This window comes from Ictalurus furcatus, chromosome 20 (genome assembly GCF_023375685.1).
Source record: "Ictalurus furcatus strain D&B chromosome 20, Billie_1.0, whole genome shotgun sequence".
Taxonomy (NCBI): Eukaryota; Metazoa; Chordata; class Actinopteri; order Siluriformes; family Ictaluridae; genus Ictalurus; species Ictalurus furcatus.
This window is the reverse complement of record NC_071274.1, coordinates 9,486,505-9,744,004: the sequence shown is the minus strand read 5'-3', so window position 1 is coordinate 9,744,004 and position 257,500 is coordinate 9,486,505. Positions and strand designations below refer to the sequence as shown.

Sequence of the window (257,500 nt, the reverse complement as noted above, 5' to 3'; positions counted from 1 at the left end):
AAGTGTCTCCATTTGTAGAATGTTTACCTAAATGTAGACTGGTGAATTTCTAAAGTCTTTGAAATTACTTTGTAACCCTTGCCAGCTTTATGTAAAATCAACAATTCTTGATCGTAGATCCTCTGAAAGCTCTTTTTGGCGAGGCATGGCTCACATAAGCGTGTGCTTCTTGTGCAGAGCAAACTCCAAAAGTTTGAGGGGTTTTTATCAGTCAAAGTAGCTGTAGTCCACACCTCCAAACTCATTTTCTTAACGAGACTCCAGATGTGCTAAAACCCGACTCCAGTTAGATTTTTTGAGGTCATTAACTCAAGGGTTCACATACTTTTTCCACAAGCACTATGAGGTTTTTTTGGTTGTTCTCAATAAAGACATGAAAGATCAGAATTATTTGTGTGTTATTATTTTAGATACATTATATTTGTCAATACCCTTGAGTTAGATGAAGATCAGATCACATTTTATGACAAATTTACTCAGAAAACCATGAAATTCCAAAAGGTTCACAGACTTTTTCTTGCCACTGTGTGTGAGATATTTTATATATATATATATATATATATAAAATGTCTAAACCGCTGGCAACAAAAGTGAGTACACCCCTAAGTGAAAATGTCCAAATTGGCCCAATTAGCCATTTTCCCTCCCCGGTGTCATGTGACTTGTTACTGTTACAAGGTCTCAGGTGTGAATGGAGAGCAGGTGTGTTAAATTTGGGGTCATCACTCTCACACTTCCTCATACTGATCACTGGAAGTTCAACATGGCACCTCATGGCCACCTCACCAATGGAACCTGTCCTATTAAACCGCTGTATGGTCTTGGCCACCGTGCTGCAGCTCAGTGTCAGGGTCTTGGCAATCTTCTTATACCCTAGGCCATCTTTATGTAGAGCAACAATTCTTTTGTTCAGATCCTCAGAGTTTTCTTTGCCATGAGGTGCCATGTTGAACTTCCAGTGATCAGTATGAGGAAGTGTGAGAGCGATGACCCCAAATTTAACACACCTGCTCTCCATTCACACCTGAGACCTTGTAACAGTAACGAGTCACATGACACCGGGGAGGGAAAATGGCTAATTGGGCCAATTTGGACATTTTCACTTAGGGGTGTACACACTTTTGTTGCCAGCAGTTTAGACATTAATGGCTATGTGTTGAGTTATTTTGAGGGGACAGCAAATTTACGCTGTTATACAAGCTGTACACTCACTACTTTACATTGTAGCAAAGTGTCATTTCTTCAGTGTTGTCACATGAAAAGATATAATCAAATATTTACAAAAATGTGAGGGGTGTACTCACTTTAGTGAGATACTGTGTGTATGTATATATATATATATATATATATATATATATATATATATATATATATATATATATATATATATGTATGTATGTATGTATGTATATATATATATATATATATTACACACACACACACACACAGATGCTTGAAAGTTTGTAAACACTATATAATTATGAAAATTGGCAGACTGTATATGTATGGGCTACAATTCTAAGACAGGCGTTCAGAATTTAATTTCAGCATAAATGTTACTTACCTCATAGGTGCACCAGCCACACTTTTCTCCAACCTGAATACATTCACCACAAGACTGAGCTGAAGCCTTAGTGCAATCATTACCATCTACAGAAAGACACAAACAAGATACTTTGCATTTATACACACCACTTCCTGTATTTATACAGCCACAAAATCTATTTCAGCAGAAAACAGTTAATACACATTTACTAATTAAAAGCTTCAGGTAGCTATTCATCATTACATGTGTTTCGGTAGGCAATGGATCATTAAATTAGTGGTGTTGCCACTCATATTGGCATAAACCAGCATAGAACTATGAGAGGTTATATATTTCTCTAAAAGTAACAGTGATACAAATCAACAATCTGAAATCCACCTGACAAGGTTTGTTGTTCTAACCTTGGTAAACAATGTAATGAAGGTTTGTCCTTTTTTTCTTGAAGGACATGTGTTATTTATTTATTTTAGAGAATAAACTGTGGCAGAGATGTAGATACAAGAATACATTGGGGGAAATAAGTATTGGACGCATCAACATTTTTTCAGTTAATATATTTCTTATGAGGCTATTCACATGAAATTTTCACCAGACATCAGTATTAACTCAAGAAATCTGGAAATAAAGAATTCACGACATTGAAGTCCATAAATAAAGTTATGTAATAAAGAGGAATGACACGAAAAAAGTATTGGACACCCCAACCGAAATTTATTTAATACTTAGTGGAGAAGCCTTTGTTTGTAATGACAGCTTCAAGACTGCTCCCTGTATGAAGAAATTAATCGGCCGCAGTATTCAGGCATGATTTTGGCCCATATTCCAAACATGTTGTATTTAAATATTGTTCAATTGGATTCAAGTCAAGTGATTGACTGGGCCATTCTAACACCTTGATTTTTTTTTCTCTGAAACCAATTGAGAATTTCCTTTGGTTTACATTGTCAATAAGCCTTAACTGGCAGCTTGTATACTCACCATCACAGGAAAAAAAAAAACATTCATGTGTGTGTGTGTGTAGTAGCAATATTACCTAGTGACATCACCTAATATGTACATGTGTGGTAGGATATATTGCCCAGCTGACAGCAGTGGATGTGTGTGTGTGTGCGCGTGCGTATGTGTGCGCATGTTCTATGACCTTACCTAGTTGAGCTGAACAGAAGGAGAAGAACCCCAGCAGAACAGCCATCAACACCACCATCACCTTCATCTACAACAGATGCAAAAACTCATTAGAAACATATTTGACCAGCAGCATTATTCAGATTTAGAGAAACCATGATATAAAGAATGCAAACCGACACATCCACACACTTGTCTATAAGATACACCTAGTAAGAATCTACTCTCTGGCCTTTATCAGGTACAATTTCTGAATGTAACCCATCTCCTTCTTTGCAGTTTTATCAGCCCAACTGGTGCATAAACAACCATTTGAGCACTGCTAACCTCATAAAATTTGGGTTGTGAACCACTCATTACAGCAGTGACTGAGGCCTCATTTATACCTCTGCTACTGTGCATCTGTGAACATATGAGGTCATCATGCACAGATGTTGCCATAGGTGTCTTCATACCTGGATGTAATGTGTGCTTGTCCTCTAGGGGCACCGTTACATCGAGCAAACCAGAATTGATAGAAAACAAAGTGAAAAAGTCACTGAGTGAATTGAAGTGGCACAGATATAACTTTGTTGCTGTATACAGGAGTGATGACAGGGGAAGAAAAAAACAAAAAAAACAATTACCTGATCAATTATAAACTAAGATGATCTGCACCAAAAGTATTTCTGAAACACTTTTACTTTTCAGTATAAATCCTGTTCTTCACTAGGGTGATTTCAACAGGTTTCCATCATCATTGCCACTACTGTATTTACGGCTGTCCAAGGAGTTTGACATCTTATGCTGTCCTAATATTAGGACTACACGATTATGGCCAAAATGATAATCCCGATTATTTTGATCAATATTGAGATCTCGATTATTTATCACGATTATTCATTGATTTGAGGGACAACATATTTTTATTGTACTTTCACATTTAAACAGACCGCTGCTTTCACCTACATTTTGTGCTACATTCCTGCTGATGTATAAATCTTTGCATGAAATTAGACTGATACTTAAAGTGTATCATCTCGTAGAAGCAAACTATAAATAAAATTGTACCCAAAATCTAGGATAAGTAAAAATAAAAATGCCAACCACCAAATGTAAATATGTAATCCAATATAACAATATGCAACCAAATGAAAACAATTCAGGCCTATGCAAAAAAGGCAATGAGTGTTTTACAGGAGGAGAGACGCAGCCAAATCACCCAATACAGCAGAGCAGGGATGACGTCATTTTGTACCGGAACCCAGAAGTTAGCATCACACTGACTACGTTTACATGGACAGCATTAATCTAATTATTGACCTTAATCTGAGTAAGATAATAATGTGATTAAGGTGTTTACATGAGTCGCTTTTAGAATATTCCTGTCATGTTCCCGTTTTACATGTTATAGAACATAATTAGATTAACAGCCCGCGTCATTACATCGCTGTGCCACGCCGTCCGACGTCCCTCCAGAATTTCACGTATCGACATACAGTTCGTCTTCGTTATGGTACCGTATACAGTTTTGGGTATTTTTATTTAATTTTTTTTACGCTTTAAGTGCAGTTAATTATTTGTCATGCTATATGTGCTAATAGACAACTGCTTGAAGCCGTGGGCTGCGTCCCAAATCGCGTAATTACCATCTGTATAGTAGCCGAGATACATGTATTTTTCCCCACTACAAGTATGGCAAGTATGCGATTTGGGACGCGGCCAAACTCTCTTGTTCGCCGTAAAATGTAAAACTGCCGTGTGAGATCGTGTCCTGTCGCAAAATGCAGTGAAAACTCACGACGTTCATAATGTGATTAAGGTGTTTACATGTCTGTAATACACGCCCATAATGCGACTAAAACAGGAGTACTCCACCTGTCTTAATTAGATTATTGCTTACTTCGATTATGACCTTAATTAGATTAACGTAAGTAAAAATTGCTGTTTACATGGTAGTTTCTTAATTAGAGTATGGTCTTAATCGGATTAAGAGTGGATTATTGTTGTCCATGTAAACGCAGCAAATGGTTCCCCCGACAAAAACCCAATAGGATTTTCACATAGGCTTTTGGATTATTGGAAAAAAATAAGCTCTGTGATCAAAAGTTTACATCACTAACACATTTTGTCCATCAAGATAATTTTCACAAATGAACACAACTTTTATTAAGTTTGAAGCCTAAATACAATCGCCAGAAATAAACGTATGCTATAAAAGAATTACACCACGGTCGTTCGACTTCAACATCACCAAGCTTCTGAGAACTTTTCCAAACTTGATTTAAAACATTTTCCATAATACACAATACATTACTCTGTGGATGAATCTTCATCCACGTTTTTTTTTGGAGGGGAACTGTACCAGTTTCAGAGCTCTACGGTAACAATTTCTTTACAATTACAAAATGACAAATTTAGGGGCACAGTCAAAAATTTTGGAGCAAGTTGAGGTTTTTTTTTTATTTTTTAGAGATGGTAACATTAATGTGCCACAATATAACACACAAGTAGGCATGAGAAAACTTGAGCTTGTCAATTATGACAGAATTTACGAACATAATGTGAACCATGACACATTAATTTACCTTCTGCTAAACTAAATTTAATATTTTCAGTTAATTTTACAGACTCTATGCAAAAAAACAACCATTAACCTGTTCCACCTTGTAAACAAATACAATAAAAGTTCAAATGTTCAGTGTTTGAAGTCTGTTCCTCTTAAATATATTTAAAGCTACACTATTAGCCATTCGTTCAACGGAGAGGAAAAGGAGTTCATAGATGCAGGCAAAGTGATGAGCTACGTCAAGAAGAATATCATTACTACTGTAGAGGGCGGAGTGAGTAACATTGCCCTGGCTAATTCATCGTCTCTGAACTTTGACTGGATGATAACTGTTTCATCAGACTTTTACTGTAATAAGGAGGATGATCGTCACCGCTGTCTTATTTTCTGTTATATACGCTACGACAGGGTGTATGCTTCTACATTGTGATAGGATGCACTTTTTTAGGCTTTATAGAGTTCCTCCACACTTCCTGTAGGTGCTGTGAGGGGTGGGGTTACAGGGAGGGTGTGCCAAACTTTGTCGTTTATTGTGTTTAATTTGCCAGACATCTGTGTTGTGGCCCATCTGCTGTCATTCTATGTTCCCTGTAGGGCTCAGATATCTAACCTTTTTTTCTCTCATTATGACTGACTTCAGTATTGCCAGAGGGTCGGATGCTAGTATGGTTAATTTCGTTAGCTGGAATGTTAAGGCAATTAATCATCCTTTAAAGCGAAAGAAGGTATTTACACATCTGAAACGGCTTAATGCAAATATTGCATTTCTTCAGGAGACACATCTATGGTCATTAGACCATTCTAGACTGGGAGGGGAGTGGTCTGGACAAATATTTCATTCAAATTTCCATTTGAAGGCTAGGGGGGCAGCTATATTAATTGATAGAAATGCACCATTTACGATGACGAGTGTGGAAGCTGACCCCGCTGGGCGCTATGTTATTGTCGTAGGGCAAATTTTTATTTTGGACAATGTTTATGCACCAAACTGGGATGATTCAATGTTCTTCACAAATTTTTTTTCCCTGCCTAACAAATATGGCATCGCATTACCTTATCCTCGGTGGTGACATGAACTGTACACTTTCCCCTGTGTTGGATCGTAGCTCACCCAGATTCTCGCCCCTGTCTGGGGCGGCGCATTCTATCCAGCTCTTCCTCAAGTCGTATGGAGTGGTGGACGTGTGGCGTTTTCGCAACCCTGCTTCCAGGAGTTACCCCTTTTTCTCTTCAGTTCATAATACATATTCCCATATAGACTATTTCTTTTTGGACAAAAGAATGCTTCCCCTCATAGCCAGATGTGATTATGGACCCATAGTTATTTCAGATCACTGCCCCTTGACTATGAGAATGCGCATCCCGGATACGCAATCCCAAACCTCTGCTTTTGTCGGATGATGTGTTTACTAGTTTTATTGCATCTGAGATTTCGGGGTTTTTTTGGATATTAATCGAACACCTGGAATGTCCTCCTTGACGATTTGGGAGTCGCTGAAGGCGTATTTACGAGGTCAGGTCATCTCATACTGTGCTAACCAGAGGAGAGTGAGCACTGCTCGATTTACAGAACTGGCGGAAGAGATTCTTGAGCTGGATAGGGCACATAGCCAACTACCTTCTGCAGATTCTATGAAGAGGCGTTTGTCACTGCAGACAGAGTTTGACCTTTTATCGACGAAACAGGCTGAGTATCTTATCTCCAAATCACGATAGGGGTTTTATGAGCACGGGGAGAAGGCTGGACAGGTTCTCGCTCACCAGCTAAGACAGAGAACTACTAATCTGACCATCTCTGAAATATATGACGAGCAGGGCACAAAATGTACAGATAGTCATAAAATTAACTCCAGTTTACAAGCTTTTTATGCGTCACTATACAGCTCCGGCCCATCTGTAGACCCTTCTGTATTGGAAGACTTTAAGACCCTGCATGTTCCATCCTTAGATCCAAGGGAGGCCGCAGGGTTGGAGGAGGACCTCTCGGTCGGGGAGATAGCATCAGCGATTGGCTCTATGCAAAGTGGCAAGTCCCCAGGACCGGATGGTTATCCAACCAATTTCTACACAAAGTTTTCAAGGCAACTCTCCCCTTTGTTATTGTCGGTTTTCAAAGAGCCTTTCCATCTACTATACGTGAAGCAGTTATCTCCTTACTCCTAAAGAAAGACAAGAGCCCTCTTGAGTGCAGCTCTTAGCTACCAATTTCTTTACTAAATACCAATGTTAAAACCCTTGCTAAAACTTTGGCAAGTCGCTTGGAGGGGGTTCTTCCATCCATTATATCGCCGGACCAAACAGATTTTATTAGGAATCGTTACTCTATTTTCAACAGACGCCTTTTCATTATCCTCTATAGCCCCTCTCCACCTGGTACCCCAGAAGTAGTGCTTTCACTTGATGCTGAAAAGGCATTTGACCGGGTGGAGTGGGGCTATTTTTCAGCGCGCTGAAGAGGTTTGGATTTGATCCCAGGTTCATATCATCGGTCAAACTTCTATATACGTCTCCGAGGACTGCTGATCGTACTAATAATAACTTGTCCACCTACTTCGAGCTCCAGCGGGGTACAAGACAGGGATGTCCTCTGTCGCCACTGCTATTTGTCATTGTAATGGAGCCACTTGCTGTGGCGCTAAGACAGAATAAGACAGGCGCTAAGACAGTTCTTTGTACGCACACAACAAGCTATTGTTCATTTCACAGCCCCTTGAGAGTCTCCCTAAACTAATGGTCCGACTCAAGGCTCTTGGTAGAATATCAGGCTATAAGGTCAATATTCAAAAAAGTGAACTGTTGGTGAGAGGGCAGGCCAGGTCCCCTTTCAAAATTAGTCTAAAGAAATTCAAGTATCTCGGGGTGTGGGTTACATATAGTTATTAAGATCTATACCTAGCTAATTATCAGCCCCTGTTATCTAATCTGAAGCAGGACATTGAGCGGTGGGACCCCCTGCCTCTCTCCCTGGGGGGGGCAGAATCAATATTATAAAGATGAATGTGCTGCCTAAATTTTTATGTTTTCCACTGTTTTCCAGTATTTCTTCCAAAATCCTTCTTTTCAAAATTGAACAATCAGATATCAGCCTTTATCTGGAACAAAAAGCCACCACGGATCAAAAGACCTCGAGCGAAGGGAGGGATGGCACTCCCAAACTTCATGTACTACTACTGGGCAGCTAATATAAGATCACTGTTGTACTGGATGGGGGAGAGTGCGGCAGCCCTTGGATGGACAATTATGACCGCCTCCCTGGCGGCCCTACAGCATGCTAAATTACCATTCGCACAACCTCTGTCTAGCTTTACCTCTAATCCAGTTGTTGTACACTCAATCAAAATTTGGAATCAGTTTAGAAGATCTTTCTCTCTTGGGGACTTGTCACTCACGGGGCCAACTGCAAATAATCAGCTGTTTATCCCATCTTTGTTGGATAATACTTTCGTTACTTGGTCTAGAAAGGGGGCCGTCTCACTGTCTGATCTCTATGTTGATGCTGTTTTTGTCTCATTCGAGCAGCTAATGCTAAAATATGACATTCCCAGATTGCATTTTTATAAATATTTGCAGCTTAGAAGCTTTGTGGCCTTAAATTCAGACACCTTCCCATTGTGCCCTTGCAATTCACTGTTGGATGCAATTTTTAAATGTAAACTGGCCAGGAAGCAGATAGTAAGGGTTATCTATGACCTACTCGGCATGCATGATTTGTCATCCCTAGATCTGATTATGAATAAATGGGAGACGGACTTAGGCGAATCAATTTCGGATAATGATTGGTGCAAAGTAATCCAGGGGATTTTCTCCTCCTCCATATGTCTTCAACACGCAGTTGTGAAATTTAAAATTGTTCACCGTCTGCATTGGTCCAAAGCTAGACTCTCAAAGATTAATTCCGACATAGATCCCACATGTGATCGATGCAGACAGGCTCCAGCCACCCTGTGGCATAGGTTCTGGACATGTCCAAAGCTGTACACATTCTGGCAATCTATATTTGAGACTTTCACTAAGATATTGAGAAGAGTAGTACAGCCGACCCCTCTTATTGTGATGTTTGGGGTGACCCCGGAGAATACTCCTTTTGGATGGTGTGAGAACAGCATGATGTCCTTCTGCACTCTCCTGGCCAGTAGATTAATATTGTTTAGATGGAAGGATCCTGCTCCACCGGTGTATAGTCATTGGGTCAGAGAAGTCATGTGTCATCTTAAATTGGATAAGATTAGATGCACTGTAAGGGGAGCGACTGGGAAATTTTACAGAATCTGGGAGCCTTTTCTGTTCTTTGTCAGAGACATGGATGCTGACAGTATTATGTGATCATTATCTACAATTTTATTTCTTTTGCTCTCTTCTTTTCTATGGTGGTCTGGCTTTACAGTATATAATATGTATGTTCTATGTCTGGCACTGGGTGGGGGAGTGGCGGGGTTTGTTCTATTTGTTTGGTTGGTGTATGTTTAATTTGAAAAATGCTAATAAAGAAACCATTAAGTTTCTCCCTCATGTCAACGCAGGGAGATTTTTCTTGCCACTTTTGCCTCTGGTTTGCTCATTAGGGATAAATTTATCAATATAAAATTTATATACAGATATTTATATGGAAGATGGTTTTGAAAAACCTTTTTTCTGTGACTAAAAATGGCATTTTCATGTGGACAAGAGGCCAAAATGCAGTGAATAAAGTATGCTAACCAAAAAAAAAAAAAAAAAAAAAAAAAAAAGGGTTTTTGTATGTGTATGGATAGGGACTAGGGATGTCACAATACCAAAACTCTAGTAGTTGGTACCACCAAAAGTACACGATACTCGATACCACTGTGGGTTTTTTTTTAAAAAATACAAAAATTTAATTAAAAACTCCTGGAGGACATCCTCCTCTGGCTAATACTGGCAAAAAGAGAGAGAGATTGGGGGATATTTTAGTTATCAAACACTGACAATGACTAATAAAACCGTGCTAAGTGCTAATAACAAGTGCTAAGGTTTTTGCTAGTATTTTCTCATTTGTAAGTCGCTTTGGATAAGAGAGTCTGCTAAATGAATAAATGTAAGGTGTACTCCTAAACGCATGCATGCGGGGGCACACACACACACCCACCCCCACACCCCATATACTCTGAATGCAAGCATTAGTTTAAATTCACTGATATGGTGGCAGGCCAAAAAGATTTATTAAAAGCATGAACATTTGAATAATTATTAGTGACATTAGGCTACATTTTGCTGACAGGACACAGGCTGAATGGCGATGCATGGTGGCCCATTAGGAGGTAGTTTATAACGTTGCAATGCGTTAGAGTTGTTAACAAATAACTGGCTATCACAAACATTACATGGAACATAACATTAGCTGGTTTCACAGCCACAATGCCAGCTGCTTCAAACAAACATACTATAGAGCCATCTTTCAGGTTCTTCGCCAAATTCCAGGTGTTTTCTCGCTTTGTTTGAAATGAACAATAGTAGCTACCTTTCCTCTGAACGAGCTTTCCTCTCTTTTCCTCTCAACGAGTCGGGCGGAGTTAAACTTCACCATCTTCTGTAGCTTTTCCCGTGTGCTTGTAGGCGTTCTTCTTCTTCACCACTTGTGGGCCGACTAAAACACTTACTGCCCCCTTCAGTTCCGGAAGAACTGCAAGAATTGCAACCTCGGTACCTTCATTTACTGCAGAAAAACAAGTACTGTCACATTTCAAGAATGTTGATACCGACTTGGTACTGAAGTATTGGTTCTCGTAACATCCCTAGGTTACAGGGCTCCAGGCAAAAAAAAAAAAAAAAAAAGAAAAAAAAAATTCTATGAGCCATTGGCTCCTAAACTCAGAATATTTAGGCACCAAATCAAATTTTCAGCAGCCAAAATATAGTGATGTCATATGACATATGATGATATTGATAAACGGCTACCTCTCACTGCCTTTTCTTTCCCTTCTGTACTGTCTGCCTTTGTTTACTCTGCCTCCCATAGTTTACACAATGTATTCTTTACATACACAATATGTGCAATGTTCAGTACATCATATTGAATCATATTACCATAAATACTTAAATGTCCAATCATTTGTTTCTTTTTTTGGCACAAAAGGTGCAGTACACTTTCCCATTGTCATAATGTAACCAAGCTCTTGTAGCCAAGCTGATTTAAACAGTCTTGTCGGGATGGGAGCCACAGGAACGGGAGAAGACGAATCGACTCGCTGCCCTTGGCTGTCATCATCTGTAAAAGATTGCACACCGATTGAAACGGGCTGGGATGACTCAAACATGACTTGAGAACTTTCACTGGTCGAGAGGGTCTCAACATCGTCAGCATCTGATGTAGAGGAGGCAGGGTTTGGACGGGCAGGGAATGAGAAAAAGTCTGATATTTTTCGCTTGCGCATTTCGTTTTCTTGTCAGCTGGCTAACGTTGGTTAACTACACAGTTAGCTAGCCTACATATAATAGATAAATTCAAATTCCAATGAACTAAACCAAATCAAACACCTTTAATAAAATTAACACTTCCAACTTTTTAACCCGATAAACGTGACGTTAAACCTGTTTCTGTTCATCTATACAGTCGACGCTTCAACCACTGCAGGACAAGAGTGCAGAGTTTATTTATTGGAAACCATACAGATGTGCATGCGATAGGGCAGGTAGACGCAGGTGCAAGAGGAGATGAGAGTTCAGTAGCCTAACACAAGACGTATCGTAATTTCTATTTAATTAGTTTTTAAATTTTGTTTGTGGGTAACGGTGGCCACTGGCGACTGGCAGAAAAAACATGGTCGCAAAATTAAAAAGTTAGTCACATTGGCGACCATTTTAGTCGCCATCTGGAGCCCTGGGTTATACAGCAAGACAACTATCTGAAGCACAAGCCCAGTAATGGAAAACTCAAAAGAAACTAAATTAAGGTTTTGGAGCCACCCAGTCAAAGTCCTGACTTGAACTCCATTGACATGTTGTGACTAGGGATGTCACGAGAACAGATACTTCGGTACCAACATTCTTAGAACGTGACTGTACTTGTTTATCTGCAGTATCCTAGGTACTGTTGGTAATGAAGATACAGAGGTTGCAATTCTTTCGACCTGATGGGGGCAGCAAATACGTGCAAGTGTTTTAGTCGGTCTACAAGTGGTAAAGAAGAAGAAGAATGCCTACAAGTACATGGGAAATACTACAGAAGTTTAGCTCCGCCCAGACTCGTTGAGAGGAAAAGTGGTAAGAGTTAAAGATGGAAATGCTTCGCATTCGAGGCGGATGACAACAGACATATAATTGATGCTGTGAAGCCGGTGTGCAACCGATGCTATCGTTCATTTCAAACAAAGTGAGGAAACACCTCGAATTTGGCGAAGCTCCTGAAAGACTTGCCCTATATTATGTTTGAGGCAGCTGGCACTGTGGCCGTGAAACCAGCTAACGTTATGCTCCATGTAATGTTAGCGATAGCCAGTTATTTGTTAATGACGCGAACGCATTGCAATGTTATAAACTACCTCCTAATGGGCCACCACGCATCGCCATTCAGCCCGTGTCCTGTCAGCTAAAGGTAGCCTAATGTCACTAATTATTCAAATGTTAGTGGTTTTAATAAATCTTTTTGGCCTGCCACCATATCAGTGAATTTAAACTAATGCTTGCATTCAGAGTATAAGGTGTGCATGTGCGTGCAGGAGTGCAACTTAGCACTTAGTGTTTTATTAGTCACTGACTACGACACCGTGCCACGCTGTGAGACATTCCTCCAGAATTTCACATATCAGCATACAGTTCGTCTTCGTTATGGTACCATATACAGTTTTGGGTGTTTTTATTTAAAAATTTTTACGAACGCTTCAAGTGCGGTTGATTATTTGTCATGCCGTACGTGCAAATAGATGACTGCTTGAAACCGTGGTCTGCGTTCCAAATCGCGTACTTACCTACTATATAGTAGCCAAGATACATGTATTTCGTCTACTACAGGCCTATAGTAGGCAAGTACGCGGTTTGGGGGCGCAGCCGTGCTCTCCTGTTTGCCGTAAAACGGTTGAGCACTGCTGTGTGAGATCGTGTCCTGTCGCAAAATGCGATGAAAACCCTCACATGACGTTAATAATGTGATTACGGTGTTTACATGTCTGTAACACACGTCAATAATGCGACTAAAACAGGAGTACTCCACATGTCTTAATTCGATTTGTGTTAACTTCGAGTATGACCATTATTCGGATTAAGGTAATAAAAAATTGCTTTTTACATGGTAGTTTCTTAATCACACTATTGTCTTAATCAGGTTAATATTGGATTATTGTTGTCCATGTAAACGCACTGATTGTCAGACAATGCATGATAACTAAAATCTTTCACTCAATATTAGCCAGAGGAGGATGTCCTCCAGGAGTTTTTAATTTTATTTTGTAAAATTTTTGTTTATGTTTTGATACCACACGGTGGTATCGAGTACTTTTGGTGGTATCGGTACCAACTACTAAATTTTTGGTATCGTGACATCCCTAGTTGTCCCCTTAAATGAGCATTTCATGCTCAAAAACCCTCCAGAGTCCTTTTCCTTCAATAAATTTCAATTATTTAAAAACTGTTTTGCACATTGGAGGTTAGCACTGTATTTACTAATTTTAGGACACCAGGTTCCTTAGTAGTAGTGAATAATTTCAAAGTGGTAAGTCATAAAATATTTAAATGGTTTACAATTGTTTAAGTGTTGCAATATATTTGTGACATTTAAGCCACACATTTAGACCACACTCTTTCTTTACTGCAGTAAGCAGCTATTGTGATGTGCCTGAAATCCATTTTTGGAAGTAGCACTGTTTTGTAACGGTGCAACATTCCACTTACAATGAGTCAACACTGACACAGGAAAAGGAGTAGGAAAAAAAAAAAGAGAGAGGAAGAGAGCGAGAGATGCATACTTGCCCATATTTGGTTAGGCAGTTAAGCCTGCTCTCTCAGGCCTTCAGGCATCTACAATCATCCGGTTCACTCCTTTACCCCCACCCTCTCAGCATGTAGTAAAGATTTGATAGAACTCACAAAAACATGTTTGGGCAAGATAATTCGTTATATACACACACAATAAGACACAATAAGTGTGTGTACTAGTATCTCACAGATACTAGTGATTACAGATCACTAGTCACACAGATCACAGAGTATCTCACAGATACTAGTAACACAGTATCTCACAAAAGTGAATACACCCCTCACATTTTTGTAAATATTTGATTATAACTTTATGTGACAACACTGAAGAAATGACACTTAAAGTACAACGTAACGTAAAGAGACCTTGTTAACACTAACAAGTCACATGACACCGGGGAGGGGAAATGGCCAACTGGGCCCAATTTGGACATTTTCACTTAGGGGTGTACTCACTTTTGTTGCCAGCGGTTTAGACATTAATGGCTGTGTGTTGAGTTATTTTTGAGGGGACAGCAAATTTACAAGCTGTACACTCACTACTTTACATTGTAGCAAAGTGTAATTTCTTTAGTGTTGTCACATGAAAAGATATAATCAAGTATTTACAATGTGAGGGGTGTACTCACACCCCTGTGAGGAAACAAAAATGTGAGGGGTGTATTCACTTTTGTGAGATACTGATATATATATGAGACACATACACACCATACATACACAGTGCACTCCTCTAATATTGGCACCCTTGCTAAATATGAGCAAAGAAGGCTATGAAAAACTGTCTAACCTTTTGAGCTTTAGTTAAAAAAAATTCACAAAAATATTCTGCTCTCATGGATATCAAACAATTGTAAAACACAGAATTTATCAAAAAAAAAAAAAGATGATTGCTAAATATAGGTGTGCATCCATTATTGGCACCCCAATGAATTCATATGAGAAAAATATATTTGAAGTATATGACTAGGAAGAGGAAATTGTTCAACCATGACTTCCTGTTTCACAGGGGTATACATATGAGCTAACACATAGCCCAAATTCCCTTGTCATTCATAACAATAGGTAAGACCAGGGAATATAACTGATGTGCGGCGAAAAGTTTTTTTTTTTTTTTTTTTTTGGAGAACTGCAGAAGTTAGTTGCGTCTTGGGGTCAGAAAGTCTCCAAAACTACAAACCGAAGTCACCTACAACACAAGTTGTTTGAAGGGGTTTCACTAAGTTTTTTGTTTTTTTTAGTGGTTAGTTAGGTGTTCACGGAAGAGGTGGGTCTTTAGCTGTTTTTTTGATGGTGGTGAGAGATTCTGCAGTCCGGATTGAGGTTGGAAGTTCATTCCACCACTGAGGAACGGTTAGTTTGAAGAATCTTGAAGGAACCTTGAGCCACGCTGAATAGGTACTACTAAGCGTCGGTCGTTGATTGATCGCAGATTGCATGAGGGAACGTAAGCCTTCAGGAGAGTGTTGAGGTGGGGGGTGCTGTTCCAGACAAGGTCTTGTACATGAGCATCAAGTCCTTGAATTTGATACGGGCGGCTACAGGAAGCCAGTGGAGGGAGATGAAGAGGGGTGTGACATGGGTTCTCTTGGGCTGGTTGAATATGTGGCATGCTGCTACATCCTGAAGTCATCTGAAAGGGTTTGATGGAGCTGGCTGGGAGGCCTGAGAGTAGCGAGTTGTAGTAGTCCAGTTTTGATAAGAGCCTGGACTAGTAGTACTAGAAGTACTATTATGGTCATAACTTTTGAACCATGTGTCCAAAATTTATAAAAGCCAGGTAATCCCTGGATTCCCTTGGTCAAGCAGGGGTCAACACACCCTATGATGTCAGATTTTCCACCATCTTGTTTATTTTAATATGAATGCGGGATTTGGTAATCAGGAACACTTCGGTGGAGATCTCTCCAGGTGAAAGATGGTGTAGTGTAACAGCCTAAAATAAAGCATCGGGATGGAATACACCTACATATCACATTGGCATGGGTAATTTATCCCATGGATAAATGCCAACTTTAAAAAATAAACAAATCAACAAAAAGCCCTTCACTTGCTTTCCTCACATATATGCACATACCGTGGTTCATGTGAGAGATGATGAGATCATCATTATCAAGCTTTAAATCACAGTCCTGATGTTTGGGTGTGTTTGGGACAAATCAACAATGGGATGCTGTTTGAACAGGCAGTCTGGGGGGTTTGGTTGTGTGTCTCAGAAAAAGAGAACATTCAGAAATGTGCACATTTGTGTACAAATTCACATAACTCACCATCCTCATATGGTCCTGCATTAGGCGCTGTCACAAAATCCCCATCTACAACCCCCGACAAAAATTATCGAATTGCCACACTTGGAGGATGTTCAACCGGCTTTTTTGCTTTATAGCAAATAAACAAAGCAAAGACAATTTTGTTTAATAGCTGAACATTCTGGCCTCATGGAACATACTTCAAACAAATTAAATTAAATTACTTGAACTAAAGGCATATTAGTCAAATAGAGGAAAAAATTATGGAATCACCTTGGGGCTCAGATGGTCGAGCAGGATGTCGACTAACTCTAGGGTTGGCAGTTCGATTCCCGGCCCACGTGACTCCACATGCTGAAGTGTCCTTGGGCAAGACACTGAACCCAAAGTTGCTCCCAATCGCAAGCTAGCGCCTTGCATGGCAGCTCTGCAGCAACTGATGCGAGTGTGTGCGAATGGGAAACAGTATAAAATACTTTGTAGAACTGCTAAGGTTATAAAAGCACTATATAAGTGCAGGCCATTTACTGTAATTTGCATTTCTAAAACAAACACCAGCATAAATCTAAAAATGCAAATTAGTGTGCAGTTAAGAGTGTACTTACTTAATTTTGTTCTTTTTGAAAGGAAACATGGCCCTAACAAGAGATTCGTCAATTGAAACAATGGAAAGGATAAAATTCCTTCAAGAAGTAAATCCAATTGTCTGGTGCCAGTCATATTTAATGAAACATATAAAGATGATTGCCTGAAGAAATCAAATTTCCTCACTCATTTATGATATAGGGTTGCAAATAAAGGACAAAGGGAGACCTCAATAGTCAACGTACTGGTGTACATTGAAATTTTTAACACTTTTCTCATCCCGTCGATAGAAAATAGGTTCTGTGATGGTCATTTTTCAGGATGATAATGTGTCTTGCCACAGAGCAAAGTGTTTTAAAACTGTACTTCAGGAAAGGCACATCAATTCAATGAGCCAGCAAACAGTCTGGATCGCAATCAGATTGAAAATTTATGGTGGAAATTTTTTTTCAAAAATTGGTCAATGACAAAATTGGTCCTTCCAGCAAAGCTGATCTGTCAACCACTATTCGAGAAAGTTGGAACAAGCTTGATATAGAATATTGTTTTTCATTAATGAAGTCCATGCCTCAAAGAATTCAGGTGGTCATAAAAATATGCCATTAATTAAAACTATTTCATTTGTTTGAGGTATGTTTTACAAAGCCAGAATGTTCAGTTATTAAACAAAAACTGTTGTGCGTTATATCTGTTCTTTGTTTATTTGCTATGAAGAAAAAAATCCAGGTTAACATCCTCCAAGTGTGGGGATTCCATAATTTTTGCCAGCAGTTGTACACATCACAGAAGCTAATCAAATCCGGGCCTTAACTATTCTCCACCCCTTTCAGGCATTGTTCTGGAGATATTCCGCAAAAGGCTGCATTTGATTTATATTAGAATTGTCTGGGGCCAAAGTGATAAATATAACAATCCAGAGCAGAATGACTGCGGTTACTAACCTTATTCAGTCTGTTATGGAGAAAAAACAGTAACCGAATTGTTTATGCTTAAGATGACTAAACACTGCCTACATTCTTTCCTGCTGTATTTGCCAAAAGGAGTGAGCTGTTCACGAACTGTTCCTTTATGTTTTATAAATTGCAAAACACAGAAAGAAACGACCGATCTCCATCTACATCCCCACATCTCCAGCACTACAAATACCCTCTCCCCCAGAGCTGCTAAACCATTTCCTTAATTAAAGCTTGCAGTGTCCTTTTGACTTGTTCGAAAAAAACAACATATGTCTCACTTATACTGGGAACACCCCACAAGACCTAAGGCTTTGGAGATGCTCTGACCGAGTCGTCTAGCCATCACCATTTCCCCTGCCTCCAACACATCAACTTCAAGAACTGACTGTTCACTTGCTCCGCAATATACATTGCCCTCTACTAATATTGGCACCCTTGGTAAATACTAATGAAGAAGTCTGTGAAAAGTTGTGTGTGTTTAACCTTTTGATCTTTTCTTCAAAAAAAAAAAATCATAAAAATACTCTCATGGATAACAAACAATTGGAAACCAGGCTGCACAGGAAGGAGCTACTCAAGGAAGCTACTCAAGATGATGCCAAGTTTCTCATTTTTTCTATTTTTGATTAACCTTAAAACATACCATTCTTCAGTATTATATCGTATGAACATATCCTTGATATTTTTCAGAACCTTGCGATATTGTTAGTTTTTTATTGGCTTTCACAAACATCCGCTATCAGCTTGTAGCCTGGTAGCATTATACTAGCCAGCTAGCATTATCACTCGACCACCGCTGTTCACAATGGCGAATGTACTGGATACCTGCCTACCTTTGAGTGCATTATCTTTATGGATGCACAAAAAAAGCACTAAATTAAACTATAGTCCTAAATTAATAATAAAAACTACACAAACTCCACTTTATAAAGTTTGATCTCCGTGGTGTTTAATATAAAACGCACCCCTGCCTTAGAGGACTTTGTTCCTCGGTCACTTGACGATTACGCCTCCATCTGATGGTGATTGGGGTCATGTTGGGAATAAAAGGTAACGTTGACAAACAGTAAACTGAAGAAAGTCATTGTCGATGGTATTTTGGCTAGCAGTATCGCATTACATGCTTATGACATCATGCGCCACAGACTAGGAAGCAGCTTATACTTAAAGTTATAAAAAAAAAAAATTTTTTTAAAAACACTAGTGTTCCATTTGAGATGATTCTACGTTTCCAAAATTCATACACTAGATGGTGGAGTACACAGTGCATAGTGTAAAGTACGTAAATCGGGACACAACTTTAGTATTTACTCTCTGATGCGTGTTTTCAGAAGTAACAATGAGTAAATGCACCCCGTGCCGCCCGCAGACCAAATAATCGATAATGAGAATCGTTGACAACGATTTTCATAATCGATTATTGTCGATTTTATCGATCAGTTGTTGTGGCTCTAGTCTAAAGCACTTACTGTTAACGACCCCATTACTGATCAGGAGCTTAATATAATGTGTAACAGAAATATGGACTATACCAAGAGAGTACATAACACTAAATTAAGCCAGTCCTCATGGATACAGTTATATACATCAGCCTAGAGCCATGCGCGGGACTGTTTTCTTAATCCCGCTCCCGTGGAATTTCTGACCATTACCACCCCTTCCCGAAATGTGTGTTCCACTCCCACCACACCCGCAATGTTTGTATCCACTCCCACATGCAAATATTCTGTCACATCTTGTAGATATTGTGAAAAATTTACATAAACGTTAGGGCTATGCTAAACGTTCAGAGTAACAGACATAAGTCATAGCGTTTAATTAAACTGACCATAAGTAAAAAGCACAAGTAAAGCACCACACATGACAAACACATTGGGCCAATTTTTTATTAGCCTAATAAAACTATCAACTTTTAAAACATCACCACTAGTGGAGCCTAAAATCATATTTAAACATAAGCGTAACACCACACACACCTAACAATAACAGTTAAACTCTGGTAACCCAGCAAGGCACAATATTTAATTGAAACATAAAATAAATAAATAAATATTAAACAAATAAAATATAAAACAAATAAACAACAACAAAAAAAAATCACTGATATTAGGTGTTTACGTAGCTAATTAACATAGCAAAAATTAAATAAATAACACTATAAAACATTAAACATAGGTTACTTAATGAATTAATGAAATTATGAATCACTTAGCCTAACCTACTCCAGATTGCTATGGAGGAAGAGGATGTTACTGATCGACTGTGGTCCCAGGCTTGTGCATCTTTCTTCCAAGATCCGCCCACACACAGTAAAGGTCCTCTCTGACGGCGCGCTTATACTTGCAGGTATACTTAAAATAAAACGTGCAAGATTTGAGAGCGCAGGAAAGCGCTCCCTGTTGAACTTCCACCATTCAAGCACACTGTCTGGATCTGGGTTGTCCGAGAGTCGGGTGCTGAGATATTCCGCTATTTCAGCATCGACAGGCTTTGCGCTGAAACGCAGGATGCACTGTCTGTGAATCGGACAGAGGAGTTTTGATTTTTGGCTGGTGGTGGCTCATCCTCTGCTGAGGGTGGAATCTGGTCAAACCTCATCTTGTGGATAATTCCCTTTGCACCTTTGAATTAGATTGTTTTTAAATAAATAAATAAATAAATAAATAAATAAAATGTGTATTAATGTTTCCATCCATCCATCCTCTATACCGCTTTATCCTTTTCAGGGTCACAGGGAAACCTGGAGCCCATTCCAGGGAGCATCGGGCACAAGGCGGGGTACACCCTGGGCAGGATGCCAATCCATCGCAGGGCACAATCACATATACATTCACACACCCATTCATGCACTAAGGACACTTTGGACATGCCAATCACTCTACCATGCGTGTCTTTGGACTGGGGGAGGAAACCGGAGTACCCGGAGGAAACCCCGGAGCACGGGGAGAACATGCAAACTCTGCACACACAGGGCCACAGTGGGAATCGAACCCCCAACCCTGGAGGTGTGAGGCGAACGTGCTAACCACTAAGCCACCGTACGCCCTGTATTATTTTTTTTTATTAAAATTACAGCTTTTATTTTATGCTCTTATTCATTTAGCTTTTCTAAAAAAATTTATTCATTGTCTAATCCGTTTCTATTTCTTGACTGTACTGAACTTATTCTAATTTGTAACTGCACTGTGTATTTTCTGTTTTTATGTCTTTGAAGCACTTTAGTTGTTTTCAAAAAGTGCTATGTAAATAAAGTTTGTTAGGCCTATTATTATTTTAGTACTAGATTTTCACAAATATAAATAGGCTAAAAGTTCACTTTAGAACAAACACGATAGCCCATAACATAATAGCATTTTAGGAGTCAGGAACGTTGCAATCCTGTAGATCATGTGAAGGGGAGTTGCTGATGCGTCACTAGTGGCCATCAGTTCTTCCAGATGTGAGGCACACACTGGTGACTTCAGAGAGCACAGGCTTGAGGCATGCTGCTTGGTAGTGTTCAATGAGTTTGATAGAACACGGCAGCGCAAGTGATGCACTTGGAGTGCCCTCAAGCTCAGACTTGTTCATTAGTAGCATCTTTGAATAACTTTAGAAATGCAACCACTGTTTTCAATGTGTTTTCATTGATCTGTGCAATTCTTTCGTACCAGAAATGTGGAGATCTCCTCATGCTGTTTCAGTATTGAATCCAACATATAATAATTTGAATTCTATCGGGTGTCGGTGGATTGTTTGAGGGATGTCTTCAAGCTGTTCTGCAGACCTGAATGTTTGAAATATTTTACCAGTTGTTTTGCATTGGTCAACAGTTCAGACATCTCATGTGTCTTGGCCAACACATCTAGGGTAAATGCACTGGACAAGATGATGTTCAGGATGTGCACATTGCAGTTCAGCCTGGTGTATCCACGCAGGGTAGCAACTACGTTGGCTCCGCGGTCAGTGACAAACACAACACGGCCAACTAGCAGTGACGTGTCTATTCCAAATGCACAGAGTTTCTGGAACAGCAGGTTCCTGATGTTCGCTCCTGTTTTTGACACCCCATTTTCGAAGGGCGCCGCAAACACCAGCCTCGAAAATAGACCAAAGTTGTTGTTTGTGTAATGATTGGTACTGGATATGAATGAAGTTTTATGGTAATCCTCAGTCCATATATTCGTTGTGATGGCACATCCATACATTTCAGTGATGGGCTTTATCTTCATTGCAACAGATGACTGCAGTACCTGTGCCTTTCCCTCAACATGTATGGACACAGTATCTCTTACAAATCTGCCATATTTATTGACTACATTAACAAAAGGGTTGAACTATGTCAATAAAGCCTTTCCCAGAAACAAAGTCATACAGCCGAATGTCTTTACAGCAAAGAGCAACACATTTATCTGTAGTTTCTTGCTTAATATGAGCAGGAAGAAGTGCTTTATCGTGGAATGAGAGTTTATTTTGACCCTGGAGAACGGAGCAGGTATGTCGCCTCAACCCAGAGGTGCCAGATTTGAGCCCGTTGTAAACGAATACTTTTGCACATTTATCGCAACTTATAAAGTTAAATTCTTTTCCATTTGTTTCAGTAACAACTGAAAATTGTTTCCAAATGACGGACTTGCCTTGCTTTGTTTTTGTGAAGTAAATAGCCGCTTTAATTTTCTCGTCAACCTCATTTGTTGACTCCATTCTCGTTACGCGCCAAGTCCCGGGAACTGTGCTATATTTTTTGACTGCCCACTCCCACAAAGGTAGCAAAGGTAAAACCGCCCGCTCCCGCGAGATTTGTGTTGGGTAACCCGTGGGATCCTAATCCCAATGCAGTCCTCTACATCAGCCACATCTGACTGGCAGAGGAGGCGGTGTCACAGTTATTTATAATGATAATCTAGGCAACACACAAAACCATAAATTCAACTCTTTTGAAGTTCTTTATACTAGTATAGCATATGTAGCCACAAAAAATAAGCCCACCAAGTCAATTCTGCTAATTATTTATAGACCCCAGGACCATATCCTGAATTCCTTAGTGAATTTGCAGATTTCATCTCGAACGTTGTTGTTTCTCTAGACAAAGCATTAATTGTTGGTGACTAATATTCATTTTGATAACCCAGAAGATCCTCTGAGAATAGTGGTTGTGACCATTCTAGATTCAGTAGGTGCCAATCAGAATGTAATAGATAAACCACTCATTATGGTGGTCACACTCTTGAGCTGATACTAACGTACAGAATAAATATAGAAAATAGTCACACTTCCGCAGTCTGAAGCCACCTCAGATCATTATCTCATCTCGTTTAAACTGTGTATTGATCATATTTGCATCTTACCACGTTACCATGGCAAATGTACAGTCACGTCAGCTACTGCAGAGTTTTATCAATAACCTCCCAGAGATATCAGCTATGATTGGATTACCATCTGATTCCAAAGAACCTGATCATGTGACTAAATGCTTAGAGCCAACATTCCGCTACACTCTATATACAGTAGCTCCACTTAAAAAAATAAAATAAAATCACAGAAAAGGCTAGCACCCTGGTATAACGATAACACACCCACCTTAAAACAGAATACTCGACAATTAGAACATAAATGGCGTCAAACCAAATTGGTAGCATTTCAAAAAGCATGGAAGGAGAGCCTCCTGAACTATAAAAAAAATCTCTTAGTGCTGCTAGATCAGTCTCTCTCTCCACCCTACCTGAAGATAACAAAAATAATCCTAGATTCTTATTCAATAGTGTAGCAAAATTAACTAGGAAAAAAAAAAAACACCACAGAAACATGCACACAATTATTACATAGTAGCGAGGATTTCATGAATTTTTGTCTCTGGCAAAATTGAAAATATTTGACAAAAAATTCAGACTATTAATTTAAAAAAACAGACAGTTTTATAACTCTGTAGATCGTAATATGGCAATATAAGATCAACGATTAGAATGTTTTACTCCCCTTAGAGAGACCGAATTAATTTCATTTATCTCCATCAAAATCATCAACTTGTATACTAGGGATGAAGTCATTTTGTATGCCAAAACCCGGAAAAGAGTTAGCATTTTAGCACTTCCGGTTCCATCGTCCCGAAGTCAAAGGGGTTTTTTGAATGGGATTTTGGTTAAAAGCCTGAAATAAAGGTCTGTGGTGAACACAAGCTCAAAATATTTCCACGTTTTATTCTAGGACAAAGTACACTAGTAATACCCCACTCATGAGGTTTTTAAAGCTTTTTACATGTATTGAAAAAGGCGATTGCGAACATGTTACTAAATGGGACTGCAGACGTTGACTGGGACATTAAACGTCATCACACCGAAAAGGAAAAGTCTTTGCAGATAAACTGGTTCACGTATGTTGTGCACATCTCCCCCCCCCCCAAAAAAAAGAAAAACGTGGATGAAGATTCATCCACAGAGTAAATCTGCATTATGTAAAATGTTTTTAAATCAAGTTTGGAAAAGTTGTCGGAAGCTTGGTGATGGTGACGTTGAAGACGAGCGACCGTGGTGTAGTTCGTTTATAGTATACGGTTAGCTGTTTTTTTTCTGGCGATTGTATTTAAGCTTCAAACTTCATAAAAGTTGTGTTCATTTGTGGAAATTATCTTGGACAAAACGTGTTCCCATTGTAAACTTTTGTTGATCACAGAGCTTGTTTTTTCCAATAATCCAAAAGCCGGTGGGAAAATCTTATTGGGTTTTTGTCGAGGGAACCGGTGTGAGGCGAACTTCCGGGTTCCGGAACAAAATGACATCATCGCTCTATTGGATGATTTGGCTGTGTCTCTCCTCCTGTAAACACTGTTATTGCCTTTTCTGCATACGCCTGAATTGTTTTCATTTGGCTGCATATTATTATATTGGATTGCATATTTTCATTTGTTTGATAGTATTTTTATTTTTACTTATCCTATATTTGGGGTACAATTTTATTTATATTTTGCTTCTACGAGATGATGCACTTTAAGGATCAGTCTAATTTGATGCAAGGATTGTACATTAGCAGGAATGTAGCACAACATGGAGGTGAAAGCGGCGGTCTGTTTATTTAACTGTGAAAGTGCAAGAAAAGTGTGTTGTCCCTGAAAACAATGAATAATCATGATAAATAATCGTGATCATTTTGGCCATATTCATTCAGCCATACTAAAAGGGTGCCAATAATTGTTGCACAGCAATATTTAACTTAAAATTCTCTTTTAATAACCCTGTTTGCAATTGCTGGATATCCATGAGAGCAGACTATTTTTGTGATTTTTTTTTTTTTAACAAAAGCTCAAAAGGTTAAACAATAAAGACAATTTTTCACAGCCTTGTTTGCTCATTTACCAAGGGTGCCAATATTAGTGGACAGCAATGTATCCCATCCCTTGACAGGTGCCACTGTAATGAGAATTTCTCATATTCCACCTGTCAGTGGTTTTAATGTTATGGCTAATTAGCGTATGGGTTATGCTTCTGTCGTTACTATGGTTGTTACATTGACTTCTGCCACTACTTGGTATTTCAATTTTAGTGTTGACTTAAAGAATATAAATGGAAAGTGTGCTTTTATGGCTCGTGATGTTTATATTTAATTAATATAGGGTAGAACTGCACCGTTAATGGCCCATGTGCACTGGGTCAAACAGTCAGCACGTTAAGACCACATTTTAGAACTGCACGTAGCCACCAAAATCCCTATTTGGACTGAGGCACCAGTGCTTATTATAGGGAATATTAGACAGACTACCTTGCTATCTCATTGGCTGCAGCACACATATTGGGAAAAAACAAACATTCGTGGATTGATCTGCACAAGTGAGCATGAGAAATGTTTCAGAAATGTTTCAGAAATACACATACAAATGCCGATGTACCACATAATGCTTAAATGCACATGAAACAATCCACAAATAAATGGCAATGTATTTTTGACCCAAACATATATGTAAACAAATTCCTTTGAGAAACACATTATATTTATGCATCTCATTTTATTCATTTGTGGATTTTGTTTTGCTTGTTTAAAAGGGTTATACTGATTAACATATGCATGTATTGGGAAGCAGTGCTGAAGGAGCACAGTTACCAAATCCAATGTAAAAATGGGCTTGGAATTTGGAATGTCCTGAAAAAGAAAGACATGACTGGTGTACTGAGCAACATACACTGGCCAAGGAAAACAACAGCTGATGACTGAAACACTGTCATGAACGCTTTGATTAAAAACGCAAAAACAAGTCAGTGACATCAACATCCACAGGGCAAGGGTGAAGGTATCACAATCCACTGTTCAAAGAAGAGATACAAGAGCAGAAACATAGAGGCCGTAACACAGGATGCAAACCACTCATCAGCAGTGAGAATCTGAAGGCCAGATTGGAATTCACAAAGAAATACAGAGATGAGCCACAAAAGTTCTGGAACCAAGATTAACCTCTACCAAAGTGATGGAAAGGACAGAGTGTGGAGAAAGAAAGGACCTACTCATGATCCAAAACATACAAGGTCATCTGTGAAACATGGTGGATGTAGTGTTATGGCTTAGGCTTGCATGGCTGCCAACACAACAAAGGACTAGGGATGTCACAAAAATCGATACTTCGGTACCAACATTCTTAAAACATGACGGTACTTGTTTTTCTGCAGTAGTGTAGGTGTTGGTAATGAAGGTACCGAGGTTGCAATTATTCCGAAACTGAAAGGGGCAGCAAACAAGCAACAGTGTTTTAGTCGGTCCACAAGTGGGGGGGAGACTACAGAAGGCTGCGACAAGTTTAGCTCCGCCCCAACTCGTTGAGCGACAAAGAGAGGAAAGCTCATTCAGAGGAAAGGTAGCATCGGTTGCACATCGGCAACCGATGCCATCGTTCATGTAAAACAAAGCAAGGAAACACCTGGAATTTGGCAAAGCACCTGAAAGACGGCCCTATATTATGTTTGTTTGAGGCAGCTGGCATTGTTGCCGTGGAACCAGCTAATGTTATGCTCCATGTAATATTTGCAATAGCCAGTTATTTGTTATCGACGCTAACGCATTGCAGTGTTATAACCTACCTCCTAATGTGCCACCATGCATCGCCATTCAGCCTGTGTCCTGTCAGCAAAATGTAGCCTAATGTCACTAAATTATTTAACTGTTAATAGTTTTAATAAATCTTTTTGGCCTGCCACCATATCAGTGAATTTAAACTAATGCTTGCATTCAGAGTATAAGGGGTGTGTGTGTGTGCACATGTTTAGGACTGCACCTTAGCACTTGTTATTAGCACTTAGCACTGTTTTATTAGTCATTGTCAGACAGTGTTTGATAACTAAAACATCCCCCCGCTCTCCCTCTGCCAGTATTAGCCAGAGGAGGATGTCCTCCAGGAGTTTTAAATTTAATTTTATTTATTTTTTATACCACACCGTGGTATCGACTTTGGTATCGAGTATTATGTACTTTTGGTGGTATCGGTACCAAATACTAGATTTTTGGTATCGTGACATCCCTACAAAGGACTTTATAAGGAGGAAAAAGTGGAAGGCTTTAAACTGGCCAAGTCAAACACGAGACCTTAACCCAACCGAGCATGCATTTCACCTCCTGAAGAGGAGGTTCTGGTTAAAACATTTAGATATCTGAAAAAATCCAGAAAATTAGCTGTTTGTCACCACTGTCGGGTTCACACACTTTAAATGATCTCCATCAAGTGCCTCATTCATGAGTGATAATTAAAAAACACACACGTTTTGCCGGGAGACTGCTACAGATTTGGTGTATCAGCAATGTCCAGCAGAATTGGATTACAGGGCAGATGTCTAATTAATTAAGCTATAGTAAAAGATCCAAACCCTCTCTGTGAATCATTGCGTTTCCTAGCAATGCCATACAAACACACTTTAGGCTACATTACATTAGTATGGGGAAATATTTTATGTAGCCTCAGGGTGTTCCTGCCTGTGCTTGTTCGGATACACCCTGGATAAAACGTTTCTTTTTTTTTCCCTTTTCTTTTCTTGAAAAACGGTTGCAGCGATAGAAGTTGTCAAAAAGTTCCGAGTTGTGTTTTTCATTTGCACCACGTCTGATTCACTTAAGGAAGTGGGCTGCTACCAAATAAAGCATTGATCGACAGCGGTTCTCCCCCAGCGGCGGCTACTTGGGCCTATCGTCTGGAGCACTTAAACATTACCACAACCTATGCCTTATAAAGTTTATAAAACGTTAAAATAATGTTAAAACTAATTTAAATAGACTTAATTAAATAAATTAAAGCGAATAAGAAACTTACTTGGCTCCTGCGCAAAAAAAAAAAAAGCCTCTTTCTGAGGTAGAACATCCCCACCCAAGTTATCGCGACCTCACAGCCAACAATAAACAAACTCAATGCCTCCGGCTACAATAACCTCGAAAACGGGCGTTATATTGTGTTAACAAGTGATTTTTAATTGACTTTTCATCCAGCATTAAACAACCAATTAAATACTTACCTCAGTGCGTATGCTTCGACGACAGTTCAACCAACGGTTTCAAAGCGATTTCGTGTTGGAAAAAATATCCTCGAATGACGTTTGCCTAGTTTCATTCACTACTCGATATTCAGGCAAACGAATGTCTTTGTTGCAGAAACTTTTTTTTACCTTTCCACCAGACGCACAAAAAATATTATAATAAACTAATGCCACCTTTTTATAGCAGCCTCAAAGTGTTGAAAAAAAACGAGACGACAAGAAGAACGAGCCGAGCATTTCTTTCTTCTTTTTTTGTGCCTAGAAAGACCAGTCTCTATCGTGAGTAGCGGACGTGAATCGGATGGTGCCAACCTCTCACTCCCTAAACCCGTCCACAGCGGAAATGCACGAGCGACTACACCCCGGAAATGCTCTCATACAACCACAGACCAACAGCATTCGACGTACATTGGACCTTCTTGCATTCGAGCTACAAAATGAGGGGGGACGGGGACGCCTCTATGTTCGTCTTTTATGCGCAACGAACTAGCCAACTAACTGTGATGAATGAGCCAAAACACGTATATACAGTATTTATATGTATAAAGCGTTTACTGCTGACGCTGTGCGCAGCCATGTTGGTTTGACGTCACGTGCTGAACTCGGAGGAACTCATACCATGTCTGCCTCTCCATTTTTTATTTGTGCGTCCTCGTTTCTTTTCCTCGCGTCTTAGCTCCACCCCCTTTGGATGCGAGGGAAGGATGCAAGGATGAGATGCCAGGAGAGAGGAATGGAAGCAAGTCAAATGGGGGGCTTTTCAATACTCAAATTGATGTGTCTTCATTTCTTCGCTCCTCTGTCTTCCAGCCTGTGACCCGGAAATTGTGCAAAGTCAGCCATCTTGAAGGACATATCAGTTCTCTAAATGCACCGTGAGGAGGCTAGGAACAAGGCGTGAGGAAGCTTCCAGAGGAGCTAAGAGCAAGGATACAGAGGTGTATCCTATGTCGAAGTGTTTCTTATCAAAAAACCTGATGCATATAAATTCCCCTCCTCCTTTACATCTGCCACAATCTCAAACAATGAATTCTAACCAATTATAAATGTAAGTATGCCGCATGAAGATATTTTAAATGTAGACTGTATTGATGTAATAACATATATTTGATATAGCCATATATATTTTAGAGCATTTTTAAACATGTTTTGGACTTTTTATTTTAATGTAGTGGAGCTATTAATGCTAACTCAAATGTGTTTAATTTTAAATATAATGTTTTCATATTTTTTTTATCCCTGAAGTGTATCGCTTTGAAGTGACACTTGAGAGAGTGAGGACATTTGACTTTCTTCAGTTCCTCTCTCCTCAGATCTCATCCTTGCACCCTTTCCTCGCATCCTAAGGGGGTGGAGCTAAGACGCAAGGAAAGGAAATGAGGATGCACAAATAAGAAATGAGATGCACCCACGGAAAATCCTCACTCTCTCAAACGTCAATTCAAAGCGATATCAATTAATGATGACTGTGCTTCAGGGATCTACTGTTATGTTGTTGGAGCTTGGTTAATAACAGCATTGTTCCAGCAGGACAATGATCCAAAACATACAGCAAAATCAACATAAAAAATGGTTTACTGACCACAAAATCAAGGTCCTGCCATGGCCATCCAGCCCCTGACTGAGTCTTCTATAATGCCTGATGAGGTTGGAGAATACATGGCAAGGGATCTGAGAACATTCCTCAATACAAAATCTCTCCAGATCCTTCAAATTTCGAGGTGTACTCTCCTCTTTGGTTCACCCCACAGGTTTTCTATGAGTTTCAAACAATGAATGATTTAAGCCTATTTGGAGTCAAATGATAATTATATTTTCTTTCCTACTCCTGGAGCCTATTCTCCCTTTACCAGCTTGTTCTTGAATGCTATAGAGGTGTCTGCCTTTCGTTTCCCTGTCCCACATTTCTTGCAAATTTATATTCATGAGTTCTTTAATTTGATGTCTTACCTCTGCTTTGCTAGTGGTATTTTATTTTCTACATCCATATCGAATTGAATCCAATTAAATTTTATTTGTATAGCGCTTTTTACGATGGACATTGTCTCAAAGCAGCTTTACAGAAACATGTAAACACAGAATACAGATTTTAAGTGTGTGAATTTATCCCTATTTCGCAAGTCGGTGTCGACGGTGGCAAGGAAAAACTCCCTAAGATGATATGAGGAAGAAACCTTGAGAGGAACCAGACTCAGAAGGGAACCCATACTCATCTGGGTAACAATGGGTAGTGTGAAAGTAAAAGAAAGTTAATTATGGTTTTTCCATGAAGTCTTTGTTGAACTAGTCCACTGTTCACTGAAGGAGACCTGAGTGCAAAATTGTATGTGGTAATTGCAGTCTCAAGGCCATAGTAGCAACCATAGTCCCAGCAACCACAGCGTGAATGTCCATGTGGAATTGAGGTCCAAAACCATTTCATGGTACTTCAAGCGGTACCATCCTAAGCAATCTCCAGGCTGTAGCCTCCAGTTGATGAGAGCTCCATCCAGAGGTAGGGCATCCGGATGGATCAGGCAGGTCCGGAGTGCAGAAAAGGTCAGGATCACTGGTATCTTCATAAAATCATGTGTGGCTCAACAGAAGGAGAGAGGGAGGTAAAGTGAGGGAGAGATCATTAGGTATGCTTACTATCCCATGATGGATAAGACTGTGTACTTTGCATAAAACAAAGTCTATTCATTGTAAGCTTGAGTAAACAAATACGTTTTCAGCCTAAACTTAAATACTGAGATTGTGTCTGAGTCCCAAACACTAATTGGAAGGCTGTTCCATAACTGTGGGGCTTTGTAAGAGAAAGATCTTCCCCCTGCAGTAGCCTTCACTATTCGAGGTACCAACAAATAGCCTGCACCTTTTGATCTAAGTAGGCGTGGCGGCTCATAGAAAACCAAAAGTTCGCTTAGATACTGTGGCACGAGACCGTTTAGGGCTTTATAAGTTAATAGTAGTATTTTATAATCAATGCGAAATTTTACTGGGAGGCAATGCAGTGTGGATAAGATAGGGGTAATGTGTTCATATTTTCTGGTTCTAGTAAGGACTCTTGCAGCTGCATTCTGGACTAAATGGAGCTCGTTTTTGCACCTACTGGAACATCCAGACAGTAAGGCATTACAATAATCTAGCCTAGAGGTGACGAAAGCATGAACTAATATTTCTGCATCATGTAGTGACATTATATTTCTTATCTTAGAAATATTTCTGTTTGCCGTGTTGAATAGGAATCTAGAATTATTTTTGTTTTCTTCTATTAAGGTGGAGAGATAGACTTTTCTAGCATCAATAAGAGATTGTCTATAGTTCAGGAGGCTCTCCTTCCATGCTGTTTGAAATGTCGAGTGCTCTGTTTCACGGTCTGTGTTTGATCCTTATACCAGGGTGCTACTTTTTCTCTGTAATTATTTTTCTTTTGAGTGGAGCCACGCTATCTAGTGTGTAGTGGAGCAGTGACTCTAAGCATTCAGTCACCTGATCAAGTTCTATGGGATCAGATGGTGATCCAAATCTAACTGATGTCTCTGGGAGGTTATTGATGAAACTTGGTGCAGTAGCTGATGTGAATGTACGTTTTACGAGGTAGCGTGGCGAGGATATTATGATCAATATGCAATTTAAACGAGATAAGATAATGGTCTGAGACAACTTCAGACTGCGGAAGTGTTACTATATTTTCTGTGTTTAATCCATATGTTAGTATCAGGTCAAGAATGTGACCACCATTATGAGTAGGTCCTATTACACTTTGATTGACCCCTACTGAATCTAAAATGGACACAACCACTGTTCTCAGATGGTCTTCCAGGTTATCAAAATTAATATTAAAATCACCAAAGATTAATGCTTTATCTAGAGAAACAATCAGATTTGAGATAAAATCTGCAAATTCACTAAGGAATTCAGAGAATGGCCCTGGGGGTCTGTAAATAATAATTAGCGGAATCAACTTAATTTTTGTGGCTACATATGTTATACTGGCAGAAAGAACTTCAAAAGAGTTACATTTATGACTAGGTATTTGTGTGACACCTAGATTATGACTATAGATTAGTGCAACACCTCCTCCTCTGTGAGGCAGATGGGGCTGATGTATATAACTTTATCCAGGAGGACTGGCTTCATTTACTGCTATGTACACGTTTGGTTTAATCCAAGTTTCCGTAAAACACATTATATTAAATTCCTGATCAGTAATGATTTTGTTAACAATAAGCGCCGTAGACATAAGAGATCTAATATTTAATAGTCCTAACTTCAAATCAAAGGTGCTGGCTGTGCACACACTATAATCTTATTTTATGTTAGTTAGGTTACTAAAACAAACTTTCTGAAATTACCAATGTATTTGTTTAGCTCAGGGAACAGACACAGTCTCTATAGAATGTACTACAAGTGCTGAATTATTATTTGAACATTGATTATGATAAATGTTGTTGGTGTTAGAAGTTGTACTTACGGTAGTCACATGGTGTGTATCGTCTTGGACATGTTGTCTGACAGGAGTTCCGCTCTGAGACTGCTGGGGTACAGTCCATCAGCACGGAACAACCTAGGACACTCCCAGAACAGATTCCAGTTATTAACAAAGAGCAGATTCTGTTCATTGCACCAAGATATTAACTACTCATTCAAGGTGAAAGTCTACTGAACCTTTCAACTCCACGTCTTTATGTGTTTCATTGCTTGTTTGGCCAGATTATCTAGTGTTTCATCTCCTTGAACTCCCCCATGTGCTGGTACCCACAGAAATGTCAGGATTATCCCCATATTCTGGACTGTGTGCAAGCGCATAAGGATCTCATATATTAAATCTTGTTTTGATGTTGACTGTCCACTTAATAAGCTAGTTAAAGCTGATAGTGAATCAGAGCAAATAACTACCCTTGTTGGCTGAGATTCCGCCACCCATTGAAAAGCTAAGAAGATTGCTTTTTTTTTTTTTTTACAAGTTCTGTTGTAAAAACTGATATATGTTTAGTTGTCCTTCTGACTTCTGAATTCTGACTTTGAACATCTGAATATATATTGCTGCAGCTGTGTGACCTGATGTAGGATCCTTGGAACCATCTGTGAATATATGGAGCACTGAGGAGTATGCTTGATGTAAATACTGCTGAACAACAACCTCCTTAGGTACAGTTGTTTCATTCATCACTTTATATTGTAGATGAAGATCTACTCGAGGTGGGGAGAATAACCAGTCTTACCATATTTGGTAAGACAACAATTGGACTACCTGTAATTTCTGTAATACCCAGGGTCCCAGCACTCCCTCAGTGCCTTCTTAACTGGGTGTGGCTCAGAATGTCCTTTCAGATTAACCCAATTATTCATTGACAACTTTAACCTGCAAATACACAAGAGCATTTCTCCTACCTCCACTTGCAATGCTGACACTGGAGTGGATCTAAAAGCCCCACAACATATTTTTAACGATTGTGCCTGTACTACTTCAACTTCCCTAATCAAGGATAGTGATGCAGACCCATAAATCATACACCCATAACCCAACACTGACCTGTTCAATGCACAATACATATATTTTAAGGATCTTCAACTAGCATACTATTCCATTCCTGCTAAACATCTTAATACATTATTGGGTTTTTTTGTTTGTTTTTGTTTTTAAACACTTATCTGCCAATTTCTGATCATGTTCCAAAAGTCAGTCTGGAATCCATCCATATCCCAATATACCTGATAGTTTTAATTTGTTAAAGCACCTGAATATAGAGTTTCACTTTTATTTATGGGATATGGTTTCTTTTTTGTAAAACACGCCAGTTGATTCTTAGCCACTGATGGCCAGAAACCGTATTTTCTCCACTTCGTTGATTGCCATTTGTATGACTCGAATCACACTTGATCTATTTTGACCCCTCTTCCATATCGCTCCATCATTAGCATAAAGAGATCTCCTAATATCTATTAACATTTTAGAAGATATCAAATATCATGTTATTAAATAGTATTGGACTGCACATACATCCTTCTGGGGTACCATTGTCTATTTTTTTATATATTTTGCAATTTTATTACCCACGCTCATCTGAACTATTCTATCCAGCATAAAATCCTTTATCCAATTAAGCATACTACCTTCAACACCTAGATGGTCCAATTTGATTAACAGACCCTACTTCCATAGCATATCATATGCTCTTCATTATCAAAAAACACACCTTCTACCACTTTTGTTTACTTGTACCTTTCTAGTGTGCTTCTAAACATAGAGCAGCATCCACTGTACTTCATCCTTTACGGAATACACTCTGGTGTGGTGAGATAATCCCCTTCCTTTCAAGCATATAGTTCAGTCGATACACAATCATACGTTCCATTATCGTCCACAAATTTGATGGTGATGCAATAGGCCTATAATTAGCAGCATTATTTATCCTTGGCTGGCTTTAAAATAGGGACATACTTTATGATAGATGCAGTATAACATTCAAAGACTAATTTGATACATTTTTAATCTTTGTATAGCATATCTCATCCTTGCCTGGAGATGTTTGCTTAACTCCCCCAATTCTTTAATTCTTAACTCTTTAATTCATATAATAAGAATTCCATATCAGGAGATTCGCTAGAAGTCCTTTTCCCTACCATAATATTTGGATCCTCCTTTCTTAAACATCGTCTATTTATTTCCATTTCTTCTGATGTATTATTATTACTGTGTAATTTTGCAAACTCCTCAGCTAGCATTTCTGCCTTTTTGATATTTCACAGCAATTCTTTCCCAATTACTCAGAACAGGTTAACCAAAAGTGTTTTTTAATCTATCCATCTTCCTGATCATGCACCATACATACTTCACCGACATCTACATCCTCTCCTATGGAATTTCAGAAATTACTCCAATAATTCTTTTTAGCAGCCTGAAATACCCTTCTTATATTTGCTTGTGCTTTTTTATTTTAATACAAAATGAGGTCATCAAATAAAAATGTCTTCCCAAACTTTCTTAATGCCTTAGTTCCTAATTTCTACTTGTATTGCTATGCTATCAATCTGTCCACCATGGTACTGATTTCTTTCTTTTTGTCACTTTACTTTTTCCAATAACTTCAGCAGTATTAAACAAAATTTTACATAATTTCTCATTAAAACCTTCTACATCCTTCATTCCCTCGTTTAAACTCAGCTTTTGCAACCTCACATCACTGATGTATTTAAATGCCTCCCAGTTTGCTGATTTCAATTTCCATGTACTTATCTTATTCTCTACAATCTCATTTACATCCAAACCTATTTTACAATAAATAAGAAAATGATCACTACCTATTGTGAAGTCCTCCCAAATTTCCCACATACAGATCCCTGCAAGAATTTGACAGTAGTGTTAAATCAATAGAAGAGTAACCACCCCGGGCCACATCAATTCTAGTAGCTCTTCTGTCATTCATGCACACCAATCCCTTCCAATGTAGCATTTCCTCCATTATCTTACCATTATGATCAGTGCTACCATTTTCCCATAAAGTATTATATGCATTAAAATCCCCGCACCATATCGTCGTCTGATTACCCGTTCCCGTAATCTTTTCTAATGCTACAATACCTAGCCTATTACATGGATTATAATAGTTCAGAGGTTCTCAATAACCTTTTGTAACTAAAGCACCCCAAACCTCCCCTATCATATGGTATAACCCCCTCCCCCATATTGTAGGAGACCAGGAATAATGATTATCTATATATATAGGGTCAGCTGACGTCAGCTAAAATGGGCCAGTTTTTGGTAAATGATTTATAATACCATTAAATAAGCTATGCATGAGATCTAATGATATTTTTATACATTAGCATGGGTCTCAAATATAATTTTCTTTTAAAAATGTGAAAAAGTATAATTGTTTTAAAATTATGAGCGTTAGAGTATCGGCAGGTACCCTCTTGAGCTACAACACAACATTCAGGCAAATTGGGCCAGCTGTTCAGTTTAAATGGGCCAATCTAAAAATATAACAACATAGGTCATTTCGACTGAAATCATTTTAATTTTAACAGTAAATTGACACTATTATGTTCAGTGTGCCATAGCAACAACACCGTAAATATATTTCATTTAATAGAAAAGCACATCTTCTCCACAGCTCTCGTGGTACCATGAGTTGCACTGACAACAGCACACCCTAAATGTTCCCGCTGCGTTTAATGCTGCAAGGACTGTCGTGGTCTCTCCTTTCTCCCCAGCAGTAACCTCTACACAGGGTTTACCCACCTCCCCAACCACACGGGTGCAAAACTGGTCTTGCAGGCCAAATACATCGCAATTCCAAAGATGTGATGGAACATCTCTGATTGCAAGTTCCTCCAGCAGGTCTTCATACTGTTGAAACCACTTTCCTACCACACCAGGGTTCAGACCTGCTGCTCTTGCTGCTGAAAGGCCTCTGGTGTCCTGATGCTGAGGTCTGGATTCCGTTTAAAAAAAAATTCTAAACCAGTAATACCCAGCAGTGCCTTTTACTTCAGAGAAGCCTTTGATATTATTGGTCTTTGCATAATTAAATGCAATTTCCTGGACATCTCTTTTGGTAAGGGGGAAGCCTCTTTTGGAGAGGAGCTTGATAAGACTGGCCAGTTCTTTCTCAGATTCCACTGGCAGGTACTGCTTCCTCCCAGATTCATAGCCAGAGCCAGCAACTTTGCCACTAATGCGCCTATGCAAAGTCATTTTTGGAATGTTCCAAGCCCTTGCTAACAAGCGAACAGTTAATGTTTGACCTCTCTCAACTATCTCCTGGCACCCCTCATTCTGTCCTTTCTCCACTGGTTGTATTGACATCTTCCTTTCCCTTTCTCTTCTCTCTTCTTCTCTCTCTTTTTCCTTTCTTTGCCTGTCCTCCTGCCATACTGTCTGCAATGCAAAATATTTTTCACCCTCAATTTCTGTGTAATTTCTGTGTAAGTGTGTGTGTGCGTGTGTGTATGCAGTCCATTTTGCTCAAAATTGTGGCCCATTTTAGCTAGCTGGTTAAGCTAAAATGGACCACTACCTAAATTGACTTTTTTCACAAAAATCAATGTTTATTTTTAAATTTAAACATTTTATTTGAAAGAGCCTGTCATACAGTGTTACGAAACGGGACTGGAGGCGGATGCAGGTGCAGGTCAAAGGCTTTATTAATTAGCAGACAAACAAACACAGGGAGCGTGGTCTCTACTGACTATACAAACTCTGGACATCTAGCTACGACCGCTAGCATGCTACACATTAGCACATACCGTCATACTTCCTCGACATGATAAATGTAAACCAAATAATACTGCGCGAAGTGCGCAGTCACCGAGGGGTTTAAATAGTCAACATAATCAAACCAAAACATGGACACCTGGGGCAAATCAGAGACATGATCAGACTTAAATCAATGTCCAAGCAGGAAGCAAACGAAAACAAAAGAGTCACGTGACCAGTCAGAAGCCGTGCCTCAGTGCCCTCTGCTGGCCGTGACGTAACAGAACCCCCCTCCAAAGGGTGCTCCTCCTGGAGCACCAAGAACCCCCCTCCAACGGGGGTCCCGGGCCCCTGTGCGAACTGTCTCTCGCTGCCACGGAAAGCGAGGCAGCCTCCGTCGGGCAGCAGAGGGGCGGAGCAGCACCCCCACCGGGGTTGAAAGTCGGAGCACCGCCCCCGGCGGCACTGGGACGCTGGGTGCTGGCTCTGGAACGCAGGGTGCCACCCCCGGCGGCTCTGGAACGCTGGGCGCCGACTCTGGAATACAGGGCGCCGCCCCCGGCGGCTCTGGAATGCTGGGCGCCGGCTCTGGAACTCAGGGCACCGCCCCCGGTGGCTCTGGAACACTGGGCGCCGGCTCTGGAATACAGGGCGCCACCCCCGGCGGCACTGGGATGCTGGGCGCTGCCCCTGGAACACTGGGCACCGCCCCTGGAATGCTGGGCACCGCCCCCAGCGGCACTGGAACGCTGGGCGCCACCCCTGGAATGCTGGGCGCGGCCCCCGGCGGCACTGGAGGGCTGGGCGGCCTCCTCGGCCGGGCAGGGCAGCAGGACGGCTTCCTCGGCTGTGCAGGGCAGCGGGACGGCCTCCTCGGCTGGGCTGGACAGCAGGACAGCTTCCTCGGCTGTGCAGGGCAGCGGGACTGCCTCCTCGGCTGGGCTGGACAGCAGGGCAGCTTCCTCGGCTGTGCAGGGCAGCGGGACGGCCTCCTCGGCTGGGCTGGACAGCAGGACAGCTTCCTCGGCCGGGCAGGGCAGCGGGACGGCCTCCTCAGCCGCCTCAAGCTGTCCCTCTGAGGTCGCCATGTTGACCTCAGGTGGGAGCTCCACAGCTGAGACCTCCCCGTAGGCCTCAGGCTGGAGCTCTGCTGTCCTCATTGCCCCCCCCAAAAAAATTTCTGGGCCAGCCTTCACCTCTGGATTGCGCAGCATGGTGTACCTCCCCTGCAGTGGGAAGCCCCAGATGCTCAGGTCACTTTGCTGGCTGCGTGGCGCTGTACAATTCCCCTGCAGTGGGAAGCCCCAGATGCTCAGGTCACTTTGCTGGCTGTGTTGCTCGGCGGCGGGGACGGGGTACATGGCGCGATGGATGACGCGGCGCGCAGCTCGGCTTTGCACTGAGCAATTTCCTCTTCAAGCTGTTTGCTCATCTCCATGGACGAACAGTAAAGCGCCCAAATCCTGGCCTCTTCGGTGGCGCTCATGGCTACCTGCTGCTTCCGCATTTTTTGCGCAGTATTCTGTTACGAAACGGGACTGGAGGCGAATGCAGGTGCAGGTCAAAGTCTTTATTAATTAGCAGACAAACAAACACAGGGAGCACGGTCTCTACCGACTATACAAACTCTGGACATCTAGCTACGACCGCTAGCATGCTACACGTTAGCACATACCGTCATACTTCCTCGACATGATAAATGTAAACTAAATAATATTGCGTGAAGTGCGCAGTCACCGAAGGGGTTTAAATAGTCAACATAATCAAACCAAAACATGGACACCTGGGGCAAATCAGAGACATGATCAGACTTAAATCAATGTCCAAGCAGGAAGCAAACGAAAACAAAAGAGTCACGTGACCAGTCAGAAGCCGTGCCGCAGTGCCCTCTGCTGGCCGTGGCGTGACATACAGGCATTGTTCATAGACCTTTTAGACCTTGATAAGCTTGCTTATAATTGCTTTATCACCCTTATAAGGGATGAATGAAATTTACTGTGTCATGATCACTTGCCATACAATTTCTCTGACATGCTTCATTTAACAATCTGTCTGTTGTCTTTAAGAACCTTAGACCAATCAAAACTATTGTTATATGTCAACTAGTGTTGTAGCAACAATGTAAGATCAGTTATTGTGATTGGCTGTAAAAACTAGGGATGCACCGAAATGAAAATTCTTGGCTGAAGCAGAAACCGAATATAATGAAAAACTTGGCCTAAACCGAACACGTTTTTTTTCCATTAATTTTGCCCTTTTTTTCACCATTGCATAAATTAAATAGTCAAAATGTGCTTTTTACAATTTTGTCTTGCTTTTCAAAGAAACTCAATTACAAAAACTACAATTTCAAAATATTTATTTAACACTGAACATTTTTTTTCATTCCAGCAGGCATAGGCTACCAACAAGGCACAATATAACTTTAAATAAATAAATGAGAAAAATATTTTTATTTTAATGTGGTCATCTTTGAGCCCCCCTTGAATAGCCTATGTTAGGCCTATAACTGACTGCTGAAAGAATTTAACACTCTGAAGCCTACAACAAAAAAGAGCATTAAAAAGTTCATTGACAAGAGTGCAAAAAAATGGTTCTATTCGGTTCTATATGGCTGATTATATTGGGGATATATACCGCTCGCGTCCCTGTACACCTCGCGGAGTATTATAGTAGATATAGTATAGTTAGATACATTGTTAATGTTATGTTCCTTGAAAGATTTAGTTAGTTTAAACTACAGATTAGTTCATTTAGTCCCCGCTGGTTTTTCCATTCCCAGTCCATAGTACTAATTCATGTTTCTTGTTTTGTGTTTTGACCCTGTTTTCTGTGACCGTGACTCTGATTCCTGCTTTTCTCCGTTTATGCCTGTTTGCCGCTCGCCCGAAACCTTTGCCTGTCTTGACTACGTTTTTTGGATTATGATTTGGATTTGTCTGCCTGCCCTTAAATAAATACGTCTTTACCTACTTCTGTACTCTACTCCCTTACGTCTCGCGATGTGACAGAATACTCCGGAATATATATATATATATATATATATATATATATTTGCTTTTGTGTTTTTGTACTTTTTTAATTACTTTTCATAACTTTTATGATTAAAAAAAACTTTTATGACTTTTATAAAACTATATAACGGACAGGTATGGAACATTATCAGAAATGTTTCTGAACACTATAGCTAGTTTGAACAAGAGAGGTAATAACATGCACTATTTTACACGTAAAACATGTTTCGTTCAATTCGTCTTACATTCTAAAAACAAAATAAGAATGATGTAAATTGGGAAGAAGGGCGCGTCTCGTTATCCATGTTAAATCAGTGGGACACCTGCGCTCTCTTCTTTTTACATTCACGTCTGTCAGCTGCCGTGTGCTCTCCGGGTACTCCGGATCTCCGCCACTCACTGAACAGAGCAGGCTCAGAGAGGTGAGAGTGCAGCGGTAAAGCAAGACATTTGGAAAGTTGCTAAGGTTTGTCCAAAAAGCCGCTAGATACTTTTTTTTTCTTCAAAAAAAAAGTCGCTAAAGGGGACTGAAAAATCGCCAAGTTGGCGACACTGGTCTGCACTGACAGCTAGATAAAAGGCAGGCTACGCTCCACCTCTCTCCAGCAAAAACAAAATAGAGGGAGAGAACGCGGGGTTTTTCCATTTATGCATATTCTATTTGAAAAGCAATAAAATACACCGAGTACCCAAAGGATGCCCTGTCTGTGTTTTTTTTTCTTTTCTTGAAAACAATTTGCACCCCCCCTTCCTATCTCTCCACGCCCCCCTGCTTGAGAACCACTGTATAGATTATCACCTTAATACTCTTCTCTTAAAAATACCTATACTATGATTGCTTCAGATTAATCACTCACTTCTATAATCCTAGGTTTAATTTAATTTTTTAATAAATATTGCCACCCCACCTCCAATACCTGTCTGTCTATCCCTTCAAATATTTACATATCCTTGTACCACAAAGTCTAAATGGTGTTTCAACCATGTCTCTTCTACACACAGAAGCACATATGGCTTGAATTCCTTATCCTCTATAAACTTTTTTAATTCTTGCCCATTTGCAGTTAAATTCTTTACATTTCATTGTAATACTGTTAATACCATTATGAGCCTCCATATGCTGACTGTGTACCTACTACTTGACATTATGAGCCTCCATATGCTGCCTGTGTACCTTCTATTTGACCCTTAAGCTTTTCATTTAACTTTTCGAAAGTGATTCCTTCAACCTTTTGATATTTTTCAGCAGCCTTAATAATGGTTTTGATCCTCTCAGTTCTGCTGTCATTTTGTGCAGAACAATTTACCTCTGCCATAAGTCCATCCATCCATCCATCTTCAACCGCTTAACCTTTTCAGGGTTGCAGGGGAGCCTGGAGCCTATCCCAGGGAGCATCGGGCACAAGGCGGGGTACACCCTGGACAGGGTGCCAGTCCATCGCAGGGCACACAATCACAGACACATTCACACACCCATTCATACACTACGGACACTTCAGACACGCCAATCAGCCTACCATGCATGTCTTTGGACTGGGGGAGGAAACCGGAGTACACGGAGGAAACCCCCGCAGCACGGGGAGAACATGCAAACTCCGCCCACACAGAGCCACGGGAATAAAACCCCGACCCTGGTGGTGTGAGGCGAACGTGCTAACCACTAAGCCACCATGCGCCCTACCTCTGCCATAAGTGACAAACTAAATTAGAGAATCTTCATTTATTCTACGATGTGTTGATGATTGCTTATCAACCTGATCTACTATGACTGCTGACTAGTTGTTGTTGTTTTTTTAATTTAATTATAGACTTAATTATAGAATTAATGACTCCATTACTATAAAGTGCTGGTGAGCTGCGTTATGAGAGATTAGTTTCAGGGGGAGTTAATGGGAGAAAACTTTCAAATATAGGTGTACTTGGTTCTCATTCCACTCCAGAGTAAGACAATACACATCTTGTCCTTTCTGTTTGTTTATTTTTTGAGAAATAGAAGAGAGAATCTCAAATGTGCAGTTAATGTCTGGTGACTGCAAGGCAGTCTAAAATATGGTCGGCTGTGAGACGTCACTTCCAAATACAAACACGCCCCATAGTATACTCCCACCCCCAACACTGATTGGCAGGCATCGGAACTGCAACTGCAAAGGGATTTGCGATTCCGTTTGAATTTCTAGGAAGTGTAAAAATGCAGATATTTGTATTAAGGGTAGGTGTCTTTATTTTCTTAACTGGCATGAGAAAGGGGTAATACATGTCATAGATCTATTTGACAATAAAGGAGTTATTCTAACTTATGAGAACTTTACGACTGAGCATAATTTACTTTTATTATACCAAGAATTTAAGATTGTTATAAAAGCAATTCCAACAGGACCACCTCTTTTTTGGAGGGAAAATAACTAAGCTACCTATTCTGCAATTAGAAGATCAACCTTTAGTTGATAAAAAAAAAATGCAACAACAAATATGTGAAATCTCTCCTGCAAAGAAGAAATACTGTGACTCCAAAAGTTACATATCACTGGTATAACATTTTGCCAAACATCAACTGAAAAAAGTTATGGTTACTTCCATAGAAGTATTCATCCATAACAAAGCCATAGAAATACATTGGAACATACCTAATAATATTTACACTGCATCCGGAAAGTATTCACATCGCTTCACTTTTTCCACATTTTGTTATGTTACAGCCTTATTCCAAAATGGATTAAATTAATTATTTTCCTCAAAATTCTACAAACAATACCCCATAATGACAACATGAAAGAAGTTTGTTTGAAATCTTTGCAAATTTATTAAAAATAAAAAACAAAAAAAGCACATGTACATAAGTATTCACAGCCTTTGCCATGACACTCAAAATTGAGCTCAGGTGCATCCTGTTTCCACCGATCATCCTTGAGATGTTTCTACAACTTGATTGGAGTCCACCTGTGGTAAATTCAGTTGATTAGACATGATTTGGAAAGGCACACACCTGTCTATATAGGGTCCCACAGTTAACAATGCATGTCAGAGCACAAACTAAGCCATGAAGTCCAAGGAATTGTCTGTAGACCTCCGAGACAGGATTGTATCGAGGCACAGATCTGGGGAAGGGTACAGAAACATTTCTGCAGCATTGAAGATCCCAATGAGCACAGTGGCCTCCAATATCTGTAAATGGAAGAAGTTTGGAACCACCGGGACTCTTCCTAGAGCTGGCCGCCCGGACAAACTGAGCGATCGGGGGAGAAGGGCCTTAATCAGGGAGGTGACCAAAAACCCGATGGTCACTCTGACAGAGCTCCTGCGTGTCTCTGTGGAGAGAGGAGAACATTCCAGAAGAACAACCATTTCTGCAGCACTCCACCAATCAGGCCTGTGTGGTAGAGTGGCCAGACAGAAGCCACTTCTCAGTAAAAGGCACGAGAGCCCACCTGGAGTTTGCCAAAAGGCACCTGAAGGACTCTCAGACCAAAGATTGAACAAAGATTGAACTCTTTGGCCTGAATGGCAAGCGTCATGTCTGGAGGAAACCAGGCACCAGTCATCACCTGGCCAATACCATCCGTACAATAAAGCATGGTGGTGGCAGCATCATGCTGTGGGGATGTTTTTCAGCGGCAGGAACTGGAAGACTAGTCAGAATCGAGGGAAAGATGAATGCAGAAATGTACAGAGACATCCTTGATGAAAACCTGCTCCAGAGAGCTCTGGACCTCAGACTGGGGCGAAGGTTCATCTTCCAACAGGACAACGACCCTAAGCACACAGCCAAGACCTCAGCTGAACAGGAAGGCAGAGCGACGTCCTCAGCTGAACATGAAGGCAGAGCGACGTCCTCAGCTGAACATGAAGGCAGAGCGACGTCCTCAGCTGAACATGAAGGCAGAGCGACGTCCTCAGCTGAACATGAAGGCAGAGCGACGTCCTCAGCTGAACAAGAAGGCAGAGCGACGTCCTCAGCTGAACAAGAAGGCAGAGCGATCCATAATAGGGGAGGGAGGGTGGGAGATGGTATTAGCCCCGACCACAGACTCCCCCTCCTGTTGGCGTGGCATGGCATAGTCCTTCATAAACATGGGTGGCGAATTGAAGGCCAGGTAATTCCTGGCGACCTGCTGCTGTTGTAGCACAGCGGCATTGAGTGCGGGGTTGTAGAACAGAGGGGAGTACTTGAGTCCGGCAGGAGATGGAGCAACATCCTCAGACGAGCGGGTAGGCTGAACGAGATCCATAATAGGGGAGGGAGGGTGGGAGATGGTATTAGCCCCGAACACAAACTCCCCCTCCTGTTGGCGTGGCATCCTGATGCCCCAGTTGTCCATCCGGGCAATCTGCTGCTTCTGATTGTAGGTCTTTCGTTCTGTCACGTATCGAGGTTGAGGCAGAAGCAATCACAGATATAATAACAGTTTATTTTACAAACGTACAACAAAACAAAGACACAAAGACAACTTGGCATAACACCATGGCATGAAACAAAACACCATGACATAGAAGACATAAGTCTAAGACAACGAAAGACAGAGAAACAGTGCAGACAATGACTATATATACACAAGAGTGCTCATTAACAGAACGTGAATCAGGTGCAGGTGGTCATGTGACATGTAGTGCAGTGCAGTGGCTGATGGGAACTGGAGTCCAGAGTTTCCTGATACATGACAATGGTGCTTCAACAAAGTATTGAGCAAAGGCTGTGAATACTTATGTACATGTGCTTTTTTTGTTTTTTATTTGTAATAAATTTGCAAAGATTTCAAACAAACTTCTTTCATGTTGTCATTATGAGGTATTGTTTGTAGAATTTTGAGGAAAATATTTCATTTAATCCATTTTAGTATAAGGCTGAAAAAAATGAAGCGCTGTGAATACTTTCCAGATGCACTGTATCCAAGTTGATTTAATCATACCAACAGTGAAACTGTCATTCACCTATTTTTTTAGTTTGAAGTTGTAAACAAATTGTGGAAGGACTTGTATACTTTGTCGGTGGTTCTAAAAACCTTCCACAATCAGGCTAGCATTATCACTGCTAGTCATGGGAATGGTTGCCAAATTGCTTCATCAGTGACCTGCTGCTGCTCGCTGTCATGTAATATCAGAGAACGACTAGAAACTACGTTTGCCATTAGCCACTGTGTGTATGTATAGCCACGTTCAGCTCTGCACGGTTGTCTTGTGTTGCTTGTTCTGTCACCATGTATCAGTATAAGTTATGCTCGTCACTGAGATTCTGTATTTGCATCCAACTCGACTTCCAAATCTTGACAGAACGCAAAACCAACTAAATGGATGCAGCAGATTTTTTCAGCATGCAAGAGGCCCTTTTTGAAAGGGAAAAACTGTGGTGGGAGAAGGAAGGGAGATTCTCTATGATCAAGGCTAATCGGGAATGGCTCGACATGATGCACTCCCTCAGGGCGTATATCGAGAAGGAGCCTTCCAGCCAGGCGGAAACCATCATCCACCCTCCCTGCCCCACTAAGGACGTTGATCTGCCTCCCACCCCCTACTGTGGAGTGGGGATGGTGTTCAGCTTGCTGAGTCAACGAAGAACGTCGTTCAGCCTCCCTGCTCGACTGAGGACCCTGCTCAGCACCCCTGTTCAGCTGAGGACACCACTCAGCATCCTTTTTCAGGTAAGGATGCTGCTCAGTCCCCCTTGTTCAGCTGAAGATATTGCTCTGCCTCTTGGTGCGGCCAAGAGCTCTGCTTTGCTTCCCTGCTCCGGCTTGGACGTCACTATGCCAGGCTACACTATGGACATCACGCCGCCTTTCTACTCCACTGAGGACGTCGCTCTGCCATCCTGCATGGCTGAGGACATGGCGCCGCCATCCTGTTCCGCTGAGGACATTGCTCAGCCATCCTGCTCCACTGAGGACGTCATTCTGCCTCCATGCTCCACTGAAGATGTTGCTCCTTTTCTTTGCTTTGTGCCATATGTTGCTCCCCCCTCTGACCTTACGGAGAGCGTCGCCCCCCCATTCTAGCTTCATGGTAAACGTTGCTCCCCTCTCGGGCTCCGCCTTGGGGTTTGTTCCCCCCCGCAGACTGCATAGTGGCCGTCACCCCATGCTCAACCCAGGCCAGTCATCTCTTTACAGTGTGGAAGAGACTGAGCCACATCTGTCATGTGTCCACAACATGTCAAGTGTCCTCTATCCAGCCCCGCAAGGGAAGACAAGCAGTGGAACTCTGAAATGCTTAGGGACATCTGGTCTGGGGATCCAGGACCCCCTCATGAACTGATTACGTGCTTCATGAGCCACACGTTAGGTGGGGGTTCTGTGTTTTATTTTTAACCAGTAAAGGGGTTGAAACTGAAACACTAACATCATCTCATGCTGAGACAAAAAAACAAGGTGTGTAAATGTCTATTTGAGTTCCAAGTTACGGGAACATGATATGAGCAGAGAATAAATGCAGCTAACATACGTTGCATGGCACTGTAACCAGCTAAACTGATACAATGACTATGTTTACATGGACAGCAGTAATCTAATTATTGACCTTATTCTGAGTAAGACAATATTGTGATTAAGGTGTTTACATGAGTCGCTTTTAGAATACTCCTTTCGTGTTCCTGTTTTACATGTTATAGAACATAGTTCGATTAATAGCACACGTCATTATGTCACCGCGCCATGCCGTCTGACGTTCCCTCCAGAATTTCACATATCAACATACAGTTCGTCTTCATTATGGTACCGTATACAATTTTGGGTGTTTTTATTTAGAATTTTTACGAACACTTAAAGTGCAGTTAATTATTTGTCATGCTATACGTGCAAATAGACGACTGCATGAAGCCGTGGGCTGCGTCCGAAACCGCATACTTACCTACTATATAGTAGCTGAGATACATGTATTTCGCTTACTATATAGTAGGTAAGTACGCGGTTTGGGACGCAGCCGTGCTCTCTTGTTTGGCATTAAACGGTTGAGCACTGCCGTGTGTGATCGTGTCCTGTCGTAAAATGCGGTGAAAACTCCCACACGATGTTAATAGTGTGATTAAGGTGTTTACATGTCTGTAATACACGTTGATAATGCGACTAAAACAGGAGTACTCCACATGTCTTAATTTGATTTGTGTTTACTTCGAGTATGACTTTAATCGGATTAAGGTAATAAAAAATTGCTGTTTACATGGTAGTTTCTTAATCAGAGTATTGTCTTAATCGGGTTAATATTGGATTATCGTCGTCCATGTAAACGTACTGAATGATAACTTAGTTGTGCCTCTCCTTGTCTAGCGACACAAAACTAGGCTGGTCTCATGTTAGATAGCCAAAAAGTTTTTATATTTTTTTCAGTCTGGTAGTCCTGCAAACAGTGATAACACTCAATGCAAGTTTTTTTCATGTTCAGTGAGTGAAAACAAATGTAGACCAACGTCAACAGAAGCAGACAGGGTTAACACACTGATCCGACAAAACCCGACAAACATGGCTGATGGCGTCTGTCAGTGCAATGTGAACCAGGCCCTGCTCAAATTAAGCTCTGGAAACGGGTCCATCCCTGACTTGCAGCTTTATCTCGGTCAAGTTCATGCTCCCTGGCATGTGTGTGTGCACGTTTATGTGTGTCTCACAAGCTCCACATGTCACATTCTCTCTCTCGTGCCAGTTACAAACAGACACAAATAAGTAGACTGGCGGTATTAAGACACAGATGAAAATTATCACGCGTTACCTTCTGGTTCAACCCTCTTCCTCTCTGTCCACAGTTGATGCTCAGCCCCACCCCTACTGCCACAGTATACATCTATAGATGAGTAATGACTCATAATTGCACAATCCAGTGTAGGTTGCACAATCTAGGTTTCTTCCTCCTTTCGTATGAGATTTTCCTTGCCAACATCGCCTTGCTCATTAGGGCAAAAATGTGAATCTATATCCGGATTTCTGTAAAGCTGCTTCATGACAGTGCCCATTATTAAAAGCTCTATATATAAATAAATTGAATTGAATTGAACATAGTGGGATACAGTGTCATTATTCCCAGAACCCACAGGCAATTGATCAGATGTTTCAGTAAAAGTATAAGCCAAAATATATCTAATGTTCAGTGAAACATATATAATTGTATAGCCTTGCAAACTGACCAAAACCATCTGTATTTTTTGTATAAAGATGAATATGTTTTGGTTAAAACACATTTAACCAATTTAAAAGCGTACGATACATTTTACTACATTACTTGGTAGAAGCTTTTTTTTATTTTTATTTTAACTTTTTTTTATAAAAGCAACTGTGCTGAGAAGATGTGGGTTAAATGTGTTGCTCAAGAACCCATCAGTAATAAGTTGGCAGTATTTGGATTTAACCTCATAGCTTTCCAATCAGTAGCCCAGAGTCCAAACCACTGAGCCACCACTACTCTAATTTTATTGGGGTTGTGGTAAATATCCCAGAGTCTCAATGGTTAATGATATGTGCTGGAACATTGTGTTCAAATCCCAAATCAAATGTGTTGGGAGTGATATGGTGTTAATTTTCTGTCATACACCAGCTGGGTCTATAAGTAAGACCCTTAAACCCTTAATTACAGGACTAAATAAATGACTGATCCTGTACTCTGACCCTTAATTGAGATATATGAAAAAGGAATTATTGCAATGTGGTAAAACAAATGACCAATAAAGTGATTCTATTATCGTTATCAGTTGTGTTAATTTCATCTAGTGAAGTGGCATTTGAGGTGAATCAGGTGGGTGGTCAAAGATTATTTATCATGAGTATGTCTTCTTACTATGCTTTGCTTTGTCCCTAGCATGTCTACTTAGTTTCCTGTCCAGTCAGTACTCATGACTCATTTACTATGTGTGACTCTTAACTGAACAAAATCCTAATAATGTGACTATCCACCTTCCCACTTACACAAACTGACCTCTGTAAGTCAAATAGCGTTATATGATAATCTATGATTAAGAGAGAGCGGTTCAAAATAATGAATGTGGTTAATATATGATCCCATATCTACATTAAGTAATTCTCTATTGCACATAGACATTCTCTGTTTGTCATCCCAGTCCTATAGAATGCAGGTTTTGAACTTTTTTGAAAAGTGTATATTATATGATAGAACGTGAAGTAGAAAATATTTTGTCTAGAAAGTAAAATAACTAAAAAATAAAGAAAGTTATAAAAAGTGTGCTGTGATCGAAGATTATTTTAACTATCAATGGTAATGGTAATTGGCACATACCTTGGATTTACTTTGAAGTGTCAATAATTCTAGTTCCTAAATCAGAATGACTTCACTGGAGTATGTACAATTTAGCATAGCAATCAGACCATATGCTTTTGCTATTTTTTTTTTTTATGGGATTCATTGTAACATGGTTTGAAGATTTTGAGATATAGTACCCTGCAGCATTTAGTATTAGCCATAACTATTACAGAAAAAAGATATTAAAAATAATAATAATAATAATAATAAAAGACATCAATAATCAAATGCAAGTTTTAAAAAGTAAGTCTTGAGTTGAGCTTTAAAAATGTCAAAGCTATATAAGCTAACACAAAGCAATAAGAGTTTTTTTCTCTGCTTTTCACCAGGTATATTTTTTAAAGGCAGATATAATATTTGTTCTTTAAAAGCAGACAAGGGATTTGTTATATTTGGAAATGTTTTGTTGTTTTTGCAGTGTGATTATCTGTATCAGTTGAGCATATTATTCAAGGTATAGCGATTTCATATTTTCTAATTATGCATTCTGCATAAATATGCAATGTGCATTGTGTGTCTGTGTGTCACTACAAAAATGGTAGAGTTCATGATGATTGAACGAACACACACACACACACACACACACACACACACACACAAACCAGACTTACAACAACACATTTTCACTAGCAAAAATTTTACAATGCAAAAACATCATCATTTCATTTGATCATTTCTTTGGAATGTAGTAGTCATTTAATGAATGAGTGTTTCAGTGAATTAGCTTAAGACTGGACAGTGGTTTTCTTGTGTTTCTCCTGAAATATAAAATGTTAGAAATGACATCATAAAAAAAAAACTAAATGACTTTTTTTTTTTAAATAAAAAAAATGATAAATTAATCAGGTAATAAATGTATGACTGTAAATTGAGTAATGACTGGTTTGATGTAAATTATATTCAATTATTTTGGCAGATGACAAAAATTGGAAATATATATATAGTTAGTTTACATATACCATATAGCCCTGTTCACTGAACACAGGATAACTGCCAGGAGGCTGTTTTAAAATGTCAATACATGTCAAGACCTTTACCACAAATACACATGGTGACATTATGTACATATAAAATACCTATGTCAATGGCCATTGCTCCCTTTGGAACCTTCTTGAAAAATTTATCTTAGCTCCTTTTTGAAACACCGTTATAAACCCAAAGGCCCATGACATAGTAGGTCTTTGTGGTAGGCTTCTAGCACTTATGTAATGCTATGACACTCATCAGTTGCCTCACTGCATCAAGGGTCCAAACCCATTGGTGCAGCTATCCTGGGTGGGTGCGTCACACTTTTCTGCTCATCTGTTACAATGATTGTGCCTAGGGAAGATTTCCAGTGTGTTCCAAAACCTAAAGAGAACAGTAGTGGAAACCAGGGCATAATGGCCCTTTGTGGAGCCTTGGGAAGACCAATGTGGTTGCAGAATGCTGTGTAGCTTGGGTAGAAGGATGAATGAAGGCTGTAGGAAGGCATACAGTCATGCGCTACTGTGTCTTGCATACCATACCATACTATGGGCTGCCCACTGGAGCGTCCACTGGAGGTCCACCCACAGTAAAGTTGACAGTGCTAAAACACCTACTAAAAGTCAGGAGTGTGATATCTGTCTGTTTAGAGCTTGTGACACCTGTGCTTCTCCATCCAGGGTTATCGAGCTCAGGTGCATTGCAGTAGACCAGGGGTGGGCATCCAGAAAGGGTGCACCCACACCAACCCTTTCCGTATAAGATTGCCCACCCCTACAGTAGACAGTTTAAAAACACCCTCAACGCTCTCCATATAGTTCTTACATTGAGGCAAATATGTTTGGAGCCTGCCATCAGTATCTGTGGCTGGTAAAGGCTAAATTTGTCTAAATTTCAGATAATGCTGCAGCCCAAGTTATTTATTGTTGCTCAGTTGTCAGCTCACAATCAGCAAAGAAATGTCTCTCAGACATGACTATATTCATAGCATGCTTTGAAAAAGCCTCTGATTGTTTTAATAGCTCGGAATCAGATCTAATGGTCTATGGTCTATGGACAGTGCTGAGGTGGCTGACACGTCATTGATATGCTTCCCTGGCTTAGAGAAAGCTGAGACATTGGCTGCACAAGCTCAGATCCTGTAGCATGGCTTGTAATCATTCAAAGATAAAGCTGTGTATTTAGTAGAAACCAGCTCACTTGGTGGTTAAACACAAAAATGGTACAGTGCTGGCTCAACCATTAAGGCTCACAAAGGCATTAAGGTTGGGGGTTCAAGCCACAGCAACACTGTTGAGCTCTTGAGCAAGGCCCTTAAACCTCTCTGGTCCAGGAGCACTATTTCACAGCTGACCCTGCACTCTGACCCTAAATTGGGGGTCAAGCTGGGATATGCAAATAAAAGAATTTCACTGTGATGTAAATTTTACGTGACAAATAAAGGCTTCTTCTTCGAAAGCGCATGTATGCGGATTCCACTCTAACATCAATGAGTTTAGCTGAGCCACTACTGATGCTGGGACAGAAGTCTCCTCCATGCTGTTGCTCGGCTGGTGATTCTCCACTGGGCAAAAAGACCCTTCTAGGTGCAGCCACAGATAAAGCATCCTTACTTGCTTCAGAGAGGAAGGAAAAATCAGCTCCTGGCCTTGGCCAGGCACTTTGCCAATGGGCATGATCTATCATGAGTGTGGCCTCTGCTTCAGCACCATGGCTTTCAGTTGAGTCATATCTAACTCTAGGCATCCAGCTTGTAAGAGATTCCAACCTCTTTTTTGCCTTTTATGCTGATTATCATCCATCATCATCAACGCCAGTTTATGGAAAACAGTCTTTCTGGGCTGTGGCACTCCGATCACATCTGACTGCAAAATTGGTTCCACTATCATGGTTGCACAATGAAGTAGGTTAGCTAAGTGACCTAGGCCATATAAGCAACCCGGAAGTTGGAAACCAGTAAGGCTTTTGCTAAGGAGACTGAGTGTAAATCTCATTCTGCGTTGATATGATATGATATGATGGAGGAAAAATTCTCTCCAGTCTATATACGCAAGCTACCGGAATTTGCACACAACTCAGCATCAGGAGTGTGGAATTACGAGGGCAACCCATTCCACTACGTTTGCAGACTTCTCATGAGACATGATACCCAGATGAAGGCTCAGCATGCCAAGGGACGATGGAGGGTAACCTGCTCAGGTCTATATATGCATGTTAATGGAACCCATTAACTTTGCAAGCTCTTCAATGTGATGTAAGTGCCTCATGAATTTAACTGAAGAACTTATGAAGTTTGAATGAAAACTAACACCAGCTTTGGAAGACAGGTTTACCTGTAGCTTAAACCATAGTTTAAAACAAGCTGTTTTGCAGATAGCTTGAAAAAGCATGTGTACATGGCAAGAAGAAAGTGGACAACGGCCACTGATGATGACATTGTACAACATCATAAAGTCACCATATGACTTTGTGGTAAAGGTCTCAACATGTGTGCTCATGTGAACAAAAAGGTATCCAAGTGTTAAAACATTGCCCCCTGGTGTTAAGAGGAGTTAAATAGAATTGAACAAATGTGGATTGGTTATATGGGAGGGCAGAAAGATAGTCAATTGACTGCAGACCTTGACTGGGAACAGTAATTTTTCAGATGGTGTTGCAATTTGATGTGACCTAAGTGACTTTACTTAATTTAGCTAATAACATTATTGTCTGTATATAGCTTAAAGGAGATAACAGCACAAAAATGGGGAACGGCTCACAAAAAAATTAAAAAATAACTTTTTTTATGTTGACCTGCAGAGTGCAATGGCAGTAGGAAGATGGGGAGTGTAGTGAGCTCAAATGTAAAAAGGAAACAAAAATATCTAAAAAGGCACTATTTAAGTTCCACATAAGCCACATGTCTCTCAGATACACATGCCTAAACATGGTTCTTTTCAAAGTTCCACAAAATAATTAAAATGCACACATTTACAGGGGATAAATACCTGCATCCAAGTATTAAAAATGGGGGGGGGGGGGGGAAAAGACCAAGCAACCAGACGGTAATTGCCAGTAAACTGTACATTATCTTTTCTTTAGAGCACCCTCTGGAGGTCAGTCCTTCTCACTGAATATCCTGAAAAAACATGACTCAGGCAGTCACAAGGTTTCATTAAATGTTCTCTTAGAATTTGCATAGCATTGGCCCTTATGCCTCTGTGCATGATTTCTGTGCGCTCACTTTCTCCTTCTTGAGCTTGAGGCCATCAACCAGCTCAAATTTGTAGTTCTCAAGGGCAGAAGTGGTTTGCTCAGGATTGTGGGAGCAGGCACAGAAGAGCACTACAACACACACAGCCCCTAGCAGCACACCCACGGCACTCATCACGATGATGGTGATCAGAATAGGGTTCAGTGTCTTCAGCATAGAGCCACCCTGCTGCCTGAACCTCTGCACAAAATCCTTAGAACTCTGCTCATCACAGTCTGTTTTGAGAGAGAGAGAGAGAGAGAGAGAGAGAGAGAGATTTTGTGAATTTTAAAAGCCTTTTATTTACATGCTTTTAAAAGCTACAAAGACTGGCTGCTGTCCTGCTAACAAGTCACATGACACCGGGTAGGGAAAATGGCTAATTGGGCCCAATTTGTATATTTTCACTTAGGGGTGTACTCACTTTTGTTGCCAGCGGTTTAGACATTAATGGCTGTGTGTTGAGTTATTTTGAGGGGACCGCAAATTTACACTGTTATACAAGCTGTACACTCACTACTTTACATTGTAGCAAAGTGTAATTTTTTCAGTGTTGTCACATTAAAAGCTATAATCAAATATTTACAAAAATGTGAGGTGTACAGGTGTACTCACTTTTGTGAGGTACTGTATAATCCTTTTTTGACCATTTTTCTTTTCCAAATTAAAAAAGAATTTAGACAGTGCATCCATACATTCCGCATTCTGAAAACACGACCTGACCAGAGCTCCTTGCGCAGTAATGTCTAGCAATTTAGTCAATAAGCTCTTTTTTGTTCTTAAATTTTCCATGTATACTTGCCTTCCTGTGTTTTTCACTAACCCTTGAAGCTCTATTATCTCATTCTCCAAGGATTTCATATGCTGAGTTATTTCTCTCGTGACATTGGAGGTATACTGTTGACACAACTGTTTTATTTGATTGAAAAGAAAACTTTGTCCTAAAGTCACTCCAAAAGTATTTAAACATCTCTAAAATGAATATCATGCAATAAACTGGTGTTAAAATGCCAATACACATTCTTATGCTTGAATTTACTCACATACAAAGTAGAGAGAACCATACAATGATCTGAAAATCCTACTGGTATAATCACACAACTTCTAAAAGAACTTAACTGGTGTTTAAAACCATAAAATTTATCCAATCTAGCCAATGAGAGCATATTATTATAGGTGTGCACCCAGGTATACTGTTTTTTGCATTTGATGAAAATGTCTCCAAATGTCAGCAAGATCAGAGGAATTTATTAATTCAACTAGCCTTCTGCACGATGGCATATGGGGCTCTGCATGATTCCTGTCTATATCAAGCTCCATATAATTACCCCCCCCCAATTAAAAAAATCCTCAGTCACAATTCTTCAGAACATCATCTAAGGTTTGTAAAAAAATAACATTCTTTCAATGGCTGCATTCGGTGCATAAACAAAAATAAACCACCTATTTTCATACTGAACTTTTAAAAGTCTACCCTTTATAATTATCGTCATGATAACAACAGGGAACGAAATTATGGGAAAAAAGAATAACAACTCCCTCACTGGTCGACGTCTTATGACTTAAAAAAGATTACCCATCAAACTTCCTTGCCCATTCAACAGCATTACTTGCGTCTGTATGGATTTCTTGTGGGCGCACGGTGGCTTAGTGGTTAGCACGTTCGCCTCACACCTCCAGGGTCCAGGGTCCAAGTCCCGCCGGGGCCATGTGTGTGCGGAGTTTGCATGTTCTCCCCGTGCTGCGGGGGTTTCCTCCGGGTACTCCGGTTTCCTCCCCCAGTCCAAAGACATGCATGGTAGGTTGATTGGCATGTCTAAAGTGTCTGTAGTGTATGAATGGGTGTTTGAGTGTATATGTGATTGTGCCCTGCGATGGACTGGCACCCTGTCCAGGGTGTACCCCGCCTTGTGCCCGATGCTCCCTGGGATAGCCTCCACGTTCCCCGTGACCATGAAAAGGAGTAAGCGGTAGGAGATGGATGGATTTCTTGTGCAAAAACTACATCAATTTTCTTTTGCTTAACTATTTCAAAAAACAAAAACCTTTTACACCTTTCTCTCCATTTAAATTCAACTAAGCAATTTGAAATTCACTCATAAATAAAAATAAAAGTATTAATAGATGCATGTACATAAAAACAAAGGTCTAAGGTTGACTATCACCCTTAGATTGTTAGATTATTATCTAACATAACATTTAATCTTGTAAGAATTTTCTTCAGACAGTATCCCTCCTGTTCAGTAAAGTCCCCTTCTGCCATAAACCCCCTTGTTTTTCTTATGAACTGTTCCACATCCGGATAAGACTCGTCAATCCTGACATTTCTGGCATGTTTGGTTTTTTCAGAAAAGCTTTGATATCATCTACGCTGTATACACAACTCAAAAAGCCACTTTGATTTAAACTACAAGTGAAAGTGCAGTCAGATGATTCGCTCTCACTTTCCACATCAATAGAATTTACCTCAACTAGAATGTCTTTCTTTTTTGCATGAGGGCGGGTCCGCCATCTCTTTTTCTGGGGCACCTTAAACACATTCTCTTCCGTTTCCATGTGAGAACTTTCATCCTCAACTTCATCAGCTAAAGACTGATCAACGCTATCCAGCGACACATTGTTGTCATGTGTATCCTTTTCACATAAATCTGGCTCAACCTCAGCTTTCTCTTCCTCACCTGGTTTAGCACAGACACCCTGGTGAGAGGGGCCAGCCTCAGGTGTCTCCACTTGAGAAGGTACTGCTGCGCCCTCTCCTGGTGTCTGGGCCCCATCCACCCCAGCACCCTCTCCAGCAGTAACCTCATTACCAGCGGCCTCATTAGTATCATTACCATTTGTGAGATTGACACGTTTTTCAAGACAAGCCTGCACCAAATGACTAGTTAAACCATACCCAAAACACTTCATAGTTGTAGCATAAATAACATAACTTAAATCGTCCACAGTTACATTTAGTGTCAAATCCAGATCATTATTATATTTCATAACCATGTAAACAAATCATCTAAAAGACACAATATGCTTAAAGAGAGATGGATTTACTTGTTATCGCTATCTTCTTGATCTGCGACACCAATTTATCATAGCAAGATAGCGTTTGGTCAAAAATCTCATCCTTAATAAAAGGCGTAACATTAGACAACATGACTTTCTTAGAAGGGGTCGACAAAGCACTAAGGTGAAAACACCATCAAGCACAACTCCATTGTCAACCACTTCGTTGGCCAAAGCCACCATTTTCAGAAACAAAACGATGGCACTATTCATACGGGCTGCAGACAGAATGTTGTCATGTCCAACAATCTCCCCCACGGCCAAACTAACCTCCTCAATGCTGGTGGTAGTGGCTATTTTTTTAGCATGCCGCCGCGTGAGGGAATCATACTTCCTCGTACCTGAGGCAGCCATGCTCCCAAACCACAGAAAAGCGAGAACAATCACACACACACACACACAACAAATAAAAGTAACTTAGATCCCCTCAGAAAACAAAGACCAAAAAATATTTTACTTCTGAAGAAACAAAGATAGAAAAGAGAACAAGCAAAATCTGGACCAGCGGCCTCTGCCACGCACACACTCACTCACTACCGCTCTGATGCCGCCCACTCACTCAGTCCATGCGCACACGAGAGAGTGACAAATGCTTTCCATTCCAGAGAACTGATCCCTAGACAGGTTGTCATGTTGCTTCCTGTTTCAATTGTCATAATGGCAGAGAAAGGGTTGTTATATTCAGCGGAGGAGATGGAGTTGAGTAAAGAAGGCATTTAAATTAAATGGCCACAACTGGGGCAGCTGGTATGAATGCTAGCAGGGCTAAACCCCCTGTCTTTCACAGACAGAAAAAAAACAGTCAAAATAAGGTTGCTTTTTCTCCCCTCATCAGAATATTCACTGTTAACAGATGTCTTAAAGTGGACTATTTTGGATTTTTGTGGAACCGGAGTATGAGCAACAGCACCACCAACAGTTGTAAGAAAAACATACATAATAATATGAAGCAGCATGGGTCAGGCAGATACTAACAAGCCTACAGAAGTAGATTCATGCAACCTATCACTGATAGTCATGCCAGGTCATTAGATAGATTTTAAAGTCAACTGAATTGACATTACATACCTGAAGACAAACTCCTCTAAATGTGCTGCATTGCAATTCTTTTTCAGTGGCTCCACTATGGATCAGTCTGAGCTGTGCACAAACAAGAGGACCAAGCTTCTAAACCAGGGGTCTCCAAATGGTGTTTTGAGAGAAACTCTACTTTTGTTTCATTAATTATTTTGTGAATTAATATTAGAAATATTAAAAGATGGACTTTGTGTGCTATAATATGAAAAGTCACTGGGAATCACAGTCAAACAAGCCACATTTAAATGAAGAGTGTACATGCTATTTTAATCACCTTCAATTTTGGAATTCAGCACTAAAAGTGGAAAAATTTTCCTGCCCATCTACCTCTGCCAAACAAACTAGTGTTGTGTCATGCAAGGAGTTAGCCTGCAGAAATCAATAAACAAAGACAGGCAGAGGTCAGGCAAACAGGCAAACAGTCCAAAGAAGGCAAGGCAAAAACAAGAGGTTGAAAACAAGAACAAGGCCAAAACCAGAACAAACAAACACGATATAAGGCTTGGTAATGACAGAGACAAGGCAACTGAGCGTATACTTCGCCATGAGTGAATGCATAGAAAGTCCTTATAACTTGTGGTTGTGATTGTGCTGTGAATTGGATGCAGGTATGCATTATTAGAATGGCAAGTTTTCTGGGAATTGTGGTCCATGGCAGCCATGTTTGTGGGCCACAGTGCAGGATGGGAAATGTAGTAATTGGTTTTCTGTGATATGACAGAACCCCCACCCCCACCAAGGTAGCTTCTCCCAAAGCGCCAAAATACACTCCCTCCCCCTGGTGGTCCTGGCCCTCTGGGTAAAATTTTCACACAGCCCCTCAGCCAATGCAGGCATTGTCCAACAAGTAGCAGGTTCCTCCAGGAGTCGAGGAGCAGATATGAGGCTGGGGCTGGTTTGCCAGGGTCAATAGGCAAGACTTGCCTATTGACCCTGGCAAACCAGCCCCAGCCTCATATCTGCTCCTCGACTCCTGGAGGAACCTGCTACTTGTTGGCTTGGGAACTTGTGTCGTCAGTTTTAGACGGAGGTCTTGACTTGGTGGGCCGTCTCATCTGCCTTTCTTGAGTGTGGAGCAACGTCCTCAGTGGGGTACGGAGGCAGAGCGACGTCCTTGGCTGAGCAGGGAGGCTGACTGTTGTTCTTCACTGACTCTGCCGGCTGAACTCAGATGGCTGTGTCATCAGTCTCAAGCCTGAGCATAACTTGGTTGGTCATGATGTCTGCTTCAGGCCTGAGGAGAACTTGGTTGTCAGTGTCAGCAGATTCAGGAGTTAGCCGAACTTGGTTGTCCATGTCAGCAGACTCGGGCGTGAGCCAAATTTGGTTGTCCGTGTCAACAGACTCGGGTGTGAGGCGAACTTATAACTCTTTGACCTCAGACTGGAACTTGACTTTATGCTGGAGCTCTGGAGATGAGACAACCTCATGGTTCTCGAGCTGGAGCTCTGGGGAGGAGCTCGCCACGTTGACCTCAAACTGGGGCTCTGGAGCTGAGACTACCTCATGGGTCTCAGGTTGGAGCTCTGGAGATGAGGTCACCATGTTGAACTCTGGCTGGAGCTCTGGAACTTGGTTGTCCATGTCAGCAGACTCGGGTGTGAGCAGAACTTGGTTGTCCGTTTCAGCAGACTCAGACGTGAACATGCCTTTTGATACCATCTCTTCGACCTCGGTCAGGAACGTGGCGTGTGAGGCCGTCTCTTCGACCTCGGACAGGAACGTGTCTTGGGAGGCTGTCTCTTCGTCCTCAGACAATAACGTGTCTTGGGAGGCCGTCTCTTCGACCTCGGACAGGAACGTGTCTTGGGAGGCTGTCTCTTCGTCCTCGGACAGGATCGTGTCTTGGGAGGCCGTCTCTTTGACCTCGGACAGGAATGTGTCTTGGGAGGCCATCTCTTCAACCTCAGACAGGAACCTGTCTTGGGAGGCCGTCTCCTCGACCTCGGACAGGAACATGGCTTGGAAAGCCGCCTCTTCAACCTCAGACTAGAAATTGACTTCATGCTGGACCTCTGGAGATGAGATCGCCACGTTGAACTCTGGCTGGAGTTCTGTTGATGAGACCACCTCATGGATCTCATGCTGGAGCTCTGGAGATGAGGTCGCTACTTTGACCTCAAGAGAGAGCTCGGTCGGTTTGACCACCTTGTGGGTATCAGGTTGGAGCTCGGGAGAGGAGGTCACCCTGTTGACCTCAAACCGGAGCTCTGGGGAGGGGGCCATCTTGTAGTAGGTGGTGAACAGCCTCCCAGGTCATGAGTCTGGCCCTACCCAAAAACTCATCCAGGTTGGGGTGTACTCTGGACTCCCAAACTCCTTTATGAATAGTCCCACAAAGTGAGTTACATTGTGAAGATTCTGTACAGGCCAGATGCTCCGCCCACTGGCAGGCTTGGCCAACAAGCAGGGAGAATATGAACCCCTCCCACTTCCTCTGGTCAGGCTTGGGGTGTGCCAGGCTCAAAAAATTTAAGTGGCAGTCGAAAAGAAAATACTCAGGGTAGCCGAAAAATCCATCGTATGGCTCTGGGGGATCCATGGCAACCCATTGAGGAAGCTTCATAGAGTTGAGTCTTGGTAGTGTGTTCCTTACTACCTTGGCATGATGTCTCCTTCACCTTCCTGCTGCTTCCATGTTATCAGCGATGTTATCGGCCACGTTATGGAGGCTGAGACAGAAACAAGTACAGGTATGGCAGTTTAATGAAACAACAACCACAAGTCCAAAGGATTAGGCAGAAATCAACAAACAAAGACAGGTCAGGTAAACAGGCAAACAGTCCAAACAAGGCAAGGCAAAAACAAGAGGTCGAAAACAAGAACAAGGTCAAAACCAGAATAAACAAACATGATATAAGGCTTGGGAACGACAGAGACAAGGCAACTGAGTGTATACTTCGCCAAGAGTGAATGCATAGAAAGTCCTTATAACCTGTGGTTGTGATTGTGCTGTGAATTGGATGAAGTGTGCATGATTAGAATGAAGGCAAGTGTTCTGGGAATTGCGGTCCATGGTGGCCATGTTTGTAGGCCGCAGTGCAGGATGGGAAATGTGGTCACTGGTTTGCTGTGATATGACACACTGGTAGTAACTTGGGGTTCAGTGTCTTGCCCAAGGACACTTCAGCATGTGGATGCATGTGGGCTGGGGGTCAAACCACCATTTTCACTTGCTTTTTCAGTGACTAATCTTGACATTTGTGATGTTGCTGTCTCTAATCATTGTCCAGGGTTTTTGACTCTGTGCTGGCTTGTACTCTCCCCAAATCTTATCATTCACCACATTTTTCTATATGTTTTAATTCCTCTACTGCCAGGTCATTCAGTGATGTCTATTTATTTACACAAACCTGTTGTTAAAGCCCTCTCCTCTCATGTCTATCCCGGTGAATTGTTGTTTTTTTTTAACAGTACCTGCAATGCTACCCTGGACTCAATTGCCCCCTTGAACTTACAAAGATCCAAGGTGATGAAGGAAGTTCAGCCATGGTTAAATAACTCTACTCACGCTCTCAGGCAGGAGTGTAGGTATGCTGAGCGCAGATAGAAGAAAGACAAACTAGAGATATCATTCAAAATCTTCAGGGAGTGTCTTAAGTGGTATCAGAGCACTGTTAAGGAGGCACAGTCAAAATACATATTTGATTTAATTATACAAAATCCGCAAAGGCTGAAGGTCCTTTTTAGTACAATTAATGCCTTTCTAAAGCCCTCTCCTAGTGTTCCATTTGAGATTTCTACTGACCTGTGTGATTAGTTTGAAATCATTGTACTCATAAAATTGAGGGTCTTCAGTCTAACATACCATCTCATAGTTCTTCTCTAGAATCACCTCAGTGTCAGAGCTCTTTGTTGTTTGTGAGGGAAATTATTAATTTTTCCTTACTCATAGTTTTGTTCTTTTCATGTTCATCTGAGGATAATGCCTAAGAAGGCCATGTGATGTCACTTAGATCAATACAGAATATTTATCTGCTTACAGAGACACAAACATGTTCTTCTGTTCAAAGTTCATCTGCACATCTTCTAAGACCCTGAAACAAAGCCTGTTTGAACTGCCTCAAACTGCTTCTTATCAGTACACAGAAGTGTGTCATGCTCTGCGTTTCATATATATAGTAGTGGTTCAGCACAAGCACTTTAGATGCTCTCATTATTCTATCCTGTATTAACCATCTTTCTGTAATAAACCATTTTACCTTCAGAGGACGAGTCAGCCAGTGTTGTCTAATTTCCAAGATACGTTTTTTTCAACCAGTGTCTCCTTCCAGCTTTCTGATATTGTTTCTAGTATGAAGCCCTCTTTCTGCTTTTTTGATGTGCTGCCTTCACATATTTTTAAAGAGGCTTTTCCTGCTTTGAATCCGGTTGTGACCGCTATTATTAATAGCCCTCTAGTCAATGGGGCGGTGCCTGCCACTTTTAAACATGCTGTAGTACAACTGCCATTAAAACTGCCATAGTTATTCATGACATCAGCATGTCATGAATAACTACAGACCCATTTCCAAACTATCTTTCATTTCAAACGTCTTTTAAAAAGTATATTCTCAGATTTCTTTGTACCTGAGTGCTTTTAATGTTTTTGATTCATTTCAGTCCTGTTTCAGGGAACTTCACAGTACTGAATCTACTTTGTCGAAGGTTACTCGATATCTGATGATATCTTACTTACTCTTGATTCAGGCTCTTGCTGTATTTTAATCTTGCTTGATTTGAGTGCAGCATTTGACATAGTGGATCATGATATCGTTTTGCAAATGCTTGGTGGTGATGTAGCTGGGTTTCAGGGGCCTGTGCTGGAGTGGTTTGTCTCTTATCTCAAGGAGAGATCTTTTTCTGTTAATGTAGGGAAGTGTTTCTCATCCTGTGCTCAAATGCACTATGGTGTTCCACAGGGTTCCATTTTGGGTCCTCTTCTCTTTTCTCTATATATGCTTCCTCTAGGTCATATTATTGAGAGACACCACTTATCATATCATTTCTATGCCAATGACACTCAGCTTTATCTTCCTGTGAAAAATAAAACCTTCTCTGTGTCTAGTTTGACTGTCTGCATGACATTAAGCGCTGGATGGACGTTTTTACAGCTAAACAACGACAAAACCGAAATAATCATCTTTGGTCCATCAGCTCTGTCCTCTGACATTGTCAGTCAGCTCCTCTCTTCTAATGTGCATGTGTCAAAAACATTGGTGTCATTTTTGACTCTACACTGTGCTTTGATAAGCAGATTAGTGCTGTGGTAAAAAGCAGTTTCTTTCAGTTAAGATCTATTGCTAAAATCAAGATGATGCTCTCCAAGAAGGACCTCGAAACTGTTATTCATACGTTTATAACATCTAGGTTGGACTATTGTAATTCGCTCTATCTGGGCTTGCCCAGAACAATTATTGATCGTTTGCAGTTGGTACAAAATGTGGCAGCCAGATTACTGACTGGCACTAAAAAATGTGAACACGTTACACCTGTGCTTGTTCTCTTCACTGGTTGCCAGTCAAGTTCTGTGTTGATTTTAAAATTTAATTCAATTCAATTCAATTTTATTTGTATAGTGCTTTTTACAATGGACATTGTCTCAAAGCAGCTTTACAGAAACATATAAACACGGGATACAGATTTTAAATATACAAATTTATCCCAATTGAGCAAGCCGGTGGTGACGGTGGCAAGGAAAACTCCATAAGATGTTAAGAGGGAGAAACCTTGTGAGGAACCAAAATCCGAAGGGAACCCATCCTCATCTGGGTAACAACGGACAGGGTATATGAATGAATGAATAAATAAATTAAAGACAACAATGGACAGTGTAAAGGTAAAGGAAAGTTCATTATGGTTTAATATGAAGTTTGTTTGGCCTTAGAAGCAACCATAGTCCCAGCAACCACAGTGAGTGTGTCCATCTGGAATTGGAGTAGATGAGAGCTCCATTCAGAGGTAGGGCATCCGAACGAATCAGGCAGGTCTGGAGGGCAGAAAGGATCAGGATCTCTAGTAAAATTGTGTGTTTAGCTTTTTGTCTTTAAAGCTTTGCATGGACTTGCTCCGCAGTATATTTGTAATCTTCTCACCCCATACACTGCTTCAAGACACCTTCGATCATCCAGTCAATTACTGCTCTCATTTTCTCGTTCATGTCTTGGCTTTCTCCATTGCTGTTCCTAGGCTTTGGAAAATAGTCTTCCTCTCCACATCAGATCTTCCCCTTCTGTTTCTGTGTTTAAATCTTCTTTGAAGACTTATTTGTATTCTTTGTTTTAATTGAGGTTATACATTTTTCTTTAGTCTTATCTTTGGTTTTTGCTTACTCTTAATTTGTTTTAATTCTGTTTATATTTATTCCACAGCATTTTGGTTTCAACATATGTTGTTTTAATGTGTTTTAGAAATCAATAAACTAAACTAAATAAATTTTTGAGTCATTACCTCTATGTATTAGTATTACCATCTTTCTGTCATGGCACACAAATCTTGGTGGATTTGCTTGTTTGCTTAGGATCATTATCCTTTTGAAAGGTCCTCTTTTGGTTCAGATTCAACTTTCAGACAGATGGCCTCACATTATCTTTGAGCACTCTGATATGATGCAGAATTCATGGTTGAATCAATGAATGCAAGCTGTTCAGTCTATGAGGCAACAAAGCAACACCAAACAATAACATTTCCACCACCATACTTCACAGTTGGTATGACGTGCTTCTCCTGAAAAGCTGTCTTTAGTTTGCGTCAAACATGTCTGCTGTTACTGTGGCCAAACAACTCTACCTTTGATTCGTCTGTCCAGAGCACATTATTCCAAAAGGCCTAGTCTTTGCCTGTCTGCTCATTGACAAACTGTAGTATTGCTTTATTGTTCTTTTTAGACAGCAAAGGCTTTTTCTTGGCATGCCTCCCATGCAGGGCAAATTTGTGCAATATTTTTCTGATTGTAGAAGCATGCACTTTGACACCAACAGTTGCAAGACTTACTAGCAGATCCTGTGATTAAATTTTGGGGTTCTTAGAGAATTCTTTTTTCAACAGATGGTCTGCTCTTGGACTGAATTTGCTGGGACAGCCAGTTCTGGACAAATTGGGAGTCATTTGAAATCTGTGCCATTTGTAGATGATTCTCCTTACAGTGGAATTATGTATTTCAAATGATTTGGAGATCTTTTTAAATCCCTTGCCAGACTCATCCAGGTATCCACAAACTTTTTTTCTGAAGGCCTTGCAGAATTCTTTAGATCTTGGCATGATGACACCACACACCTCAATAGCAAAGGGAACACCAGACACTAGATGTGAGTGGTTTAAATAACACCTTCACTCCCTAAGCAGGTTCTAATCACTGGCACCCAATCTTGAATACCTGATTCTAATTTTATGAATTTGAAGGTGTCATAAGTGTAAGGGTGTACTTACTTTTTCCACATGACTGATTTGTTTTTTGTTCATTTAAATGGTGAAAATTACTAGTATATCAAATTTATTAATAGGCACTGTTTTAAAGATTATCAAATGTTTGCATGTCAAAAAAGCCAGCAATTTCCATGGGGCGTACTTTTTTTTCACATGACTGTATATAAACATTTTGCACATTCTTGTTCCTTAGACTTAGAACTTAATTCGAAATGTAATGCTCAAGATTGCTCACAGTTCCACTTTTAGGGTCAAGTTATAATGGGAAAAGTTCAAGTCTCGGTGTTAATTTTTAGCGGGTACCTGGGTACGTATAGTGTGCATGCAGAACATTTCAGATTTGAGATTTCACTTTCTCTCCCTGAAAAAAAAAGAATCATTTTTTTTAAAAAATCCCCTTAATTTTGGGTTGAATGTCTCTGGTGGGGGACCAGATACAAACCTGAAATTTTCATAGAAATAAGTACTCTATAGTTGCATTCTACAGTACAAAGTTTGAGTTTGAGATTCCACTGGTTACAGACCTTGGGCTTTTAGAAATCTGGGGAAAAGTCTACTTAATCATGCATTTTGAGAAATGAACAGATGTAATACAAGCATAACAAGTAAAACAAATGAACAGTATTTTACAGTATGTTTATACAGTCATGTGGGCTTAGGTGCTGATCCCACATTTCCAATGGAAATGGTCGAGCACCCGTGGAAAAACACGAGAGAGTCTCCATTAATTTTAACCAATCAAATAATCTACTGAAATTTGGGAACCTCTCTGATTGGTGGATGTCGCAGGTCGCAATATCTACCATGCATATTGTAAGTGAACACGCTTACTGTGTATAATATGTTTCTTATAGCCTATAGAGGCTATAAATGTTTTATGTGAATTTCTTGTGTCTAGGCTCCGTTTTTTAACTTAAGATCTGGAGCAATTTGAATTATTTGTTGGATTTTAACTAATTGTTGAGTAAGCGTAACGTAGTTATCATTTGCTCATGTAGAGCTGAATTTAATAAAAATTAAAGGCGTAAGTGTTTCTATCCAATCGTAATTTAAATCTTATGTGCATAATATTTTGTCTTAGAAGCTGTTAATTTGTTATGGCTCCGTTTTTGTAACTGAAGATCTGGAGCAATATGAATTAATCGTTGGATTTTAGCTAATTGTTAAGTGAGAATGTTAAAATGTTTAATTTATTATTTGTTCATGTAGAGCTGAATTAAAAAAAAATAATGGCATATGCGTTTTCAACACTGAGCATGCATAATATTTTTATTGGGCCTATAGCCTCTATAAGCTATCAATATGTTTCATGTGAATTTATTGTCTATAGCTCCGTTTCCGCAACTGAAGTTCTGGAGCAAGACGAATTAGTTGTTGGATTTTTAAATAATTATTGAGTGAGCATGTTAACTGTTTTAAGTTTTAGTTGTTGGATTTTAAAATAATTATTGAGTGAGCATGTTAACTGTTTTAAGTTATCATTTGATTATGGAGAGCTGCATTTTAAAAAAACTGAAATGAGTAAGTTTGTTTCTCATGCCAATCGCAAATGAACACACATAATATGTTTCTTATAGCCTATAGAAGCTGTCAATATGTTTATGTTTATGTTCACTGTTTTTGTAACTTAAGATCCGGAGCAAGATGAAAAATTCATTGCGATATATATATATATATATATATATATATATATATATATATATATATATGAATGCTGTATGTTTCTACATAAAAATAAATATCATAAAGAGCAATAATCTGTTGTAAATGAAACAAAGTCAATATTTGATGTGACAAAAGAATAAAAATAAAAATAAAAATAGTAGTCTCCATTACAATTTGTGCAGTTTCATAAGGAAATTGACTGGTAAGTTTTATTGAGCATCTTGCAGAACCAGCCACAGTTCTTCTGGAGACTTTGACTGTCTTTGCACTTGCTTCTTATTTTTGAAGCAAAACCCAGCAGCCTTCATTATGTTTGTTTGTTTTGTTTTTTTTTTGTCTGAAAAGTGGTCTCTTACATAATGTGCTGCTTTCTTTCTTGACATAAAATTTTTTCTGTAACATTTAATTTTGGGTTAGAAAACTAATGCTTGGGAATCTAAAATGTTTTCTGTAGTGACATGATAATGTAGAAGTCATAAAATAAAAAATCTATAACAAAGGTTGTACTAAAAATATCAGGTGCCTAAAACTTTTGCACAGTACTATGTGTGTGTGTGTGTGTGTGTGTGTGTGTGTGTGTGTGTGTGTGTATTAATTTTTTTTAATGGTGGACAGAGCTTGGGGTCACAGTAAATTTATAATGTCCATTTGGGATCGTTTGTCTAAAAAATGTGGGAACTGCTGGTCTACACACATTGCATTGCCATTTAGTCAGAGTGCACAAATAAGAGCTTCAATAGCTAGGTTCCTCTCTCTCCACCATGAATTGAAAGTAACTCACATAAGACTGTACTGTGTACATTGTTGTTGTACATAGTTTAACTTTTCTGAGTTTGAAACTTTGTTACAGTCACTTTGTTACAGCACTATTTGCGAATCTCCCCTGTCTCTTTGACTTCTCTCTCATTCAAGCCCAAAGAGCTGAAACCCTATTGTAATTGTAAGGATTTTTATTATTTTTTAGGGGTTCAAACCTAAAGGGCTGAAACCCTATTGTAATTGTAAGGATTTTTACATTTAGGGGTTCAAGCCCGAAGAGCTGAAACCTTATTGTAATTGTAAGGATTTTTATTATTTTTTTAGGGGTTCAAGCCTGAAGGGCTGAAACCCTATTGTAATTGTTAGGATTTTTACTATTAGGGGTTCAAGCCCGAAGAGCGGAAACCCTATTGTAATTGTAAGGATTTTTAGGCTTTCAAGCCTGATTGTAAGGATTTTTATTATTCTTTTTTATTTATTTTATTATTATTATTCTGCCCTAAAACTGATTGTGCAGACCAAACCGTAAGGCCCAGAGAGCTGAAACTTTGAGCTGAAATGTCACAAAGTTTCGGCCAGATTGGCCAGATGGTGGGGCTATTGTGAGCATGTTTAGAAAAAAGCCCATAACTTTTGAACCGTTTATCACAGACTCAAGTGTCTTATCTATGGAATCCTTGGGACCAGCCAAACAAAATGTATATCTGATTTCATTGCCACCTATAAAAATTTTCCGCCATCTTGGATTTTTTGTAAAACCTACTTTTGCAAACTACTCCTAGGTTTTTCGTCCAATCAGGACCAACACAGTGCCAAACAATTACAAAAAACATGAAACTGGCTGTAACTATGGAACTATTGAAATAGAACTATGGTAACTATTGATTTAATTGACATCAAAATTAGCAAAGAGTCTTTGTCTCAGTTGCCATGAGCACATTCATGTATGTTGAAAAACATGGCCGCCATCGGTCAATCAAATTTCAATAGCTATTAGGCAAGATTGGTGGGCCTATTTGACACTTGGTCTAAGAGGTTATTACAAAGTTTTAAACAAGTCGGCCACTAGGTGGCATTATCACGATTTTTGTTGGGCTTAATGGATGTATATAACACAGTGTTTTGAACAAACACAAATAATATATTTGTGTTTGTTAACACAAATAAAAAAGACATATCAAGAAGAACACATATCAAGACATATCATTTATGAAAAGACATATCAAGACATGATATGTCTTTTCATTCTAAACATATTTGCCTCAAGAACCATTGGTGTACATTTTTCAGATAATGTTAAAAACATACTTTTCTGAACTAGTCATAGTTTTTTTGCTCAACTGAAATAAACCTATTGCAGCACAATATTTGGATGTGTTAGATCAATAGTTATCCAAAAAAAGTTTTGATCTACCCTCGCAAGGGCACATCAAAAATGGCGGCACTTGTCAAAAATGGAGGTGTTTGGCCACTTGATGGCACTATAATAGTAAAAGAACTTGGAAATGGCTGTATAAATGGCGTGTAAATGATTGAATATCATTAAATGTTTCAGACATACACATATTCTTTGTATCATACATTAGATCTTCTCATCCTGAACAACTTTGCCTCTAGGACTACTGCTGACAATCAAATCGTTCGTTAAATATTTGAGATTATTTTAAAAATCTAGTTCTGCGAACTAGTCCTAGGTTATTTTGTCTACAGTTTGTTTGGCTCAGGTGCCATAACATTCTATGAGGACATTCACGTATGTTGAAAAACATGGCCACCATAGGCCAATCAAACTTCAGCAGCTATTAAACAAGGTTAACGATGGCCAATCGGATAATGTTAAAAACCTACTTATGCGAACTAGTCATAGGTTTTTCGCTTAATATCGATGAAACAAGTGGTACAAGATTCTCTGGAGTCTATTTATAGATAATCATTGTAAAAAAATGTTACTTTCAATTTTACGTGTCAAAGGCATGACAAAATTAAAGGTAGTGAACTTGGCCAAATTAGTTAAATAGTAATAACTCTTAAAGGGAATGAGCTATTTTCACCAAACTTGGTATCACTTGACAAGAATTGTGAACTTTGATGATGCTTCAGCGATACACATGTTCTTTGTATCATATGTTAGATCTCCTCATTCTGCACAACTTTGCCTCTAGGACCACTGCTGGTAATCAAATCGTTCATTAAATATTTGAGATTATTTTAAAAATCTAGTTTTGCGAACTAATCCTAGGTTTTTTGTTCAACCTCACTGCATTACAATTCTCTGTATTCTCTAGGTCAATAATTATTTTTTTAAAGTGTGGATTGTTACCCTCTGTATAGCTACAACAGGGTCATGTAGAAAATGGGCAAGGCAAAATATACTCTGTAAATCCTAAACAGACAGTCAAAACTTCACCAAACTAGGTGAGCACATGTGACATATAATTCTAAATAAGCATGGAAACCTTTATGAAGATCAGACAATAGGTGGCGCTATTAAAACCATATATTTCCATAGTTAATTGCCTGAGTTGGCTGTTAATTTTCTTTTCCATCTCTGATCTAGGTGTCTACAGGCTTGTTAAAGTATATATAATACCATTTTACACATGTGCTTTAAGGCCTTAAAATGTGGGCTTGGGCAAACGTACCCAAAATCCTATAACACCTCAAGGAATGCTTAGATCTTCTGGAAAGTAGATAAGCTCATGTGACATATGACTCTGAACAAGCACACAAATGTTATGTAGATCGGGCGATAGTTATCTCTATAAACAGCTAAAAAGGTGAAAAATGGCTATATTCTTATGGTAAATTCAATGAAATTGCCATTATAACCACTAGATAGCAGCAGAGGACCACTCTTTGGCTCATTCTGCTCAATAATATAAAACTTTTCACAGGTTTTTCTTTTGAAATCATATTTAGACATTATAAAATCACTATAATTTGTTCATTTGAGGTATCGGGGTTTGCAAATATATCATATTATGATTACAGTGAGATCGGGAAATGATGTTATAAAGGGGAGCCCTGAAATAAACATTTTCTTACCCATCATTTATTCCAAGAATCTATATCTACAACAAAATTTGTGTGAAATCTGAAAATGGTATTATAAAGGGGAAACCTGGAATAAGCATTTTGTTTCTTGTCATTCCTTATAGGATTGCACAATGTTAAGTAATATCTTTTAATGTCTTTAAGGGCCCTAAACAGCTTGAACCCCGATAATTGCTGCTTGCCGCTATATTTATTTTTGTCATTGGAACTTTTGATTGAGTTTATACTGCTTGCCATCCACCACGCATGGAGTCTTTGAACTCCCCGCCACTCCCTGTCTCCTCTATTGTTCTCCTGTTTCATAACAGAAGAGGCAGTGACCTATTTCATATGGTAATATAATAAGCTCAGCATGAACACGCATACTGGCATGGTTCATAAAAGTTCATATATGAACTCTCTCTCTTCTCACCTCTTCTTCCACACATCCTCTGGTTTTACACACACAGCTCATCTCTCAACTCTCTCTTACCCCCACACATTCAAAAATTTCTTTACATAGTATGTCCATGTAGACTTTAGTTAAGTGGTTTTCTTTCCTCTGTGTTTCAGTTAATTGCATTTTATTGAATGCTTTATTGCCTGGTCTTGGTTTTGATATTATAACAAAGAAAACTATTTAGAACTACTAAGTCACAGATTTATTATTTAACTTTTAATCATTTTTACTTATTTAATACAATCTTTAAAAATAGCTTAATTGCTAATTAAAATTCTAAATTATAAATGGGCATATTTTATCACAATTTTATCATAATTGTTTTATGAGACTGATTGTACTGGTAACTCATACTTGTAAATTAACCACAAGGAATATAAAATATACTTAGTATTTAAAAATTTCACAGACATGGCTTGTGTCAAAAGGATTTGTAAATAGTGTTCAGAACATTAGGGTTAAGTATACTGCATTAGTTTACTTGATTTTATAATGTCTAAATGAAGGTTTTAATCAAGTCCAGTAATGCAAGGGCTGACATACCAGGTTCTTGTTTAGCTGTACCAATAGTCACCTCAAGTTCTGGATCTGAAACACACAGAAAAACAACTGAGCAGCTAATCCATATATACATATACAGTTAAATACAGGAATATCACACAAAGGAACATGGTGAACATGGTAGCTTTCTTTTTCATGTAAAAACAAAGTAAAAGAAACAATTCTTGTAATATGTATTATGTGACAGCAGGGTCATGTTCGAGCACTGCGAATTGAGACAAGGCAGGTTGAACTGGCAGTAACGTGATGATTTTCACCTGTGCGATTACTTTTTTTTTCAGTAACGACGTTGGCGAGAGAGAGGTTCAGAGCTGGTGGAGTTTGTGCTCAACGCACCTGAATAGAGTGTATTTAATTGAACTTAATCTGAACTAGTTAGATTAACTAGTTTTGTTTAATCCGGCTTTGTGAATTGTGCTGAAAAGTGCAGCCAAGAAAATAAAGCTCAGAGGAAAGTCTGCTTGTCTCCTTCCTGAGTCCTTCCTCACACCCAGACACACCGAGTTCTACATATACAGTCAGGTACATAAGTATTCGGACAGTAACACAATTTTGGTACTTTTGCCTCTGTACACCACCACAATGGATCCGAAATTAAGCAATCAATATGTGATTGATGTGTGATTGAACATGTGATTTACTTTCAGATTTAATTCAAGAGGTTTAACAAATTTAATTAACATATTGAATTAAATGTTTAGGAATTACTAATCAACTAGTGTGAAACCACCTGAAAGGGGCGGCCATGGTACTCCACAGAACTTGACGTTGATTGGACTATGATATATCCAGAGGCAGAACAAACTGTCTAGAACAGTGACAGCTGGGAACTCTGTGGTAGAATGTGACATAAAAATTCCCTCCCCTTCACCTTTTGGTGATGCATCACCTTTCTCCAACCATAAGGCTTCTCCTTTAAGTCAAAAAATTATAATTTAGTCTAATCCATCCACAAAACATTTTTCTATTTGCTTTTTGACTTGTCCATGGGATCTTTAGCAAACTGAAGAAGGGCAGCAATGTTCTTTTTCGAGAGCAGTTGCTTACTCCTTGCAACCCTGCCATGTACACCATTGTTATTCAGTGTTCCCTTGACAGTGGACTCATGCACATTAACATTAGCCAGTGTAAGAGAGGCCTTTAGTTACTTAGACTATTCGTCTAAGACTTGACTTAGACTATTCTCGTGGACTATTACACGTTTTGCTCTTGGAGTGATATTTGTTGGTTGACCACTCCTGGGGAGGGTATCAATAGTTTTGAATTTCCTACATTTGTACACAAACTGTCTGAATGTGGATTGGTGGAATCCAGACTCTTTAGAGATGGTTTTCTAACCTTTTCCAGTCTGATGTGCATCAACAACTCATCAACGGGCCAGGAAACCTTTGCAGGTGTTTTGAGTTAATTAGCTGATTACAGCTCTTCTCAGGTCGACATTTCTGTATTATAAATTCTATTCTGTATTATAAATTCTATGTATTATAAATCCTAATATTTTGAAATACTGGATTTTTGATTTCCATGAGCTGTAAGCCACAATCATCAAGAACAAAAAGGCTTGGAATATTTCACTTTATGTGAAATGAATGTAGAATATATGTAAGTTCCACTTTTTGAATTTTAAATTTTTTTGAGATGCACCTCTATATATGTATGTATGTATGTGTGTGTGTGTGTGTGTATGAACATATATTATATATATATATATATATACACATACACACACGCACACACGCACACACACACCACTCAGCCATAACATTAAAACCACTGACAGGTGAAGTGAATTCATTACTTATCTCATTACAGAGGCACAAGTCAAGGGGAGGCATATAAAGGGCAGCAAGTGAAGTGAACAGTCGATGCGTTGGAAGCAGGAAAAATGGGCAAGTGTAAGGATCTGAGTGACTTTGACAAGGGCCAAATTGTGATGGCTAAAAGCTCTCCAAAACAGCAGGTCTTGTTGGGTGTTCCCAATATGCATTGGTTAGTACCTACCAAAAGTGGTCCAAGAAATGACAAGTGGTGGACTAGTCATGGGAGCCCAAGGCTCACTGATGCATATGGGTAGTGAAGGCTAGCCCATCTGGTCTCATATGATGCGGTACTTTTGTTATTCTACTTAATTTGGGGGTTAAAGTAGTCACACACATCTCCCGGAAATTCTGAACAATTTGAGGTATGATCCGTGTCTATGAGTCAAACGGCAGGACTAGTTAGGTGCCAAATATTTCCTATGGAGATAGTAAATCTAAACAGACTGTCTGTTTGCTCCTCTAGACTCATTTTAGTGTGTATTGTAAAATCTGACAGGAAATTCCACGACGTGCGGATTGCATAAATTTCCCAAATGGGATTTCCTGATTCTCTGGATAAATCTGAACAGTTTGCCCTGCAATGGATCGGCACCCTGTCCAGGGTGGACCCCACCTTGTGCCCGATGCTCCCTGGGATAGGCTCCAGGTTTCCCCGTGACCCTGAGAAGGATAAGTGGTATAGAAGATGGATGGATGGATGGAAGGAATCTGAACAGTTGAACACATTATTCATGTCTGTGTCACAGTGTGGGTGTTAGGGGGGTCCAATACTTCCCATTATCCTCTATGGGGCTGTAATAACGCCATTTTCTGTACTTTCCTGGCAAAAATTCTGATACACAATGTATATGTGCCAGGTCTACTTCCTAAGATGTACAAGAGGTTATGTGATATGAGCATTTCAGCCAAACAACAGCTGAGCTGTGACATCCATGTTTTATTCTCCTTTCATGTTCTACGTGAGTTTTTGGCCACGTGCGTGAAAAGTGCACATGGGAATGTTAAGCGAAGTAATAGCACACCCCTCCCAATGGGGCTGTATGTTCTGAGGTTTGTTTTGTGAAGGTGTAATGTGGGACTGGACAAAACGTCCAGAAGAATAAAAAGAAGAAGAAAAATAAGCCTGCGCAATCATAATAGTGATGCTTTGCATAGCATAATGGTACTTGCCTGTGCAAAATTCGACAGTGACATGCAGCTGCACATGTGGGTAATCAGGGGGAGCTACATGTGTGTATATGCTTGTTGAAGCATAACACCTTCCATATATGGGTATTTGTAATGCTTGTATTTGAATTGAGTTTATGATATAATAGGCTTTATGGCAGTCCAAATACTCATACCGCAATTCTCCTCAAGTGTTTTGAAATGTCATCTCTATGTTTCAGTACTTTTGTGATTCCACTTATTTTGTGGGTTAATGTGCATGTGATGTCACTAGAATACCCATAATGCAAGTTTCCGTTGAGCTGAGTGTTTTGATATGTCGCGTCTATATGTCACTTTTGCAAGGAGGTGATGCCGGATGCAAGTGCAGTTAAGAGCTTTATTAAGCTTTATTAAGCTTTATTAAGGCAGACAGATCCAAAATGTGCATCAAAATTGTAGTCAAAAACAAGCAAAAGTTCAGACGAACAGCAAACAGGATAGACTAGTCAAAAACCAGAATCAATGAACAGGAGGACGAAAATAGGATCAAACTGAAATGAAATGAGAAAGAGGATCAAAAGGCTTGGTACAGTATAAACACTCAATACTTCGCATTGAACAAAGACACACGAGGGGTTTAAATACTACAAATAATCAAGGGTAAACATAAACAGCTGAGACACATTAGGAGACAACCAATAACATAACAGGGGTGGAGACATGACATAAACCATAACAAATACACGTGTAATGGTAAACAAAAACAACATCAAAAACCCGGAATTGTGCGCTGTTGCGTTTCGGGCTGTTGAACATGCTGCTTGGTCCGACGTTCAGTGCGAGGGGAAATCTCTAACACTATGCTTTGGAACTTTTGTGACATCACTAGAATATCTCATAATGCAATTCTCCTCATTAAGGTGAGTGTTTTGATATGTCATATGTCTATGTTATTGTTAATAAATTTTGGGGCAGCTGTGGCTCACATGGTAGAGTGGGTTGTCCACTAATCACAAGGTTGGCAGTTCGGTCCCTGTCACACATGCCTCCACATATCGAAGTGTCCTTGGGCAAGACACTGAACCCCATGCTCCAAATGGCAGGCTAGCATCTTGCATGGCAGCTCTACTGCCACTGGTGGGTGTGAATGGGTGAATGAGAAACAGTGTAAAGCGCCTTGTAGAAACACTAAGGTTAAAAGGCACTATATACGTGACGTCATTATAATACCCGTAATGCAATTCTCCTTATTGAGCTGAGTGTTTTTATATGTCATGTCTATGTTGCTGTAGTTTTGTGATTTCACTTATTTTGGGTGTTAACATGCTTGTGACATCTGACACACACACATATATACATATATACATATACATATATACATATACATATACACACACACACATATATGTAGACACATATATATATATATATATATATATATAGGGTGAAATATGTATTGGACGTGTCAAAATTTTTTTCAGTAAATATATTTCTTATGAGGCTATGAATATAACCAGACATCAGTATTAACTCAATAAATCCAGAAATATAAAGAATTCACAACATTAAAGTCCATAAATAAAGTTATGTGTAATTAAGTGGATTTACACAGGAAAAAAGTATTGGACGCGCGAACTAAAATTTATTTAATACTTAGTGGAGAAGATCTTGTTTGTAATGACAGCTTCAAGACACTTCCTGTATGAAGAAATTAATTGGCCGCAGTATTCAGGTGTGATTTTGGCCCATTCTTCTAAACATACTGTCTTTAAATTTTGTTCAATTGGATTCAAGTCAGGTGATTAACTGGACCATTCTAATGCCTTGATTTTGTTTTCTCTGAAACCAATTGAGAGTTTCCTTTGCTGTATGCTTTGGATCGCTGTCCTGCTGGAAGGTGTTGTATATAAAATATACATGAAATAAACACGAGGGAGACCTAGTATGAGTAATATGTAATCTTATTGAGAATTCACTGGGCTGGTGGACTGTATGAACGGATGTTTACCTAAGACACAACACACAGATAAGCAAGGCGCAAACCATACATGTATTTGATTAGTGCGGCAGGCCTCAGCGCGTAGGTGGACGGTCAACTAAGAGACACACACACAGGCCTATGCCACCACGCACACACATACAGGAGGAATACAGAACATTATAAGAATAATAAAAGGAGTATTAAGATATTATAAGGATAATATAATGATATTATGAAGTAGGGAGTACAGTAAACCACTTGCAAGCAGTATAACCATATATATATAACAGAAATGTAGAGCAAATATGAAAGGAAATTATAAACCAGAAATACAGAAAAATGTGAAAGAAACTTACTCATAATATACTTGGAGGTGGGGAAGAGTCTTGTCTCACGAGAAAAAGTCAGGAGTAATACAGACGAAGGCCTTAATTTTTAAGAGAGAACCAAGTGGGGCCATTTATAAGGGTAGTTGAGTCACGTTGCACCCGCAAGATAACTGTGAGACCAAGGTCTCTCCGAAATGTTGTGTCTCGTACCTCTTTCAAACCTAATGGTGTTCGGAAAAGGCTCTTTTCAAAACATACTGGTAATTTTGATAAGCCCTTTCTAAAACAGAATGGTAATTTTGATAAGCTCTTTCTAAAACACATTGGTGTCTGGGTCATCCTGACCCTAAGAAAACTATATAAATAGAAGAGCTTCAGCTCTGGTTTTTTGAGATCGCATTTTGGGATATCTCAAACTGTGGGGATCTCGTGTGGTGGAACGGAACGAATAAACCTGGACCCTTGCTTCTTCTCACTCACGGCTGGTGTCTTATTTTTCTTGCTCCAATTGAATATGTGAGTATCTGTTTCTATGTTAAGTGTCTTCAGGTAATAGGCAAAATTTGGGCCAGCAAAGGTCCAGCCACGTTTCATCTTCATCATCAAGGTGGATGGCAGCAGATTCTTCTCAAGAAGAATCTTCCGGTAAAGGGCTACATTCATTGTTCCTTCAATTATATAAAGTCTGACAGTACTATGTGATGAAAAACAGCCCCACACCATGATGCTTCCACCTCCAAACTTCACTGCTGGTATAGTGTTTTTAGGGTGATTTGCAGTGCCATTTCTTCTCCAAACATAGTGACAGCTAAAAAGTTACATTTTGCTCTTGTCTGACCAGATCACACTCTCCCAGTATTTCATAGGCTTGTCCCAATGAGTTGTAGCAAACTTTTCATTAGTAATGGAGTCTTGCGGGGTGATCATGAGCAGTGGAGTGCATTGCCTAGTGTTTTCCCCATGATGATGGCACCTGGTGCCTCCAAGTATTTCTGGAGCTCTTTCTGAGTGGTCCTAGGCTCTTTGGCTACTCTTCTCACTATTCTTCTGACTCCCTGGTCAGAAATCTTTTGAGGAGCTCCTGTGTGTGGTCGGTTGATGACAGAGTGATGTTGCTTCCACTTGCGGATAATGGCCCCAATGGTGCTTAATGGAGGATTCAGAAGTTTTGAAATACATCTGTATCCAATTCCATCAATATGTTTTGCAACAACATGGCTGCAAAGGTCTTTGGAGAGCTCTTTGCTTTTACTCATCATGAGATGTTTCTTGTGTGACACCTTGGCAATGAAAAGCCTTTTTATATCCAGCAATTTACTAACCCAGCTGATATTAATTTGCACAGATAGGAGGTATAATTACTTATTGATTTTGAGCTGGTTCTTGCCTTACCTTGCCCTGGAGAACTGCTTTTTCTTAGCGTGTTCAATACTTTTTTCCTGTGTCATGCCACTTTATTACACATAACTTTATTTATGGACTTTAATGTTGTGAATTCTTTATATTTCCAGATTTCTTGAGTTAATATTGATGTCTTGTGAAAATTTCATGTGAATAGCCTCATTGGAAATATATTTACTGAAAAAAATGTTGACACATCCAATACTTATTTCCCCCACTATATGTTGTCAGGACCTGCAGCTTTCTGTGGGTCAATCTGCACAGAGTTTTCCTGAAAGTACTTGGCTGGTGGGAGTTGGGGTGGTCTTCCTCACTGACATGTTGTTCTGTGCTTCAAACCATGCATAGAAGTTGTTCAGTGCATGTTCTGGAAGGAAGTTCCATCATCTATCTATCTACTTGCTGATGTAGCCAGTTACTGATGCTGTGTATTCCTCCAAGTCTGTGTTGTTGTGGTATGTAGCAGTCTGTCTGAACATATTCCAGTCTGTGTGCTCAAAACAGTCCTGAAATGCTGACATAGCTCCCTCAGACCAGGTCCTCACCTTTTTCAGAACCAGTTTGGCATGTTTAGAAGTGGTCTGTATGCTGGGATTAGCATAACAGAGATGTGGTCTGAGCTGCCAAGGTGGGGGCAGGGTGCAGCCTTGTAAGCACCATGAATGTTGGTGTAAACAAGATCTACAGTGTTTGTACCACAAGTTGGAAAATCAACAAGCTGGTGGAGTTTTGGCAGCAGTGATTTCATATTGGCGTGGTTAAAATCTCCGGTGACAATGAAAAATTCATTGGGGTGCGCTGTCTGTAAGTCACTGATAGCCCTGTAGAGTTCATTTAGTGCTTCCTTAGCATTAGCCCTGGGTGGAATGTACGCCATTACAATGAGCACAGTGGTAAGCTCTCTGGTCAGCATTTCATAGACAGTGAACATTGGAGAGGAGAATGGATGGTAGAGCCAGATCTGCTAGCATGCCAGCTTACTTTACACACTTCAACTGCCTCGCACACTGTTTCCGGTGCCCTCTCTTCCGGCCAGCGGCATCAGGCAATACGATGGTCCCAGGGCCTGGTTCGTGTGGCAGCCCGAAGGTTGTGTAGCTCATCTGACAGCCAATCATTTATTTCTCCTGAACTATGTTCTCCAATGTTCAGCGGAATTTGGCAATGATAGACATGTACACCAGTGCTTCCAATGTACATCTTATCAATTTAAAAGGTTTCCCAATTGGTGTAAGCTACATGTAACATGCACCATACTAGTGGATCCAAAGTGGCCACTGCATGCTACTGCGCTGCCATCTTTCCAACTTTGTTCTGAATCCACTAATGCATTAAGGAGATGTAGCCTCACATCCATTTTGCCGTGCTCATAGTCAAATTTGTTTTCACGTTATTCGAGAACGGTTTGACAAATCAAGCCAAATTTGATAAGTTTTTGTTTGCATAATCTGATGATGATCTGACTTGATTTTCGCAAAAATCTGACAAAGATTCTTGGAGGAGTTTAAAAAAGTAGCCTTTCAAACATTTCAAAATGGCAGACAGCAAGCTTGGCAAACCATGGCACAATTGTTATTATTGATCTCGGCATGACACAAGGAATCTATCATGATCAATCTCATTACATTACATTACATTATATTTATTCATTTAGCAGACGCTTTTATCCAAAGCAACTTACAAATGAGAAAATACAAGCAAAGTGATATATCAAGCAGAGAATAATACAAGTAGTGCTACCATACAAGATCTGTTAATTGAGTTCCAGAAGAAGCAAAGTCCGCAGAGTAGAGGTGTAAGTGCCAGAGTAAATTTATTTATTTATTTATTTATTTTATGGGTTGGTTAGGTGTTCACGGAAGAGGTGGGTCTTTAGCTGTTTTTTTGAAGATGGTGAGAGATTCTGCGGTCTGGATTGAGGTTGGAAGTTCATTCCACCACTGAGGAACAGTTAGTTTGAATGTTCTTGAAAAGGATCTTGAGCCACGCTGAATAGGTACTACTAAGCATCGGTCGTTGATTGATCGCAGATTGCATGAGGGAACGTAAGCCTTCAGGAGAGTGTTGAGGTGGGGGGTGCTGTTCCAGACAAGGTCTTGTACATGAGCATCAAGGCCTTGAATTTGATGCGGGGGCTACAGGAAGCCAGTGGAGGGAGATGAAGAGGGGTGTGACATGGGTTCTCTTGGGCTGGTTGAAGACGAGGCATGCTGACATCTCATTATAATAGACAAAAGTTGTTAAAAGGTGTTATAATTTTTTTTAATTGCATTATAATTTTTTGTTCTGAAACTGTGCAGCTGCCCTTAAGTCATGATGACTATGACGCTAAAGTGTTACGAAGATATTGCCATGTCCATTTTGGCATGCCCGCCATTTAATTTGTTTGTGTGCTATTCGAAAATGGTTTGGGCTATCAAAAATTTTCTGATACATTTTTGCCAGCATGGTCTCATGATGTTCTGAGACAATTTTGGTGAAAATGGGAGCAGCGATCTAGGAGGAGTTCAAAAAAGGTTTTCAAAGTAATTTAAGCTGGTGGACAGCAAGTCACTAAATTCAAAATGGCTATCATGCAAAATGGCCGACCTAAGAAAATTTTATATAATTTGACTTGGAATACCTCACAGAATCTAAAGAGAACAGATTCATGATTTTAGGACTAACTGCTTTTTTCATATCTCATGAACACTAGGTGGCATTGTTCTGAAACTGTCCCGGCAACCTCATGACATGATGCCTTTGACATATACTAAGTTTGGTCTGAATACACTAAAGCATTACAGAGATATAGCCTCATGACTGTGTTAGCATGCTCACTGTCAAATTTGTTTGCACCATATTCGAAAGTGGTTTGGACCATCAATATTCTTTTAATAACTTTTTGCCAGCATCTATGCCAACATGAACCCTGTCAAATTTGGTGAAGAGCCGATGAACCGTTTCAGATGAGTTTGAAAAAGTATGTTTTTCAGAAAATTCTAAATTCTCTGATGGAAAATGACATCATAGGGTGCAGTCGAATCGTTTTGAGCCAAGGAATCAGAGAGAGAAAAAAGGAATTTTGTTTCTAGTTCTTATGGTTCAGAAGTTATTAACATAAATGACAGTCAAACTTTGAGCAGTTGGTGGTGCTAGAGGGTTTGAGACTGTGCTCTATCTGAGACTATACTCTATCTGTGTGCCAAATTTCATAACTGTGCCACAAGCAGTTCCATGTGCTGTCACAGACTCAAGAGTGAAAGAAGAAGAAGCAGAAGAAGAAGAGGAAGAAAATAATGGATACAATAGGTGCCTAGCACCTGTGGTTCTTTTCCCCTAATAATAAGTTTATGAAGCAGAACAGTATGTTGGCATTATCAAGTTAACATAATTATCCAAGATGTGGCTTACCTTTACACTCAGCAGCACTCATTTCAGGGACAATTCTCACATTGTCCACCGAGATATGTCCAGACAATGTGCTGTCAACAACACCCTCAATAATCACCTAACACATACATACAAAGATACAATATTGAATAACTATAATAATAAAAAAAGTCAACACAGTGGCTTGTTGAGGTGTGGGGATAAAAAAGTTACCTTGTATGGTTTATTAGCATGGGGCATCAGAACTCTTCCTTCTTTCCAGCCTTTAGTCTCTTGCCAATCCATCCTCCAGAGCAGTACCTCCTTTTCTATCTTTTTTTCATCTCTCTGTCCATCTTTTCCTTCTTCCTGCAGCTGTCCGCTTTCTCCCACTCCCTCCCCTCCTCCCTCTGTCTTCTGCCAAATATGTAGGGCACCTGTGTGCTCTCCAGTAAACCGGTACCAGAATGACACACACAGATCTTCATCAAGAGACATAACAGGCAAACTGACCAACCGTGCCAATCTGACTTTACTTTCCATCTCGTTCTGTCTTTCTGCCTCTGCAGTTCTTTCTCTTTCCATCCCTCTCTTCCTTACTGTCTTAGTCTTCTGCTCTAGCTCTCGCGCTAATGTCTTCTCTGTCTCTGGATAGAGTGAATCTCTGGTCAGTGCAGTGTAGATGAAGTTTCCTGGTTCCCCTGATGACAGCCAAACATAAGCATCTATGAACAGATATACTGAGTGTGTGAAACAAACACACTCATGAAGAGACTATGTGTGTAAACATTTTTGCAATGCTGAAGATGATTTTTGAAATTCATTTAATATAACCTTTTAACAGTGAAGACAGTTCTTGCTAGAGAAAGACCAATAAAATCTCACCTGTGTAATCCACACTGGGCAGTTGTTTGGAGCACTTGTCATGGTTTTGTAAGAGCCAGTCCACTGGTCCAATGCTCTCTAGACTCCACCCACAGAAGGAGGGATGGTCTGACCAGCCAAAATTGCAGTTGAACCAAAGATATGCTATATGAAGTACAAAAAGACAGAAAGCAGAAGTAGCACACTGACTCTTTTACATAAATGTCATTTTTCAAAGTATTAGGAATTTTTACTAAGAATCAATGGAGTTCAGAAAATTTTCTAAGAATCAACTGTCCTTCTTCAACATACCTACATTGCCCATTTCACACTGGTATAAGGCTATACATGTTTATAATGATCTGGGCTTTGGTAGATCTTACACACTGCTGCTTTTCTTTAGTTCAGTGATTTATTTTCTTTTAACGCACACGTTTAATTCACAATTCAGTGTTTATAATTATCTGGGCTTTGGTAGATCTTACACACTGCTGCTTTTCTTTAGTTCAGTGATTTATTTTCTTTTAACGCACACATTTAATTCACAATTCTTCACAGTTCTCAAATTATCATTTTCCCTCTGAAATACAAGCTCAGTCCTAGTTCGGCCAAGACGGCCTGGAAAGTGTATGGCTGTAATTGTTATCTGGTGACTGCTGTTGGCCATTAATTTTGATGTTATTCTCCAATTCACCTCACTGTCAGGATCAAGTTTTAGCTAAACATAATGATTAGTAAATAGCCTGGAGGATTCTCCATTCTAGATGAAACACATAGGATGCATGTCCTGAGAGAGAGAGAGAGAGAGAGAAATGGAGATGAGCCTATAAAGACATAGGTCTTAAACTACACAGCTGATAAAAAAGAGAGAGAGATAGAATAAGCAGTATTTGGAGGACTATTTGTAGTGTATCTCTGATGACACAAATTTATTTAATTATTTTAGGCATTTGTGGTGTTTGATTTGAAAGTGTGATTGATGTATGAAATGTGTAATGAAATTTGTAGGGTATCAGGGCTCTATAGTGCGACCATTTCACTTGCATTTGCAACTGAAAAGTTCTTTGTACGACTGTGGAAAAATATTTATTCGCACCATTGTGAGTGACCTGTTCAGAGTTGTATAATACAATCGGAATAAAAACTAAAACTCCAAAATGCATCTACACTGTGCAACAGTTACTTTCACACTGCTTTTCATCACCTCAGTCAACCGAACAAGTGTGTAAATACTGCAGAGAAGCCATTATGATGTTTAGAGTGACTCTGTAAATCATCTGCTTCTCACAACTGCCATCTTTTATTGATCCTGCAAAATGACCCGCACCTGCGACCTGCTCATTTAGAGACAGCGGTAAATTAATAAGAATGCTATCGCTACAAGATGGGTTTTAATTCAAAATTCTTTATTAAATAATTCCTCACCAAACATAATCAAGAGTAGCAACTGCTCAGTCTGTACACATACAGTACACTGCCGCTCTCCTTCACTCTCTTCACCAACTCGTCCCGGCTCACACTCACAGCGCATTCATGTCATTTAAACTCAAGGTTTCCAGATATCACTAGACAAATCAACTCCAATTTCCATATTTTGATTTAAACCCCCAAAATGTACTGGGGGACCGATCTAAAAGGAACAACTGATAAACAACCAAACAAAAAACTAATAAAATGAAAAGACTGAAAATGTACTTAGTTATAAATAAATAATTTAATATAAAAATAGATATTATCATAACTTCATAAAATATAAATAAAATGAGTAATTAAATGGTGTTTAATTACTATGGGTACTATGGGTCCTGAAAAAGAAACAAACCACTTTTGTACTATCAACCAGACATGGAACAGTTGGCCAAGGTAAACAAGTTTTAGGTTTTAAATTCTTTAACACATCTAGCTGAAAAGCTGAAATTCTGATCTATTGTGTCATATTCATCTTTTGATCTCAAACGCAAATGTCTTCAATGTATAGAATTGACCTTGCTGTTCCAACACTTTCGGAGGGGTTTGTTATGCCAAGGCAGGCTCTTTTAGGCATACCTGTGTGTTTTATAGCATTAAAGCTATTTTATATTCACAGAAATCTCTTATACTCTCATATCTCTTACACTCATTCATTAAAGCCTATGCACCTATCCATTACGGTGTGTACATCCCATTCAAGATTTAGTCTCCCCCTTTGTTATAATAACCTGCACTCTTCTGGGAGGGCTTTCCACTAGATTTTGGAACATTGCTGTGGAAATTTGTGTATTCAGTCACAAGCACTGTAGTGAGGTCAAGCACTAGTGTCAGTCTGGGGTGCAGTCTGTGTTCCAATTCATCTAGAAGTTGCTCAGTGGGGTTGAGATCAAGGCTTTGTGCAGGCCACTCATGTTCTTCAAATTCAACCTTGGCAAACCATGGCTTCATGGACCTCGATTTGTGCACAGAAGCATTTCATGCTGGAACATGTTTGGGCTCTGCCCCTTAAGTTTCAGTGAAGGGACACTGTAATGCTACAGCTTTCAAACATATCCTATACAATTGTGTGCTTCTAACTTTGTGGCAACAGTTTGGGGATGGCCCACATATGGGTGTGATGGTCAGGTGCCCACAAACATTTGACCATAAAGTGTATATAATCAGCTGAACTGTATATGTCTTATTTTCACCACTCAAGAATAAGCATATTGAACTGTCATAAAATATTTTTAGAAGGGTTCAGATATGGAACACATTTGCTCTGGTCTTTTCCACTTGGGAATAAGAATTCTGACTTTTTTTTTTCAACTCAAAATGAACTTTGTCCACTGGAGTTCACATCAGAATAATAGAAACAGCCACTATGTGAAAAACAAACAAACAAAAAACAAACCAGCTTACTTTTCTCAACCTAGATTGAGGGAACTGCCTTGGGGTGGGTTCTAGGCATTTTAATTTGATATATTCAATATCCAAATAGCAACACTCTTAGACACGCTCTTTCTAGACATCTAATTCTGTAGATTCTCTTATGTTCTCTCTTTGTAAATAGTTTATTAGGAACACATTATGGATTAATGCTGTATACATTACATTAATTTATCACAATAACTATTTGAAATGAAACTCCTAACTAAACTGGGGTGGATTGTCTTCTGAGATATTACAACCTCTGTGCTACATAATATTATGAATGCATGTAGTGTGTGTGAGCTTTCTCACCAGATTCTATGGGTTCTGCAACTGTACCTGTAGTTGAACACAAGCACACAATAAAGAAAATTGTGTATGTGTCTGTGTTACATGCCCATTTTTGTTTAAGGTTGGATTTTCTGAGTGTGTATGTTACCTGTAGGCTCATTGTCTTCACTTGTGCCTGTTCCGCTGTGACAAGTTGCCGATTCGTCATCATAGTCCTCTGTTCTGATGATGCCAATTGCTGTGCTGGTTACTGGGATGTTAGCAGTTACCTGCACTGTGGTTTCCATTGTAGTGGTAGGAGGAAGAGGAGTAGCATCTGGAATGAAAAATCCTTTTTTTTTTTTCTTTTGTTTTTTGGGCCCTTTAAACCTGAATGTGTTTATGCAAAAACAAATAATGTAAACTTTGCAATCGTTTGAGAAGCATTTAATGTTAAAATTAATTATTTTTTATTTACATTGTGCATTTACCAATAAAAAATATCACAAAGCAGCTTTACAGAACTCTGGATATATATTTAATAGTAACCTCAAAGCCAGAGGCGATATCTGCGAAGAAAAATCGCATGGTGAATCACCTGGACTGACCTCCCAAACCTGGATTGTATCTATGCTAGCCAACTGAATATGGTGGCTAGCAGCACCAGCAGAGAGACAACACACCCTGGACATTGCCTGTTTGACCCACTACTGAATGGCAAGTGGCAATTCAAACCCACACAAACAGACCCCCCCCCCCCCCCAAATAAAAAAAAAAAGCTGTGGCCTCTATCAATCCCTGTCACTACGTGCTCTGACCTCAACCCCACTAAACACTTTTGGCATTAATTGGCTTCTTGCCTGACATCACTAATACTCTTGTTACTGAATGGGCACAAATCCCTACAGACACGTTCCAAAATCTAATGGAAAGAGGGGACCGAATCCATATTAGTTAATATGGATTTGAAACAGGATTTGAAATAGGAAATTCAACAAGCACATAATGGTGTGATAGTCAGGTGTCCACATATTTTTGGCCATATAGTCTATGTTGCTTGTGTGAGAGTGACACTAAATTTCATTGTACGCAAGTATAATGACAATAAAGATTTCTTATCTTATCTTGCATACAGAATCCTGTGTCCTCTGTATCAAAGCTATTCAATGGGGTTTGTTTGTTTAACATTACTTTAACATTTTTATTAGATTTTTGGACAGCTGAGTCAGCCAAATCAGAAAAGTGATTACTCTCCACCACAGTGTGTAATAGCTAGTCAAAGAATTAAATGTAACAATACAACAGATTCATCAAGACACTTGCTGTAGTTATGTTCCAAAACCTATACATGAAACATCACTTCTGAATACAACTTGTGTATAAATCAAGAAAATCAACACAGGCTTGTACAAACAGACAAAACATCCAATAACTATTACTATTTATCAGTACATTAAACATTTTATTGCTCATTGTATTTATTCAAACTGTCTAATTAAATGTCTTTTTGAATACTATTTTCATCTTTTGTATTTAAGTACTTTAGTATTTGTGTTCATAATTGCCATAATAAGTTAAGTTGATGCTGAGTCTGTTTACGTTGTTTGATATTGTATTATATCTCCAAGTTACAGTTAAATTACAGTCCCATCCAAAACTATTGGAACAGCAAGGCCAATTCGCTATACATTGAAGATGTTTGGGTTTGAGATCTGAAGATGTATATGAGAAAATATATAGGACTTTCGGCATTCATTTCCTCATATTTACATCTTGATGTGTTAAACAACTTAGAACATGATACATTTTGTTTGAACCCATCCATTTTTTCAAGTTATCATACATCTTGGATCATGTGACTGATAGGCGTTTCTTGCTGCCCTGGTGTGCCCTGTTAACTTGATTGTTTAAAGAATTAATAGCTCTCTACTCTTGGTTTAAGCTCTAGGTCTTGTCTGTGAAAACTGCATTTGTTGTAAAAAAGGATAAACCAATATGAAGACCAGACAGCTGTGCCATTTTGAAGCTGAGAAAAGAGGGAAAATCTGTCAGGGCATAGCCAGTACAACAATTTGGAATGTCCTGAAAAAGAAACAAACCACTTTTGTACCATCAACCAGAGATGGAACAGGTTGGCCAAGGTAAACAAGTTTTAGGTTTTAAATTCTTTAACACATCTAGCTGAAAAGCTGAAATTCTGATCTATTGTTTCATATTCATCTTTTGATCTCAAACACAAATGTCTTCAATGCATAGAATTTACCTTGCTGTTCCAACACTTTCGGAGGGGATTGTTATGCCAAAGCAGGCTCTTTTAGGCATACCTGTGTGTTGTATAGCGTTAAAGCTATTTTATATTCACAGAAATCTCTTATACTCTCATATCTCTTATACTCATTCATTAATGCCTATGCATCTATCCATTACTGTGTGTAAATAACTGGGTAATTCCTTCAATTCACACATTTTAAAATAATATATAATGATCTCGAAATCATCATTAATTACTGTTCTACTGTTCAAATACAGTTCTATGAATATTCTGCCAAACACACAGTAATTATACTGACATTTCATCTACTGCATCTTCACCTCATCCTTATGCCAGTTTTCCACCTCAACCGAAAACAAAAACATTTTTGGGATAGTTTTATGTTTCCAACATGCAATTTCAAAATGTAAATAAAAATTGGTTTGTTGTGTCTATGCTTAGGTGTCAGTGGTTAATTGAGTTGTTCCTCACATTGGGTGTCGCAGCCCAGCAACTCCAGTCTGAGGGCCATGCCATCATGTGACCCACGCTCAGGATATACTCGCAGGAAACGCATTGTCAGTGGCTTGAAAGAACGCATCTCTGGAGTGTCATGATTTTGGTTCCCCATGAATATCTGCAAAGGGATGCAGGTTGAGACAAACATATCTACATATATGTAATGTATATCTATGTTGATTTTTCTTTTTCCTCTATATTCAAGGTAGTGGTAGCTGAACAATTAAGGCTCTGGGTTGCTGGTTCAAAACTTGGGGGGTTAAGCCCCTGCACCACCAAGCCGCTACTGTTGGGCCCTTGAGCAAGGCCTTTAAGCCTCTTTGCTCCAGGGGCACAAGCTTCCTAACAAGGAAGAAAATATCTACGAAGAAAATATTACTGCAACAAAGAATATATAGCTGCACCAACACACAGTCCATCTGTCACTGAAATATACTTATATTATGGCGGCTGTGGCTCAGGTGGTAGAGTGGGTTGTCCACTAATTGTAGGGTTGGCGGTTCGATTTCCGGCTGACATGACTCCACATGCTGAAGTGTCCTTGGGCAAGACACTGAACCCCAAGTTGCTGCCTATGGCAAGTTAGCGCCTTGCATGGCAGCTCTGCTACCTTGTGTGTGTGTGTGTGTGTGTGTGTGTGAATGGGTGAATGAGACACAATGTAAAGGGCTGTGGAACCACTAAGGTTAAAAAAGCACTATATAAGTGCAAACCATTTACCATGTACCATAAATTTTCTTTCAATCGCTATGCATATTTGTCTTCCCATTTCTCTCACTCCCTCTCCTTCCTTCACCTTAACTTTGTTGCTATTCTCCTCCTGTATGTAGCTCCAGTCAACGCCGTTGATGCTGTAGGCCAGTTTGAAGCGTCGGACAAACATGATCTTGTCCCTGTATCTCCCCCCCTGCAAGATGACTGCTGTAACCCAGTGGTTAAAAGCAAGATCCAGTGCCAACCAGGAGCTGTTTGCTGTGCCATGTGGTACAGATGGTACAGGAGCCACCCAGCCAGAGCGGCCCGTCAACAGCCTGGCTTGCTCAGGTAACCAGCCCCTCTCCACCTCAGGCCACACAGAGATCTGAGAGTCCAAGATCTGACCAGAGATCATCCCCAACATGCTAGAGCATGGAAAGTCTAAGAAAAAAAGAGAGGGAAACAAATTAAAAATAAAGATTATGAACTTATTTTAGTGTAAGAATTATTACTCTGCAGTGCTGCACAAAATTACTGGTAAAAAGCCTCTGATCCAATGGCAGCCTGTGATCACCAGAACTATGAGGAGATGGACACACTGAGGCTTTGCAGTACTGCCCTGACCAAATAGAATGTACTCTGTAGTCCATTAATTAATGTAGGACATGGTCTAATGGACTGTGCAACTGACTGCATTAAATTCTATGTGAACAACATTGAACCAACTAAGACTGTTTGCTGTTTTCCAAATATAAAACCCTGTGTCACCAAAGACATGAATGCCTTTTTGAATAGGAAGAAGGGAGCCTTTCTTCAGGGAAACATGTAAGAGGTGAAACGGGTCCAGGAAGAACTAAAGATCAGAATTGCACAAGGACAGCTACTGTACAGCAGCAAACTAGAAAGGAAACTGCAGAATAACAACACAAGAGATGTGTGGACAGGCATGAAAGCCATCACAGGATATAAAGCAGACTCCAGGACCTGAAACAGACTGCAATCTGAAAAGGGCCAATGAGCTGAATCTGTTCTTCAACAGATTTGCAATTCAGACAGATGAAGAGGGCCCTTCTCAAAACATGAGCCCTTCAGACAACTCCAACATAACGCGACTTCAGAACAATTGAGGAGGGAGCTGAGCAGGCTCAAACCAGGCAAGACGGGAGGGCCAGATGGGTCCTCAAAGCATGTGCTACCCTGCCATGTTGCTTACTCCAGCATATATTCAATCTGAGCCTGAACTTAGAGAGAGTAACATTGCATTGGATGATGTTCTGTCTGGTTCTTGTACCTAACAATGTATATCCCAGTACAGTTAACGCATACCTCGGGTCGTTAGCGACCCAGGACATCATTCAGTACCCTCCCCCTCGTTCACTTTTTCACATTAGACCTCCACCTTCTTAGTATTCCTCAATCTATTTATTATGTACAATATAACAAGAAAAAAATATAAAATTGTTGAATAATATCTGTTTTATAATTAATTTATTGTAAAAAGTCTATATTTTTCTGTGCAATATTGAATCTCTCATGGCTCAATAAGTGCAATTCTCTTCTATTCTTCAAGGTGGGAATATTTCGTAAATAACAATGATGTAATGTGTCAATCATAATTACCCCAGGCATAAAAGAAATCATGACATGGTTCAGCGATTTACTGCAGAACAAGTTTCTAATCAAATACTAACGTCGTTTGATGGTGGATCTGATGATGAAGCTGTCAGTGAACAAACTATTGATTTTGATGATTAGAGGCTATTATCATGTTCATAATGATCCAGGTCCTGAATATGAGCCAGATGCTGAATTTTTTGGGGTAAGCGCAGAAAATGCCACATTTTCCTATCATAAAATTACTTGATAATATTGTTTTTAGGCAGGGGCATAACCTGGTCTGGGCATTGGGGTTGTAGCCCCGAAGATTTTTTTCTTTAGCCCCGAATAATTTTCCACCTGGAGTGGTTTGTCACTAGGTAACTGAATGTCCGTAAAGGAAGACGGCAGTGTTGTAATTTTATATCTTCAGTGAACGGAAGTGAGGCTAATCAGACAGGGTTTACAGGAAAATACATAGAAATACTCGTGGCTGACAGGTCTCAATTCTGCCAAATGCTAGCTCACACAGTCAATGTGAGGAGAAATGGACATATGACGATTTTTTTCTTCTTTTCTTTTTAATTTTTTTTTTACCACTAAAGGGGTTGAAACTGAAACGGTAACATCCTCTGATGCTGAGCAGGAAAACAAGGTATGTAAATGTCTATATGAATTCCAGTTTACGTGAACATGATATAAGCAGAGCATAAGGAAGGTAATGTACTTTGCATGGCACTGTAGGAGATACCTATAGCTTAGTTGTGCCTCCCCTTTGCTAGCAACAAACCAGCCTAGTTAGAAAAGTTTTATATTTTATCAGTCTGGTAGTCCTACAAGCAGTGACAAAACCCGAGGCAAGTGTTTTTTTGATAAATCCAACATTTTCTGATCATGTCATACATTGACATCTAAGTTACCACAGCTTCCATAGAACAAAACTGGAAAAAATGCATGGAACAGAATCTGGGCTCAGCCCTGGAATAGTCCCATGAAAATTATTTATTATAATTATTTAATTAATTATTTAATTATAAATTATAAAATTACTTTAATTACGAAAATATTACATATTGTAATTATTTTAATTTTGTTATGGTGACTGATATGAGTGAATGAAAATGCTACAATACTTTCACTATTTTAGTTGGTAAATTATAAGTGTGTAATAAAGGGGTATATATTTTAATGTTTATTGACAAATAAAATGTTAAAATATAATGAAATATGATATATATTATTATTTTGTAATTGTTAATAAAATAATAGGACAGTTTTATACTATTGGGGCAGTTTAGATTTTAATCCGCGTTAGATATAAATTCCGGGTCACTAACAACCCAAATATGTAATAATGATTGGAGAAACATGCATGAATTTAAGGGTTAACAACTACAGACCAGTAGGGTCTTGCAGAGGTCAGGTCAGGTCACTTTATTTGTACCCATAGGTACATTTGTTCTGCAGTGGACGAGTTCACACATCTTAACAAACTTTTTACAAACAATACAGACGGTGGACAATAAATACGTTAAAAGTACTCCAAATTCTCACCATATTAATTAATAAAATAAATAATTACTTAAATAAATAAACATTACACATACACACAAAAACACATATATAAAATCTATACAATATTGCTACGACTTGTATCATCAATGGTTCTCAACCAGGGGAGAGATCGGAAGTGGGGCACAAAACACAGACAGGGCATCATTTCAGTGCTCTGTGTATTTTATTGCTTTTCAAATAGAATGCGCATGAATGGAAAAACTCTGCGTTTCCTCTCCCTCTGTATTTTCTTTATGCTGGGGAGAGGCGAAGCTTAGCCTGCCTTTAATCTAGCTGTCAATGCAGACCAATGTTGCAAACTTAGCGACTTTTTAGACCCCTTTAGCGAATTTTTTTTTGCCAAAAAAAAAAAGGGTCTAATGACAAATCTAGCAACTTTTTGGACAAACCTTAGCAACTTTCCAAATGTGGGCAGTACTGTTCTGCAAGTGTGAAGTCTTGCTTTCCTGCTGCACTCACACCTCTCTCTGCGTCTGCTATGTTCAGTGAGTGGCTGAGAGCCGGAGATTTAACAATGTCCTGGATAACGAGACGCACTCTTCGTCCCAATTTACATCATTCGTATGCGAATGTTTTTGGAAAGCAAGACGAATGGAATGCAACATGTTTTACATGTAAAATAGTACACGTTATTACAGCCTAGTTCTCTTATTCAAAGTAGTTATAGTGTTCAGAAACCTTTTATATAATTCATGTTCCATACCTGTCTGTTATATAGTTTTAAAAATTTTAAAAATCATAAAAGTTATGAAAAGTAATTAAAAAAGTACAAAAGCAAAAAATATCTATTTACCTATCTAGATTTATATATATATGTGTGTGTGTATGTATATATACACACACACACACACACACACACAGTATCTCACAAAAGTGCGCACACCTCTCACATTTTTGTAAATATTTGATTATATCTTTTCATCTGACAACACTGAAGAAGATTGGTCAGTCAATCACCTTCAGCCTCAGCTTCTTTTGCAAGGCAGTGGTCGTCTTGGAGGTGTGTTTGGGGTCGTTATCGTGCTGGAATACTGCATACTGATCATACTCTGCTTCAGTATGTCACAGTACATGTTGGCATTCATGGTTCCCTCAATGAACTGTAGCTCCCCAGTGCCGGCAGCACTCATGCAGCCCCAGACCATGACACTCCCATGCTTGACTGTAAGCAAGACAGACTTGTCTTTGTACTCCTCACCCGGTTGCCTCCACACACGCTTGACACCATCTGAGCCAAATAAGTTTATCTTGGTCTCATCAGACCACAGGACATGGTTCCAGTAATCCATGTCCTTAGTCTGCTTTACTTCAGCAAACTGTTTGCGGGCTTTCTTGTGCATCATCTTTAGAAGAGGCTTCCTTCTGGGATGACAGCCATGCAGACCAATTTGATGCAGTGTGCAGCATATGACAGCACTGACAGGCTGACCCCCCACCCAACCTTCAACCTCTGCCGCAATGCTGGCAGCCCTCATATGTCTAATTCCCAAAGACAACCTCTGGATATGACGCTGAGCACATGCACTCAACTTCTTTGGTCGACCACGGCGAGGCCTGTTCTGAGTGGACCCTGTCCTGTTAAACCGCTGTATGGTCTTGGCCACCGTGCTGCAGCTCAGTGTCAGGGTCTTGGCAATCTTCTTATAGCCTAGGCCATCTTTATGTAGAGCAACAATTCTTTTTTTCAGATCCTCAGAGAGTTCTTTGCCATGAGGTGCCATGCTGAACTTCCAGTGACCAGTATGAGGGAGTTTGAGAGCGATGATGCCAAATTTAACACACCTGCTCCCCATTCACACCTGAGACCTTGTAACACTAACAAGTCACATGACACCGGGGAGGGAAAATGGCTAATTGGGCCCAATTTGGACATTTTCACTTAGGGGTGTATTCACTTTTGTTGTCAGCGGTTTAGACATTAATGGCTGTGTGGGGACAGCAAATTTACACTGTTATACAAGCTGTACACTCACTAATTTACATTGCAGCAAAGTGTCATTTCTTCAGTTTTGTCACATGAAAAGATATATTCAAACATTTTCAAAAATGTGAGGGGTGTACTCACTTTTGTGAGATACTGTGTGTGTGTGTGTGTGTGTGTATATATATATATATATATATATATATATATATATATATATATATATAAACAAGGGATATGTATTCGGAAACAGACAATAAAGGAATGGAATAGCTGCATTTATCAAACAAGGAATGGGATACATACATTTTCATAACCCTTCTGATGGTCTTTGTAAAGAAGCCCTTGAATTAATGAGAGGTACAAATCATTACAGAGTGGTTTGTTGTAGGGACTTTAAAGTGCACACCACACTGCGAGCGAGCACAATTACAGTTCACAATACGTAATTTATTTGAAGAATTAATAGATGAACAGGGATTGATTTGACACAATACTGGATTTAGCCCATGGGGACAAAGGATCTGTACTAGACTTTCCAGTACATTAGAAAACTTGCAAAGGATTTGTACATGTAATATTACCTAGATGGAAATTAAAGGAATTTAGGAATAATGGAATGTAACATGTTATTATACATGAAGCAGCAGTAGATGTGATAAGAAGAGTATCAGCCACCAGAAGAGGAAAAAGAGTACTATGGTAAACAGAAGAAAATAGTGAAGTAATTTAAACAAGAAATTGAGCATTTAGGAAGTGAGATCTTCTCATTCATTCTCTGATTTAATTAGTTAGAAAACCGTGGCAAACTGCAGGCATTAGAGCAGCAAAACTGGAAAATTTCACATGCAATAGTTGCAGATTTGTGATATATGGGGCATGATTAGAAAGGTGGGTCACTTAGAGGAAAATACTGCTATAAGGAACCAAAAAAAATCTAAGAGCTCATCAGAGGACTTGACCAATAAAGTAAGAAACAGTAGGAATAAAAAACAGTAGGCATATTGAAAAAAGACCTAATGTATTTGAAAATCCCTCAGATACAGTCCCCTGTAGTATTGGAATGACAACAACAATTCTTTTGGTTTTTGTTATACACTGACGACATTTGGGTTTGGGACCAAGATTAACCTCTACCAAAGAAATGGAAAGAAGGAAACTCTGAAAAGGATCTGCCTAAACATACAAGCTCATTGGTCCAGCATGGTAGAGGTAGCGTCATGGCTTGGGCTTGCATGGCTGCATCTGAACAGGACTCACTGATCTCTATTGATGATGTAACTCATGATGGTAGCAGCAGAATGAATTTAGAAGTGCACAGAAACATTGTCTGCCAATTTACTGAAAAATGCATCCAATCTAATTAGGAGGAACTTCATCATGCAGCAAAACAATGACCGAAAACATACCGCCAACACAATAAAGTACTTCATCAGGAGGAAAAAGTGGAAGGTTTTAGATTGGCCAAATCAACCACCAGACCCTAACCCAATTGAGCATGCATTTCACCTCCTGAAGTAGAGATCAAAGGGAGAAACCCTCCAAAATAAAGAATGACTGAAAAAAGCTGTACAAGCTTGGAAAAGCATTGTAAAGAGTATGTAAAAGTTTGATAGTGTCAGTGGGTTGCCGGCTTGATGGTTGTGGTTATTACAAGCAGGCGATATGCAAACAAATTTTAAGTATTATTTACTTTCATTTATTTTAAGACTATCTGTTGCTATACTTTTGCTCACCTAAAAATCGGGTGATCTGCCACCAAAGGTACCAACCTTGTTAACACATCTAGATGTCAATATCAGGAAATGAAATCTGACATTCTGATCTATCATTTTGATCCCAAACACAACTTTCTTCAGAGTATAGCAAAAACAAAAGAATTGGCCTTGTCATTCCAATACTTTTGGAGGGACTGTATAACATTCTCTCTATATGAATAACAAGCTATTAGAAGAACAAATCAAATTTCTCAAGGAGTATGAGATTAGAAATAGTATGATGAATCTCAAGGCTATGGAGAGACATGGGGGGGGGGAATTGAAAATAAAATAAGGGCTCAAGTGAAAATAAGGGCACCCCTCTCATATTTATTTATAAAAGGTACATACTGTAGAACATCATTTAATTACCTTAAATTCATTTCCAGGGGCATTTTTTCCTTTATAAGGGCAATTTTTCTGACCTTATTAAATGTATGTCATCGTTCATGTCAAAATTCAATTTAAAATGTAATCAGTAAATTCATTTAGAAGGTATACGGATATATGGTTGTTACCAATCAAATGAAATCAGTATAAATAAAATACATCTTTGCACTGCAGAGGTGGCACAGAAGCTGCATCTGAAGTGGCATTTAGATGTATTTACACAGACTGTTTAATGCAGCTCAGAGGTGGCATGAATGCATTTACACTGCAATTACAATTGCATAAATAATGCTATTAGATTAATGTTTTAAATATAAAATTGTGAATATAAAAATATGAAATGTTGGAGAAAATGAAATTATACTTTTATATATGAAACTAAAACCGCCAGTAGGTGGCGGCAAGTCACTGTCTTAATAAGGGAGCCATTGAATCATTCATGAACCATTCGTGTTTGATTAATTCATGAAAGAAGCAAGTGACTCTCTTTATGAATGGGTCATTAAATCATTGACTCACCCGATTCGTTCAAAAACTCTGAATCATGCAAGAATTAAACACCAAAAATCTATTTTGGTGGCATTTCCGACGCTGCACAACGCTATTTTCCTAAGTTACGCCTGGTTCACACATTCTCCGTTTGCAGTGGATGCGGTGCGGAAGCAACATACACCTCTTTTCTGTGCTTTCACATAAGATGCATTTGCAGTGCTCTACTGATCCGCAGCGGAACACATTCAGAAAAGGACATGAAGGTGAAGGGTGACAGGACTTGCATGAAGTTTAGAGCAACACAGTACAGTAATACAATATTTCATAGACATAGTTATGTTAAAACACAATAAATATCTGAATAATCAAGAAATCCTTTGGGTCATACAGAACTTTCTCCGATAACCAGCCTGTCACGTGCTGAGATGCGAACATTTCCCCCCTCGCCCACACCCAATATAACAAGCTATGTAATGTATTTCACATTTAAAAGTATACTTTAGATATAATTATTTCCACATTAGGTATTTCTTGCAACTCGTTGTAAGTGTTTTGGTTTTCTTTGCTTTACCCCGGGCTTAAACTAATGACATGACTGTGAAAAACCGTAGTATGCTTTAATTATATACATTTATGGGAAATTACTACATTTCCGTGGCAATCACTTTAATGCAACACAGCAAAAATAGACTCGCTGCAGAAACGATCCGTCCGCTACTGCACTGCACTGCTCCTGCAATGCATTGGTCGAGCCACTCGCATCCGTGTGCAGTGTGAATGCTCTAACCTGTTAAGATGGGCACGGAAAAAAACGCACCGCATATGCATATGATGCCTGGTTCACACATACTCCATTTGCAGTACCTCCATGGTCAGTGGAGGTGAAATAAGTATTGGACACATCAACTTTTTTCCAGTAAATATATTTCCAATGAGGCTATTCACATGAAATTTTCACCAGACATCAGTATTAACTCAAGAATCTGGAAATATAATGAATTCACTACAGTAAAGTCAATAAATAAAGTTATGTGTAGTAAAGTGGAATAACACACGAAAAAAGTATTGAAGACGCTAAGAAAAAGCAGTTCTCCAAGGCAAGGTAATACAAGGAACTGGGTTAGTAAATTGATGATCTATAAAAAGGCTTTTCATTACCAAGGTGTCACACAAGAAACATCTCATGATGGGTAAAAGCAAAGAGCTCTCCAAAGACCTTCGGAACCTTATTGTTGCAAAACATATTGATGGAATCAGATACAGACATATTTCAAAACTTCTGAATCCTCCAGTAAGGACCACTGGGGCCATTATCCGCAAGAGGAAGCAACATCACTCCTTCATCAACTGGCCATGCACAGGAACTCCTCGCAAGATTTCTGACCAGGGAGTCAGAAGAATAGTCGGAAGAGTAGCCCAAGAGCCAAGGACCACTCAGAAACACTTGGAGGCAGCAGGTACCATCGTCACAGACAAAACAATAGGCAATGCACTCCACTCCTCACGCTCACCCGCAAGACTCCATTATTAAATAAAAGTTTAGCTTTTCATTTGGAAAAGCCTATGAAATACTGGGAGAGTGTAGTCTGGTCAGACTCTTTTTGGCTCTCATACTACACACCATGTTTGGAGATCAAATGGCACTACACATCACCCTAAAAACACTATACCAACAGTGAAGTTTGGAGGTGGAAGCATTATGGTGTGTTTTTCATCGCATAGTAAAGGCAGACTTCATTTAAATGAAGGAACGATAAATGGAGCCCTTTACTGGGAGATTCTTGAGAAAAATCTCCTGCCATCCACCAGAGTGATGAAGATGAGACATGGGTGGACCTTCCAGAAGGACAACGATCAAAGCATACAGCAAAGGAAACTCTCAATTGGTTTCAGAGGAAAAAAAATCAAGGTGTTAGAATGGCCCAGTCAATCACCTGACCTCACCTTCCAATTGAACAAGATTTTGGGCCAAAATCACACCTGAATACTGCGGCCAATTAATTTCTTCATACAGTAAGCATCTTGAAGCTGTCATTACAAATAAAGGCTTCTCCACTAAGTATTAAATAAATTTCAGTTAGTGTGTTCAATACTTTTTTCCTGTGTCATTCAACTTTATTACACATAACTTTATTTATGGACTTTAATATTTGGATTTCTTTATATGTGTGGATTTCTTGAGTTAATACTGATTTCTGGTGAAAATTTCATGTGAATAGACTCATTGGAAAAATATTTACTGAAAAAAATGTTGATGCATCCAATACTTATTTCCCCCACTGTAAATCTTTATACTAGAAATCCTGTGGGTCATTTACAACTTTCTGCTTTCTGCTGAGATGTGAGTGCCCCCACCCCCTCCCCTCCCCACACACAATATAACAAGCTGTGTAGTGTATTTCACATTAAAAATATACTTTAGATATAATTCTGATCGCATTGGTTATTTTTGCAACTCCTGGTAAGTGTTTTCGTTTTCTTTGCTTTACCCTGGGCTTAAAGTAATAAGATGACTGTGAACAGTGGAGATTCATATACTTTAATTATATGCATTTATGGTGAAATTATTGCATTTTTATGCTAATCCGTGTTCATTTTGACCAAGAACTATGCGCTGTCACTTTAATTCTTTTTTTTTTCCCCCACTTTCTTTTTTTTTTCTTTTACTGCTGCTGTGACACCCTAATTTCTCCTAATTATCTTATCTTACCTTATCTTATCTTTTCTTATCTTATCTTAATTCAGCACATGCAGCACAGCAAAAATAGACTCTCTACGGAAACGATCGGTTCCCTGCTGCACTGCTCCTGCAATGCACTGGCCATGTCGCATCCGTGTGCAGTGTGAATGCTCTAACCTGTTAATATAGGCACGGAAAAACAAACACACTTCTTACACACCGCAAACGGAGTATGTGTGAACCTGGCCTGAACCTGGCCTTAGGCTGACTGTTTTGAGATGCTTTAATAGTGTTTAATTTCACAGCAGTGACAAACACTGCCGAAGCTTAAGGCAAACACTATCACTACTTGGCTGTCACCAGTGAAGGCAGGTCATGGAGGCATGGCTGCTACTCCGTAGGGTGCTTGGTTTGCGTGCATTACTGTAACTGTGGTGGCTGTGATGAGGGAAGTCAAAGAAGGAGGAGAAAGGGCTCTTGCAGTCTCATGGGCCAAATTTAAATAAAAACTAAAATATAAAATTTAAAAAAGGGGGGAAAATGCAAACAGGGCAATTATCTAATCAGATGCCAAGAGGGCAGGTGCTTGAGCACCACCTTGGGTCTATCTGTGCACATGCCTGACCTATATGATGATGAGGCACTTATGGTTGTATTAGACCTCTTCAACAAGGTGTAGGTAGCAGGATTTAGGCATCTAACTATAGTATTGGGAATCACAATGGTTATCAGGTTGGATGATTAAAATGTCTGTCTGAAAACATGGTTTCTTCAGCTTTAATGCAGACAAAAATAAACTATGTTGTATCTTGTAATGTGTGTTTCCTTTTAGACTATTTTGTGGTCCTAAACAAACCTTAATGACATGTCTGACTTTGGAGCAAAGCAACAAATAATCTTCCCCTGACGCATCTTAGCTTTCCCTTGTCCATTCTGCCAAACAGATCAAGCATTAGTAGGGGCTTCAATTACAAAATTTAAACACTGTGTTGTTTACCAAGGCTACTTTGCTGTACAAGAATTCAATAGTTACATTGGTGCTTGAAAGTTTGTGAATCCTTTAGAATTTTCTATATATCTGCATAAATATTCCCTCAAAAATCATATGATTTTCACATAAATCTTAAAAGCAGACAAAGAGAACCCAATTAAACAAATGAGATAAAAAAAATATTATACTTGGTCATTTATTTATTGAGGAAAATTATCCAATATTACATATGTGAGTGCCAAAAGTATGTGAACCTCTAGGATTAGTAGTTAAATTGAAGGCGAAATTAGAGTCAGGTGTTTTCAATCAGGAAAATGATCATGTGTTAGTGAGCGTGCTGTTTTATTTCAGGAACAAGGATCTATCAAAGTCTAATCTTCACAACCTGTTTGTGGAAGTGTATCATGGCAATGTGATTTCTGAGGACCTCAGAAAAAGAGTTGTTGTTGCTCATCAGGCTAGAAAAGGTTACAAAACCATCACTAAAGAGTTTGGACTCCACCAATCCACAGTCAGACAGACTGTGTACAAATGGAGGAAATGTAAGACCACTGTTACCCTCCCCAGGAGTGGTCGAACAATAAAGATCACTCCAAGAGCAATGGTCTGGCAATAGGAGCCAGGGTAACTTCTAAGCACTAAAGCCCTCTCACACATTGGCTAATGTTAATGTTAATTAGTCCACCATAAAGAGAACAATGAACAACAATGGTGTGCATGGCAGGGTTGCAAGGAGAAAAGGCCTCCTATCTGGCTATCTGCAATTTGCTAAAGATCATGTGGACAAGCCAGAAGGCTACTGGAACAATATTTTGCAGATTGATGATACCAAAATAATTTTTTTGGGTTAAATGAGAAGGATTATATTTGGAGAAAAGAAGACACCGCATTCCAGCACAAGAACCTTATCCCATCTGTGAAACATGGAGGTGGTAGTATCACGGTTTGGGCCAGTTTTGCTCCATCTCGGACTTGCCATAATTGATGGAACAATGAATTCTGAATTATATCAGTGATTTCAAAAGGAAAATGTCAGGACATCTGTCCATAAACTGAATCTCAAAAGAAAGTGTGTCATGCAGCAAGACAATGACCTTAACCACACAAGTTGGTCTACCAAAGAATGGTTAAATAAGAATAAAATTAATGTTTTGGAATGGTCAAATCAAAGTCCTGAACAAGAGAAAAGTTGTGGCGTGAAGACCCGAAGCAAGCAGTTAATGTAAGAAAACCCACCAACATCCCAAATTTGAAGCTGTTCTGTACTGAGGAATGGGCTAAAATTCCTCCAAGCCAATGTGCAGGACTGATCAACAGTTACCAGAAATGTTTAGTTGCTTCACAAGGGGGTCACACCAGATACTGAAAGCAAAGGTTCACATACTTTTGCCATTCACAGATGTGTGATATTGGATCATTTTCCTCATTAAATAAATGATCAAGTATAACATTTGTATCTCATTTGTTTAATTCGGTTCTCTTTGTCTACTCTTAGGACTTTGATGATGTTTTAGGTAATATTTATGCAGATATGTAGAAAATTCTAAAGGGTTCACAAACTTTCAAGCACCACTGTATCTCTGCTGCTGTACAGCACAGAGCACTAAACACTTTATTAGGAACTCTCTAATAATACTGGGGCCTCCCTTTGCTCTCAAAACAGCCTCAATTATTTATGGCATGGATTCCACAAGATGTTGGAAACATTCCTTTGAGATTTTAGTCCATGTTGGCATGACTGCATCACGCAATTCTTGCAGATTTTTCAGGTACATTTTCATGCTGCAAATCTCCCATTCTACCACATTCCAAAGATGTTCAATTGAGTTCAGATATGGTGATTAGGAAGGCCACTGAATAAAATTTATTTAAGGTGTCATGAACATTGTTCATGAAATCAGTTTGAGATGACTTTTGCTTTGAAACTTGGTCTATGGATGTAGCCATTAGAAGATGAGTAAATTGTGGCCATGAACGGATGCCCGTAGTCAGCAACAATAGCCAATAGGCTGTGACATTCAGCCGATGATTGGTTGGAATTAGCATGCCCAATGTGTGCCAAGAAAACATTTATGAAACCAATACACCACAGGTATTTTGGGTCCATGGATTCATGCTGTTAGCACCAAATTCTGACCTTATTTCTTAGCAGAAATCGTGATTCATCAGACCAAGCTACATTTTTCCAGTCTTCAACTGTCCAGTTTTGTTGAGCCTGCACCCACTGCAGCCTCATCTTTCTGCTCTTGTCTGACAGTAGTGGAACCCAACATGGTCTTCTGCTGTGGTAGCCCATCCACCTCAAGGCTTGATGTGCTGTGGATTCTGAGATGCTTTTCTGCTTAACACAACTGTACAGAGTGGTAATCTGAGTTACTGTTTCTGTCAGCTCGAACCAGTCTGGCCATTCTCCATTGACTTCTCTCATCAACATCAAGGAACTGGATGTTTTTTCTTTATTGCACCATTCTGAGTAAACACTAGAGACTGTTGTGCTGGTTGATTTAAACATCACCCGAGGCTGCTGGCCAATATTTGCATGATTTTATGCATTGCACTTCTGCAACTTGATTGGCTGATTAAATAAGTGCATGAATGAGTAGGTGTACAGGGGTTCCTAACAAAGTACTCAGTGAGTGTACATGCACAAGCGTTCCTACAGAAGTCAAATGCTAGTTAAACAGATAAACAATTAACTTTAATTTGATTTGTAGTAAAGAACAATAGATAAGCTGCTTGATTTCTAGTGGGCTTATTATTTATCAGTGAATCCAGCCATGGTTTACATGACTGCTGCATAAACTTATGTATGTGTGTGTATTTATGTTTTTTTTGTTTGTTTTTTTAAGTTTAGTTTAGTTAAAAGGTTGAGCCATATGATAAAGAATGGCTGATGAACAAAAAGTCTGCTAGAAATCAGGCAGCTGACAACTTAAAATTGGGAAAAGGAGTGCACCTCGATAGCACCAAGTATCATCATAAAATATGACTAATAAATGAAGGTTCTACTAACACGATTGATATGCTTATTATAAGGTTCTACTAACACGATTGATATGCTGCACATAAACTCACAAGCCTAGTATGTAGCAGGCACTCCCATCCTCATCAAATGACTCAGCTATTATTCCAAAAGCAACAGCAGGTAAATACTGCACAGTCAATGTACAATTATGGGAAAATTATAATAAGCAGATACATTTAATTTCATTATGTATCAGAGAGGATTTCATAGAAGTCAGCATGGATGCCAGAAAGTATAAAAGTTGAACTTTCTCTTTAAAAGAACCAAGAACCTCTGTCTGACCACTGATGACACTGACATATTTCAATCTGACATTGTTCACAACCTTGGCATTATCTTTGACTCATCACTGAACTTAAGTTCTCATTTTTCATCTGTCACCAAAACTGCCTTCTTTCACCTCTGTAATATCGCTCACCACCATTCTTCACTTAACTTTCGTGCTGCTGAACCCTGATCCATGCTTTCATTACCTCACATTTAGATTACTGCAATTCTCTGTTCATTGGTCTTTCATCACGTTCCCTAAATAAGCTACAGTATGTACAAAAGTCACCAGCCCAGTTAGTGATTCACACTAAAAAATCTGCCCACATAACCCTGTTTCTGTAACATTTGGACTGGTTTCCCATATCTGCCCACATTCAGTTTAAACTTCTTGTTTTAACATATAAAGCACCACATTGTCTTGCACCTGTCTATCTTTCTGAACTTCTCCATACCTGCCTACCATCTCACTTCTCTGTTCCTCTGGTACTGGTCTTCTCTCTATTCCTTGCATATCCATGTCTTCTATGGGTAACTGTTGTTTTAGTGCTGCTGCTCCAAAGCTCTGGAATGCCTCAATACTTCTGTGAATGTTCGACTCTTTCATTGTTTAAATCTAAATTTAAGACAGACCTATTCACACTACATTAACACACTGCCAGCTCTCAGTAAATTCCCTGTTCTACTCTCTTATATGTCTATGTAGTGTATATACAGTGCTGTGAAAAAGTATTTGCCCCATCATGATTTCTTCTGTTTTTGTGTATATCTCATACTGAATAGTTTTAGTTCTGCAAATGAAAAATTTATTGAAGCAAAAAATTTATCCAACACCTATCACCCATGTGAAAAACTAATTGCCCACTTAAACTTGTGGTTGTGCCACCTTTAGCAACTGCAACCAAACACTTCTGATAACTGTAGATCCGTCTTTCACTTACTTCAAGGAGTAGGATTTACTCCTATGCTTTGGATCATTTGGTCTTGCTGCATAATCCACTTGCATGTGAGTTTCAATTTACAGACATTCTCCTTTAGGACTTTCTGGTAGAGAGCATAATTCATGTTTCCCTCAATTATTCCAAGTTGCCCAGGCCCTGAAGCAGCAAAGAAGCCCCACACCATCACACATCCACCACCATGCTTGACCGTAGGTATGGTGTTCGGTGTTCTTTTTGTGGAATTCTTTGTTTGGTTTCTGCAGCTGTAATGGGACCCCTCTCTTACAAACAGTTCCAATTTCGACTCATAAGTCCACAGAACAGGTTTGAGGATCATCAAGGTGCGTTTTTGCAAAATTCAGATGAGCGTTAATATTCTTCTGGGTTTGCAGTGGCTTTTGCCTGGCCACTCTTCCATGGATGCCATTTTTGCTCAGTGTCTTCCTGATTTTGGAGTCATGAACAGTGACCTTTATTGATGCAAGAGAGACCTGTAGGTCCTTCGATGTTGTCCTTAGCTTTTTTGTGACTTCCTGGATGAGTCGTTGCTGTGCTCTTGGAGGAATTTTGGAAGGTTGGCCACTTCTGGGAAAGTTCACTACAGTGCTGAGTTTTTCCATTTCCATTTGGCTCATTCCAATTTAGTATGAGATACATAGAAACAGTAGATATCAGGATGGGGCAAATACTTTTTCACAGCACTGTATGTGATACAAATATTTACACATGTTAAGAAATTTGCTGGAAATAAAAGCAGTTGAATGTGAGAGGACTTCTTTTTGGCTGAGTATATAGTCACATGAAGGAACGGGCAGACAGATGCAAATGCAGGTAAGGATGTTTATTACGATCCAGGCAGACAAAGCTAAAACATGGGCAAAAATCAGAGTTAAAAAAAGGCAAAAGGTTGGGCGATCAGCAAACAGTATATCAAAGGCAAAACAGTCTAAAAAATCTTCTTATGGCCTAGGCCATCTATATGTAGAGAAACAATTCTTTTTTTCAGATCCTCTGAGAGTTCTTTGCCATGAGGTGTCATGTTGAACTTCCAGTGACCAGTATGAGGGAGTGTGAGAGCAATGACACCAAATTTAACACACCTGCTCCCCATTCACACCTGAGAACTTGTAACACTAACAAGTCACATGACACAGGGGAGGGAAAATGGCTAATTGGGCCCAATTTGGATATTTTCACTTATGGGTGTTGAAAGAAAATTCTCTTATATCATGTACCCTCTTATATTATGAACTGCTATCAAATACCTATGATGAATGTAATCATTTAATTACCTTGTATTCATTTAATTACCTCTTTAAATAAGCCGATCAACTGCTATCCTTGATTATATTATTATGTATTTCCGTGTCAACATGACACAGGACTTATTCTGTATCATGACTATGCGCTGTGTGTTTTGTTTAAATCTGTCTAACACCTGGACCAGTAGAAACCGTCCACGCACTGCTTCTTATCAATGTGTATAAATACTCTTATTTTGCATGAAATAAACGGGAAGTCTCAGTGAACATTCATTTGTGTCAGTGTGTGTGTTCATTCGGACTCTCTCCAGGCGCGCCTGACTCTCTGTGGTAAACCACACTTTCTAAGCACAGAACTAAAAGTTAATAGAAGTAATAGTAGAACAGGCTGAAAGGGCTGACGGAGATCTGAAGACATAAATGGAAATCTAACAGGTGTACTCACTTTTGTTGCCAGCGGTTTAGACATTAATGGCTGTGTGTTGAGTTATTTTGAGGGGACAGCAAATTTATACTGTTACACAAGCTGTACACTCACCACTTTACATTGTAGCAAAGTGTCATTTCTTCAGTGTTGTCACATGAAAAGATATAATCAAATATTTACAAAAATGTGAGGGGTGTACTCACTTTTGTGAGATACTGTATATATAGTAATGGAACCTGAAATGGAACTGCAACTGCAACCACTAGCTGAGGAACTCGAGGCCGATCAGGGATTCATACAGGAATATTTGAATAACTGAATATGATCATGGCTATTCCCTAGGGTCACCATAAAGGCACAAGGAAAGAGTGAATGAATGATTTTGTGGTACAAATGCTTGCGTAAATTGCGTAATAATTATCGTGTATGCTGTTTAATTATGATGTGTATATTCTGCTTAATTATGCTGTATAATCTAAAATGTGTTAATCATACAAAGAGGCATGGAACGAGCAACCAGAAAAAGAGAGAGTGGAAAAGAGGAAACAGAGCTCGGAGAGAAAGCAGCACTACCGTCGGACCTACCCAAAAGCATCCTACACCCTACTGGAAGTTCAAGAGGAGAATTACACGAACATTCTCCAAACCTGGACTTCCCTCATGGCAGCTCGCCAAGAGATATGGGCCTCAGCTCTCTGGAATATCTCTCCAACAACTGGACAGTGAGATTGAATCCAATGAATGGACGCACGGACAGATGAGAATATTAAAACGACAGCTGCATAAAGCTCTTGATCAGATGACTTTCTGCCTACACTATGTTGAACAAGTCAGAGATATGTTATATGATATAAGAAGAGAAAGAAACATACACTCTATATATGAAGATACCATTCAGGCTCTGAATGACATAACAGTTGAATAAGTGAAATAGCTCTCATACCCATATTAGGAGATTACTTCCTGTTTTAACGGCTGTCTGAAGAGTATATATAGCTGAATGGAAGTTGTGAGATTTTCCAAAGAACTTGCGTGGTGAAGATTTACGCCATGGTTTTGTCTGTCTGCCTGTCTTTACTTGTGCCTAACATTATGCATTTATGGGGCGTGGGGCGGCTGTGGCTCAGTTGGTAGTGCGGGTTGTCCACTAATCGTAGGGTTGGCGGTTCGATTCCTAGCCCGCATGACTCCACATGCCGAAGTATCCTTGGGCAAGACACTGAACTCCAAGTTGCTCCTGATGGCAAGTTAGCACCTTGCATGGCAGCTCTGCTACAATTGGTGTGTGTGAGTGTGTGTGTGAATGGGACACAGTGTAAAGTGCTTTGGATAAAAGCTCTATATAAGTGTGCCATTTATCATCCTTGTGATGAGACTGCTTATGTCTGTCCTTATGTTTAATGTATGCTTAACATTATGCCTTTATCATCCTTGTGATGAGCCACATTTATCATCCTTGTGATAAGTCTGCTACTGTCTGTCTTTGTGTGTGATGTCTGGCTAACCTATGCATTCATCATCCTTGTGATGAATCGCATCTATCATCCTTGTGATGAGACGTTCATGGTTTTATGTCTTCATATGCGCCTAACTTATGCATTTATTATCTTAGTGATTAGTGGCATTTATGACAAGCATTTATTATGAGATGCTTCTGTAAAAGTGTCTGTATGTTCCTATATCCTATATACTTATGTAAACATATTTACTCTCAATTATCATCCGAGGGATGAGACTCTTATGTACGCACTATCATCCGAGTGATGAGACGCCTATGTTACATATTGTTATTTTGAATCAATAAACCGAAGCCTCATGGTGGCTGATTCGAATACACTTCAAATAACTAGTAACGACTCCTGATTGAGTCATAGGCAAATTTTTCTTTCTTTCTTTTATTATTTTCTTCCCGTTCCACAAGACCGGCTTCCTACACAGAAGGTTCTGTAAATGTTTATGTAAAGCCAATTCAGATTTAGACCATTATGGTCTAGAACAGTGGTCTTCAATCTGTCGATCTTGATCTACTTGGTCTACTCGATCTGATTGCCGAGGCACTGTTAGTAGATTGCAACCATCTATGTACTGCCAATGGTCGCAACACATTTCAAATAAAAAAAAAAAAAACATGTAATGGTGAAATATCTACTGGTTGGCTAGATTCACACCACTTGCCATCCAAAATCCAAGGATTCATTTTCACCCAAAAACAAAATGCAAGAGAAAAGAATTCAAGAGATAAAGCCATCGAGAAAACTAAAGCTGCTACCAAGGCTTCATTCTGTGTTAACCATCACCTGGCCAAGCACAAGGAACCCCTTCACCAATGGTAAAAAGCAGCAATGACTGTCACAGCTGACACATTATTCACGGACTTTAAAAACAAAGAAGGAGACATAAAAACACAATTAAGAGTGTGCCGTTTGGTCTAGAAATTCTAATGAGGAGAGTGCAGTTGTTCTCCTAGGACATTTCTGAACATATTCTCAAGCATTTACAAATGAAAACCATCAAGTCTAAGTACCGCACATGTCTGACATGAACCACTTAGTTCACTGATGATAGAACACTGTGGAATAGAGGACAAAAACATATAACAAAGTTCAAGGTGCAATAACAAGTTCAGAAATGGGCACACAGGTGGGAATTTTGACTATACAATATCAGTAATATCATATTTTATATTCTTCAGAGTATAGGATACCCAACACTCTGTGTTTATTGAATGGTGGCAGCACAAATGAAAAATCATCAGAAGTATAGGATGGACAGGTGGCTCAGTCAATAGGCCTGACAAGTATAATATAATACAGAAATATAATCTGTAAGAGTGTGCACATACCAATAGTTCCAGCATTGCTATCTCTCATGCCAAAAACAACTGGTTATTAAAAACAAACCCTATTAGCAGAATATATTATTAATCACCATAGAAATAGATGCTACGCCTTTACATGTATTTGATGGTGATAAGTTTCTGTCTCTGTACAGTATGTGTCTGTCTGTTACCTGATATCTTGCAGCCATATAATTCAAAGCGCATGCAGATGCCTTGTTCCCAAGTTAGAGGTCGTATCCGTATGTAACGTGTCAGTGTGGGTTTTGGGAAAAAGGCACGCACCTCATCAGTGGGGTTGTGACAGCCCTGAAACACCTAAAAGACAAAGCATTTCATTACACAATTTGGGATTCTGTAACACAATTTTTCAGTTAAAGCCCAAATGCTTTTGTCCATATTTTGTAGCTAACAACTAACCAACACTCTTTTGCTCTTTTACAGCTTTTCAAATGTAAGGGAGTGGGACTCGTCTTCCCAGATGGCAGGGAGATTTGTAAGAAGATGCATCAACACAAATTCTTACAACTGTCAAATGTTTTAATGATTTTAATAAATGTCACTGTCATAATTTCCCCTTGTGCTAGCACTGTAACACGCCGCACACTTCAAAGCTTGAAGCACGAGCATACACTTCCGGGTTTCAGTGACATTTACTTTGTTTACTTTTGACATGTGTGTTTTGTTGTGATTTCTGTCCTGTCTCCGCCCCTGTATTGTCATTGGTTGTTTCCTGTATGTGTTAACATTGTTCTCAGCTGTTTTGTGTTTCACCCCTGATTATGTGTATTATTTAAACCATTCGTGTTTCATTGTTCATGGTGAAGTATTGCTCTTATATAAAGCTCTTATCTGCACTTGTATCTGTGCTAAACCTCCTTATGTGACAGAATACTTTGCCACACTATGGATGCAGCAGAATTTTTCAGAAGTCAAGAAGCCCTATATGAAAGAAAAGCCTTTGAGAAGGAGGGAAAATTCTTTCTAATTTGAGCCAACCAGGAGTGGCTCGACATGATGTACTCCATCATGGAGTATGTCAAGGAAGAGCCTTCCAACCACACAGGAACCATCTCCCACCCTCCCTTCCCCACTGTGGACATCATCCAGCCTGTCGGGTCAACGGAGAACGTTATTCAGCCTCCCTGCTCGTCTAAGGACGCCGCTCAGCATCCCTGTTCAGCTGAGGATGCTGCTCAGTCTCCCTGTTCAGCTGAAGACATTGCTCCACCTCCCAGTCCGGCCAAAACCTCCGCTTTTCTTCCCTGCTCCGCCTCGGACGTCGCTACGCTAGGCTCTGCTTCCGATATCACTCCGCCTTCCTGCTCAGTTAAGGACATCGCTCTGCCTTTCTGCTCGGTTGAGGACGTTGCTCCGCCAGCCTGCTCGGCTGAGGACGTCGCTCTGCCATCCCGCTCTGCTGAAGAAGTCGCTCCTTTTCTTTGCATAGCGCCATATGTCGCTCCCCCTTCTTGCTCCACAGAGGACATCGCTCCCCCTCATGCTTCATGGAGAGCATCGCTCCTCCCTCTGGCCTTGCAGAGAACCTCGCTACTCCCTCTGGCCTCACAGAGAACTTCGCTCCCCCTCGGACCTTGTGTAGAGCGTCAGTCACCCCTCGTCACTTCCCCCTCAGGCTCTGCCTTGAGCGTCGTTCCTCCTGCTGGCTGTGCAGTAGCCATCACTCCAGCGAGTTGGCAGATGAACTGGGACAATATATAAGAAAAACATGAGCCCCTGTTTCTCCTAGGGCTTGGAGTTTGAGAGGTTGGAAAAGTATATTTGGCTCTGCAGCACCGAGTCAAACGCCAGCATAGTGATCCTGGTGTTACACCCCTCTTGCTTCTCTGCTACATCTATGGTGTAAGCGAAGTATTCTGTCACATCAGTCAAGTGCAGACAGATGCAATTGTTGTTTAAAGCTTTTATTAAGAGAGGGAGGTACAAACAGCAGTATCAAGGAATAATCCAAAAGCACAAAATGAGGGAACAGAACAAGAACAAAAACAAAAAGTGGCTCGGTAGCATTCAGGTGGCAAAACACTGAAACAATATTTTGCACTGTACAAGGCACAAACTAGGTAAAATGCAGGGACGTGCAGAGAGTTCCTCAGGGGCAGGGGCTCAAATGTCAAAAAGGGCTATATCACCAAAGAGCTAATTTTACTACTTTAACTACTTTACTAACTTTAATTTAACTACATATTCTTATCACCCTGGTGGACCCTGTAAATAGACTGTGTGTGGCCACAATAATGAATATGACAATGACACTACTAATATAACCTATTGGTATTTTATTTTTACATTCACAGAAATAATTCCAATAAAACGGCATATTTTAGTAAAGAGATGAAGAATCTTTAAAAGAAAATTTAAACATTATGAACTAAAAAAACTACAGCATTACAATCCACAACTGTCGTGACATACCCACTGTATGTCACTTACTGTAAAGTCAATAAAACTATTAATGTCACAATTAAACTTACATTTGACAGCAGCACTCTGATTTGCATAATACTGCAGCACTGCTTGCTGAATTGACTTTTTATTAAAAAAAAAGATAAATTGAGATTATAATGATCTTATATCACAATTTTTTCATATCACTTAGGTTACAGGACTAAATTTACCCTATTAGTTAATAAGTTATTATGTGTATATAAGAGTATATATACATATATAATGTATATGTATATATACATATATAATGTATATATATATATATATATATATATATATATATATATATATATATATATATATATACACACACACACACACATACAGTGGGGGAAATATGTATTGAAAGCGTCAACATTTTTTTCAGTAAGTATATTTCCAATGAGGTTATTCACATGAAATTTTCACTAGACATCAGTATTAACTCAAGAAATCTGCAAATATAACGAATTCACACTATATATATATATATATATATATATATATATATATATATATATATATATATATATATATATATAGTGTGACTTCGTTATATTTGCAGATTTCTTGAGTTAATACTGATGTCTAGTGAAAATTTCATGAAAACAAAATTTTATGAAAACAAAAACACACATGGTAACGTAAACAAAGTCCTATCAACCCAGAAGTGTGCAGTGTCGTGCTTTGCTCCAGCACTCAGCCGAGGGGAAAATACCTTGGCAGGTCCTGAGAAGGTTGTGATTTTACTGCTGGTGTCATTGAAGTTCATTGAATTTTTTACATATGATCGTGAAATGTTTTTGCACATCTACGCTTGCTTGTTGGTTTTATAGATGGAACCATTTAATGAGACAAATATTTTGTGATATTTTGTCAGGTATTTTCCCCTTGGCTGAGTGCTGGAGCGAAGCACGACAGTCTTCGCCACACAGTCCTCGTGCACATCGCCACACATCGGCGCCATGACACTCTAATGATATTGGGATGGCTGCTGGTGTACAAGAATAGGTAAGATTCCTGTAATATTGAAATGTGTGTACACTGTTTATCTGTCTTTTGTAATTATGTCGGTGTACAGGAATAGGTAAGATTCCTGTAAGATTGAAATGTGTGTACATTGTTTATCTGTCTTTTGTAATGCCTTGTAATCATTATACTGTTTAAAATTTAAACTGTTTGTAAAGCCAGAATAGTGTATGGGTGATGTTCTCATAGTTCAAACACATGAGCTTGAACACTTCACTCTACACATTAAAATGTGCACTGTCATTTAAAACATGTATGCACATCTCCATGTAAAACACTGATAACATGATGTCAAGTCATGTGGATATAATGTCACAGTTCACATCTTAACATCATTACAACAGGCTATACATTTTCAAACAGGTCACTGGTTTAATATATGATGTTTAATCAGCGTTTAAATTCTAATAATAGCTGGACTGACATCACACATACCCGTCATCACCAAGAAGTATTCATTTCTTCAACTTTCTCATACCTTGTGCTTGGTTGCATCTTTCACCATGATCCAGTCCTCCCCATTGGTGCTGATGCTGACTTTGTAGGTCTTAACATAATATGCTTTCTTAGTTTCCTTAGAAATGGCTCCTTGTATTCCTATAGCTGAAACATACCTCAGGAAGCCCAGATCTACCTGAGAGAAAGACAGAAAGAATAAAAGATGCTTGAAATGTGTGTACACTGTTTATCTGTCTTTTGTAAATTAAATTTTATTTGTATACCACTTTTAACAATAGATAACTTCTTCACCCATTTCAGCAACTAGTCAAAAATATATTTTTTTGCATATTACCAAGATGCGATATAATAAAGGGGTCAGGACTTGTTACAGTTTATTCCAGTGGTTCTCAACAGTGGGGGTTAGGGTTAGGGTTAGAGCGTCTGCTCTGTTCAGTGAATGTCTGAGAGCTGGAAATTTAACAATGTCATGGCTAATGAGACACCACCTTTGATTTACATCTATCTTTGTATCTGTGTAACAGATTATATATTAGGTTATATACAGATAGATTTTATACAGAATAGATAATCATTATACCTGGTCTCCTCCAATATGCGGGGGGGGGGGGGTGTTGGGGGGCTTGGGGGCATGCCACATGTCAGGGGAGGCTTGGGGGGGCTTTAGTTACAAAAGGTTGAGAACCTCTGGTTTATACTGTATATTCTGTTCAGATTTGACACTTTTTTTAACTTAATTTAACTACGATGGCCATCATTGTGTCATGGCACACAAAAAATTTTGGTTTACAGAAACCTCAACATCACATTCTTGTTCTTAGACTTAGAACTTAAGTCCAAATGTAATGCTCAAGATTGCTCACAGTTCCAGCTTTAGGACCAATTAATAATGGGAAGGATTTGAGTTTCAGTCTTATATTTTTTACGGGGTACCTAGGTAAATATAGTGTACATGCAGAACATTTCAGGTTTGAGACTTCTCTTTTTTATGTGGGTGACAATGTACAATTTTTAAAAATAATTCCCCTCACTTTCAGGTTGAATATCTCTGGCTTTTAATTTTAAAAGCAGTAAGTGACTTACTTAGGAGTAAGGAGTCACTTACTGCTTTTATCACAAGAGAAACAACACCACAGCTCTGTTTATGACACTGTTCATTTGTAAAACATCAAACTGTACACTGTAATATTTTTTCCATATTTGGATAAAATTTATTCACGCATACCAACTGTACACCTGCACCAACCTGGTAGATGAGGGTCCTTCAAATCAAACCCTCAAGGTCCACTTTCCTGCAGAGTTTAGCTCCAACCCTAATCAAACCTGGAGAAGCTAACCAAGGTCTTAAGGATTACTAGAAAATTATAGGCAGGTAAGTTTGGAGACTGGAGCTCTGCAGATCTGAAGAACCCTGTGATGGATCATGCTTCACTGTTGCCAGTATAGAGCTCATTGATAAGCATAAGATATTGTATGTCAATCAAATATAATTACTGTAAAATACTGTTCATTTTTCTTATTTGTTGTGCTTATATTACATATGTTCATTGCTCAAAATGCATAAATAAAGTAGGCTTTGCCGTAGATTTCTGCTAGCCCTAGCTCTGTAACCAGTGGAATTTTGAAACCTGACATGTTCTGCATGTACAATATATTTACCCAGGTACCGCCTAAAAAAATTAAGACTTAGACTTGAACCCTTCCCATTATTAATTGACCCTAAACATAGAACTGTGAGCAGTCCTGAGAATTACATTTGTCCTAAGTCTAAGGAACAATAATGTGCAAAATGTTTATGCGTGTACATGTACCTTGTAATGTACTCTAGAGGTCAGTTTTTGTTCCAAGAAGCTAGGACCCTCCTGAGGTCTCTGTAAACAGCTGTATAACCAAAATTTGATGTGTACCATGAGACAAAGAAGGTTGTCTTAGTTAAACCAAGTAAAATAAAAATAATTTTAAAAAATGATGTTTTTGCAATGCCAATATATAAAGGTAATCAATCAAAAAATTAGGAAAATGAAAAATTCGAACTGGATTAACCCCTAACTGAAAGAGGTGCAGTTTCTTATGTAGAATATTTTGTGCCAGAAATGCAATACGCAGATGCACCAAACCACAGCACACTGCACCACACCAAAAAGCAAAAACATCACTGCTTTGTTCTTACATAGCAAGGGGTTTCCTTTTTAAGAATAAAACACTGGATGCCTGTCAGAAGTGAATATTATTCACCATTAAAAGCAAGTCACATCATTGCACTGCATTTGTGATTCGACATATGTGAAATACAGTGAAGAAAAACATTATTGCTTTTCATTAGTGACAGAGAGAAAACTTTTTTTTATGTCACTTTTTCTTCTCAGTGACAAACGATCAGCAGGGGTGTTACGAAACAAGACTGGGACAGGAAGTAAGTGCAGGATCAAAAGTCTTTATTGACACACTAAAGTCAATGTCAAAGGAAACGGGAAACAGGGTGAAAACATAAACTAGTTTTGTGGAATGAAACACGAAACTTAGAACAAGACTTAGAAACAATACCGCGTAGCACAGTTATACAGCAACCCATCTTAAACCTATACTCATCTATCGTTTAACTCTGGCATGAAACAAGAAACTAGACATGGAAATCATTTAACTAAGGCTATGGCATGGAACAAGAAACTAGACATGGAAATCGGAAGAATTCCAGCATCCAGCAGGCGAGGGGAGAATATAAAAGGTCAATAATCCACTCGCAGATGAGAGAGAAGGATCTCCGAGCATGTGCGTAATTCTCTGGTGTGTTTTAGGCTATTTTTTTTGCAATGCGTGCATGTCCGCTAATCATTGTTGTGTGTTTTCTGGTTTCAGATGAATCCAACGGGAGTGAAGGCTCCGCCCCCTGGATGTAACTGCAGACGGCTGAGACCCTCACCACCCAATCGCACTTCAACACACACACACCCACACACGCGCATCCACACTCCCCTCACCGACCATCTTAAATAAAGATCCCTCCACGAACAACACTAAAAAGGCCTCCTGTGTGTCTGTGCTCTGCCCACCGTGGGCTAAATTCCCTACACCGTCTATACATTAACTAGACCCGAGGAGCAAAACATGAAAACAAACATGTAACCTACAATACTGCGTGAAGTGCTCAGCAACACGAGGGCTTTAAATAACTAAAGACATTTACCTTAAATGCCTACAGCTGGTAACAATTGAACAAACACCTTCGCACCTCCGCCAATAACTAAACAGGGAGGGGACAGAACAAAAACCAAAACAAGTGCACATGTCCACTGTAAACAAAGTCCTATCAATCATTGCGCACTTAAAACACGTGCACACGCGCTCTCCATGCATGTCGTCGCCGCAGTTCCATCTGCCGGCGAGATCGTGACAGAACCCTCCTCCAATGGGGGTCCTGGTCCTCTGTGTAACCTGTCCTTCGCTGCATCAGGAAACAGGGCGGCCTCTGCCGGGCAGCAGACAAGCGGAGCACCACCCCCAGCGGGGCTGGAGCTTGGGGCGACATCCTGAGCAGGGCTGGAGCTCGGAGAGACGTCCTCTGCGGGGCTGGAGCTTGGAGAGACGTCCACCATGGGGCTGTAGCTCGGACAGATGTCCTCTGTGGGGCAGGATAACGGGACAGCTTCCTTGGCGGGACAGGACAGGGGGACAGCTTCCTCGCTGGGACAGGACAGCCCGTAGGTCTCCAGCTGGAGCTCTGAGGTCGCCTGGTTGACCTCGGGCGGGAGCTCCGAGGTTGCCATGTTGACCTCAGGCTGGAGCTCTGGAGCTGAGACCTCCCTGTAGGTCTCTAGCCGGAGCCCTGAGGTCCCCTGGTTGACCTCAGGCGGGAACTCTGAGGTCGCCAAGTTGACCTCAGGCTGGAGCTCCAGAGCTGAGACCTCCCCATAGGTCTCCAGCTGGAGCTCTGAGGTCGCCACGTTGACCTCAGGCTGGAGCTCCAGAGCTGAGACCTCCCCATAGGTCTCAAGCTGGAGCTCTGAGGTCGCCATGTTGACCTCAGGCGGAAGCTCCGAGGTCACCATGTTGACCTCAGGCGGAAGCTCCGAGGTCGCCAAGCTGACATCGGGCTGGAGCTCTGGAGCTGAGACATCCCCGTAGGTCTCAAGCTGGAGCTCTGAGGTCGCCTGGTTGACCTCAGGCGGGAGCTCCGAGGTCGCCAAGTTGACCTCAGGCGGGAGCTCCGGAGCTGAGACCTCCCCGTAGGTCTCAAGCTGGAGCTCTGAGGTCGCCGTGTTGACCTCAGGCTGGAGCTCCAAAGTTGAGACCTCCCCGTAGGTCTCCAGCTGGAGCTCTGAGGTCGCCTGGTTGATCTCGGGCGGGAGCTCCGAGGTTGCCATGTTGACCTCAGGCTGGAGCTCTGGAGCTGAGACCTCCCCGTAGGTCTCTAGCCGGAGCCCTGAGGTCCCCTGGTTGACCTCAGGCGGGAACTCTGAGGTCGCCAAGTTGACCTCAGGCTGGAGCTCCGGAGCTGAGACCTCCCCATAGGTCTCCAGCTGGAGCTCTGAGGTCGCCACGTTGACCTCAGGCTGGAGCTCCAGAGCTGAGACCTCCCCATAGGTCTCAAGCTGGAGCTCTGAGGTCGCCATGTTGACCTCAGGCGGAAGCTCCGAGGTCACCATGTTGACCTCAGGCGGAAGCTCCGAGGTCGCCAAGTTGACCTCAGGCGGGAGCTCCGGAGCTGAGACCTCCCCGTAGGTCTCCAGCTGGAGCTCTGAGGGTGCAGTTACCCCCTTTGCGTGCATATAGTAGTGGGTGAACGGCAGGGCAGGTTTGCCTGCCAGACTGACCCCCCCCAAAAGATGTTCTAGGTCGGTCTTTGACTCCGGACTACTGAACCGCATCATGAATTCTCTCATGAACTGTGCTACACTATCAAGGTTCCTACATTCTTTAGCCAATAGGAGCTGCACCCACTGACAAGCCGGTCCAAAGAGCCGGGACCACATGAACTGGAGCCATTGCTTATCCTCTGATTTGGGGTCTAATAGGCTGGAGAAATAGAACTGACAATCCACAAGGAAATATTCTGGGTAGCCGAAAAATCCGTCAAATGGATCAGGAAGCTCCGTGAATGTCCACTGTGGAAATTAAATTGAGTCCAAAGCGGGGACGGTTGGCATAGACTTCCAGGCTCTACGTTTTCTCCGTTCTCCTGCTACTCCCATGGATTTAGGCGCAGTATTCTGTTATGAAACAAGACTGGGACAGGGAGTAATTACAGGATCAAAAGTCTTTATTGACACACTAAAATCAATGTCAAAGGAAACGGGAAACAGGGTCAAAACATAACTCTAGATTTGAGGCATGAAACACGAAACTTAGAACAAGACTTAGAAACAATACCACGTAGCACAATTATACAGCAACCCGTCTTAAACCTATACTCATCTTTCGTTTCGCTCTGGCATGAAACAAGAAACTAGACATGGAAATCATTTAACTAAGGCTATGGCATGGAACAAGAAATTAGACATGGAACTAATTTAACGAAGACTATGGCATGAAACATGAAACCAGAGCAGAACATGGAAACATTACCGCGTGGTACCATTACACCAATCCGTCTATACATTAATTAGACCCGAGGTGCGAAATATGAAAACAAACATGTAACCTACAATACTGCATGAAGTACGCAGCAATGCGAGGACTTTAAATAACTAAAAGACCTTTACCTTAAATGTCTACAGCTGGTCACAACTGAACACATAACCTCCGTCAATAACTAAACAGTGAGGGGACAGAACAGAAACCAAAACAAGTGCACATGTCCATTGTAAACAAAGTCCTATCGCCCATGCGCACTTAAAGCACGTGCACGTGCGCTCTCCGTGCATTTGTCGCCGCAGCGCCATCTGCCAGCAAGATTGTGACAAGGGGATTGTTTTTTTTTTTTAAAAAAGAATTAAACACTGACTTTGGTCTTTTCTTCACACTTCCTGTCACTAAGTGCAAGGTTGAATGTCTATTTTCCCTAATGGGTTGGATTAAATATGAACTATGAAAGAAGATGCAACGTGTTATCACTGAGTTAAATGATTTTGTGGATGAGTTTGCAAAGAGAAAAGCAAGAAAATTAAGACAAAATCTTGCTCAAAATCTTGCTTCTTAATTCATGCCTCAACTGCTATAATTCTTTGTGCTAACTTTTTTGTATAGGGACAATTAAATTTACTTGTTTATAGTGTTAATTGCATTAATTTCAAATAATTACACTGTTTTGATGCTGTCCATGTCTAGATTTCTAATGTGGGGCCCTCTGAGACAAATGGAGATCCTTCTATTGATGCAGCATGTTGTATAAGTCACTGATTGAGAGTATCTTGGCAAAAGCAGTATTTATCTCTCTCTAGATTTGGTTTCATTCCAGATCTCTTTCTTTTAGGATCTAATTGCTTTTCAATATTGGACTGACCAGTTCTAGCTTGTCATAACAAAGCACCCTGATTTATACAGCAAGCATTAATCACCCTACACAAGCCTTAAAGGGTACTAACAAGAAAACAATGGCAGGATGTACATGAACTCGCCATGAACAAGTGGCCTGCAGACAAACAAAAAGAGCTCTTCCTGTGAAAAACAGGATATTGCTCTGTGCATATCTGTAGATGTAGAGGGCGAGAGGAATACACCACTGAGATAGCCTACTAATTGCTGTGTTTTCTTAAGACACAGTTTGGGCCAAAACCAGACTGAGAAACAGGCCCTCAGAGGCCATTTGAAATCCCTCTCAGACAGTTTAGCTAGAAGTATCTCATAGAACTTATCTCATAGTAACTCTGGATGGACTTCCCGTTTCATCATGTGCAGCAGTGAAAGACCTAGGACTGATTATTGATTCCAGTCTATCATTTGATGCTCATGTAGATAATATTACTAGGATAGCCTTCTTACATCTCAGAAATATTTCTAAGATAAGAAATATATTGTCACTACATTATGCAGAAATTTTAGTTCATGCTTTTGTTACCTCTTATTGTAATTGCATACTGTCTGGATGTTCCAGCAGGTGTATAAACAAACTCCAGTTAATCCAGAATGCAACTGCTAGAGTCCTAAGTAGAACCAGAAGATACGACCACATCACCCCGATCTTTTCAACACTGCATTGGCTCCCAGTGAAATCACACATTAATTATAAAATACTATTATTAACTTATAAAGCACTAAACGGTCTCACACCACAGTATCTAAGCGACCTTTTGGTTTTCTATTAGCTGCCACGCCTACTTAGATCAAAAGATACAGGCTATTTGACGGTACCTCGAATAGCGAAAGCTACAGCAGGGGGAAGAGCTTTCTCTTATAAAGCCCCACAGTTATGGAATAGCCTTCCAATTAGTGTTCGGGACTCAGACACAGTCACAGTGTTTAAGTCTAGGCTTAAAACATATTTGTTTGCTCAAGCCTACCATGAGTAGACGTTCTATTACGCTAAGCACAGTCCTAACAATCTCTTCTCTCCCTCTCTCCTTCTGTCGGGCCACACATGATTTTATGGAGATACTAGAGATCCTGATCCTTTGTGCTCTCTGGACCTGCCTAATCCGTTCGGATGCCCTACCTCTGGATGGAGCTCTCATCTACTCCAGTTCCAGATTGCTGGGACTACGGTTGCTCCTAAGGCCAAACAGACTTCACATTAAACCATAATTAACTTTCTTTTACTTTCACACTATCCGTTGTTACCCAAATGAGGATGGGTTCCCTTCTGAGTCTGGTTCCTCTCAAGGATTCTTCTTCTTAACATCTTAGGTAGTTTTTCCTTGCCACTGTTGCCACCGGCTTGCTCAATTGGGATAAATTCGCACATTTAAAATCTGTATACCATGTTTATATGTTTCTGTAAAGCTGCATTGAGACAATGTCCATTGTAAAAAGCGCTGTACAAATAAAATTGAATTGAATTGAATTGAAAGTTTAGAGTCAGATTGTGCATGCTAGAGCTACATGGCATTTGTAATGTAATTTGCTGAAGTTAACCAAACTTCTGAAGTTTGGTTTGGCATGTTTTATGCTGCACAAATAAAACAGGCTGAATATAGTGATCCCCTGAAACAGGTTTTGCTTTAACTATGGGAAAAACAACTAGTCGACGTACTGATCAATTAGTAAAAATGAGTAGTCTTCCCCTAATCCACAGTAGTATCTGCTATTCAATAGACTCCTCAAGAACAGCAATGTATTGCTTAGACTTAACACAGTCAAATCCAGTGTTAGAAAACAAGTGTGAAAAAAACAAGCTGGATATTATTACCGCCCAAACCTAACCCTAAGTGCTCCAGCTTCTCTCTCTCTCTCTCTCTCTCTCTCTCTCTCTCTCTCTCTCTCTATCTCTCTCTCTCTCTCTGTCTCTCTCTCTGTGTTTGTCTGTCTGTCTGTCTTCTCTCCTGTCCTTTCATCATCCAAGACATTGTTTCTAAGTCATGAATGTGTTCTGCAGATGGATTTGTTTTCATAAATGTGTCAGCCTGGTCTATAAATACATCTTCACCATGGGAGGAACCCTTCCTACATCTACAGCAATGGAAACCATAACATGTCAAGATAGCATTTGTGAGTAACTCAACTGATTTTATTTCATTACAGTTAAATAATTCCTTGAATGCACTGTTAAATGCAAACGTAAAGCTTAGTAGGCATAAGTAAATTTAGTCCTTTTTAACTCCTTTAGTTTTCCACATACATGCCATTTAGCTTCTTCTACATACCCAGATACACACTTATATTACTATCAGTGTGAGGAACTTTCACTGATTAATGTATTACTGTCTATTAAAACCTAACCTTATGTACAGTACCAAAATGGAAATCTTTCAGCTCTTTTCATTTTTTAATTGAAAGAATTCTTTTATGGGCACTAGCCAAATGTCCACATCATGTGTTCCTTTCATTATGTGGACATTCTGGGGCCATAATGTGGTACACAATATGCACCATCCAACCCCCCTGCACACACAAATGTAGTTCCAATATTTTTTTTTACTTTCAGTTTTAGTAAATCTTCATACCTACGTCCTTTTCTGCTTCGTTTAGTAAACAAGTCCCTTTGACAGTTTGGTGCATCACTGACTATGCATGTCTTGTCTTGTATTTGAGTGTGTGTTTGTACCTGTATCCATTCCCTGGCAGAATCTTCTGATGGTGTCCAGCCATTATCGTGGTAGTTTAATCGTGAACGGAAAGGAGACCAGCTGGGATTGTACTGAGATGAAGCGGCAATTCTCTCATCACTTATCTCACCAGATTCCATTCCCAAAGGAGACAGGCACACATCTGTAACACAACCACACACACACTCAGTCAGCAATTCTTAGACTGATGTGTCATCAAGAAACAAGTATTTAATCTAGGGAGCTGAGAAGCTCAAGGAATTATTGCACTGTTCTTCACTAAATTTCTTTCACAGAAAATATTTTTACACTTTCACTGGCTGAGAATATTTCCAAATATTTCTAAAATGAATGTAAACTAGGATAGATCTCAGAAATGTTTGCAGAGTAGGTTAAACATATTGCAGCAAATCATTATGTGTTTCTTTTTTCCCCATTACTCCCCAATTTGATCAGCAGCCAATTTTCACTCATCACCTCTTCCCTATCATTTAACAGCTACCAACCAGGGAAGGTGAAATTTAACGCTTGGTTCGTCTGAAACCTGTCACACAGCCAACCACTTCTTTTCAAACTGCTGCTCATGCTGCGTCACAGGGCAGCATAACACATTGGAGGAAAGTGCTATCTGCACTCTGAGTGAAAAAGGAGAAAGGGAATGACTTCCCTCCCACACAAAGAGCAAGACCAGTTATGCTTCCTTGGCTCCCGATTGTGCCATTCAGGAGCCATCAAAGGATTTGTCCAATCAGAGCGCTCATTGCTGAGTGATGTTAATCATGCCCTGTAGCCAGTGAGAGACAAACTGTGAATGCTCTGAGGCAGAATTAATATCACGACTTCCTTAAATAGTGGACTTACAGTACTGTGCAAAAGTCTTAGGCACCCGATTTTCTTTAAGTACAAACTATGTTATAGATTTTTATTTTATGACTTCTACATTTTTGAGGTCAGTACAAAAACATTTCCAAACACTAGTTTTCCAGCACAAAATTAAAGGGCCTATAAAGACCTAAAGACATATTGTGCAAAATTCATTTTTAAATGGTGTTTGAACATAAATCTGTGTCGGCAGAGTGTGTACACAGCCACTCTACAATGTTAAAAATCCACCCATTCTTTTTTTTTATATTCCCAATAAATCATAAACAGTGTCTCAATATAAGAGTTTTCATTTTTGCCCTAGCGTGACATCACATTGGAACAAGTCCCTCCCAAGGACTCTGCCCTATTAGCATAGATCCTCCCCTGTGTGAGCTGCACACAGTGTGCCATGTTTTCCGTACTGGAACAGCTACAGTGATAAGCTAGAGTGATAAGAATAATGTCTCAGCTTCATAAGCTTTGCGAGTATTCTGTTGTTGGCTGTAAGAATGAACATAAGAGTCTTCATCTACTCTTAGCATCAGGGCCACTGAAGATGCAGTGGAGACGTTTTATTTTTGAAGGTAATGTGCCACCAAAAATACCTAAATTCGTATATGTTTGTGCAAATCATTTTACACCAGACTGCTTTGTGAATGAGGGTAAATGCAAAGCAGGATTTGATAAAACTTGATTCTCAAGCTTTGTGATCAGTACCAGTGATCCAGCTTCATATACAGAAGATCACACTTTATATTTTGTGAATGCTTGCAAATCGCCTTTCCGAATGAGCTTTGTAGATTCCAAAGCTATTGTGGATAAAGTTACCATTGTCTCTGATTGTATTCACAGAGACCAAAGCTATGTCATCATTTTTATTTTTAACCAAAAAACACTTACTGTCTGTACAATTCCTAACCTCACCTTTATTATGCACAATGCATTAAGGTGATTGTCTTTTTGAAAACTGTGTGCATTTTGTGCAAATCATTTTACACTAGACTGCTTTGTGTATGAGCTTGTTAGCATATTCCATGACTAATGTGGCTAAAGTTACCATTGGCTCTGATTGTATTCACGGAGACCAGAGCTATGTTGGAATTTTTATTTTCAACCCGAAAATGCTTATTGTATATATAATTCATAACTGCACCTTTGTTATGCACAATACAGTAAGGTGACTGTCTTTTTGAAAACTGTGTATGTTTTGGGTGAATCATTTTAGTATCTGAAGCATGTGCTTCAGGATCATTCGCTGTAGTATTTGAAGCACAAGCTGTAAAGGCAGCGCCCTCTTCTGGAAAAGGGGCAGGTTATTTGCATTTAAAGAGACATACACGAAAACAGTGCTTGGCAAGCACCACTATTGTTATCTCACATATTATTATATTATTATATTTGCTGCAATATACTGCACAACAGTAAAGTCACAAAGCTTTACTAAGCTAATGATTTATTATCTGGGGCTCACAATTAATTATGAAGGGTCTTAGTAAATGAATGATTATCAATATGATGATATCAGCTGGCTGGATCACTATCTATTAACATCCCAAAAATACAAACTGGTAGAACACTTTCTGTCTATAAACAACTAGTAAAGATACCCTTATTTACATATATTATATTACATAATGTAGTGTGTTCAAAGGGTATCAAAAACTTTCAACAAATGAAAAAATAAATGACTCAAATGAAGAGTGCCCATGGATGAAGTAGTGTCTCTCATGAAAGAACAGGTAACTTCGCTAATGGTTTGCCACAGTGGCAGGCAGCCAATCAGATCTGATTTCCCGGAGTTAGCCAATGATATTTGAGTCTACAGTCCCGCCCACTGCTGACAAAAAAGTTAATGTGTTCGTGCGAGCAGAGCATAGAGATTTTTCCTCTAAAATGAGTGCACAAGTTCTCCACTTTCCGCGCATTAACATTTATTTTCCTGTCGTGATTATTATTTACTGCGCGCACGAACGTCAATAATGCACACAAGCTCCAATAAAGGCTCACACCAGGGCGTTTTTCGCAGTGTGTTAAACAGTCTGTTTTTTGATGCGTTTTTTTTTTTTTTTGCATTCACACCCATGCATTAAACGTGGGCGACACGCTGAATGAAAGTGCAAATCCACTCCCTTACAGTGGATGGCGCTTACTGAAAAGCAGAAATACCCTGGTACACAAGGTGGTGCTGTACAACTTTCCGTTTCTGACACCCGCTTATCACTGGAAAGAAGATGAGATCCAGTATTTATGTCTTTAAGCCATTCACACACTTTTTGCGAACTGGTTAAAGTACGTATACACTTTTGCTAAATGTAAGGTCTTTGGTGATTTGACCACTGCAACAAATACTTGTTTAAAGCTAAATCCTTAAAGTTCTCATTTTAAACAGTATCCTCTTTTTAAATAAGTAATGATTTGAATTATATCAGAGTCACAGCAATAGCATTCACATACTTATGGGAAGTACCGAAATATTTCATTTTTTAATAATTGTTTTTTGGGAGGGAGTGGGTTGTCTATAAGGCAACTATTGTTATGCCCAAAAATGATAATGATCCTGCAAGTTGATGAAGTGTTAACTATGAATAGTCTTTTTTTGTAGTCAATATGATAATACAATTATGGGGCACTTAGCTATTTGAATAAGTGGTCAAAAATAATTATACGCAAATATATGCCAGGTGAAAAATAAATACAATGGTCCATCAATCAGCAGATTATCACTGAGCAGAGATGTGAAACATTTGCAGGGAAGAGACAAAGAAACAAACAATGCTATTTAGTATAGAAAGCAACACTGAAATAATTAAATGGATCAATTAGAATACAACCCCAATTCCAAAAAGTTGGGTAAATAAATGTAAATATAAACAGAATGCAATGATTTGCAAATCTCACAAACCATATATTATTCACAATAGAACATAGAAAACATATCAAATATTTAAACTGAGTAAATGTACCATTTTAAGAAAAAAATAAGGTAATTTTGAATGTCATGGCCATAACACAACTCACAAAAGTTGGAACGGAGGCAACAAAAAGCCGGAAAAGTAAGTGTTACTAAAAGGAAACAGCTGGAGGAACATTTTGTAACTAATTAGTTTAATAGGCAACAGGTCAGTAACATGATTGGGTAAAAAAAAAAAAAAGAGTATCTTAGAGAGGCAGAGTCTTTCAGAAATAAAGATGGGCAGAGGTTCACCAATCTGTGAAAAACTGCATCTACAATTTGTGGAACAATTTCAGAGTAATGTTCCTCAATGTAAAATTACAAAGACTATGAATATCTAATCATCTACAGTACATAATATCATCCAAGGTTCCGAGAATATGTAGAAATCTTTCTGCGCAAGAGACAAGGGTGAAAATCAATATTGCTTGCCCGTGATCTTCAGGCCCTCCGGTGGCGCTGCATTAAAAACAGGCATGATTCTGTAATGGAAATCACTGCATGGGCTCAGAAACACCTCCAGAACTCATTGTCTGTGAACACAGTTCACCAGGCCATCCACAAATTCTGGTTAAAGCTATTCTATTTTCTATTGTGAATAACATATGGGTTTATGAGATTTGCAAAATATCGTGTTCTCTTTTAATTTACATTTTACAGCACGTCCCAACTTTTTGGAATTGGGGATGTATATGCTTGCATTTCAGTATCGTCAAAACAATAGCCACAACATACTCTTACTAACTGAGTCATGAAGTTCTCGTCTTCTTCTTTGTCTTCTTCTTCAGGTATCGCCTGATATGGGCAAGACAGTTTTGTGCTTGAGCGCCACAAAGTTATGGTTTTTATGTAACTTCAGCAGCTCCGGGCACATTGGTCAGCCAAAAAAGAACCCTGAGACGTTAAAGAAATTTGCCGCTTTGATGCCACACGTTTTACGCATGGGTGTGAATACTCCCATTAACAGCCATTGACTTAGACACTAATATACGTCCCAGTGTAAATACTCCTCGCTTCTCTCACTGATACCCGCAGCAGTGTGGAGTCCCTTGAATCTGTGAATCCAATTTGGCCAACTGTCAAAATCGCGGAAGTCAAAGTTTTCAGGCGAGTATACTGAAAACAGTGTATCCATTCTAAATGTTTACCTTGCAGCCATTCACAGTCTTTTTCCCCCTTGCTATTTTGTTTTTGTGTTCCTGGTGCTCTCTCACTTATTTCCATGCTGCCCTCTGGTGACCTGAACTACCGCAAAACTTCACATGAAAAAAAGAAAACAAACTAATTAACCGTCTAATTTAACGGGTGATAAATCCAACGTCATTATGAGTACGCTGGTTTTGCCAGACAAAGACAGAAAGAAAGTGTTTGAAAAACATTCTGTATGGAAGCACAATGTGATTTATAAGAGGGCTAAATTTAACAAAAGGTGCCAAGAGCCTGGTGAAATGGCAGAAGCATTAAAGTACATAAAGTAGCAGAATTACAGTACTACATTACTACTGTAAGGCTGGTGGCAAGATGTCTGAACCTGGAGAGAACTGCTCTCTGAAGAAAAAGAACTCTCATGGGAATTAACACTCGCACTCTCTCCCACAGAATTAGCATCCTCACCTGAGATAGCACATCATGCTGAGTGGAGACTAGAAGATCCTCACTATATTGTTTCTTTCTTCCTCTCTCCCCACACCCTTCTCTTTCTCTGTATTGAGATCACCTTAAAAATTAGCATCTCCATTGGAAATAGCACATCATGCTGAGTGGAGACTCAGGTCCTCACTACATTGTTTCCTTCCTCCTCTCTCCTCACACCATTCTCTCTCTGTGCTGAGATCACCTTAAACACACCCAAGATCTATATGCATGACATAACATGTTTTAATTCCAATAAGATGTTGACTATTCATGTTTGCTATCATGCAAATGGTCTCAGTGCATCTGGAAAATATGGTCTCATTCCATGAACAGCAGTTCAAATAAAAATATTGCATGCCGTTAAAGGCATACCCTCCCAGGGTCCCTCATTTAAATAACGTCCTGTATGTAAATAAGGTACATCCTTCAAGTAACATCCTTAAAGTAGTGGGGAAGCAGAACGGGCAGTACAAACTGTTAAATCATTACTGAGGAAAAGGAAGGACCCTCACAAAGCACTCCTGGCCTACAGAGCCACTCCTTTAGCCTCTGAAACTTCAGCAGCACAACTCTTGATGGGACCAAACATCACACTTCCTGTAAGTCCAGCCACACTCAAACCACTTTGGCCAGACCTTAATGCCTTTAAGAAAAAAGACAGAGTTAAAGGACAAACAGACCAAGTGGTACAACAGATGCTACAGAGCACAAACAAAGCCAGCACTTACAAACAGGACAAACAGTCTGGATAAAGAACACATCTCACACAGGCAGAGTCACTAGCCCTGCTGACACACCACAATACTACATTCTGAAGGGGCCAACTGGCAGAAGATGAGACATAGTCAAGAAACACACAGGACTGTATTAGAATGGGACGTATTGTTAGACTAGGCTCAAGAATGAACCTGTAGAAAGTTAGCAGGATCTGTTATAGTTCAGAGTTTATATCCCTTTCTTGTTGTGAAAATAATAATAACAATGAGGTAATACCTGCTGTGTTTTTTTCTCAATAGAATGACTGCACATAAAGAATGAAAGAATATTCGCTAGCAGGCTACTAATGCTGTGCTAACCACTGCATGACGTAACATATCAAAACGCTCACCTCAATGAAGAGACTTGTGTTATGGGTATTATATGGATGCCAAGTCTACAAGTACTGGCACCCTATTTATGTAATCAACTCTACAATTATCTGTCTGTCTGTAGAATAGTGGGCCCCTAGTGGGCAAAGTGGGGGAAAAATACAGGAAAGCCAGGGAAGTCGGTGGATAGCAGTTTATTAAACTTGGTTGAGTGTGTGCGTGACACTAAATCTGGCGACAAGGATCACAGACCTACCAAAGAGTACAATTAAATGCTGATTAGCGTTTGTATGCGCTGGTATACTGAGCCGGAAAACAGGAAAAAGGGCAAAAAAAAAATAAGAGCAAGACATCAGTATGCTGATGCCGCTGAATTTACCCCCTCTTGCTCCATTCAATATGCACACAAACCCCACCAGCATTGGATCCCGGTGGGCCAAATGGGTGAGCAGTTTCAAACTTTATTTGACAGCTGCTGGCATTAAAGATAATGCTCAAAAACGTGCGTTGCTGCTTCATTTGAGCAGTTCAGACATGCAAGACATATTTGACACTATAGAAGACACAGGCGATAATATTGAAGACATTCAATATGGAAGACATTGACACAGCGGTGAGGAAATTGAATGAGTATTTTACTCCACAGAAAAATGTCCCATATGAGAGACATATTTCGGCAAGCTGTGCAAGAGCAAGGTGACTCAGTGGATTCATTTGTAAGCAGATTAAAGCAATTGGCTGTGTCTTGCGATTTTGGTGATCACAAGGAGGATTTTATTTGTGATCAAGTCATTGACAAATGCACTTCTACAACACTTTGGAGAGAAAGATCTCACATTATCTAGCTTGCAAGACATTGCATGAAGTATGGAAGCTGCAGCTCAACAAACTGCAAAAATAGAGAAGCTCACTTGGGATGCAAAGCTGCCACAAAAATAAGACAGAATGAAGAAATAAAAAAGCAGCAGACAATATTATGACAAACAACAATCCGCATTTGTGTTGATCTAGTCAGTCTGCTAGCCTCAAGACCACTTGTCGACCCAATGCAGTTGGGATGAGTGAACCTGTGCAATCAAAACAATGCTCTGTTAAAAAATGTCACAATCAAAATACAAGTTATCTGCCTCTACACAGCAAAGTTCAAGGTCTTCCATTAACATGCCACCATTGTGGCCGCCCTGGACATCTTGCAAGAATGTATACCATTACAAAGGAAAACTGTGGCAAAATGGGCCACTTGCAGCAGTCAACAGACAAAAACAGACTTCAAAAACAGACTTCAAAGTGAATTAAGTGACAAATGAGGCCCCACATAACAAAATGCCAGGAGTCACCACGGATGATCATGAGGGTGAATGGTGTTTATTCTGCATGGTGAGACAATTGAAGCTGAAATGATGACATTAAAAGGCATGCAAATGACCATATTAATAGACTCTGGGGCTAGCTCTAACATCATTTGCTCAAATGTGTTCCATGCATTACAAAAGGACTGTAAAGTGCAGTTAAATAGCACATCAAAGTGGCTCTATGCGTATGGGTCAGACACACCATTAGCTGTGGAGGGCTTCTTCACAGCTGACTTGAAACCAGCTAGTGGGATTACAGGTGTCAGGGCAGATGTTCTAGTTGTGAATAGTTGTGAAACAGACGATTTCAGTGCTGAGGCGGAAAACTTCCACCACCCTTGGAATTCTCCTCATTGGTTCCCCTCCAAATGTAAATGCAGTGTACTCAGAGGATGCTGACAAATTTACAGGGACACTGCAACAGGGACAATGCTTGTTTTCAAGGTCTGGGGAAACTGAAAGACTACCACCTAGAATTGTATGTTGACAGTACCACTGTTCCAGTTGCACAACCAATTCCATTTAGTGTAAGAAAGCTGGTGGAAGCCAAACTGAAACAGCTAGAGCAACTGGACATCATTGAGAAGGTAGAAGGACCGACCCCATGGGTCTCGCCTCTTGTGGTGGTGCACAAAACGGGTGGAGACATCAGGATGTGTGTGGACATGCACAGAGTCAATGAGGCTGTGTTGTGTGAAAGACACCACATTCCCACCATCGATACTGGAGGACATGACTGGAGTCAAAGTGTTCTCCAAACTGGACCTAAAATGGGGCCATCATCAGATTGAACTGAAACTAGAGTCACGTTCATTAACCAAATTTGTCACACACACTGGATTATGGAGGTACAAAAGGCTCATGTTTGGCATTTCTTCAGCTCCTGAGACATACCAGCACATTATACGACATGTGCTTCAGGGCATAAATGGGGTTCACAACATCTCAGATGACACTATCGTGTTTGGAAAGAATGTGCAGGTGCACAATGTTCACTTATACTAAGTACTACGGCATTTGCAAGAGAAGCAATAGACATTAAATAGCGAGAAATGTGTTTTTAGGATGAGTGAAATGGTATTCATGGGCCATGTACTTTCCAAAAATGGAATTGGAGCAGCACATTCCAAATTGAAGGCAGTACAAGATACACGACAGCCCACAAATACTGCAGAAGTCAGGAATTTCCTTGGTCTTGTAAACTACTGTGTGCATTTCATCCCCAATTTGGCTACTGTAGCAGAGCCACTGAGGAGACTCACAAGGTCTTCATGCACCTGGTCATGGAATGAAGAGCAAGAATCCACTTTCAATGCTCTTAAATGTGCACTAGCAAGTTCACACACCATGGTATATTACAACCAAGAAGCGCAGATACAGGTGATTATGGATGCCAGCCCAGTTGGGTTTGGAGCAATTATGAGCCAAAAACAAGCTGATGGTTTATTCAAACCAGTTTACTACGCAAGTCATGCCTTTCTGGATGTAGAAAGGTTTTACTCCCAAACAGAAAGGGAAGCGCTAGTCATAGTGTGGGCTTGCAAAAAGTTTAATGTTTTTCCATATGGGAAAGATTTTGTGATGATCACTGATCATAAGCCATTGGAAGCAATATATTCACCCAGATCTAAACCACCCACCAGGACTGAATGATGGGCTTTAAGGCTGCAACCCTACAGATTCAAAGTGATCTACAAGCCAGGACCACAAAATGCTGAAGATTCACTCTCAAGCCTTACTGTGAATCCACCTGTAGCCATAACATCTGTCGATCACCATATCTACTTTGTTCCAAAGCATGCAGTTCCCAAAGCTTTCATGCCTCGTGAACTACAGGAGATGGCAGCAGCTGATGTGACTCTATGCACACTGAGAACGTGTACACAGCAGAATCATTGGAATTTTGGCAGTCCTGAATACATACATATTAAAGATAAGCTGTCGTGCATTGGCCATCTGATTCTTAAGGGTGACCGCATATTAATGCAGCCAGGAAACAGCTTTGTTGTTGGCTCATGAGGGGCATCAAGGTATTGTTACGACAAAACAGTGTCTGTGTACAAAGGTCTGGTGGCCAGGTATAGACAAGAATGTAGAGCACCTAGTCAGATCCTGCCCTGCATGCCAGTTGAATAGTGAACCTCCAAGACCAATTCCAATGACACGCACCGAACTGCCAGAGAAACCATGGCAAGTTGTGGCCATTGATGTGGTGGTCCTTTCCCATCAGGTGAGCATCTACTTGTCATAACTGATTACTACTCACGATGGGTGGAGTGAATGTTCGAGTAACATCATCACGTGTTTGACACAGATTTTTGCCACACACAGATTTCCTGAGATAGTAGTTTCAGACAATGCTGCGCAGTTTACATCCAATGTTTTTAATGCGTTCCTGGCTGTCAATGCAGTTCATCACCAACGTGTTACACCATATTGTCAATAGAACATTGTGTCAGGCCATACGTGCAGTTCATTCTGAAGGTTAAGACTGGTGCACAGAAATGTACACCTTTCTACTGGCCTACAGAAGCACACCACATTCTGTTACAGGCCACAGCCCTTCTGAGTTACTTGTTCAACCGCCAGCTCCATACGAAATCGCCAGGGGTGCTAGCTATCAGTCTACCTGAAGCAAGTGACATTGCGGTAAGAGGACGTGATTCTGCTAGGAAGGAAAAGGGTAGATGAACTGTGGAAAAAAAAAAAAAAACCAGGCGAGCTGTGGAAAGTACGATCAAGGAGGGAGATCAGGTGTTGTTCAGACAGCCAAAGAGGGTCAGTTGTCCACTACATTCGTGCCAGAGCTTTACCATGTGAGGGAATGGAAAGGACAATCAATCATTCTTGAGAAGCATGGAGTGAAAAGCATGCAACATGTTTCTTTTGTCAAGAAATGGATCCCAACAGAGATGCAGGTAGAGACTATCTTGGCTGGGCCAGACAACCTCTCGGAAAGGCAGTGTGAATGAGAACCTGAAAGAGGACAGTCTGTGGCCAGGCCTCAAAAGACCAGGAGACAACCTGTGACATTAAGGGACTATGTTAGTTAGATAGGCAGTTGTCACTATGGAGCAGAATAATCTCCGGCACTGTATCGGTGGCAGGGTAGTCTACCCCTAGCCATCAAGATTGTTTTACATTTTCTACTATGTTAAGAAGTTTTAAAATAATTGTTAACTCACTAATTGCTAATTTACTGGGTTATTGGTTCATGAGTAGTGTATCAGAAAATTGAATTAGTGATAGTTTTGAACTATAAATAATTTGACAAACTTTACCTGTTTAGTTATTATACTTCTTCTGAGACCAAACATTTTGAATTGCTACGCCTCCAAAAACTTTCAAGCTACATGCGCCAAACCTGGCACAGACGTTCAGCATATTATGCTATGACTTTTCTAGGTGATCGGAATTACATAATTCCGGAAGCACAAAATGAACAAAATTCCCATTGACTTACATTTAAAAAATACTGACTGTTATAACTCCTTGAGCTTTCAAGCTATTTACACCAAACTCGGCATAGTCCTTCAGGCTTTTCAGACTGGTAATGGTCTATTTTTCATAACTGATTGGACTTATCTATCCAACTCTAGAAGTACTGGCACCCTATCTATCCAACTCTAGAACGATTGGCACACTATCTATCTATCAAACTGTACAAGTACTGGCACCCTCTCTATCTGTTGATCTAATCAACTCTACAAGTATTGGCTATCTATCGATCTATCTAATCAACAGTACAAGTACTGGCACCCGTATACTGCCCACAGACACTGGACAGTATCTGTCCATGGATCAACTCTACAAGTATTGTCTTCCTACTTATCTATCTATCAAACTGATAATGATTTTAAACTTTCAGATTGGCTTTGTCAAGCCAACATCAAAGTTGGTCATGATGAAGTTCATCTATCTAGTTTTTATTATTCTTCTAAGACCCTTCTAAACATGCTGTGACTTTTCTAACTGATCGGAATGACAGTTTTCCTGTTACGATAGCTCAAATTGGGCAAAATTTCCAATTCCTTGTGCCTTTCAGCTACTTCCCCTAAACTCAGCAGAGTCCTTTAGGCTGTTCAGACTGCTCATGTTGTATTTTTTCTAACTGATCTGACTTGCGGTTTCCGGTAGTCAGGGGCAGACTCAGCACTAGGCAAAGGTAGGCAATCACACAGGGCCACACACTCCATCCATCTCTCTATCAATATACCAGTACAGTACAGTCTCCACATTTCTTTCTATCAATCTACCTGTATCACTCTTTCTCCTTCAGTCTTATAAACAGTAAGGATCTCTCCATCTATCAACATGTATCCCTCTGTCTCTCCATTTATCTATTTACTTTCTCTCCATCTATCTATTTACTAGTAACATACAATCAAGCGATCTGTCTATCTTTATTATTAGTTTTGTAATGCCTTACTGTCTGTTTGTTCCAGCAGGTTCATAAACAAGCCCCAGTTAGTCCAGAATGCAGCTGCAAGAGTCCTTACATAAGATATGTCCACATCACCCCTATCTTATACACACTGCACTGGCTCCCAGTAAAATTCCACATTGATCATAAAATACTACTATTGACCTACAAAGCACTAAATTTTCTTATGCCACAGTACCTGAGCAAACTTTTGGTCTTTTATGATCCGCCATGCCTACTTCAATCAAAATATGCAGGCTATTTGTTGGTACCTTAAATAGTGAAGGCTTCAGCAGGGCAGTAGAGCTTTTTCTTACAAAGTCCCGCGGTTATGGAACAGCCTTCCTATTTGTGTTTGGTACTCAGACACAGCCTCAGTGTTTAAGTCCAGGCTGAAAACATATTTGTTTAGTCAAGCCTTTTGTGAATAGTTTTTTTTCATAGGTAAAGGAGCAGATCTGGAGGGCTCACAGGCATAGAGTGTTGTGGCAAGCTGGGATGTTTGAATGCTGTTGCCCCCTTACTCTCACATGTTCACTCAAGTTTGTTGACAGTGAAGTGGCTGGCCGCCTTATGTCCCAGGGTGCCATCATGTCCATGTTCATTGTGGTTCTCCTTTTTGCCGGAGTCCCTGCTTTCATGCAAATTACATTGTCCTCAACCATTAAAGGACAATAAGCATACCTAATGAGCTCGATCTCTCTCTCTCTCTCTCTCTCTCTCTCTCTCTCTCTCTCTATACATGAGAGAACTACACATGCTACTTCTGAGATACCAGTGATCCTGGCCCCTTCTGCCCTCTGGACCTGCCCAATGCATCCTGATGCTCTATTTCTTTGTTGGAGTTCTCATCAGTTGGAGATCACTCACTGCTGCTGAGGAATGCCCCACATGGTGCAGCCTAAAGATCATTGAGATTACTAAGGATAGTACGACTTAAAAACCATAAAGATGGCTTTGGACCTCAGTTCATATGAACAGTTATGTTATGATGGCTTAGGACTACAATTGCTATGATATCTTTAGGACTGCAATTGCCACAAAAATGTTGCACTCAAGTCTCCATTAATGAATAGTGGATAAAACAGACTTCATATGAAAATGGTAATGAATTTTCTGTTTAGACAATTGCACTATTTGACCATGTATCACACAGTTACAGAAGAGGTTTATCATGACTTGATGAAATAAGGCGATTTTTATTCTTCCATTTTATTGTCCTGTTGGAAGTCTCACAAGTTGGCATCATCTTATGACCATTTTAGCAAAGCATTTTCTCTGTGTCTCCTCCCCCTTACAGTTGTTTTGTAATGCCCTTAATTAATTTTACTCTATATTTAAATTAAGGTATTTTCACCACATTTTCTTTATGGACTTATCTTTTCATGTGTTTTAATCTGATTAATGTGGCGACAGGCCCGACGCACAAGAAACAAAGATCGCTCCTCCCGTGACTGCCGCTGGGGTGCTGAAGCGACAGCTCCGCTTCAGCACCACCAATGTTTTGGACAGCCGGAGAACGCATGGTGGCAGGGCGGGGCCGTCGACACATACACGGCTGCTGAATGGCTGCTGAATGGCGGGCGGCATGGAAAATTTCCACCATCCAGCAGGCGACAGGAGAGTATAAAAGGGGCGATACTCCACTCACAAGGGAGAGGAGGCTCTCAGTGTGCATGCGATAACCTTTGCTGTGTGTTTTACACACAATCCCGATGCGAACGAAGACTCCGCCCCTGGCTGCACCCACAGCTTCTCCTGACAGCAAGACGGGATCCCCGTTACTCGGGAAACCCCCCCTCCAGCATGCCCTAGGCAACCCCGTGGTGATGAAACACTTCACCTCACACACCCACTTCAACACACACGCACACCCACACCCTCTCACTACCCCTTTGTGAATAAAGATTTGTCCACGAGAGACACCGAAATGGCCTCCTGTGTGTCTGTGCTCTGTCCCCCACTGGCTAAATTCCCTACACTGGTGGAGGATGCAGGCATGAGCACAGACCCGCCCCTATAAAAAATTAATAAAATAAAATAAAATAAAAATTCAATAGATGGATTCCCTGCTGCAGCAACTAATGGAGGCCAGCCTCCAGCAGCAGACGATAACACAGCAGCTCGCCCAGAGCCTACAGGTCGCAACCCGGGAGCTGCTGGCCCTGAAAGCCATGACCTCTGTGGCCGCCCCTCCTCACCCTGATCCCAGTCGAGAAGCCCAGGACCTGCTTCCCCACTTGACCCCAGAGGACGACATCGAGGCCTACCTGGAAGCCTTCGAACAGGTCGCTCACCGGGAGAGCTGGGGTATCAAGGAGTGGCCATGCATCCTCGGCCCACTGCTTTCCGGAGAGGCATGCACAGCTTACTATGCCCTCGCTCCGGAGGACGCAGGGGACTATGGAGCAGTAAATAGAGAGATCTTGGCATAGTGTGGGCGGAACCCCCTCCAGGCGGCGGCGGAGTTCCACCGGTGGAGCTACAGGCCGGGAGCCAAGCCGTGTGGACAGATGGACACCCTCCTGCACCTAGCCAAGAAGTGGCTCCAGCCAAACCTGCACTCTCCCACCGAGGTTGTAGAGAGGGTGGCCGTGGACTGGTTCCTGAGGCCACCCGCAGAATGCCAGGTCGTGGGAATGCAAGCCCCCAGGACAGCCAGGGAACTACTGACCACCCTATAATGCCTGCTGACCACCAAGGTGCTCGGTGAGGAGGGACAGGACTACCAAGGCTGCCCAGACTACGGGACACCCGAGGACGAGCCCAGACCGACCGAGGCAGACCAGGGGATGCCAAAGAAGACCCAGAAAACCTGGCCAGCAGGGCATGTCCTCCCCACACTGGACCCGCCAAAACCGCCCCAGCGAGTGAAGGAAGCACGAGTGTGGCAGGCCTACATGGCCCGAGGCGAGGAGGACGTCGGGATAGAAGGTGCACACACACTCTAACCCGCTCTTGTCTGTGTTCCAGCAGGTAAACCAGCAGGGGAACTTCGGCCAAGAGCAGAAAGAGGACAGCCGCCTGAAGTATTGTTGGGCCCAGGTGCGCCAGATCGAGGGGGTCGATCAGAGCCCAAACCAGAGACTCCCCTCCTCCTACTTTCTGGTCAAAGGACGCCTACTATACCACCAGACCAACTGCAGAGGGGAAACCATGGACCTCTTGGTCGTCCCCAAAGCCAGAACACCGGCACTGATGCACCTGGCCCATGCCCATCCGCTCGGGGGCCACCTGGGGGCAAGAAACACCCTGGAGAAGCTGAAGGACCACTTTGTCTGGCCAGGCATGGACGCAGAGGTCCGGGAATTCTGCCAACAATGCCCCCAATGCCAACACATGGCCCTGGGGAAGCCCCTGCGGGCGTCCCTCATTCCGCTTCCCATCATAGGCGTCCCCTTTGAGAGAATAAGCATGGACCCCATCGGGCCGCTCCCAAAATCTGCCCGAGGTCACAAGTATATATTGGTAGTCATGGACTACACCACCAGGTACCCCGAGGCGGTACCACTGCGTAAAGCCACCTCCCGGAACATTGCTAAAGAACTGGTGCTCCTGTTCAGCCATGTGGGGATCCCAAAAGACATCCTAACCGACCAAGGTACCCCGTTTGTGTCAAAGCTTATGTCTGATCTGTGTCGGCTATTGCAGGTGAAACACCTAAAGGCATCTGTCTACCACCCAAAAACAGATGGGCTGGTCGAACGGTTCAACCAGACCTTGAAGAAGATGTTGCGCTGGGTGGTAGATGAGGAAGGGAAGAACTGGGACCTCCTCCTGCCGTACGTCCTCTTTGCTGTCCGAGAGTCCCCCCAGGCATCCACGGGCTTCACACCCTTTGAGCTCCTCTTCGGACAGCGACCTCGTGGACTGCTGGACATGCCACGCGAAGCATGGGAAGACAGCCTTCCCCGTTCTGCTCGGTCATCGGGTATGTACAGGAGATGCAGGAGAAGATCGACCGAGTGGTCCCGATCTTCCAGGAACATATGAGAGCCACCCAGGAGGAACAGAAACGAGTATACAACCGTCCAGCACAACCCCGCGAGTTCCAACCTGGCGATCGGGTACTCCTGCTAGTACCCAGCAGCTCCTGCAAATTTCTAGCTCGGTGGCAGGGCCCATATACAGTCCTCGAGAGGAAAGGTGCCATGAACTATCGCCTGCAGCAGCCCGGTAAGCGATCAGACACGAAAACGTACCACATAAACCTGCTGAAGGGGTGGATAGAGACAGCACCTGTATTGTCTGCATTTGCAGCCCTAGACACAGATCACGACCAGGGTACCTTAGTCCAACTGGGCGAAGAGCTCACCGCCACACAAAAGCAGGAGCTGACAGAGTTGGTGGGTCAATTTACTGATGTTTTTTCTACCTCCCCAGGCATGATGCAGCTGGTACAACATGAAATCAAGACTCACCCAAGAGTGGTGGTGCGGCAGCGGCCCTATCGGGTCCTGGAGGCCCGTCGTAGGGCTATCGAGGAGGAGGTCAGCCGGATGCTGCGGGACAACATCATAGAGGAGTCCAACAGCCCCTGGTCCAGTCCTATCATATTCATACCAAAGCCCGATGGAAGTATGCGCCTCTGCAACGACTCGCAGAAGCTAAACCGGGTCTCGGAGTTTGACAGCTATCCCCTCCCCCCGGGTGGACGACCTAGTGGAGCGATTGGGTAGGGCCCGGTTCATCTCCACCCTGGACCTAACAAAGGGGTACTGGCAAGTGGCGCTGGCCCCAGAGGCGAGACCGAAGACAGTCTTCAGCATGGCGAATGGCCACTGGCAGTACCGGGTTCTCCCCTTCGGGCTACATGGAGCGCCCGTGACATTCCAGCAGCTGATGGACATTGTCCTGCGACCCCATCGTGCCTTCGCAGCCACCTACCTGGACGATGTGGTCATCCACTCCTCCACTGGGTTGGACCACCTGTTCCACCTGGAGGAGGTGCTCAAGGAGCTCTGGAAGGCCGGGCTGACAGCCAACCCCAAAAAGTGACACCTGGGGCTGACTGAGGCACAGTTCCTCGGGTACCATATTGGCCAGGGCTTATTCAAGCCCCAGACAAAGAAAATTGAGGCAGTGAAGAGTTATCACCGGCCTACATCAAAAAAACAGGTACTTGCCTTCTTGGGGTTGGCGGGGTACTACGGTAGGTTTGTTTCTAACTTCTCCTCTGTAGCCTCCCCCTTCTCAGATCTCAAAAAGAAGGGCCAGCCAGACCAGGTGAAATGGTCTACAGATGCGGAGCAGGCATTCCAAGCCCTGAAGGAAGCCCTCAGCAGCACCCCAGTGCTACGTAACCCGGACTTCCCCCTCCCGTTCACTGTGCACACAGATGCATCCGAGACCGGGCTGGGCGCTGTCCTCTCCCAGACATTCGACAGGGAGGAGCACCCGGTCCTCTACATTAGCCGAAAGTTGTCCCCAGCTGAGAGGAGTTATGCGGCCGTGAAGAGAGAGGCCCTAGCGATAAAGTGGGCCATCGAGGAGCTACGGTACTACCTGGCCGTGCGGCACTTCGTCCTGGTGACAGACCACGCCCCACTCCAGTGGATGGCCAAGGCCACGGACACTAACGCCCAGGTAACTTGATGGTTCCTCTCTGTACAGAATTTCTCTTTCCAGGTCCAGCACCGGGCGGGGACCCAACATGGGAATGCAGATGGCCTCTTACGACGGGACGCCCTGTGGGCCCGACACACGACGGTATTATGCTCAGAGCTGAGGGGGGTACTGTGGCGACAGGCCCACGGTATGCTGTGTGTTTTACAAACAATCCTGATGCGAGCGAAGACTCCGCCCCCTGGCTGCACCCGCAGCTTCTCCTGACGGCAAGATGGGATCCCTGTTACTCGGGAAACCCCCCAGCACGCCCTAGGCAACCCCGCGGCGACGAAACACTTCACCTCACACCCACACTTCGACACACACGCACACACACACACCCTCTCACGACCCATTTGTGAATAAAGATTTCTCCACGAGAGACACTGAAATGGCCTCCTGTGTGTCTGTGCTCTGTCCCCCACTGGCTAAATTTCCTACATTAGCTGCACACTGATTAGGCCACACAGCTGTTTAGTCCCAATCGTGTAAGTTCTCGTCATATTGTGCATATGGAAATGCTCTTACTTTCACTATTAAACATAGCCATGAGTTCTACTGTCGATTTTTTTATGATGCGACTCCAAAAAGCTGTTTAAAGATCTCTGATCACGATTATTCAAGATTTTGAACATTCATTTTTCTGACCACCCTGTCCAGGGTGTACCCCGCCTTGTGCCCGATGCTCCTTGGGATAGGCTCCAGGTTTCCCGATGACACTGAAAAGGATCCACGAGTTCCCCCATCATATGTCTATTACTTAGCTGGGAGAGTGAGGGGTTTTGTGCTTCCCTAAGCCATGTAAAGCCAGTCACCACATCTTTTCCAACTGCTGCTCAGACAATATGTAAAATCTGGATGTAAGAGTAGGAGAGTGCAAACAGCTACAGTATTGAACTGTATATACAAGTTAAAAGACACCCATGGTTGGCTAGGGTCACTCTTATTTGCAGTGGAAGAAATGACATCCCTTCCATCCACAAAACAGGGCCAATCATGCTTGCTCAGACTCTAGATACAGATAGCTATAGCATTCTCAGTATACAAATTCACAATTTGCTGAGGATTGGGCAGATGCATAGACAGCTATGCCACTCAGGAGTAAAAAACCTTTACCCACATAATAAATGTTAAGGACATTGTTTTTCATAAGAACTGACAAGATGACTGACAGTGAGCACTACTAACTGGCTTGCTCATGGCTGGGCTCTTGGTTGGAATGGATCCTGTAAGTGGATGAGAAGCCCTCCTTTGTGATGGCATTGTCTGTGTGGATGGAGAGGGACAAAATGCCAGTGTATGACACAACCCGGCCTGGACTACTGGAACCACAATACCTTCCAATATGAGGACCAACTGAGAGAGAGAAAGAGAGAGAGAGAGAGAGAGAGAGAGAGCGCTCATTCCATCAAGAACCATGTATAGTTTACACACACATTAAACTGTCAGTATCACATAATCTCAATAAGATGCAATACATGGTGTTAACACTGCCTATTTACCCATTTTCTCCCTCACTGTCATTTTATTTCTCATTATTATGTTGGTAAACAATTATTGCCTTTAACATTAAAGCGACTGTTAGCAATAACCTTAAGCCAACTGCACTTTTAATTAAGCAACAATAACATGATGGGCACATAACATGATTGATTAACATTTTTTAATATACAGATTGTAAATTATATTCATATAGATATTCAAGTTGTTTATATTAATGGTATATAAAAATTGTAAATAAACACTACTTAGTGATGCAACTAAAAGAATTATGATTATTGAGTGACTCATTCTGACTCATGCAGATCCACAGCACTGTAGTGATGTGTCGTTCATGAATGATTCGTTCATTTTGAACGAATCTTTACTATGACTCGGGAACAATGAGTTGTCTCAGAGAGTGATTCATTTCCGGACACCCACACACACAGAGAGAGAGAAAGAGAGAGAGAGATTTTCTGCTGAAATGAACGAAAAGACTTGAAAAAAGATTTGTTCATTTTGCTGAACGAGATTCAAAGATCCGAGTCAATAATATGATCCGAACTTCCCATCACTACAGCATTGCCACCTCACAGCTCTATGGTCATGGGTCATGTATGAGGCTTTTCTCTCTATACCTGTCGGGTATCCGTCCCAGATCTCTAAGTAGTCAAATCGGCATGAGGCTCCAGTTGGTGTCGGGTTCATGTCAGGTTCCATGTCAAAGCTCTCAAACTCCAACACAATCTCTGACATCTTTGGTGCAAAGATGATGTATGTGCACTCCAGGTTGTTGGGGTATTTATCAGGGAAGCCTGGCGTTTGGATCAACCCGCTTAGAGCAGTGAAGTTTCTGGAACATTCTGAGACTGACAAGACCAGAAAGCCATAGAATGTTAAGACATATACTGTATGGAAGCAAAACTACTATTTAGATTTGAATTTAAAAAAAATTATAAATGACTAATAAAAGTCATTGAATTATAAATAATGCAAATTACCATTGAATTAATTAAACTGAAATATTTTAGGCCAAAACCACAAAATCTGTAATACATTTATTTTGAATGAATCTCCTTGAAGTTCTAATTAGCTTTATTTCAGTGTTCAGAGATTCACAGTATAAAACTCATGTTTTCAAAAAAAAAAAAAAAATCACATTATATATTCAAATATATTTACAGTGTACACAAATTCAAATTCAGACATCATTCAGTTTTTAGACACTCAAAACCTGTATCTAGATTGCTCATTTCAGTCCTCATATGTAACCAGTCAAATTCATGTATTGAAAGGAACTACAAAATTCTATACAAAAAAAAAAAATCCAAGTTTAACATCTGGACTACCCAGGGGTAGGCAAAGGCAATCGTTTGTGGAATGTGGTGTTGTCCTCAAATGCCTTCCTTTCTTAGGAGTGCACTCCTATATCACTATATCAACAGAACACTGCAAAGGCAATCATGGATGTGAATCTGATCACAAAAAGAAAACAGTCTTTTGACTATTATGTCTGCAGGGGAGTGTGGGAGAATGAGCAAATTATAATGTGGCACACCTGATGCCTATTTGTCATGGATATGCTGGAACTAGCCTTGGACTATAATTCCCAGCAACCACTACTACACACATGATCGTGCCACATGACTGGTTACACCTGATTCACATTTTGGGTTATTAACATTTTAGTCATGGTTTGTGCAGCACTCACTGACTATGACTACGTTTACATGGACAACAGTAATCTAATTATTGACCTTACTCTGAGTAAGGCAATAATGTGATTAAGGTGTTTACATGAGTCGCTTTTAAAATACTCCTCTCATGTTCCCATTTTACATGTTATAGAACATAGTTCAATTAACAGCACACATCATTACGTCACCACACCACGTCGTCCGACGTCCCTCCAGAATTTCACGTCTCAACATACAGTTCATCTTCGTTATGGTACCGTATACAGTTTTAGGTGGTTTTATTAAATTTTTTTACAAACGCTTCAAGTGCGGTTAATTATTTGTCATGCTGTACATGCAAATAGACAACTGCTTGAAGCCGTGGGCTGCATCCCAAACCGCGTACTTACCGTCTATATAGTAGCCGAGATACATGTATTTTTCCTACTACAGGCCTATAGTAGGCAAGTGCGCGGTTTTGGATGCAGTCGTGCTCTCTTTTTTGCCGTAAAACGGTTGAGCACTGCCGTGCGTGATCGTATCCTGTCGCAAAATGCGGTGAAAACTCTCACATGGTGTTAATAGTGTGATTAAGGTGTTTACATGTCTGTAATGCATGTCGATAATGCGACTAAAACAGGAGTACTCCACACGTGTTAATTCGATTTGTGTTTACTTCGAGTATGACCTTAATCGGATTAAGGTAATTAAAAATTGCTGTTTACATGGTAGTTTCTTAATCAGAGTATTGTCTTAATCTGGTTAATATTGGATTATTGTTGTCCATGTAAAGGTACTGTATGTTTACATGGACAGCAATAATCTAATTATTGACCTTATTCTGAATAAGACAATATTGTGATTAAGGTGTTTACATGAGTTGCTTTTAGAATATTCCTTTAATGTTCCTGTTTTACATGTTATAGAACATAGATTGATTAATGGCACACGCCATTACGTACCCAAGCCACGCCGTCCGTCTTTGTTATGGTACCATATACAGTTTTGGGTGTTTCGTTTTTAATTTTATGGAAGCTTCATGTGCAGTTAATTATTTGTCATGCTATACCTGATATTAGACAACTGCTTGAAGCCATTGGGCTGCATCCGAAACCGTGTACTTACCTACTATATAGTAGCCTAAATATGTGTATTTCACCTACCATATAGGAGGTAAGGATGAGGTTTCAGACGCAGCTGTGCTCTCCTGTTTGCTGTCAAACGGTTGATCACTGCCGTATGTGTATCTTGTTGCAAAATGCGGTGAACACTCCAGCATGACGTTAATAGTGTAATTAAGGTGAGTACATGTCTATAATGCATGTCGATAATGCGATTAAAATAGGAATACTCCACATGTCTTAATTCGATTAGTGTTTACTTCGAGTATGACTTTACTCTGATTAAGGTAATCAATAATCGCTGTTTACATGGTAGTTTCTTAATCAGAGTATTGTCTTAACCAGGTTAGTGTCGGATTATTGTTGTCCATGTAAACATACTGATTGTCTTGCGTTGTTTGTCTTTATGTGTGCTCCTTGTTTCCATGGCTGTGTTTATGACATGATTATGTGCCTTAACGGTGTATCACGAGTTCATAGTTGATATTTGGTGTTTTGTTTTGTCCTTTATTACAACTAAATCTGCACTTGCATCCAACTTGCCTCCCGTTATGTGACACTATTTGTGGTTTTTATACTCTCCCTCTCTGATAGTGAGCTGAGCATATGCATTTGTGTCAAAGCAAGCTGAATGATATACACACTGAAATTATTCAGCAGTTCAGTAAATATTATTATGAATTTTGTCTGTTTTCTTTGCATATGATTAGAAGCAAAGTTGAAAATAATACATTTGTATAAAGTTGAAATCGTGTCAAGTCGTGTGAAGTTTAAATGCATACAGTTCATGCTATACTACTGGTGTGGGGCATGGCTTTTGAATTCAATTTGCATATGGGTATGAGGAACTGCCTTAATTTTGAGCATTATGTGTTTTGAATGTTTCTTGTTTGTGTTGGGTTTTCAGTCATACAGCTATTGTGTTATGAAATATTTTGCAATATCAAGTGTTTTGTTAGTTTACTTATTTCACCCTATTGTTCACCTCCCGTGTTTCCCAGTCGGTACGGTTGGTGTATATGCATTCAAAGTTAAGTAGTTTTGTTTGGTTCTGCTAGTGCAGTGATCATAAAGGCTGATGTAAGTGCATGGTCTGTGAAAAATGGTTTGATGCAGGGGCAGCGTACTCTGTGCAAAGCATAGTAATCATACGGGCATATATGGATTCAAAAAGCCTACTTAACCAACTTGCATGCACACAGAGACTATGCAACAGACTGAAAAACAAAGAGGGTGAACTAAATCTTTACCAAAAACCCTTGATATTGCAAAGTATTTCATAACACAATAGCCCTCGGCCTTAAAGCCAACACAACACAATAAATATTGAAAACAACCTTTCCACAACTCTGAATCAGTTTATACAGTCCCCTCTCAAACTCCTGGAACAGCAAGGACAATTCATTTGTTTTGCTGTAGACTGAAGACATTTCGGTTTGAGATCAAAAGATGAATATGAGAAGAGAGTTTAGAATTTCAGCTTTTATTTTCTGGTATTTATATGTAGATGTGTTAAAGGACATGGAACATAGCACATTTTATCATACCAACCAATTTGTAGGCAAGCAAAAATATTGAAACATGTGACAGACAGGTGTTTCATTTTAGCCAGGTGTGTCCTGTTTGAGTGTTTAAACAATAAATAGCATCTACTCGTGTTTGTAGCCTTTGGGTTCACCTGTGAAGACTAAATATGTTGTTAAAATATCAGATAAAAGAGCTGTGTATGGGGGAAAAAGCAAGGAAAGCTCTGAAAAAGAAAGAAACCACTGGTGTGTTGAGCAACAGACACAGAATCGGTCAGCCAAGGAAAACAGCTGATTGTGAGACATATTATGAGACGTGTGAAGAAAACCCAAAAACAACAGACAGTGACATCACCAACAACCTCCACAGGGCAGGGGTGAAGGTATCACAATCCACTGTTTGAAGAAGACTTTGAGAGCAGAAATATAGGGGCCATACCCCAAGATTCAAACCACTCATCAGCAGTAAGAATCAGAAAGCCACATTGGAATTTGCAAAGAAATACAGAGATGAGCTACAAAAGTTAGCGACCGACGATTAGTAGTACCTACTTAGCGTGGCTCAAGGTCCCTCTCAAGAACATTCAAACTAACTGTTCCTCGGTGGTGGAATGAATTTCCAACCTCAATCCGGCCCGCAGAATCTCTCACCATCTTCAAAAAACAGCTAAAGACCCACCTCTTCCGTGAACACCTAACCAACCCATAAAAAAAGAAAGTTGCACTTACACCTCTACTCTGCGCACTTTGCTTCTTCTGGAACTTAATTAACGGATCTTGTATGGTAGCACTACTTGTATTGTTCTTTGCTTGATATATCGCTTTGCTTGTATTTTCTCATTTGTAAGTTGCTTTGGATAAAAGCATCTGCTAAATGAATAAATGTAAATGTAAAGTTCTGGAACCAACATTAACCTCTACCAAAGTGACAGAAAGGCCAAAGTGTGGAGAAAGAAAGGATCTGATCATGATCTGCTCATGGGGGTAGTGTCATGGCTTGGGTTTGCATGGCTGCTTCTGAAACAGGCTCACTAATCTTTATTGATGATGTAAATCATTGATGATGTATGGTCTTTTCTGCTGAGTTCTTGATAGTAGAGATTGTTGCTTTTTCTTTATTTCTTTTATGAGGTTTGCTAGGAATTTTCCAGATTTGTTATTATATTCAGTTTTCATGTCTTTGTATTAGGAATAGGGTTTTTTCATTTATGAGGTCATTATATTCCAGTTTGAGTTTTCTGTTTCTGTGCATTCTGTAGGGTTGTCTGCCGTTAAATACTCTAATTCCCGAATCTTTTGTTCTAACTCATTTTCAGTATTTTTCTTTTTCTTATATGATGCATAGGATATTATTTTTCCTCTGAGAACGGGGTCCGTGTGCCACAGAGGCTGAGACAGAAGCAAGTGCAGGTATGGCAGTTTAATCAAACAACAAGAAGTCCAAAGGATCAGGCAGAAATTGATGTACATAGGCAGGCAAGGGTCAAACGATCAGGCAAACAGGCTAAACTAGGCAAGGCAGAGAATCGAGGTCAACAGAGTAAACAAAGTCAAGAACCAGAAAAGCAAACATGATGCAAGGCAAATAACGACAAAGACTATGCAACTGAGTGTAATACTTCGCAAAGACTAAGTGTTTGAACAGTCTCTTATGTGTGGTGTGATTGTGAGTGTAAATTGGATGCAGTTGTGCGTGATTAGAATGAAGGTGGGTTCTGGGAATTGCGGTCCATGACAGCCATGTTTGTAGGCCGCAATGCAGGATGAGAATTGTAGTCACTAATTTGATTTGATATGACACCGTGTATGTTGCGTTCATTTGTTTTTGGTTTCAAAATTGAAAAACAAAATACAAATGATGACTCGTTCATTAATTAATTTTGTTTTAATATTGAAAATTAAAGATTTTATATTCACTTGTCCTTGTTCTATAGAGGCAACAGTCCTTCACAGATATCAATACCAACATTAGTTTGAATAATATTCAATTATTATATACGGACATAAAACTTTTACTCAAAAATGCCAACATATATTAGAGCTACATATTTACACCTGAGAATGTTCTGACAAGGTATCACAGCACAAGTTACCTAAGGGACCATCTGGGAATTCCACCCACTGAGTTAAAACTTTGACATTGTCCACGCATTAATTAAAATGACTTATAACTATGAAAATACAGAAGTCATTTAAAAACACACATTTTACATTCTAAAGGCTGTAACAGGCTCACAATGAGATGCCTGACCTATTAAAATAATTGAGTACTATATTTGTATAAAGGGAGGTATTGGCAAAATCTCACCTGTAGTACATCAGTCTGGACATTAGGAACCTACTACAACTTGTGGAATGTGAAAAAACATTTAGGTGAATTATAGTGATTTTTAATAAATAAATAAATAAATAAATAATTTTAATCCAGAATATAATCCAGAGTACTGCATTTGTATAAAGGGAGGTATTGGCAAAATCTCATATGTAATAAGTCAGGTGTGTGTTTTTAAATGACTGTTGCATGTTAAAACTTATGTCATTTTAATTAATGCATGGGCAATATCGATGTTTTAACTGTGGGTGGAATGACCAGACGGTCCCTTAGGCCAGGGGTTCCCAAACTTTTCCAGGGCAGGGCCCCCCAAATGGCATTAACATTTGACCGAGGCCCCCCTTCTGCAAGATGTCTTTAAAACACATTAAAAATACAGACTTCTGAATATATCCCCCTTTTTTATTAATAATCATATCTTACATCTTTACATTACATTAGTAATTGATTGTGTGTGTGGTTGTCAGAGTGAGAAAGAGAAAATCATGTATTTATTTATTTTTCACACCAAATTGTTGAGGGCCCCCGGGCACCCCTTGGTGGCCCCCACTTTGAAAACCACTGCCTTAGGCAACTTGGACTACATGGACTCAGAAACACCTCCAGAACTCATTGTCTGTGAACACAGTGCGCTGTGCAGTTCACAAATGCTGGTTAAAGCTGTATCATGCAAAGAAAAAGCCATATGTGAACATGATCCAGAAATGTCTTCTCTGGGCCAAAGCTAATTTAAAATGGACTGAGGCAAAGTGGAAAACTGTTCTGTGGTCAGACAAATCGAAATTTGAAATTCTTTTTGGAAACCATGGATGCCACGTTCTCTAAACTAAAGAGAACTAAAGAGGAGAGGGACCATCCAGCTTTTTATCAGCGCTCAGTTCAAAAGACTGCATCTCTGATGGCATAAGTGCCTATGGAATGGGCAGATTTCACATCTGTAAAGGCACCATCAATGCTGAAAGTTATATACAGGTTTTAGAGCAACATGTGCTTCCACCCAGATTCCATCCCAGCTTTATTTCTGAGAGACTCTTGCTCTCTAAGATACGCTTTTTATATCCAATCATGTTACTTACCTGTTACCAATTAATTAGTTGTAATTAGTTGCAAATGTTCCTCCTGCTGTTTCTTTTTAGTAACACTTTTTGTTTTAGTAACAAATTTTGTTTAGATGTGTTGCGGCCATGAAATTCAAAATTACCTTATTTTTTTATAAAAAATAAGGGGGGGGGGGGGAATTGTGAGAACCAGTTTCAGGGCTCTATGATAATTTCTTTACAATTACAAAATTACAAACATTTAGCAGCACGGTTGAAGTTTGGTTGTTATTTATTTATTTTTTTAAAGAAGGTAACGATAATGTGCCATATAACACACAAGTAGCATGAGAAAACTTGAGCTTGTCAATTATGACAGAATTTAGGAACATAGTGTGAGCCATGACAAATTAATTTACCTTCTGATAAACTAAATGTAATATTTTCAGTTAATTTTACAGACTGCATGCTAAAAACAACTGTTAACCTGTTCCACCTTGTAAACAAATACAATAAACCTCAATGTTCAGTGTTTGAAGTCTGCTCCTCTTAAATATATTTAAAGCTACACTATTAGATATTTTCTTGTCATCATAATGGCTTCTCTGCAGTATTTACACACTTGTTTGGTTGACTGAGGAGATAAAAAGCAGTGTGAAAGTAACTGTTGCTCGGTGAAGATGTATTTTGGACCTCCTGTAGTTTTTATCCCGATTGTATTATACGACTCTGAACAGGTCACTTGCACCGGTACAAATAAATATTTATTCACAGTCGCACAAAGTACTTTTCAGTCACAAATGTGAGTGAAATGATCGCACTGTAGAGCCGTGAGTTTATCTGCAGTTTTTTCCTGTTCGGCGTGATGACGTTTAATGTCCCCGACAACCTCTGTAGTGCCATGATTTCCAAAGCGAAGCTAGCAGCTCGAGCGCTAAAATGCTAACTCGTTTCCAAGTTTTGGTGCTACAAAATGACGTCATCCCTGCGCCGCTCTAAGGTGATTTGCTGTAAGTGTAGGAAGCGCTTGATTTGAGTGGAGAAAACAGCGGCGTTTTCTATGAACGGAGGACAAACTCTAAACGGCAATATCGCAATCGATCATGTTCATTTAATCGTGGGCAGTCAAAATCGTAATCGCGATTGATATTCGATTAATTGTGCAGCCCTAATATATATGTATGTGTGTATATATATATATATATATATATATATATATATATATATATATATATATATATATATAGGGATGCACCGATACCACTTTTTTTCCAGACCAAGTACAAGTACTTACATTTGGGTACTTGCCGATACCAAGTACCGATATGAGTACTCCACACTTTTCGGAATGCCCCATGTCTGAAGCATGTCATCAAATGCACCTGCTATGGCTTGGCCAGTGTGCGAACCCCTAAACTGCATTGCTTGTAAAACGACTCTCTGGGGAGTAAAATCCTCATCAATCCACTGTGCTGTTAAACTTATAAGAGACATTGGGCTGACTCTGCTAGTCCAAATATCTGTGGTGAAGGTGAAGGCCGAAATGTCCTGCAACAGGTTCCTGATGTGCTTTTTCACCAAGTCATGCAGCTTTGGTAATGCGGTATCTGTAATGTGGTTACGGCTGGGAATCTCATAATTCGGCTCAAGTACACCAAGAAGACAACGAAATCCTGTATTATCTACAACTGACAATGGTTGGTCATCAAGAGCAATGAACTGGGTAAGAGCTTCTGTTATTTTTACTGCCCGTGGGTTGTCTCTGGACATTTTCTCTCGCTTCTCCAGCATTTGCTGCAAAGTTGTTTCTGTTTTATATTTTGTATAAGAGTTTTAAATGCTTTATTTTATTTTAAATGGTTATGTGTGATTAGACAAATTTATGTTATGAGTCATTTATATTTCAGTATAATTGTGTTGAGTATGAGAAGTAGTGCTGTTGCGCTTGTGCGAGTGACGTACTGAGTTCATATTGGGGTAGGGGGACATGCGCAAGGGGAGAGCGTGAAAAAGTTCATGTCAGTGATCCATGAGGAAATGTAGTTCTGGCAATAAAGTTAGTAAAAGCTTTATTTCTACGTGTGTATGCCTGCATTATTCGAATCTGTTTAGAGATTGGACCTTCGCGAGTTCTCCTTAACCCCTCTTACACTAGCATTAGCAAACTCTTTGCACTCGGTGTTATGTTTGTTCTTTAGATATCTAATCAAATTGCTTGTGTTAAATGAGCTATTTTTACCCCTACTCTTGACAGTTTAGCAGAGCATAGTTTGCAGTCTGCTCTACTTTTATCATCATCACTTATCTTAAAAAATCTCCAAATTGCTGACATTGCTCCTCTTCCGATTATCTGCTCAACTGATGAGAGGTTAGGCTATGTCATATTGTCATAAAGTGGTATCGGTGCAGTTGTATCGGGGTAGTTTTACAAGTACGAGTACAGGAGCACAGTATCGGGCTGACACCTGAGTACTGGTATCGGTGCATCCCTATATATCTTTATATCCTATATACCTAAATATCTCATCCCTAAAACTTTGCAGATAAACTCAGGGCTCTACAGTGCGAACATTTCACTCACATTTGTGACTGAAAAGTATTTTGTGTGACTGTGAATAAATATTTATTTGCACCGGTGCGAGTGACCTGTCCGGAGTTGTATAATACAATCGGGATAAAATCTACAACTCCAAAATGCATCTACACCGAGCAACAGTTACTTTCACACTGCTTTTCATCTTCTCAGTCAACCAAACGAGTGTGGAAATACTGCAAAGAAGGCATTATAATGACAAGTAACTCTGTACATCATCTACTTCAACTTCCCGATCTCACAAACCGACATCTTTTATTGATGCCGGAAAATGACCTGAACTTGCACCTGCTCGTGTAGACACAGTGGCTTCACACGGAGTAAATGAATAATAATGCTAACGCTACAAGGTTGGTTTAATTCAAACTTCTCTATTGAATAATTCCTCACCAAACATTATCAAGAGTGGCAACTGTTGTAGACATACAGTACACTGCTGCTCTCCTTCACCAACTCTAATTCACTTCATTTAAACTCATGGTTGCCAGATATCACTAGAAAAGATATCTCCAGTTTCCATGTTTTGATTTAATCCCCCCAAAACACAATATTATCAGCAGACATGGACACTGTACTAGGGAACCAATCTAAAACTGATAAACAAACAAAAATAAATACTAAAATTAATTTAAAAATATACTACAATGTAAAGACAGAAAATGTGCTTAGTTATAAATAAATCATTTAATATAAAAAAATACATATTACAATAACTTCATTAAATATAAATAAAATTAGAAATAATGTTTAATTACTATGGGTTGCATTTAATATCAATTTGACATTAAGCTTAGTAAGCTATTTCCTTAGAAAGCTATTAGCCTTTTTCCTAATATGGATCTATTGTTTTTAAGATATTTAAAAATAAATATTTTATGCTCGTTTATTTATCAATTAACCAACAGTATCTCATTGCTATTATTTTAATTCAATTAACAGTGACCATGAGCAGAGAGCTTACATTTAACTGTTTATGACAGACCTCCTGATTAAAGTTTAAATAAAAAAAGATTGGTAAAAATCCTGATCGGAGCATCAGTAATGAACACCATTAAACTAAAGTGCTTTCCATCTGATGGGTAAATGAACTCACCCAATCACATCCTATACGAGATTGTTCAGATATATACACAATTTGCACAGAGTGCATCACACAAATACAGCATATAATGACAATAAACATGAATTAAACTAAACCTTTTAAGCAACTCGCACCAGTTTCCCCAACCACTTGCAGACGATGTAGCATTTTGGATATAAACATAAGTTTGTCTTAAGTTTGTCATCACTGTCATGTGTCCCTGCTACACAGACTCTGCATTGTAAAGTTTGTTCTTCTTTGTGGCATTTAATATAAAATGCCCCCTGCCTTACAGGACTTTTTTCCACTGTCACTGGACAATTACACCTCCATCTGATGGTGATTGAATTCATGTTGGACATAAAAAGTAATTTACTGTCGTTGACACTGGGTATTCTGCTAAAGCCTATGGTGCAGCCTCCCAAGTCCGGCTCATGTCTGCCCTGAGGCCAAAGAGATAGCCTCCCACACCATGCTCATGCCTGAGGCTGATGAGACAGCCTCCCATGCCATGCTCACACCTGAGGCCAACGAGATGGCTTCCCATGCCACACACACACCTGACGCCGATGAGACGGCCTCCCATGCCATACTCACTCTGACTGTGGAGCCTTGTTCCACCCTCACGGCCTGTCCCAGCCTCATCTCTGCTCCCCAGCTTTGATGTCTTGTTTTTGCATCAAACATGTCTTGTAGAATTATGCCCAAAATTTTCTACCCCACATGGTTAGGGGTGATTTAGACAGGCTTGAATGTTTTTTTTTTGTTGTGAGAAATGGCTTCTGTCAAGCCACCCTACCCCATAAATGAAGAATAATGATAATGAGTCTTTATTGGTCACATATACAGTCGAGCACAGTGAAATTGTTTTCTTCGCATACCCCAGCCTATGAGGAAGCTGGGGTCAGAGTGCAGGGTCAGCCATGATACGGCGCCCCTGGAGAAGAGAGGGTTAAGGGCCCTGCTCAAGGGCCTAACAGTGGCAGCTTGGCAGTGCTGGAGCTTGAACCCCTGACATTCTGATCAGTAACCCAGAGCCTTAACCGCTAAGCCACCACTGCCCTCTGAGATTGTTGTCACATGCAGGGAGTGACCAGTGACACTGGAGTGACCAGTATATCAATAAAGTGGTTAGATATCCATACAGCTCCTTTCATTTTGTTGTAGGTCTCTTGGCATCCTACCTGGTAAGTTTTCGTTTTGTCCTTTTGTTGGTTTTGGAGGATTTTGGAGACATACATGTACAGTCCGGATATGTATTTGTATTTGTTCAGGACACTTTATCTGCTCTATATGAATAATGTATTTGTATTCAGTTACACTCCTACTGCAGATGGAGAGAGTTTGACATATTGTTCACTGGTGAATTAAAAATATTGTTCAGAATACAGATTTCATGGTTTAATTAATTGCTTGGGCTCATTTTGCTGCTTCTTGGCATCCCATATTTCTCTGAGGATTGAGTGCCCAATAAAGGAGGGAAAATTGCGCTGGAGTCTCTAAGCCAATCAGAAACTGTGAACATCAACCTCTCACACATTCAAAGTCTCTCTCGCACTAATGCACTATCAATGTCTCTCTTTCTCACACACACTCAAAACCATACAGTACATTCATACTTGTCATACTTTGTCTCACACAGCATCAAACCTCTAACCTTTGATAATGTTTGAGATAGACTTTGGGTGTGTATGAGAGACTTTGTGTGTGTGTGCAAGAGACTTTTATAGTGTGTGAGAGAGAGACTTCGGTGCAAGCACACTGAAAGTCTCTCTCACACACATCCGAAGTCTCTCTCTCACATACGCAAAATCTATCTCACACACTGTAAAAGTCCCTTGCACACACACACACAAAGTCTCTCATACACACCCAAAGTCTATCTCACACACTATAAAAGGTTAGAGGTTTGATGGTGTGTGAGACAAAGTATGACAAGTATGAATGTACTGTATGTTAAAGAGGTTTGACAGTGTGTGCAAGTTATTTGTTATTTTGTATGAAAAAGTATGGCTGTACTTTAGGGAGAGTGTGTGTGAGAGTATGATGGTGTGTGTGTGTGAGCAAGGAAGTTTGAATTTTGTCTGTAACTGCCTCTCATAAGGTATAAAAAATGCAAAGAAAGGCATCAGGTGTGCCATGTTATAATTCACTTATTTCCTCACACTTCCACTGCAGGTTCCCTTTCAAGAACAAATGATCATGAAAAGAGTGAATCTCCTTTTTAAATCTGATTCAGTCCACAATTGCCTTTGCAGTGTTCTTTTGATATAGTGATACAAATGTGAGAGGGAGTAGAATTTGATGGAATTTGGCAGCAGAGAATGAAAATGTACAACATGCTTGATGCTCGATTGCCTTTGCATACCCCTGGGTGGCCCAACATCTTAAACTTGAATTTTTCATATTAATTTTTTCAACCTGAATTTGACTGGTTGAATCTGAGCACTGAAATAAGCATTCTGAATAATGGGTTCTGAATATCTGAAAACTGAATTACCGAATTTGTAAACAGAAAAAAATGAATATGTAGATACTTGATTTATTTATTTATTTATGTTTATGTTTAAATGTGAATATCTGGACACTGAAATTAAACAAATTAGAACTGCAAGTAGGTTAATTCAAAATAAATACAAAATGGCCAAAAGTATGTGGACACCTGACAATCATGCCCATATGTCCATATCTCATTTCAAAGTTGGTCCTTGCATTGCTACTATAACAGCATCCAGTCTTTTGGGAAGGCTTTCCAGTAGATTTTGGAACATGAATGTGAGGATTGCTGCCCATTCAGCCACAAGAGCATTAGTGAAGTCAGGCAGTGAACACTGTCCCTTGTATTTAGGAGGGGTGAAACAGAATGTTCTTATAATCTCAGTTATATATTTACCTAAAGATGTCTTAAATATAAAACACAAATTCACAAGCAGATTTTACTTTTGAAGGTATGTCAGGAAAAATGACAAAGATTTGAATAAAAAAAAGTCTGAATTTTAGAAGCCATTAAATTTATAATAATGAAAATTAAAGAGCATTTGAATTCATAACATTCAAAATATATTTGGTCGAAAACAAACCCACACTATATGGCTTAACGTATGTGGACACCTAACTATCACACCTATAGGTGGGCCTTCCCCAAACTATTGCCACAAAGTTGGAAGCACACAACTGTATAGGATGTCTTTCTATGCTGTAGCATTACAATTGCCCTTCACTGGAACTAAGGGGCCCAAACATGTTCCAGAATGACAGTGCCCCTGTGCACAAATCGAGGTCACTGAAGACATCGTTTGCCAAGGTTGGAGTGGAAGAACTTGAGTGGCCTGCACAGAGCCCTGACCTCAACCCCAATAAACATCTTTGGGATGAACTAGAACAATGACTGGACCCTAGGCCTCTGGTAGAATGCCTTCCCTAAAGAGTGGAGGTTATTATGTCATGTCTACAATTATTGCCATATTGTGTACATATGTAACTGTGGTAAACCGGATAACTGCAGGGGTTTCAGGTCAAATTACAGGGACAGATAGCCACTGACAAGTATTTTATAGCAAATATTATGTCATGTGGTTACCACATAACTTTGAGGTGAGTTCTCAGCATGTGTGAGCATGTGTACTAGAAGATATCCAGGTGTTAAACACACACACACTCACAATATCTGTGTTTTTTTGTTTGTGTGTGTGTGTGTCAGACCTGCTCTGTGCACTTCATAGCGGATGCTGAAGCCAGCACCAGTGGTCTCGTAGTCAGAAGTGAATTTGATCAGCAGTACATTTCCACTGGAGGTGATTGGGGATGGAGCAATCTTACCACAGTACTTCCCTACCAGACCTGCCTTGTCACTGTTCCCGTCATACACTTCCAAAAAGTCATACCTACACACACACACACACACACACACACACATACACACACATACACACACAGAGTAGAATACACCCATCCTTCAAATTCATTATGAAGTCACTGAACTAATATTTTTTATCATTAATTTTCATGTGAACCAAAAACACTTTGCAGCTTTCACTCATCAACACTGAGAAACAAAGTTTTTATCCTGTATAAATCACAATAAAAGTGCTGTGAAAACATCAATCTTTAAAACAGGAGGCATTTCCTGTCACCCTTATTCTATGCTGGACAAAATTCTATGACCTGAATGTGACCCAGTATGTGTGAACTGAAGCATAGTTCCTGCATGGTCGACATTCAGTACATTTACATGGACAACAATAATCCAATATTAACCAGATTAAGACAATACTCTGATTAAGAATCTACCATGTAAACAGCAATTTTTGATTACCTTAATCCGACTAAAGTCATACTTGAAGTAAACACAAATCGAATTAAGACATGTGGAGTATTCCTGTTTTAGTCGCATTATCGACGTGCATTACAGACATGTACACACCTTAATCACACTATTAACGTCGTGTGGGAGTTTTCACCGCATTTTGCGACAGGATGCGTACACACACGGCAGTGCTCAACCATTTGACGGCAAACAAGAGAGCATAGCTGCGTCCGACACCGCGTACTTACCTGCTATATATTCATTGGTAAGATTGAAAATATTAGATGTGAAATTCAGGCTATTAAATTAAAACCAGAAATTATTATAACTAACCCTATAGATGATAATATAGCAATATCAGATCTATGTTTAGAATGTTTTACTCCCCTTAGAGAGACCGAACTAGCTACATTAATCTCTTCAGCGAATTCATCAACTTGCATACTAGATCCTGTACCTAAATGTTTCTTTAAACAGATTTGTCCTGGAGTAATTGAACCGCTTTTAAATATAATGAATTCTTCCCTTAGCACTTTCTATGTACCTAAATCATTTAAATTAGCAGTTATTAAACCCCTGCTTAAAAAACCTGACCTTGACCCCTCTCAACTGTCCAGCTATAGACCTATATCAAATCTCCCCTTCGTCTCCAAGATCTTAGAAAAGGTTGTAGCACAGCAGTTATGCTCATACTTACATAGGAATAACATTCATGAAATGTATCAGTCAGGATTTAGACCTCATCATAGCACAGAGACAGCGTTAGTTAAAGTAGTAAACGACCTACTACTGGCCTCTGATTAGGGTTGTGTCTCACTGCTTGTGTTACTTGACCTTAGTGCAGCTTTTGGTACTATAGATCATATTATTCTCCTTGATAGATCAGAAAATGTTGTTGGCATTAAGGAAACAGTCCTCTCCCGGCTCAGGTCTTATTTGACCGATTGTTATCGTTAGCTGTAAATGGAGACTTCTCCATGCATACCGAGATTAATTTTGGTGTTCCACATGGTTCTGTTTTAGGCACACTGCTTTTTACTTTATATATTCTACCTCTAGGTCAAATTATTCGTAAACATGGAATTAGCTTCCACTGTTATGCTGATGATACACAGTTGTATGTTTCAGCGAAGCCAGAGGACAGACAGCCACTTAATAAAGTTGAGGAATGTGTAAAGGACATTAGACGTTGGATGCTAACTAACTTCCTCTTACTTAACTCTGATAAGACAGAAGTACTTGTATTAGGAAAACGTGTAACTAGCTTTCTGATCACATAGTAACTCTGGATAGCCTTTCTGTTTCATCATGTACAGCAGTAAAAGACCTTGGAATAATTATTGACTCCAGTCTATCATTTGATGCTCATGTAGATAATATTACTAGGATAGCCTTCTTTCATCTCAGAAATATTTCTAAGATAAGATAAGATATATTGTCACTACATGATACAGAAATATTAGTTCATGCTTTCGTCACCTCTAGACTAGATTACTGTAATGCCTTACTGTCCGGATGTTCCAGTAGGTGCATAAACAAACTCCAGTTAGTCCAGAATGCAGCTGCTAGAGTCCTCACTAGAACCAGAAGATACAACCACATCACCCCGATCTTATCCACACTGCAATGGCTCCCAGTGAAAACTCGCATTGATTATAAAATACTATTATTAACCTATAAAGTACTAAATGGTCTCGCGCCACAGTATCTAAACGACCTTTTGGTTTTCTATGATCCGCCACGCCTACTTAGATCAAAAGATGCAGGCTACCGTATTTGACAGTACCTCAAATAGCAAAGGCTACAGCAGGGGCAAGAGCTTTCTCTTATAGAGCCCCATAGTTATGGAACAGTCTTCCAATTAGTGTTCGGGAGTCAGACACAGTCTCAGTCTCAGTGTTTAAGTCTAGGCTTAAAACGTATTTGTTTACTCAGGCTTACCATGACTAGACTTTCTGTTCCGCTAAGTACCGTCCTAATAATCATTTCTCTACCTCTCTCCTTATGTCGAGCCACACACGATTTTATGGAGATACTAGAGATCCTGATCCTTTCAGCTCTCCGGACCTGCCTGATCCTTTTCGGATGTCCTACCTCTGGATGGAGCTCTCATCTACTCCAATTCCACATTGTTGGGACTACGGCTGCTTCTAAGGCCAAACAGACTTCATATAAAACCATAATTAACTTTTTCACACTATCTGTTGTTACCCAGATGAGGATGGGTTCCCTTCTGAGTCTGGTTCCTCTCAAGGTTTCTTCCTCTTACATCTTAGGGAGTTTTTCCTTGCCACCGTCGCCACCGGGTTGCTCAATTGGGATAAATTCACACTTTTAATATCTGTATACTGTGCTTATATATTTCTGTAAAGCTGCTTTGAGACAATGTCTGTTGTAAAAAGCGCTATACAAATAAAATTGAATTGAATATAGTAGGCGAGACACACGTATTTCTATATGCTATATAGTAGGTAAGTATGCGGTTTCGGATGCAGCCTGTGGCTTCACGCAGTCATCTATTTGCATATATAGCATGACAAATAATTAACTGCACTTGAAGCTTTCGTAAAATTAAAAATGAAACACTCAAAACTGTATACGGTACCATAACGAAGACCAACTGTATGTTGATACGTGAAATTCTGGAGGGAACGTTGGATGGCGTGGCGTGGGGACGTAATGACATGTGCTGTTAATTGATCTACGTTCTATAACATGTAAAACATGAAAGGAATATTCTAAAAGCAACTCATGTAAACAACTTAATCACAGTATTGTCTTATTCAGAATAAGGTCAATAATTAGATTATTGCTGTCCATGTAAGTGTAGTCATAGTTACTCCTCTCTAGGTTGAAAGACCACTATAACTCAGCTTTGCCACCCCAAAACTAGACACTTTAATTATTATTATTATTCAGTCTTTTTTTTTTCAAATTTTTTCACAGAGATTAAATTCTTTCTTTAAACTGTTACAAAAAGATATTTAATATTCTGTTACTTTAAAAAAAAATTAAATTAAACATTTCTGCATAAAAAAAATTACTACAAAGCACAATATACAGTAAAAAAAAAAAAACACTAATCACATAATCAAATAATTTCAGACAACATTTTCAGTCATTTTTCTCTTTCAGCCAAAATACTAATATAAAATACAAAATATTTTAAACAATTTCTTGCGGAAAGTTTTGTGCATTATCCCTAAAAGAAATTTGATGTTAAAAACAGATGTATGTTGTATACTTATTCGATTATCTAAGTAGAACACATTGATAGGTTTTATTTCACAGTAATGAACTCAAAGCATTTTATCTTGATAGAAAGGACTGCAGGGGATAAGCAAGTCAAGACAAGAGATTGTTTATACGACATGAGGGGAAGGGGGCAAGGTTTCCAAAGAAAACCTTGGTGAGTTCAAAACACCAATGCAGCTGTCATTCAGTCAAGATGTTGATTGGCTTATATGTCATTTGACTGCTCTTTTGGCCTGTTATTAAGTTCCAGTGTGTGCTCATGTTAAAATTTTAACCTCCTTAACTTAAAGGTATAATAGTTGTAATTAATAATCAATCATTACTTAATAATGTTCCTCTACAGTTATTTTTACACAAGGAATACAATGCCCTTAAGGCAAACAATAGGGAGGACCCTGCTGCTTTATCTAAAATAAACTTTTTAAAGGCATAATTACTTTCCTAGCTCCTATCCTGTTTATATGTCTCTAAATTGCTTTGTCTGTATTGAAATGGAGTTATAATTGAAGGGTTTTGTTTAGTGTTGTGGTCTTTTGGTATCTACCATCAAATGCCAAGATGACATTTAAAGTTTATATGCAACAGGATATTGTATAAACAGAGCCAGACTGAAAAAGGACAGGCTGTGGCTTTAAAATCTGAGGCTGACAATTAATTGTTCCATATTTCCAGGCCCTATGAGACACACTCCTACTGTGTGCATCCTGATGAACTCCAGGCATCAGAGAAGAGATGACTGGCCAAGCTAACAAAGATTAGACTCCCTAGTGTAATGCATCATCCCCAGTCAATAGGAAAGCATGCTCCTTTGTTTATATTGTGCAGTATGACCGACATTTTTACATGCTAGTTGCTGAATTTTTCAATGAAATACAATTGGAAGAACGATGAGTAGAATGTTCTTACAAGTTTGTGCACACACACACGCGTGCATAAACACAATGTCTTTCTCTCTAAGGAGTAAGGACATTCACTATGGGGGGAGGGGGGACTCTAGTCTTGCTTATAACAGTGTGCACACCACTGCAAGTGAGTTTAATAGTGTTAGTTAGAAAATGTGTGTGTCACACCCTCCCTCATCAATAAGCTAGGATTTTATCACCACTAAGTTTTAATCAGCTCCATGACACTGTGCTCTAGGTTAATCAGAGATTTCAGCTAAGCCACCAGTCTCAATTTTTTTCATAGCCTATAAATTTATTTATTTTTTATAGCCTATAAATTAATTAATCTAGCCATGCCTAGATGTTTGATCCAGATATGTGTAAATGGAGTGTAAGTATCATCTGAATATTTTGGAGCTGGTGTGGGAGTGGGTTGGTGTGAAACACTCACTTGCACTCGCGGTTCTCTAGGTCGAAGTGTGGGTTGAAGTTGATGAGGATCCGTTGGTGGTGGTCGGGGGCACTGATGAGCCAGACGCACTGCTGCGAGAGCGGGTACCCCAACGGATAGCCCGGTGACGTCACGTACCCAGCACTTGTGATTGTAATATTACCGCCGCACGTGCCATCTGTAGTTCGAACACGGAGATAAGAATAATGGAGATAAGTTCAGACAGGAACACTGGGCTGAAATGTCACTATTCACATCAATTAAGGGCAGACTGCTGACGTATAAAACAGACCAAGATCCCTTAAATTCTCAGAGGGGATGCTAATTGGACAGATGCATAACGCATATAGATTATTGGGGCAGCACGACCGTTTTGAAGAACTTTGGCTGCTGTTACCACAAAGCGACATCAAAAGACAATTGGGATTTGGCCTTGTGTTCCATGACCTTAACAATGACAGCGTCTGGGGCGGTGAAAGAAACAACCAAAATAGCACTGATGCAGAGGCACGCACGCAAATCTTCTTTGCACACACACGCAATCCAGAAATAGAAACGTCAAGGAGAATGCAGCAAAATAGTAATAAGAAGGTGTAGTCCAAGTGTATGAAACACAATTCGCACAACTTATAACAAAAAACACCACCCCTTCTATACATACACGCAACAAAAGCCAACTCACCGATTTGGGCTAAAACAGCAAATGTAGACAATCCCACTACAGACACAAACAGCAACGCCACGTACATCCTCAAAACGTGGAATACAACCCAACGTGCAACGGTTTGTTATCAAATCTAAGACTGTAGGATAGTCTGGGGAAATGTATCCTCTCAGTTTCAGGTCTTGAAGCTTGGCTTGAAGTCTCCGACCACCTCAGCTCGAGCGCATCCTGCTGCTCTCGGTCCGCTCGAGCCGTCAAAATAACAAGAGAAACAGTTACTTCACATCCAAGTACAAAGTCTCTGCTATCGCTCAAATTCCTGGCGTGGCGTTTTGCAGTTTTTAGAGACAAAAGTGCTCAAACCAACTGGACAAACGTTAGTGCGCGTTCTGTGAAAAGGCGCGCGCGCACACTCTGAAGCTGACAGGATGCTGCCTTCATTGTAAAGCTCGCGCACTGGTTACTCCTCTATAGTACCTAAAGGTCACTTCCAGCTTTTCTTTCGGTGTTTAAGGACAGGTTAGTCCCCCCCCCCCCCCTTCCGGGGGGATCTCTGAGTCAACTTTCTAAGTCTCCTTTGTGTAAGCTATTTCAAATATTTGTGTAACGTTACAGTGGTATGGTGGAGCATTGATTTTAGAGAGATTGAAACAGTTTCGAGTGTGCGAGATGCAATAACTTTCGAGGACGTCACAGAGACACTGTCACTGCGGCATGGCGTCAGGTGCGCATCCGAGAGTGGAGCGATGATAGAAGACGCGCTTTTAACGCTTGGAGAGCATGAATGATGTGAGAATAACTCTTCTTCTCGCATAAGTAGTACGCCAACTAACTAAAACGTGCACCTGCAATGATAGTAATGATTTCAAACATGCCTCCTTTCACTTTAGACGAAGTAATACAAAACGAATGAGCTGGTCTCGGATAGTTCGCCAGTCCTATAAAATTTATTTCACTCGGGTGTAAACCCTCGACAGTTACAACATGCTGTTTTTTCGCAGACAAGAGTTCATGGGGACATTCTAAAACGCTTAATTAGAAAATTTAGGTTTAAACGCTTAACGTGACTTCATGTACTAAAACAGTAGCGACCTGAGAAAACCATTTTTATGGTGGCTGTGAAGTGCAAAACAAATTAACAATTCAGAAAACAAATGAACAAATCAGAAAAAAAAAACGGGAAAGGTAGGTACATTTTGGGAATGGATTACTTACCGCTGATTGGACGACACACCTGTCAATCAAGATACACAGGAAGTACAACAATGTTGCAGGGCTACAATGTTGTAGTACTGGGAAGTCAATTCGTGTGTGTATGTCTGTTTTGTCCCTACTTTGGTTTAAAATATTGTGTTCTGCCCAATTTCTGCAGTTCATGTGGAAAAAATCTCGATGTTTTAAAAGAGACACGACAGAAACCCATTAAACCCTATCAACGGACGTTACAGGTAGAACATGGTTGCCACCCACGAGTTTGGGTTGCTTATAACGTGCATTTGGGAGTTCACTTTATTTTCGCATTCGCATGATTGCGAACATGTTTGACAGGCCTTTGCAGCATTTCACCACATTTTCAAAGAGAAGTGATTATAAACCTGCTTTCAACCAAACAGAAATTAAGTCTTGTTTTCTATGTTATATTGTGAATAATATATGGGTTTATGACATTTGCAAATCATTGCATTCTGTTCTTATTTACATTTTACACAGTGTCCCACCTTTTTTTTTTTTAATTGGGGTTGTAGTTTAATGCACATCTAGCTGTAGAATAAAGTTCTATATATAATTACAGCTCTTGATAAACTCTTGGTTTCTGTTTTCAGATTTTGACCTCCCAGAACCAATAGAATAAGCTACAAAATTATGTTGCTTGCAAAATACAGTGGATGAAATAAATATTGAACACATCAACATTTTTTTTAGTAAATATATTTACTGAATTTTTTTTTGAAAATATAGATTTTTCACGTGAAATTTTCACCAGACTTTGGTATTAACTCAAGAAATATGGAAATATAAAGAAATCCAAACATTAAAGTCCATAAATGAAGTTATGTGTAATAAAGAGGAATGACAGTAAAAAAGTATTGAACACGCTAACTGAAACTTATTTAATACTTAGTGAAGAAGCCTTTGTTTGTAATGACAGCTTCAAGATGCTTCCTGTATGAAGAGATTAATCGGCCACAGTATTCAGGTGTGACTTTGGCCCATTCTTCTAAACATATCGTCTTTAAATCTTGTTCAATTGGATTCAAGTCAGGTGATTGACTGGGCCATTCTAACACAGATTTTTTTTTTCTCTGAAACAAATTGAGAGTTTCCTTTGCTGTATGCTTTGGATCGTTGTCCTGCTGGAAGGTTCACCCACGTCTCGTCTTCATCATCCTGGTGGATGGCAGCAGATTCTTCTAAAGAATCTCCTGGTAAAGGGCTCCACTCATTGTTCCTTCAATTATAAGAAGTCTGGCAGTACCATGCGATGAAAAACAGCCCCACACCATGATGCTTCCACCTCCAAACTTCACTGTTGCTATAGTGTTTTTAGGGTGATGTCAGTGCCATTTCTTCTCCAAACATGGTGTGTAGTATGACAGCCAAAATGTCAACTTTACTCTCATCTGACCAGACTATACTCTCCCAGTATTTCATAGGCTTGTCATACAACAATGAGTTCTAGCAAACTTTAAACGAGCGTCGACATGCCTTTTCTTTAGTAATGGAATCTTGCAGGGTGAGCATGCATAGAGGCCATGGCAATAGAGTGCATTGCCTATTGTTTTCTCTGTGACGATGGTAGCTGCTGCCTCCAAGTGTTTCTGGAGCTCTTTCTGAGTGGTCCTTGACTCTTGGGCTACTCTTCTGACTATTCTTCTGACTCCCTGTTCAGAAATCTTGCGAGGAGCTCCTGTGCGTGGCCGGATGATGACGGAGTGATGTTGCTTCCACTTACGGATAGTGGCCCAAATGGTGCTTCCTGGTGGATTCAGAAGTTTTGAAATATGTCTATCCAATTCCAACAGTATGTTTTGCAACATTAAGGTTGTGAAGGTCTTGGGAGAGCTCTTTGCCTTAACCCATCATGAGATTTTTCTTGTGACACCTTGGTATTGAAAGGCCTTTTTATAGACCATCAATTTACTAACCCAGCTGATATTAATTTGCACAGAAAGGAGGTATAATTACTTTCTAACTACTTACCCATTTCAGCTGGTTCCTTGCCATACCTTGCCTTGGAGAACTGCTTTTTCTTAGCATGTTCAATACTTTTTTCCCCCGGGTCTTTCCACTTTATTACAGATAACTTTATTTATGGACTTTAATGTTTTATATTTGTGGATTTCTTGAGCTAATACTGATGAAAATTTCGTGTGAATAACCTCATTGAAAATATTTACTGAAAAAATGTCGACATGTTCAATACTTATTTCCCCCACTGTATAAAATCTACAAATACTGATTACATCAATTAAAATTCACTGTTTACACTTTCTAGGGAAAAAAGCAGTTTAAGAGCTCCTGACATTATTTCAAATCTGGCCCTTGCCATCGATCGAAATGTGCCAGCAGATTCAACAGAATAAGATCCAGTGTGTGGGATGGGGCAGTCAGAGGATTTAAACGTGTCTCATACTCGGAAGTCAGTGACATGTTTGTGAAGTTCTCTGATGATGCTGCCACGTTTGAAGAGGGTCTTGATACAGGTGGACCAAGACGGGAATTTTTCACTTTGCTGATGAGCTGCCTGCACAATCGGCCAATTTTTGATAGACCTCCCAATAGTCGCTACCTGGTATAAAATTCAGTTGGTATGTATTTAATTTGTAATGTTGGTTGTTTATTTAAAGCAGAACCAGTTAATGAAAAATATCTGTAATGAACATGTTCATGTTAGTGTGTGGCTTTACTTTCTATGACAGCTGTTAGGGAGGATGAGTAGTTCTTGGCAGGAAAAATGATTGCTGTGTCAATAGTGCATGGAGGACCAGGGCCCCATTATCTTTCAAAAGACCTGGTGAACCACATTGTAGACCAGCCCTCTTTTAAAGCCACTTTAAAAGATGTCACAGATGAGGGTATTGTGAAAGTGTTGCAAGAGGTATGGTAATGGACATAATTTAGGTAATTAGTAGGAAGGTTACTTGAATATTCATGACCCTAGAAAATATTTATGACCCTAGAAATTGTCAGCTGCAAGTGTTAGACATTCCTGATTTTAAGTATTTAATTAATTATGCTGAAATTTTCATTTTCGTATATGTATAGCTTGGACCTAAACAATGTTAATGTTCTTTTCAGATTCAGAATGCAACTAATTTGGAGTCACTACAAGAACTGATTTTGAAAAACAGCACCCTGCTTCAAACTGCTGGGTGTTTAACATGTGAAGAGCATTGAGGAGAAACATACAATTGTACTATATATAGTACAGTAGGTAAGTACGCGGTTTCGGATGCATCCCACGGCTTAAAGCAGTCGTTTATTTGCACGTATAGCATGACAATTAACTGCACTTGAAGCTCCCGTAAAATAAAAAATTTTACGAAACACCCAAAACTTTATAAGGTACCATAATAAAGACTAACTGTATGTTGTGTGAAATTCTGGAGGGAACGTCAGATGGTGTGGCGTGAGGATGTAATGACGTGTGCCGTTAATCCATCTATGTTTGTTTATTCAGAATAAGGTCAATAATTAGATAATTGCTGTCCATGTAAACATAGTCATTATTGCTTTATTTCACTAAATGACTTACTGTTCATATAAATATAAATATTACATTTTCTACAAGCCTGTGAATAAAACAACCCAAACTCTGACTGCTTTGATAGATTTAAAGATGGACTTGCCACCTTGACAGTTTTTGACAGCACTTCAGCTGCATCCTAGTGTTTTGGGTTCTTTCTTCTGCCACACTGAGAAGTTGTTGACAGTGACTGATTTGGAAAACCTCTTCAAAGCAGAACTCAGGGCAGCAGGTAGTAACCAGAGGCAAAAAAAAATCCAAGACACTTTGCTTTTGGTCAGACTATCTCCTCGACTGTGAAGGTTTGTTATTTGTAATTTAACAAATGTTCTGTTTTTGGTGAACTTCAGAAAACTTTAAGGAAATAGTTCGCACAAAAATTAAAATTGTCAATTACTCAAGTTGTTCTAAACCTGTAGGACTTTCTTTCGTCTGTAAAACACAAATGCAGCTCTTTCCTGTTCATACAATGGCAGTGGATTGTAACTACCTTTCAAGCTTCAAAAAGGACAGAAATATATCATAAAAGTATTCCATGCAACTCTTCCTTATGTTCTGCAGGTGTATAATTGGTTTTGGTGATGGAAAAAAGTGTCTTCCAAATATACAGTATCTCACAAAAGTGATATCGTGGAAATTAGACAGCACTCACAGACTCATCCTCTGAAGGTAAAAAGGTTTATTACAGAAAGATGGTTAATATAGGATAGAATAAAGCAGGATAGAATAATGAGAGTGCTCTGAAGCTCTTGTACTAAACCACTACTATATATATGGAACGCAGAGCATGACATAATTCTGTGTACCGATAAGAAACAGTTTGAGGCAGTTCAAACAGGCTTTGTTTTAGGATCTTGGAGGATGTTTAGATGAGCCTTGAACAGAAGAAAATGTTTCTCTGTAAGCAGATAAACATTCTGTATTGATCTCAGTGACTTGACATGGCCTTCTTAGGCGTTATCCTCTGATGAGAATGAAATAGAACAAGAACAAAACTATTACAAAGTAAAAATGAGTAATTTCCCTCACATTTCCCCCATTTTTATCATTACAAAATATGATAACTAAGATTAACAGAGAAATTACTATGCTGTGAATACATCAGAACTTCAGAATCCTTTCACGGTTCAACTGAATACATCATAATACAGACACAATGAAGGCGCTAAGGCTGTTTTTGTGGATATAAAGTATCCTGTCGTCAAGCAAGCTTATTTTAGGGTGAAATGAGTCGTCATGGTCAAATGCATATTTACAATAGACGTGAAATGGATGTCAACGGGTTGTCAATCGTCAGTGGTGCTGGGAGAATCTAATTCCCAGACTGGTAAAAGCAACACAAGGTATCTAATTGTTTACACACACCGCCCTTTTCTGTCAATAGAGTATCCAGGGCCAATCTATGTTGAATTACGCCAGTTCTCAGTGAGACCAACTCAGCGTTTATAGCTTCCAAAGCTTCCTCAGTTTCGTTAGCCAGGGTCAATACTTGCCATGCCATTCCGTTCAATTTATTGAATAAAGCGGCTGTTCCCCCTCCGGGGAGCAAAGACCACCCTGTGGACGCAATTGGTCTCATCGACGGGTCCCACAGATGATAGCCTTGATACCACGTGGGCATTTCTGTGTTCAATGAGCGTCTGCGCCGCAGGTGAGTCATGTTTCTGTCTTGCCGAGTTAGCATGGTGAAACTAGGGACCGCAGTGACTGGATAGCAGCAGCCTTGCCATATCTTTGACAAGGTATGATAAGCATGGCTACCACAAGCCCACAACGTGCTAGGCGTGGAATCAAAAGGAGTTATTAGCGGTACAGAAGTCCATAGTTGCATTATACAGGACATTGGTGTGGCATTTGGACACCCCCACCACTGGCCGTATGATATGCACAGTGCTGCTTTAAGTCAATACGCAAATATTCACCCACCTACTTAAGGGCATGGCTCACAAACAGTGTGCCATTATCACTGGAGATTATCATTATCACTACCGCATCTGAGTCCTGTTTGGACGTAGGGACATGGCCTTCTCTACCTTCAAACCTCAACCCACGTTATGAGTTGCGCAAACAGTGTAAACACTGTATTATTTTTTTTTTTAGAGTAATTAGAGAAACCAATGCTTTATCACAGCTATCCTTCCCCCCTTTTTGATGCATGGTCCCTGCCATGTGTCAACTTTGAAGACAAGGACAGCCCTGGGGGCATTGCCAAACTCAGTCAACAACTGTGCAGCCTGCGTTGCGCCACACAGCCTTTTCTAGGAAAACATGGTCTAATTTGTTAGTGTGTGCATCACATTTGCATACTGCAATAGTTTTGTGGAGTAGGACAAAACTAGCAGCTCAGAGACTAGTTTGTGGTGGGCTGTGTGTGTTCCTGAACTCGTCAGGAAGTTCCTTGTATCCAAATTGTCCCCAAATCATGTACTACCTCAAGGGCATATCTACTGTCTGTGTAGATATTTACTGACTGTCCCTCAGCATGTCTTCATGCCTCTATGAGGGCATACAGTTCAGCTGCTTGTGCTGAAAGGTTTGAGGGGAGACTTCCTGACAGACCGTCACGTGTGCGGTCAGTACTGCATAGTCTACTCGATTTTTACCTGGTTCTGGGTCACATGACGCAGACCCGTCCACAAAGAGGATCAGATCTGAGTTTTCCAATAGCACATCTTTCAGGTCGACTCTAGGAGAGCAGAGTGCGTTAGTCAGTATAACACAATCATGTGGTTCCCCGTCTCCCTCTGTTGGAAGAAGAGTAGCAGGGTTAAGGACAGTACATCGTTTTATAGTGATATTCGGCATGTCTAGTAGTATAGTGTTATGATGCAGCCACCATTGGATGGAAAGGTGTGAGGTTTTCTGTTCAAGTAGGAGTAACAACACCTCATGTGGAACCAAGAGCTTCAATTCTGAGTAACCTACCAGTTCTCTGGATGACACCACAGCTTTCTCAGCTGCCGCTACTGCACATATACACGGGAAACTCTGCAGTGACTGCATCCAACTTACCTGAGAATGAGCTGTCCAACCTGTTGCATATGCCATCTCTCTGAGCGGTGCTTCTAGACTGGAATAGTTTAGAATGAAAGTTCTGCGATATGAACACATACCTAGGATAGAGAGAACTTGTTTCTTCGTCAGAGGCTTGGGAATCTTCTGGATTGCAGATACTCTTTCAGCTGAGAGTTTCTTTCCCTTTGCAGAAATGTCATGACCCAAGAAATCTTACTTCTTATTGTACATACTGTAATTTGGAGAGACTGTCTTTGTGTCCCTCTTTGGCAAGATGCTGCAACAATTTAATGGTGTCAGTTTCACACTGTACCCTGGAGAAAGTGGTAGAGGTGCTAAGCTGTCCTTTAGCATTTGGGTTGTATATCGTTAGTGACTCACAATACCCTTAACACAAGTGAGTGAAAGTGTAAGGATGTCCGTCAAATATGAATGCAAATTGAAACTGATTGTCTTTATCAAGAGATATACTGAAAAAACGCATTAGCTAAATCTACGACTGAAAACCATTCTCTATTTGCTGGAACCTGGCTTAATGTAGTGTAAGAATTTTGCACGTCTGGAGCTCTCTTTTTGACTGCTGCATTGACCGCCTGTAAATCTTGTACAAATCACCATTCACCAGGTTGCAGGTTTTTGTTTTTTTTTTGCTTCTCACACTGGAAATATTGGAGTGCGCACTGACAAATCAGGACAGGGAACAGTGACCCCTGCCTTCAATAATGAATTGAAATCTGGTCTAATGCCCTCAATAGCTTCTGATTTAAGAGGGTATTTAGATTGTCTGGGCCTAAAGTCAGATTTGGGCGTGATCACGACTGGTGGTGCACTTCTAATCAGGCCTACATCATGTTTCCCTTGGGCCCACAGCCCAAGAGGCACCTTCTTCAGTTGTGGGTGTGTCTCTAGGGGTGTGGGGCTTGTCCCAAGGTTAAGAAACATTCCCTTGTCATGACATATTACATCCCGGTTAACCTTGCACATTTCCAGAAATATTTTTTTTTATAAACTCCCAGTGTCGGGCTGTACCACATGTTGGAGATGGGTTTCTGTTCCCAATCTGTAATTTTCCCACTCTCACATAATCTGACCTATGCGTCCCACGTCTTTCTACTGTTTGTTCTTTATTGTGGCTAACGGGACGTGAGGCGCTGATTCTGGGACAAAAATACATGCAACTGCGTGTCACTTAACTTGACAGAACATGCACAAAATTTGTCACACCAATATAGGTTTGCTTGTATTTTCTCATTTGTAAGTCGCTTTGGATAAAAGCGTCTGCTAAATGAATAAAAGTAAATTTACGTACAGCTCTTCACTTTCTGGGATATCCATAAACCATTCTTTCTCAAAATTAAAGTCTCTTCCTTCATGCACTTGCGCTGTGCAATGAAGGGCAGAGGATAAAATCAGCATAGTTGTCCTTCATCTTATCATGTGCCAATGTCAACAAAAGAGCACAGGCTCTAGGCTTGTTATGCATGGACCATTGATAAACACAGAGCTCTGTTTCTTTAACAAATGGAGTTCCCAAAGATGAGTCATCAGTTATTGTTACTCCCTGAGGTGAGGACATAAAATTTAAGTGTAAAACACACATTAAGTTCCTGCCCAGTAGATTGACTGGACATGAAGACAAAATTAGTAATTGGTGGGTTACTTTTTTCCCATTTTCACATTCACAAACTAACGGTTCAGAGAAACGTTCTAATACTGAATGTCCTGTCACACCCATGGAGTGCATTGACCGTGAACTCATTTTCGGGATTATTTTAATTCGCAGTGTTTTATTACTGAATACGTTGCTCTACCAAAAATGTGACGCTTTGCCCATTAATTACAAGAGATATACATGGTAACTGTGTGAAAGGAGAGGCATTATACTTTAAAAGGTTAAGGGTCATGACTGGTTCAGACATTTGTGAATTGTCTGTCTGACTAATGTTGGATGTAGGTGGGTGCATATATACCTGTTCTTTGTGAGCTAACTGATAGTTTGGGTGTCTGATGTCACCTCTTCTGTTCCCAGGTGCCTCACCCTTCCCTTACCTCCAGCGCTTATGCTCTGGACAGTCTCTTGCAAAATGTCCAACTTTTACACAGTTGTAACAGTTTAATCCTGATCTGTATCTTGCGTTGACTTCATCATCCCACTGTGGGTTAATCAGGTGGACATCATCCTCTGGGAATTCACGTGAAACCTTGACACAGTCCGTGCCAAGTTTTGCCATGAGCAGTCGTCGTAGTTCATGAGTGGTGGGTCTGAATTCTCTGCAGAATATCTGAAGTTCATTCCCAAACTTTCGTCCTCCTACTTTGTGGAGCGCTGGCAGATGCGTCATGCTGCTCCTGATGTCTTCCAATGTCCTCCAATGTCCAGGGTCTGTGAACTAGCATAGGGCCTCCTTCTCTGGCCACTTCTAGCATTGGGGCATTTACCACGGCGTGCATTGTCCCTTCTCTGTTCGATTTTGTTGGTCTGAAGCCCTCAGGCAGCAATGTTGATGGTCATTCCACTTGGGATCTCATGTGTGACGCCACTGGTGAGGATAGGACAGCTGGAGCATAGTTCGGTGGGGGTTGGTGGCTCAGTTCTGACAGGTTCGGATAGAGTGGCCTAGGCTGGGCCGCCTCATGGTGGGGAGGTACCTCTGAAACTGCAGCTTCCTCCCTCCTTCCTGGCTGTGGGCGTCGCGGTGGGGCGGAGTCCAGGTCGTGATCGGCTTTGTGCAGTTTAGCATACTGAGAAACAGGTGAGGGCCTTGCCTGACATTTTTTCACTCTTTTATGTGCCTCACTCTGCCATTCCAGTCAGCCAAAAACTGCACTTCGCTCTTTGTTTCAGGGGTCTCTCTCTCCTTTTTCTCTAAATTATGTTTCAGTTGTTCTAACTGTCTGAGGCTAAAACTACCTTTTTCAGGAAAAGCACATTTTTTAACCCATACATCATATTGGTTCAAACAGCCTTCCCCATAATTCACATGCATAAATGTGATATTAGGACCAACATATGAGCACTCTGTACATACTATAGCATGTGTCACAGGATGTGGTTTGCTACATGTTTTTCCCATATTTTATTTATTTATTTATTTATTTATTTATTTATTTATTTATTTATTTAACCCTTCTATAACCTTCAAAGTTTTAATCAATTTAAAATGCTTTGAAAATCAAGTGAATATGCATTCTCATGCACAGACAGAAAAGTTTCAAAATGTGTGCCAAATCTCTAAACATTTAATTAATCATGTAACTATAGGTTCAATAGAGCAAAGCTTAAGAATGTAAAAGAGTTTACTTGTGAGGGCGAGTCCACATACAGCAATTTGGTGGGACTTTTCCCTTCTTTTTTTTGAAATAATAATTTCTTTTTTTTTAATCTCAGTAAAATTTACTTGTGCGTTAAATTTGCCAAATGTATCATGTACCGCTGATATGATGGAATGAGTCAATGGGGCATGCCACTTGATAATACTGCGCCTCTTGCGCTTCTTAATAAGTATTCTCTTTACTTCTTTATTCCTCGAAACAGACTCTTTCCATTTATTTTACTGTTATTATCTCTCTCTCTCTCTCTCTCTCTCTATATATATATATATATATATACCCCCGTCAGTATATATCTTAGTTTTGAAGCTGTGATCTAAGAAACACCAATCTCTCGAACTTCTTATAAGAAATCGCCTCCATGTAATACTTCTCTCAATGTAATATGCGCATTTCTTATATCATTGACTCCCTTCCACACAGACAGCAATACACAATGACTTTATAAAATTCAAATTTACCTTTAGGCTGTTTCTTGATTTCCACCAGTCAGTGGTAAGGTTGCGTCGGTCTTTCGCTCTGCACAACAAAGGGCAAACCGCCTGTATCAACATGGACTTCAGGGTGAAAACTTTTCCACGAGCGTCCTCCGGTTTGCTTGTTGTCCAGAAAAGCTGAAAAGACTCGCGCAGCCCAGCCAGGGGACACCAAATTGTCGTGGAAATTAGACAACACTCGCAGACTCGTCCTCTGAAGGTAAAACGGTTTATTACAGAAAGATGCTTAATACAGGATAGAATAAAGCAGGATAGAATAATGAGAGCACTCTGAAGCCCTTGTACTAAACCAATAATATATATAAACGCAGAGAATGAAATAATTCTGTGTACCAATAAGAAGCAGTTTGAGGCAGTTCAAACAGGCTTTGTTTTAGGATCTTGGAAGATGTTTAGATGAGCCTTGAACAGAAGAACGAGCCTTGAACAGAAGCCTTGAATGTTTCTGTCTCTAAGTAGATAAACATTCTGTACTGATCTCAGTGACATGACATGGCCTTCTTAGGCGTTATCCTCTGATGAGAATGAAATCGAACAAGAACAAAACTATTGTAAGTAAATAGTAAGTAAGTAAAAATGAGTAATTTCCTTCACAGTGAGTACACCCCTCACATTTATGTAAATATTTGATTATATCTTTTCATGTGACAACACTGAAGAAATGACACTTTGCTACAATGTAAAGTAGTGAGTGTACAGCTTGTATAACAGTGTAAATTTGCTGTCCCCTCAAAATAACTCAACACACAGCCATTAATGTCTAAACCGCTGGCAACAAAAGTGAGTACACCCCTATATGAAAATGTCCAAATTGGGCCCAAAGCGTCAATATTTTGTGTGGCCACCATTATTTTCCAGCACTGCCTTAACCCTCTAGGGGAAGGAGTTCACCAGAGCTTCACAGGTTGCCACTGGAGTCCTCTTCCACTCCTCCATGATGACATCACGGAGCTGGTGGATGTTAGAGACCCTGTGCTACTCCACTTTCCGTTTGAGGATGCCCCACAGATGCTCAATAGGGTTTAGGTCTGGAGACATGCTTGGCCAGTCCATCACCTTCACCCTCAGCTTCTTTAGCAAGGCAATGGTCGTCTTGGAGGTGTTTGGGGTCGTTGTCATGCTGGAATACATGTTGGGATCATGCTCTGCTTCAGTATGTCACAGTACATGTTGGCATTCATGGTTCCTTCAATGAACTGTAGCTCCCCAGTGCCGGCAGCACTCATGCAGCCCCACACCATGACACTCCCACCACCATGCTTGACTGTAGGCAAGACACACTTGTCTTTGTACTCCTCACCGGGTTGCTGCCACACACACTTGACACCATTTGAAGCAAATTTTATCTTGGTCTCATCAGACCACAGGACATGGTTCCAATAATCCATGTCCTTAGTCTGCTTGTCTTCAGCAAACTGTTTGCGGGCTTTCTTGTGCAACATCTTTAGAAGAGGCTTCCTTCTGGGACGACAGCCATGCAGACCAATTTGATGCAGTGTGTGGCATATGGTCTGAGTACTTACAGGCTGACCCCCCACCCCTTCAACCTCTGCAGCAATGCTGGCAGAACTCATACGTCTATTTCCCAAAGACAACCTCTGGATATGACGCTGAGCACGTGCAGTCAACTTCTTTGGTCAACCATGGCGAGGCCTGTTCTGAGAGGAACCTGTCCTGTTAAACCGCTATATGGTCTTGGCCACCGTGCTGCAGATCAGTGTCAGGGTCTTGGCAATCTTCTTATGGCCTAGGCCATCTTTATGTAGAGCAACAATTCTTTTTTCAGATCCTCAGAGAGTTATTTGCCATGAGGTGCCATGTTGAACTTCCAGTGACCAGTATGAGGGAGTGTCAGAGCAATGACACCAAATTTAACACACCTGCTCCCCATTTACACCTGAGACTTTGTAACACTAACAAGTCACATGTCACTGGGGAGGAAAAATGGCTAATTGGGCCCAATTTGGACATTTTCACTCAGGGGTGTACTCACTTTTGTTGCCAGCGGTTTAGACATTAATGGCTGTGTGTTGAGTTATTTTGAGGGGACAGCAAATTTACACTGTTACACAAGCTGTACACTCACTACTTTACATTGTAGCAAAGTGTCATTTCTTCGGTGTTGTCACATGAAAAGATATAATCAAATATTTACAAAAATGTGAGGGGTGTACTCACTTTTGTGAGATACTAGTATAGCACAGGTTGTAATGGAATACAGTTACAATATTTTGTGCCCTTTTTGAAGCATGAATAATGAAAGCACTTAATAAATTCCATGTTCTCCTTTCTTTGCCAATATAAACTTTTATCTTCTAAGATTTAAAGTTTCGTGTACAAGAAGCAAAGTATTTTACAATTTCCTACTTCCTGTGTATCTTGATTGACAGATCAGTGGTAAGTAATCCATTCACAAAATGTACCTACCTTTTACGTTTTTTATGATTTGTTAATGTGTTTTCTGACTTGTTAATTTGTTTCGGATTTGTTCATTTGTTTTCTGATTTGTTATTGTGTTTTCGGATTTGTTCATGTAAATGGTAAATGGCCCACTTATATAGCGCTTTTATCCAAAGCGCTTTACACTGTGTCTCATTCACCCATTCACACACACACTCACACACTGATGGTAGCAGAGCTACCATGCAAGGCACTAACTTGCCATCGGGAGCAACTTGGGGTTCAGTGTCTTGCCCAAGGACACTTCGGCATGTGGAGTTATGTGGGCCGGGAATGGAACCGCCAACACTACAATTAGTAGACAACCCGCTGTACCACCTAAGCCACAGCTGCTGTGTTTTTGGATTTGTTAATTTGTTTTCTGATTTGTTCATTTGTTTCCGGATTTGTTAATTTGTTTTCAGATTAGTTAATGTGTTTTCTGATTTGCGAATGTGTTTTGCACTTCATGGCCACCATACCAGGGCTGATTTAAGGTGCAAATATACTTAAGTTTCACCACTTAGTATCTTATGTACATCTGGAGGATTAAAAGCGACGTCCACTAAATGGCATGTCAGAGAAAAAACATCTCCGTCCATCTGGTTTCCAAGTCACACTGTAATGTTAGTGACTTCATGTACAGCGATCAAACACATTGAAGCTTCGATTCACTGCCCTAGGAAAGACAACCCTTGCGGGTATAGCGGCTTCAAAAGCTCCCAAGAGTCCCATTATAATATTAAGTAGCTTAGCTATGTAGCTAGTTAGCTAGTTTAGCTAACACAACTTTTTGGCAGACTACTGAATAGCTATGACTTCCCCATGATATTCAGCAGCGGTGCATCACCACATAAATAGAAAGTAGAAAAATATTACTTTATCAGTTCTTCCTGTTGTTTTAAAGATTAAAGGCACAATCACTTTCCCCAAATAGGCTACAGTAAAGTGGTAAACAGTGAAATGTGGGGTTTGAGAGTGTTAACAGAGCTATCTGATGCCACTGTGAATTTTAAGCTGTAGAATGGTGAATGCCTGTTTGTATGGAACAACTAAAGTTATTTTGGGGGTGTGGTACAAGGTTTGTATATCCAAAAACAGCTTCACAATTGAATGATTCTGCCTTTAATCAGACTAGACCATAGCTATCAAATGTAGCTTTGTACATTTCATGGTTTGTATTTATTTTTTAGGCAGAATTTAGTGGAACAAAGTAAATAATGAAAAAGGGACAGAGTCAGACACAGCAGCAGGATATCCAAGGTTCTTTTAAGAAGAAACCATGTCAGAGGCAGACAGATGCAGCGCAGTCCAATGCAGATCAGAGCCAAACGTCCACCAGGCAGGTGGAAACAAACTAGCAGCCATGGACCTGCCAGCACAGTTCAAATCCAGCATGAGAGGGCCAGTGAGGGCTACACCAGAAGCCATCTATCTGCAGCAATAGGTAAAAGTCAGAACATGAGCATTTTGTGTTTTCTTCCTTTTCACATTCACAACCAATTCACAAAATACCATTTCCTAGATAAACATATTAACCATGGTAAAAAAGTTATTCAATACAAAATGCTATTCAGGCTCTTGCAGAAAACATGGAAATCAGCCTGGAAAACATGCCCAACGTTTTCTAAGCCAGTATTTATTTCTGATAGAGTTTTGTGATTTCCCATGGCCCCCCATGACTGGTTCTTGGTCCCTCCTGTGCCACCCCATTTAATAAATGGAATCCTGGAATCACCCCTCATTTTATGGTTCATCCTGCTTCTTTTTTTTTCTTCTGTTGGCTTTGTTCTCATGAAATCCTATACAATTTGATGTGTGTGTGTGTGTAGAATGGGCTACAAGACCATTGCCAAGCACCTTGGTGAGAAGGTGACAACAGTTGGTGCGATTATTCGCAAATGGAAGAAACACAAAAGAACTGTCAATCTCCCTCGGCCTGGGGCTCCATGCAAGATCTCACCTCGTGCAGTTGCAATGATCATGAGAACAGTGAGGAATCAGCCCAGAACTACACGGGAGGATCTTGTCAATGATCTCAAGGCAGCTGGGACCATAGTCACCAAGAAAACAATTGGTAACACACTACACCGTGAAGGACTGAAATCCTGCAGCGCCCGCAAGGTCCCCCTGCTCAAGAAAGCACATATACATGCCCATCTGAAGTTTGCCAATGAACATCTGAATGATTCAGAGGACAACTGGGTGAAAGTGTTGTGGTCAGATGAGACCAAAATGGAGCTCTTTGGCATCAACTCAACTCGCCGTGTTTGGAGGAGGAGGAATGCTGCCTATGACCCCAAGAACACCATCCCCACTGTCAAACATGGAGGTGGAAACATTATGCTTTGGGGGTGTTTTTCTGCTAAGGGGACAGGACAACTTCACCGCATCAAAGGGACGATGGACGGGGCCATGTACCGTCAAATCTTGGGTGAGAACCTCCTTCCCTCAGCCAGGGCATTGAAAATGGGTCATGGATGGGTATTCCAGCATGACAATGACCCAAAACACGCGGCCAAGGCAACAAAGGAGTGGCTCAAGAAGAAGCACATTAAGGTCCTGGAGTGGCCTAGCCAGTCTCCAGACCTTAATCCCATAGAAAATCTGTGGAGGGAGCTGAAGGTTCGAGTTGCCAAACGTCAGCCTCGAAACCTTAATGACTTGGAGAAGATCTGCAAAGAGGAGTGGGACATAATCTCTCCTGAGATGTGTGCAAACCTGGTGGCCAACTACAAGAAACGTCTGACCTCTGTGATTGCCAACAAGGGTTTTGCCACCAAGTACTAAGTCATGTTTTGCAGAGGAGTCAAATACATATTTCCCTCATTAAAATGCAAATCAATTTATAACATTTTTGACATGCATTTTTCTGGATTTTTTTGTTGTTATTCTGTCTCTCACTGTTCAAATAAATCTACCATTAAAATTATAGACTGATCATTTCTTTGTCAGTGGGCAAAGGTACAAAATCAGCAGGGGATCAAATACTTCTTTCCCTCACTGTGTGTATATATATATATATATATATATATATATATATATATATATATATATATATATATATATATATATATATATATATATATATATATATAAAATTGGCACCCTGTCCAGGGTGTACCCTGCCTTGTGCCCCATGCTCCCTGGGATAGGCTCCAGGTTTCCCGTGACCCTGAAAAGGATAAAGTGGTATAGAAGATGGATGTGTGTGTGTGTGCGTGAGTGTGTGTGTGTGTGTGTATATATATATATATATATATATATATATATATATATATATATATATTATATATATATATATATATATATATATATATATATATATATATATATATATTTCTAGGGAATTTAGCCCACGGTGGGCGGAGCACAGACACACAGGAGGCCATTTTAGTGTGGTTCGTCGAGGGATCTTTATTTAAGACGGACGGTGAGGGGAGTGCGTGTGTGTGTGTTGAAGTGCAATTGGGCGGTGAGAGTCTCAGCCGTCTGTGGTTACAGCCAGGGGCGGAGCCTGCACTCGCATCGGACTCGACTGAAAACCAGAAAAAAAACACAACAGTGATTAGCGAACATGCACGTGTCATAACAATTGCCTAACACATGCCAGATACTTGCGCACATGCTCGGAGATTCTTCTCTCCCCCTTGCGAGTGGAATAGCACTGGGGCGCTGGTGAGGGCCTCCTTTAGGGCTTGGAATGCCTGCACTGCCTCTGCAGACCATTTCACCCGGTCCGGTTGGCCCTTCTTCGTAAGGTCTGAGGGGGGGGGGAGGGGAAGCTATAGAGGAGAAGTTAGGCACGAACCTGCAGTAATACCCCGCCAACCCCAAGAAGGCATGTACCTCTTTCTTTGATGTGGGCCGGGGGTAGTCCTTCACTGCCTCGATTTTCTTCGCCTGTGGCTTCAGCATACCCTGGCCAATACGGTAGCCCAGGTACTGTGCCTCAGTCAGCCCTAGGTGGCATTTCTTGGGGTTGGCTGTCAGCCCGGCCTTCCGGAGTTCCTTCAGAACCTCCCCCAGCTGGAACAGGTGGTCCGACGAAGTGGAGGAGTGGATGACTACGTCGTCTTGGTAGGCGGCTGTGAAAATACGGTGGGGTCGCAGGACAATGTCCATCAGCCACTGGAACGTTGCTGGTGCCATGTGTAACCCAAAGGGGAGAACCCGGTACTGCCAGTGACTGGTGGCCGTGCTGAAGGCCGTCTTTGGTTTTGCGTTCGGTGCCAGCGCGACTTGCCAGTAGCATTTCGTTAGGTCCAGGGTAGTTATGAACCGGGCCATTCCCAGTCGCTCCACAAGGTCATCCACTCGGGGGAGGGGATAGCTATTGAACTCTGAGACCTGGTTCAGTTTCCGGAAGTCATTACAAAGCCAAATACTTCCGTCCGGCTTCGGTACGATGACGATGGGGCTGGACCAGGGGCTGTTGGACTCCTCTATGATGTGGTCCCGCAGCATTCGGCCAACTTCTTCCTCGATAGCCTTGCACCGGGCCTCTGGGACATGGTAGGGCCGCTGTCTTACCACTACTCCTGGACGGGTCTTGATCTCGTCGTGGACCAGCTGCATCATTCCTGGGGAGGTAGAAAACACATCATAGAATTGGTCCACCAACTCTGTTAGCTCCTGTCTTTGTGTAGGGGTAATATCTTCCCCCAATTCTACCAAGGTACTCTTGCCGTGATCTATGCCCAGAGCCTCGTAGGCAGATACTACCGGCACCAGTTGTACCCACTTCTTCAGCAGATTCACGTGGTAGAGTTTTTCCTCTGCTCACTTACCGGGCTGCTGCAGGCGGTAGTTTATGGTGCCTTTTCGCTCGAGGACTGTGTCCGGGCCTTGCCACCGGGCCAGGAACTTGCAGGAGTTGCTGGGCACTAGTAGGAGCACCCGATCGCCCGATTGGAACTCCCGAGGCTGCATGGGACGGTTGTACACCCTTTTCTGTTCTTCCTGGGTGGCTCGCATGTGCTCCTGAACTATCGGCATTAGCCAGTCAATCTTCTCTTGCATCTCTTGCACGTAGTCGATGACCGAGCGGAATGGGGACGGTTGCTCCTCCCATGCTTCGTGGGCCATGTCCAGCAGTCCTCGAGGTTGCCGTCCTAAGAGCAGATCGAAGGGGGTGAAGCCTGTGGACGCCTGGGGACACTTCCAGACGGTGAAGAGCAGGTGGGGAAGGAGGAGGTCCCAGTTCCTTCCTTCCTCGTCTACCACCTCGCGTAACATTTGTTTTAGCGCTTGGTTGAATCTCTCAACCAGTCCATCGGTTTGCGGGTGGTAGACAAACGTCTTGAGGTGTTTCACCTGTAACATCCAACACAGATCAGACATTAGCTTCGATACAAAGGGCATACCTTGGTCGGTCAGAATGTCCTTTGGGATCCCCACACGACTGAACAGGAGTACCAGTTCTCTGGCGATGCTGCGGGAGGTGGCTTTGCGCAGTGGCACCACCTCGGGATACCGGGTGGCGTAGTCCACAATGACGAGTATGTACTCGCGGCCCCAGGCGGACTTGGGGAACGGCCCTACGAGGTCCATGCCAATCCTTTCAAAGGGGACGCTGATGATGGGAAGTGGGATCAGGGGCGCTGGAGGGGGCTTCCTGGAGGCAGTACGCTGACACTGAGGGCACCGTTGACAAAAGGCCCGGACCTCTGTATCCATCCCCGTCCAGGTGAAGCGGTCCTTCAATTTTTCCCCAGTGTTTCGGGCCCCCAGGTGACCCCCGAGCGGATGGGTATGGGCCCGGTGCAACAGTATTTGGGTTCGGGTCTTGGGGACTACCAGGAGGTCCACGTTTTCCCCTCTGCGCTGGGATCGGTGGTATAGCAGACCTCCCCTGACTAGAAAGTAGGAGGTGGGTATCCTGTGTCCTGGGTTTTGGACGACCCCATCAATCTGCCGCACCTGGGCCCAGCAATGCTTCAGGCAGTCGTCCTCGTTCTGCTCCCGACCGAAGTTCCCCTGCCGGCTCACCTGTTGAAATACAGAGGAGAGTGGGTTAGGGTGTGTGTGTGACTTACCTATGGCCGGGGTGTTCTTCTTGCCCCGGGCCAGGTAGGCCGGCCGGGCTGGGGCCTCCTTCCTTCGCTGGGCTGGTTTCATTTCTGGAGTGTGGGGGCCCCCTCCGGCAGGCCCGGAGTCTTGAGCCTCCTTCGGGGTCCCCGATCCAGTTTCATTGGCCTGAATGACTCCTGGGGTATCGTGTAGGCGGGGCGGTTTCGGATGACCTGTTTTCCTTCGGCAGTGCACTGGCAGTTGGGCCGATGTGGCGGCCCTCTTCCAGGCGGGCTATGGGGTCGCTGCCCATCCTGGCCGAACTCCAAGAGGGGCAGGGCAAGTTCTAGGGCATTTAGCAGCTCCTTGGGGGTTCCGGGCACACGTATTCCCACGGCTCGGCACTCTGAGTGCAACAGAGCCCTCAGGAACCGGTCCATTACCACCTTTTCTGCCACCTTGGTGGCGGTGCATTGGTCAGGGTGGAGCCACCGTTTGGTGAGGCACAGGAAGGTGTCATTTGACCACGGGGCTGGGCCCCCGGCCGGTAGCTCCACCGATGGAAGTCCGCTGTTGCTCAGTAGGACGTTCTGCCATACCATGCCAAGATCTCCTTCTTTATCTCTCTGTAGTCCGCCGGGTCCTCCAGAGAGAGGGCATAGTATGTGATGCTGGCTTCTCCGGAGAGCAACGGGCCAAGGATGCGCAGTCAGGCTTCCATGCCACAGCTTTCTTGGTGGGCAACCCGTTCGAAGGTCTCGAGGTAGGTCTCAATGTCATCTTCTGGGGTCAGGTGGGGGAGAAGGTGCTGGGCTTCTCGGCCAGGGTCCCGGAACGGCAGGGCCGCTCTCAGGGCCAGCAGCTCCCGGGTAGCAACTTGCAGGCTTTGGACGAGCTGCTGTGTTGTGGCCTGCTTCTGGAGACTATTATTTAAGTAAGTATTTAAGTGGGTGTGTCTGCGCTTAATGCCCACATCCTCCACCAGTGTAGGGAATTTAGCCCTCGGTGGGCGGAGCACAGACACACAGAAGTCCGTTTTATTGTGGTTCATGGAGGGATCTTTATTTAAGACGGACGGTGAGGGGAGTGCGGGTGCGTGTGTGTGTGTGTGTGTGTGTGTGTGTTGAAGTGCGATCGGGCGGTGAAGGTTTCAGACATCTGCGGTTACAGCTGGGGGGCGGAGCCTGCACTCGCGTCGGACTCATCTGAAAACCAGAAAAAACACACAACAGCGATTAGCAAACATGCACGTGTCGTAACAATCACCTAACACACGCCAGATACTTGCGCACATGCTCGGAGATTCTTCTCTCCCCCTTGCGAGTGGAATATCGCCCTTTTATATTCTTCCCTCGCCTGCTGGATGGTGGAATTCTTCCGCGCTGTGCACCATTCACGAGCCGTGGGTGTGTTGGCGACCCCGCCCCGCCACCACGTGCCCTCTAGCCATCCAAAACATTGGTGGTGCTGAAGCGAAGCTGTCTCTTCAGCGCCACCGCAGCAGTCGCGGGAGGAGCGATCTTTGTTTCCTGTGCGCTGGCTGCCGGCCTGTCACCACTATATATATATATATATATATATATATATATATATATATATATATATATATATATATATATATATATATATATATATATATATATATATATATATATTGTTTAGGTCCCACTTGTGCTACCAAAACAGCTCTGAGTTGTTGAGGCATGGACTCCACAAGACCTCTGAAGCTGTGCTGTGGTATCTGGCACCAAGACTTTGGCAGTAGATCCTTTAAGTCAAGGTGAGGCCTCCATGGATTGGACTTGTTTGTCCAGCACATCCCAAAGATGCACAATGGACTGAGCCCTGGTGAATTTGGAGGCCAAGTCAATACTTTGAACTCTTTGTCATGTTCCTAAAACCATACCTCTACAATTTCTGCAGTGTGGTAGGGTGCATTATCCTGCTGAAAGAGGCCACTGCCATTATGGAATACTTTTGCCATGAAGGGGTGTGCTTGGTCTGCAGCAACGTTTAGGTAGGTGGTCAGTGTCAAAGTAAAAACCACATGAATGCGGGACCCAAGGTTTCCCAGCAGAACAATGCCCACTGCCTCTGCCAGCTTGCCTTCTTCCCATAGTGCATCCTTGTGCCATCTCTTCCCCAGATAACCAAAGCACATGCACCCAGCTCTCCTCATGTTGTAAAAGAAAACATGATTCATCAGACTAGGCCACCTTCTCCCATTGCTCCATGGTCCAGTTCCTACTCACATTCCCATTGTGGGTGCTTTCGGAAGTGGACAGGGGTCAACATGGTCACTCAGTCTGCAGCGGCACAGCCCCATACACAGCAAGCTGTAATGCACTGTGTTCTGACAATTTTCTGCCAGCATGAACTTTTTCAGCATTTTGTGCTACTGTAGATTTTCTGCGGGATCGGACCAGACAGGCTAGCCTTTGCTCCTCATGTGCATTAGTGAGCCTTCAGCGCCCATGACCCGCTGGTTCACCGGTTGTCCCTCCTTGGCCCCTTTTGGTAGATAGTATCCACTGTATACTTGGAACACCCCACAAGACCTGCCGTTCTGACTCTGACCTAGTCATCTAGCCATCACAATTTTGCCCTTGTCAAAGTTGCTTAGATCCTTATGCTTGCACACTTTTCCTGCTTCCAATTCATCATCTTCGAGAACTAAGTCTTCACTTGCTTCCTAATATATCCCACCCCTTGACAGGTGCCACTGAAATTAGATAAACAATGTTATTCACTTCACTTCAGTGTTTTTAATGTACAGACAGACAGACACATGCAGACACACAAACATATGCACAAATAGACCATAAAAAATCCCCTTTCACATCCGATACTTAACATCCTCTGTACACTGGAAATATGCTTGTGGTCTCCATCCAGTTTTTGAAAGTGTAGTCTGTTGAAAATGTCATACATAACAGCACACAAAAGAAAGAGATGAAAAACACTTTCTAAAAATCTTCGAGTTCTTATATACTTCAAGAGTCGCTTGATACTGCTTAATACAGGTAAGTGAAAATGTTTTTGAAAGGCTTTGAGTGAGAACCAAATTTCCTCTTAAGGATTAATAAAGTACAACTGTCTATCGGTCTATCTGTCTATCTAGAATTGACTTGGTTTACAATTGATTAGCAAGTATTTCTCCTCCAGCACCTAAAAAAGTTACACCAATCTTTGACTTTGATTTATTATCCCTACAGAGAAAAGCATTTTATTTGCTGTCTATACTTACTATAAATTATGGTATGGTTCATGTGCCACTGCTACTTATTGGAGAATATTGCATTACGTGCAAGTATGAAGACAGGGTTACAGAAGTATAAAACAGCTCTTGCCCACATACAGACAGACATATGCAGACACACAAAGGCATGCACACAGCCTTCAGGGGTTTCTTCTCTGAGGATGTTTTAGCTGTTTTGGTCATTGCTCAGTGGTGTTACTATAAAAAATCTATTCCAGTTTTTCTGCCATGTATACACCAGTGAGGAATGTTCAAGTATGAGAACAGACAAACATTGTTAAGATTGGTATTATTTTGGTTCTGTTTAGATATCTAGCTTCTTCTACTTAAAACGTTGTTGCAATATTGTGAAAAGACATCCTCTTCCACTTCGTTTTCCACAATGTGGAAAAAATATTCCCACGCTCCCATTTAGCAAGTCTCAAGGTGGAATGTGCATCACTTCCTGTTCCCTGCAGATTTGGACAGGAAGTGCCCTTCCTGTCTCCCTGTCTAAGGGTGTCTGTTTTATTGTATGGCACTTGATTAAACATTTAACCGTCAAACAGTGCTTATTTTTGTAAAAGCAAAGGAAAAGGGACCTTTCCCAAATAAACAAACACACACAACATACTAACTCTCTACCTACCTAGGGCGGGAGAATGAGAGAGAGTGTTCAAACACAATATTCACCTAAAAAGGATGACCGATATGTTATTATATTGAGGCTGTGTCTGAGCTAAATAAACTAAAATGCAGAAGTTCTCAGAAAGTTTGTTCTAGTAATCTAATTAACATAAAATTAAATGCACTGCCAGCACTTTTTTTTTTTAATCTGAATTGAAGAGTGCTAAATATTAGATCCTTTAAGTCTTGGTGCTGATCTGGAATTTATTAGGTTTTGTCTAACAGAAACTTGGATTAGACCAAAAGAGCATGTGACTTTAAATCAGGCATTACCCAGAAATCTGTAGATGAAAATCTGTAAATATTCAATATTTTTTATATACAGTACATAGCCAGAATAGAGAGTATATACAGCCACTGTGGCCATATTCCAAACTTCATTAATGTCCTCTTAAATCTACTTGTTTCTGAAGAAAAAGCAACATCTGGATTCAGACTTCAACATTTGTTATGATCATTTTCAAGGCCAGTGTTTGAGTCTGTATTAGTAGGGGTCGGTCAGAATATAAAAGGACCCACGCGTTACAGTGCACACAAAACTGATTTCATATCCTGCATAATGACTGTATAAGGGTGGACATTCTAATGGGTTCAAAAGTGAGGCCAAAATGTCTCTTAGGCCCTCTAGTGGCTGGCTGCAGTTCAATTTATGACTCTGCCCAGTCCCTTGAAAGTGAATGCAAAGCAATTTTTAAGTCAAATTATTATTAGAAATGGTGTTCTGTCATTTTTACAAGTTCAGTTGACCTTGATATCTGCTCCAATATTTCTCTTTATTATGAAGGTGTTTTATAGGAACTATCTGATTATATTTAAAAATGGGGGATTGATGAGATGATTGACAGTTTTGCACATGGCAGTCGAAACCCATGAATGCGCAATTTCATATACTTTCCAACACACACACACTTTCCAACACATACCCAAAGCTCTTGATAGTTCTGGAACAAAGTCATATCTTGTTCCGCTGTAAGCTGTTCTAACAGACCCTCAGTTTGGAATTATTTGCAGTTTTTCTAGTATGTTGCTCATTTTTATGTCTAAGCCAGCTCATTGTACTGATATTATAGCTAACAAACCAACATGAGTTAACAAAGTGATGACATAAACCAAGGCACCTAACAGTAAATGTCATAACAATTTACTATCGACTGTTGACTATTGACCTTAGCAAAGATTTGAAGTAGCTTGGGAAGGTTAGCCAGCCACTCCTTTTTAAACCTACTCCACCTACAGAATAAATTGAACATATTAAAGCACACTCCTCCATTTAGATGGGTAACTTTTTGCAGGTAAGTCAGAGCTAGATGAAAGAGCAGATGGAGAGCAGTTAATTTTTTCCTCTTAAAAAATGTTTGTGTTGAGTGTAAATGTTGACTGTTGTATATTTTCAGTTGGTACATTGAATTCACCACTTATACTTACATTAATTTGATTAACATAATGGATTAGCCAATGTTCGCTAGCTAGCAAATAGTAGCTCAGTTAATCATGACATAGCTCATGACAACCATAAAGTCAATATACTTGAGCAAATTATACAACTACATCTAGAAGTGGAAATACGTTTGATTCACATCTATGAGAATTAAAATAATAATAATAATAATAAATATATAGTGTTGAGTTATTTTATGTGTTGAGTTATTTTGAGGGGACAGCAAATTTACACTGTTACACAAGCTGTACACTCACTATACATTGTAGCAAAGTGTCATTTCTTCAGTGTTGTCACATGAAAAGATATAATCAAATATTTACAAAAATGTGAGGGGTGTACACACTTGTATGAGATACTGTATATAGCTTTTCTTATGTACAATATCTTGGTTGTTCCAAATAAAGTCCCGATGAGGGGAAAAGTTGTGCTTAAAGATTAATGACCATGCAAGTAACGCTTGCTTATGGAACTTAGGTAAGTTGTAAGGGATTCTAGCAATATTATAATTGCAGATCAATAGGAAAGGGAGACCACCTAATTTGGAAAAGAAGTAATTAGAAATAAAATTCCACATTGAATTTGGATTACACAAACTGTCTATTGCTGTTAATTTTGAAAGTGTTGTTCAGAGATGAGAAATCAAGAAAGTTCAATCCGCCATACTCATATGTATTCATTATTACATACTTCTTAACATAATGTATTTTGTTTTTCAGAATAAAATTGAAGAGGATTTTATCAACTGACCTAAATATTTTGTTGTCCACATACAGAGACAGTTCAGCATATGTAAAGCTGGAGATGCCCTCAGCCTTAGCAAGCAATACTCTGCCTCTCAAGGTCAAATCTCTCTGCAACCATGCATTAAATCTTTTTTTGGGCTTTTATTATAACAGGGTCAAAGTTCAAGGTAAATCTATTATCTTGATTTTTAGTGATCACGATGCATAAATATGTAACTTCAGATTTAACTGGAATATTATAAAGAGAGGGTGCTATGCAATGTATAAGAGACATTAACTCGCATTTACTTATGTTTAGACTAAGTCCTGAAGCTTCAGAGAACAGTTTTATATAATCAATTGCTATAGGGATTTGGGAAGCATCTCTTAAAAATAAGGTGGTGTCATCCGCTAATTGGCTAACGATAACTTCCCGATCACAAATATGGATACCCCGAATACCACTTTCACAGACAAACGTTGAAAGAAGCTGCACACAAAGTAGAAATAATTAAGGAGATATGAGACTCCCGTGTCTGACTCCTCCAAATAAACTAAACCTTGGGGAAGTGCCACTTTTTAATTTAATTGAGCAGCTTCCATTATTGTAAAAGGTTTTAATTATTTTACAAAACATATCTCCAAAACCAAATTTATGTAATGACTTAATAATAAATTGGTGCTGTAAAGAATCAAATGCCTTATAGAAATCTAAAAAAAAGAATGAAGCTGTCCTCCTGTTTAAATTCTGAATAATCTAATAAATCAAGAACCAATCTTATATTATTAACAATATGTCTTTTATTCATAAAACCAGATTGTGTCTCATCTATTACAGAATCCAGTACAGATTTGAATCTTTTAGCATATACATTTTTTAACTAAAAATTTGCAATCATTGTTAAGCAGAGATACAGGATGCCAATTGTCAATTAAAAGTAAATCTTGGGTTTTGTGATTAAAGTAATTAAATCTTGAGTGAGAGTTGGGTGGAGAGTCTCATTCTTTATGCTTTCTTCAAAGACCTTAAATAAAAAAATGGGATAACTGTTTAGAAAACTATTTGTGGAACTTTGTGGTAAGCCCATCAGTTCCGGGTGATTTATTTTGTTTTTAAGTTCTATAATTGAGTTATTAATTTCTAATAATAATTTCAGTATTGCAGAGGTTTCTGTCATTTCTTGAGATAGTCTTGCAGTTTTTAACAGACTGCAGAAAAGTACATACTGTCTCTTCAGAATAATTTCGATGGTAAAGATTACTGTAAAAATTGGCACAGAAATGTGAAATTTATTCAGGATTATTGGTTACTATCCCATCAGTATTTAAAGTTTCAATTAATGAGGTTCTTAAATGACTCTTTTCTAATCTGAAAACATATGCTGTGTTGCATTCTCCCTCCTCTATCCATTTTTGTCTAGATCTTATGTAAGCGCCCTGTGCGCTTACATAAGATCATCTAATTTACATTGCAGTTCAGCATACTCAAGCTTATTGTCATTTAATGACAGAAGCAAGTGCAGGTATGGCAGTTTAATGAAACAACAAGTCCAAAGGATAAGGCAGGAGACAATAATCATGAACATGCAGATGTCATCGATCAGGCAAACAGCACAAACAGGGCAGGGCAAACAGATAAAGTTAAAGACGTAAGCAAAGTCAAAACACCAGAATAAACAGACACGATCTAAGGCTTAGTAACGACAGAGACAAGGCAACTGAGCGTGTACTTTGCAAAGTGTGAATGCATAGAAAGTCCTTTTAAACTGTGGTTGTGATTGCACTATAAACATGCGGCCTACGTAGGCCGCACTGCAGGATGGGAAATGTAGTCACTGGTTTGCTGTGATATGACACTTTTCAGCTACAGAAAGCAGCTCTGTGGGTTTAGAAGCAAGTATTGCAATTTTAGACACCACCTTATTTTATTCTGCTCTTTTAAGGTTAGCTAAGTTACTACTGAATTTTCTAAGATATTTACCCATTTCAAACTTCAACAGCTCCCACTGGCAACAATATGAATCTAACGATAAAGCTCTCCTCCAATACAGCTCAATCAATAATGTAATATTCTTTTTAACATCTTAAAACAGGAGGAGAGAATTGTTCAATTTCCAATAAGAAGGAGTTATGCTGAAATCAAGGGATGCTGAAAGACTAACTTTAAGAGAGAGATCACTGTGGTCTGTAAGAGGTGTAGTGTAAATGCTGACTGAGTTACAACTGTTTGCTAGGCTTTGAGAAATAAGCCAGTAATCTATTCAAGACTGCTTAGAGTAGTCCTTGCTGCTCCAGGTATAGAGTCTCTGCCGTGGATATGTTTCTCTCCATATATCAACACTAAATAACATCATAAAAGCATTCATAATTGGACTTACAGAAGCAGCTCTAGAAGGAAACCTATCCAAATCACTATTTAATACCATATTAAAATCCTCACCCAAAATAAGAACAGCACTGGGGTATTTATTTATCCAGTACTGTATATTATCACTAATCTCTTCCATTAAGGTGGTTTTTTCCTTAGAAATATTATATCCATACACATTTAATAGAACTGTGATGGTCTGGCCAAGTAAAACCACTAACAAAAGAAAATGACCCTTGGGGTCACTGACATGGTGTAGTATTTCACCAGCAAACTTATTTTTCAAAATGGCGACACCTGCTGATCGCTCTGTACCATGAGACATCCATATATAACTGCCCCACTGGGACCTCCAAAATTTAGCATCTTCCTGCGTGGAATGGGTTTCTCAAAAAAAGCAAAAATCTGATCCATGGTTTTTAACAAACAAAAAAAAGGCTTTGGGTTTCACATTGTCTCTTAATTCCCTGGCATTGAGAGAAATGAATGATATCAACATTAATAAATGTGCAACAAAGAACAATTATTAACAAGAATCAGAATAAAGGCAAAAAGTCAAAATTGACCAGTAATAAGAAGAAAATTGAAAAGAACAGAGCTTAAGTGACCATTTAAAATAACCAAATTTAAAGATCCAACTGTAATATGACGAAAGCTCAAATGCCATAGTGGCAGCTAACTGTCACCTTTTTAGAAAAACAGTAATCATACGTGACTCTCTTGATGGAATACACAAAGTAATCTTCACACCTTCACTAAACGCTTGCGCTCTGATGCAGTAAGCAGTTTTTCCAGCAGCCCTTGCGTCTTTTACTCTTGGCCACAAGTTCTTCCGTCTCTCCCGGTCTGATAAATTCAGATCCTCTGTGAAGCGCAAGTTTTTATCTTTAAGAAACTGGGACTTTTTGGCAGCTTTCCACAAGTCATCGCGGACAAACCGTGAGGTAAACTGCATGATGATGGCGCAGGCTTGCTTGGAGTGACAGGGAGTGAAGTTGTGCAATCGAGATATATCTCGTTTCCAGCAGGAGAAGCATAATCGTGGACATCCATATTAATGTCGACAACATTAGTGTCTAGTCGCTCTTTGCGTTTTTCAAACTTTGGCATGTTGGCAGCGCACGTAATTTTACGTACTGATGCCTGATCCAGCAAACATGTATGTAGATACAGCTAGCCTTTCTAAAACAGTAGAGATTGGTCAGGAGCTCTGGAAACTTAGACTTAATAAGGCACCATCCTGAACCAACCCGTCTCCCCCACCCCCCTTATCCACCACATATGAGGTGTTCACCAATACTAAAATGACTTTCAACCAGCCATATTTCATGTTTTCAAAAGAGAGTTTAAAAAAAACTGTTTTTTAAAAACTTTATATTAACAATAAGCATTTTGCAGGAAGATGGACAAATGTCTGAAATAAATACACTCACTTTGTCATAATAGTGATGCCTTTCAAATTTATAATATAATGACTCTTCAGTGCTGTGTCACGTTGTTACGAAGCGTAGACGGAGACAAGCGCGGGCGAGCGGAGAGATGATGTGAGAATGAACACAGAATGAGAATCGAATCGGGACAGAGCAGGTGAGCTATGTATCAGGAGCGTAGGCAAAAGTGTAGTGAGAGACGAGCGTTAAGTCGAGCACCAGTGAAAACACTTCTATGAAAATCGGCTTGGTAAACAAACAGAGACGAGGCTGCTGAGCGGTTACTTCGCAAGCGGCTAATGCTAGGGAGGCCCTTATATAACCTTAGGTGTTTGCAGGTGTTCGTAATTAGAACTCCGCCGAACTCGAGCGCGGGTATGACTGGGAAGTGTAGTCCTCCTCCGCCATGTCCCTGGGCGGCACTACACGTTGTGAGCTGCCACGCCGATTTCGCCGTGTCGTAACACACGTGCGTAACATTTTCAAGATTAAGTTTATATCATATAATAATTACTAATACAAATAACTTAAAACTGTCTGTACAAAGCTAAATTATGTGCATGCTAATTTTGATCAACAACTCATTTGCCTTATTTGCTCTGAACAACCATAATAATGCGTTATGAATGTGACCGCTATGGACGCTTCATATTCATATCATATGCACTGGTGCACATTTGTTTACCATGATGCTGCTGTTAGACTTATATTATTGCGATCTGTTTCTAGCTTTCTGTATAGCGGAACATTTTAGAAATTTAATTAATTCATTTATTCTAGTAACATATAAGAAATTAAATTATAACAAGAATGAGAACACCATGGGGATTTACAGAACACTACAATGTTATGGTTCTTACAGTATTTGAATAAATGTGAGTGTGTCTGAGAAAGAGAGAGAGAGAGAGTGAGAGGAACAGGCCTGCACATATGTTCACTCAGCTGATCGTTTACATCCTACCATAAAAATTTTAAAGCATTTTATATGTGTTTCCATAGTCAGGTAAGTGCCGCTTTCTGAACCGTCACATCCATAACGGAGAGCTGTCACGTCCATAACAATGGGTTTTCATCATAAATGTGAAAATGAAAATAAAATAAATATATCATGTTCTATGGAGAGCCAACCAATCGGTCTGTATTAATACTTCTGGTTTGTGCATTTTATTTCACAGAATTCCTAAAGTATCATGTCTCCCAAAAACTCGTGTCCTTTTTTTGTCATGTCCATAACGCAGGTATATTTCCCTCATCTAAAATAGAAAATGTGTATAGACTGATATTTTTCTGATGTCTGGACTCTATTGTCAGGGGTTTAGGAAAATATAAAAAAGATGCTTCAATATACTGATAATAAATACATTCTCTGAGAATTTATATTTGAAGTTTTGACTGTAAATGTCACGTCCATAACAGTGGAATTGCTCATGTGTGGGTGCAGCTGTGAATGGTGTTGACTGACAAAGGTTTACCAAACTATTCCCGTGCCCATCTCAGGATATCCATTACAGACTCATGACAGCTTTTAAGACAGTGATGTGGAGGGATCTGAGTTCACGTACATTCAGAAGTGGTTTTCGGCCTTGCCACCGAGATTTGACCGGATCCCTTGAAACTTTTTCTTTTGCATATTGTGCACTGTAGAAGGTGACATGCTACAAAATCCTACCGATTTGTCTTTGGAGAATGTTGTTCTCAAAGTGTTCTCATTATTTGCTGATGCATCTGTTGCTCTTGAAGGACTAGACCTTTTTGGAGGCTCCTTATATACTATAATGTCAGACAGTTGCCTCACCTGTTTCACATCACCTTCTTATTTTAACTTGTCATATAGCTATTTGTCATGGATATCCCAGAAGGGACTCCAGATCACAGTTCCCAGCAGCCACTGCACCATGCAACATCATCATCACATGACCACCTGGACCTGATTCTCATTCACTTAACAAGCACCTATGTGTATATAGCCATAGTCTTGCTCCTAGTCTTGCGTTTGTCTTTTGGTGCTGTTGTTTCTGTCTTTGTGTTAATGGTATTTGTTAATGTTTGATTCTTGCCCTAGTGTTTTGCTTTCTGTTCATATTTCTTGCACTGTGTTTTGTTTTGGTATTCATTAAAACTGAAAATCTGCACTTGCATCCGTCTCCGCCTCCAAACCATGACATTGTTGGTCCTAAATTGCCCCTGTCCCAATTTTTTTAGAACATGTTGCATGCATCAATTTCAAAATAAATGTTTACCTTCAAATAACTATGCAGTTGATTAGGTAAAACATCAAATACCTTGTCTTTATACTTTTTGTTATTGTTGTTTAAATACACGTCAAAGTACATTTACAAATCACTCCTCTTTGTTTTTATTATCATTTTACATACTGTCCCAACTTTTTTGGAATTGGGGTTGTAAGATTAGATTTTTGAGTAATATTGGCAAAATAATAAACTGTTTATTACCTTTTTAAAAACATTATTCCATTATTTTCTTGACTTTCTAGACTAGTATTATAAAAGTACAACATTGTTTTGAATATGAATGTGTTGAGATGCTTGCCTTTGATGTTGTGTGCAAACAGAAGTACTGTCTATAATAAGCTGACAGGTAAAAGGTATAAGCTAAGACAAAGATTTTATTAAAACTCTGACTAAATGTTTTTCTTGGAAACTTAATTTTGTGAATCGAGCAATGTGTAGTGTTCTATCATTGGATATCTTATGACTGTTCCAAAATCGCGCCCAGTGAGCCCACGATATGATAAGTGAACAAATTGTTCTTGTTAGCATTCATTTTTTTCACTCATGAAGGATTCAGTCTTTTAACTAATCAGCTTGAGTCAGTGACTTGCTCACAACATGAAAGACAGTCATTTGTCCCACCACCTACTAATTTTTTAAAGATGTAATCTCCAGAAATTGTCACTAGTGATTTTGAACAAAACCAAAGTAATGAATTAAAATCCCCACCATTTGGAAAGCCATAAACTTTTTTTAAATAATTTTTTTATACTAAATCTCACCACACTTTAATACAACAGTCTTCTTATATCCCTGCAATCTCTCCCCAGATCCTCTCAAGTTTCTTTCCAGCCTGATGGCACAGTATCTGAATCTTACGTATTACAGAGAGGCGTCATAAACCCCCATCATTTAAAGGATTGTATTTATAACCAGTCATGTAAAAAAGTAAGTACACCCCATGGAAATTGTTGGCTATTTGGACAAGTAAACATTTGATCATCTTTGAAACAGTGCCTGTTAATAAAGTTGATATATTTGAACAAAACCACAAGTAAAATTAGCTTTTTCAATCATTTATTCAACAGAAATAGCAATAGATGATATTCTCTATGGAAAAAGTAAGTACACCTTAGCCTCAGAAGCTAGTATTGCCCACTTTAGCAGAAATAATTTCTTGTAGGCTTTTTGCATAATTGTTCACCAGTCTCTGATATTGGCTTGCTGGAATTTTTGACCACTCTTCCATACATTATTCTTTCTATTGCAAGATGTTTTCTATTGCAAGATGTTTGCATGTACTGCCCACTTGAAATCCCCCCAGATCATTTAAATGGGATTAAAATCTGGGCTTTGACTAGGCCATTCCATAACCCTCAATTTCTTCTTTTTGAACCATTCCTTGGTGGATTTGCTAGGATCATTATCCTGAAAGGTCAACTTCAGGTTCAACTTCAACTTTCGGACAGATGGCCTCACATTATCTTCAAGCACTCTTTGATAAGATGCAGAATTCATAGTTGAATCAATGAAAGCTGTCTTTGATCTACATCAAACATGTCTGCTGTTACTGTGGCCAAACAACTCTATCTTTGATTCGTCTGTCCAGAGCACATTATTTCAAAAGGCCTGGTCTTTGCCTAGTAAAAAAAAAACTGTAGTCTTGCTCTAATGTTCTTTTTAGACTTTTTCCTGGCATGCCTCCGATGCAGGTCAAATTTGTGCTATCTCTTTCTGATTGTAGAAGCATGCACTTTGACACCAACATTTGCAAGACTTATTAGCAGATACTGCGATATAATTCTGGGTCCTTGGAGACTTCATTTTGCATCAGATGGTCTGCTCTTGGGCTGAATTTGCTGGGACGGCCAGTCCTAGACTAATTTACAATCGTTTGAAATCTGTGCCATTTGTAGATTTTTTCCTTACAGTGGACTGATGTATTTCCAATAATTTAGAGATCTTTTTAAATCCCTTGGCAGACTCATAGGCATCCACAACCTTTTTTCTGAAGGCTTACAGGGCTCTTTAGATCTTGGCATGGTAACACCACACACCTCAATAACAAAGGGAGCACCAGACACTAGATATGAGAGGGGTATAAATAAGGCAGGTTCTAATGATTGGCACACAATCTTCAACACTTGATTCTAATTTTATGGATTTGGAGGTGTGATAAATGTAGGGGTGCACTTAATTTTCCTGATCTTTTTTTTTGTTGTTGTTAATTTAAATTGTGAAAATTACCACAAAATGTCAATCTTATTTGTTATTTGAGTGTATCACCTTTATTAATAGAGACTCTTTCAAAGAGGATGTTTGCTTGTCCAAATACATATAACAAAGATTTTCTTTTGCTAAACCTGTGTTTTGTTCGCAATTGTTTGATATCAATGAGAGCACAGTATTTTTGTAATTTTTTTTTAACAAACAATCAAAAGGTTAAACAATGAAGACAATATTTCATAGCCTACTTTGCTCAAAATTACCAAGGGTGCCAATATTAGTGGAGGGCACCGTATGTCAATAAAGGCAACAATTTCCATGGGGTGTACTTTTTCACATTACTTCATATATTTTATACATTTTTTAAAATCTTTTATATCATATTCTACAACACTTAAACTCTTACATTTAATTCTCTCATGATATTACAATTTGGTTTAAAGTTATTGTATTCTTAATTGTCTTTGTCATTGTAACTTGAATTTGAAAGTGCTTTCATGTTTTTTTTTTTGTTCATATTGTTTAAAATGGAAATTTTATTTAAAAACATTTCATGTATTAAAAACTATACTGAAGCTTAATTGTAATATGTATTGAACATAGTGTTACTATTTTCTACAGTAGAATAATATAACATATTATTTACAATTAGAGATGCACCGATACTAAATTTCTCAGATGATACCGATAACCAATTATTCAGAGTGATATCGGCCAATACCGATAGTTCTGCCTTTTATACCTTTTTTTAAATTTATAATAATTAATTCCACAATTCTGAAGGAAATGCAGAGTTGAGTCTAGGGGTAATTAGACTCGACTCTGCTTCACTGCTGCAGCATCCAGTGTAAAATTTTATCAGTCCAGAGATTACAGAGATTACAAGCTGCAGTTTTGTCATCATTCCACACAAGAGACATCATCTTTACACACAGCACAAAATTGATGTGTTTTCCCACACTCTTTTGATTGACAGGATATAATCGGCCCTGATCATTGGATGTTTTTAAACTATCGGCCAATAGCCGATAGTGGGGAAAATAGCCTTTATCAGCCAATACCAATTATCGGCCGATAAATCGGTGCATCTCTAGTTAAAATATATATCATATAATCATATAAATTAAACATATTGAATCATTTTTGGTACATATATTATTGATTTCATACACATTGAATTGAAATCCAAACAAGTGACTAAACATTTTGATTTGCTTTTAAAAGTATGCCTGAATAAAGTCATATCTTTATCATTTTAAACTGTTATTTAGTTTAATTATAGTCTGATGTTTCCTTACTTCCATGTACTTTATTGAGCTCTTATTTAATTATTTTTCCATTTTATTATTTCTAGATTGTAGGGCTGCACGATTATGGCCAAAATGATAATCGCGATTATTTTGATCACTATTGAGATCACAATTATTCATTGATTTTAGGGACAACGTATTTTTATTGTACTTTCACATTTAAATAAACAGACCACTGCTTTCACCTGCATGTTGTGCTATATTCCTGCTAATGTACAAATCTTTGCATCAAATTAGACTGCTCCTTAAAGTGCATCATCTCATAGAAGCGAAATATAAATAAAATTGTACCCAAATTATAGGACAAGTAAGAATATGCAATCAAATATAACAATATGCAACCAAATGAAAAGAATTCAGGCCTATGCAGAAAAGGCACTAACAGTGTTTACAGGAGGAGATATGCAGCCAAATCACCCAAGACAGCATGTTATTTTGTACCAGAACCCGGAAGTTAGCATCACACTGGTTCTCTTGACAAAAACACAATAGGATTTCACGTAGGCTTTTGGATTATTGCAAAAAATATGCTCTGTGATCAAGAAAAGTTTACAATACTAATATGTTTTGTCCATCAAGATAATTTTCACAAATTAACACAACTTTTATGAAGTTTGATGCTACTACACCACAGTTGCTCAACTTCAACGTCACCAGCACCAAGCTTCCGACAACTTTTCCAAACTTGATTTAAAACATTTTCCATAATACAGATTTCATCTGTGGATGAATTTTCATCCATGTTTTTTGGGGGAATTGTGCACAGCATACCTGAACCAGTTTATCAGCAAAGTTTTTTTCCTGTTCGGCGTGATGACATTTAATGTCCTCAACAACCTCTGTAGTCCCATTTAGCAAGTTGTTAATGTAACGATTTTCTTTCCACAAGTGCTGGAGCAAGAAGCGAAGCTGGCAGCGTGATCGCTAAAATGCTAACTCGTTTCCAGGTTTTGGCATTACAAAATGATGTCATCCCTGCACCACTCTATGGTGACTGGCTGTAAGTTTAGGAAGCACTTGATTTGATATGCAGCAGAGTTTTCTATGAGCAGAGAACAAACTTTAAATGTCAATATCGCAGTTGATCATGTTCATGTAATCTTGGCAGTTAAAATCATAATCAAGCTCGATATTCGAATGCAACGAGTGCAGCCCTACTAGATTGTATTTTGTACTGTCATAAAGATTGAAAACAACACTTAGTGACCTACCAGTAATGTTTTCCATTGAAAAACATTGAGAGAACATTTATAATGATGAGGGAATGGATAACGTTCTTATAACTAAGCAAGAATGTTAATACAATGTCTAAAAAACTGGACATTTTTAACATTCCTAGAACATTCAGAAGTAATGTTTTTATAACTTAATGGGAATGTTAGGGCAACGTTCTTGTAACATAAAATTGTTAGCTGGGTATATAGTTGCACTTTCATTCTTTGTGTTATTGTGCTTTTACCCTAGTTTGTAGGGTATAAAGATGTTTGTGAACAGTGATGGTTTGTGATGAGAATAAATGTTAAAATGCAATACCACAAGTGTATATGGTATGTCATATACTAACATGACCTACTGTAGCAATTTACCTTGTATATCAACATGTGACCACTAAAGCCTTGTCTTGCATGTGTACTACATATATTTTCAGATTATGACAAGTATGAACAGTAAGTAATATCACAGGTTTATCATGAACAAACAACATTTTTCTTGCAGGAATACCATAGAATGTTACCATAACATTCTTGAAATAAAATGTTACAAAAATACTACAAAAATATAGTAGGACCACAGGTTTATTATATGAAATTCCAAGTATTACTGCAGAAATATCATAGTAGTACCACAAGAATGTCACAAGTACAACAAAATCCCATGGTAAAGCATCCCAAAAAACAACACTACACTACACAATTACCACACCAGTGGTACTTTTGCTTTTATCACATGGAATACCACAGGACATTTTTTTAAGGGTATAAACAAATCATTGTTTCTCATTTTAGTTTACCAGCAAAGTTGTATTTATTTTAAAGTGTACTTCAAAGAGGAGATGGCTGTCTAACAGTAAGTGTGTTTTATTATTATGTTTTATTATTATTGTTATTATTATTATTATTATTATTATTATTGTTGTTGTTATTATTAAGAACATTTATTTATAAACCAGTCACGGTTGTGAGGGCCTGTTCACACCTGCAAAAACGGTTTGTTTTTTCGCCAATTTATTTGTGTGCTTACACCCACACATTAAACGCGGGCGAAGCGCTGAATGAAAGTGCATATTCACTCCCTGACAATAGATGGCACTTATTGAAAAGCAGAAATACCCCAGTACACAAGGTGACACAGCACAACATTCCATTTCTGACACCCGCTTATCACTGAGAAGAAGAAGAGAGCCAGTATTTACTTCTTTGCAAAAAGCCATTCACACACTTTTTGTGAACCTTCTAAAGCACTTTTGCGAAATGTAAGGTGATTTGGCTACTGCAGCAAATACTTCTTTAAAACTATATCCTTAAAGTTCTAATTTTAAACAGTATATTCTTTTTAAATAAGTAATGGTTTGAATTATATCAAAGTCAAAGCAATAGCATTCACATACTTATGGGAAGACCCAGATTATTTTATTTTTTTAATAGTTTGTTTTTTTTTTTTGGGAGGGTGTGGTTGGGTATAAGGCAACTATATATATATATATATATATATATATATATATATATATATATATATATATATATGCCAGGTGCAAAATAAATACAATGGACTATCAATCAGAATGTGATCATTTGCATATTTGCAGGGAAGAGACAAAGAAACAAACAATGCTATTTAGTGTAGAAAGCAACACTGAAAAATTAAATAGATCATTTAGAATATATGCTTGCATTTAACATAATAAATACACTTTAGTAAAGGCACTCCAGAGAGTTGTGAGGACAACAGAGATAATCATCAGAGCTTCACTTCCAACTATACAGGTCCTATACCGGTCAGGCTGCATAAGCAGAGCCAATAAAATAATCAAGGACTTCACTCACCCCGCCCATGATCTGTTTTACCTTCTGCCATCGGGCAAATGCCACCGCAGTATGCGGTGCAAGACTGCCAGACTCAACAAGAGCTTTTTTACACAGGCCATCAGACTACTCAACTCCATTTAACAGTACATAAACATGTTTGTCTGTCTTGAACTTTTGAACTCCTGAACATGCACACATTCCATGAATGTAAATCTTAAACTGCTGTTATTTTTTCTGTGCAATAATTAAATTTCAAATCACTAGAACATTTTATATTAATATTTACTAGTGTCAAGTTTACAGGTACTATGTACAATAATTTATTTATTTAAATTTTTAAATATATATATATATATATGTATATATATATATATATATATATATATATATATATATATATATATATATATATATATATTAGATTTCTGCATATTTTAGCTTGGAGAAACGCAATTTCGTTCTGCTGTGCACTCCTTGTATGGTCTGAATGACAGTTCACTTTTATTTTTATATATATACAATATATATTAGTGGGTAATAATGTGTTTTCAATATAGTACAGGGTGAATTGAATTTTCAAATGACAAATGGTTTTGTTTTTTTTTTTGTTTTTTTGCATTTTCCATACTCTTCCAACTTTTTTGGAATTGGGGTTGTATGGGAGTTAATGAGTTAATAAATTAACTAATTCACAACTCCCTTGTGTGAGCATGGTATTATAAGGGCAACCCACTCCACCACACTAGTGGCCTTCTGTGGTGCCCTGACAGGCGCTTAGCACACCAAGGGATGCCACCCCAGCCATAACTGAAAGGTTCCCTAGATGTAGATTAATCCAAGTTAACTCATAGCCAACTGAAGTACTTGAAATCATTTTGAGACTATCACCAGCTTTAGAGGGCACGTTCACCTGTAGCTCTATACCTGTAGCTCAGAGCTGATATGCAGAGAGCTAAAAAAAAAAAAAAAAAAAAAAAAAACCTGAACAAGGTGAGATGATGAAAGGGAATGACAGTGGTATTTTAGAAGGCCATATGGTCACCACATGACTTGGTGTTCTTGGAACACTTGTCCACACATGCAGAAGAAGGTATCCAGATGTTGAAACACTGCCCCTGGTGGTCAATCTGTTTAATTTTTCATAACAGCCCTGCTAATTTTCTAGAATTATAATTATAAAACCTTTAATGGTCGATAACAAAGCACTCATATATCATACAATAATGTACTTTTGATCCAACTTCTCTAATATTTTTGTTGTATATCTATGTAAGCACATTTTTTATACCTCCACATTTTTATTTTACAATCATTGTTAGCATACCAGAACCAACTAGCTTAGTGCTAAGTTACTGAGGAACTGGATCATCCATTTCTATGCTGAGAAAAAACAGGAACATAAACTGGCTTCTGTGAAATGAACGAAGAAAACTCTGTTATCTGGTCTTAAAAATCTCTTATCTATATCTGTTTGACCTTTGTAGGACAACATAGTGTCAGTTTGGATCCTGGCCACACAGTAAATCCTGGATACAGAGGCTCTGTGAACTCACACTGCACTATATAGAGCAGACTAATTTTTCCAGCTATGCTGTAGAAAGATAGTGTCCCAGCATTATAATCAACGTACACGCCAATCCTGGTGGAGTTGTCCATTTTGGGGATGTATGTTTCCTTGCCGTGGTGCCTAAAGGCATATCTAAACGGTGAGCAGTACAGCCTCCACGACTGATCACTGCACCCAAACCAGGACTCATTGTGGCCACCCTTTCGGTGGATGCTTTTATATGAGACGGCAATGTTAACACCATTTCTGCCACTCCATTCCACCTCCCAGTAAAAGCGTCCACACACTGGCTGCTCACACAACACTTGGGGCCAGTCGAACCTCTCCGGATGATCTGGGTAAGGCAGGTCCTGGTCATAGTTGGACACTGCTCGGTTGCTATCGGACAAGCTGAGGCGTCTGTACGCTGTGTTGGGATCCATGGTTAGCTCGCAGTAATCTGATGATGAAGCACACCATTTTTGTTTAATGGGTGATGGCTGGTCCCCATGAGGAAAACTCATTTTTAAAACTTGTTTGGGGGTTTTTTGTTCTTTTTTTTTTTTGGAGGGGGGTTGTACAAAAACAAAAAGAACTTAAATGTTTCCTTCTGGTTACTGATGTTATGGTTGGGTTTAGGTTTAGGCATAGTGTTAATTTGCTGCATAAATAATTGTGTGTGTGTGTGTGTGTGTGTGTGTGTGTGTGTGTGTGTGTGTGTGTTTATTTTGTCAGAATGACTTACACTGCAGGACCTCCTCTCTGGTCATGGGTGTAAGGATTTGAATTTGCTTCACTATGGATACAGAAAAAAAAACATTAATATGAATTAAATAGTGTGTGTGTATGTGTGTGTGTATGGGTGTGGGTGGATGGGTGGGTGTGGTTACACAGAGACTTATCTTTGGGCTCTCCTGTAAAACACACCTTAGGACACCTTCTGTTCAGAACAGCAGAGATAGTTTAATGGCATAGACACCTTTTATATCCACATTACGGTCCCGTGTGTGTGGTTTTCTGCACACAAGTTGTATGCCTGTGTCCTCATATTAAGATTCCATCTATCTGGACCATAATGTGGATGTAAAAGGTATCTATGCCATTAAACTATCTCTGCTGTACCAAACAGAATAATACTTTATAACTTGCAAAATCAATCGTCAGTAGTGTTACAGTTACAATGCAGTAAAGAGAATATAAGGATTACCAAGGCTTAGTGAAACAGTTAATGGAAATTAAGTGATTTGAACATTACCTCTCTTTTCAATCTTCTCCATGTCTGCTTTACAAACATCTTCCAAATGCTTTTTCAGTTCAGTTACAGACTTTGCTACTTCCTCAAAGGAGAGGACAGAGCTAACAGTGATGGTGGGTAAATCTGAAGATCCAAGAGTGGCAGTGAGAAACACATAACGCTACAAACAAGGAAACAAAAAATGTTTGAACACACTTCATAGTCTATGCTGCATTTTATTATACAATCCATGAAACAGAGGCAAAGCCACCCAAGGACTGTTGGTTTCCTGAAAAAAGGCTAATACCTGCAGAAAGTGAATGTGATCCTCTGTTAGAGAGAGCTGCTGCAGCTCTTCATCTTGTCTCTGAAGCTCAGCAATTTCCTCTTCCAGCTGCTTCAGGAGGCCTTCGGCTCGGCTTACTGCAATCTTCTCCTGAGCTCGAATTAGGTCCTGAACCTCAGAGCGTTTTTTCTCAATAAAGCAAATAATCTCAGTGAAGGTCTTCTCACTCTCCTCCAGTGCTGCCTGTGCAGACCGCTGTATTTATACACACACGCACGCATGCATGCGCACACACACACACACACACACACACACACACACACACACACTTGAGCTATTTTTTTAAATTCTTGTTCTTTCCAACTCCTCACAAAGGTGAACCAGGTAATCAGCATATTGTCCATGAATTTCCCTGACATTTAAGATAATTTTATAACAATTTACAATTTCTGATAGTTTCTAACCTGTTTTAAGTTTAATCTATGTATTCCTTTATTCATGCATTCATTCATCTTCCGTAAGCACTTTATCTTGATTAGGGTTGCAGGATAGGGATCCAGAGCCTATAACTAAAGAACAAGCTTGGAGAATTCAATCTGGATGGGACACCAGTCCATCACAAGGCAAAATGCAAATACATTCACATTATTATATGCAAATACATTCACTTATTCATATTTTAGTTTAGCTAACTTGTGATTGATTACCCTCTCTTCCTTATCAGCAATACTCAGTGGGGTTGTACTGTGATCCAATCCTTTCTGTCGGTCGGATCTAGAAAAGTTTCCAGGTGCTGTTTTTCTTTCGTGCTCCTAAACATACCTTGTGAGATTCCACAGCTTTCTGCATTTCCCCAAGCTCCCTTTTCCTATCCAGGATCCTCTGCTGCGATTTCATTTTTGACTCACCCATCTGGCTCTGTTAAATAGTTAATATGTAGTTGAGCTGTGTGAACATTACATACATGTACAGTGTGTGTGTGTGTGTGTGTGTGTGTGTGTGTGTGTGTGTGTGTGTGTGTGTGTGTGTGTGTGTCCACTACCAAACAGACTGTTCTCATGCTACACGATGTAGTTAGCACATTCATGTGCATATGAAGATGGATAAGACTGCAGTGTCAAATGAGCACCCTGGCCCTACCTCAGTAAAATGTTTCAATATGCTGGAATAAGTGAATACATGCTTTGCCTGGCTAGGAGGCATGTACTCCATCTAATTTGAAAAAGCATGTTTAGGCAAGTCTCAGTAATTTGCTAACATTAACTGTCTATATTTAACTTACAGTTAAATGCTTGATTTCTAATGCCAGGATAGACTAGCATTGATTCCAGCAGCTAATATAATTGGCTAGGCTAGCACATCCAATTCTAGCTGATGGCAAATATTGGATATTTTCATGATGTTTTACTTCTGATTAATTCATTAGCAAACCATGTTCCATTAGTCATGCATATGACCAGCAAATGACTTATAGTGACTAATGATGTTTGCAGGAATAACAGTGTACTTGCTTTTGAAATAAAATCATCTTCTAACTGTTTTGGATACCCTAGCCATTACATTTTAATGCATTATATTGCATTTTAATACAGTATATTTAAAAGTAGCAACTTTTTTTTTACTTTCACTTACTTCCACTTTAACAGTAAGATTTGGCACATTACCTATATTTTCACTTAAGTATAATTTCTCAATTTGTCCACCCTTGGATATGCCACTCATTGCAGTACTATCATATTATATTACTCAGTGGCAGGTGTCACTGCTTTTTATTTTTAATCTGACTGCATTAACTGTCTATTCTCATGGGGTTTTCTAGGACAGACCATTCTGCTGAGGAGGGTAACAGATGACGTGGGTAACAAACAGAATCTATGTCTGTTTTCATACTCAAATTACACAGAACCTGATCCTGGCAAATTTATTTTTAACACCCCTCATTTTAAAACATAAATTTAAACAGCATCATACACCAATAGACAGTACAGTGTGCAATTTATTTATTAAATATCATTAAATAAAATCTTATATGACATATAATGTATGTTTTCAAATTTGGTAGAATTTGTTCAATACATTAATTTGCAAAACACTTAATTTTCATTACAAACCTGTTTCTCTGTTCTCTCTGCTGAAGCAGACACAATTCTATGTCCTTTGTGATCATCCATCATACACATGAGGCAGATACACTGCTGATCCAAGCAGCAGAAGACCTCTAGCAGGTTATCATGCCTAGAGCAGATTTTGTCCTGGAGAAACCCTGTGGCATTCATTATTTTGTGGCGCTGTCCTGAGTGCAGTTCTTCATGGAGCTCAAAGTGACTTGGACAGTAGGAGTCCAAGCACACTAGACAAGACTTGATGGCCTTTTGTTTCTTTCCAGTGCAAGACCCACACTCCACATAGCCAAATGTGGTATAATTCTTACATCTGGCCATTGTGTCCAAGAATCCTGACATGTTTTAAATTACCAGGACAAAAAGCTCTAGTACACATACGGAAGTTTAAAAATGATGTACACAGCCACCACACCAGTCAAATATCACACCCAAAGACTGAGTGGGAAGAGGAGCTAAGTCTAATTTACTTTTAGGACGGAGAAGAGGAGGGGAAGGGAGATAGAGATTAAATTTCACCCAAGTTATGTAGTCAGCATTAAGATATAAATATAACTGATGACAGCCTTCTATCTATACCACAGCACATAATGCATAGCAGTAGATATCTTGGGCATTAAAGAAGGTGTCAACATGGCAGCCTGTTCCATGTTGCTTAATACTTCAGAGTTATCCGATCTGTCTCCCCACATTACATTCAGCAGTGGTGAATTTCGTGAGCCTGAGTTTACCAGATGACCAGAGACTGGACTACTGCAACTCTCTCCTAGCAGGTCTGCCTCTGAGCACCATTTGACACATTTGACATTCTGCAACTGACACAGAATGCAACTACGTGACTGGTTTTCATGCAGCTGCAGTTCTCCCACACCACCCCATTTCTACACTCCTTCCACTGGCTTCCTATAGCTGCCTGCATCAGATCTAAAACTCTGATGCTTGCCTACAAAGCCAAAAAAGGACCAGCACCCACTTACCTCAAAGCTCTTATCCTCTAGCACTGCTCGACTGGCAGTTGGCCACCATCTCAGGTACAGGAAGGCATGCATCAAGACTCTTCTCTTCTTCCAAACAGCTGAGTCACTGGCAGTCTTCAAACGACATCTAAAGACCCACCCTTTTCTAAAGTACTTACATTAGCACAAAAAGTGTTGTCTGTGTGCTTTTCTTACTATATTACTATATTATTTTATTAGACTGATGGTAGTCTTAGTCCATGAACTAGTGAGCCAGTATCAGGATGTATTTGTTGATAGAGACTTTAAAGTACTTCTGTAAGTAGCTCTGGATAAGGGCATCTGCCAAATACCATAAATGTAAATATAAATGTACATGAAGGTCATAGGAAAAAAGGGATAGAAGTCCCTTTAGTCCATTTATATACAGTCAATGCTTAAGGGAACACAGGAAATAGTGTTCCATGTCATTCATTTACTCTTCCTAACACTCACATATACAGGTTTGTGGTGATTGTCAGGCTATGATCAGCTGGTTGTAAACGTTTTATGTCTTACAGGACACAGTATACATGATGTACACTATATGGCCAATAATTTTATTTATGTCTAAGTCCTTTTTGTGTTTCTTATGTCTTATAGGCAGTTGTCACTTTGTGGACAGGGGAATTGGCTGGAACAGAATTTGGATAGGGCCCTTAGGTCCTATGAAAATAAACTGTAATGCTACAGCATACAAAAGCATTCTAGACAATTGTGTGCTTTCAACTTTGTACCAACAGTTTCGGAAAAGCTCACATATGGGTGTGAGGGTCAGATGTCCACAAACATTTGACCATATAGTGTACTTTCACATAACGTAAATTCATAACTGTAAGCAACCACAGAAACTATAAATAAATAATAAATAAATGACCAAGTCTAATAGTTTTGTCTTGTTTGTTGGGATTCTCACTTTTAGGACTTAAAAAAATCTCATGATGTTTTAGATCATGTTTATAGAGATATATGTAAAAAAAAATTAAAGGGTTCACAAACTTTCAAGCACCATTGTACCTGAATTTTTTGCCACAGGAAGTCATCTAAAATTCCAATAAGAGAGCCAAGATCTCCTGGTGCTGTCAACAGGCAGTTGCGCAATAAAGATGCACAATTCACGATTTATACGCCTATTGTGGTGAACCCAGCTTCTCTCACATGAACGTCATAAAAACATTTAATCTGCCATCATCAATGTTTGTGGATTGCTTTGAAATCATATAAACCGATATTCTCTGCTCTTGACCAGTCAAAGAACAAGAATTTCTCTCATTAGTTATAAAAATAATCTACTCAAAAATAAAAATTAAATTATGCATAAATTCTGATTGCAAATAAACAGTGCATTAACCTACTAGGAAAAATAAAAGTGAAAAGATGCTAAAAAAAATTCCACAAAGATTATCCAAATTAAATTAGCCCACTACAAAATAAAAATTTAATTGGTCGTTAAAAATGAAACTAAAAATTATGTTCTGATTATACACATTTAATTAGCATGTTAAAAATAAAAATGTATGTGTACAGATCATTATCTCATCTCGTTTAAATCGTGTATTCATCATAATACAGTATATGCACCTTGCCACGTTACCACGTCAAACGTACATTCACATCAGCTACTGCATATCGTTTTATCAATAATCTCCCAGAGATATTAACTATGATTAAATCACTGTCTGATCACTGTCTATGAACTTGATCAGGCAACTGAATGCTTAGAGTCAATGTTGCGCTACACGCTAGATAAGGTAGCTCCACTCAAAAGAAAAATAATTAGAGAGAAAAAACTAGCACCCTGGTATAATGATCACACATGCCCCTTAAAACAGACCACTCGAAAATTAGAATGTAAATGGCGTCAAACCAAATTGGTAGTATTTCAAATAGCATGGAAGGAGAGCCTCCTGAATTATAGAAAATCTCTTAGTGCGTTAGGATAGTGGGAGTTCCAGAGGGCGCTGACACATGTACAACTGCTGCTGTAGCGGCCTTGTTAAAAGAGGCGTTTGGTCTGGAGAAGGAGCCAGTTTTGGACCGGTCCCACCGGACCCTTCAGCCGAAGCCCAAGCCTGGTGAACGACCACGAGCTATTGTGTGCAGATTCCACTATTACAGTGACTGTGTTGACATTTTACGCCGTACGAGAGAGCTCCACTGGATTAAAGTGAGGGATTTGACCATCTCCGTTTTCCCTGACTACACAACCAAGACAGCCCGGGCCCGGGCCACATTTAACGAGGTTCGGCGTCATCTTCGTGGTATTGAGGGCGCTCACTATGGAATACTTCACCCAGCTCGGCTTCGCATTGCATATAACGGTGTTCAGAAGGACTTTATTTCAGTGGAGGAAGCAGGAGACTATGTTAAACTCTTGGTATCGGGGTGAACTGCATCACCTACACAGTGGAGTCTTTTTCGCTCTTCTTTTATTTTTATTTTTTGCACTCGGCCTTCCAGCTCTACAGAATTCGGATTTTTATTGAAGATATCGTCGTTGCATTACTTCGCCTAGATTTTGTGGACTCACTCCTCTTAAATGTACTTCTGTATTAATGTGCTTCTCTGTTTTGATGCTCTGACCGGGTTAGAGTTTCTGTTTATTTAATTTTATTAGTGTTATCTCCTTGGCTTTACTTGCTACACTGTTATATTATTTGTTACAAGTCTTTAAAAGTTAAGGACATTATATTTGTTATTGTGCGCAGACTGTTTATCAGACTTGAAGTCGGTAGGGGCTTTTTCTCTTACTGGAACTTTTTGTCTTGGTAATTTTGTTGGTCAGTTCAGCTTACTCTCCGAGTTGTTTTCACATTGTGGACAACGTTCGGTTTTTGTAGGATACACTGCTGTCTCATTTGTTTATGGAGACTTTGGGTGTGGGAGTTTGGGGGATTGTGAGAGTAAGCAGAACATGCCAGTGCTTTGAAGGATGTGAATTGGAACAGAGTAATGTTATTTAATTGCGAATCTGTTTTTAGAGGATTTAAACCTAACATGATGAACAAATTATATTATACAATTCAGGCAATTTTACTGGGGTTATCTCATACAGTGTAGCAAGTAATAATCTGGAAAGACCTTTGTAATATTACAGTCTAAAACTGGATTTAAAGAGAAGCAAATTAGTAAATGAATCACATGTAAATGAATCACACATAAATGAATCACTTGAAAATGAATCACTTGAATATGAATCATACGTAAATGAATCACATGAAAATGAATCATACGTAAATGAATCACATGAAAATGAATCACATTTAAATAAATCACATGTAAATGAATCATATGAAATTAATAAATAAATTAAAGACAAAAACACACACACACACACACAAAAAAAAGAAAATGTGTGTTATGATGAAGGTTTCAAACATAAAGCTCACTCACCTGGTGCCCATGTCAAGGGTGGTGAAGCCATTGTGACTTTAGGGAGCTGCCTACTGACATTGGCAGTAATTTTAAGGGCAGAAGTTGGAACCGTGAGCTGACGCTGCAGATGCCGCATACTTAATGCTGCACCTGGTGATGGCACATCCACTCTCATTGCCCCGGCTAATAGCACCTGTGGGTTGTCTGAGCCAGCATGGTGATTAGCTGAGGAAGTTCCATTGTTGGGGTTGGAAGTAGGTGTGTTGCACTGATGATGGTCAGGGTTGGGGATGGGGCTGGTGGAGGTTGTTCTTGTGTGGTGCAAGCCTTTATAGACTCCTGCATAGAAATATGAGATGCATGTTTCTTGACAAAAACTGGGGGAAAAATTCACAATGCTTAATTTAATTTGTTTAATTTAAACCCTAACACCTGCTGCTGAAGTGTAGTTATAGTACATTTACATTTACATCATTTGGCAGACACCCTTATCCAGGGACTTACATTTATCTCATTTATACAATTTAGCATGGCTTAGTAGTTAGCACGTTCGCCTCACACCTCACACCGCCAGGGTCGGGGTTTGATTCCCGCGGCTCTGTGTGTGTGGAGTTTGCATGTTCTCCCTGTGCTGCGGGGGTTTCCTCCGGGTACTCCGGTTTCCTCCCCCAGTCCAAAGACATGCATGGTAGGCTGATTGGCATGTCTAAAGCGTCCGTAGTGTATGAATGGGTGTGTGAATGGGTGTGTGAATGTGTGTGTGATTATGTGCCCTGCGATGGACTGGCACCCTGTCCAGGGTGTACCCCACCTTGTGCCTGATGCTCCCTGGGATAGGCTCCAGGTTCCCCCACGACCCTGAAAAGGAGTAAGCGGTTGAATATGGATGGATACAATTTAGCATATGAGGGTTAAGGACCTCATATGCTAAGGGCCCAGCAGTGGCAGCTTGGCAGAGTGCCTTCCGATAGTCTGATGTCTTAACCACTGACAGTAACCCACAGAAACCTAAAAGTACAATAGTATTCTGTGCCAAGAGCTATTATGTTACAGGTAAATGTATTAATTGATAGAAGGGACATTTGTTAAAAAACAAAACATTTATTGACTCTTAAAATGGCAAAAAATACAATTTGTGTATGGATACTCTTATTTTGAAATCAAATAGAAGGAATCGGTACTGAATTCACAAGTGCAGACAGTTAGTAAATGCATGTTTTGGTAAAGACCTTTTTTCTGTAATTTTTTTTGGTAGAAACTTTCACTACACAACACATTTTGATAAACTAATTCCTGCCTGCAAACTGATTTTTCAGCCTAATGATTGCTTGCGTAACTGGCACTTACAGCTCTTCGTATTAAGAGTTAACAGCATTAGATTCCAAAACCAAATGGCACAGCTGAAACCAACTCTAGACTTTTTAACTTATTTAAAAAAAAAAAAAAAGGGCAGGGAGTGCTCTAATTCTCATACCTTTCACCCGATTTGGATGTAGATACCCTCAAATTAAAGTCTGCACTTTTAGATCTAATTCATTAGTTAATTTCAACTCCACTATACTGTGGTAGACAGCTATAACAGTCAAAATTAATACCATGTCGACACCAGAACAAAACCAACAAATTCAAATACAGTGGTGCTTAGTTAGAATTTTCTATATTTCTGCATAAATATGACCTAAAAACATCATCAGATTTTTGCACATGTACTCAAAATAGATAAAGAGAACCCAATTAAACAAATGACACAAAGATATTATACTTGGTCATTTATTTATTGAGGAAAATGATCCAATATTACACATCTATGAGTGAGTGACCACCCTGTTTTATTTAGAGAAATGGGATCTACCAACATCTTATCTTCATAACATGTGAAGATGGATATGAATCATGGATGTGTATCATGGCACGAACAAAGATTTCTGAGGACCTCAGAAAAAGAGTTGTTGATGCTCATCCAGCTGGAAAAGGTTACAAAACCATCTCTAAAGATTTTAGACTCTACCAATCCACAGTCAGACAGATTGTGTACAAATGGAGGAAATTCAAGACCATTGTTACCCTTCCCAGGAGTGATTGTCCAACAAAGATCACTCCAAGAGCAAGACGTGCAATAGTCTGCGGGTCTGCAAGGTCACAAAGGAAACCAGGGTAACTTCTAAGCAACTAAAGGTCAGGACGGCTTGTCATAGTCCAGTGAACAATGAATTCTTAATTATACCAACAAATTCTAAAGGAAAATGTCAGGACATCTATGCGTAAACTGAATCTCTAGGGAAAGTGGGTCATGCAGCAAGACAATCACCCTAAGCACACAAGTCGTTCTACCAAAGAATGGTTAAAGAAGAATCGGTCTAATGTTTTAGAACCTAATCCAATAGAAATGTGGAAGGACCCAAAGCAAGCAGTTCATGTGTGGAAACCAACCAACATGCCAGAACTGAAGCTGTTCTGCACTGAAGAATGGTCTTCACTTCCTTCATGCCAATGTGCAGGAGGAATTTTAGACCATTAAGAAATGTTTAGTTGCAGTTAGGTGCATCTCAAAAAATTAGACAATCATGGAAATGTTCATTTTTTTCGTAAATTAATTCAAAAAGTGGACCTTTCATATATTTTATATTCATTACACATCAAGTGAAATATTTCAAGCCTTTTTTGTTTTGATATTGATGATTACGACTTACAGCTCATGGAAATAAAAAAAGTGCAGTATCTCAAAATATTAGAATAAAGAATCTATACTACAGAAATGTCGACCTTCAGAAAAGTATGTTAATTTATGCACTCAATACTTGGTTGGGGCTCTTTTTGCATGAATTACTGCATCAATGCAGCGTGGCATGGAGGCGATCAGCCTGTGGCACTGCTGAGGTGTTCTGGAAGCCCAGGTTGCTTTGATAGCGGCCTTCAGCTTGTTTTTATTATTGGGTCTGGTGTTTCTCATAGATTCCCTATGGGGTTTAGGTCAGGCGAGTTGGCTGGCCAATCAAGCACAGTAATACCATGGTCAGCAAACCAGTAACTACTAGTTTTGGCACTGTGGGCAGGTGCCAAGTCCTGCTGGAAAAGGAAATCAGCATCTCTATAAAGCTTGTCAGCAGATCGAAGCATGAAGTGCTCTAAAATCACCTGGTAGATGGCTGCATTGACTCTCGACTTGAGAAAACACAGTGGACCAACACCAGCAGATGACATGGTACCCCAAATCATCACGGACTGTGGAAACTTCACACTGGACTTCAAGCAACTTGGATTCTTTGCCTCTCCACTCTTCCTCCAGACTCGGGGACCTTGATTACCAAATGAAATGCAAAACTTACTTTCATCTTCCCCATGATTGTGGTTGTGTGTACTGAACCATACAGTGATTAAAGGCTCAGGAAACCTTTGCAGGTGTTTCGAGTTAATTAGCTGATTAGTGCTCTTCTCAGGTCGATATTTCTGTATTATAAATTCTTTATTCTAATATTTTTAGATACTGGATTTTTGATTTTTGAGTTAAATTTCACAGTGCCAAAGCGACCGGAGACCATTCTTTTTCTATGAGAGCTGACGACTTCCAGCAACATGAACAACGGCGATTAGATGTGGGTGTGTCCAGCGATGCAACAAAGTTGAGAAAAGTTTAACTTTATGCAAATTTGGCGCGACTTGGTGCAGCGACAACCATTTCCAGGAAACATTGAGGTCTGAGGAGCTGCAGGACGGCTTCCGGATTCACCATCGAACAGAAAGCGGATGACATACTGATGGTGATGTTCACTGACTGAGGTGGGATCCACACCAGGATTTTACTCGATTGCAATAAAAAGTAGGCATGTTACATTATTATTATTATTATTATTATTATTATTATTATTATTATTATTTTGGTTTAGCTAAGCTAATTGCCGTTGTGTTTTCGCCGAAGATAGATGGTCAGAACACACTGCTTCTTCATCTCGTATGATAGGATGCAATATACACTGGAGAATTTTATATACAAACACTCTCCCTCCAGGATGTCTAATTTTAGCAGCAAGAAAACTGATTTGTTGTCAAAAATGGAATACTAATTGTGCTACCCACTGATAAACGTTACTATGGCAACCAGTCACCTACTGGTGACTTCATAGTATAGCGACTGGTGACTTGCAGAGAAAAAAAACGCTGCAAGTGTGAACGTAGCTTTAATCTCCATTGGGCTTAAATAGGTCTTTTGCATCTAACCTCAAAACCATTGCTTGCTGGTGCCAAATAGTCCTGGTATTTTCCTCCTACCATTTTTCACTGAATTTGCACTTTTTCCATTTTCTTGTCACATCCCCTTCTAACAAGCGGAGGAAAAAAGGTACAAAAGGTTACGTGACCCAGTGCTAGGTACATAAATATTTACAAAACAAACATAGAAACATCAAATGACAAAAAGTTACATTCTCAAAGACATTTTGTTGTGTCCAAAAAGATTTCTAAATCATCCTTAAATCAGAAATACCTAATAGTTTTAAAAAACATATTTAATACATTTTTAAAATGTGACATTACAAAAAACTATTTTAAGCTATTTTAAGAGTGCTTTGGTTCAGACTTCAAATAGACAGGCAGTTGGAAGGAAATGGACCCATCAAGCAGCTAGTCAAGTCTTGCTCTGGAGGGCATTGACTTAGGGTCAGTCGGGTAATATGAACTTTTAGTTCTATTTGCTTGAGTATATCACCCATGTATCCTTGGTGCAGAACCAGAGTATTTCTGTGGCTCTGTGCTTCCCCTTGTTAATTTTGCAGAATTACAGCACTTAGCAGCTGTCTTGAATCCTATTGCCTTTTGTCTTCAAGACTCATGTGGCTCCAAATAACTCTTTATCATTTAAAAACTACATAACGTTTAATGTGCCTGGCCAAAATATACAGCATCCATCAGGTGGATCAGCCATATTGGTAAGAAATGACAATTCACTGTCATATCCCAATAGATACAAATCTACAAACTGTCATTCTATGTTTAACTATTACTATTACATAAAACTATTACTTTGTGCTTGATTTACATGCCCCCTGATGCCTCTGTAGCAGGACAAACTGGTTGACGAGTTTTCATCCCCATACCTGCCCATGGGCGATTTTAACATTAACCTCGGCAAGGGCTTTAGATTTAACTAACTGAATATGATGTTGATCTGATTAAATCTCTGGGAGAATTTTGTAGGTGGTGCTATCGAGCCATTTTGCCACAGTCAATTCTAAAACCTTTATCAGATATAAATGTTCAGCTTTTGAGGTGTGTCCAAAGTTTCATGAGTTTTTGAGCATGTTTAGGCCTCAAAAATGTGATTTGTTTCATATCCAAACTTGTCAAACCACCACGGACTTCAACGAAAACTCTAAAGCTTGGCAATTTAGCATCCCCAAGGGTTTTACATTAGATTCACTGAATATGATGTTGATCGGATGAAATCTCTAGGAGGAGTTCGTTAAAGTATGGAGCCTGGAAATGGCTGTTGCTATGACTATGGCTGAATATTGGCATGTAGATGTCTTCAAGCCTGGACTTTTATAAAAAATAGGAAGTTTGGAGCAGATTGGACATTGTATGTTTGAGTTATAAAAACTTCCTGTTTCATGGCGAAACATAGGAATTTGTGAGACCCCCACACTGGGGAGCGAAAACTCAAAAGCTTTGCAATTTAACATTGCTAATGCCTTTAGATTAGACTGACCGAATATTAAGTTAATCTGATGAAATCTCTAGGAGGAGTTTGTTAAAGTGCTCCTAGATCTCTCCACCTTAATTGAAGATAACAAAAATAATCCTAGATTCTTGTTTAATACTGTAGCAAAATTAATTAGGAATAAAACCACCACAGAAACATACACACAATCATTATATAGCAGCGATGATTTCATTAATATTTTCATTGGCAAAATTGAGAATATTAGAAAAAGAATTCTGACTATTAATTTAAAACCAGACAGTTTTGTAACTAATCCTGTAGATAATAATATAACAATATCAGTTCAAGACTAGAATGTTTTACTCCCCTTCGAGAGACCGGACTAATTTACTTAATTTCTTCATCAAAATCATCAACTTGTGTACTAGATCCCTTGCCTACATGTTTCATGTAATCAAACCCCTTCTAAAATATAATCAATTCTTCCTTTAACACTGGCTATGTACCTAAATCATTTAAACTAGCAGTTATCAAACAACTGAATAAAAAACATGACCTCAACCCCATTGCGCCGTGACCTCGACTCCAAATCCTCTCATTTATTCTCTAATTGAGTCACGGTTGTAGTGAGAGACTCGATAGTAGTCTTCATGTGAGCTATGTCATCGGTGCAACCGGAGAGAGCGTGCTCCATTTCCCCAACAGTACCTTTCAGTATTGATATGGTAGCCTCGGTAGCAACTTTATCACTAGCCAGCTGTGTTTTCACGGTCTGCAGGTCAAGCTGGATAGTAAACAGTGCTTCCCCGAGAATCTTCTGGAGCTCCTGGAGCTCCTTTTTAAAAATATCGGCAATGTCCTTCCTCAGTAAAGCCAGCAACTCAAGCCTGAGTGCGGTGAAGTCAGGGTCACCGCTCGGCGATGTGGATTCAGGGCGAGAAGGGGACTCGCTCGCGGCGCGCACACTTGGCCTCAGTCGTGTCTGAATGCTACCACAGGTTTTCGTGTTCTTTCCAGACATTTTAATTATACCACAAAGTTAAAAGTGCAAACAAGGTAACAGAGTAGAATAAGTCAAAAAATATTGTATGACCGAAAAGCGCAAATTAATTACAATTTTAATCGAAATCAGCAGGAGCCTCCAACTTCGCGTCCTACTCCATCGAATTCCGAATTCCGAATCACACATTTTCTTTTTGAATAATTGGGGTGTCACAGCATTGCCACCTCACTGGGTCTCTAATTTGATCCTGAGCACTCTCCGAGAAGAGGTTTACCTGTTCCCCTGTGTTTGCATGGGCTTTCTCTGGGTTCCCCACTTTCTACACCAACCAAACACATACGGGTAGGTGAATTGGCTACTCTAAATTACCTGTAGATGTGAATGAGTGTCTATGGTGCACACGTATTCCTGCCATGTGCCCAGTCTTCCCAGGTTAGACTCCAGTTGCACTCATTAAAGTAGTGAAAGAATATGAACGAATAACTTGACCAACTCAGTCAAGAATTGAAATGTAAAAAATAATAAACATTTTGGCTTCCCTGATCTAACACTTGAATTGATGATTAACAATGACGGTCACTAATAAATTCTATCTACGAAAATTATTACAAAATATGAAAAATATATTTAACAATATGACACACCCAAGACCTTTGAATAGGCCTGGTTAAACAATTTTTTAAATCTAGATGTTAAAAACTTTTAGTCACAGTGTACACTCACATCCACTTTATTAGGAACACCTCCACATTCCTTCAGTTATTTAATCTGCCAATAATGTGGAAGCAGTGCAATGCAAAAAATCATGCAGGTATGGTTCAAGAGCTTCAGTTAATGTTCACTTCAAACAGAAAGAAGAAAAAGTGTGTTCTCTGTGTCTTTGATCGTGGCATGGATGGTGGTACCAGATGGGCTCGTTTGAGTATTTAATAAACTGCTGATCTCCTGGGATTTTCAAATGTAACAGTCTCTAGAGTTTAAACAGAATGTTGCAAAAACAAATAGAAAAATGGCCAGATTGGTTTGAGCAGCCAGGAAAGATATAGAAACTCAAATAACTCTTTACAGCTTTCGTGAGCAAAAAAGCATCTCAGCATGCACAAAACATCGACATTGAGGTGGGTGGGCTACAACAGCAAAAGACCACATTGGGTTCCACTCCTATCAGCCAAGAACAGGAATATGAGGCTGTCATGGGCAAAGGCTCACCAAAAATGGACAGTTGAAGACTAGGAAAATCAAATCACATGATCTTTTTGCTGTCTTGAACTGTCCAATTTTGGTGAGCTATGCCTATGATAGCCTCAGATTCTTGTTCTTGGCTGACAGGAGTGGAACCTGATGTGGTCTTCTGCTGCTGTAGCCTATCCACCTCAAACTTTATTTATCAAAATTATTTGATTATCAAGATTATCATAATCATAATAATCATAATTCATTACATACAGGATAATAAGCATACCTAATAATGTCCCCCTCTCTCTCCCTCTCAATTTCTGTCGAGGTACACATCATACTCCAGATACCAGTGATCCTGGCCCCTTTTGCTCCCCAGACCTGCTTGGTCCATGCTGATGCCCTACTTCTGGCTGGAGTTCTCATCAATTGGAAGTCGCATGCTGCTGCTGAGGATGGCCCCACATGGTGCAGCCTAAAGATCATTGAGATTACTGAGAATGGTACCACTTAAAAACCATAAAGATGGCTTTGGACCTCAATTCATATGAACAGATATGTTATGATAGATTTAGGACTGCAATTGCCACACACAGTCTTGCACTCAAGTCTCCATCAGTGGATATATCCAACAAAACAGACTTCATACAAAAATTTTGATGACTTTTCCTGGTTACACAATTGCATTATTTGACCATATAGTATTAGAACATTTGTAGAAGGGATTTATTTATTTATAACGGCATTATCCAGTGTCACCCAGATGAGAATGGGTTCCCTTTTGAGTCTTGTTCCTCTCCAGGTTTCTTGCTCATAGTGGCTTAGGGAGTTTTTCCTTGCCACCATCGCCTCTGGCTTGCTCATTAGGGATAAATTCATACATCCAGGTAGTGAGGCTATTTATCATGCTTGCTCCTCACCTCTGCCTGCAAACAATGAGCCTATTTTACAACACCATCTGCTCACCATTGTCTTTTATCTTCGGTTCGTTGCTTATCCTCAAGGAGGGTATCACTATGTTCCAATAGTGTGTGTAACGTACAGACTACACAGGCAGGGGAATCACCGTTACTAATGCAGAAATTGAGAAAACTGACACTGTTTACCTTTTATCCTTATGATGGCCAGTATTCCTCCCCTTGCCCAGGCAGTCCACTCCATCTCACTCCTCTGGATTATTGCCCTCCTGGCTGGCTCACCAAACATTTCATGGGGAATTTTTCCCATCTCCCATTTAGGTTCAAAAATAAGCAAGATAACCAAACTTCTTAGAATCAGCAAGAACTTTATACAGGTAAACCCAAGCAATAAAGGAGGTTGGTCTCGAGAGTGAACACTGAAGATCATAGTGCATGAAAGAAGTGGCAGTGGCCCAAACACAAGAGAGAACGTGGGACCCCTCATCATAATCAAATTTACTCACCCTTCAATATCATGTACAAGTGCTATTGCCCCTGCAATATTGGATATAATATAATTGGACAAAACCATATATATATATATATATATATATATATATATATATATATATATATATATATATATATATATATACAGTATCTCACCCCTCACATTTTTGTAAATATTTGATTATATCTTTTAATGTGACAGCACTGAAGAAATGACACTTTGCTAGAATGTAAAGTAATGAGTGTACAGCTTGTATAACAGTGTAAATTGGCTGTCCCCTCAAAATAACTCAACACACAGTCATTAATGTCTAAACCGCTGGCAACAAAAGTGAGTACACCCCTAAGTGAAAATGTCCAAATGGGCCCAAAGTGTCAATATTTTGTGTGGCACCATTATTTTCCAGCACTGCCTTAACCCTCTTGGGCATGGAGTTCACCAGAGGTTCACAGGTTGCCACTGGAGTCCTCTTTCACTCCTCCATGACGACATCACGGAGCTGGTGGATGTTAGAGACCTTGTGCTCCTCCACCTTCTGTTTGAGAATGCCCCACAGATGTTCAATAGAAAATCTGATGCTTTCCCTCTAACAGAATGTGGAACAGTTAACCTCACTAAAAGACCGTTTGGCGGCATGGAAACTTCTGCCAAATGTGTCTCCATGGGTTCTGTCTACCATAGAAAAGGGTTACCGGGTCCAGTTCAGAGCACAACCCCCCCGGTTCAGAGGTGTGCTCACCACAGTAGTCAGCACAGACCAGAGCCCGACGTTAGTGCAGGAAGTAAGATGCCTCTTGGACAAAGGGGCCATAGAACATGTATCCTGTTCCCTTAGGGAGGGAGGTTTTTACAGCCATTATTCCCTGGTCCACAAAAAATAGAGGGGTATGCAGCCAATTTTAGATCTGCGTCTTCTTAACTGTACTCTTCAGCCATACAGATTCAAGATGCTGACGCCCAAACTTATCGTTCCACAGATTCGGTTTGAGGACTGGTTTGTGACGATAGATCTAAAAGGTGCATATTTCCACATAGAAATATCGGCCAGTCAGAGGAAGTTCCTGGGGTTTGAATTGGAGGCAATGCATACCAAGATTGGGTTCTTCCCGTTGGGCTAGCTTTATCCCCATGCACATTCACAAAGTCATTCTGGATGTCATTCTGGCTCCATTGTGACTCCAGGGCATCCATGTACTAAACTACCTGGATGACTGGTTAATCCAAGGAACTGGCGGTTCAACATTGAGATGAAGTGCTTGGGGCTCAGGTTGAACCTCAGAAAAGTATGCTTTCTCCAGTGGGCAACTTTTCTAGGGGTTATAAGGATTGCGGCCTCATATATATGATTGCGGCCTCATATATACGCCCTCATATATATGATGAGGGCGTTTCTATCCCCAACATGTGTAGGGTCAATCCTATCAACATTGAGCAAGATAAATCTGGATCTTGGCATCCCTACAGTCACTATGAGAGACTGTTGGAGCTTATGGCAGCAGCAGCCAATGTCATACCGTTGGGTCTGTTGCACAGGAGACCATTTCAGTGGTGGCTGAGAAGTCGGGGGTTACATCCGAGGACTAAACAACTGAGAGTAATCAGTGTCCCACGGCGATGCCTATGTGCTCTGAGAATCATAAAGCGTCCCCGGTTTCTAGCCTTGGGACACACTCTAGGGGTGTCTCCTTAGCGCAAGACGGTAATGACAGACACCTCCCTCATGGGCTGGGGCGTGGTCTTAGATGGCTGTCCAGCTCACGGTCTCTGGAGCAGCCCTCATCTGGAGTGGCACATAAATTGCCTAGAAATGCGACCCATATTTCTAGCACTGAATTTTTTTCTTCTTCAATTGAGAGGTCACCATGTGTTTACAGACAACACAGCAGTGGTCTCATATATCGACCATCAGGGAGGATTATGTTCATGCCCACTGTTCAGGCAGGCGCAACTAATTCTTCTCTGGGCAGAGGGAAAGTATTGTCAGTGAGTGCAATGTGTTTGCCTCCGAGGAGACAACACACTGCCCACTGTGGTTCACCCTCACTCCTCCTGCACCATTAGGGCTGGACGCCATGGTGCACATGTGGCCAAGGTCATATCTATATGAAGACTACAATGAAAAAATGATCAGAGTCACAAAACTGTATTTTTGGAGTTGTGCATCCACGGCTGTTGACTGAGCTTTGAAGAATGATCTCATAAATGTACTTGGATGATAGAAAGATCAGGGTCACAGAATTTTCCATTTAAAATAAAGCCATGCTATGGAAAAATGATCAGAGTCCATAGCCTACTGTGAGAAACTGATCACAGTCCAGTCACATGGCCAAAATCAGCCAATAGGCTTTGAGTAATGGCGGACGCCCAGCTGAGTGAATTTCATTGTTAACTTTCTGTCAAATTTCTTCAACATATCTCATTAGCAATTGCTCTCAGCAAACTTCAATATTAGGTCAAACAACATGGATGAGTCTCAAGCCATACATCGAGATAGTTATAATGGTGTGTGGAAAACACTATCCTTACAAGGGCCAAGGGTCAGTGCAAACTGGCTAAAACTAAGCCTGCCCTGTACATGGAGCGTCTTCCAGTGTCACGTGCAAAATACAAGGACATTCAGCGTCTAAAAAAGTTTTGTGGACCACTCAGTCAAGCTTTTTTCGATGAACTCCATGTAAATGACAGAATTGTGGATAATATTCAAGTTGAGATTGATGTATAATGTATATTTTGTGAGTTTTCAGTATTTAATTGATGTTGATGATGCTCAGTTGAATAAATTAGTATAAGTTCATCACTGTATTACTGTGAATACCCACGAAAGAAAGATCAGAGTCCGCGCAAGCATTTTTTCATGCTTCAATTAACACAATATAAACAATAATGGCTGATAACTTTTGGTGTCTTCATAAAGACTATGCATGGGTCTAGAGAACATATAATCAAGATTTTCTCTGTTCTCAATTATTATGACATAAGAAGGTTCTGAACTTTTAAATTCAAATTCTGGAATTCAAGCACAATGTGACTCTGATCGTTTTATCATTGGTGCCTTCATATGCTTTTCTCCCTATTGTTCTATTGAGAGTTTGCCAAGACGGTCTACATCTGCAGCTAGTAGCACCTTATTGGCCAGCTCGAATATGGTTCTCAGAGACAATATCCCTGCTAGACGGCACTCCTTCCGCGATTCCCATCCGCAGGCATCTACTGTCTCAAGCCGGAGGGCTGATTTATCATCCTCGGCCGGAACTATGGAAACTGTGGGTCTGGCCCCTAAGTGGCACCAGCTCATAGATTCTGGTCTAACAACTGAGGTTGTAGAGACCATGTAGAATGCTAGAACGCCACCCACGATGAAATTGTACGCGCTCAAGTAGCAACTTTTTGTCTCATGGTGTGAGAAACATCACCTAGACCCAGCGAACTGTGCAATAGCTACAGTCCTGGAGTTCTTACAAGCATGCTTCTCATCAGGGTTGGCTCCTCCTACAATAAGGGTCTACGTGGCCACCATTTTGGCCACCCACGCCCCTGTTGATGGAGCCTCTGTGGGGCAACATTCTCTAACTTCGAGGGATATGCGTGGTGTCAGGTGGCTGAGGCACATCTGTAGACCACGTATACCTTCCTGGGACCTTTCTGTGGTGCTGGAAGGTCTGTCACATGCTGCATTTGAGCCATTAGTGTCAGCCTCTAAGAAGCTTCTGACTCTAAAGGTAGCTCTTCTGCTGACCCTGACATCTCTTAAGCGAGTAGTAGATCTACAAGCTCTCTGTTGCCCCTTCCTGCCTTGACTTTACCCCTGCATTAGCCAAGGCCTTCCGAGGCCAGATTATTTTCCTAAATTGGCTACATCTGCTGTCCAGCCAGTAGTGTTGCAGGCTTTCTGCTCTCCTTTGTTCTTCATACTGAAACAAGAGAAATTGCCCCAAGTGTGTCCAGTAAGGGCTCTCTGTACTTACCACCGCTCCGGCCAGTGGCGTAAGTCAGAGCAGCTGCTGGTTGGCTTTGGCGGTGACAGCAGAGGTGATGCTTTGTTGAAACAGCACATCTCTAATTGAGTAGTGGAAGCTATCTCTATCGCTTATGAGGCGCACAGTCTCGCTATGGCTATGGGCATAAGGGTTTTGTCCAAAGGGGTATCCTTACTGGATGTGTGTGTTGTGGCAGGATGGTCTATGCTGCACACATTCATTCGATTATACAGGCTGGATATTGTAACGTATAGCTGCACAATGACGCAGAGGTGGAGTCCGTTCCACCAGTAAATAATCTGTATAATTATATAAATCTGTATAATCAGTATAAATAAACTACCTAAGTAAACTCAGCCTAAGAATTATGCTGAGTTTTCTGTCTTAACAGAACAGAAGAAGAAAAAAAGATGAAGGGAAGGGTGTGGTCTTCGGAAGCAATAAAAAGAACAGGTGACTAGGTGTGAGGAAGCAGGACGTGAAAATGAGATCCAGGTGGGAATGGCGGAACTGACGGTGTGCGTTTGGCAGGGACCAGGCAAATGCTCTTAATGTGGATTATAGCACATTTGATAAAAAGTGACTTTCTACACTTCAATTCTCACATTTTTCACCTTTTCATACTTTATTATCATAAATAGATTTTAATGTAAACAATCATATTTTGTATCATTGTATGTCAGAAACATGTCATAGTATCATATTATGTGAAACATGTCATATTGGATCACTTCACGCAATTGATTTTTTGCGTTTGTTAGAGAAACCACTTTCCCTTGCTCCCAGTGGCTTGAAACTCGATTTGAGCATATGAAACGCACCCGTTTGTGTGCACACACAGGAGGAATGAAAACACGCTGTTATGAAACGGTTTCGATGAGGGAGCAATTGCAGATGAATGTCTTTATTTACAACCAAACCTTAACAGACAGGGATCATGGTACAAACCGGAAAAGCTATAATTGAGGTACTAAACATGAGACTAGGTTCAAAGCATGGATCAAACACATGGCACGAAAACATGACCACTTAGCATCAAGGTAACTCACATATCCTTGGCATCCACACATTTATTTCTTGAACAAAGGTCAAACACAAAATAAGGTCTAAACATTAAACTGGAATCATGGCATGAAATGAGAACAGGACATGGAACCTTAACCGTATTGACATCTATACACTCCGTTCCAGCTTTACTCATTAACGCATTTAATACTGCGCGAATTGCGCAACAACATGAGGGGTTTAAATAACGAATTTAATTTACCTTGAACGCTGACAGCTGGTAACAATTAATACACACCCTCAAAAAACAACCAATAACTAAACAAGGAGGAGGCAGAACAGAAACAAACGCACGTGTCCATTGTAAACAAAGTCTCCATAGTTCATACGCAATCCACGAGCATGTGCTCGCTCAGGTTCGTGCACGGGCGCGCCCTCTGAATCTCCGTGCACGTGACACACGCTTTGTCGGAGCACATTTGATGAAAAGTGACTTTCTACACTTTAATTCTCACTATTTTCACCTTAATCCTACACTATTTTCATAAAATTTTAATGGACACAATCATATTTCATATCATTTTACATCAGAAACATGTCATAGTATCATATTATGTGACAAAAGTCATATTGGATCTCGTCACGCAAGTGACTATATGCGTTTGTAAGAAAAACCACTTTCCAATGCTCCCAGCGGCTTGAAACTCGTTGTATAGTGATGTAAGTCAATGGAGTGCATATAATTATATAATTTGTTCACCATGTTAGGTTTAAATCCTCTAAAAACAGATTCGCAATTAAATAACATTACTCTGTTCCAATTCACATCCTTCAAAGCATTGGCATGTTCTGCTTACTCTCACAATCCTCCAAACACCCACACACCCAAAGTCTCCATAAACAAATGAGACAGCAGTGTATCCTACAAAAACTGAACGTTGTCCACAATGTGAAAACAACTCGGAGAGTAAGCTGAACTAACCAACAAAATTACCAAGACTGATAAACAGTCTGCAAACAATAATAAATATAATGTCCTTACCTTTTAAAGACTTGTAACAAATAATATAACAGTGTAGCACGTAAAGCCGAGGAGATAACACTAATAAAATTAAATAAACAGAAACTCTAACCTGGTCAGACCATCAAAACAGAGAAGCACATTAATACAGAAGTACATTTTAAGAGGAGTAAGTCCACAAAATCTAGGTGGAGTAATGCAACGACTATATCTTCAATAAAAATCCGAATTCTGTAGAGCTGGAAGGCCGAGTGAAAAAAATAATAATAAAAGAAGAGCGAAAAAGACTCCGCTGTGTAGGTGATGCAGTTCACCCCAATATCAAGAGTTTAACGTAGTCTCCTGCTTCCTCCGCTGAAATAAAGTCCTTCTGAACCCCGTTATATGCAATGCGAAGCCGAGCTGGGTGAAGTATTCCATAGTGAGCGCCCTCAATACCACGAAGTTGGCGCCGAACTTCGTTAAATGCGGCCCAGGCCCGGGCTGTCTTGGTTGTGTAGTCAGGGAAAACGGAGATGGTCAAATCCCTCACATTAATCCGCTGGATCTCTCTCGCATGGCGTAAAATGTCAACACAGTCACTGTAATAGTGGAATCTGCACACAATAGCTCGTGGTCGTTCACCAGGCTTGGGCTTCGGCTGAAGGGTCCAGTGGGACCGGTCCAAAACTGGCTCCTTCTCCAGACCAAACGCCTCTTTTAACAAGGCCGCTACAGCAGCAGTTGTACAGGTGTCAGTGCCCTCTGGAACTCCCACTATCCTAACACTATTGTGCCGTGACCTCGACTCCAAATCCTCACATTTATTCTCTAATTGAGTCACGGTCGCAGTGAGAGACTCAATAGTAGTCTTCATATGAACTATGTCATCGGTGCAACCGGAGAGCGCGTGCTCCATTTCCCCAACAGTACCTTTCAGTGTTGATATGGTAGTCTCGGTAGCAACTTTATCACTAGCCAGCTGTGTCTTCACGGCCTGCAGGTCAAGCCGGATAGTAGACACCGCTTCCCCGAGAATCTTCTGGAGCTCCTGGAGCTCCTTTTTAAAAATATCGGCAATGTCCTTCCTCAGTAAAGCCAGCAACTCAAGCCTGAGTGCGGTGAAGTCAGGGTCACCGCTCGGCGATGTGGATACAGGGGGAGAAGGAGACTCACTCACGGCGCGCACACTTGGCCTCAGTCATATCTGAATGCTACCACGGGTTTTCGTGTTCTTTCCAGACATTTTAACGTACCACAAAGTTAAAATTGCAAACAAGGAAACAGAGTAGAATTAGTCAAAATATATTGTATGACAGAAAGCACAAATTAATTACAATTTTAATCGAAATCAGCAGGAGCCTCCAACTTCACGTCCTACTCCATCGAATTCCGAATTCCAAATGTTGACGTCACCAAGGACCACAAGAGGAGTTCTATCATCCGGGATGGTGGGCAGTAGCATATCAAATTCATCAATGAACTTCCCTAGTTGACCTGGAGGACAGTAAGAAACAAGAAAGTGCATTTTGGCAGGGTCAGTGACTGTAACAGCATGAAATTCAAAGGAAGTGTAGGAGCAAGAGGGAGAAAGACAGGTAAATTTCCATGTTTTGGAGAGAAGCAAACCTGTACCACCCCCTCATCTGTATGGGAGAAGTTGAAGTTGGAGGCTAGGGTAGCGGTGTGGCAGTGTTCTCAGTATGGATCCAGGTCTCAGTCAGAGCCAGCACACTGCGGTTGGAGTGGGTTACAAAGGCAGGAATGAAATCTGCCTTGTTGATGGCAGATTGTCAGTTCCAAAGTCCGATTGAGAATGAGAGGGAACCTACAGAGGCCACATTCAGAGCGCGTAGGTTGTCCAAGTTGCGTACTTTTCTGGGAGTATGCCATGGTCTGCGCCTGTGTCAAATAACAGTGATAAACTGATGACACATGTTAGTGTTAGTACCTGTGTAAACAGGAACAGGTAAACAGCAAGAGGAATAAAGGGGGGAAAACTGAAGTATACTTAGCAGCATGTGTGGTGTCTTGTCAGTATCCTTGCTCGATGGACTCGTGCAGGTAGACTCGCAGGTCTTTACACGAGCTCGGTCTTCACATGACAAGGGCTGACACTTCCGCTGATGCTTCCGCCTTAGCGTTTCTTAATTATTAAATACTGTGGTGCTTCACAGCTGAGCATGCCTCTTTAATTAGCAAAACAAAGAGTAGTCGCATGAACGAGCGACTCCCGACGAAACCAAATATGAATACCGGAATTAGTCTTAATCTAGCAACATGTATACAGCTCGTAGCAACAAGGAAGCGCAGTTACAGCTTCTATCTGACAATCGGTGCTAAAGCTAGTTTCAACTAAAAAATCCAGAAAGAAGCACTTACCAGTTACTGTTCGCCTGGGTGAATAATCGCAGGAAGTACAACAGGCGCTGAACCAGTACTAGAAAGTCAATTCGTGTGTACACGTCTTAATATGTTTTGTCCGTAATTCTGCTTAAAATATGGTGTTCTGCCCAATTTCTGCAGTTCATGTGGAAAAAATCTCGAAATTTTAAAAGAGACACGACAGAAACCGATTACACCCATGTCAACAGACGTTACAGGTATTTTTATAGGCTAGCTAGACAGCAATAACATAGCTAGAACATGGTTGCCACCCATGAGTTTGGGTTGCTTATAACGTGCATTTGTGACTTCACATTAATTTTCGCTTTCACATAATTGCCAACATGTTTGACAGGTCTTTGCAGCATTCACCACATTTGCAAAGAGAAGTGATTATAAACCTGTTCTCAACCAAACAGAAATTAAGTCTCCCATGTTTTCCACCAAAATAAAATCTAGAGTGGGGTATTACTGGTGTATTTTTATGGCGTGGAATAAAACATTAAACTATTTTGAGCTTGTGTTCACCACAGACCTTATTTTAGGCTTTTAACCAAAATCTCATTCAAAAAAACCCATTGACTTCGGGACGATGGAACCGAAGGGCTAAAATGCTAACTTGTTTCTGGGTTTTGGCATACAAAATGACATCATCTCTGCACTGCTCTGTGTATTAAGACCAAAAAAATGTGAAAACAAAAAAAAAACTTGAAAAAGTTGACCACAAATTAAATGTAACAAAAGCTCAACAAAACAATTGTGTGATTGCATTAAATGAATAGGTAAATTATGTTTACAGATTTATAGTAAAATAGATTTATAGTAAAATTATTGCATTTATTTTGAATAAATGCTGTGCTTTTATGTATGTGATAATTTCTTCAGCCAAGGTAGTCATAAAAATGTTTAAATGTGTTTAAAACTGTTCACATAATTTGCTTGGCACTACTTTTTCTTCGGTCACTATGGGGTGTCCAGGAATTTTCCTGGACTTAGGTGGCAACCCTAGTCTTTTATTTACAATAACAAGAAATATGAAAAAATTACCCAGTTAGCTTGTCCTTTGTATAGGCACAGGTGCACCCACTTTAAAACAGTTTATGGAATACAGAAAACTGAAATCTAAGGAAAGAACAAACTTTTCCTTGGGCAAGAAAGGAGGAACCAAACATGAGCAGAAGAAAGTACAGGTACAGTATACTTTTTGAATGGGAGTTCAGCGATGCTTTGTGTATGGCTCATTTGCTAAGGGTGATACTGTAGTAATTTTAGTCTTACAGATTAATGTCGGTGTAATGTCTCTTCAGAGTGGTTGCTTAAAACCACAACGGGGAAAAATGCTCCCGTTATTCACAGACCCACAAATAACTGCAAAAAATCTCCTCATGATTGCTGAGGCATGGAGGAAGGTCACTACATACTTCTCTACCCAGATGGCTACGAAGTCATAAATGTTCCAGGGACACAGAGGCCTTTTACACTAAAAGAGTACAAATCAGAAATTGATAAGCAGTATGCAAGGATTAATTTGTTTATTCACAGAAAAAAAGACTCTGAAGGTTAATTTGCTAGAATTCATGAATTGCTTATTTGTTTAAGTCTAGTCACTTAACATAGTTTGTTCTGTGTCTAGCAGAACAGATTCTCAGTTCAGAATCTGACACAGAGGTTGTCATAAAAACACAGAATACTGATTAACCTAACCTGGCCGACACACTGGTAAGATTAAGAAGCTAAATTGATATTTATTTGTTAGTTATTATATCAATTATAAAGTTATAGTTGTTATATTCACTATTTCACTATACACACACACACTACCGGTCAAAAGTTTAATTAATTATTATTAAATTTTTTTTTAGCATTTTACAATGAAAATAAAGTCATCAAAACTCTGGAATAACAAAAATTGAACTATGGGAATTATGTTGTGATAAAAAAATATATAAATAAATAAATAAAAATAATTGAGTATTTTAGCATCTTCAAAGTAGACACCCTTTTTGCCTAGAATTTCCAGAAATTTATTCTTGGCATTTTCTCAACCGATTTCTTGAGGAATCCCCCTGAGATGTTTTTTAAACAGTATTAAAGGAGTTCCCACCTACGCTTGTCATATCACAGCAAACCAGCGACTCCATTTCCCAGAATGCACCACCAACTACAAACATGGCTACAAACATTTTGCTCCAAGTGATCCATTTAAAAAAATATTTTTTGTAAAAAAAAGAAATTGTTTTATAATGAAAGAAATGAATATGTTGGCACGATTATATTTTTGTCTACAACACTGATTTCAAACATTTAATCATACACCTTCAGATCAAAAGATTTTTACCATCATGAGAAACATTTCAGTCAAGAGTCTCCAAACTTCTGAGCGGTTGTGTGTGTGGTGTGTGTGTGCGTATGCATGTATGTATGTATGTGTGTGTATATATATATATATATATATATATATATATATATATATATATATATATATATATATATATATATATATAATTGATTAAACTGATTATTATGGTTTTTTTTTGTTTCAGCCAATAGCACCTCAGCATGCAAGCACACCAGAAAAAAGCGTGAATAGTACAATATAAGATGTTTTAATGTTATGGTTCATGATTACCATAAATGCAAAACAAACAGGATATTGTTTATCAAATCTAAATCTGCAGTGCAATAAAACATCTGATTACATCTGTTCACATTTTCTATCTTAAGTAAACAGCAATTATTGATTACCTTAATCTGACTAAAGTCATACTCATAGTAAACACAAATTGAATTAAGACATGTGGATTATTCCTGTTTTAGTTGCATTACCGACATGCATTAGTCACTACGTTTACATGGACAGCAGTAATCTAATTATTGACATTACTCTGAGTAAGACAATATTGTGATTAAGGTGTTTACATGAGTTGCTTTTAGAATACGCCTTTCATGTACCCGTTTTACATGTTACAGAACATAGTTCGAGTAACAACACACGTCATTACGTCACCGCGCCACACCGTCTGATGTCCCACCAGAATTTCACATATCAACATACCGTTGGTCTTAGTTGTGGTACCTTATACAGTTTTGGGTGTTTTTATTTAAAAAATTTTTACGAACGCTTCAGGTGTGGTAGAGAGAGAGATACTTTGTGTATTTTGTAAAACCTTATTTTGACAGGTCTTAAATAATACATATTATTACTCTCTATGTACAAAGGTCAAAGGTAATCAACATGATCATCATTAAATATAATGATGATGACAGGTCAAAGGGTCATCATAATCTATTATAATTATGTTAAATCCGGTTATGTATTCCAGACACACACACACACACACACACACACACACACAAGTTGTTTCCTTTCCCATAGATCAGGGGTGCCCACACTTTTTTGACTTGCGAGCTACTTTTAACATGACTAGTCAAAGAGATCTATCTACACTAAAAATGCGTAACATATATTTTGTTTATATATATATATATATATATATATATATATATATATATATATATATATATATATATATACTGAATATACTTCAAATACATATACACACTGTGGCGACAGGCCGGTAGCCGGCGCACAGGAAACAAAGATCGCTCCTCCCGCGACTGCCGCAGTGGCGCAGAAGAGACAGTTCTGCTTCAGCGCCACCAAATGTTTTGGATGGCCAGAGAGCACGTGGCGGCGGGGCGGGGCCGCCGACACACCCACGGCTCGTGAATGGTGCACCGTGCGGAAGAATTCCACCATCCAGCAAGCGATGGGAGAGTATAAAAGGGCGATATTCCACTCGCAGAAGGAGAGAAGTATCTCCGAACATGTGCGCGAATCTCTGGCGTGTTTTATGCAGTTTTGCCGACGCGTGCATGTCTGCTAATCGCTGTTGTGTGTTTTTTCCGGGTTTCAGGTGACTCCGACGTGAGTGACGGCACTGCTCCGCCCCCTTGGCTGTAACTGCCGACGGCTGAGACCCTCACCGCCCGATCGCCCTTCAACCCACACACACACACACACGCACCCACACACGCACCCCTGCTCACCGATTGACTTGAATAAATCTCCCATAACACTGAAACAGCCTCCTGTGTGTCTGTGCTCCGCCCACCGCTGGCTAAAATCCCTACACTGGTGGAGGATGCAGGCACATGCACAGACCCACCCATCTAAAAAAAAAAAAAAAAAAAAAAAAAAAAGGAGGTTGTTTTCTTTTTTTTTTTCCTTTTCTTTCCCCATTTTCCCTCTCCTCCTTGGGGGTTGTTCATAAACATGGATCCCATGCTGCTGCACCTTCTGGAGGCCAGTATTCAGCAGCAAACGGTGACACAACAGCCTACAAGCTGTGACACAAGAACTAGTGGCCCTGAGGACAGCAACTCCCGCAGCTGCTACGCCCCTCCCTGATCCTGGCCATGAGGTCCAACACCTGCTTCCCCCTCTAAATCCCGAAGATGACATCGAGGCCTAGCTCGAGACCTTTGAGGGTATCGCCCACCGCGAAGAGTGGGACCGCAATGAGTGGCCACACATCCTCGGCCCGCTGCTTTCCGGGGAGGCACGCACGGCCTATTACTCCCTCTCTCTGGAGGAAGCAGCTGACTATGGAGAGGTAAAGAGAGAGATCCTGGCTTGGTATGGGCGAAACCTGCTCCAGGCAGCGGCGGAGTTCCACCGGTGGCGTTACAGGCCGGGAGCCAAGCCACGTGGACAGATGGACACCCTCCTGCACCTCACCAAGAGGTGGCTCCAGCCTGACATGCACTCTGCCACCGAGGTTGTAGAGAGGGTGGCCGTGGACCGGTTCCTGAGGACTTTGCCACCCACAGAATGCCAGGCCATGGGGATGCGAGCCCCCGGGACATTCAGGAAACTATTGACGCCCTGGAACACACCCTGACCACCCTGGCACTCGGCAAAGTGGGACAGCACCAGCAAGGCCGTCCGGACTACGGGACACCCAAGGACGAGCCCAGCGCGACCGAGCCAGACCATGGGACACCGAAGAAGACCCAGAAAACCTGGCCGGCAGGACTTGTCCTCCCCACGCTGGATCTACCAAAACTGCCCCAGCGAGCGAAGGAAGAACGAGTGCAACAGGCCTACCTGGCCCGAGGCAAGGTGGACGCCGGGACAGAAGGTAAGCTACACACACATTCTAACCCTCTCTCGTCTGTGTTCCAGCAGGTAAACCGGCAGGGGAACTTTGGCCGAGAGCAGAAAGAGGACAGTCGCCTGAAGTACTGCTGGGTCCAGGTGCGCCAGATCGAATGGGTCGACCAGAGCCCAAACCAGAGACTCCCCTCTTCTTATTTTCTGGTCAAAGGAGGCTTACTGTACCACCGGACCAACCGCCGAGGGGAGACCATGGACCTCTTGGTCGTGCCCAAAGCCAGAACACAGGCCCTGATGCACCTGGCCCATGCCCATTCACTCGGGGGCCACCTGGGGGCGAGAAACACCCTGGAGAAGCTGAAGGACCGTTTTGTCTGGCCAGGCATGGACGCAGAGGTCCAGTGCTTCTGCCAACAATGCTCCCAGTGCCAACGCACGGCCCAAAGGAAGCCCTCACCAGCAACACTCAATCCCGCTTCCCATCATAGGCATCCCGTTTGAGATGATCGGCATGGACCTCGTCGGGCCGCTCCCAAGATCCGCCCGAGGGCATGAGTACATATTGGTAATCGTGGACTATGCCACCAGTTACCCCAAGGCGGTACCACTGCGTAAAGCCACCTCCCGGAACATCGCCAAAGAACTGGTGCTCCTGTTCAGCCATGTGGGGATCCCAAAAGACATCCTAACTGACCAAGGTACCCCGTTTGTGTCAAAGCTTATATGTGATCTGTGTCGGCTGTTGCAGGTGAAACACCTAAAGGCACCGGTCTACCACCCACAAACAGATGGGCTGGTTGAACGGTTCAACCGGACCTTAAAGCAGATGTTGCGCCGGGTGGTAGATGAGGAAGGGAGGAACTGGGACCTCCTCCTGCCATACGTCCTCTTCGCCGTCCGAGAGTGCCCCCAGGCATCCACGGGCTTCACACCCTTCGAGCTCCTCTTTGGACGGCGGCCGCATGGACTGCTGGATGTGGCACGGGAAGCCTGGGAAGAACAGCCTTCCCCGTTTCGCTCGGTCATCGAGTATGTACAAGAGATGCAGGAGAAGATTGACCGAGTGGCCCTGATCGTCCAGGAACATATGAGAGCCGCATTCCACCATCCAGCAAGTGAGGGGAGAGTATAAAAGGGCAATATTCCACTCGCAGAAAGAGAGAAGTATCACTGAACATGTGCGCGAATCTCTGGCGTGTTTTATGCAGTTTTGCCGACGTGTGCATGTCTGCTAATCGCTGTTGTGTGTTTTTTCTGGGTTTCAGGTGACTCCAACGCGAGTGACGGCTCCGACCCGCCCCCTTGGCTGTAACCGCCGACGGCTGAGACCCTCACTGCCCGATCACCCTTCAACCCACACACACGCACCCACTCACGTATCCCCGCTCACCGATTGACTTGAATAAATCTCCCATAACACCAAAACAGCCTCCTGTGTGTCTGTGCTCCGCCAACCGCTGGCTAAAATCCCTACAACACACAATATATGTTCATGTACCTTGCATAACTGCATGAGCCCTTATGACACAATTCAGTACATTTTTGGTCATTACCTTACTCTGATGACTTGCACTGAATAGAATCAGCCAAGGTTGCATAGTCCGTAGCTGTATAGACAGTAGCTGCTGGTAGCCAGCCTCAAGCAGGCCTCCAAATGATGATCAGTCATTGTGGAACGGTATTTGTACTTAATAATCTTCATGTGGGAAAAGGCTGACTCACATAAATAAGTAGAGCCAAATAATGCAGTCAAGGAGGTTGCACATTTCCTCATGTTTGGGTACTTTTCCCCTTTGAGTAAGTTCCAAAAATGTCCAGGACTTCAGCTGAATGTCAGTCTGTAGTTTCAAAATCTCATCCTCCACTTCAGAGGAGTTCAGGTGAAACAGCGTTGCAATTGTCAATGCGAGTGAATCAGCCTCAACATTGTCCCTAAATGGGTAGCACATGAATGTAGCGACTGGCTCCCGTAAAGCAAAGTCTTGAAAGCGTCTGTCAAACTCTGACCGACAGCTGTCAATCTGCTCCGTGTAGCGTGCAATGTTAAATTGCGCACAAGCCTTCCGCTGCGTCCCCAGCTCTGACGCGAGGTTTTGGAAGTTCCCAAAATCATGGCGCTGCAGCTTTGAGGACAGAAGCTGCATTTTCCGTTTAAAGGCATTAACTGAGCTGATCATACTGACCACGGTTTTGTCTTTTCCTTGCAGCTCCAAATTAAGCTCATTTAATATGTTGGTCAGATCAGTTAAAAATGCCAAGTCCAGCAGCCACTGATCATTATTGAGTTGGGTGTATTCTGCATGTTTAACAGCAAAAAGAAACTCCCTTATCTCCAGACAGAGCTCTTGAAATCTCTGCAGGAATCTACCCCTACTAAGCCATCTCATGTCAGTGTGTAGCAGGAGCTCAGAGTGGTCGCAGTCTGCCTTCTCCAGATGCGCACGGAACAGCCATCTGTGAAGTGATCTAGCACGTATAGAACAGGCGATCTTTGTTGCCACATCCATGATCTCTTTCATGTTTAGCATTTTTGCGCATAAGGCTTGTTATGTTATGCAGTGGTAATTAAGGAAGTCAGGGAAAGCAACGTCTTCCCTGTACTTGGCAATGAATCTATTTGCGCTGCCAACCATTGCGGGCGCACCGTCCATGGTAACTGATATCATTTTGCACACTGGGAGCTGGGTTTTGTCAATGAATTCTTTAAAAGACTGAAAAATGTCCTCTCCCCGCGTGTGTTCTTTCATGGGCAGTATTGTTAACAGCTCTTCTTTTGCAGTCATATCTGTAAACACCATCCAAATAAAAACGCACAACTGGGCTGTATCACTTACATCCATAGACTCGTCCAATTACAGTGAGAAACACTCGCAATCTGTGATGTCCTTCCAAAGTGTCACAGCTCAGTCAGATCAGAACTCAATTTCCCAAGATGTAACACTCACTTCTCATGCACGCATGCGCTCACCATCCCCAGAGTTCTGATCAGACACACCTGGCACCAATCACACACACATACTCTCACCGCTAGTACTTAGGGATGTCATTCACCTAGAGTCAATGCGAAGTATACGTTCAGTCAACTCATTTCTCTGCTTTACCAAGCCAATCTAGTTTGTTAGTCTTCTCGTTATCCTCGACCCTTGTTTCCGGTTTCGACTACGCTCTCTGCCTGACCCCGTTTGTGTTGTTCGTCCGTTCGCTTGACCATTGCCTGTCTTACGACTACGTTTCTTGAACTTCCCGATACCACGCTCTACACCTGCCGCCCGCTTCTGCTTCCGTGCCGATTCGAGGTTTGTGACACAAAGCTGTTGTGTCAAATCCTCGGCTATTACTTCACAGCGCCATGTAACTGTACTTCTTGATAGCTGGAGAGCTTTGATTGAAGATAATATTTTGATTGATAAGTCCCGAAACAACGAGTCAGCTGCGTCTACGAATGCCTCTTTTATCATCTGTCCGTCTTGGAATGACTTCTTGTGTTTAATGATGGCGTGACTCACCCGGAGTTGGAATGTGAAAGGTCTGAACGGTCCCATTAAAAGATCCAAGATTTTGACACATTTAAAACTACAAAAACCTGACGTTGCATTTCTTCAGGAAACTCATCTCCGTCTCAGAGATCAACGCAGACTCCAAGCTCGCTGGACATTGCATATGTTCCACTCCAATTTTGATTCCAGATCCAGGGGAGTTTCTATCCTGATAAGTAAGACTGTGCCCTTTTCCTCTGATAATGTTATTTCTGATGTAAATGGTAGATATGTGCTTGTAGAAGGGAAAATTTCACAAACGGCAGTACTTTTGGTGAATGTATATTCCCCGAATTTTGATAATGCTCCTTTTGCTCAGAATTTGTTGTCAAAGATTCCTGCTTTGAACACACATCTCTTGATATTTGGGGAGATTTAAACTGTGTTATTGACCCAGTTTTGGACAAATCTAGCACTGTTGCAAAGGCTCCCTCTGCAATGGCAAAGGTATTCTCTGAGTTTATGGTTCAGAATGGTTACATTGATCCGTGGAGGTATTTTAACATTTTAACATTTACTATTCTTTTTTTTTCTCACGTACATAAATCTTTTTCTCACATTGATTACATTTTTATTAATAATTCTCTAATTTCTCGGGTTGTAAACTCTGAATATCTACCAATTATTATTTCAGACCACGCTCCTCTAAGTCTTGACATTCTTCTACCTTCACATCGTGCCTTTCGCCCACCATGGAGGCTTAATTCTCTACTTTTATCCGATTCAACATTTTGCAAGTATATTTCTACTTCGATAGATGATTTTCTTCTTACTAATCAAACTGATTCAATCTCTTACTCTTTACTTTGGGAAACTCTAAAGGCCTTCTTAAGGGGACAGATAATCTCTTATTCTGCTCATGCCAATAAGAAACGCAAGAATAAGAAAAAAGAGATATCTGATAATATTTGAGCTATTGACGACCAATATGCTCTCAACCCAACCCCTGAGCTGCATAAACAAAGGCTTAATTTGCAGGCGGCGTTTGATTTGTTATCGACAGGTGAGGCGGAGAGGCTGTTGTTACATACGCGTGGCAATTATTATGAATATGGAGATAAGGTCAGTCGGTTGTTGTCTCACCAATTGCGTAGCCGAGCGGCTTCGCGCTCTGTTACTCAGATTATGCAGTCCAATGGTGCATTAACCTTGGATCCTATAGAAATTAATTAAACTTTTAAAAGTTTTTACTCCTCTTTATACACAGCTGGGGCTCCTGACAATTCAGGTAACATGGACCATTTTCTTAGAAATATTGATTTTCCCAGAGTTGACCCTTTATTGGCATCTGAACTTGACAGCCCCTTCACCTTACATGAGATCATCAACTCAATCAGTTCATCGCAATCTAAGAAATCACCTGGCCTGGACGGGTTTCCTTACAAATTTTATAAGAAATTTCATGTTGCATTGGCCCCATTACTTCTGGCTGTATTCAAGGAATCCTTAGAACTAGATATGTTGCCACAAACATTGAGACAAGCATCTATAAGTCTATTGCTCAAAGATGGGAAGGACCGAACATTATGCAATTCGTATAGACCTATTAGCCTCCTCAATGTTGATGTCAAGATTTTAGCCAAACTTTTGGCCTCTCGTTTAGATGGGATTCTTCCTAGCATTATTTCAGAGGAGCAAACCGGATTTATAAAAGGACGGCATTCCTTTTCTAATATTCTTACTCTACTTAGTATTTTGTATTCAAAACAAAACAGCGACCCCTCTGAAGTGGTCATCTCTTTGGACACAGAAAAGGCATTTGATAGGATAGAATGGGAATATCTTTTTATAGTGCTAAAGAGGTTCGGCTTTGGGGATGGACTGATATCATGGATCCATTTATTATATGTGGAACCGCAAGCTTCCATATATACCAATGATGCCATATACCAAATGTGACTATTTTACTTTGTCACGGCGTACGCGCCAGGGATGTCCTCTGTCTCCCTTACTTTTTGCCATAGCGATTGAGCCTCTCTCGATAACGCTTAGAACTCTTCCTGTATTTCAGGGTATAATTTGAAAAGGAATTGAACATAAATTAGCCCTGTATGCTGACGACTTACTACTTTATGTTACAGATCCAATTGCATCTATTCCAGAGATAATCCGCATATTAAATGACTTTGGGAAATTTTCAGGGTATAAACTGAACCTACAAAAGAGTGAATGCTTACCCATAAAACAATCTGGCCAAAAGATAAAACAGACTGAAATACCTTTTCATTTGGAGGATTCAAAATTCAAATATCTCAGAGTTAATGTCACCCGTTCCTATTCTGCATTAATGGTGGCGAATTTTACACCCTTAATTTCATACATGAAGTCAGCCTTTCAAAGATGGGGAGCTCTACCATTATCCCCTCTTGGTAGAATAAACACGGTAAAAAAGAACATTCTTCCAAAATTCCTCTACCTTTTTCAATCCATCCCTTTGTTTTTACCCAAATCTTTCTTCAAGAATATAGACCAATTAATCTCCTCTTTCATATGGGCAGGAAAAACTCCCAGGGTTTCCAAATTTTCACTTCAAAAGAGTCGACTAAGTGGTGGCCTCTCATTGCCTAATTTCATGTATTATTATTAGGTGGCTAATATTCAGAAACTGGTGTTCTGGGTGCAGGCCCCCTCTCTTCCATGGTGCCACTTAGAAGCAAAGTCTTGTATTTCAACTTCCCTCCCTGCTATGGTGTTCTCCCCCCTTCCTATAGCCCTTTCACAACACACGGATGATCCAATAGTATGTATCTCTCTAAAAATTTTCTATCAGTTTTGCCATCATTTTAAATCTATCTCGGCCTCAACCATGGCACCAATATGTAATAACCACCTCTTTCCCCCCTCCTTTACAGATTCCACATTCTCTTTGTGGGGAAGAGAAGGGTCTGAAATGCTTTGAGGATCTTTTCATTAATAATGTGTTCGCAAACTTTTCTGAGTTGTCCTCGTCATTCAGTCTGCCTCTGTCTCACCTATTCTGTTTCTTTCAAATTAGGCATTGTGTCTCCTCCCTATTCGCTGGTTTCCCCTCCTTACCTACAAAGTCTGCATGGGAAGAGGTGTTCAAGCTGAATCCTCATAAGGGTGGCATTATCTCACGGATATATGCAACGATCTGGTCACAGGACGATTTTTACAATATCAAAACCGTTAGTGCTTGGGAAGAGGAATTGGACCTGGAGCTTGAGGATGATTACTGGGGCAGAGCGTTAGATAATATACGTACCACCACGTCCTGTGCTAGACTTAGTTTCATACAATTTAAAGTGGTCCATAGAGCTCACCTCTCTAGGAGTAAACTGTCTAAAATATATCCCAATGTTCCTGACATGTGTGAAAAATGCAAACTTTCACCCTGTAACCTGAGTCATATGTTTGTACTCTGTCCCAAACTGCAGAACTTTTGGAACTCTTTCTTTGAAACTATGTCCGACGTTCTTAAAATCAAATTGGATGTCTGTCCTTAAATCGCCATCTTTGGTGTTTCATCTCAGCGTCAGCTTCTGAACCATAAGCAAGCTAGTGTACATTCGCCCCCCTGTATATCAGTCTGGCTTAAAGACTTAATGTTCTTTTTAAAACTTGAAAAATTCAAGTACAACATCAGAGGCAGGGGTGACTCATTTTTTGTAAAATGGCAACAATTTATTACCTACTTCAATGATGTACGCATCCTGGAGGTTGATTGAGGAGAGGTAGACAGTAAACACTAATCATCTTACCTTTTTTTGTGTGTGTGTGTGTTTTTTTGTGTTTTTTCTTTGAATGCTTGTTTGTTATTGTTTTTTGTTTACCCCTTTCTTTTGGTTTTGGCTGTGGTTGTTTTGTTGGGGTTGTTGGGTGTGGTGTTATAATGTGTAAAATGCAAATTTCCAATAAAAATTCTATGATTAAAAAAATGGCTTTTTTGGGAAGATTAGAAAAAAAATTAGAGCATGAAAAGATTCAATATTGGGAGCTGTGCTACTGACACACAAGTTTTTTCACATAGATTGTGAAACACTCATGAGTCAGGCCTAGGTCAAAAAGGTCATCACCCATGTCATCACCCATCTGGATAGACGAAGTTAATGATAATTATTGCAGCATGTTCTTTACCTATAGTTTTCCCGATGCAACTCCCGTAAAATCTGGTTCTGGTGCGTTCCACACACACACACACACACACACACACAACCAAAAATATGACACACACACACACATCCAACCAAAAATATGACTGACACACACACACACACACACACACACACACACACACACACACACATCCAACCAAAAATATGACACACACACACACACACACACACACACACACACACACACATACATACATAAGGCTGATGAAAAAATAAGTAAATGATTAATAATGAATTTCCGTACACATCCAACCAAAAATATGATACACACACACACACACACACACACACAGACGCACACACAAACATACACTTTTATATCACATTATTTAAAAGGAACTTAAGTGTTATGTACTTAATTATCATAATTATGAACACAAGTTGTTAAGTTGACAATCATTTTTAAAATTCCATTGCTCCATTTAAATTTTCTCCAGTAGAATACAGCCTTTTAAACCAGGAAAAATTGCTAATTTTAAGTCGTATAACATTAGTAACTAAAAAAACGGTGATATGTGTGTGTCATATTTTTGGTTGGATGTGTATGTGTGTATGTGTGTGTGTGTGTGTGTGTGTGTGTGTGTGTATGTGTGTGTGTCATATTTTTGGTTGGATGTGTATGGAAATTCATTATTTATTATTTCATCACCCTTATGTATGTGTGTGCATTTGTGTGTGTGTGTGTGTGTGTGTGTGTGTGTGTGTGTGTGTGTGTGTGTGGAATTGCATCTATAGGAAAAGTTATAGGAATGAACATGCATCAATAATTATCATTGACCTTTTTTGACCTAGGCCTAACTCAGGAAAACAAATAACAGCCTAAGCAGGGGATATGCATGGGAAAGCTATCAGTATGAACATGCAGCAATGATTATCAATGACCTTTTTGACCTAGGCCTAACTCATGAGTGTTTCACAATCTGTGGGAAAGGAAACAACTTGTGTGTGTGTGTGTGTGTGTGTGTGTGTGTGTGTCTGGAATACATCGGTACTGGATTTAACATAATTATAATTGATTATGATGAACCTTTGACCTTTGACCTGTACATAGAGAGTAATAATATGTATTATTTAAGACCTGTCAAAATAAGGTTTTACAAAATATTCAAAGTATCTCTCTCTTGCGGTTAATTATTTGTCATGCTGTATGTGCAAATAGACGATTGCTTGAAACCATGGGCTGCGTCCCAAACCGCATACTTACCCTCTATATAGTAGCCGAAATGCATGTATTTTTTCTACTACAGTCCTATATTAGGCAAGTACGCGGTGTCGGACGCAGCCATGCTCTCTTGTTTGTCGTCAAATGGTTGAGCACTGCCACGTGTGATCGTGTCCTATATATAATAATAGTCTCAATCGTCTGTGCTTCATTTGTGCTGGTTTGTGCCAATAAAAGTTTCGTTTGTGCTGCTTCAGTTTTTAAAATATTAGAGATTGACTAATAGGTGCAAATCTCCTTGGTGTGAGAACACTTTTAGTGTCAGATTGCCAAAGACTTTTTCAAGACAAATCATATCATCATTTGTTCAATAAACAATTATCTTTACTTTAGGTAGTAACCAGAGCCAAAAAGAATAAAGATGTCATACTGGAGCACGTCACACAATGGATTGTCAGAGCACATTTGATGAAAACTTTCTTCACTTGAATTCTCACTTTTTTCACCTTTTCATACTTTATTATCATGTTATAGATTTTAATGTAAACAATCATATTACGTATCACTTTACGTCAGAAAATGTCAAACATGTCAGAGTATCTTATGTGACAAACTTGTGAAGAATGTCACAATGGAGCATGTCACGCAAATGATTGTCAGAGCACATTTGATGAAAACTGACTTTCTTCACTTCAATTCTCTCATTTTTCATCTTATCATACTTTATTATCATGTAATAGATTTTAATGTAAACAATCATATTACGTATCACTTTATGTCAGAAAACTGCATAGTATCATATTATGCCATAAATATGTTATACGTCATTCAACTGATTGTACGCTGCCCACTCCAAAAGTATTGGAACACCGTCTAGCTTCAAAAGTATTGGAACACAGTCTGGTTTCAAAAGTGTTGGGACACTCTCTGCCTTCAAAAGTATTGGAACTCTACCTAGCTCCAAAAAGTATTGCAACGCTAGAAACTAGATTGTGTTCCAATTCTTTGGAGCCAGACAGTGTTCCAATACTTTTGAAAGTAGATTGCTACGTTCAAAATTATTGGAGCACTGTCTAGCTCCAAAGTATTGGAACAGTCTAGTTTCAAAAATATTGGGATGCTCTCTAGCTCAAAAATATTGGGATGCTCTCTGGCTCCAAAAGTATTGGGCCACTCTGTAGCTCCAAAGGTATTGGAACACTGTCAAGCTCCAAAGTATTGGAAGCGGTCTAGCTTCAAAAGCCTTGGGGCACTCTATAGCTCCAAAAGTATCGGAACACAGTCTAGCTTCAAAAGTTTTGGAACACAGTCTAGCTCCAAAAGTATTGGAACACAGCCTGGTTTCAAAAGTATTGGGACATGCCATAGCTCCAAAGGTATTGGAACACTGTCTCGTTCCAAAGTACTGGAACACAGTCTAGTTTCAAAAGTATTGGGATGCTCTCTGGCTCAAAAAGTATTAGGACACTCTCTAGCTCCAAAAGTATTGAAAAATTGTCGAACTACAAAAGTATTGGAACACAGTCTAGTTTCAAAAGTACTGGGACTCTCTCTCATGCCAAAAGTATTGGAACACCGTCTTGCATGGGGTTAGCAAGAGAAGTGGCAGGTCTCGCATTGCGTTCTGCCCAAAAGTCTATGGAGGACAGGTATGACCATAAGGCGGTCTCTTGATCCTTCTGTGTTGGTGACCTAGTATTAGCATTATTGCCTGTGCCAGGATCCTCTCTCTCTAACCGGTTTGCTGGACCGTATGAGGTTAAACAAAAATTGAGTCCTACTAACTACGTTCTCAGTACGCCTGGTTGTAGACATAAAACCCGCATGTGTCACAAAAATCTTTTGAAAAAGTATCATCGCGTCCTTCACTGTCCAAACCTGTTCCTGCTGTGATGGCAGTAGTTACACTTCCTGTAGAAGGTCAAAGTTCTCCTTCTGAATATTTTCCAGAGGTTGATGGAGATATACTCCGAAGAAACTGTGTGTCTTGTCTCCACTTAGACAATTCTGAAGCCGTAAAGCGGTTGCCAGAGAAGTTGGAAGGGTTGTCTCCATCATTTCAGTAAGGCATTAAAACATTAATACGTAGGTTTTCTAATCTATTTTCAGATATTCCCTCCTGTACCAACATTATTGAACATGGCATTGACGCTCAAAACGCTATACAGCGCTTCAGAAGGCGCTAGGAGCAAAGGAAAGTGGTTTTTCTAACAAACTCATATAATCAATGGCCCTACCTATTCCAATTTGTTATTTTTCACATATTTACACATAATATAGTACTATGAAATGTTTCTGACCTAAAATATTACTAAATATGATTGTTTACATTAAAATGTAAAAGTTGATGTTAAAATGTGACAAAGGTGAAAAAAGTGACATTTTATGTCTAGAAAGTCACTTTTCATCAAAAGTACAATAACAAAACTAGTTCCCATTTATCCTGTGTCCCCGTACACACTTGTGCTCTTTATACGCTCAAAACGCTATACAGCGCTTCAGAAGGCGCTAGGAGCAAAGGAAAGTGGTTTTCCTAACAAGCTCATATAATCATTGGCCCTACCTATTCCAATTTGTTATTTTTCACATATTTACACATAATACAGTACTATGAAATGTTTCTGACCTAAAATATTACGAAATATGATTGTTTACATTAAAATGTAAAAGTTGATGAAAGAGTACGATAAGGTGAAAAAAGTGACATTTTATGTCTAGAAAGTCACTTTTCATCAAAAGTACAATAACAAAACTAGTTCCCATTCATCCTGTGTCCCCGTACACACTTGGGCTCTTTATACGCTCAAAACGCTATACAGCGCTTCAGAAGGCGCTAGGAGCAAAGGAAGGTGGTTTTTCTAACAAACTCATATAATCAATGGCCCGACCTACTCCAATTTGATTCTTTTCACATATTTAGACATAATATAGTACTATGAAATGTTTCTGACCCAAAATATTACGAAATATGATTGTTTACATTAAAATGCAAAAGTTGATGAAAAAGTATGATAAGGTGAAAAAAGTGACATTTTATTTCTAGAAAGTCACTTTTCATCAAAAGTACAATAACAAAACTAGTTCCCATTCATCCTGTGTCCCCTTACACACCTGTGCTCTTTATACGCTCAAAACGCTATACAGCGAACGAGAAGGCGCTAGGAGCAAAGGAAAGTGGTTTTTCTAACAAACTCATATAATCATTTGCCCGACCTACTCCAATTTGATTCTTTTCACATATTTAGACATGATATAGTACTATGAAATGTTTCTGACCCAAAATGTTACGAAATATGAATGTTTACATTAAAATGCAAAAGTTGATGAAAAAGTATGATAAGGTGAAAAAAGTGACATTTTATGTCTAGAAAGTCACTTTTCATCAAAAGTACAATAACAAAACTAGCTCCCATTCATCCTTTGTCCCCTTACACACCTGTGCTCTTTATACGCTCAAAACGCTATACAGCGAACGAGAAGGCGCTAGGAGCAAAGGAAAGTGGTTTTTCTATCAAACTCATATAATCAGTTGCCCGACCTACTCCAATTTGATTCTTTTCACATATTTAGACATAATATAGTACTGTGAAATGTTTCTGACCCAAAATATTACGAAATATGATTGTTTACATTAAAATGCAAAAGTTGATGAAAAAGTATGATAAGGTGAAAAAAGTGACATTTTATGTCTAGAAAGTCACTTTTCATCAAAAGTGCAATAACAAAACTAGTTCCCATTCATCCTGTGTCCCCTTACACACCTGTGCTCTTTATACGCTCAAAACGCTATACAGCGAACGAGAAGGCGCTAGGAGCAAAGGAAAGTGGTTTTTCTATCAAACTCATAATCAGTTGCCCGACCTACTCCAATTTGATCCTTTTCACATATTTAGACATAATATAGTACTATGAAATGTTTCTGACCCAAAATGTTACGAAATATGAATGTTTACATTAAAATACAAAAGTTGATGAAAAAGTATGATAAGGTGAAAAAAGTGTCATATTATGTCTAGAAAGTCACTTTTCATCAAAAGTACAATAACAAAACTAGTTCCCATTCATCCCGTGTCCCCTTACACACCAGTGCTCTTTATACGCTCAAAACGCTATACAGCGAACGAGAAGGCGTTAGGAGCAAAGGAAAGTGGTGTTTCTATCAAACTCATATAATCAGTTGCCCGACCTACTCCAATTTGATTCTTTTCACATATTTAGACATAATATGTGAAATGTGAAATGTTTCTGACCCAAACTATTACGAAATATGATTGTTTACATTATAATGCAAAAGTTGATGAAAAAGTATGATAAGGTGAAAATGTGGCATTTTATGTCTAGAAAGTCACTTTTCATCAAAAGTACAATAACAAAACTAGTTCCCATTCATGTTGTGTCCCCTTACCCACCTGTGCTCTTTATACGCTCAAAACGCTATACAGCGAACGAGAAGGCGCTAGGAGCAAAGGAAAGTGGATTTTCTAACAAACTCATATAATCAGTTGCCCGACCTACTCCAATTTGATTCTTTTCACATATTTAGACATAATATAGTACTATGAAATGTTTCTGACCCAAAATATTACGAAATATGATTGTTTACATTAAAATGCAAAAGTTGATGAAAAAGTATGATAAGGTGAAAAAAGTGACATTTTATGTCTAGAAAGTCACATTTCATCAAAAGTACAATAACAAAACTAGTTAACATTCATCCTGTGTCCCCTTACACACCTGTGCTCTTTATACGCTCAAAACGCTATACAGCGAACGAGAAGGCGCTAGGAGCAAAGGAAAGTCGTTTTTCTAACAAACTCATATATTCAGTTGCCCGACCTACTCCAATTTGATTCTTTTCACATATTTAGGCATAATATAGTACTGTGAAATGTTTCTGACCCAAAATATTACGAAATATGATTGTTTAAATCAAAATGCAAAAGCTGAAGAAAAAGTATGATAAGGTGAAAAAAGTGACATTTTATGTATTGAAAGTCACTTTTCATCAAATGTACAATAACAAAACTAGTTCCCATTCATCCTGTGTCCCCTTACACACCTGTGCTCTTTATACGCTCAAAACGCTATACAGCGAACGAGAAGGCGCTAGGAGCAAAGGAAAGTGGTTTTTCTAACAAACTCATATAATCAGTTGCCCGACCTACTCCAATTTGATTCTTTTCACATATTTAGACATAATATAGTACTGTGAAATGTTTCTGACCCAAAATATTACGAAATATGATTGTTTACATTAAAATGCAAAAGTTGATGAAAAGGTATGATAAGGTGAAAAAAGTGACATTTTATGTCTAGAAAGTCACTTTTCATCAAAAGTACAATAACAAAACTAGTTCCCATTCATCCTTTGTCACCTTACACACCTGTGCTCTTTATACGCTCAAAACGGTATACAGCGAACGAGAAGGCGCTAGGAGCAAAGGAAAGTGGTTTTTCTATCAAACTCATAATCAGTTGCCCGACCTACTCCAATTTGATTATTTTCACATATTTAGACATAATATGTCTAAAAATGTGAAATGTGGAATGTGAAATGTTTCTGAAATGTGGACTGTGAAATGTTTCTGACCCAAAATATTACGAAATATGATTGTTTAAATTAAAATGCAAAAGTTGAAGAAAAAGTATGATAAGGTGAAAAAAGTGACATTTTATGTCTAGAAAGTCACTTTTGATCAAAAGTACAATAACAATACTAGTTCCCATTCATCCTTTGTCCCCTTACACACCTGTGCTCTTTATACGCTCAAAACGCTATACAGCGAACGAGAAGGCGCTAGGAGCAAAGGAAAGTGGTTTTTCTATCAAACTCATATAATCAGTTGCCCGACCTTCTCCAATTTGATTCTTTTCACATATGTAGACATAATATAGTACTATGAAATGTTTCTGACCCAAAATGTTACGAAATATGAATGTTTACATTAAAATGCAAAAGTTGATGAAAAAGTATGATAAGGTGAAAAAAGTGACATTTTATGTCTAGAAAGTCACTTTTCATCAAAAGTACAATGACAAAACTAGTTCCCATGCATCCTGTGTCCCCTTACACACCTGTGCGCTTTATACGCTCAAAACGCTATACAGCGAACGAGAAGGCGCTAGGAGCAAAGGAAAGTGGTTTTTCTAACAAACTCATATAATCAGTTGCCCGACCTTCTCCAATTTGATTCTTTTCACATATTTAGACATAATATACTACTATGAAATGTTTCTGACCCAAAATGTTACGAAATATGAATGTTTACATTAAAATGCAAAAGTTGATGAAAAAGTATGATAAGGTGAAAAAAGTGACATATGTCTAGAAAGTCACGTTTCATCAAAAGTACAATGACAAAACTAGTTCCCATGCATCCTGTGTCCCCTTACACACCTGTGCTCTTTATACGCTCAAAACGCTATACAGCGAACGAGAAGGCGCTAGAAGCAAAGGAAAGTGGTTTTTCTAACAAACTCATATAATCAGTTGCCCGACATTCTCCAATTTGATTCTTTTCACATATTTAGACATAATATACTACTATGAAATGTTTCTGACCAAAAATGTTACGAAATATGAATGTTTACATTAAAATGCAAAAGTTGATGAAAAAGTATGATAAGGTGAAAAAAGTGACATATGTCTAGAAAGTCACGTTTCATCAAAAGTACAATGACAAAACTAGTTCCCATGCATCCTTTGTCCCCTTACACACCTGTGCTCTTTATACGCTCAAAACGCTATACAGCGAACGAGAAGGCGTTAGGAGCAAAGGAAAGTGGTTTTTCTATCAAACTCATATAATCAGTTGCCCGACCTACTCCAATTTGATTTTTTTCACATATTTAGACATTATATAGTACTGTGAAATGTTTCTGACCCAAAATATTACGAAATATGATTGTTTAAATTAAAATGCAAAAGTTGAAGAAAAAGTATGATAAGGTGAAAAAAGTGACATTTTATGTCTAGAAAGTCACTTTTCATCAAAAGTACAACAACAATACTAGTTCCCATTCATCCTTTGTCCCCTTACACACCTGTGCTCTTTATACGCTCAAAACGCTATACAGCGAACGAGAAGGCGCTAGGAGCAAAGGAAAGTGGTTTTTCTATCAAACTCATATAATCAGTTGCCCGACCTTCTCCAATTTGATTCTTTTCACATATTTAGACATAATATAGTACTATGAAATGTTTCTGACCCATAATATTACGAAATATGATTGTTTACATTAAAATGCAAAAGTTGATGAAAAAGTATGATAAGGTGAAAAAAGTGACATTTTATGTCTAGAAAGTCACTTTTAATCAAAAGTACAATAACAAAACTAGTTCCCATTCATCCTGTGTCCCCTTACACACCTGTGCTCTTTATACGCTCAAAACGCTATACAGCGAACGAGAAGGCGCTAGAAGCAAAGGAAAGTGGTTTTTCTAACAAACTCATATAATCAGTTGCCCGACATTCTCCAATTTGATTCTTTTCACATATTTAGACATAATATACTACTATGAAATGTTTCTGACCAAAAATGTTACGAAATATGAATGTTTACATTAAAATGCAAAAGTTGATGAAAAAGTATGATAAGGTGAAAAAAGTGACATATGTCTAGAAAGTCACGTTTCATCAAAATTACAATGACAAAACTAGTTCCCATGCATCCTGTGTCCCCTTACACATCTGTGTGCTTTATACGCTCAAAACGCTATACAGCGAACGAGAAGGCGCAAGGAGCACAGGAAAGTGGTTTTTCTATCAAACTCATATAATCAGTTGCCCGACCTTCTCCAATTTGATTCTTTTCACATATTTAGACATAATATAGTACTATGAAATGTTTCTGACGCAAAATATGACGAAATATGATTGTTTACATTAAAATGCAAAAGTTGATGAAAAAGTATGATAAGGTGAAAAAAGTGACATTTTACGTCTAGAAAGTCACTTTTCATCAAAAGTACAATAACAAAACTAGTTCCCATTCATCCTTTGTCCCCTTACACACCTGTGCTCTTTATACGCTCAAAACGCTATACAGAGAACGAGAAGGCACTAGGAGCAAAGGAAAGTGGTTTTTCTATCAAACTAATATATTCAGTTGCCCGACCTACTCCAATTTGATTCTTTTCAGATATTTAGACATTATATAGTACTATGAAATGTTTCTGACCCAAAATATTACGAAATATGATTGTTTAAATTAAAATGCAAAAGTTGAAGAAAAAGTATGATAAGGTGAAAAAAGTGACATTTTATGTCTAGAAAGTCACTTTTCATCAAAAGTACAATAACAATACTAGTACCCATTCATCCTTTGTCCCCTTACACACCTGTGCTCTTTATACGCTCAAAACGCTATACAGCGAACGAGAAGGCGTTAGGAGCAAAGGAAAGTGGTTTTTCTATCAAACTCATATAATCAGTTGCCCGACCTTCTCCAATTTGATTCTTTTCACATATTTAGACATAATATAGTACTATGAAATGTTTCTGACCCAAAATATTACGAAATATGATTGTTTACATTAAAATGCAAAAGTTGATGAAAAAGTATGATAAGGTGAAAAAAGTGACATTTTATGTCTAGAAAGTCACTTTTCATCAAAAGTACAATAACAAAACTAGTTCCCATTCATGTTGTGTCCCCTTACACACCTGTGCTCTTTATCCGCTCAAAACGCTATACAGCGAACGAGAAGGCGCTAGGAGCAAAGGAAAGTGGTTTTTCTAACAAACTCATATAATCAGTTGCCCGACCTACTCCAATTTGATTCTTTTCACATATTTAGACATAATATAGTACTATGAAATGTTTCTGACCCAAAATATTACGAAATATGATTGTTTACATTAAAATGCAAAAGTTGATGAAAAAGTATGATAAGGTGAAAAAAGTGACATTTTATGTCTAGAAAGTCACTTTTAATCAAAAGTACAATAACAAAACTAGTTCCCATTCATCCTGTGTCCCCTTACACACCTGTGCTCTTTATACGCTCAAAACGCTATACAGCGAACGAGAAGGCGCTAGGAGCAAAGGAAAGTGGTTTTTCTAACAAACTCATATAATCAGTTGCCCGACCTTCTCCAATTTGATTCTTTTCACATATTTAGACATAATATACTACTATGAAATGTTTCTGACCCAAAATGTTACGAAATATGAATGTTTACATTAAAATGCAAAAGTTGATGAAAAAGTATGATAAGGTGAAAAAAGTGACATATGTCTAGAAAGTCACGTTTCATCAAAAGTACAATGACAAAACTAGTTCGCATGCATCCTGTGTCCCCTTACACAACTGTGTGCTTTATACGCTCAAAACGCTATACAGCGAACGAGAAGGCGCAAGGAGCACAGGAAAGTGGTTTTTCTATCAAACTCATATAATCAGTTGCCCGACCTTCTCCAATTTGATTCTTTTCACATATTTAGACATAATATAGTACTATGAAATGTTTCAGACGCAAAATATGACGAAACATGATTGTTTACATTAAAATGCAAAAGTTGATGAAAAAGTATGATAAGGTGAAAAAAGTGACATTTTACGTCTAGAAAGTCACTTTTCATCAAAAGTACAATAACAAAACTAGTTCCCATTCATCCTTTGTCCCCTTACACACCTGTGCTCTTTATACGCTCAAAACGCTATACAGCGAACGAGAAGGCGCTAGGAGCAAAGGAAAGTGGTTTTTCTATCAAACTAATATATTCAGTTGCCCGACCTACTCCAATTTGATTCTTTTCACATATTTAGACATTATATAGTACTGTGAAATGTTTCTGACCCAAAATATTATGAAATATGATTGTTTAAATTAAAATGCAAAAGTTGAAGAAAAAGTATGATAAGGTGAAAAAAGTGACATTTTATGTCTAGAAAGTCACTTTTCATCAAAAGTACAATAACAATACTAGTACCCATTCATCCTTTGTCCCCTTACACACCTGTGCTCTTTATACGCTCAAAACGCTATACAGCGAACGAGAAGGCGTTAGGAGCAAAGGAAAGTGGTTTTTCTATCAAACTCATATAATCAGTTGCCCGACCTTCTCCAATTTGATTCTTTTCACATATTTAGACATAATATAGTACTATGAAATGTTTCTGACCCAAAATATTACGAAATATGATTGTTTACATTAAAATGCAAAAGTTGATGAAAAAGTATGATAAGGTGAAAAAAGTGACATTTTATGTCTAGAAAGTCACTTTTCATCAAAAGTACAATAACAAAACTAGTTCCCATTCATGTTGTGTCCCCTTACACATCTGTGCTCTTTATACGCTCAAAACGCTATACAGCGAACGAAAAGGCGCTAGGAGCAAAGGAAAGTGGTTTTTCTAACAAACTCATATAATCAGTTGCTCGACCTACTCCAATTTGATTCTTTTCACATATTTAGACATAATATAGTACTATGAAATGTTTCTGACCCAAAATATTACGAAATATGATTGTTTACATTAAAATGCAAAAGTTGATGAAAAAGTATGATGAGGTGAAAAAAGTGACATTTTATGTCTAGAAGGTCACTTTTCATCAAAAGTACAATAACAAAACTAGTTCCCAATTCATACTGTGTCCCCTTACACACCTGTGCTCTTTATACGCTCAAAACGCTATACAGCGAACGAGAAGGCGCTAGGAGCAATAGGAAAGTGGTTTTTCTAACAAACTCATATATTCAGTTGCCCGACCTACTCCAATTTGATTCTTTTCACATATTTAGACATAATATAGTACTGTGAAATGTTTCTGACCCAAAATATTACGAAATATGATTGTTTAAATCAAAATGCAAAAGTTGAAGAAAAAGTATGATAAGGTGAAAAATGTGACATTTTATGTCTTGAAGGTCACTTTTCATCAAATGTACAATAACAAAACTAGTTCCCATTCATCCTGTGTCCCCTTACACACCTGTGCTCTTTATACGCTCAAAACGCTATACAGCGAACGAGAAGGCGCTAGGAGCAAAGGAAAGTGGTTTTTCTAACAAAGTCATATAATCAGTTGCCCGACCTACTCCAATTTGATTCTTTTCACATATTTAGACATAATATACTACTATGAAATGTTTCTGACCCAAAATATTACGAAATATGATTGTTTACATTAAAATGCAAAAGTTGATGAAAAGTATGATAAGGTGAAAAAAGTGACATTTTATGTCTAGAAAGTCACTTTTCATCAAAAGTACAATAACAAAACTAGTTCCCATTCATCCTGTGTCCCCTTACACACCTGTGCTCTTTATACGCTCAAAACGCTATACAGCGAACGAGAAGGCGCTAGGAGCAAAGGAAAGTGGTTTTTCTAACAAACTCATATAATCAGTTGCCCGACCTACTCCAATTTGATTTTTTCACATATTTAGACATAATATAGTACTATGAAATGTTTCTGACCCAAAATATTACGAAATATGATTGTTTAAATTAAAATGCAAAAGTTGATGAAAAGTATGATAAGGTGAAAAAAGTGACATTTTATGTCTAGAAAGTCACTTTTCATCAAAAGTACAACAACAATACTAGTTCCCATTCATCCTGTGTCCCCTTACACACCTGTGCTCTTTATCCGCCTCAAAACGCTATACAGCGAACGAGAAGGCGCTAGGAGCAAAGGAAAGTGGTTTTTCTAACAAACTCATATAATCAGTTGCCCGACCTTCTCCAATTTGATTCTTTTCACATATTTAGACATAATATAGTACTATGAAATGTTTCTGACCCATAATATTACGAAATATGATTGTTTACATTAAAAATGCAAAAGTTGATGAAAAAGTATGATAGGTGAAAAAAGTGACATTTTATGTCTAGAAAGTCACTTTTCATCAAAAGTACAATAACAAAACTAGTTCCCATTCATCCTGTGTCCCTTACACACCTGTGCTCTTTATACGCTCAAAACGCTATACAGCGAACGAGAAGGCGCTAGGAGCAAAGGAAGTGGTTTTTCTAACAAGACTCATATAATCAGTTGCCCGACCTACTCCAATTTTGATTCTTTTCACATATTTAGACATAATATAGTACTATGAAATGTTTCTGACCCAAAATATTACGAAATATGATTGTTTACATTAAAATGCAAAAGTTGATGAAAAAGTATGATAAGGTGAAAAAAGTGACATTTTATGTCTAGAAAGTCACTTTTCATCAAAAAGTACAAATAACAAAACTAGTTCCCATTCATCCTGTGTCCCCTTACACACCTGTGCTCTTTATACGCTCAAACGCTATACAGCGAACGAGAAGGCGCTAGGAGCAAAGGAAAGTGGTTTTTTCTAACAAACTCATATAATCAGTTGCCCGACCTACTCCAATGTTGATTCTTTTCACTTATTTAGACATAATATACTACTATGAAATGTTTCTGACCCAAAATGTTACGGAAATATGATTGTTTACATTAAAATGCAAAGTTGATGAAAAAGTATGATAAGGTGAAAAAAGTGACATTTATGTCTAGAAAGTCACGTTTTCATCAAAAGTACAATGACAAAACTAGTTCCCATTGCATCCTGTGTCCCCTTACACATCTGTGCTGCTTTATACGCTCAAAACGCTATACAGCGAACGAGAAGGCGCTAAGGAGCACAAGGAAAGTGGTTTTTCTAACAAACTCATATAATCAGTTGCCCGACCTACTCCAATTTGATTCTTTTCACATATTTAGACATAATATAGTACTATGAAATGTTTCTGACGCAAAAATATTACGAAATATGATTGTTTACATTAAAATGCAAAAGTTGATTGAAAAAGTATGATAAGGTGGAAAAAAGTGACATTTTATGTCTAGAAAGTCACTTTTCATCAAAAGTACAATAACAAAACTAGTTCCCATTCATCCTTTGTCCCCTTACACACCTGTGTCTCTTTATACGCTCAAAACGCTATACAGCGAACGAGAAGGCGCTAGGAGCAAAGGGAAAGTGGTTTTTCTAACAAACTCATATAATCAGTTGCCCGACCTACTCCAATTTGATTCTTTTCACATATTAGACATAATATAGTACTATGAAATGTTTCTGACCCAAAATATTACGAAATTGATTGTTTACATTAAAATGCAAAAGTTGATGGAAAAGTACGATAGGTGAAAAAAGTGACATTTTATGTCTATGAAAAGTCACTTTTCACAAAAGTACAATAACAAAACTAGTTCCCTTCATCCTGTGTCGCCCTTACACACCTGTGCTCTTTATACAGCCTCAAACCTATACAGCGAACGAGAAGCGCTAGGAGCAAGAAAGTGTTTTCTAACAAAACTCATATAATCAGTTGCCCGACCTTACTCCAATTTGATTCTTTTCACATATTTAGACATAATATAGTACTATGAAATGTTTCTGACCAAAATATTACAAATATGATTGTTTACATTAAATGCAAAAGTTGATGGAAAAGTAGATAAGTGAAAAAAGTGACATTTTATGTCTAGAAAGTCACTTTTCGTCAAAAGTACAATAACAAAACTATTCCATTCATCCTGTGTCCCTTACACACCTGTGCTCTTTATACGCTCAAAACGCTATACAGCGAACGAGAAGGCGCTAGGAGCAAAGGAAAGTGGTTTTTCTAACAAACTCATATAATCAGTTGCCCGACCTACTCCAATTTGATTCTTTTCACATATTTAGACATAATATAGTACTATGAAATGTTTCTGACCCAAAATATTACGAAATATGATTGTTTACATTAAAATGCAAAAGTTGATGGAAAAAGTATGATAAGGTGAAAAAAGTGACATTTTATGTCTAGAAAGTCACTTTTCATCAAAAGTACAATAACAAAACTAGTTCCCATTCATCCTGTGTCCCCTTACACACCTGTGCTCTTTATACGCTCAAAACGCTATACAGCGAACGAGAAGGCGCTAGGAGCAAAGGAAAGTGGTTTTTCTAACAAACTCATATAATCAGTTGCCCGACCTACTCCAATTTGATTCTTTTCACATATTTAGACATAATATAGTACTATGAAATGTTTCTGACCCAAAATATTACGAAATATGATTGTTTACATTAAAATGCAAAAGTTGATGAAAAGTATGATAAGGTGAAAAAAGTGACATTTTATGTCTAGAAAGTCACTTTTCATCAAAAGTACAATAACAAAACTAGTTCCCATTCATCCTGTGTCCCCTTACACACCTGTGCTCTTTATACGCTCAAAACGCTATACAGCGAACGAGAAGGCGCTAGGAGCAAAGGAAAGTGGTTTTTCTAACAAACTCATATAATCAGTTGCCCGACCTACTCCAATTTGATTCTTTTCACATATTTAGACATAATATAGTACTATGAAATGTTTCTGACCCAAAATATTACGAAATATGATTGTTTACATTAAAATGCAAAAGTTGATGAAAAAGTATGATAAGGTGAAAAAAGTGACATTTTATGTCTAGAAAGTCACTTTTCATCAAAAGTACAATAACAAAACTAGTTCCCATTCATCCTGTGTCCCCTTACACACCTGTGCTCTTTATACGCTCAAA

At 39.9% G+C, this 257,500-nt stretch overlaps 3 protein-coding genes and 1 long non-coding RNA gene across 7 annotated transcripts in view; 1 reads left to right on the top strand and 3 right to left on the bottom strand.

Annotated features, from left to right (window-relative positions):
* LOC128623996 (integrin beta-1) overlaps positions 1–28,743 on the bottom strand; it is a 67,539-nt gene extending 38,796 nt beyond the window's left edge. For both annotated transcript variants that reach the window (XM_053651247.1, XM_053651249.1), the window contains exons 1-3: positions 28,389–28,743; positions 2,693–2,759; positions 1,565–1,650 (exon numbers count right to left, since the gene is read on the bottom strand). In XM_053651247.1, the coding sequence (XP_053507222.1) occupies positions 1,565–1,650; positions 2,693–2,759 (153 nt within the window). In that variant the 5' untranslated portion in view covers positions 28,389–28,743. The remainder of the gene's footprint in view (positions 1–1,564; positions 1,651–2,692; positions 2,760–28,388) is intronic.
* A 21,718-nt stretch (positions 28,744–50,461) lies between these two features.
* Positions 50,462–163,613, bottom strand: LOC128623995 (neuropilin-1a-like). Of its 3 annotated transcripts, XM_053651245.1 has the most exons (17): positions 163,145–163,611; positions 162,463–162,640; positions 157,269–157,450; positions 142,839–143,069; positions 141,907–142,074; positions 122,796–122,959; positions 113,679–113,834; positions 109,900–110,044; positions 89,667–90,007; positions 88,844–88,988; positions 86,270–86,437; positions 86,143–86,169; positions 82,972–83,115; positions 82,321–82,811; positions 82,129–82,225; positions 72,038–72,082; positions 50,462–54,275 (listed from the first exon to the last, which is right to left on the bottom strand). In XM_053651245.1, the coding sequence occupies exons 1-17, from the start codon at positions 163,209–163,211 to the stop codon at positions 53,998–54,000; spliced, it is 3,027 nt and encodes a 1,008-aa protein (XP_053507220.1). In that variant the 5' UTR covers positions 163,212–163,611; the 3' UTR covers positions 50,462–53,997. The 3 variants fall into 3 exon arrangements, 2 of the variants coding, with proteins under 2 accessions (XP_053507220.1, XP_053507221.1); XM_053651246.1 differs by lacking the exons at positions 50,462–54,275; positions 72,038–72,082 and adding an exon at positions 76,509–80,952 and having other exon boundaries at positions 163,145–163,612; XR_008388698.1 differs by lacking the exons at positions 50,462–54,275; positions 72,038–72,082; positions 82,129–82,225; positions 82,321–82,811; positions 82,972–83,115 and having other exon boundaries at positions 86,270–86,490; positions 163,145–163,613.
* On the top strand, positions 109,992–117,063 carry LOC128623997 (uncharacterized). Its single transcript, XR_008388699.1, has 3 exons — positions 109,992–110,222; positions 113,052–113,182; positions 116,516–117,063. It is a non-coding gene; the product is annotated as an uncharacterized LOC128623997 (long non-coding RNA).
* Positions 163,614–202,383: 38,770 nt separating the features above from the next.
* LOC128624476 (tripartite motif-containing protein 16-like) lies at positions 202,384–207,669 on the bottom strand. The gene is made up of 6 exons (XM_053652159.1): positions 207,023–207,669; positions 205,734–205,829; positions 204,933–205,166; positions 204,647–204,806; positions 204,137–204,187; positions 202,384–203,851 (listed from the first exon to the last, which is right to left on the bottom strand). Exons 1-6 carry the CDS (start codon positions 207,371–207,373, stop codon positions 203,307–203,309), a joined length of 1,437 nt encoding a protein of 478 aa, XP_053508134.1. The 5' UTR covers positions 207,374–207,669; the 3' UTR covers positions 202,384–203,306.
* Positions 207,670–257,500: the final 49,831 nt, after the last annotated feature.

Bases quoted from the DNA above. Each gene is read 5' to 3' on its own strand.
- LOC128624476 (XM_053652159.1), bottom strand. From the start codon at position 207,373: ATGTCAGGATTCTTGGACACAATGGCCAGATGTAAGAATTATACCACA. The intron at 204,807-204,932 runs GTATTAGCCTTT...CCTTGTTTGTAG, and splicing joins ATCACATTCACTTTCTGCAG to CGTTATGTGTTTCTCACTGC. The intron at 203,852-204,136 runs GTAAGTCATTCT...CTTCATCATCAG, and splicing joins CAGAGAGGAGGTCCTGCAGT to ATTACTGCGAGCTAACCATG.
- LOC128623995 (XM_053651245.1), bottom strand. From the start codon at position 163,211: ATGTACGTGGCGTTGCTGTTTGTGTCTGTAGTGGGATTGTCTACATTT. The intron at 90,008-109,899 runs GTAACAGACAGA...TTTTTTTCTTAG, and splicing joins ATATGGCTGCAAGATATCAG to ACTTTCCATGCTCTAGCATG. The intron at 82,812-82,971 runs GTGAGATTTTAT...ATCTGTTCATAG, and splicing joins GCCCAGTGTGGATTACACAG to ATGCTTATGTTTGGCTGTCA.